General features: G+C 40.6%; 1 protein-coding gene across 3 annotated transcripts; it reads right to left on the bottom strand.

The window, feature by feature from the left end:
- Window positions 1–37,030: 37,030 nt before the first annotated feature.
- On the bottom strand, window positions 37,031–211,486 carry LOC131677173 (V-type proton ATPase 116 kDa subunit a 1-like). 3 transcript variants are annotated; one of them, XM_058956866.1, is made up of 7 exons: window positions 211,234–211,486; window positions 116,898–116,965; window positions 39,850–40,000; window positions 39,255–39,776; window positions 37,615–39,196; window positions 37,383–37,554; window positions 37,031–37,313 (listed from the first exon to the last, which is right to left on the bottom strand). In XM_058956866.1, the coding sequence occupies exons 3-7, from the start codon at window positions 39,964–39,966 to the stop codon at window positions 37,217–37,219; spliced, it is 2,490 nt and encodes an 829-aa protein (XP_058812849.1). In that variant the 5' UTR covers window positions 39,967–40,000; window positions 116,898–116,965; window positions 211,234–211,486; the 3' UTR covers window positions 37,031–37,216. The 3 variants fall into 3 exon arrangements, with proteins under 3 accessions (XP_058812849.1, XP_058812848.1, XP_058812847.1); XM_058956865.1 differs by lacking the exons at window positions 116,898–116,965; window positions 211,234–211,486 and adding an exon at window positions 50,526–50,651; XM_058956864.1 differs by lacking the exons at window positions 116,898–116,965; window positions 211,234–211,486 and adding an exon at window positions 50,092–50,396.
- Window positions 211,487–211,697: the final 211 nt, after the last annotated feature.

The following is a 211,697-nucleotide window of genomic DNA, read 5'->3' as shown; positions in this document are numbered from 1 at the left end:
AAATTTAAAATCTAGTAGGAGGTTGTCAAAGAAGACGACATACCTGATAAGAGCCGTTTTTGCTGCTGAAGCTCCGTTGGATCTCGCGAAAACTAAACGTACTGCCACAATGTCACAATGCCCGTTCGAATAAGCACCCCCTGTCCCCTCTCCTATAGAAATGTACAGGCGTTATAAAATGCGAAAACAAATAATTACTGAAAAGTCAGTCAATTGTGATTCCAACCATTTAACTTTTAAGGACTACCGCTGTTTTTTTTTTGAAGAGATCTACTGGATCTAAAAAAGAAAGGAGTTCGTAACTACCGAGACGCTGTGATTTGCGGTTTAGTTTTGTTTTAGTCAGTGATGTCGATTTTTTTTTTTGGGAGAAGGTTGATTTGGCAACACGGAAAAACTGCGGATTTATTTTCATTCCTAGTAGAGCGTATAGGTGGTTGACTAAGCTAGCCGCTTGAGCGCCACTTCCGTTTGAATAAAAAAAAATAGGCTGGCTGTTTTGGAATGTCGCCCAAAAACGTAGTAGGTCATGGTAAGTTTTGCAGCGAAACAGATTGATGCTTTTTCCTTTAAGCTTATTGTACTAGAATATAGCTTTGGGGAACTTTTATTTCTGAGAAGCGATCTGAAAACGATTGTTAAGGTTCCGAATGCAGCCGTTTTGCCAAATTCACATTTTGAAAAAAAAAATGACACAAAATACTAAACAATCAAAATGTCGTTCCGAGTTACAAACTCGGAACGGTTGTCGAATTTAGTACTTCTATGTTGACAATTTCCGTTCTAAATTTGAACCAAAAATTATGAAAATGAAAAGCAAAAAAAAAGAATTGGTAACTCAAGTCTGTGAATTCGGTGAAACCAAAAATTAACTCCCTGCTAAAACCTCCCCGTGTACTATTGAACCGCGACGCTAACTGTGATTTCCTCGAAAGTGGTCGATGTTTGGGTTGATTTTGACACATTCAGAAGCGGTAGGTCTCGAATAAATGACGATTAAAATTGTTGGAAACAATTCTGCGATTCCGGGTCAATCGAATGCTTCTTCGTGTCGGTATTGGTGTGATATTTGGATCCCGTACTGCCTTGTATTTTGGAGTAGTCTCCGACTTCCAACAATTTAATTTAGTATTTTAATACATTATCCTCTAAAGAGTGTCGTTTCACCTTCCTTATGTTAGGAATAAAATTTAATTTGGACAGCTTATTCGTTCTCGAGGGAATCTCTCACGTTATATTTTCTCAAGAGGTTTTACAAACGTCAGTCATTTCGATAACCCAAATATTTTCCAAATTAATTTGGAAAAATTGTTTCAATTTTTCATATGTGTTGATAGTAAGTGTCGTTACGAGTACACTCACATTATTTTTAAACCTTAGTTGTTCTTTGCTGACTTGTAAATTTAAAAAAAAACCTAATTAAATTCAAGCAAACATCAAGCAAACTGACAGTTCAATATTAATTCGTCAAAAGGGCGAAAGTGTTTTTTGTAAACAAACTTGTTTCGCTCATTAGTCTGCTGCAGAGTGGAATTTCATGAAAAATATGCGTTATTGTGAATTTTTACCCTTCGTAGAAGTAATTTCAATTGTTTTCTGCTTTGAAATTATAGTAAATTAAGAGAAACCATCAAAATAAAAGTTTGTTTACAAATCTTATTCGCCCTTTTGCAAATTTAATATGGAGTTGTTCTCGTTCGCCTCATTGTTAACCGGGATAGCACCCCACACAGCATCATCTGGTACTTTTGCAATCCGCTAGCAGCTTGCAATCCCAAGTTTCATCTGCAAACTATGGTAGATCTGATGAGGCAAGTCGTACGGGTTTGGATGTGTTATTGCCCGTAAAGGAAACAAACAAAAAAATGGTTTTTTTCAGCCATGTTCAACTTGGTTTTAGACCACAAAAGTCACAATTTTTTTTTTTGAACGAGTCCCGAAAAAACGATACCAGCAGAAAATCAAAGATTCTTCACATTTCCTTTCGATCATGCCCAAATACACTTGCCTAGCTCTAGTTTTTCGTTCTAAGTCTATAACTGATTCGCTCTAAAATACCAATTCGCCCTTGAATTTTCATGTCTTTCGTTTCTCGTTGTCTTCAATTTGCTGAAAATAACCAATAAAAATCGGAAAAAAAATCAGACATTTTGTTTTTGCTTTATTTATCGAAGTAATATTTACTGAAGTCGAAATTTAGTACAAACTTGATTAACATATTCTCGGCTGATTGATGCTAAGCCTGTGTAATACGTTCACTACTATGAAAGTTACTAACATTCCGTTTATTACGAAATGCTGTAAAAGGATTCATATTAGTCATAATAAATTAAGAAGTTCCCCTTTTCCCTAAGCTTTTTGTTAGATTTATAAGTTCTTTACCTTTCCTGTAGGCTGGAAAAAATATTCTTGGACGATTGACTAACATAAGATTGCTTCCCTTCTTTTGAAGCTTGAGCAGAAGAAAAACCCTGATCATTCGACAATTGATGGTCTATTGCAAGTAATTTCCAAAAAAACCGTACTGTATCATTTTCGTACGGACACATTCATTTATCGAAAACTGACCCGTCAATCAGACAGGGTTGCCGCTGAGGCCATAACAATGCTAAGTTCATTTTCAACCAATTTCACAGCTTTCCCATTAAAAACAAAGACAGTCTGCTATACACTGTAATTTATCCACAAAAAATCCGGACTGTTCTCAATATTTTCCAACGAATCTATATCGTTCTCGTACAAACGAATTCCTTCACTGGAGTCTGTCAACCAGAGTGCTCTCGTTGAGTGTCAAACAATATTGAGTTTTAGGGGATGAGCTCAGTGTGGTTAGTAAATAAATTGCCTTGTAAGCAGCTCACCTGGACACGATTCCCAGCCCCGCACGAGGACTTGGGGATTTTCTTAAGCCGAAGAAAGAAGGGATGACCCTTAGGTTAAAAACTCTTTCAACAAATCTGACAGTTTCCCTAATAAAAAAAACAGTCCTGCTCAATCGTAATAGCGATATGCGGTTCCCTTCTATTCTTCAACAAAATCCGTCAGTTGGTTGATTAACTCGCCAATCGGTCTTTCTTACGTGTGGGATACCATTCTCCGCGGCCGCGTTATATTTCTGTATCAAAAACGGACACTGATGGCTAATTTCGTTTAACTCAAGCATTAGTCTTGCGGTTTTCTTCTACTCTGCAACACAATCGGTCAGTGTTAATTGATTAAGCCGCCGATTCGCCTTTCTCGAGTGTGGGATATCGTACCGCAGTTGCATGGTATCCCAGTATCAAAGAAGGCAACTGGCGGACTCGGTGTTTTCTTGCAAAAGCCTACGATTGACGATTCAAAATATCAAAATGGCGGATCAATCTATGGAGAAATTTATTGAAATTTCATGCTCTTTTTTCTAGTTTTGTTTTTTCAGTGATTAATCCCCCTAAAAGTGACCAATTTTTAAATTATTTAAATTTAACATTGGAAAGATAATATGTTCGGCAAATATGTGAACCTTCCATTTGTAAATGAATTGACGGAAGACTCCATGTTCTATAATTTAAAAAGTTTAGCTCACTTGTGGATGACCCCTTAAAACAACTATATAAAGTTTTGTCTATTGAATATAGTTTCTACATGTTAGATATGTTCTTGAAAGTGGTTTGTATCATCAAAACACTTAACTTTCCTAAATTCCACATTGAATTAGTTTATGTATTTTCAAAGTTAACAAACAAAATTCAAAAATTCGAAATCAGTAAGTCAGTACTAAGAACCGATTAAGAAGGTCTGTACAGTCATGCGTTGGTGTGCGGGGAAATTCGGAGTCTCTATTTGGCTTATTTTTGTAGTTGATCAAAAAATAATATCTCACTTTTAGGGAAATATTCACCTAAAAACATACAACTGGAGAAAAGAGCACGGACTTTCAATAAATTTCTTCATGAACTTGATAAACCGAAACTTAGCCGTTTTGATGTGAATAACGTTTTTTGCCAAAAGTAAAACACTACGCGATGTGTTAAATCACCGTCTGTCTGTATTCTGGGATATCGTGCTTCGATCGCTTTGCTCCCAGTATGAAATAAGGCGTCTAGCGACTTATTTTTGCGACGACTGTGTATTGAGCGTGCCGCGAAGCAGTTCTGCCGTTTAGAATGGATTTTCTTTTTTTTGTGTGTGTTAGTGTAGTTAGTTAGGCTTAGTTTATAAATTGTGTGGTTTGGTATAGTGTGTGTTTGGATGTTTTTGTTCTACAGTTATTCCACCTTTAATGCCACAAAGCCATCATTAAGTTGTTCTAAACGAACAATTAATTTGACCAAAGTGTAATTCAGTTTACCGCGTTTAAAATATTCCCCTTTTTCAATCAAGAGCCTTTTGTTAGTTCAACTACATTTCTCATCCAACTCAGAACATAGGGTCCAACTATCAAAGTACATGACGGTAAGGGTTGATCCAAAATTTCCCCTCTAAGTGACAGTTTGTTCTAATATTTTCATCCGAGGTTAGTTGATATTGCCACCAAATCGGAATCCAAAAATTTTCGCTTCACTTTTTGAGATTGGTTTCGATTGGGTGATTGTGTATGGGCTTCAATACTCAAAAGAAATCATTTTGGATCAAAACGCTGAACACAAACTTAATAGGAAGCATCGAACGCAACCCATGAATTAGTTATTTCAACCTGCTAATTCACCCTTCCATAGTCTGGGATATCGAACTGCGTTCGCTTGTTATCCCACCATCAATAAGGGCGGCTGGAGCTAGACCTCTAACAAAAAAACAAACATTCAACTTTCCCACAAGAAATCAAAATAATTTCATCCGACAACAATTTGCGCTTCCTTTCTATTCTGCAACACAATGCGTCATTTTGGTTGGTTAAACCGCCTATTTGTCTGTCCGGAATCTGGGATTCGGTTACTTGATATCCCAGTATCAAATAAGGTTTTATCTTGCGACGACGGGTCATCAATACTGTTGGCATTTGTAATGATATTTGTTTGTGTGTGATGATGTTTTTATTATCTAAAAACTATGGGTAAGGATTTATTTTTAATATTAGGGTATTTCCAGAATATTTTTTAACTGTGTGATTTTATGGCGCTATTGTTTAGTGTGTGTGTGTTTCGATGGTTTTAGTACAAATAATGTACCAACTTTTACTGTAAACTCATAAAATAGTTTCTTTTTAATCAATAATCTGTCCCATTCCTCATTTTTTAAATTGTTCTAGTTTTTGCGTGTTGGAAAAAAAACAAAAAAAACCAAAAAAACCTAAAATTTAGATTTTACCAAATTCTGTGATCGGTTATCTGTGACACTGTAAACTAATACAATAACATACTTACCCACATAAGATAGACAAGCGAATATAATTCGCGATTAAGTTTGTTTTCGAACATTTCTGAGCTCATTCCACGACGAGCTGGACTGGGCGCAGGCTTACTCGTGCGACATTCCGCAACCCTGCTTGCACCCGTGCCCTGCTCGTCGTCCTAATAAATGGACAAACAATCAAATTCCCCTCTCCCCAGGTTTAAAACTGTGATTAAGCTTGCATGTGTTTGTGAGTTTGCACGTGTGTGTGTCTGTGAACCAGTAGTTATAAACTGTTGAAATCGTTCTGAAAGGATCAGTGATCGATAGATTCTGTGATCAAGTTTTTTCGAGGAAAAAATTGCAAAATCTTCTGGATTTAAAACTTCAAAATTAAAAAAAAACCGATTGGCTGTTTACAAAATTGTGATCGATTCTCGTGCGTACTTACACTTGTTCTTGTTCCGAACAGAACCTCCTCCTGTGATTGTTTTCCCTAAAGGGAAACTATTGCGATACCGCCCCGTGTCTTATCCGTGCTATCGAATTGGTTTCAAATTTATTCCCGTCTTTTCCCTCGTTTCCGTTGCCTAATATTTTTGAACCAGATTTTCCTTCTTAACTTTTTATGGTTTCTTTTGTCGTCCTGAATTGAGCTTTGGTAACTATTGGCGATCCAAAAATTCTTCGTATTCAACGTATTCGTATTCAAGAATTTTACGATACGTTACTAAAAGTTATTGAACATTTCTCGGGAAACTTTAACCTATGTGTTCCCTCATTTTCTCGGAAACTTTCTTATTCCCTCAAATATTTCTAAAAGATTGATTTTGGCCTATGAGACTGTTTCAATAAAAATTGAACTAGCCGGTTTTCCGCCTTCTTCGGTGGGGATAAGTTCAGCTGGAGCTGCCACTGGCAATAGATAGCGAGATGCGATAAAGCTGTGCTCGCAGCAAATCAAATAGAATTTATCCGAGTACAAAGCGAGCGGATTGCCAGCTTTCACTCTCTGACAGGCTTGCTTTGATTTGCTGCGAGCACGTTCCTCGTATCACACGCATCCTAATGTCAGCTCTTGCTCAACTCCTCGCCGCCACTCTTTTGGTCGCCTAGGCTTGGCCGGTTAGCTTAGCTGACATTTTGGCTGCGTTCGAAATTCGAACGAACTCAGCGCCCACTGTGTCTTGTGATATTAACGTTCTAGTGTGGCAGACCAGTTGTCATTCGTTTGATTTTTGGGACTGAACTAAATGTCATAAATGGGATTCGGTAATTCGTGTGACATTTAATTCGGCTTTCCAAGCTACGTCCAACTTCGATCTGTTTGATTTGTGATATATTTATCGGTTAAGAAACCAAATTAAATTTGGCCTCAAAGTGATAGATTAGCCTTTAGTCGTTACAAAATTTTGAGCGAATATGTGATTGAGTAAGGCCTTCCGTGGCTGGTTTTGAACCACCACAGCCCTGTGGTTGTGATTCGGGAATGGAATTTCAATTTAGATTGCGAAGCATGTCTGAGTGAAATCGACTTGGTGTGTTTGAGAAATTTTCGGTTCAAATGAAACTTGGCGTTCTGAGCCTCGAAGTTATTGCTTTTTTTATTTCTTCGCATCTAATTGCGATAAATGTGATTGAATTGGTGATAGTCGTTCTTTGTGATTGGTTTGTCTGTTAGGAACTCTTGTATCAAATTTAATTTGGTGTTCTGAGCTTCGAAGTGTTTTAATGTTTCGTAGCCTTAAATGGCGTTACATTTGTGATTGAAGTAGTGATATTTGCATACATTGGGTGGTTTGAAACTTCCGCGGTTGCGATTTGTACATTAAATTTGATTTTTTGAATTGATTTGTCTTCTTGCGATTGCGGAAATCTTGTTCCCAATAAAACTAATGACTTAAATTTTCTTTGAATTTATTTACCTTCTGTTTTTTTGAGGAACTCTCATACCAAGTTAAATTTGGCGATGTAAGCTTCAAAGTGATAACCTCTTTTTGTTTCGTCGCATAAAACGACGACCTTTGTGTGATTGAATAGAAGTTTTTTGTGATTGCTTTGGAACTGCCCAGCGGTTGTGATATGTAACCTGAAATTACTTTTTTTTCCTAAGTTTGGCTTCTGACATTTGACGAATTCTCGTCCAAATTAAATTTGGCAGATCTTCAAAGTGATATTCTTTTTTTTTTCGCCGAAATAAATAGCGGCAATTGTGTGATTGAATGGGTGATATTCGTGGTTGGTTTGGAACTGTTCCGTCATTGTGATTTGTTTGAATTCATTTGTCTCCAGACGTTTAAGAAACTCCCGTACCAAAATAAATTTGGCATTGGAAGAGCAGAGAAGTGATAAGTTTTCTTTTTTACCGCCGCAATAATGAGTGGCAAAATTGTGATTTTAACAGGTGATATCCGCTTTCCAGTGTTAGTTTGGAATTACCCTTTGCGGTTGTAATTTGAAAATCTTAACTTAATTTTGATTTTGTAATATGCTTGACTATGAGTTTGTCTACCGATGTGGAGCCACAATCTCACAGTCACGTCACCTAGTTTCTTCTAGACAGTAAGTGACGTGACTGTGAGAATAGGATCCGTGATATTTTTGACAAAAATAATTTCAGCTTTCAAAAAAAATAGTATCCCAAATACTCCCAACAGCAGAACTGTGATCGGTTTGACACGCGAAGTAGCATTGCGACCAAAATCTGTGATATGAAAAAGAGTTTTCACTCTTGTAAAACGTTAAATTCGTTCTATGATTTCTTGAATTTCGAATTGCCTTCGTATTAATTAGTATTACACACTGAGAAAGAGAGAATGCGAGAGAACGAAGCGACGTGTAACATCGCACGCTCTGGTCGCATCGCAGCTCTGCGACGTCGTAGCAACAATGCTACACATTATTGTTGCGTGCCAATTCCCGGTGTCAGCAGATTTGGAAATAGACTATGGAATGATTTCTTCACGGATTTCCGCTACCAATGCAACAACTGTTTTCGATTGTATCCGGAATCAGTTATTATATTTGAATTGGAATCCATTTAGAAGCCGGAACCGATTTCCGGATGATTTTGCTTCCACGTGTTTCAATTTTGATTAATTATTTTCGAATCAAAACAGCTATTATCTGTGATCAGTGTCAACATTTGGAACCGATAACAATAATAAAATAGACTGTGATAGGAAAAGCAGAATCGAGATTTTTTTAATTTTCGTTCACATTCATGTTCTGAGATTGGTTTGGCAATTTCTTGACTAACTTATTAAGCTTAGGGTTAAAATTAACTGTCAATATCTGCTTCGAGGGGGAAATTCCGTGGTAATGGTCATTGACCAGTTCACAGCAGTCATTGACATAGGAAACTTTCTTTTTTGTTTACTGTTAAAAGCTGTGCTTGACGACTAATTGTTTGTCCGAAATTTCCTCTCAAAGTAAATTTCGAACTTTTGCACCCTAATTCAAAGTTAGTGGAGATTTCTGGTGCTGTAGTCCTCTTGAGATAAGCCAAAAAACGAAATGCTTTTTACGGAAAAAACGCAGTCTAATTAAGGACTCCTACTCCCTACAGAGAAGCCCAAAAATAGCTTCAAAAGCGATCAGCACGGGTCCAACAATGGACATCTATAGAATGGTTATTTAGGAGTCGTTCGTTGGTGCAACTAACATTCTTCATTGGACGATTTTGAATCCAACCGTTCTTAGATGGTCCACAAACAAACAATTCGAAAAATCGATTCGGAATCCCGAATAAAAACAGTATGGACTCCATCCCAAATTCAATTACAAATTCCAAATCAATCGTTATTTGAATCGGTTGTTAAATTTGAGCTAGTATCCATACTGATGATTTCATTCAGGATTCCAAACCGGTTTCAGAATGGGTTTGACTGGATCCCTAATGATGATAGGATGATAGGAAATCGTCCTTCGTTGGGCGTCGTCCAACAGATCGTTCAACAGACGTCCATTATTGGATTCCCGTTTTGGTCGAAGTTGAGACACTTTCTTCGTGGGGATCCCTCCCCGCCTCCTGGTCTAACCCGGTAGATGGTATTTGAGCTGAAATTTTGATAGAAACCATCCTTATCTCAACACGATTACTAATTCCTACTCGTCATCATTTAGTTCTCTAAATCATTCAAAATGATTCCCAACCAAAAACCTATGTGATAAATTACAAAAATACAACAAACAATTGGCTTACTGTGATAGACGACAAAATTTGACAGGTTTGAACCTAATCTACTCCAAAAAAAACTAACGTCGGAAGGGTTCTTCTTCGGCTGCATTCCCGATGTTATCTAAAATGTGATTCTTTTCAATATCTGTGTGTGTGCGTAATTTCAGTGTGTATCAGTGTGCATTTCTTCGATTTTTTGTTGTTTGTCAAAATTTAAACGATTTCAAGGTCCCAACTCTCCGAGAATGACGCTCAATGCACCCAATCAAACAGATTTGTATCTGGCTTCAATTAGAATTCCGGCTGCCATCCCTACAACCGTTTCTGAAACCGAGTGTTCCGGACCTGGTTGTTTCGTTTGAGCCGAAATCAAATTTCGACCGTCGTGGAAGCATTGAAAATTACAGGCGTTTCTAGGATCATTGAATGTTTTGATACCGTGTAAATCTGTTTTATTACTCAGGATGCGTCCTACAATCTGTTTTCTCCAGCATGCCCACACAAACGGTGTGATGTTTTACGCAAAACAAATTCAAACAATTGGCTTACTGTGATAATCGTCAAAATTGTACAGATTAGATTGCATTTTTGAAAAAAAAAAATTCACGTTAGTGTTTCGCTTTTATGTGTGTGATTTTCTAGTATTAGATTTTTTCTAGCTTATCTAATCTTAAAATTATTGGTAGGCCCGTTTTATACCAAATCCTTCTAAATCGAGCAGTAGTTGCAGCGGAGCTTTTACAATTTTTAGAGGTTCCATAAACCTCTGTTTTTGTTCTAAAATCAATCAGAAAGATACAAAGCATAGGCGATAATTTGTTGCAGTAATCAGTTTTTTTTTAACAATATAAGATTTTTATTAAGTTTTAATACCCTCCTCCTTTATTTTTTCTCAACAAAAATATGTTTTCCGCTCGACTCAAGCAGCGCTTTGTGGTTCCTCGCCGATTCGGCAACACAATACGTCAATTTATTGATATTGATGTCGCCCACCTACCTTTCTGGAGTGTGGGATCGGTCGACTGATATCCCAGTATCAAAGTAGGCAAATGGCGGACATATTCTTTCGAAGGGGCGTGTGTAGCACGCGTCGCGAACAGTTTGACCGTTTTGAATGTTTTGTGTTTTGGAGTATCTTTTTAGAATCTAGTTTCTGGAGACATTTTGAAGATCACTGTAGGGTAAAGTGTCTATTTTCACCCTATTAAGCAGGGTACCGCACTAATTCGTTAAATGCTCGGCCTACAATGGACAGAATGCGTATAAATTGGCATGAACGGTTTTGTTTCGTTGTTAGGGGCCCATTTAATAACAAATGACTTGAAAACGGTGAATTACTCGTCTTTGAGCGCAACGAAAACTCGAATCGAGTTGTCGCCGTAACATTTGACACAATACGTAGCACAAAGACGCTGCTCTAATCAACGGCTTCAAATGGATAGGATGATAATAGAAACATGACGAAAATAGGCTCATTACTTCATTTTAAATATTCCAACAGATCCGTTTTTGTCGAGAACATCGTAAATTTTTATCTTTTTTCGGCAAATATGGCAGTTTTCCTAATAATAAAAAGAAAAATAAATAAATAATACCTTACTCTGTTACATTTCCACAACAACAAAAACAATCTAATTCCGCTGAACTCGAGCAGCCAATTTTGGTTCCTCTCGGTTCTGCAACACAATAGAGTTCTTGGCAAATCAATTCACTCACACTAATTGGGGGGTTTGTTTTCCTCCAGCTGTCATATATAGAACTGTCATCCAATTTGAACATTTGAAATAGCTCGTCTAAAGTATCTATAATGATGTTGAAATGCTCTATGTTGCTGTAAAACTTATTGCGGAGACGTACATTACCGGTTGGTCAGGTTCCATCATGAAAATAATCCGACCGAAAAGCTATTTTCGATTTGTTGTCCTCTACCTATGACAGGTGGAGAAAAGCAAATCGTTGAACACACTAATTCAGTTACAGATTGTCAAGTACTCTATACGTCCGTGGATTAATCATCGCGCCGCTCCGCCTTTCTGTAATGTGGGATCGGTCGACTGATATCCCAGTGTCAAAGTAGGCGACTGGCGAACTTACCCGGTCAAACCATTCGGAATTTGATTCGGAATCCTGAATGGAGTCAGTATGGATTCCAAATCAAATGCAACAACCGATTCTGAAACCGATTGAGTCGGAATCGGTTGTTGCATTTGATTTGGAATCCATAATGACTCCATTCAGAAATCCGAACCGGTTCCGGAATGAGTTTAACTGGGTATTCTTACGACGCTGTCTGTCCCGGTCAAACCATTCGGAATCCTGAATGGAGTCAGTATGGATTCCAAATCAAATGCAACAACCGATTCTGAGTCGGAATCGGTTGTTGCATTTGATTTGGAATCCATAATGACTCCATTCAGAAATCCGAACCGGTTCCGGAATGAGTTTAAATGGGGTGTAGCGGAGAAAGTATTTTGATTACATTTAGCTCAAATTTGAGTATAAAAAGCTAATACTTAAATTAGTGTTCTGCCGTGATTTATTGGAAACATCCATCAATGCGGATTCATCTACATTTATCTTATCGAACGACACTATTAAGTTGAAATAACTCATTTTCGATTAGTTTTCCATTTCCGTGTAGGCCCTTACACCCGGTTAAACCAGCCCGGAATGACTTTTAAGCGGAATTCCGGCTAAAATGATACAACCGATTCCGACTCGGAATCGGTTGTTTTATTTTAGTCGGAATTCCGGTGGTAACGAGTCTGAATCAGGCGCTGCTTTTCGGAAGGATTTTACTGGGCACAAATCTCACTTTTGCGGGAGCGCTTCCAGAAATCGGAGTATTTTTTGATGCAAAATAAAGACCAGCACTCTAACCTAGTCAAACGGTTAGGAATTCCTGCTCAACTGCAACACAACCGATTCCAATTTAGTTGATTTCAAAATCTGTTTCCGCTGAGCTGGATTTTTTAACCAAACCCAGTTAGGATGTAGAACCGGTTTCCAAATGGTTCAACCGAGTCGGCGTCATTCAGTACTTGAATCAACTCAAACTGACGAAATTGACGTTTCGATTTATTGTGGTGCCTTCTTCAGGGATAGCGAACATTCCAATTTTTTACCATTGTCAGCATTCGATTAAAACCGTTTTTTTTGCGTCAAAATCAACCACCGAACCGAACAGCTGTGGAAACCCCGGTTTGGCGTTTCGCGGTTGCTTCTCCTCAACTACCTACCTACCATCTAGTTAGCATCGTAAGTGTTATCCTCCGCGTGCGGTCCGGAGTCAAATGTACGTACTTTTTCTTCTGTCTAGCATTATGGCGATTCATCATTCGCATTCGTACTCATATTCTGCCTACCAGCTAAGTTACTAGAAAGAGCTAAGTTACTAAGGTGTGTCGATGTTTAACTTTAGGATTTTTTTTTTCTATTTTCGTTGGTTTTGTGATTTGTCCTTCGATGTCGGTGTGTACGTGTTAGCTTTAGATAAGATTTTTCGGCCAGTATTTTTCTAAATTTTCTAAGTCAGACGCGTGTGAATCAGCAAATATAAAATAAAAACACAAAACTCGTCACTGTGAGAGGTAAAACAACAACTAGTAATCATCAACAAATAAAAAAGAAATCGTGTTTGGGATCGGGAATCTTGGGCATTTTTTCTTTCGTTTACTATCCATCGTATAGGTATATTAGTTAGGTGAGTTGCCCTCGTTAAAAGCTAGAGTACGGCGCGTGACATTGTGGCAGAACAGTGGCGTGGGTTGACCGGGTTGGTGTAACCCGATTCGTTTAAATTTCTACATGTACTATATTGATTAGAATTTTAGATCGGGTGCGCGGGTACGCGCATCAATTTAGGGTAAGGATTTTTTTTGTCCAATATAGTCCGTTTGTTTGGCAGTTTTTGACAGTTGCGCACGCTGTAGATGAACAAACAAATATTTAGTCCGTACTAGTATAGTGTACAAGAGTGTCGGAGAAATAAGAAAGAGATACGATACAAAGAGACAGTTTTTTAGGGGAGCCCTTCCTACCGAGAATACCTCATTAGTGAATTTTCGTTTCATGTTTTTTCTGTTTTATTTTATTAAATAAATTTGAAGGGTTGAAACAAGGTAGAATCGTGTTTTACAAAACGTATGTATATCGGAACGCAAGTACACTGAAACTGTAAACAAAGAAAATGGCGGTCGAAGACCTCGACGGGAGAGATTTGACACTCGTAATCGTACACAAACCACACACGGGAGCATTTACTTTTAACTCTAAAGTATCTAACGATATTCAGCGTAGAAAATAGTTTGTTTTGCTTACGACTCGTTTGTTTATTTGAGTTTATGTCGGGGAAGAGGAAATGTTTGGCGGCTGATCGCGCAGCATGCGCGAGATCCAACGATTGTTATTTAGTTTTTGTTCGTGACAGTCGGAGAATCGAAACAATCCGTGAGAAAGTTTCGAACAAAACGCTGATTTGGCGAAGCCCTGACCGGGCTGCGCTTTTGACAACGGGACGGGAATCCTTTCGGGGGTTCGAGCTTACACCTACCGCGCTTTCCTGTCATGTCATTCGCGCATTCGTAGTGAAGTCATCCATCAGTTTACCATCCCCCTCTCATTCCTCATCGCATTTATCCAAAATTCCGCCCTCCTTTAACGATACAAACGTACGATGTTTACGATTAGTTTTAGTCTATTATTTGTATCCCCTTCACACATACCCTCACGAATAATCACACACAAACACGCACTCACAAGCGGAATGTGTTTAGTTTTAATTTAACTAAATGTTTAAACTACTTGCAGAAATGAATATTGTAACGGCTAGAGATATGAATTTGAAGCATTAAATTTCATGAAAAATGTTTAAGTGAATAGAAATTAAATACAATAAATACTACTATTATATATGACATAAAATGCATCATCCTTTCATTGAGAGTACAAATTGTTTTTCTTCTTTATTTTTAATTATTATATTATAACAAATAAACAATTACTACTATTGAAAGTGGAAACTATTATTACTTAATGGAAAACTAAATGAAACTCTAAGATAGGATTAATTTTTTTGACCACACCTACTTCTTAAAACTAATACCAGTTATTGTAAAAGGATACAATTTATGCAAACTCATACAAACAAACAAAAAAAATGAAAGAACAGACACACAAGCACAGGTAAATTTGCAAACATACAAAAAAAGGAAACGAATAAAAAAGGGAAAGTGAGAGAAAGAGAGAGAACTATTTGTTTTTCTTGGTTATCGCGCGAGAGCACCCGATGAAGAAAGGGAGAGCCGAGCTGAAGTAAAGAGCATCAAACCAACAGCAGCAGCGCGCCCTCTCTCTCTCCTATCGGCAGCGGCTACTTGTATCTCTAGTGAAACTAATTTAATCGCATTACACATATATATTATATTATTATGAATTGTATACAAAAGAGCATAGAAAAGCGTTTAGTTAATTATATTTAATCCCCCTGTCCCCCACCTTCCCGCCCTGTTCCAACAACAAGTTTTGAAGTATAACGAATGCAAACCCTGAACAAATCAAATCGTTTGTTTTTATTTACGATTCAAACTTCGAAATGCATTTATTTTATTGTATGATTAGTTCAGTCCTCGATCCTGCAGCTGACCACTATCCGTCATTACATGGTTTATTTTACACTAGAGAAATATTCGTTGGAAATAATAATTTCACTCTGACGCTGTTAGTTCGAACCTTGGTTGGTTTTTCGTTTTCGAAACCACAACAACTGGCATTTTGTTGGGTCTTTAATGACCAAAAATTAATTGATTCGCTTCGCTATTCTTCCATCATTCTTTCACGATTTCGTTCGGTTCCGGTTTTATTTTTTTCCCTCTTCGTGTCCCGTTTTTTGAGAGGATCCTGCGTTTGTTCGTTTATGTTTTCGTTCTGTTATTTGCCTAACGAAAAGTAAGAAACTATACCAATGAGAAGAGTAGAGTGGAGTTGTAGGTGAGGTTAGTAGCTATGGCTAAGCGGAGAGCAGATACTGTGTACCTTTTTCAGAACAAGAACAAACTAATAACAAATAATATCTCTTAAACAAAATACAAAACTAAATAACTATTATCTAAATGTGTTTTTTACTATTGTAGCATGGGTAAACTGAGTTTATTGTAGCGTTTGCTGTGCACGCAGGAAAGGGCAAGAAGCGAGCAGGCGGCAAATCTGGTTGTTGTTATGTAAAAGAAGGCAAAAACTGTTTACGTTTGGTTCCCTAGCTTTAAACTAATTGCATTGTGTTTATCGGTTTTGACAGATTCTGACAGGCTACCTGAACGGTGTGTCTCTCCTACTCAATCTAGAGTTGACAGATTTACGCTAATTTGTACTTACCGGTTGAGTTCAAGCTGTAAAATGAGAACAACTAAAACAACACACTTTACAAAATAACTTGCACAAATTGCTCAGCCGAGACATCAATCATGATGTCCCGGTAAGAAAAGAAAACTGTTTTCATTGAAAATTTTCAAATCAAAACCGTATCAGTTCCGATCATTTTATGTCAATAAATTCATCAAATAAAATCATTCCACTCATTATCATCGTCATTATCGTCATCATCACCATCGCCGTATGTGTGAATGTCGTACTCTTGAATGCCCAGACGAGTGAAATTTAGCGCTAATACTCTCTGTCTTCCAGTACAGAGAGGCTTGTTCTTTTGATTCCAATAAAAAAACAGAAATACAAAATTACTCGTGCGCAGACTCATAAGAAAACCAACAAAAAATAATGAAAACATTTACAAATATTAAACAAAACTATAAGAAAAATACAACCAGTGTACAACATAGACAAAATAGAAGGTTTTTATGATAAATGATTGAATTTAACCACTGTTTACAACCAGAGAAAGAGAGATTCAAGATGGCTAACCAAGATATCAAGATTGCAAGAACAGAGCTCTATTAGGCAAAAGGTAAACAAAAACAGAAAAAAACACAACAAAAAAACCGGAATCAAACGACTTTAAAATGATGAAAAAATTAAAGCTTGTCAAAAGAAAAAGCCAAAAACGAAACCAGTTATGTTTATTCCTCTCTTTTTCATTACATAGTGAAACAACCTCCTTAACAAAAAAAACCATTTATTGCATATCGAAGCAAGCTTCGAACCAAACCGGAAAAATGTTCTTACCTTTTTCGAAATGGGCAAAGCCTACTTGAAACAAAACCGGATTGATTGGACGAAAGAAATCGCATGAAAAATCTACCGTTTGTTTTTTTTTCTTCGACAACAAATTATTCTTTTCAACAAATGATCCGATTCGTGGACCGAGTTTTCTTTTAAATTGAATCGGGAAATTGAGAGCATGAGGTAGCCAAAAAAGCGAATTAATACGGTCCCTTCCTCGTTCCGCTACGCGGGCGAGACTAGACAACCGAAATTATTATTCCGCGGTAGAAAACAAAATAAAAGAGGTGAAAAAATAACATGCGCAGACGTGAGAGGAAAAAGAAGAAAAAATTAGAATTATATATGATATACTATTATTAAACTGAAAAATGAAAACAAAAAAATAAATATTATAAAAAAAACTATATGCTATTAAACAAACCACACACACAGCAGACACACCACAAGAGATGGAGAAAATGACAAAAATGTGTAAAACCAAACTGGCAGAGAATATGGTGAATATGAAATAATGAAAAAAATGAATAAACAAATGTATGAACCGGAAGCGTCGACACCGGGGCAAGCCGATTGTGAGTCAACACGGTAAACCAAAGGGATTTGAAGGAATTCTTTCGCTCGGCAGAGGAAGGCTTTGTCCCGGGTTGACGTGACGGCTTTTGTATATGAGTAAAAAATTTAAACAAGTGTAGTTTTTTTTTTTCAAGTGATCCGAACAAGCAGAGAATGATGACATAAGTCCTTGATTATTTGCTATATATTTAGTCTATCGCATTTTTGATTATTAAACTAGGTCCGGAAGAAAAATAGATACGAATGCGACTTCCATCGCGAATATCGTCAAAACGCTGGAACGACTATCAGCTTGGTTAGAAAATAATAGCAGCACAGAGAACAGACATCCGTGAACGAACAAAAATATTTTAAAGACGTGTGTAAACATTTGAATTAATACACGATAAACACTAGCGCCGCCACACCAACCTATCCCAACTATCCGTCAAATCCATTCCGGAACCGGTTCGAAATCCTGAATGGATTCAGTATGGAATCTTGCTCAAAGAAAACAACCGATTCCATCTTTATCGGTTGATGCATTTGAGCTGGAAGTCCGAACCAGTTCCGGTCTAGTTTGACTGGGTAGAGGAATAACCGCTGTAAATTCTGTCGAACTCAGCCACAAAAAAACATGACGGCAATAGCGCACCTGGTTTGGATATCCCAACTGCCTTCGAAACCGTTAGAGATTTTACACAAGTTGAATGCTGAAGATGGACGTCTGTTCTCTGTGATAGCAGTATCCCAGTTAAACTCATTCCGGAACCGGTTCGGATTTCTGAATGGAGTCATTATGGATTCCAAATCAAATGCAACAACCGATTCTGACACAGAATCGGTTGTTGCATTTGATTTGGAATCCATACTGACTCCATTCAGGATTCCGAATCAAATTCCGAATGGTTTGACCGGGATCGAGTTTCAATCGGAATTCCGTCTATGACAGCTGCTGGAATTCTGCCGCCTGCCGGACTTTTAATGGAGCGGGTGTTCGCCCGTACTCTATTCATGAAAAGCACCCGCTTGATTAAAATTCCGGCAGGTGGTAGAATTCCGACAACTTTCATATAGACTCAAAGAGTACAGTCAAACCCATGCCGGAGCTAGCTCGGAATTCTGAATGGATTCAGTATGGAATCCAGCTCAAACGCAGCAACCGATTCCTAAACCGATTGAGTCGGAATCGTTTGTTTCATTTGAGCTTGATTCCATATTGAATGCTTCAGTAACCGGTTCCGGAATACTGGAAAGTGAGCTAGAAGTCTTGATAGCTGCTGCCAGAATTCCGGCTTAGGCAACAAAACCGATTCTGATTCGGAATCGGTTGTGATCATTGAATCGGAGCTCCGGTGGAAACTACAGACACTTTATACACAGACTAGCGAAGTGTCAAAAATTGCAACCAAACGGACTGTCAAAAAGTGCACCAAACGAGCATGAGGGTTTTGAGAGGGGAAGTGCAAGAGGAAGCCCATGTAAAGCTTATGCCCGGTCAGCGTGGCAAGCAGAAAGTTAGCAAAAGTTGAGCAAAGCGAAATTGATGCTGGCAGAGTTTCTCCGAGCATTTTGCGCGATTTGTGCGAGAATTCTGGCAACAAATTCGCTCAAATGCAACAACCGTTTCTGACAGAAGCGGTTAAACCAACCGATGCTGCTCACTTTTATCCAGAATCCATCCAGGAATGTACGGCCAAGATCTCTGCACGCTTCCTGCCACATCTTTGTCAGATGTTTTGCTCGATTCGTGCGAAATTCTACCAGGTAGGAATTGCCAGGATCTTTGCACAGTTTATGTCCGAGTTATGCCAGGGTTTTGCTCGGTTCCTATCAAAATTTGCCAGAAAACGCGAGCGAAACCGAGTTCGCTCTAGAAAAACTGTAGTAAGAGAACTGCGGAGAGAAAAACAGCATTTTTGGCAACGTATGCCTCGACATTGTATGGCAACACGTCCTATGTTATAACCCCCCACTGAGACGTCCAAAAAATTGTTTCAAAATCGTTCAACACGGGTCCAACGGTGGACGTTCGTTGAACGGTTATTTGTACGTTGTCCAAATTGGTCCAACGAACGTCCTTTATTGGACGATTTTGAAACCAACCGTTCTTAGAGGGCCAGTTAAACTCATTCCGGAACCGGTTCGAATTTCTGAATGGAGTCATTATGGATTCCAAATCAAATGCAACAACCGATTCCGACTCAGAATCGGTTGTTGCATTTGATTTGGAATCCATACTGACTCCATTCAGGATTCAGAATCAAATTCCGAATGGTTTGACCGGGAAGGATAGGCAATGTTTGATTGGATTCGTTTTTTGACAGCTAAACGCGAATCCAATCGATCCAAAATGGAGTCTCCGCAGTTCTCTTTCTAGAGTTTTTCTAGTTCGCCCTAGCTCAACCAACCCGACAGGATACGCGCAGAAATCTGACAGGACTGCCAAACCAAGACTTACAGACATCTAGCAGAGCGGTCTCTGCCAGAAAATTTGCTCACTGGGTGGGAGCTTCCGTGATGCCAGTTTACATTCATGGTTGCTACTTGTACTGTTTTTCTCTCCGCTAGTCTGTTATATAAGGTGTCTGTAGTGGAAACCAGCCCGATGGATTTTACTGTGCATCAGCTGTCAAAATTTTCAAAATGGCAGCGTCAGTGTCAGAATCGAGTTGATATGGGCAGTTTCTTACCAGTTTCTTTTTGTTTGAATATGGCCATGATGACATAAGGATGTAGTTTTAGCAGCCGCAGACGGTAAGTACCGTATTGCCCGTTTCATCTGTAGATAGACTTTCGTGCACATTTTGAAAGCAGCAAAATAAATATTAGGTTTGTTCCAGTATCAGGAGAAATTGGAAGTACTCCGGAGAAAATCGTTCCTGTACTCTCTTCTTCTCTTTTTTCTTCTTCTGGTAGCAAACCGGAGTAAAAAGGAGCGAGTATTTTTTGCTCCTGTTTACTCCGGAGTAACTTCTGTGTACTGGAACAAACCTATTCTCACGTTAAACTGCATGGGGGACAGCAGATAAACAAAAACTACATGTTAAGCACAAGCCTAGAGAGGGCGTTAAATGTTGTTTTTGTTAGCATCCGCAACAACCAAACTATGGTAGATGCGGTGTGAGTATATTTTCGTGTGACAAAATTATTTTGCTGTAAGTCTTTTTGGTGGTAAAATTCTCAATTATAGTTATTTATATTACTTCTATAATCATGTTTTTCTATACTATAGTTGTGTTTCCATATAGAAATTTAGTCTTACTAGACGTCAAGAAGTACCGTTTTGGATTCGAAATGTAAGAGTCAATGACATTTTGTATACCAGGACTCCTCAATCCATACAGATTTTAATAAAAATTTTGAAATGGAAAGTTTTATTTTACCGTAAAAACAGGACGGGTTCCGACAAAAACAAAATCAAAACAAAACCATTCAAAATCGTTAAGGCAAATTTTGTACCAAAGCAACGGTTATTCCATTTCTGCTGGTGTTCTGGCAGAGCTCTACCCAAATTTGGCTCGGGTACGAGTTTCGAATACTCTTATTCTCGGATTCGATGGATTTTTCGATATAATAAATTCTCAAGTTCGGTTAGGGTTAAGGTTGGAATCTGGTTTCTTAACCCCTTCATGCCCATGTTGTTTGTGGATAACAACGTTTTTAAACAGCTATGACTTGATTTTTTTGACTTTTCGATTGAGGCAAAATTTGCTCAGAAACACAAGTAAGGCTAATAAATGTGACTATTAGCTTTCATTTGGGGGTGGGCGTAGCGTAGTTTGTAAATCGATTGCCTTGTACGCAGCGCACCTGGGTTCGAGTCCCGACCCCGCACATAGGGTTAGAAATTTTTCATAAGATTTTTCTAACCCGAAGAGGCGAATGACCTTAAGGTTAAAACCTCTATAATCTAAATAAAAAAAATGCTTTCATTTGAGTACTAGAGCTGATCCTTGTAGTACTACTACAAGGATCAGCTCTGGAACTGAAGTTATTGCAATTAGTCTGATTGGATTTCGACAGAGCAGTGCTGCCAGGGACAGTTTACGTTGACACCGGAAAATGAATTTTTCATATATCTTCGTTATGTTGCAATATTAATATTGCAAATTGATAAAACTTATCAATTTAGACTGTCTTTGGCTACGTTTTTCACGCAATTGAATTATTGTAAATGTTTTAGGAGAATTTTATTGAGCATTGGAAGGTGAAAATTTAGCAGCTTCTATCATTGCGAGGGAAGCATCTATCTGTATGGAAAAGGGCTTTTCGTGTTTCCTGACTCCACCGTTTTCAAGGAAAAATAGTTTTGAAACCTTACATGACCTAGTAAAAAGTTAAGCATGAAAGGGTTAATTTAAATTTTGTAGGACTCCGGTTTTTCTGTTTTAAAAAAAAATTGGTTCGGATCGGGACCAGGTCTCCATTTTGAGTCAGGCTGGGCTTTCATAATGTTAAAATTTTCATATTTCGGTTTTGATTATTCGAGTTAGGATTGTTCGGTTTTCGGGTTTTGAAATTTCGAGTTTCCTATTTTAAAATTCTGAAATCTGGAGCTCGGGTTTTCAAATTTTAAATGGTAGGCGAGGTCGGATCCTTCGATTTTAAAAATTTCGAATTCAAGTGTAGTTTTTCTGAATTTTGAAAAAAAAAATAACTTGGATTCTCGTTTTTGTATTATTCGTTTTAAAAAAATTGGAGTTCGGGTTTGAATTGTCGGGTTCGGATCGGGTTGGTTTTTAAGTTCTCAAATCTGGGTCGGACCTGGGAATACCTAATTTTACATTTTCGGGTTGAGTTTTTCTGAATTAAAAATATTGCGTTCGGTCTGGAACCGATTTTTATAATTTTAAAATTCTCGAGTTCGGGTTTTTCAAATTTCAAAATTCTTCGAAATCTAAATTTCTTCTGAAATTAAAATTTTTAAATTCGAAATTTTCAATACTCCGATTTTCGGGCTCGGATTATTCAACTATAAAATACGCGAGTTCGGTTTGGGTTCGAGTCGAGCTCATGTTTTTAAAATTTTGATTTTTCGGGTTCGGGTTTCTGAATTTTAAAATTCGGTCGAGTTCGGTTAGGGTCGTTTCTTTTTTATTGTTGATGATTTCGGGTTGGAATCGAGTTCTCTCCTTTTAAATTTCTCTTATTCGGGTTTTTCAAATTTCGAAATCTTGAATTCCGTTCCGTGTATTCTAAATATGAAATTTTTCGATTCGGCTCGGTCGCGTATTTATCAATTCGGGTTCGGGTTTTAGTTGAGCTCAGGTTTTTAGCCCTTAGAGTTTTCAGGTTCGGGTCGGTTTTTAAATTCTCAAGTTTGGGTTGGACCCCGGAATGCTAAATTTTACATTCTCGGATTCGGGACAAGTTTTTTCTTGTTCATATTGAAAATTTTGATTTTTCAATTTTAAAATGCACGAGTTCGGGTTGTGTTGGAGTCGTGCTTAGATATAAACAATCTTGACCTTTCGGAATCGGTTTGGGAGGGTTTCTTATTCTCAATTCTGGGTCGGGTTTGACGATATCAAATTTTACATTCTCAAGTTAGGGAATTTTGATTTGGGTTCAGGATTTTGATTTTAAAATTCTCCGGAAGAGCTTTTCTAATTTTGAAAATTTTGGGTTCGGGTTGGGTCAGAGTTCTCTAATTTTCAATTTCAAATTCAGAAATTTCGGATTCGAATCTTCTATATTTAATATCCTTAAATTCGACGCGCTTTCAGATTTATCGATTTTAGTCGAGCTTCTGTTTTCAATTTTTTTTTAACTTTCTAGTTCGGGTAGGAATGGTGTTCCAATTCTCAAATCTAAGCCGGGCTCGGAGATACCAAATTTTACATTCTCGGGTTCGAGTTTTTCGGTTTTTGGATGTTCGATGTTGGGGTTCGCATCTTTTGATTTTAAAATGCTCTGGTTGAGTTTTTCTAATTTTAAAAATTTCGGATTTTTTTAAATTTCCAAATTTCGGAGTCTTCTAAATCTAAAATTTTAAAATTCGGCTTGGGTTTTTCAAATTTTTAATTTGATTTTAACTCTCCGATTCTTGAGTTCGGATTTTTTTTTTTAATTTTTAAATGCTCGAGTGGGTTCGGTTCGAGTTCGGGTCGAATTAGACTTTTTAAAATTTAGAATTTTCGGCTTCGACTTGGAGAACGTGTTTTTAAATTATCCAATCTGGTTCGGGAGCGACGATACCAAAGTTTACATTCTTACTTTACACTTACTTTAAAATTCTCCGATTCGGGTCCAGTTCAGGTTTTCTAAACAAACAGCTCATTGTAAGTACCTCCGGCAAAATGGATATTTTAAAATCGTTGATTCTTCGTTGGATCAACGTTCAACAGGTGTCCATCATTAGACCCGAGGTGGACAATTTTTAGACAATTTTTTTTTGGTTCTCAGTGGGTAGTAGAATCTCGACAGTTGGTACAATGCGCCATCGATTGTACTGTAGTAATGATTTTTTCTTTCTCGTACTCTTTTTTTCTCTTTTTAATTTAACTACAAATTATGTATGAAGAATTTTATATTTCTACGTTATTATACTTAAGAAGTTTTCAAAATTCTTTATATGTAGAAAAACTCGTGAACTTTTGCAGCCGCGGCTACTGCATCTTCCTAAAACAGTCGATTCACTTGAACCACCAATTTCAACAGACTTCTACCCCAGGTTCGGGATTTTTAAATTTCAAAATTCGAAATTTTGGTCTGGTTGAAGTTTTTCAAGTTCTTTAAATTCGCTGATTCGGAGTTTGAATTTAAATTTCCCGGATTTGAGCTAAGCTCTGGGATGTTCGGGTAGTTTTTTTTCAATTTTAAAGTTTCTTTTTTAATTCTAAAATTTCGGGGCGAGTCTGTTTTACGATTTTTAAATTCTCAGATTTGAGTCGAGCTTCAGTTTTCCAGTTTTAAAATCTTAGATTCGGAGAAAGCTTCAAATGCTCGGGTTGGTATCCGGTTCCGGGTTTAGTTTTACTTTTATACTTTTCGAATTTTCATGTTTTGTTCGAATTTTGCAATTTTATAATTTGCTGGCTGAAATGTCCAAATTTTGAAATTCTCTGTTAGGAGTTTTTCAATTTTTAAATTCTACGATTCCGGTTTTTTTGGGATTGAAACGGGTTTTAAATTCCCAGATTCTCAGGTTCGGTTATTTTAGGTTATTTAGGAATTCAAATTTCTTTCAATTTTTAAACCTCAGGTTCGGGACAGGTCCGTGTTTTCACTTTTTTAAATCCTCAGATACTAGTTCGAATTTTACATTTTTAAAATTCTCAGTTTCGGGCGAAATTTGGGTTTGCAACTTTTTTACTCTCGGATTCGGGTGGGGTTTTGATCTTTTCAATTTTAAAATTTTAAGACTTGGTCGAGTCAGATTTTCCAAGCTTAAATTCTCAATTTTGTGTAAGACTCGCACCTTAAAAATTATAAAAATTCTCAGATTTTCGTTGGGCTCGGGGTTTCCAAATGTTTAATTCTCGAATTCGAATACTCGGGTTCAGTTTTCTTTTATTTCAAAATTTTAGGCTCGGATTTGGTCAGAATTTTCCAATTTTTAAATTCTCAAGTTTAGATTTTTGTTTCAAAAACTCTCAGGTTCTGGTTTTTTTTTTAATTTTGAAGTTCCGCGGTTCTGCCTGTTAAATTTTTAATTCTCGGAAGTGGGTTCAGGTTGGGGTTTTCCTATTTCAAAATATTCATATTCAGCTCTGGCACGAATTTCCAATAGTACGCTTTTCTTGTTTAGATTATAGATTAGGGTCATCCACCTCTTTTCCCGGTTAAGAAATTTTCAGAAAAATCTAACCCTATGTGCAGGATTGGGACTCGAACCCAGGTGAGCTACGTAAAAAGCAATCGATTTACCAACTACGCTATGCCTGCCACCTGATTCCACGCTTCTCTGATTCTGCTTTTTCCATTTTCAAATACTCGAGATTGGATTTAAAAAAAAAAAAATTCTGGTTTTTTTATTTTGATCTTCGGCTACCGGTCGGATCCTGACTTTTCATTTTTTTTATCTTCAGATTCGAGTATGACTTGGTTTTACCTAATTTAAGAACTCTCCGATTCAGGTCTCCAAATTTAAAGTATTCGGTTTCAGGTTATCCAATTTAACATGACTGAGTTCGGGTTTTCATATTTTAATATTTCGAGTTATAATCGGGTTCTGATTTTCTAATTTAAAAATGTTCAGCTTTGGTTCGATTTAAAAAAAAAACTTAATTTCGGTTTCGGCCCGAGTTCATGTTCTCTAATTTTTAAATTCTCAGATTCGATTCGAGTTTGGGGGTTACAACTTGGAAATTCTCAGATTCGGGTGAGGTTCGGATTTTTCTTATTTGGAATTTGGGTTTGGGTTTAAATTTTCATTTGAAACATTTGAATTAATATACGATAAACACTAGCGTCGCCACACCAACCTATCCCAACTATCCGTCAAATCCATTCCTGAACCGATTCGAAATCCAGAATGGATTCAGTATGGAATCTTGCTCAAAGAAAACAACTGATTCCGACTCTATCGGCTGATGAATTTGAGCTGGAATTCATGCTGGAAGTCCGAACCGGTTCCGGACTCGTTTGACTGGGTAGAGGTCAATTCAATCGAACTCAGCCACAAAAAAAAAACATGGCGACAGTAGCGCACCTGGTTTGGATATCCCAACTACCTTCGAAACCGTTAGAGATTTTACACAAGTTGAATGATGAAGATGGACGTCTGTTCTCTGTGGCAAGAGTAATAGATTCCCTTCCAACAATAATATCCCATTAAAGGATTCTAAAAATCTCCATATGAGCTTAAGCCCACCTGACGGTTTGTTTTGTGGATGGATTTATCCTAAATAGAAATACGATGGCTGCTACAATGTGCCATCTATTTTGTTCTTCCAATCGTTTCTTCATTCACTTTTTTTTATATTGGAAACTAGAAATTATGTTGAAGGAAGTTTGCAATTTTGACGAAAATGTACTAAAGAACCTTTCCGCGAAGGATCCCGAGATTCCCGATTATTGGGCTAGCTCTCGTGAATTCTTGTAGCAGAAACCTCTGCTACATCTTCCTAAAACCACAGAGAACAGACGTCCATCTTCAGCATTCAACTTGTGTAAAAATCTCTAACGGTTTCGAAAGTAGTCGGGATATACAAACCAGGTGCGCTCCTGTCATGTTTTTTGGGGCTGAGTTCGACTGAATTGACAGCGGTTATTCCTCTACCTAGTCAAACTAGTCCGGAACCGGTTCGGACTTCCAGCATGAATTCCAGCTCAAATGCATGAACCGATAGAGTCAGAATCGGTTGTTTTCTTTGAACAAGATTCCATACTGAATCCATTCAGGATTTCGAACCGGTTCAGGAATGGATTTGACGGATAGTTGGGATAAGTTGGTTTGGCGGCGCTAGTGTTTATCGTGTATTAATTCAAATGTTTACACACGTTTTTTAAATATTTTTGTTCGATCATGGATGTCTGTTCTCTATGCTAACAGATTCACTTAAACCATCGATTCCAACAGACTGGTCACCCCCACTCCTCTCACGCAGCAATTCACCGTTAAGCATTCAAATTGTCATTCCAACCATGCAATTACTAGGATAGCATAGTGAAGCTAATTCGATTGCCACCGTCATCAACACCGACCGACTCTCGGGTTCAATGGGGAGGCCAAGATTAGCCTCATACCAACTGACTGACACAGGGCATCACTGCCACCGTCGTGTCATCATCAGGGCTATTATCAGTTTTGCAAAGTAGCTATTAATTTCCGGTTCGGTACGTACACACCGAACCAAATTGCCGTCTTTATCTCCGATCTCCGGGTTGCCTGACATCGCCATCATTACCCGTAGGATGTGCGTCGTCCACCCCCCAGTTCCCCTTCAAAAGGTGCATACGGGTGTCTGTATCCTGTAAGTGTCGATCCTAATGAAAATTATCATAATTACATCAATTGCGCGTTACTGAATGACTACAATCTATGCAGCAGGGGATGGTGTGGGTTGATTTAGTAGGAGATGATATTGGCTTGTCAAGAGGTGATACAATTATTTTTTTTTTGTTTTCAGCTCTAATTGTTATGAGGTGCCATTCTGCATCCCCCGAAGAAATGCTTTCTTTTAGCGTGATTAGACTCGAATCACCATAACTAGATTTGTTCTAACTGCGAGAATCGATTCGAGGGGGGCACTTCCTGAATGCACGACAAATTCAATTAGGTCCATTTCGATTCTAATTAAATTGTGCGAGCAGTTCGAAACAAAATCGCGAAAACAACCAAAGAAGTTCTTTTCCGATAATCGAATCAACTGTCAACGGTAATTAGAATAATTAAAACTTGACGTTACGCGCCATTCGCAACAGGACGGTAATTCAAGATTCTAAAATCGGTCGAAAACAGCGCCTGAATCTACACTCCGAATTCAACTAGACTAACGTAATTAGACGTAACTGTAATCAAGTTGTCTTATCTCACTCACTCGCGGATGAGCGGTTCATCCCTCCAACCAACTTCTCTATGTATACTGAGTGGCGGCGGCGGCGGCGATGGCGATCCAAGTAGGCTGACTGTGTCTGTCAGTCGGACGTTTAATTATCATCTTTGCTAATCCCGCGGCTCGTCCATCGCAGCATTTGGCCGTTCTCCACGCCGCCCAGGGACTAATTAACCAGTATGGAAAAGTGCAACCTCCCAGCCTCCGGCAGGATTAGCTTTTGGTTGAAGATATTTATTGCAATTCGGGATTTCTGCGTTTCGTTTCGGTGTACTCTCATTAGGGTGAAAGTGCCGCTTAGCTCGCCGTTTTGGGCTAAGAGTTATGGGCCATTTTGGATTAAAATCGTATAAAAATTAGTCCCAAGCGGTGTTGTTATGTGGCAGTGTTTTTTTTTTGTTTTTGTTTTCGATGTTTCAACCATTTTTCGTGTGGTGGTCACGCTCGGGTGGTTCGCCCCTTGTTCTCGGATCGTTCCGGATCAAGTGTGCCGTCCGTGCAAAAGTACCGTTATCGAGCGAGAGATACGACGAGCATAATGGGCTTCCGGTGCCCTTCTCGATTTGCGATAACTATTTCGGCAAGTGCATGCGGCGTCGGGTGAAAAGAAGAGACCCCGAAATAGCACTTCATTAAAAATCATGATGCAGTTCTGATGTTTCCGTAACGGTTCCGTGCGTTTTTTCGGGGGATTCTCTTGTTCGCCCGGTGCAACATAACCTGCCGAGCGGAGAAGCACCAAATGCTGTTTCGGCCTTTCCGGTTGGGTGGCTCTCGGTAGACAACGTAATTAATAGTCTTAATTTGATACTGTTCGTCGAATCTTTGGTTTGGTCTTGTGCATCCAGAGAGCATGCCATGCTTAAACTTTCTAATTGGAAAGTTGCATGTTCGGCAATTTTGGCAACACGTCCTACATGGAATCCGCTCTTCTCCTACCATTGGTAGTTTTCAAAAGATTGGTTTTTTCTTTTTCTCCCCAACCCTGCTTAAAAGTTACCGAATAATCTCGAAGAACAATCGTCAATTATTAACTAATTAATCAAAATGACACAACTAGCAGAAGCCATGTATTTTCCAGACTGCCGCATACTTGCAGACAAACACGCTCACTCCAACACAAACGCCACGAATGCCCTTTGTGTGTTTATCATGCACCTCGGACAGTGGATCGTTTATTTGGCCATCAATTCGATTTCATCAGGGCTGCCGCCACACACATGTTACGACCGTTGTTTAATGGTAATAATAATTTTCGATTAATTTAAATGACATCGTGCGCCTGGCCAGTGCTAGAACAAAACAAAAAAAATGAGCCGCCCGAAATCCGCCATTAATTTGAATGACACACGAATCCGAAACCGGTCAAATTAATTTCGGCTTGTACCAGATACCCTATATTGCGCCTGATGTCACCTGTCTTGTTTTGGGACCATGACCGGACCGGAAACGAGCTGCCCGAGCAGGTCGCTTGCACACTAAAAAACCGCTTTCGAAATTGGATGACGTTGCACTTTTCGGCTGTCCTTAAGGTGAAGATATGCGGAAGCCAGCAACGCACGCTTGTTGCTAGGCACCGACGCGCTTGTTTACATTGAGAAAAAAATGGAATTCGAAGTGAAAATTGAAACGCACAAATAATAGTTTTCGGACATTTTCCTTCGGTAATCTGCACACTGGCAGAAAATTTGAAGTTCAGTTAGTAAACGATTAAGGTTTCGCGGGTGTTTTTTTAGTGGTGTGTGATTAAAGTGCATTTGAAAGTGTTCTGAAAATGAGAAGAAAAATAAAAGCGTTTCGAAAAGAAACCCCAAGTGAAGAGAAATGATATTTTCGCACATAATAAGAGCTATAGATGGAATTCCGTCAAAAACTCGGGTTGATTGTATAGGAAAATGTTCTAGCTTCCTCAAGTAGCATTTTCGTGGTACACCGGCAAGGTTATTGTATTGAAAAACGCATTTTTATATTTGCTCATGTCAGATACATGGTTAGGCAGGGAAGAGGGGTTTGAGCGGCGTAGAAACTATGTTGTGGCTCGCATGTATAATGTCCTTAAAGTAGCGCGTCACTTGATAAATGTTTGATTTGAAAGTGTCTCCCCAGTTAAGCTCAGCCGGAAATGAACCGGAATTCCGGCTGATTTTAGTTCGTACTCCGGCTTCAGTCACACAACCGATTCTAGTTAGGATCGGGTGTATCACTGGAGCCCGTATACGAACTGGAACCAGCCAGAATTCCAGTTCATTTCCGGCTGAACTTCACTGGGTCATCTTGTGAGCAGAGATGCCAGATTTGTCTTCATTTTGAAGACATTTAAAATGTTGTGAAGACTTGTTTTTAATTTTGAAGACAAATTTATTCGGTTGTCTGAATGATTTGTGGCAGAATTCTGGCTCAAAATCAATAACCGATTCAGAATCCTGGCTGTTTAAGACAAATGAAGACTTTTTTTAATAAAATGTGAAGACATTTGAAAAAGATACCTGGTATCCCTGCTTATGAAAAATAATATACCTAGCTCTATGATTCAGGGAGAAGATCTTCGCTTGGAATATATTGCAATCTATACCAAACGTATGGACACAGAGAACAGAGGTCCAACTTCAGCATTCAACTTGTGTAAAATCTCTAACGGTTTCGAAGGTAGTTTGGATATCTAAACCAGGAGCGCTACTGTCGTCATGTTTTTTTGTGGTTGAGTGCGACAGAATTGACAGCGGTTATTCCTCTACCCAGTCAAACTAGTCCGGAACCGATTCGGACTTCCAGCATGAATTCCAGCTCAAATGCGTCAACCGATAGAGTCGGTATCGGTTGTTTTCTTTGAGCAAGATTCCATGCTGAATCCATCCAGGATTTCGAACCGGTTCCACACACGTTTTTTAAATATTTTTGTTCGATCATGGATGTCTGTTCTCTGTGGTATGGAGTTGCTCCAATCTCATTTTACGGCAGTAGACATCATCTCCGACTCGACACTCCCAACAAAGCACCGTCAGTGTAACACACTACGTATTCTTCAATTTGTTGCTCCATGCAGTCAGTCAGATATTCTCACATGAGGATGATAAATTTTGTGGTATCCCTGACGGCAGGTCAGTTCATTTTCTTTCGTTCGTCTAAAAATCGGTCCGACGAACGACTTCATTCGCTTTGAAGAGAATTGAGAACTACCGTCCTTTTCAAAAAACAGTTCTTTTGAACTGCTCGTGAACGAATTCTCTACAGCAGGGATTAAAATCTGTGTTTCGGTCAAAAAAATCTTTTTACCATCTGTGATGAATAAAACCGAAAAAATGGGTGAAAATCTGTGCTAAATTTTCAAAAAATCTGTGAAAAGTCACAATATTTCCAAGCATCTGTGGCAATCTGTGAAATTTTAAACAAAATGCCAAAAATCTGTCATCTGTTAAAAAATCTGTGTTTCAAAAAAATGGGAAAAAAAATCTGTGGCATTGCAGAAAAATCTGTGAATATGCTAACCCTGTGAATATGAATAATCATGCTCTACAGTACAAGGTTCGAAACGATGTGGTCATCTTGCTCTTGGTCTTCCTTTTCAGAGTCTGCTGCAACCCACTGAGACGTCCAAACCCCTCAGGGAACCCTCTAAGAACGGTTGGTTTTAAAATCGTCCAATGAAGGATGTTCGTTCGACCAATTTGGACAACGTCCAAATAACCGTTCAACAAACGTCCATCGTTGGACACGTGTTGAACGATTTTGAAACAATTGTTTGGACGTCTCAGTGGGAAGTTACGGCCGCTCAGCGGTTGAAACCAGGCTTCCATTTGATGTACTGGCCTTTCACCCAGTTAAGCTCAGCCGGAAAGGAACCGGAATTCTGGATGGTTCCAGTTTTTATTCCGGTCCCTGTGACACAACCGATTCTAGTTAGAATCGGTTGTGTCACTGGAGCCGGAATACGAACTGGAACCAGCCAGAATTCCAGTTCATTTCCGTTTGAACTTTACTGGGCACCGGAAGGGAGAGGACGTTGTAAATACTCGAACGGTTGCATCAGGCAGACGCGAAGCACCTCACCCCAGTTAAGCTCAGCCGAAAATGAATCGAAAATCTGGCTGGTTCCAGTTCGTATTCCGGCTCCGGTGACACAACCGATTCTAGTTAGAATCGGTTGTGTCACTGGAGCCCGTGTACGAAATGGAACCAGCCAGAATTCCAGTTCATTTCCGGTTGAACTTTACTGGGACGATGTCCAACCTTTTCTCTCCGGGGTGGAGCTGACAGCGCGAACAGTCCTAGCCCACTGAGACGTCCAAAAAATTGTTTCAAAATCGTTCAACACGGGTCCAATGATGGACGTTTGTTGAACGGTTATTTGGACGTTGTCCAAATCGGTCCAACGAACGTCCTTCATTGGACGATTTTGAAACCAACCGTTCTTAGAGGGAGTAGAGCTCAGCCGGAAAGGAACCGGAATTCTGGCTGGTTCCAGTTCGTATTCCGGCCGGAATACGAACTGGAACCAGCCAGAATTCCAGTTCATTTCCGGCTGAACTTTATTGGGGTCGAGCGTAGTTGCTTGACGGCTTTCGCCATAATTATTGCAAATGTCTACTGAGAAGAGGGATACCGGTATCTTTTTCAAATGTCTTCACATTTTATAAAAAAATGTTTTCATTTGTCTTCAACGGCCAAGATTCTGAATCGGTTATTGATTTTGAGCCAGAATTCTGGCAGAAATCAGTCGGACATCCGAACAAATTTGTCTTCAAAATGAAAAATACGTCTTCACAATATTTCAAATGTCTTCAAAATGAAGACAAATCTTGAAATCTGGCATCTCCATGCATACGTTACTAGATGGATTGAAAATATGTTAAAATCACGCCGATGGTAGATTTGGATTTAGATGTTTATTAGGGTTCCAAGCTGATTTGGCCATTCGCCTCTAGAAGGGTTAATTAGATATCAAGATATTACATGTTATTCCTTAACTTCTATTCGGTTGGTAATTCGTTATGGCGTTTTGGCTGAGTACTCCGTGTAAACGAGAAGCCCAACCTGAATAGTGGTCGCAGTGGCAAAGAGTCCCCTAACAAAAAATGGTGGGGGGGGGCGGTGAGTCGGTGGGCCTCCAGACCATTACCATTACAAGGGCAGCCGCTTCGGCGAAGAAGGCTACCAGAAGGCGGGGAGCAGGAGGAAGGAGAACCTGCTCCCCAAGTCGATTATCCCCGCCGTCCTTCGCTTTGGAACCGTCGGTAAATATTTGAGTATGCTATGGTACGTATGTTCGACTAACTTCGCTAGTATGCTTCTGCAGTGGTCGTCAACTTTGATCGATTGTCGGTGTTGGGTCCGGGGTCGAAATCTTCACCCGAGGTCTTTCCGACAAACTTAGAGCACGTCGGAATGCCACCCTGGTTGCTTCCCAGGTAGGAGGTAGCTTCGATGCAGGCAGCTTCGGCCGGGCTGCTCGATAGTAATCCTCCATGATATAGGAGTTCGAGGATTTCGGAAAGGCAGCCTAGGTTCCAGCTGTTCAGCTCGATCCCATAAAGAATTGACCGTGGATTCAGCATCATCCGATGTTTAGCTCTGTTCGACAGTTGTTTTTGGGGTTGCGGGAGCAGATGGTGCGAACCAGCCGCTTTCTGTTCTCGTAGTTTATTTTCAGACACCAGAAGTTTGGTACAAGGGTTCATTTCCGGTAGATAGTAATGCCGACTACTTTCGGAACGGGACTACGATGTCGTTGAGTTGGAAATATCGAGCGTTGGCTGGGTGATATGTCCGCAGCAATGTGGGATAGCGCACTTGTAGGCTGTGATATTGAGTCCGGTGGCAAGTGCCCATAATTGTCTTCTCCAAGACCCTCAAAATTGTGACGTCCGCATACACGAAAACGTAGACACCCCCGGGCATTGCAACGAAGAGCGAGTTCATCATCACCAAGAAAAAGGTTACAACTAGCACCGAGCCTTGGGGCACTCTGTTGATCCCACGGAATTCGTCGGAAAGGATGCTGCCTATGTAGACCCGGAAGCGTCGGTTTGTTCGGAAGCTTTTTAGAGAAGGCGCCGACATTTACTTGTATACCTCATTGTTGAAATTGCTGCAGGACGCAGTTGCACCAGACGGGGTTGTACGGTTTTAGAAATGTCGGTGTGAAGGTTTTCGAACCTTGCTCTGTCGAGTATTTCTCCGAGGGAGTCCCGGTGGTGTTCGGTGCCGAGCCCCTTGTGGAAGGCGGACTGACGTGAGCCACTTTCTCGTCTTCCAGTCACGTGGTCAGTCGCCGGTTGACCATCCTCTTCAGTGTCTTGGTGGTGCACGACAGAAGTCTTATTGGCCTGAAGTTGCACGGAGAGCGGGTGACGTTGCATTTGTTGGGAAAAGGGATATCGTGAGCCAATTTCAGTTCTCGAGGAAGGACCCGTCTTCTTAAATCCTGTTGAAGCAATCTAGCAGGGCCATTTTTCCTCGGTGGAAGATGCCTAAGCATCCTGTTGGGGTCGGGTAACCCATTCTGTTGGGGTCGGCGGACTTTCATGGGGTGTTGGAGGGTGGTTGCGAGTTCCGCTCCGGCAAAGGGTCTGTCATACGTGGTTATAATGTCTGGCGTGAACGTCATGGGGGACGCTTCGAGTTTATTTTTTTTGCCGTGAGAAGTCGTGCTGTCCGCGATTTTATAGGCGCTTGTCACTGAGCGCGATGAAGGATTCACAGCTCGGAAGATGGAGGCGTACCGGTAGATGCTGTCCACGAAGTTCGTTCAGCTCGTTTCCTTAACTGCTTGGATGGTTTTTCTTGCGGCGTTCCATAAATTCCTGAAATTGCCCCCCCCCCCCCTTCGGTCCCGGAGGGGGTGGCTGGAGCAGTGTTTTTTTGGAGGGTACGTAGAGCTTTCCGGCGAGCCTTAACGGCGACAGTAACGTCCGGATTCTACCAGTGTACAGCACGATGTGGTGGGACCTCGCCGGTTCGAGAGATGCATTCTTAATTTCCGAGAGTTCTACCAGGGGGAACGTGCGGTCTCGATCGAGATGGGACTGTATAACGGGGTGTCGTAAGCGTCCCAGTCGGCATTTTCATAGAACCGGCGATTGTGTCGGGAGGTTTTGGGTGGGAGGCGGTCTATACATAACTCGATGGCAAAGTGGCCGTGGCCCTACTGCATGTTCCATTGATGAAGCTGGAAGCGAAAGGGACGTTGAGGGTGGAGACGCGTTGCCGCGGATGAACGTGGTGCTGCCGTCGTTAAGTATTACGGCGTTGATCACCTCGATGAATCTGATGATTTCGTCGTCTCGGTGACAGCATTTGTTCGAGCTCCAGGTGGTATAGCGGGCGTTTAGATATCTCGTGACGATGAATGGGTGCCTTACCGTTCACGCTAGAACCTTGTTGTCTCATGCGGTATGCAGAAGCCGTCTCCACTCCACTCGGTCCATTGCTGCTTGTCACCAGCCTCGCAGTCTTCGAAGAGTTCGCAGGTCGACCTCTATCTGGTCGATCCACCGTGCTCGCTGTGCGCTCCGTCTTCTTGTTCCTGTAGGGTCGCCCTCGAGAACCATCTTCACCGGGTCGTCGTCCGACATTCTTACCTGAGACCTGGTGGATAAGCTCGGTTAATTGGCTTCGGACCCCTTGTGGAAGATAGACGCGTACGATGGAGTTTGTGATGGGTGTTGAAATTTTTCCTGGCGACTGCGATTACTCTCGTATTGTGGAGAAGATGCATCGACAGGTATTCCACCTAGAAATCCAGTTCGAAAGTTATGTGGTTGTTGTCCGTTCTGGCCGTCTCCCTGTGGTATCGGTTCCCGAACCATAGTGACGCCGGTATGTAGATAGGTTTCCTAGATGGCAAAGCATAGTGGCTTGATGTGAGCGATTATGTTTTGTAAGTCCCCGAGGTTGTTGGCAAGCGTGTGTAGTTCTGAACCGGGATTGTTGGTCAACCAAATGCTGGAGATGTTGGGCACCTGGAATGGGTTCGGAGCTGATCATGGTGGGATGAAGGTGTGGTTGGACTTACTTGGTGGGGAGCCGGGTTCCCTTTCCCCCAACAGTCGCCAAAGGTTCGTCGGTGGGGGCCGGTACATTGTCGGACAGGGTAGGTGCAGGAGAGTAGGCTTTCTTCCTGAACAGGCAACTATCGGTTTCGGATACCATGTTGCTGGAGGGGCTCGGAGTTGACGTTGTGTTTGTGTGGGTTATTTCATGGGGGAGGAGGGTTAGCAAATGAGTTGAAATTAAGAATATGTAGAATGCTTATCTGTGGAGGTAAACCAAGAGCCGCCGGACACACGTCAGAAAGAGCTGGTACTTCCCCGGTCTGGATCGGTGTGGGTGATCAGGAACAGATCCTTCCGACGAATCAACAGCAGTCAGAGTCTCCAAAACGTCGGCTTGACTAACAACGGGGTGAGGAAGAATTATGTTGGGCGATGCTAATGTTTCCAAATAGTCTTTAAGAGGACGGTTAGTCGGTCACTTCTAAAATCTGCACGAAAGATATCAGTAAACAGATTCACGGCATCAGCTGGAGATGGCGCATTTGCGTTTCCAAGAAAAACGCCTGTTGGAGTACTACCGGAACGTTTTCTCACGAAAGGTGGAATTCCGGGCAGTTTCGTATTGCCTTTCGGTCCGTCGAAGAGTAGTTTAGTTTTCGTCTGATTTTTGGCGAAATTAACGCTTGCAATGGTCAAAATCAAGGTCATCAATCGAGTGAAATGAATCACCTTCAGTGTTGGTACGTACATCTAGCCGCAGGACAAACGATTTGTGGTTCGACTTTGTGAATAGTAGTTGCAGGTTCAAGCAGCTCTGCGATATCTGGGTTGTTTACGGATGCAATATCGAGGATCCTCCCGTTCACATTCGCCAGTGAGCAGATCTGGTATAGACCGCCTGCAACCATAGAATCCGTTACAGCTATTTCTAGTTCCGATGAGACATTAATAGGTAGGTAACATTTTAGATCGTTATCGAGCGACCACTGAAGACGTGGAAGATTGCAGTCTCCAAAAACGAGAACAGTGTCGGTGATGCCAGTAATTTTTTGAACGGCATTAGCATGCACATGCTACCGGATCCCTATTTGGCCTTAGATAAATACAGCTAATATATACAGACTGATTTGGGAGGGCGATACGCACGTCGATTTGCTCCAAGCGTTCAATTCGACAAACTTAGCTGTGAATCTGCGAGGTTGTTCTTTGCCGCTATTAGAACGCCACCACCTTGGCGCAGATCACAGGTTGTTGTCTTCGACTGTCTTTTCTATACATTGGACTTAAGGTATTTGTAAAAACAGATCTTGATGGTGCACACTTGTTTTATTTCACTTTTAAAGTCCTCTAAAACTGAAGGTTCGTGATGCAGTCAAATGCTTAATAAGTAAGTTCTCAAGTTATAAAAAAACCGAACTATGTAGAATTCCTAAGATGTGCACGGGTTTGTCGGACCTACTGTAGCATTTCGCCGCGAATGAAGACACTTGTCGGATTATGATCTCCTATTCGATGTCGTCATCACTATCGAGGATCAGTTTGAAGGAAAACGGCTGGAAAACGTATCCTAATCCTTGATAAAATTTGCTCATGAACTCGACCCTGAGGAGAAAAAGAAAGGATCATTTTAAATACAACTGCTTTTAGAACGAAAATTTTATAAAAACTGACCAATGTAGACGCAGCGTGTGCAGGAACGCTGAAAGTCCTTCCATCATAACGAGAATTGTCAAAGTGAAGAAGGACCACGCCCCAAATACCAAATAAAGCATGATTGCTCCCTTGTAGGAGTCTTGCTTCAGTCCTATGGAAAGAACCATATTCCACAAAACTTCCGATAGTTCTGTGAAAATGAGAATCATAAAAGCATCACTGGAATTACCTTCGACAAATTGTTACTTACGAGCATGGGCAAGTGAAAGTGCCCACAGACGCAGATAGGACGCCGTGTGCGACACAGTGCTCAGCACATATTCAATCGTATGGATTGCCTGATGGATAAAAATTTCGCTGATCGGTTCCTCTTCGTGCTCGGCCGGAACTACAGCGGCCGATTTCGCTGCTTCCGTTTCTTCGATTGGTGTATTGATGCTGCCGTTCTGATGAGGCTCCTTGTTCTTCTTACTAAACATTATGTATAAAGGTTTCCCCAACAACATCCATGGAATACAAATAAGGGCGATGAAAACGAACGTCAATTGCAGCGTACCCTGGAAGGAGAACATGTACTCCTCACAACCATGCAACGGTTCGGACTTTTTAAACAGCATCATGTTAATGAACATGATCAGAACCGAGGGAGCACATCCCGGCGTATGCGGTTGGAAGTCGGTTTTGGCCGTGTACTGGATCCACTTCAGGAACATCATGAACACCATGTATGCGAACAGTAGAACCAGGAAAATAATCTGAGGCAGGAATTCCAGTACGATGCTGATGCGTCTTTTGAAAAAGTTGTAATTCACTACACTCATGCAGACTCCGAATATCATATGAACCACGCCGAAAATGATCGACAGTTTCATCTTATAGGAATTCAGGAAAATAATTTTGTTACTAGCGAGCTGCCATACCGGATCCAATCCGACCGGATAAATACGGCGGGCACTCAGATCAGATGAACTGGGGTTCAGAACTAACTCCTTATTACTCATTACAGTGGACGTGTTATAGTGGATGCTCCACGAACTTCCGAAAATGTTCATCGATTTAGAAAACACGTCGTTGTACATGAAACCGTTGTACATGGAGAACAATCCCATGAGTAGGATTATGTAGCGCCCACTGAAGAAAATGTTCCATATTTCATTGGTAGATTTTTTCATGCCCAACTTTTTCTCACCGCTCACCATCCAAAACCCAAACAAAGCCATTATTATTCCGTGACCAAAATCCCCAAACATAATACCGAACAAAAACGGGAAAGTTATTGTCGTATACAGAGCCGGATTTGCCTCCCGATAAGAAGCAATACCGTAGGCATCGATCAAATTTTGAAAACCTTGCGTAAACTTGTTGGTCCTATTGAACGTCGGTGGGGCTTCATCCGTTCCAATAACATTCAAAAACGACGGTATAGTACTTCCAACCGCAGCCGATCCCTCCGTCAAAGCTTTCTGTACCAGCGGCAGATCCAACACCGGAACCCAGCATTCACCGATCAAACACTTCTTCGTCACGTCCATGTTGAACAGATTCAGCGTATGATAGATTCCCTTCATTTTCTTCACCATGATCCGCCAACGTGGCAGTTCCCTCGCGACCGTGGCCAGTGCCCTCGAACGATGATCCTGGGTTTGGTTGAGAACCATGTTCAAATCTTCCAACCGGATGCGAACACCTTTCACCATTTCGTCGCGCTCTTCCGCCGAACTGGGACATGGATAGAGCGAAGCGTGGTAACCTGTGCAAACTTTTTTGATTCTGGCCTTCAGTTGGTCACCTTGGAAGAAAGCGGCGAACACGGTTTTGTAGATTTTGCTGCCCTACGATTAGAATACAGTATTACAAAAGTCAGACTATTTAATTTAGCGTGATTCTTACCGTAGATGGATCTTCGAAGGGTATCTCCAATTCCGCCTGTCTCAGATAAACATTTCCCCGAGAAATTCTCCACAGCATCCGTTCAAAGCCGGGTACCTTCTCCCGCTGGATAACGCCGGCCACAAAAGCCAGATGACCACCAACGCGAGCGTTCGCCGTATCGTCAATGATCAGATTGTTCCTGGTAGCTTCCAAGTTGGCAGCATCCTCCTGTTCGGAGAAAAAGCTGTCCGTTCTCTCCAGCACATTCTTCAGCTCCGTCAGCTCGAGAAAGTTGGACTTCAAGTTAATCGCATTCTGTGACAGTTCCATGATTTCACTTTCCGTCTTCTCCAGGTGTGCCTCCAGATCGATGATCTCGCGTGGATTCGGCGCGTACGGTAGGTCCTCGTAGATGTCCGCTATCTTAATGTTATCCTTTTTCATTTCGGCCTTTACGTAGCGGATTTTTCGTTCCATTTCGTCACAGCGGCGTACCTCGCTGACGAACCGCCGCTGGAAGGCGTTGACGTCCGCGTTCAGCTGTGATAATAATAAATAGTTTTGTGCGGGTTGTCAACGGTGATGCGCTTATTGGTTTCTAAGAACAACTTACGTCGCGAAACTGAACCGCTCCGATCTCACCCAGTGCCGATACAGATGTGTAGGCCGCTTCCGGTTGGATGAACATCTGGCACAGGGCCATCTCTTCGCTTCGGAACATCGATCCCATTCTGGTGCGGGTTGGACCGGATGGCTCGCTAAAGCTAGAATTGTTTCGGAAATATTACTTACAGTCAATTTACTTACGTTGAAAGTTTCAAACTATTTTCTGGATCCAGAAAACATAGACAAAAAACTTAAAAAAAATAGCGGAAAAAGGAAATTGAACATATTTTGAGATATCCATAAGTATTGGCTGCCTCGCTTTTGCAATCGATTGCACATCCAACTACATCACACAAGGAATGTGGTACTCATAACGTTTATTCGAAGCAGAGCACTTTATAGTGATGAACAACATTCAACACAATGTCGAATACGACAAGATTAAAACCAATATCCCCGATTATACGTGGTAATTATATTACTGAAATTCGTCCACATGGTTTAGCACCGCGAATCAATTCCACGTACATTAAAAAATTCATGTCGAAATACGGAGATATGAAATCCATTACGAATGATATCTGGATATAAAATGTTCCCTGAAATTCTCAACGAAGCTCTCGTGGTTAGAGTACAGCTGGACTACCAACCTAATCCTCCTTACAGTATGTAAAATAATTGAAGACACCCCTTTATTGTTTCGGTATTTTTGTTGCAAGAAATGAAGCCTTTAAGGCTTAATTTACCGCCATTTCAGAGCCAATAAATCAAAAACCTGTTTTAGTCCACCTAGAGGTGCAATTGTGCCTTTCTCATTTCTCCAAACTATGATTTAATAGCTGATTCGTACAATATAACATTATGGAAATGTCTTTCATTCTTATTACACTTGGTAAGTATATATAAGAGCACCTTTTTGCATTCATCGCGGTATCGGTTTGAATCGGAGTTTTCTATATGATGAAGATGAATTTAATATCAGTTTCCGGGGACGCAACACCTTTCATTTGAGACTAAGTTGATCAAATCGGTCTAGCCATTTTCGAGAAACCAATATAACCGTTATTCTGAATTTGGATGCTTTCGGATCCGTCGATGGTGGCCAGTGTGGCCAAAGAGACTTTAAATGACTGTCGGTGACCTAAATCTACAAATTCAACAGTTGTGTTTACATTTTGGAAAAAATTTCACCTTTTTACATTCATCGCAGAATTCGTTAGAATCGGGATTTTCTGCGTGATCGTACTATCACCCTATAATTCAGGAACCAGAACTCGGATCCACACAAAATTCAACAGCAGCTGATGGACCTTTCATTTAAAATCAAGTTTGTTAAATTCGGTTCAGAAAATTCCGAGAAACCGATGTGGACAAATCAACAAATTTTGTTTTGTAACCATACTCTTCAACTCGTAATCCGGAACAAGATGTCGGTTGAAAACGAAATTCAATAGCAACCTATGAGAATAGTATACCTTTCATTTGAATCTTAGTTTGTAAAAATCGGTTCAGCCATCTCCGAGAAACCGATGTGGACATTTTGTTAACAAATCCGCACATACACACACATACATACATACATACATACATACATACATACATACATACATACATACATACATACATACATACATACATACATACACACATACATACACACATACATACACACAGCTATTTTGCGATCTCGGCGAACTGAGTCGAATGTTATATGAGACTCGGCCCTCCGGGCCTCGGTTAGAAAGTCGGTTTTTGGAGCAATTGCATAACCTTTCTATATGAGAAAGGCAAAAGAATAATATTTAATTAGCTTAATCAGCATGAGTCCAATGTTATCTTCATGTGATTATAATTTGAAATGTTGGTGGAATGGGTTTGAAAGTGGAGGGAATGGGAAGTTAGTAGAGTGGGAGTGGAGGATGCGTCAGAAAACCTTCATCTTATTTCGGTATACGGGGTGGATGAAAGAAATGCGGGCGTGAGGGTGGTCCAAGGGGAGGGGAGTGATGAAGGAGGGAGGTGTAAGGGCAAGACACGTGGGGGGGAGGGGCGGCGACGTAATATTCAACTGCATATTTTGCCTTCCATTTGAGACTTGGTTTGAGAAAATCGATTCAGTCATCACTGAAGAACCGATGTGATTTTAATTGTGGAATATGCCCGGAATTCCGGACTTCCGGAATCGTCGATAGTGGACAATATATTCAAAGAATGTTTGATTGGCGATCAGTGATCTCGATCTGCGATTAGAAGTAATTTGGTGACCATTTCAATAGTTTTTAGAATCTGAGGTATTACGATTGTACCGATTTATATGGGAAATTCCAGTGTATACTTACTAACACCCCTGTAACTCCGGAAGCAAGAGTCAGAACCGAATGAAATTCAGCTGCAGTCAATGGTATTACTATATCTTTCATTTGAAATCAAGTTTGTAAAAATCGGTAGAGAATTCGTTTGGGAATGGGTGTGAAATTAGCTTAGGAACTTGGCGGGTTCCCTGGGGGCGTCATGAACCGTCATAGGTGGCCAATGTGGCCAAAGCTGCTTTGATTGATCATTAGTGATCCAGACCCGAAAACTAGAGTAATGTTATATCAATTTTAATATGTTTTACATCATTTGAACATCATGGTGGTACCAGTTTATATGGGAATTTGCTGTGTGACTGCACTCTTCAACCCGTAACTCCGGAACCGGAAGTCGGATCAACTAAAAATTCAATAGCAGCTTATGGGAGCGTTATACCTTTCAGATGAAACTAAGTTTGCGAAAATCGGTTTAGCCATCTCTGAGAAAATTGTGTGAGTTTAAATGACACACACACACATACACACACACACACACACACACACACATACATACACACACAGACATTTGCCGATCTCGACGAACTGAATCGAATGGTGTATGGCACTCGGCCCTCCGGGCCTCGGTTAAAAAGTCGATTTTTACAGTGATTGCATAGCCTTTCTTTGTATGAGAAAGGCAAAAACGATTGTAAAGAGAGCTCGTCGAGTAGTTGTAAAAAAGAAAACGGTGGGGGTGTCTTCAATTATTTTACATACTGTACTTGTCTTTTGAATGAAAACCATCTCAAGCAGGCCCGATGAGAGGGGGAGGCAGCCAGGGCAATTGCCCCGGGTTGTATTTGGGGGCCCGCGGTTTGACCCGGAAGAAGGAGTAAAGACCCGTTTTTATCAGCCCTTTGGCGAATTTTAAGCTGATAAAATAGGGACATTGATAAAATCGGGACACATTTTTTAATAAACCGAAGTTCTTAAAATATTTAGTTCTTAGATATAGCCTCGTAACCTTTTCTGATTATTTTCTTTAAGTTCCCCTTAACGGGGTCTGACAGCGCAAAATTTAAAAAAATGACATTTTCATTTTTGCATTTTTCGGATCTCAAGATAAGAAATATATGCCCAAGAAAGGAATTACTCGAATTCAACTTGGTTCGTCTGCTAGAGCCCATAAAACTACCAACTATCAATTTTCATATGAAGCTGATAAAATCGGGGCAAAAAGCTGATAAAATCGTGGGTAGATAAAATCGTGGGCTGATAAAATTGGGTGCTGATAAAATCGGGTCTCCACTGCAGTAATTTCTTTATAATCATTCGCTTTATTAAATTGTTATATGATCGAAGTATAAAAATGCAAACTTTATTTGATAGTTGACATTTGTTAAAAAAACGTTTTTGAAGGATTTGCCTACTTTGTGTTCAAGTTAAAAAACGAGTTTTATTGCTTGAATTGATGGAATACACTACAAAATATTGAGAAGCTAATTCAAAGTATTTTCGAAGAAAGCAATAGAGCGTCAAACAAAAATGCGAGCGTACGGACAAACGCATCCGTCCTCTTCTACGTTCGCTTCTTTGCTGGTGGTGCCGGTTGTTGGCTTAGAGACACTGGTCGTGATTGTTTTTGAGTGAATATTTGTTCGTGTCAGATCCATAGATATTGGTTTTGTAGCCGTTTGTGGTTTGGCATAAGACAACGGTGTGCTGTTTTTGGTTATAATAGGTGGGCTGTTCTTAGCAGGTTTTGCACAAAATTTTCCGTGGTGCAGTGTCTTTTTGTAGAATTCGCGCATAGGAAGCTACCATGGTTGCATAACCAGTATCGTCCCATTTTCGGTTGATCCGCATGACATGGTTACGTATGAAAAAGTTGGATTTTGCCGTGCATCTACAGCGGAACGATTTTTAGTTTCTACTCTGGGCGAGATGAGAAGGTAGACTGACCTTAATTAACCGGTGATTAAATGGATAATTGTTGTATTTTTATAACACGTTCAAGGAATTTTCCTCTAAAAGTGCATTGTGAGAAAAAACGGTGATTTTGGGCCTCGCCCAAGTAACCACGAAGCATTATGTAATGGCTTTAGATATGTTCTAAATTTTCATGCAAAATATATGCTTTACAGCTTCATAGTTCAATAGAGATGATTAAAGCACACTAAGTGTGCCAGAATAGAGCTAGTTCAGAAGCATCTTAATGGCTGTCAATGTTAATATAGAGCCGTTTAAAAATAACTTTTCCTTCTTTATCGATGCAGCAAAAGAAAATATAAACTTTCGATAACACACTCACCCTTTCGCTCTTCTTTCGTTTGATGTGCCGACTATTTAAATTGACGATTTAGTGCCTATATAAATGGGATTCAATAGCCAGTCGAAAAGCTCGTCTCAATGTTGTATACGTGTTTGATCACTGATCTGTGCGAAGATCTACTTGTATATTCGGTTTATTCCAAACTCTACCTAGACGTTTAATTGAATTTTTTTCGAAGAATCATGCATAATTTCTATTTTGATTTTACGTTATATACGTATTTTTAACAGACACAAAATGAGAGTGAACGGAGATCTTGATAAAATAGTGCAGTGACGCCAATCGTAGTCCAATTATAAATGTCTAATTTAAACATTCATTACAACGAGTGGGTCTAACAGCCCTATTGATAAATGATAGTGTGACAGCTAGATTGTTTAGCATGAACAAAACGACAACAGAACACACAAAAATTCTCGTTTCCTTGAAAAAGGTCCAAAAAGGATCGAAACGTTGGAGAAAGAGCAACGAGCACTTAGAGTTTTCTATAAAAGTTTCGTAGCATTTATCTTCACAAGCTTTTTAGTGCGATGTGTATGTTCTGTATGTCGATATAGTGCTAGATTTAATGCTTCAAATTTTAGGTGCATTGAAGCATTAAAAATACTTGTATACGGCTAGTTAGCAATAGGAATGCTAACTTAAAGTCAATCTAGAGCTTTAAATTAGTGCTTATGGTTACTTGGGTGATCGAACGCGTATACCAAATTGAGACGAGGTTTTCGACTACGGATGGAATCCCATCCCAGGCACTAATTCGTTAATTTAATCAGTCGGCATGTCAAACAAAAGAAAGAAAAGAAAAGAAGAAGGGTGGATACGTTATCGAAAGGGAATTTTTTCTTTTGCTGTGTCGATAAAGAAGCGAAATTATTTAAAAAAAAACACAGCTCTATTTTAACATTGCTGATAGCCATTATGGTGCTTCTGAATTAGCTCTATTCTGGCACATTCTTTCGTCTTTTTCGACACTAAGTGTGCTTTAATGAGCTTTATAGAATTTTGAAGCCGCAAAGAATATGTTTTGTATGCGAATATAGAACATATCTAAAGCCATTAAATAATGCTTCGTGGTCTCTTGGATATATTCCTTACCACTAACCTTACCGCTTCCCCAATTCTTCCCATCAGGAAAATCATGAAAAGACGAATCATGGCAAGGCACAAATCTCCGATCAACATGGGGAACGTGCTATTTGAGCTAGAGGCTACTGATTTCTGTTTCCTGAGCACCCGCAAATTGAAAAACTCGTAGCTAACAGGAACAGGAAGCTGTCGAAATTCACCTGTCTGGCACGCTATCTGTGGATGTGGCAATATGAGTCAACCAAAGACTAATAGAAACTACGGACTCACGAGTTTCTCATGGCTGAAGAGGTACTAACTCATACTGAACTAAGGTTGTAAAGGGCCCGGCAGTAATACAAGCCTTGGGGCCCATCGCGGCTGTCGACGGCCCTGATCTCAAGGTATTACTTACATTTAAAGGACACTATGCACATACCCTGGACAGACGTCCACATGCCAGTTCTTCAACCAAACTGCACACTATAGTAAACCATGCGCCAAAACTGCAAAAGAGGATGGATCTAACATGGTGTTCAATAAAAAATGAGAATGATTTCAATACCTTGCTGTAATTATTTTTTTTTCGATACCAAGAGAATTGCTCTCAGGACTCCCTAGAAATAAGTGGCATGTTTCTTTTCGCTTGGGTGCTGTCATTTCAATCGAAGATGGCGCCGAAACAACAAGCACTCCGCGAGCGTGTTGTACGGTTTTACGAAACGCATGGTCATCGTGAAAAACAATTTACGGTAAACCACTTTCGAGACGAAAACGTACCCGTGAGTACGACAAAAGTTACTTTCTGCTCTCGAAGATCCACATTCCAGTCGGCCACATCCCCCGACGCAACATATAAGTTTAAGCATAAATTTGAAAAAAAAAGTTATGCTGTACATTACCATATCGAACAGAGGAATTTCAAAGTCCTGGTTCAAGCCGAGCGGTCAGGCCATCAATCAACAAGTGTACCAGGAGGAGTATGTTGAGAAAATTCTTCTGCCGTTCTTAAAGGAGCATCATGCTGATGGGAAGTACGTCTTACGTCTTCTGTCCGGACAAGGCGTCTTCCCATAACACCAAGAATACTATGCTATAAAGTGTGTTTTAGTTTTAAGGGATTTGCGTCAAGCCGGCGCTAATCTATTCCGACAATAAGTTAGTGTCGGTTTCTGATGAGGCGAAACCGAAACGCAACTGAGTATGAACCAAGAATACGCTGAAGTATCTTGAGCAGAAATAGATTCTGTAGGTGCCGAAAGAAAGAAACCCGACCAACTAGCCCTAGGGCCGTTCCATTGAGGATTTTTTCGGCTCCCTCGGTGCTCTGGTATACAAAAATAATTGGCGGGCCAAGGATACGAAGCAGTTAACCACCAGGATCCGGAATTGTACCCGAAGGATGGACGTCAGTGCCGTCTAACACTCTTGTGAGAGCATCACGACTAAGTTGCGTCGTACAGCAGACCAGGGCCCCTTCTCCAATATTCATTGGCGTTTTTTTTTTGAAAAATAAACGTTATGGTTTTAATAAAAATACTGAATTCGTTAAAAAGTTTTTTAAAGCATGACTGATACACCAGAGTCACACAGAAACAGAAGCAACACAAAAAACATCCAACAGTGAAAACCAAAACTGCTCTGGCCAGTACGACAATTGACGTACACGAGAGCAATGGAGAGGGCAGACTGCGAACGACCAACAGACGGCTAAGTAAATAATGGAAATAATTATTCCCCTCCGAGAAGAAAGATTACGCGTAACAGCAAGCGGTTTAAATACATTGGATCATTTGGCATACGTACGTGAGGCATAATGGACATTAGGCATAAATTACCATATCGAAGTATCACTTAAAGGAACTTTTTTGTGGTAAGGGTTTCGGGTGCTAAGAGCATAAATATTTGAACATTTTTTGATGTAGAAGAATTATACTGCCTTTAATCGCAAGTCAGTCCCATGTTCTATGGGATTCCCTACCTACATGGGACTGACTTGCGATTATAGGCAGTATAATTCTTCTACATCAAAAAAATGTTCGAACATTCATGCTCTTAGCAGCCGAAACCCTCACCGCAAAAAAAGTTCCTTTAAGTGACACTTCGATATGATAATTTATGCCTAACGCCCATTATGCCTCACGTATGTATGCCAAATGACCCAATGTAATTATGCCTAATGGGGTACATTCCCGATCTTTAATCTAACTCAAGGATCATTGATCGTGCAACTGAAGGATCGTCAATCTTAGAACTAAAGAATCCTTAATTTCTCAATTGTAAAATTCATTCAGATTGTTCTCCTGTAAAATCGGCTTAAAACAAATAATTGGAGTACCACGATCAAGTATAAGTTGGAATTTATGCATTTGAGCTGAAATTCAGATACAAATCATTCAGAATACCGATTGTAAAGGGCGAACACGAAATTATTGCGACACATTCAACAGGGCATAACTTTTTTACCATTGGGTAAAAATCACCCAAATTTTGCACACTTTCTCATTGATGTGTATTGTTTACATGCTGTCAAACTTGAAGTCGTGTTTTTCGGTTCAACGAAAATCGAGGTGAACCAACGCGAGTCGAGAGAACAAATTCTTTCCAAACACCTGGAATTTCCTGACCTGTCGCACCGGCAGTTGGGAAAAATGTTGAACATTCACCATTCAACCGTCTCCAGAGTGTTGAAGTGGTTCCAGGAGCGGTTGACGTTGGACCACGGCAAAGGAGCTGGAAGGAAACCGGGACCGGAGAACAAAAAGACGGAGGGAAAGGTGAAGCGGATGATTAAAGTAAATCCCAACGTCCCAAGCCGTGATTTGGCTAAAAAGATCGGCATGTCGCAGAGCTACGTCCAGAATGCAAAGAAGAGAGCTGGACTACATACATACAAGGTACAGAACTTCCCAAACCGCGATGAGCGGCTAAAACTCGGGCACGGAAGCTCTGCGAGAAGATGCTGTCAAAATATGGCTGCTGTGTGATGGACGACGAAACGTATATAAAAGCCGATTTTAAGCCAATTCCGGGGTTGGAGGTTTTCACCGGCAAGAGCAAGTTCTATGTGGACGACAAATTTAAGAAGAAGAAAATGTCGAATTTCGCCTCCAAATATCTCATTTGGCAGGCCATCTGCTTTTGCGGACTGAGGAGTGAGCCTTTCGTGACAAAGGGCACAGTAAATGGCGAGATCTACAAATCTGAGTGCCTCGAGAAGCGCCTTTTGCCGTTCTTGCAGCAGCACGACGAAGCTCCGCTATTTTGGCCAGATTTGGCATCATGCCACTATTCTAAAAGTGTCCTGGAGTGGCATGAGGCCAATTCTGTCCATTTTGTTCCAAAGGACATGAATCCGCCAAACTGTCCGGAGCTGCGCCCGGTGGAGCAGTATTATGAAGCGGGAACTTCGGAAGAGCAAGAAGACAGTCAAAGACGAGAAGGGGACATGTTAAGAAAATGGAAAAAAAAACTGAGAAACTGGTACCGGATGACACTGTAAAGACTTTGATGGAGGGCATCAAGCGAAAATGCGTTCAATTTTACACTCAAGGCTCCATCGATTAACTTTTCTTTTGATTTTTGAAGTAAATGTATGTATAAAACTACCCTAAAATTTTGGTTTGATTTTAAACATTATAAGAAAATTGGCATGACATTTTCGGTGTCGCAATAAGTTCGTGTTCGCCCTTTATACAATCAGTATAAGATATAGAGACTACCACCATCCGTCCACCACCGTCAGGCGTTACGATAGTCAGTAAAAAGTTATCGTTTTACTCCATGAGTTTCTTATGGTAAACTGCGATCATGTGACGATTCATTAACACCCGGTTTCTAATAAGTAAACATGTATGTATGTTGAAAGAGAGGTTACCTCAGAGTAAATTTGAATGTAAAGATTTAAACGATTTGATTAAAAAAGTTTGATGTTTCAATAAACTAAACTGTAAATCCCTTAAATGGTGTTTATGATGTATACAAAATTTTGAAATAAGTAAACTATCAGGATTCACTAATACTAATAAAAACTGTATGAATATGTTTTTATCTAAGTTTTGATTATTTTTTATATTTTTTGTATACTACCGAGAAAGTCCGTGTCAAATTTCAAAACCATCAAAACGCCATAAAATTGTCTCAACAACACTTAAATACACCGAAATATGGATTTAGCATGAAATTTCAATCCCTCAAACCACCATGCAGTTGAGGTTAATCTGGACCATGACCATGGGGTATTACGGGTTTCTCGTTTGCTCGGGATACACATCCAATCTGCTGACAATTCGTGCTGGATCTGCTTGAATTCAACTCCATCGGCAAACCGCCTACAATCTGCTTTTTAACCGTCAACGAAAGCAACAACTTTTTTTGCTCCGGTTTTCCGCATGCGATCCACCGGCAATTCGCCTACAATCCGCTCGAAATACGCTTTCAATCCGCAATCCGATACTCTTTAAATCCTCTGTCAATGTGGTTTTGATATATCGCGAATCCGGTTTATGACCGGTTTTGTACAGTGAATATTATTTTAATAATGGTCGTGAATTATGGTCACCTTTTATTATAAACTGCTGGGGCATTTGTGGCATGTTGCAGCCTGGTCACCGTGTGTAACGTAGGATGTCTGAGTACCAACGCTAATGAACGATGTAACGGGTTTAACCCATCCGAAAATATGTGCACATGGTTTGCCTTTCTGGTATGTAGAGTTGCAGAATAGAATGAATGAATAGAAGGATGAAGATCGCATTTTTCTTCCTTTGACGTATCTGGATCGATATCCATTTTTAGTGACACTTTCTGAGATTCGCGAGCTGGAATCAGAACATCGAAACCTTGATACACCTGAACTGCAGAATTACACTTTTTCTAAACTTAGCTGGACTGAGAGAACGATCATATGATCACTGTTTTCCCTAAATAATTACGATTCTCACTCTAGCGATAATTTTATTGCTTGTACAAGGAAACAAAAGAATAAATTTGTACCTTCTTCACTAGTACAATCCGTACAGGTCTGATCTGGTCCTCCAGTTGCTTTTAGTTCACACTATCCGAAGCACAAAGATGCTTTTTCCTTGAATGGCAACTCACTACTAACCAAACAGCGGCTAGTGCCACTGTGCTCTGATCCCGCATCTCGGTGCAGACACCAAACTGTGTTTTTTTCAATAACCAGGTATATGATTGGTTATTGTTTGTCTAGCACCACCGGCATGGTCTATTTCATTTTCGATTCGACGATGGATATAACGACGATATTCCAAAAATACAAAAAAAACAACTGATCACATGCTACCTGTGGTACCGGTTGGTGATAATGGTACCGGCACGATCAGCTACCAACGTGACCTGAGAAGGGTGGTAATGAAAGCTAATAACCTTTTGGTGTCTGTCTTTTGCCTCTTATTCTGTCGTCGCACGTAGGACGTAGGTGCGATCGCTTGCTGTCGGAATCAATTTGAACTTAGCTCTCGGTTAACAGACCTATGTTAGAATTGGTCAATGTGATCAAAGATGTTTTTTGTTGGAGATCGCTTTTTCTGAATTTGCGTTTTCAAAATGGAGATACATACGTCGATAATATTTTCTTTTTATTTTATTTCGCGACCATCCACAGTGTTGAATATGACATCAAACAAATTTTACAGTGATACAGATTTGCAATTGCTAGTTAAATTAAGTATGGAATTTTCGTTTCGACTCGTCTCATCGGAATCCGACACTAACTTAGTGACGGGACTAGGCTGTTTGTATTTCTGTGCAAACCCTTAGTCCTGTGTGATGTCCCGCAAGAAAAGAAGTTCTGATTAAGCTGCCCAGAAAAACTAATAATGTTTTCGTTTTTTTTTTTGCCTAGCGTCAAACTGGCACTAGCTTAGTGGTTTAAAATAATTTCATCCTTAGTGGAGAAAAATAGTTTTTACCTAAATTTTTCTCCACTAAGTAGAAATATAGAATAGTCGGTAAAATAGAGCATATTTAAATTGATACCTACAATGTCATACATTCAGGTCTTCATTAAAATTGTTTGTAATTGTTCAATTCCTGCTGTGGAAATGGTATGTCTCAAAATGAGTGAAGCTCGAACTTTTATCCAGTTTCATCATACGAGAAATTAAGTACTGAGTTCGTTTAATCGTATAGTGACAAAAAGTTTTACTATGCGCATCCGAGCCGCGTCACTCATTCGGACGATGTTATGATTAAAATCCTTGGATACACGTACAAAATCGAGGTATGACTACCAGTTCTTGCACCAGTTTTTATATCAACGTGTTTTATCGTAGGGACGTTTGTATGTTGCGTATCTTAATTCGATTGCATAACCGCCGTGTTGCCAACCGTGTGGATTGTTGAATGTTCGCGCGAGCCGGGATTCTGATGTTAAATTTTGAGTCAGACGAGCCCGGATTAAGTCCAAATGTGAAAGTTACGCGATATTCTCGCAGGTATTTTTCTCGTATTAGCAGAGCTATCAGACATATTTTCGTGAAATTTGACGTTTTTTAAACGTAAAATGAATTTTTAACAGTTTTCTGAAGGGCGTAGCTCCAGCTTTCTTGTATAATTTTATCATAAAACTATCATCCAATTATTTTAGTTTTTCAAAGAAATAGTTAATATTATGGCATACATTACTTCAGCAGAATTCATTTGATGAAATTACGTAGTGAAATCACCAAAAAATAAGTCACCAGTTTTTTTTTAAATATTGTTAAGATAGTTGTTTGTCATTAAATTTTTCTCTTGTCATAATCTCATTTAACCATTCGCACTGAGTGTTAATCACAGACGACAGAGAGGTTACTTCACCATTTGAACTCCTATGCCCATGATTCGAGACGAATGGTGTTACTTACCTTCCGAAGGGAGACGTGCTCCTTTCAACTCTGAAAATCCCAACTACTTCGGCTGGAATTTAACCTAGATCCACTGAGGGAGTGAAACGCAGTTATGCTTTCCACGCAATTACCGCCTTGCTATCACCGCATTGTAATTTTTTTTTTTCAAAGAGAATGAACAATTACTGAGATTTGTTTTTTTGTAACATCGAAGTAAATTTTCTAAAAAGTTCAGTTCTGCTTATTCATGATTTCCCGAGCAAATACTCATGGCTTCAAACACCACACAGCCCCTTGAAAAGACCTTAAACATGGTCCGTGCCAAAATTCCCAACCATCAAGACACCATAAAATGGTCTCAATAACCTATAAATACACCAACATATGGTATTTTATATGGGATCTATCGGATCATGGTAATGGTGTTTTCATGGGTTGAACCCATTTCAAACACCCATGTTAAGCCCCATGAGCATGGGGGTATTATGGACTTTCCGTTTGCTCGGGTTTGTCTTTGTTTTAAGTGAGAATTTAAGAATTATCTAATACTTTTATAGATTTTCAGCTGCCTTTAGAACGTATTAAAATGTTTCGACTTTATAAAATTTTTCCAATATTTTCATAAGAATTTTTAAGCCTATGGACGCTTAGAGATCTTTTTTTTTAATTTTGGAGGGTATATTTAGGTTTAGTAAATGCTACAAACAAAACTTAATTGAATAATGGTTGATTTCACCCATCGAACTCATCTCATCAGTAACTGGCACCGTCTTGAACACCAAATTCGTAGGAAAGGGCGCTGACGATCGCCTGTAGAAGACGTGGGGGTGATGAGGGGGGGGGGGGGTTCGAATGGGTTCTCACCAAGTTGTGGCGTTGATCAGGAAATTGTCCAGAATTTGCTTAGAGAGAGGGGGACACTGCTGGGAGATCGCAGAGTCGATTTCTGCTCGAGGTCATATCTTTTCTCAATTCCAAATGGGATCATCCATAAATGACGTAGCATTATATGGGGGAGCGGGAGTTTTGTATTTTGTGATGATGTGTGACGACAGGGGGGTAGGAAGTCATGTCATACTACGTAGCTTTTTTAAAGGGGAATAACTAACATCGTTTTTCATTTTTTTAAATTTTACGGGGACAAGGGGGGGGGGAGAATTACCGCCAAGCTACGTAATTACCAGGGGGTATTTAGAGGTTTGTGACGAAATGGTACGATGGGGGTGGAGGGTGTTAAAAATCACTCAAAAAATGCTACGTCATTTATGGATTGTCCCAATGTGAAACTTTTTTTTGAGAAGATAATGCCAGCAGACTTATTTGTATATCACCAATATTTGAAAGCATTTGAAAAGTTTTACTCAATTTAAGCGTACCAAAGTTGTAATAACTTATAGCATAGCATAGATTATTACCAAAAGTTACAAAATTAGACTGCTGGCGAAGTGGAATGTATAGTGAAAGAAAAAATGTAACTCTTTCCAAAGTTGGAAGGCGATACTATCCAGTTTTATCATGTGATGCACACTATACTGCGCAAAATCAAGAAGTTGAGAACAACACTAAACAAAACCAAACATACATTCCCTTGTTCAGTCTATTTACAACTACCGAGGTCAGCAGTTATAATATTCAATCTGTCTGTACATCTGCTCGAGCTTTGGTTTACAGAAACGCCTATATCCAGTTCCACCATGTCAACCAGACAGTGCTGATAACAGTCAACAAATTAGCCCTTGGCAAGGAGATTCATTCTGCATAACAACCTGGAACAGGTGTTTGAGTATGACAATGTTAGACTGATGATCCCCGTGTGTATGGAAGATGATCGAATTGAGGAATGGTTACACGATCTTGCAAATTCATGTCGCCGTAGTGGCGATGTGGAATCCGTTACGGAAGATACATAAAAAATTATTTCCCATGTATGTTTTTGTCGTGAGAATGTCATCCTACTTGAATCTACAATACGAAGTGCAATGCTTAGTACATAGAAAGAACCAATTAATGTGTGACAATTCTGTCGTCGACTGCACGTGGAAAAGTATGCAGAAGAACCCAATACGAAGAACTTATCAACGGGCTACACGCACAAAATAATATCACTCCTGACACACAAACGGCTTGCCGAATTTGTGACAACAGCAAAGGCTACGTCCAGTACCTCCAAGTCAACAGCCGGTACCATCAGCATGGAAGCTAGTACCAAAATCGTTAACAATTAGAGTCCAGTTTGTCCATGTGTCAACGAAATTTTTTTGCTTCAAACCAGAGCTTCTGTACTTGCGTCCCGAGACTTCATTCGGGACCAGTCAGTTGTGTGACATAATTTTTTCCTCTGTTTTGAATGAATATTAATGGAAATAAACACGTACAACAATTTACATGTCATTTTAAAATATAAAGTTGTTTATTTTATTCGTGGAACATTTACAAGAATTGTCATAATTCCTAATTGAGTTTGTTTGGATTTTCTGGGATAGTTCCGTCTTCCTACGGAAGGAAAGTAATCTCGCTGGTTCCGGTCCAAGTGGTCATGAGTCGATATATTTAGGATATAGATGGTTGTAGTTGTTTCTCTGACTCAGTGATCAATGCCGATAGAGTTGAACGAAAAAAAGTGTAAATAAAAAAGAAACATTCAAAATATCCGCCTCTCGGGGTCTAATTTAACCAGTTGTGAGAAAATAACTATCATATTGTCAAATTCGCCATATAATCCACTGTAAATAAGAAAAATTTTCAGATGGAGAATAACAATTCCCGTTTATCCACATCTCTTTGAGGTAACCACTACCGGTCACGTGTCATGCTCAAGGATCACAAGAAAACCCATCCCTGGCAAACTTTTTGCGATTTTTGTCGTGTCACCAAACAGTTCGGAAACCATCACCATCACACTGAGTGGTTAGCAAAAAAAAGGACAATGCGCCGTATGCGGGTGGAATGGGGTGAAAGGCTGATATTTTTTTGAAAACACTTTTTAGTAAATTATGTTTTTTGTAGTGTTTCGGATTCGTCTCTTCAGTAACTAACTCTAACTTAGTGCTAGTTAGATAAGCCCAAACCAGCACCAAATTGGCGCTAGTTCGACACTTGAATTCAATTTTTAGTAATCATTTTCACTATACTTTTCCGAGCTTCATTTTTTATCCTACTCACAGGATAAGAATATTGGACAATCGTAAAAATCCCCAGTAAAATGCACAAAAAAGCGCATTTCGCACCCTTATCCCACCGGAGGGTGGGGTAGTTCCTGCTCGTCCTCGACTGTGTGTCTATGTCACACATATCTCACCCGCAAACTTGTATGCAAATTAGCGTGTCATTGTAATTCTAACCGGGCGCGTGGGATCTTAGGGATTTGCCCGTGTGACGGGCAGGATAACAAACGTTCATTCGTTCCACTGGATGTAATTCCACATAAATAAATTATTAGCTGCCAAAGTCTGCAATTGAACCGCAGCAAACGACGTGGTGGTCGGTTACCACCATCACCTAACCTAACAGTCATCGAAGCCGAACAGAACGAATGCAAATTCCTTTTTTCTCTCTCTATACTCTAACCACCTAACGACCAGGAGACATCCTCGACATCCGCGTGCCAGAACCTCATAATTCAATTGCAGGTCACGCATTAAATTGAAGGATCGAAGCAGGCCCTGTTTTTTTTCCTGTTTTGCATACGAGTCGCGAAATTGGCACAAAATTGGAAACTTTCGAGAGAGAAAAAAAGGGACATGTGTGTGCCGTAGGCAGCCTTGCCACAGCAAAGACCATCAGCGTAGAAGAAGAAAAAGAAAATTTCACATTTTTAGGATAAAAACCCAATAAATATAAAAGGAGTCCGGATTTGGTGCACGCTGGATGGATGGTGAATGGCGGAAAAGCCGCTTCATCATCAAAGCAAACAGTAATTAGGTTTACCCTGGACGTACTGCGAACAGGCCAAACGTGCACCCTTCTGTCGATGTCAAAGTCTTATAGTAGGCTTGATGTTGGAGAATATATGGAAGAAGAGGAAAAAATTTACGGAAACGGGGATCACTTGCATGTAGCGGTACCTAACTACACACACACACACACACACACACACACGTTCCGGTCACAAAGGCATGTCGCGCGGAAATACGAGGCACATTTCGCTTACTAGATCAGGGGGTAATGTGATTATTGTCGGTCCGGTGACGATATGGCTTTGCTGGGAGAGAAGATTTGCAACCCTTCGGGCTGGTGGTTTCGACAATTTTGATTGAAATGTATAAAAAGAGTAAAATAAACATTTTTGCTATCAGGATCTGGTGTACCCACAATGGTTGAGCTGATTTAGCCTGAAAATTCCATAAAGGCCCTTGGTTAACAAATGCGTCCTGAAATTAGATGAAATTTATCAGCTCACGGCGTTTGTATACTTTAAGAAAATATACAGTCTCAAGTGACTACCCTGTGGAACTCAAGCTCATGCTTACATTAAACAAGAGACAATTTTCGAATGGATGGGAAAAATACAATAAATGTTCATGGATCCTTGTAATAGTTCACAATTTCTGTGTTCCTGTAACAAATATTCTGAGAACAGAAAGATTACTGGATAGAGAAACTAAGGAACTGGAAAGCCAAAATGAGGTCGTGAAAAATGGGATGCTGAATGAATGCATACAATGTGGATCACCTTACCAGGGAAAAACATATATCATTATTTACGAATTAAATCAATTATTTGATATGCTGAACAGTTTGAAATATAAATCGTTCACCAGATTAAGCAAGGACCGATTTGAATCAACCATTCATTGAGCCACGATGTTCGTTGTTTACCTCTGCATAATTTAAATCCATTCACAAATGTTGGACGTCGTCGCGTCATAAATTTAACGAATGACTCCCTCCGGGAATGTTCTCAGACTATAGCCCATCAAAATGGCTACTGATGAGAATCGAGTTCGAAGCTATTACCTGCACTAATCAGTGATGCTTGTGGACAGTGGCCTGATTAATTATTTACAATAGAATGGACGGGTTAATTCGAAAATATTAAACGTTGGACTGTGGAAGTCATGTTGAAATTATTTTGGTACTGCAATCATCTAATATGCTGTAGTGAAAAATAAATTTGAAAATGTTTAAATTTTTAAAATTTGAAAATAAATAAAAATAACAACTTTTCGAGTTTGTTTTTAAACAATAAATTAGTAATTTATACTTGTTCAGTCCAATAACAATTATCAAAGTTATTATTTTGGAAAATAAACTTCGTAAACCTATTGTTCACAGTCAATAACAAAAATAGTCACATATAAATCATTCTATAGAAACATTTAACTATAATACCATCGACAATTTGTAGCGGAACTGATAAGCTCGCCAAACGAATTTTCCTAGCGAAACTTGCTTTAATCGTCATACATTGTCTAAGCCATCATCCAAACTAGGAACAAATCACCCAAAGATAGCACTATCGGGAAAGATGATTTGCGATGAATAAATAACTATAAACTAAAACTTGCACAACTTTCCCAATCCCATTTGTTACACAGGCACACACACACACCCACTCCCTGTCCGTCGGACGGCACGTTTCGATGGACACGGGAGCTTGGATACAGACCGATCAGCAGCAGGATGAGCGAATGAACGGTTTATAGTGATTTTAACTTCCCTGCTCTTGCACACGTAGCAGCCCAGAAGGGCGTGTTAATCTCACGAGGGCTATAACAATAACTCATAACGAACGGTGCTTCTTCTGCCTCTCCATCGGGGTTAAGCTTCCCGACTGATTGTTGTGAACTTACAAACGTGGCCGCTTGAATTACTGTTCCAGAACTGTTGTGCGAAATTCTTATTGTATTCAGTAGAAATTGATTTCAAATCAGTGTCAGCCATAATGATAAACATTTCACCGTATGAACATTTCCTATTCAGTTAATACAAAAACTATAAAAAATGCGATATGGCATTAAGATTACTGAAAAATCGAATCATACAACATGTTTTCATGTTTTCATGTTTTCATTTTTGTCATGTTTTCGTGTTTTCATGTTTTTCATGTTTTTCATGTTTTTCATGTTTTCATGTTCAACATATTTTCATGTTTTCATGTTTTCATGTTTTCGTGTTTTCATGTTTTCATGTTTTCATGTTTTCATGTTTTCATGTTTTCATGTTTTCATGTTTTCATGTTTTCATGTTTTCATGTTTTCATGTTTTCATGTTTTCATGTTTTCATGTTTTCATGTTTTCATGTTTTCATGTTTTCATGTTTTCATGTTTTCATGTTTTCATGTTTTCATGTTTTCATGTTTTCATGTTTTCATGTTTTCATGTTTTCATGTTTTCATGTTTTCATGTTTTCATGTTTTCATGTTTTCATGTTTTCATGTTTTCATGTTTTCATGTTTTCATGTTTTCATGTTTTCATGTTTTCATGTTTTCATGTTTTCATGTTTTCATGTTTTCATGTTTTCATGTTTTCATGTTTTCATGTTTTCATGTTTTCATGTTTTCATGTTTTCATGTTTTCATGTTTTCATGTTTTCATGTTTTCATGTTTTCATGTTTTCATGTTTTCATGTTTTCATGTTTTCATGTTTTCATGTTTTCATGTTTTCATGTTTTCATGTTTTCATGTTTTCATGTTTTCATGTTTTCATGTTTTCATGTTTTCATGTTTTCATGTTTTCATGTTTTCATGTTTTCATGTTTTCATGTTTTCATGTTTTCATGTTTTCATGTTTTCATGTTTTCATGTTTTCATGTTTTCATGTTTTCATGTTTTCATGTTTTCATGTTTTCATGTTTTCATGTTTTCATGTTTTCATGTTTTCATGTTTTCATGTTTTCATGTTTTCATGTTTTCATGTTATCATGTTTTCATGTTTTCATGTTTTCATGTTTTCATGTTTTCATGTTTTCATGTTTTCATGTTTTCATGTTTTCATGTTTTCATGTTTTCATGTTTTCATGTTTTCATGTTTTCATGTTTTCATGTTTTCATGTTTTCATGTTTTCATGTTTTCATGTTTTCATGTTTTCATGTTTTCATGTTTTCATGTTTTCATGTTTTCATGTTTTCATGTTTTCATGTTTTCATGTTTTCATGTTTTCATGTTTTCATGTTTTCATGTTTTCATGTTTTCATGTTTTCATGTTTTCATGTTTTCATGTTATCATGTTTTCATGTTTTCATGTTTTCATGTTTTCATGTTTTCATGTTTTCATGTTTTCATGTTTTCATGTTTTCATGTTTTCATGTTTTCATGTTTTCATGTTTTCATGTTTTCATGTTTTCATGTTTTCATGTTTTCATGTTTTCATGTTTTCATGTTTTCATGTTTTCATGTTTTCATGTTTTCATGTTTTCATGTTTTCATGTTTTCATGTTTTCATGTTTTCATGTTTTCATGTTTTCATGTTTTCATGTTTTCATGTTTTCATGTTTTCATGTTTTCATGTTTTCATGTTTTCATGTTTTCATGTTTTCATGTTTTCATGTTTTCATGTTTTCATGTTTTCATGTTTTCATGTTTTCATGTTTTCATGTTTTCATGTTTTCATGTTTTCATGTTTTCATGTTTTCATGTGTGTCTTTATGTGTATGTTTGTGTCAAACAATCTCACCGTTTTTTCTCAGAGATGGCTGGACCGATTTGTACAAACTTAGTCTCAAATGAATGGTACAACTTTCCCATTGGTCACTATTGGTTTTTTCTATTGATCAGACTTGCGATTTCGGAGTTACAGGTTGAAGAGTACGATCACACAGAAAATGCCCATATCCCATATGATACCACCATAATGTCCTTGATGTTCCCGGGTAACTTGTCAAGTTCCTATGTTAATGTCAGCGAATTCTTTACCAACTTTTACAAACTTGGTCTCAAATGAAAGGTACAACTTTCCCATTGGCTGCTATAGAATTTATAATTGATCCGGATTACAGGGTGATGAGTACGAACACGCAGAAAACTCCGATTTCAACGTATACGGCGATGAATGTAAAAAGATGAAAATTTGTCCAAAAATGTGGCCACAACTGCTTCGATTTGTCGCTCTAGGTCCCTAACAGTCATTCAAAGTCTCTTTGGCCACATTGGCCACCATCGACGGTTCCGGAATCCCTGGCGGAAGTATCCAAATTCAACCAAAAATCCTGAAAAAATGTGAATTTTACAAGTATAAAAAGAACTTCGGGCTGACGGTTTCAATCAAACTAAATCTTTCGCTCCAACTCACCACAGCCTAAAGCACCAATTCGGTACCATAATACACGTCCCGTTCTAAAACTTTGGTGACTCTTCCCAACCGCCCGTTGAATCGGTGTGTGGGTGATGGATATTTAATTAGGGACAAAGCAATTTTTTCCTTCGCTCCGCACAACCCATTAATATTTACTGCAAACAACTTTTCCTCCTCCACCAAACCGACGCGGGAAGCACAAAAGTAAGAGGACACTGGTCACAGTTGCAGTTGCTAACTTTTTGGTCATGTGAAACATATTGGATAAATCTTTCATGAAGATTTTATAAACAAGCTCAGAACGAGTGTGTCCTGCTTCTAATGGCCGATAATAACAATAACTATAAATATGCCGGGAAGTATTAAATTATAATTATTATAATTACTGTCCCTTCGGATCGGTTGTGATCCAGTAAGGGTTCTGTCCGGGCGTCCCATACTCGAAAAGGATTCTAAATAAGGTTGAACCATATGTGTTCTTGCGTTCGTCCTTTTTTATTTGATCTGGATTTCATCTCGTGCCAATGTGGGTGTCTGTTTGTCGAACAGCAGAACCTGTGTGATTAAGGGGATTCAATTTATTCAGCACGGACGAAACGTGCTTTGACATACGTAAGTGGGCAGTTGCTCGAATTAAGGGTTACCCCTTCAACTATCTGTCAATTAACTGTCAATATCTGTCAAAGTTCAGTCGAATTCCCAGCGACATATGTTGCTTTTTGTCGGCAATATTAGCAGCTTTCTGTTTCGTTGATTTCATAAAAAAAAACCCTTTCCTGGAACGAGAGGACCAAAAAATATCACGGAACTGTTGACCGCATGAATAAACCATGACAGGGATTGAGTGCAATGCATTTCCCCTCACAGCTTCAATTTTTTTTTGTATTCTTGTTTTCACTTTCGAGCACAACATGCCATTAGAATTCCCAAACAGAAAGGAACCGCGGGCACTGGGCAACCCTTCTTTTGTGTTAACTCCTGTTGGTTGGAGTGAACTCTGTAAAACCGGGTTCCCGGTACTATCCTACTCGTGGATGCTGTAATCGTATTACCTGTGACGACTGAAAAAAAGAAATGAATGGAAAAAAAAAAATTAAACAAGCGATTGCCCTGCAGGTACCAACCAGCTTTGTCCGGTGGTGAAAATTTAGCTGACGGGAGTTGAAATACCGGCAGAATCTGCTGGTTGCGTTAAGAATGGCGAGTTTTAGCGAAAAGGATCGCCATTGTGGAATCGTCTGCCACACTAGATACTGCTTACCTCTGATCTGGTTCACGGGTACACGAAGACCGCATTACAATGCCGGTAGCATAGCCTACTTGATGATAGTCGATTGAAAGGTTGGATTGTAGTGTTGTCTGATGCAATGAGGCTTTGGCGTATATTGCGGCACGCAAATCAGTGCCGATGGACTTAGATGATTGGACTACTAAGATAGAAAGCAATACTTTTTTAAACCCCAAACAAAATCGCTCATAACTAATCTACTCAAACTACAAGTTCGGTTTTACCACCTGTAAACTGCTCCTAAAATCCAAACTGTCAGAATCAGTTTCATAAACTAAAGTGCATTTTTTGCCATCCAGCAAAACTCCAACCGCTAACCATTTCTCGTTTAACAGTGTTCCCATCAATTTACACTTGAGCAGTCACAATTCACTCTTATCAGAAGTGAAAACGAGCCAAACATGACCACCAGACAGTCGACGTCTCGTATACTGTACCCACCCCTGCAGAACACTCGGGCAGGATAACAACGGAACCATACTCCACATAATCTCCGGCATTCACACGTTTTGCCATATGTGCTGGGTGCTGCGCTGGTTGAAGCTGCCACTCTTCCATGGATTGCATATAGGTACTCCCGCCCGGCATCGCCCGCTGCTCCCGGTTTGGTTCGTGGCCGTAAACCATGGTCATTGTCATGTTCCTGATCCAGCAGCAGCATCATCAGATCCTAGCATTATGCAGAGGAATATTTTAGGATGACCCCGGAACCCCCTTCCCAACGGATATGTGATATCGCAACTCGTATACAAGTAGATATTATAAATTCTGACCGTGACGCTAGAAAATTGCGAACTGAAGTGGATACAGTTTGCTGGAACGGCGCGTTTTGGTTCTGGGAGCAGGGAGATTGGGAAATTTTAATGAAAATGTGTCTGTTCGGTTCTCCACCGCCTATCCACGGAACAACACCTATCCACAGGTGAGCCTCGGAATAATCGGAAATGAGCCAGCAGGGCAGAGGCTTCTTCCCAGAACGAACGGTTCAGCATTATTGGCGATGGACAAACAATGGCTTAATTATTGGGGTTTGAAAACGTTTGTGTGTGTGTATGTTGGTTTACAGAGACTAGAATGGTGTATCGATAACGTGGAAAATTATTTGTAACTAGAATTGAAAAAATCGAAGCTCTTTTCTGTCTGCTGAGAATGAACCTGATGTGACTTGTGATGAATCGTGGGAATCAAATGATCGTGTCCCATTTAAACCTGATATGGCTCGCTATATGCATTAACATCCCAACTCGCTTGGTGTCCTCTAGTTGTTGTACAATTTACGTTGGAAATGAAATGTACAGTTCTCTAATCAACAATGGTTAGAATAGCACAAATCAATCTCCAGCATAAACATACAGCAACTATGAATTTATCTCGACTCCTGCAGGAAGGTAAAGCTTCCATAGCATTGGCTCAAGAACCGTATCTGTATCTTTCCCGCTTTCATCCTAGCATTAGCGAAGAGACTGTCGAAAAAATGTCTAAAGAAGGACTAAATTGTAACGAGGAGATAAAGGTTATTCCGCTTGTTAAAAAAGGCATAGACATCAGTACTTTGAACTTCATATCCTTCAAAGTTGGAGTTCACCCAAAGTACCGTGATGCAGCTCTTAATCCTGACACATGGTCGCAAGGCATACTGTTCAGAGAATTTGAAGACAGCCGTACCCAGAACATTTGGAGCCCGCCGACTGATTTTCCACCGCCTCCAGAAGAAGCATGCACCTCTCTAATGCAACCCGGCCCATCAATGGTCCTGGGGAGGACTCCGCAACGATTGGCCATGCCACTATACCAAGCCACACCGCCCTTGTGAAGGAGTATCGATACCGATCGCATACTGGGATGCAACGCACTACTTGGAACTATGGAAGCCCTCGATCCCCCCGCTACAGTCGAGCCCTTGCCGCCAGCGTTCATCAGTCGTCCCGGTCCTGTATGTGTGGGTGGGAAAAGGGTCTTCCAAGCCGCCTTTCTCGGCGAGTATTATAAAAATTGTAACGATACAACGGTTGAACCGATTCACGCTTCTAGCTCATCGTACGACTCTCGCCGCAAGCTGCTACCTCCCCGTTCCTGCTTTCCGCATTCCGACATCGGGTTCCAACGCATACTGGGACGCACCGCAGTTGGCACTATGGAAGCCCTCGATCCCCCCGCCACAGTCGAGCACTTGAGATGGGTGAAAGGGTCTTCCAACCTGCCGCAAATGGCAAGTATACATCTGTTCCGAACACTTCAAGCGCTGATGTATTCTTCGCTTCCAGTTTTTTGCCTTTTGCTCCGACATCTTGTTATCAGATGCCAACCATTTCTCTCGACGACGACGATAGTCATATTTTGAGGCGCGACGCAGTTGATTTGGGATGCTTCGAATCCCTCACCACAGTCGACCAGGCGACCGTGAACCGTTCCGATACTGTTCGTGGGATTGACGAAAGGATCTTCCTACACGGCAACATGGCTTCGCTCTCTGCTGTACCTGATCCGTCCTCCAACAACATCAAAGTTTACTACCAGAATGTTGGTGGCTTAAATTCATCATCGGACAGCTATTTGCTCGCGACTACGGGTTGCTGTTACGACGTTATCACCTTGACCGAGACGTGGCTCGACAACCGTACTCTGTCTCGCCAGGTCTTTGGTTCAACATTCGATGTCTACCGCTGTGACCGCAATGCCCTCAACAGCCAAAAGACATCAGGCGGTGGTGTGCTTATCGCCGTGGTATAAAAGCCCGAGTGATCAACGATGACCGGTGGGCGAGCTCCGAGCAAGTGTGGATATCAGTGAAACTTGCTGATCGCATTCTGTTCCTGTGTGTTGGGTATTTTCCACCTGACAGAATTCGTGATTCCAGCCTGATCGATGTACATCTTTCCTCCGTTTCTTTTATCGCCTCGATCGCCGCCCCGTCTGATGATATCGTTATACTGAGCGACTTCAACTTACCTGGCTTGACGTGGTGCCAAGCAAGTAATGGTTTTCTACGATTGGATATCGAACAATCTGCGCTTATCAACAATGCCAGTTGTATTTTGGACAACTACAGCAGCGCAACTCTTCGACAAATTAATAATGTCACCAACGAGAATAGACGTACATTGGACCTCTGCTTTGTAAGTGCCCGAACTGCTGCACTGCACCGACTCCTTTAGTCAAGCAGGTGCGTCATCATCCCCCACTACATCTTGTATTCGCTGGTAACCTAGGAGTGAATTTTGAAGACGTCTCAAGCTCTATCGTCTACGATTTTAAAAACGCTGACTACGACAGCATCGTTAGCACGCTGTTGGATATAAACTGGGACGAAAATATTAACAATGACGACGCGAACGAAGCAGCGATGACGTTTTCTAGTATTCTTAACTACTTTATCGACCGCCATGTACCAAAACGAACAATTAGTACCGATAAACACCCTCCCTGGCAATCAACCGTCCTCAGACGTTTAAAATCTGCCAAACGAGCTGCATTTAAAAAATTCTCGAAGCATAAGACACTTGCATTACGAAATCACTACTTTCAACTCAACCACGAATACAAACAACAAAGCAGACGCGCCTTTTTTAGACACCAGCGAAACGTCGAGCGTCAACTGAAATCCAAGCCCAAGTCGTTTTGGAAGTATGTTAACGAACAGCGAAAAGAATCCGGTTTGCCATCTTGTATGTCGTTTAACGGAGTTTAAGGCACCGACACTAAGGAAATTTGCCAACTGTTCTCCGACAAATTTTCAAACGTTTTTTCCAACGAGCGCCTGCCACCACAACAAGTCGCTGCCGCCGCTAATTTAACTTCTCTAGGACTAACCATCAACCGAATTTGTGTCGATAATGCTGCCATTCTTGCAGCAAATGCCAAACTGAAAGCATCACGTTCCCCGGGTCCAGATGGTGTTCCCTCGATTTTTGTCAAAAAGTGCATCAGCGGGCTTCTTGAACCACTTCGGCGAGTCTTCAAGCTATCACTCACTACTGGTACATTCCCTTCCTGCTGGAAAGCAGCCCACATGTTTCCAGTTCATAAAAAAGGAAACAAATCGAACATTGACAATTATCGGGGAATCTCGTGTTTAAGTGCTGTATCACGCCTGCTGTGTTAGATCCTATTTTCTTTCACTGCCAACACTACATTGCAGATGTCCAACACGGTTTCATGCCTAAACGATCGACAACGACAAACCTGCTCTCGTTCACAACATATGTAATGGATGGATTCGCTGACGGATTGCAAACCGATGCTATTTATATGGATCTATCTGTGGCCTTCGACAAAATCAACCATGATATCGCAATAGCGAAGCTGGACAAACTCGGCATTCATGGACAACTTCTGCACAGGTTTCGTTCCTACCTCGATGGAAGGCAACTCCAAATCTGCATTAAGGACTGTCTATCTGCACCATTCTTCGCTACATCCGGCATACCACAAGGAAGCCATCTCGGTCCAGTAATATTCCTTCCCTACTTTAATGACGTCAATTTCACATTACAAGGACCCCGCCTTTCTTTCGCCGACGACATGAAAATTTTCCACAAATATGGGAAAAAACCGATGCCGAGCTTCTTCAGAGGGAACTGGACAGCTTTAGTGCGTGGTGTGATCTAAACAGAATGGTTTTAAACCCGAGCAAATGCTCAATCGTTACGTTCACGCGGAAACGCCAACCGACTCAGTTTAACTACCATTTCTTCGTCTCGAGCATTCCAAGACACTCTCACATCAAAGATCTTGGAGGATTCGGCATTAACATTCAAACCACATAGTCATACATCGTGGATAAGGCATCACGACAGCTTGGGTTCATCTTCCGAATAGTGGAAAACTTCAGGGACGTATATTGTCTTAAATAGCTTTACTGCGCGTTGGTCCGCTCAACGTTAGAATATTGTTCAGCTGTTTGGAATCCGTACTACCAGAACGGGATTGACAGAATCGAGGCTGTCCAACGCAGGTTCATACGCTTCGTCCTTCGTCATCTCCCATGGCGAAACAGCTTTCAGCTGCCGAGCTATGAAAACCGTTGCCAGCTAATACACCTCGATACACTCAGCATTCGGAGGGACTGCTCTCGAGCCCTGTTCGTCTCGGACTTACTCTCTGCCAGAGTGGAATGCCCTACAATCCTCGGACGTCTGGATCTTCAAGCCCGCGTTCGAGCTCCACGTAATAACTCCCTTCTGCGAGTTCCGTTCAGGAGAACCAACTATGGTTGCCAGAGCGCTGTTACCGGACTCCAATGAATTTTTAACAGTGTGGCGACGGCCTTTGACTTCAACCGGACGCGGGATGCGATAAAAGCGAAAATGTTGTCAATTTTAAAATGTAATTAGTTTAAGCAACCACCATTGGAGCCAAGGGGCCTGTTGGTCAAGGTAATAAACATAAACATAAACCGTATTTCCATAATGGAAACCTCTATTTTGGAAAGTTACTTAACACTTCATTGCTTACAACAAGACAGGCATGACTAACCCACGTGAAATGCCTCGTGCTTGCATTCTTGCAAATGAGGCTATTGACGCATGTCTCATATCGGAGCTCACTGCTCGCGGTATCTGTGTTGTCACAGTTACACTGACTGTCGGAAACGTAGACAATATATATATATATATATATATATATATATATATATATATATATATATATATATATATATATATATATATATATATATATATATATATATATATATATATATATATATATATATATATATATATATATATATATATATATATATATATATATATATATATATATATATATATATATTGTTCAGCATATCTACCGCATAATGAGTCATCTCCTTCTGATGATTTCAAAAGCGTTGTATCTTATTGTAGGAGAAATGTGCGTCCGCTCATTATCGGCAGTGATGCGAATGCTCAACACATCATTTGCGGCAGCTCAGACATCAATCTGAGAGGCGCTGAACTGATGGAGTACATAAGTAGTACAAATCTCCATATTCTGAATGTGGGAAACCGACCAACTTTTGCGAGATCTGGGAGGGAGGAAGCGTTAGACATAACACTTCGCTCTGATAGAATTTTGCATGAACTGGGAAATTGGCAGGTTCCAAATGAAAATGAGCCGTCTCTATCCGATCATGAATATATATATTTTTCGATCATTTTGATGTCACCTTCAATGTGGTAACATATCGTAATACTAAATCTACAAACTGCGACCACTCTTTGGAAAACTTGGCGACTAAATTTCATGGATATTTTCCAACAATTAGTCAACTAGACGACTTAGATGACGTCGTGGATGTGTAAAATTGTATGCTTTTTGATGCTCCAATTGAGTGCATTGATTTTAACGTAATTTTCAATCAAAGTTTTGATTCAATCTTTGTATGTTGAAATTCGTATTGATTTACATGTCGTTTAAATTTCATTATTTTTTTTGTGTGTTGTTTGGCTTAGCAAGCCAATGCAAGATGCCTTAGTCGAGAAAAATGTAGGTAAAAACTACTTTTTTTCTTGCGGGACATCACGGCAGGGGTTTGCTTATAAATACAAATCGCGTTTTCATTTTTGAAGCTAGCGTCAATCAGGCACTAGCTTAGTCCTGTTACTATGTTGGTGTTGGATTCTGATGATACGAAGTCCAAACGCAAACTACATAAATAAAGTACATTTTTATCGTTCAAACCAACACTTTCTCGAGCAAGAGCGGCAATTTGGACGTCGGTGGTATCGAGATCCCACATCGAGTAATCGAAGGGAACCAAATTTAATGACGTGTGATTTTTTTACATTGTTTTCAAATCACGAATACTTAAACAACAATAACAAATAAAAATAGAATTTAAAAAGAAATGTCCGATTTCGTACTAATAATAATTCAAAATGTGTTTGAAATACTGTACTGGTTAGCCGGATCTGTTAAAATGGCGAATAAATATAACCTCCAACTGGCATAAGATATTTACAGATGACTTTTTTTCTAACCCGTCAAAACTCTAGTCTGTATGGTCTTCATAATCAAGTAGTTCCAGTTGCTCGACACAATAGTTGGAAATGACACTCCGGGTACCATTTGTTTAGAACAAACAAAAACAAAGCATCAAGAAAAGATACTATGCACACGAGATAAGCACCCTTGAGTCAGACAAACTAAGAAACAATTCGGAAACAATATCCCAAACGAAGCAGCGAGCCTTCGTCCCGGCAAAATATCTATCCCAAGCAGTCCCGAGACAAGAAGACACTTTTCAGGACAGCACTCACAACTAGTTTCCACAAGAACATCAAAAGTTTTTCGTTTTGCGCAACTGGAGTGCTAAGCAAAAATGGGAAAAGAAAAAAAAAACTATCCTCCCTGCAAATATGTTTCGGGTTGTTTCCCACGACCGTCGCGTGCCACGGTTCGCTCCCGTTCCTTTTTTAAACAACTTTCGCAATTCGAGAAAAAGAATCGATCCCACTTGACGGAAGAAAAACACAAACACGCACACACAGAGAGAAAGAGAGAAAGAAGCAACTTTCTTCCGTCTTCTTCGATTGGAATTTTGCACCGTCCTGGAAAATGTCTTCAAACATTCTCTTCCCGGATGGTCCCCGGGAACCAGTGGCTGGTGGAAAACTATCAACAAAGTGGAATAAATTTCGCATCGTTGCAAAAATCGGTATAAAATGCTTCCAGGTATGGGGAAAGGTGGTGCATTCGATTCCTTGTATTGGAAAATTAATAATTTATGAAGTGGACTACGAACTTGTCCAAGTTCTGTCACACCTTGTTCCGAACCGATTTCGTTTGATGATTGTGCAATGCATGCCGTGTCGCTGTAGCCGTCGCCGCCGCCGGCGCGTCGGGATGATTGGATCCGAGGATTTTGACCTTCCCGGAGGTGCAGGACAGAAGTAAACAGCATCCACTACAAATTACGGTCGGTGGTGAAGTCAGCTTTTTTTTTGGAATTGGTTCGCAAGGGGGCGAAACGTTTCTTCGAGCGAGACGCGCCCGAAAAAAAGCTAAAGAATAGTGCTTGATAATCAATAAAACTATTGAATTTTAAGAAGCATATCTTCGGGGTTTTTGCCATTTCACAACCGCCCAACTTTTTGCCCTGTTAATGCGGCTCTACAAAAAGGAATTATTTCATCCTCTTGTAAATTCCACAACGGTAAAATTACACAACTTCCCAACCGGATTTCCAACGAAGCAGATCGCATTGCTTGCAATTTATTTGGCTCTTCACAGAATGACTCCAAAAAAGAGTGAGGGGGGGGAACCGATTTCCTCTTACAGCAAAACAACACCCCACTCCAGTGCCGAGTAATTATGTATGTTGCGCATGTTATTTAAATTCATGCATTTTTTGGCTTTCTGGCTTTCGGCTGGAGATTACACCGTGCGACCATCCGATACGGAGCGTACTTCCGCTGCACTGCGTATCGCCTAGTCTGCAGTTGGTTCGGTTGCAGTGAGAAGTCGAGGAATCATTCTTCCGCGTGGTTGATTTCGACACTTTTTTTTTGTTTTATCCCGAAGATACAAGTGCAGTGTTTTTGGTGGGCCCGAAAAGGGGAACCATGGTGTGTTCTTCAGAAAATTTTGAACAGTCGCGTGCACGGCCGGAATATTGTGTTTGCTGAAGGTGATGATGAAGGGAGGCACAGTTGGCCATTAATCCATCAATGAAGGTCTGCGAAGGCAGGTTGAAGTTTTACTGTTATCCACGAGGGCGAATGGAGTTTAATTTGTACACACGAGTCTGGTTAATAATTGATTATGCTCTAAGCCTAGGCCTCTAACTAGGTTGTTTCTGAGTTTTATTGCGACAGGTCTGCGTCAGCTTCATCAATGATCCGAATTGTGTTTAGTCAATCAAAACAAATGATTCACTTTTACTAAAAAGAATCATTCGCCATCAATAGCAACTAGCGAAATTTTATTACTCTGATCTGGTGGTACATGTTCAAAACTTTGATTCTTAGTCGAAAATTTATCTGTTTTCAGCCTCATGTTGAATTGTCATCGCTTCCAGTTCGATTAGAAAAAATTCCCAAGTTTCTTTTTGAATTCTATTTCTATTCCTTTTCCCTTCTAGATTAACTATCCGTTGAAATAGCAATTTGTCTCCGACTTCGATTTATGACCTGTAAACAGCGTAAGAAAAATAAAATAAGAAAAAAATTACTTAATGGAGTAGCACTCATTTGCTCCAAGACACTGTTGTGTTAAACATACCTAGATTGTACAGTAATTTCAGACTCCATAATGACAGTAATCAATCACATTTTAATTATCACTAATACAAAAGCTGCAATTTCTTTTTAGATTTTTTATCTATTTCTTTGCACATCTAGGATAGGTATTCGTTTAAACCGCATTTCCTTGTCACCTTGCGCCTATCTGATCTGAAAAAAAGTAAAAAAAATACACGTCATTAGATTTCGTTCAGTAAATGATTATTCGGTGTGGTATATCGACATTGATGTCCCGAACGAAAACACTGAATATATTGAACATGCACATTCAGTAGAGCAACAGTAATAACACCTCATTACCATCATTTCTCCTATAATATTTTTATTGCAATTTATCCTGTAATATTATGCTGTACGGCAACGTCAATGTTTCCATTTACAAATTTGATTGAAAACATTCCGCAAATCAACAAACCTTTGGGTGCTCTCTTCAAAGTACTTCACCGACCCATCAACGACTCTTCAATTTCAATCCGAACACAGAGAGCAGCATTCGCCATCAGCAGAAAATTTTCCATTCTTAACGAACCGGAACTGGCCACGATTGATTTTTTATTGAAGAGGCTGGAAAAAGATATTCTGGAAACGCACACCGTAGCTCCTACTACGTATCTACAGGGGGGAGGGGGCGAACGGTAGCAACAGACAAACAATGCACGGAATCCTTTTACTTCGTCGGCTAAAAAACGTTTTCACTTTCGCTCTAGCCCGACGGGAATAGAACAGACCAGAACCACCAGATGGAAATAAATTTTTCCGCGAGACCGGAAAAGCAACTACAAATTGCATTTCCCGCAGCAGCACGCGGATGCCAGTCCCAGTATTTTCCATTAGCGACGTCATACGTGCGGAATGCCAGATACGTTTTTCGCTTCCTTCGCTTCCTTTGGCTTGAACACCCCTTTCATTCCCATCAGCGACACGCGCGGTCGGGGTTCACATGGAGTTCGTTTGGTTCGCGGAACACAGCCTCCACTTTCCAGTTCGGGTCGCCGCCTGCTGTTGTATCAATAATTTATGGCGCGAGCCGGGAAGTGAATGGCGGGTATTATTTCGCTCTGAATAGCGAAGTTTGTTCGCTTTAAATTGAGTTTCGGGTTCGTTTGCGTAAATAAAAATCATATTTATGCCAATTTTTGGTCCAACGTTTCGCTCGGTGCGAGCGATGAAAGGAAAACTATGTATCACCATATAAAATAGGCAAACTTTCAATATTTTCCGTTCGCGGGAGGGGACTAGCTGATTTTTTTTATTCTCATTCAGTCGGGTAGACTCTCATATGTAATGGAGTTTTATTGAGTATTTCCTTCCGCTGAATCCTATACGCCTACCGAGTGTCACAGATAAGCTGGATGTAACACGGACAGTGGGTGAATATCTCGAGTTTTAGAATAAGAATTTGGAATAGGAATTGAAGCTTAATTGACAGTTGACAGATTTCTCAAAGCCTAACTTCACTAGCAAATTTTGTGTACTCTTCAACCACCCAACCTATAAGCTTAGCAAGATGTCCCGGAAGAAATGTAACATTGTTGACACACTGTTCGCGCAACCAGCCTCACGGAATATGCGATTTTATTGCCTCTGGTTTTCACTTCTCGCTTCCCGAAAAAAAATTCAATTCGAACCTAATCAAAGTGAAATGTTTCGCTCGTAAAAATCGGAGGCATTTCGGGCAGACAATTTGCTTATCATAACTACATCAACCCGTCCATCCTGGACTGTTTGTCGACGGCCTTTGAGTATACAGACACACACACATAGATGTAGATAGTTGCGATTTCGCGGGTGTCGGACGTTGATGGTGGCATAATTTGATAGATTTTTCATGCAGATGAGATCGTTTTGCGGAACCTGCGTTCTCGCTGGAAATGAGCCTTTGTACAGGCACAGGAAGGGATGATAAAATTTTACGGTCAAACTTTTCTAGGTCAATAGGGCTTTGTCTGTGTTTTTGATGGAGAAATCATAGCTAGCTTCGATCAGGTCTGATTTATGGAGTCTCGATGGCGCCCGTGAGGTAATTTTGGTTGTTTGATGACTGTTGAATGGACCAGTTGATAACCAGCAAGTTGCGGTCTTTGTATATTTGGCTGTGCGACGAGTGGATGTTTAAGGCTGTCCAAGCTTAGTTGGATAACGTGGATGTACTTCGCCAAAAAGGCTTGGGTAAATCGAGCTTCTCGTGCCATTCAACTGCGTTCGATTGAAATATGTGTAAACGTGCCAAATACCGGACCAGCTCTGGAACTATTGTTCTGGTAGAGCAAATCTTATTCCTACCTCCGAGTTGTCCCGTTGTCTTTGTTGAAATTACAGCATATGATTAAGAGATTTTCGTATTAAGTATCCGTCTACGATACACAAGCACACTATTATGCAGACGCTCGGGCATCAGTCAACTAAACACAGTCAGATGAGACAGGCTGTAGCCTGCATGAAGTAGCTACGGAACAATGGGAAACTTCGATTCGTTTTACGAGAATTGCCGGTCAATTTTCCTAAACACAAAAATATGTGAACTTTATACACATATGCGAACGGATAGGAAGATTACATTATACAGGGTGTTTGGTTCATGGTTAAGAACCTCTCGAGGGATGATTGACTGTCATATTTGGAGAAAAAAATCGTTCTACACATACCATCAAATCTCAACCGTTACAGAGTTATTGAACTTTTTGTGTAAAAAACTTAATTATCTTAAAATACCTCTATCTCAAAATGTATACTTTGTATTTTAAACCATTTACTTCCATTGGAAAGGTGAGAAAATTTCCTATTGAATGAAGTTCTCATATCTTTCAGTTAATTAGTTTTAATTATCTTTTAGTTGTAAAATAGTTAAAAGTTGGTGTTTTTGATGAGGTTTTTGTTAATTTTCTCAAAATAATGAATTATGACTATAGCAATATCTATTATCCAAAAATTGGGTTTCAGGACGATTCATAATTTGTTCTTCAACATCACATTCCTATCTCTTCTCGTTTATTTGTAATTCCATTACTAAACTTTTCCTGTAATCGACTTCCAAGTGCTTAAAAGACTAATCTAAAAAAATATGCTTTATATCGTTATTTCCAAGACATAATTGGAAAGCTGAGAAAATTTCCTTTCGGTGTATGCACAAATATCTTTTAGTTAAGTGTGCGAGATGACTTTTTACTAGTAAAATAACTCAAAATTAACGTTTTTTCGAGAGTTTTGCAATTATTCTAATTATTAACTAAATTTATCGTTACTATAGTTCATTTGGTGCTCCTTAATATTTTTTAACTTGTTTACTGAATTCTACCATTCCCAATCGCTTTTCATTTCGCTGCAACTTAATAGTTAACACAGCATGACCTCCACCACAAACGTAGTGAGTTCGAAATCGTTGTTTTTGCATATGAAACGAGGTGATAAAAATGATTTTTCTTCGAAACTAAAATAGATAATTGAATGGAGTCAACGGAAGAATTGTAGAGCTTGCTGAGCTGCATTAATTTCATGATAATAATGGTGATGTTTATCATTTGCTATTTTAAGAAAACAACGAAAATGCTAATAACAACACTAACCTTAAAATAATTAACTTATAAAAGAATACTACATTCACTTAACTGAAAGGTATTAATACATTTTTCTCTGCAAAATTTTCCTGGATTTCGAATAAAAATAAGAAAAGGAACAATAAGTGCCATACTTCTTCAATAAGAGCTAGTATTAGTGAAAATGAGATAAAAATATCCAAGCTCAATAACCCTAACACATGAAAACAAGAAAAGATAAGTGTAGCATATCAAAAAACAAATTATGCAGCTCTTCAAGACTAACAATCTGAATTATTGAAATGGTGATGTTAACTATTAAGACTTTTGCGAAATGAACGAAAAATCGATCAAAATTGTTAAATTTTAAATAAATTACTGTGAAAATGTTACTTAACCTCATAAGCTGAAACATGTGAGGAAATCTTTCAATGGGAAATTTTCTCACCTATCCAATGGATCTAAAAGATTTGAAAAACAAAGTATACTTTTTGAGTTAGAGTTATTTTAAGACAACTAAGTTTTTAACACAAAAAGTTCAATAACTCTGTAACGGTTGAGATTTGATGATATGTGTAGAATGATTTTTTTCTTCAAATATGACAGTCAATCATCCTTCGAAAGGTTCTTAACCATGAACCAAACACCCTGTATTTAGAAAATTTTTAAGCTCTTCAAAGGGACTCATGATATTTAAATTTTTTTTCAAGATATCGAGAGAGATTACAGAAGATCCACAGGGATTCGTAGAAAAGTTTGGAAGATTTTAAAACTCACGACAAAATTTCAATAAAAACAACTCCAGTATCGTTGAATTTTTCAAGGATCATACAAACTAAATTCCAGAAGGTGTTAAAAGAACTGCTGCTTTGAAACTTTTGAAACAGTTGTATAGGATTTCCAAAGATCCACAGAAATATTTAAGAATTCATTTGAGCATGAGCATGAACATGAGGACCATACAATTCAGAGTTGCTGCTCCGTAATTGACCAGAACAAGCGAAATTGCACAGAGAATCAACGAATGGGACCTAAGAGTAGCTATCCATCCACCCATCCATCCGGGGAAGGAACGGAATGTTAGTGTAACAAACGTTGTTATGGAAACCGTGTATACCTCTGCAGTTTTTGTTTTTGTTAGTAGGATGGGGTAAAGAGTTACACAAATCTGAATTCACCTTGATGAGTGAAACGATATATGCAACTCTCAGTAGTGTTATCATGAGTTTATTGCTCTGGGCAGCCGGCTGCCGAGAATTTATGATAGATTTATCGTTTATTGAATTAATTTTGAAATGCTCGGTTTGTAAAAAGAGCAACTTCAGCTCCGGATAGCCAACAGTCGAGAGTGTTGTATATGTTTAATTGGATCAAATATTATGTGAAAGATTGTGTAATTCCTTGTTTCTTTATTCCAGTGAAACAATACAATATTATGAAACGATTACTTTTAGTGTCTCGAGACATTTATCGCTATATCTATATAAGTAAAGGTTTCGTAATACACGCATTATTTATCGTGTATAAGTGTATATATGACATATGCGCGTTTTTATGCTAATTACTAGAACAAGATTGAAAACAATAAGAATAAGAATAAACTTGTCACCTTTTGTGTCAATAATTAAGCTGCAATATTTTTATACTCATGAAGAAATATGGTTAACGTGACAATACTATAGTGCATATAATACTCCAAAGCATATGCAAGTACTGAATACAATAAAAACAATTGATATAATTTATTGACGATTTAATTAACTAATTGTAAACTAATGAATGTGACAATAAAACATTTGTTCTTTGTCCTGATATGACAGCCAAAAATTGGAAACTGGTTTCAAATTCCTCTTGCGAATTATTTATTCTCAACACTCGAACATAATTCAAAAGTCATCATTCACTCAGACAAGACCATGCGTATTCCCCACGCTCAGTCTAGAGAAATGTCAGCTCGATTGGCACCAACCGGCGGATACGTGTTCCCTTACAATGCCACCAAATCAAAGAACTATGCATACATGCGACAAAATATGTGCAATTCAGAAAATAACGAAATGCAGACTGTTTAATTATTTGCATTAAAACTCGGAATATCAAAGGGGTCAAACAAATGGGAATGCTTACTTTGACCGGTCATATCTCTGCTGTTACTTAATCGATTTTTAAATCTGTCTTCACCCCTGGGAAAGGTATGTCTTTTGTTAATACGTCGCATTAGAAAATAGATTTAGAAAATAGACGAAAAGATTTGTCTACCGTAAGTTATACTGAAAGTGTAATACAAAGTCAGCAACAAAGAAAAAGGGAAACGCTACGTTGACTTGCCATATCTTAGCTGTTTGCTACCCGTTTTCAAATTTTTCTTTACAAAAACGGTGATCACAAAAAAATGGAAAATAAAATTGTATATCCGAAGTAATTGTAAAAACAGTAAATGAAAGAGTTTCTAGATTTGTATTGCATACAATAGAAAGTAGATATTCAAAAAATATTTTACTTAATTTTACAGTTTGAAATGCAACATGTTAACTCAAAAGTTTTACATATTAAATATGAATATTGTTATATTAAAATCAGTCTTCCCAAGTGAACACCGAACACCATATTCGTTCTAGTTCTGTGCTCATCTCATACCCATATTTCGTGTGCAAACTCGAACGCGCTAATGCGTACCAAAACACGTGCACGTGTTCGCCTGCACATCCGAACCCCATGTACGTACGCGGTGTTCGCGCACACAGGATCTTGACTCTAGTTTTCTCTTTCTCTCACTCATCATCACTAGCGTTGACGCATTATGTTTTGTGCATGCCTTTCTTGTGTACGCACACGGTGTACGTACACAGTATTTAAACCTAAGTTTGCACATTGTTCGCTTGGGTTCGGTGTTCGATGCAAACCTGTACACAAAGGAAAAGCATGTTTGAGGTTGAACGCGTGCACGAAATTTTGAACACGGGTGTAAACTTGTCGATGTTCATGGGAAGACTGATTAAAATGTTCGCACAAACGTGGAGACTCTTTTCTAGCATCTATGCTACATGGTACTAAAAATTAAGCATCAGATTCACGGTCCGCGCGCGATCATTCAACAATACACGCCACATTGCTATAAAATCGAAATTATACACGCGAAGTCACGTACACGTGACAAATACGTTAACATACAAATACTTTAGCCTTTCGCGACCATCCACGGCATCTACACCCGCGATCTCGCCAACATGATAACATCCCGGTGATAAGGTCAGGCTTGTTATTTGCTCACACAATGTGCGAAATACACCGATGAAAAATAGAGCCACACAAAAACACTGCGATGTGCAGAACGACCGCACAAAGAGAAACTTGAAAACGAAAAAGAGAAAGATCTGCGCACCAAGAGCTGCACAATTTCGTTTAAAGAGTCACCTCGAAGAGCCACTTTTTTGTGCCTCTCCTCACTGGCAAGTAGGTAGGAAGGTGAATCAATCTACAATTCAGGATTTTCATGATAGGAAGAACGTTTTTAAAATGTTTTTTGTTGCCGTGGGATCAAGATTCACACTAAAGAGCCTCATTATTTCTACTCTTTGAGGTGTGCAGCCTAGGAGTAAAATGAACGTATGGGAGCAACACACATCGGAGTGAAGGGGTTTATTGTGAAAGAGAAGAGCGGTGGTTCGCATGAAAAGTGCAAAGAGCGTTTTTTTATTCTTCCCTTTATTTGCTCTGAGGTGCATTACATCCCTGGATAAGGTTAACGTCTCAGCGCTTATAAATGTTCAAACGTGGTCTCAATCGGAAACCTAAAAACTCCCGCGCTCGCACGATCATGAATCGGTCACTTGCGGAAGTTCCTATCCTTGGTATCAGCAGACTTCAATTGGACTAATTAAAAAAGAAAGCTCTCCACCTGACAACACGTTCCATGGCGACATGACCGGGAATCTAGTGATATGGGGCAACTCACCCCCTGTCAGAATGTGAGTTGTACACCGAAAACTAAATATCAGAATGACGGTCCACGTGACCATCCAAGAGCGCACGCGAATATGTGAATGGCCACATGGTTACAAAATCGAACTTATAGTCACAGACACGCGAGCATACGCGACAAACCCGTTAACATACGAACGCTTAAGCCCGTCGCGATCAACAACACACACCTACGTCCACGATCGCGCAAATTTGCTATCACCCCGGTAATAAGGTGAACGTTTTAGCACCTACGAAGTTTCAAACGCGAATCTACAAACGTCCGTATTCGCGCTATCATGAATCGGTCACGTTCGGGAATCTTTATTCTCCATTTTGGCACCTTAGGTCCATACATTCAGTTATACCAGGAACACACGTGAATATACGGTTATAAAATAGAATTTATACACGCGAAATTATATACACGTTAGCGCACGCGACATACAAATGCACACGCGATTAAACACTTTAACTTGCAAATGCTCGAGCCTTCGCGATGATACACGCGATCGCGAAGTCTCTACCTCTCAAGCCCTTTCGAGAACCTAGCTCTACAGCTCCAGTAGGACAACTCTGGAAAAAAAAGATTCATGAGATTTTTAAATGTGAGAACGTTCCAACGATTTACAAATATATTTTAAAAGATTTCATTTATTTTGAAAATCTTGTAGAAGAATTTGAAATGGTTTTACTGGAACAGCGGAAAATTGTTGCGAAATATAACCGGAACTTCCTCCACACCTTCCAACCACTCGTTGCTAAGAGTCCATTTCACCCTATTCGCAAGACGTTTGGTGACCGTCCCGTTTCTTGTTTCCCCATTAAAACCGACAACAAAGAAACTAATTTAAGGGTTTGTTCGGTGGCCGGCAGGCTTCATCTGTACGAACGGAAGCCCCTATTTCAACCGGTGCATGGGATAAGCAATAAACTACAACACACATCCGCCGTTTGTGCAAACTACTACTTCTACCGCTCAGATGAGTTGGTCCAACAAATGCGGGAGTGGGGCAAATCATTATTTATTTATTCACTTCTAGGCGAACTGGCGGACCTTTGCTAGTTCCAGTCCCGTACGCGGATTATTATTATTAGCAAATAGGAGCAAATTGAAACCTTCATCGCCGAAAATGAAACGCAGCTTCCGGCGATTTATGACTTCTGAAACCTCGATGCCTGGCGGCAATAAGCCGTAATAAGTTAATTGTAGTCCAACCGTGTCCTGTCAACGTCGTCCGTACGTCCGTTTTTGGAGCGAATTCATCTGGACCACGGCACGGTACAAGCGGACAGGCGGCATCATAAAAGATGGAAGCCATATCACGAATTGGACGGACTGGTGCTACGGGTTTGTCTGTGAGTGCTTGCGTGCCAGTAATTATCGGATCCATTCGGGCGGAACACTTACTAGGAAAGCACCAACCCGGAAACGAGCGTTGGTGGACAAAAATCTTTTGATGTACGTGTTTGGCTTCCTGGGATGGTGGTTAGACGGAAATAATCATTGAGCAGATGAAATTTATTGAACCTTAGATAGGATATGCCATTGAATATCTTGCAATGTTACGAAGTGTAACATTTAAACTTCATATGAAAAATCGTTCCAGAACTCAATGGTTCTAAATTAAAATTAAAAAAAAAACTTTTCTGACTTTCGATCACGTTTTCGTGATTATGTCTTCATTTTTCTTAAGCGGCTTATTCCCATTTCGAGATTTGGCGTTGCTAGTTTAGTAACAGCTGAAACCTATCGCTGCTGCAATTTATTCTTGAAATTGATACATTTTTTTCTTCCAAAATAACCATTTATTCAAAGTAGACCAATTTTCAATGCACTCGGTTAACGCAACAGAAAAAAACAATAACATTTTTCGCGTAACCATTCATCATTTGGGAGCGACAGCCGAATTGGAGTACCCTATTGCCGAAACCCAAACGGACTATTTACCCACCGAAGAAAAAAAATGAATAAATTGTCCATAAATTATTCACACACAATTTCCGGTCGGACGAAATCTGGCCACACACTCACAGTCAGAACGGTTACTTTTCCCCTCTAACCGCAACCGGATCGAACTCCTCACAGCACGACCAAACCAGCGCAGTAAATGTTTCACTTTCACTCATTTTCGGTTTATTATTTATTGGAAAATTATAACTCTGCCTGACGCATCACAAAAAAAAGAAAACCGCGCACCGCATTATCATCCGATGGTGGCAAAATTTCCATTTCCGATTCCGATGAGTGTGTGCACTTTTGGTGAGGATTATGGGTGGGAATAAAGATAGTCCACCGGAGAAAAGAATAAAAGAATCGTCCAAGGTGAACGACTCGATGGCCTGCCTTCGTCTCTGACCGCATTCTGTAGCGACTGGTGCAGCGAAGGGAAAGTCGGAAAAATAGAAACCTTATTTCCCATTCGGATTCAATCATTCTCGGCTCGGTCTCCCTTGCTCGCACTGTCAGTACACAGTAGGCGGGCGGGAAAACAGAGGTATTTTAAGGTGTCCAGGTGATAGACGAAGACATGTGTGTGTGTGTGCAGGGAAATTGTCTGCATTGTTCAGGGATGAGAACGACACTTTCCATATTTTAAGAAAAGGTCGTTTTGCTGCAGCAGTCCGAGACGGTATTTGGCTGGCGGTAGGTGTTTCTGCCTGAATGTGTCTTCGGAACACCTACGTAGCCAAAAGAGATCATAACTACTAGAGGACGCATGTCGCTGCTAACACTGAAAATTTATCATCTCCCTCTCACATATGCTAGGCCCATTAGTTTGACACCTATTGTCCCGGGTACACACATGTGATAGTAATGGGATACAACATGCTAGAGCGAGACCCCATGTCTCAGTCCGTAAATACATGGAGACAGTAGCGCTTTGCTCCCTCTAGTAGTTATAATCTCTTTTACGTAGCCCTGCAGTGTCAGTCTCAATTATGGTTTTGATAGGTTTTGAAAAGTGAGGCAGGAGAGGGAATCGCTACTGTTGGCGTTAATAGGGATTGGTTGGGGACGAAGTGCTTATGCTTATTCTGAGTTAAATTCTTTAAAGCTATGCTAGGAAAGGAATTTGAAGCAGCTTGGTCAGTATTATTATCTATTAAATGTTAGTAATAGACTATCATAGCTAAACTACTACTACTTTTGAAAATTTTCCCCTGCTCAAAGAAAATTTAAATATCGCGCGCAGTTCTGACACATCCAATGTCATTTTAGATACACAAGTCGCATTCACGTCAACTTAGTTTGGTAGAGCAGATTCTAGCGAACCGAGTCGGATGGATGGCATTTACATTAAGTGCATTTGCTGGTACTCCAATATCTTAATTGGTTGCAGCTCCGGGCTATTAAAACGGTCAACCCCGTCCTTCATCAGAACTTCCATAGTTGACGCTGTTTACCACACCGTCGAGCTCCACATCGTTAGCAGGAATGTAGACGCGATACTCCAACGTCGGTTTCTGGTAATCTCTTATGATTCCGCTGACAGAAAATTTCTCAATCTGAACGTTCTAGGTGGCACGTTGATGTTAATATGTGCTAAAATTGAATCAATAGACTCGATTAGAGTTTTTCCTACAAATACAGGTCGTTTTAATTTTCTTCTTTTAATCCATGTATTCCTGTTGAGCAACCGGTAGCGATTCTCATAGGGCGATAATTCAGTTGAATTTTGCCACGATAGAAATCGAAGCGTGTACCGTATAATTTTATTTTGGGCTGCTTTAATTCTGTTGCTCCAGATATCAGTGTAAGGATTCCAAACTATAACCATTGTTTATAGAATAGATCGTAATCAAAGCTCTTAAAACGGTCAATCCCGTCCTCCATCAGAACGTCGATAGTCAAACCCTGCCTGCTGACCACACCGTCGATCTCCACATCGTGGGAAGGAATGAAGACGCGATACTCTGACGTCGGTTTCTGGTACTCTCTTAAGAATCTGTCGACATATTTCTCAGGATTCTAACGAAACATCTATAAAATACGGTTATCAACTGTCCCAGTATACTGTCAGAATATTTTGCAGGGTTCTGTTAGGAGCCTGTTTAACATCCCGACAACATTTCAATGGAATTCTTATTCTCATGTTAAGGTTGTCTCCTTAGAATTTCAAGGTTAAATTAAATAATTAACACGCCTAGAAAATCAGCGGTTCAACTTTTATTCGAATACTGCAGATTACTTAAAAATTGATAACAGAAATAATCAATTGACTTCATTCAGGTAAGAAAATAAGGAATTGGCAAATGATGTAAAAATCTTAAAAATGCGGAAGGAAATGGAACACGTACTTTATCATCAGCTTCGTCTAGTTTTGTAATTTCAATTGACTTCTTCGGTATCCTCGTCATCGACAGAGTGTGAAAGGGAAATTGTGCATTCCGGCTCACGTGGTTGCTGAACTGTGGGACGTTTGCGCTTCGGAACATTTTTTTTGGGTACTTTTTCCTTCTCTTTGGATTATCTACTTCAACAACCCCTTGAATTGGTAACTCACGCGCAATATTTTACGAGCTTTCATTGATGACGAGAACTTTCCTTTCACACGAGCACGTAATGTTTCGAACGGAACCTTGAAATTTGTTCCAACAATTTTGTGATCAAATCCGAGAAGTAGCTAATCGAAAAAGTAAGGAAGGCACTGAAAACTTCCGAAATGCCGCTACGCGAGTAAGGTGATTTACAAGTAAGGTATCGGTGTAAATAGGACCCATGATGTCTTCAAAGAAAACAGATGCTTAATTGTGCATAAATAAAGTCTGGCTGCGTTAGCAACTATATCCAGTCACACGACCTACATAACACCTAAAGTAACTGACAAGTCCCGAATGATGTCGCGGGAAGTAAAGTGGTTTGGCGACGAGAAAGTGGAAACGAACACTTGTGCAATATTTGTTCTCAAAGGGGGAAATTGTATTGAACAAATTTGTGCATTGAGGGCAGATTAAGTTGGATTCTTGTATTTCGAATTAGTCTCGTCAGTAACTAGCACCAGCTTGGAGCCAAGTTAAACTAGAGCTTTTGTTTTGGAAGGAAATTTCAAAACTGCTACACACATTTTTTTTTATAATCAATATTAGAGGCTGGATTTTGCTAAAAATAAAATCTAATTCCGCGCAATCACAAGTTTAAGTTAAAAACCAGATATGATAACATTCAATTCAAAATATCTGTTCCCGCGTATCGTCACTGCCTTGAAAAAAATAACCCCATTTCCCATCATTCCATCAAGCCGCAACGATTCGTGGTATTTTTATCCTTCAGCCGAGAGAAAAAAAAGAGAAAACAAACTGCGAGTGCGAGCCCACAATCTGACTTTCACCGCCTGTCCACAATTTCGGCTTCGCGACAGCCAAGGGACTCGTCGTACTTTCTGTCAGCATCATTTTTGTGGCATCCTCAAGTGGCCCACCAACATCACCACCACCACCGGAATGAGTGGCACGCGTCCACATCAACAATGCCGTCGTCGTCGTCATCACCGGCGCTGACAGGACCACCACCGCCACCGCCACCAAGCAGCGTTCTTCGACTGTTTTTTTTCAGGTCCCACAAGAATGCTCATCCTCCTCGCTCGTTGCTGGGTACGGCTACGAAGAATGACCAAAAAATTGCTGCAATTCCGTTGGCGAGGGGTAAGATAAGACCACCGTGTTTTTTTTTTCGACAAAAACCTCACCACCCACCCTGCTCTAATGAATTAGTGTACTGGTGAATTAAGTGCACTGATGGTGATGGAAACAGATTGCAGGCGGGGGAAAACTTGAACGGAAATTAACTAAAAATAAAAGAAAGGGAAATGGAGTGTGCAGTGTTTTTTTTCTTCTCATTCGAAAGTTTTTTTTTCGATTTCTGACAATAAACGAGGGGCCCATGTTGCTGCAAACTGTGTTCCAGCGGACAGTTCAGTAAAGGAACCGTTCAACCCCTAGCCTCGTCGCCTTAGAAGGCGGGAAACGGAGCGAGAAAATGAATTGGAAAATAAAATCCCCCGGAGGCTACTTGTTTTCATTGCGCTCAAACCGAACGGAATTAAAATTCATTGAAGACCTTACCTACCGGGTGCCGCCGCGACACACGCCGCATCCATCGAGATTAGAATATGTCCAATTAACAACTTATTAATAAAGCAGTTTTTTTTTGCTCTTCTGTCCCATACAAACTTGGGCCAAATCAAACTGTCGCTGCGAACACCCTCTCACCCCCTCTGGCGGGAAGTCGGAGATGCCGGAGTTCTGATTCCGTCCGATGTATGACACGTCCGGTGACACGAAGACGATGCCCGGAGGATATAGAATTTATTCGCGCCGCAGTACCTCGGTCCCGGTGACAACTGGCTAGTAATTAGCCAGTAAATTAACTTGCTATTCAGATTTCAACTTCAGAAAATCTGCTGCGAGCGGCAGCGGAAAGTTCTGAGAGTGACGAGTTTTTTTTTCTAATGTGCACTGACCAAATCCTGCTACGTGGTGACTGACGGGGTGGTTTTTAATTAAAAACTGTCAGCGAGGGCAGAATCGGCATTCGGGATGTGAGAGGAATTTGAAGCGTTGTTTCTGGTTGCGGTGTGAGTTTTTTTTTCTTTTTAAGTTCTATTTCTATCTATTTTTGCAGTGTTAGTTCACTAAGTTCTCTGGTCAATGGTTTTGATGTCTGTCAAGTAAGTGTTTTACGGCCAATTATTTCGCTGAAAAAAAAATTCACTGGTTTTAGGTTGGTAGTCGTAAAATTCGTTCAGTATCATGATTTTGATGTCCCGAAAGTAAACATTACAACTAGAGGTTTAGATAATTTTATATTTTTTCTTATTTTTATTTTCTACAATCTGAAAATATTAAATACAAATAAAACATGACGAGCATACCGTGGACTGAAGCATAGCTACTTTGCTTCATCTTACCTACACTGATTTGGCTATCCCTAGAGAGTCAGTATCTCAAGATCCCCGGAACTATCCATTCCAGCACACAAAACCGAAGCACTTGTTGAGAGTTTCTCACACAATTTATCATGCCATGATTACCATAAAACCATTTATTTTCCCCTACGATGCCGAGTCAATCAGGCGCGCGGTCTATGTTTGTGAGTGGAAAATCCTTTTCCTTCGCCAAAGGATTTCCCATTCTCCCCGGTGAACACTCTAACCCTATATATGCGTATACACGGCATGAATAAAAACGACGCCCGGCAACCGACGGCGACGGAGCCCAACACTGATTAAACTTGTTGATGTATGAATATTTGATCGTGCGATCCTCTTCGGTGCGTCATGCCGTGGCTAAGCGAAAACCATAAATCATCATGGATAGAATTTGAATTTGAAATTCACTTTTTTCGAGTCCCTTCTAAAAATTCTAATTCGTTGCGACGTCTGCGAGAAAATTCGACCTCCTCGCGCAAACATATGTGTCAACCGTGTGACACTAATTGTCTCTGATTTTCCAATAAATATCCTACGAGTATCTCGGTCTGTCAGTTGCTGATTATGCTAAGGTCATTCCGGTAATTGTTGATTCACACGATTAGCGTTGTCTCGGATCACAACAATAACTGGAAGGACCTCTGGAAGCGTGTTCCGAAAGTCAATTTTGCCGGCTTCCCTTGCTAGTGCCGGAAATTTGATTTATAGTTTCGAGCACCATCGGGTAGAGTCTGAGCTGTTCGTGACCAAGTGTTGCAATTTGAAATGAAACAGAATGCAGTGACGCTACATAACTTTAGGCGTGGTGCATCTCGCGCTATGAAAGTTTAATTTTCTGCTGTCTCAATACTGTTTTTATTATCCAATAAATTTCCCGAAGCTTGCGAATTTTTTTTGTCTTCTCCGCACATCCGGTGTTCATTTCTTGCCAACGGCTACCACCGAAATTCCGGCATAATTCACCTGGACTTTGCGGATAGTCAAAAATTACACGGGTTGGACGTTGTGGCAGTAGATAGAGGACATCTTTTGCATGAAAAGTGGTAAAAGTTGAGTCGTAAATTTGATGAAATGCTACCGGCAACCGCGCGACTTTTTATCTAGTGTTTGTGATAGTGTGAGCTTTTCCCGTGAATCACTTAGAGGAAATTAGTTTCGGGACCTGCAAAGGAATAGATGCTAATAGGATATAATCTTCAACAGTTAAGCGGTGAGAGAAGTTGAGTCGGAGTCACCACTTTAATTATTAGAGTACGGAAACGAATTTAAGAAAAACTTGTTGAGGTACAAGACACTCAGACGTAACACTGCGTATTTGCCCCGCATATTCGGTATCATCATATCATGCCTTTATGCCAAGGAAAGTAATTTATGCCTAAATTATTTCATGTAACAGATTGCATTTGCCACAAGTGTACATTGTAGCATTATTCTTTTCTCAATCAGGTCCGATTTTATCGAATTAAAACAGTTTTTACCCCCATCTCAATCCGACTAAAATTAAACCCGTCGAATGACACAGTCTATCACCGTATCGAACACATGGTAGACTCTTTCGTTGCGTCATGTTGCGCTCAACTCAAATCAAATTTAAACTGAGAAAGCAAGCCGGGACCAACTTCACATATGGCTCTACCCCCGGCTCATGTGTTATTGTTCTGACCACCCTTTTTTTCTCTCTCTCTCTCTCTCTCTCTCTCTCTCCTGCGTAGGCCTTTAAACCACCCACTGCGTGAAGTAGTTCTTCCCGTAGTTCCGTCGCCATAATTATTCGAACGGGTTGTCGATCGTTATCTCGAACCCGGTTCGGATATCGATACCCGATACGGTTCCAAGTGTTTGAGCGGGAACGCTCCGGCAGGTCAAAGAATTGAAGCCTCCGGGGATTTTACCGCCAGGTCGATGGTCTCGATTGTAGATTAGTTTTGAAACTTTTCACGTTCCGGTTTTGGTTTTGTACTCACATAAATACACGGCACACACACACAGTAAAGGCGCGGCGCAGTGGCGGGAGGCACTCGAGAAAGGGATTGGAAAATTTTGATTTTCTTCCCTTCTTGTCGGACCGGGGTCAGCAGGAAAATTTCTTAATCGAGAGAAATGTATGCAAATTCTTCCGCCCTAGTTGGGTTTCTCTTCCTCGAAGAAGATACGAACGAACAAGTTCTAGTTGGAATATTTAATCTACATTCTGGGAGTGTAGGTAGACGGCTCTATTTCTATTCGGTCTATTCGGAAGCTGATAAGGGAATGAACGAAACGAGTAAGATGAAAATTATGGTTCGATTCCGACTACGGAGGATAGCCATTTACTTACCGAAACTTCGGTGGTTGCTTATCATTGTTTGGGAAGGCAAATTTCGCTGCACCGGCATGAACGGAGTTCTGGTTGCAAAGTAAGAGACACGTTTATATCTTCATGAAGTTTGATGCGTAATTCAGAATGGAAATTGTATCTCCTTTTTCAGAATATCGAGATGTATTTGGATATCTACGAAAACTCTTAAACACAATTTATTCTTGTTTCGAGTTCCTCAAGTATTACTACTCCACTACTGCTATTCCACAAAGAAACATTATTCGGTTCATTTCTCCTACAGCTGAACTGTTTGGCACACTAATGATGAACAGCATCAGTTCTGTCAATGTAATCCTGGAAATTCTCACAAATTATAACATATCAGTCAAAAGGTACCGATCCATTACTAATTCAGTGTAGACTCGATTTTGTCAGTTTCCGATTTTGTCAACCTCACATGAAAATCTGATTGAAGGGCTTTACAGACGAAGCAAGTCAAATTAATCATCAATTACCCGGACACTTTTTCTTCAGAGTGTTTCATTGAATGTCAGGTCCTGTCGTTGGTATCTCTACTCTACTTAACCTTCGGCAATATTGTTTATGACAATAAATTGCACAAAAACTTTTACGAAGACACCGTGTATCTAACAAAACTCGTTTGAATAGTTAATCATCCATAATGACTTCTAATCAATCACCAAAATTATTTGAACAGAGGAGCCACTGTTTTATGGTGTATAACTTATTCGATCACCGCCACAACCGAGATGATTGATGCCAACCTTTTTAAAATTGCCGAGTATATTGAAAGTGTCGATTTCATTGTTTGCAGTCCAGCAATAGCAGCAGCTATTTATTTGAAACCATGATATGTGCCATTCCAATGCAAAACATCTACTGTGCAAGATAAATACAATGACACAAAGGACAGCTCATGATTAAAATAAGGTAACAATACCGAATAAAATATATTACGTCGTACAGTAATGAATATCAGGTAATGTGAAACAATACATTCTATTCTTCAACACAAAAGGTAGTATAGTCTTTATTTTAATTATTGTTTTTTCCTTTTTTATTGACATCTAGGAGTAAGTCAATTTTGTTTCGATGCTGTGTTACAGTAAAATGTGTAATTTAAATGTCAAAAGGGAGGAATAAGAGATTAGTGTGTACTGCAAGAGGTGGGCATTTGACAGCCCGCTTGTAAACAAAAAATCGCTGCACAATTTGCTTGAAAACAAATCCCTGGAAGAACGGGTGACAAAATAAAAATAGGTAGTCTGATAAAAGAGTTGACCGAGTACGGTCGGTGGCTGTCTGCGATCCCCGCCGAAAAAAGTTTAGTCGAAGAAAAGAGTTGACCGAGTACGGTCGGGGGCAGAGAACAGCGGACCGTTGCGAAGCGGCCTGACGAACGGACTGACACCGCTTATGGCTGGGATTGCCTTCTGGACGAAGCCAAGCACAAAATCCGCGGCACAACCGCCCAACTTTAGCTGCTTGTACAACGCTTTCGCTTTTGTCGTTCTCGATCCGGAGGAAGTTAAGCACGAAAATCCGCGAGTGATATTTAAGCAACTACACGTGTTTTCGCACTGCTCGCGTCGCCCGGTGTTCCCGTACCGCTCGCGTCGTTCAGGACATAATTGTTCGACCGCTAGTTAGTGTGGCCACTGGTGACAAATCGATGTCCTGCACACTGAGCAGCAGCTGGTTGAAACTAAGGGGAAAGTCTGCAAACCAGTGCTCGTTTGTGGCGTGAGTTTTTGGGAAATAGGCGGTGATTGATTTGCTGACAGCCTCCTGCAAGGAAGTGGGAACAAAGCTACAGCGAAAAGGTGTGAGCAAGCCTGCAGGAAATTCCATGGACGACACAGGTCATAGTAAATGCTTTAGTTGAGTGTCCTTTCCGCGCGCGGTATCTCACCCGGAGGAAGTGATAAAACACGCAAAACTCAGTGCGTGTGCAGTGAAGGCAAACAGTATATTTCCCGCACCATCGCCCTCCGGAGGGTTGCACCTGTGACATGTGGCCGCTTTGGGGCGGTATTTTGGCGCGTGAATCGGCCCAGGAGTGAACGAAGAATCCACAGGGCATCCGTGTCGCCAGGACCACATAAGTGATAGAGGAACCCTCAAGACTCGTGAGGTGCCGGTCGGATGATGACCTTCAGATCCAGCAGTGAATGCAGTACCCTTGTCTGGATTTATCAAGTTGCCTGAACAAGTTTAACGACGTCAGCATCATCAGGTAAGCGTGCACACGATTAACATTCTCACCTCCCCTTATTAGCCCTTGCTATTAAATATATGTTTTGGGATTATTAGACATTCTCTGTCTGTTTTGGGTGATAGCCAAACTTTTGTTACAGCTGTTATTTGAACGGAGTTACAAATCAATTTGACATACCGCTTAAATTGAGATGTAAGACGGCAAGAAATTTTGCTGGCCTCGACGAACGAATCGAAGTTCGTGTAACAGGAGAAAACCGGAACGCAATGTACAACAAGTGCTCACAAGTGTTGGGACTGCACTTGCAAACCAACGATAAAGTACTCGATAAGGCAGAGGAAAGTTTTACGAAGAATGACGCGCAGAAGTTTTAATAAACGATCAACGCCATTAGGAAGCCCCACGACATCGGTCATAAATAGTGACCGGGATAGGAATATGTTAATAAATCGTTTAGAGTGGCTTCCTGGTAGAAGATGAACTTTGAGTTATTATTGAAAGGAAGAACGGAATTCCAGTCGAACTTCTATTAGTTGATCGGCTGTACGAAGCAATCCACTGCGTGATCGGGATGGTCTGGGTGGTTTTCGTTGCCATGTTTGAATGGCCTCATATACACTAACTTTACGATGGGCCCCAGACTCGAGTATAATCGCGTATTCTGTTAAGCAGATTGCACCCATTAGCTGAATTGTTTTTCGGCGAATGCCATGTTTGTAGAAGAACGATCGACCATGGACCTAACGTTTACCGTACGGCATGAGCTGAATAAATTACCGGAATGCAATTTGTAGACTCTCTATCTGAAACAAAACGAACTGTGACGGATAATGCGTTTCGACAAAACTGATTAAACTGATGGGCCAAAATCAAGCGAAAAAATGTCTGGAGAGACATCCGACTCGTTGGTGCCGTTGGATGGATTGAAGCAGGGCGATGCACTCTTTAATCTATTGTTCAACCGACATCATTGGCGTTGATCGCAGGGCAGTGGAAGAGGTATTTGTGTCTTGAAAAAAGGAGTCTGCGCGAATCGGACTGACTATAAACTATTGCAAAATAAAGTACATGGTAGCTGGTAGAGAGCGAGGCAGTCCGAACCGTGACATGTGATGACGATGTTAGTCGTGAGGTAAAAAGGCGTGTTGCGGCTTCGAATAGACGGTTTCTACAGTTTACGTAGTCAGTAGCTTACAAACGCGCATAAAACTTGCTCTATTCACATCGCTGATACTCCCTGTTGCTCTTTACGGCCATGTGGTATAGGCGTTGAAAGAAGCAGGCTATCAAAGGGTCGGTGTGTGAGAGAAGAATTCAATATTCAGTAGAAAAGGAGTAGAAAAAGGAGAATTTGGATGAACCAAGGGTTGAACCGGTTGAGTCATAAAACACGGCATACTAACGTGGGCTAGACATGTAGCGCGAATTCTGTTAAGGAGACCAGCAAAAGTTATGCCCAACAGAGAACCTTGTCGATTTTGGAGTAGACTCCAAACTCGCAGCCTGTGCAATCGGGGAAGATGCGCGTGCGGCAGGCGTTCAAGGTGACTGTAGACTGGCAGCCCAAGGTCGAGTAATTAGGAAATTTAAAACACATTCTGACATAATTCGAAGTAACCGGATCATTAAACAATTGTTTTCACATATTTGTAATAGATTTCAAAATGTCGTCACATCGGCCTTCCATTCTCTCAGTCTAGTCTAGTCTACACATACACAGCCAATACATGTAGGGATCCTGGAAAATTGCAGACGTTCGTCCACAATTATTCTTGTCATTATTAATGATTGTGGCACATATTGAATATGACACAAGCATTAACACTCGGAATACCAAGGGGGTAAAAAAAATGGGAACGCTTACTTTGACCGGTCATATCTCAGCTGTTACATAATCGATTTTAAATCTGTCTTCACCACTATAAAGGTATGTCTTTTGTGAACACGTCGAATTAAAAAAATAGAAGAATAGAGTTGTCTACCGTAAGTTACAGTAAAAAGAGTATAACAAAGTCAGTGAGAAAAAAATGGGAACGCTTCTTTGACTTGCCATATCTTAGCTGTTTGCTCACCAATTTTAATTCTTTCTTCACCATTGGATAGGTAAATCTTTTATAAAAACAGTGAACAAAGAATGATGGAAATCAAATTTGTATATCTGAAATAATTGTAAAAACAGTAATTGAGAGTCAGTACAGACGAAATGAGTTTTTCTGTTCAAACAATCGTATCACGACCGTTTGTCAACCAATTTCAATTTTCCTTACACCAATGCAATCCTTAGAGCTTCTAGACTTGTAATATATGCAATAAATAGTAGATTTTCAAAAATTACTATACTTTTTCGAGTTTTTAGGAGATAGGATTTTTACAATGTACGTAGCATACGGTTGATTGAAATTCTTTGCGACTTGTTAGTTTTACGGTTTGAAAATTACCTGTTTACTCAATAGTTCTACATATTATACATGGATATTATTATATCAAAATGTTTGCACGGACGTGAAGAAACACATTATTGTATGTAAGTTACTAAATAATAGAGTGTGTTAGGACGATTCAGTAAATACGAAGAAGTTCAGAATTTTAAAATATTCGTCATATAACTTTAAATTTGAAGCGATGACCTATACATTTTAATACACCAGTCGATTGTAATTGATGGCGGCTACAATTTTTGAAAAAAACACATTTTTATATTTTCTCAAAAAATAGCCAAAAGTACGTAGAAGTACAGAAATTTCATTTAGTTGGCAAAAAATGTTGAATTCAAAGCGATGACCTATACCTTTTTATATACCAATCGATTATAATTGATTTTGGTTACAATTTCTGGAAGAACAATTTTTATATTTTCTCAAAAAATAGACAAAAGTACGTAGAACTACAGTAATTTCATTTAGTTGACAAATAGCTTCAAGTATTCAAAGCTATCACCTATTCCATTTATACACCAATCGATTGTAATTGATTTTGGCTACAATTTCTTAAAGAACAAATTTTTATATTATCTCAAAAAATAGCCAAAAATACGTACAAGTACAGAAATTTCATTTAGTGGGCAAATAACGACGAATTCTAAGGGATGATTTATACTTTTTTATACACCAATCGATTGTAATTGATGGCGGCTACAATTTTTGAAAGAACACATTTTTATATTTTCTCAAAAAATAGACAAAATACGTAGAAGTACGGAAATTTGATGTAGTTGGCAAATAAGGTCAAATTCAAAGTGATGGCCTACACTTTTATGTATATACCAATCGATTGTAATTGCTTTCGGCTACAATTGTTGCAAGAGAAACTTTTCATATTTTCCCAAAAAACGACAAAAATACGGAGAAGTACAGAAATTTCGTCTGATTGGCACATAACTACAAATTTCCGTACTTCTACGTATTTTTGGCTATTTTTTGAGAAAATATAAACAATTGTTCTATCAGAAATTGTAGCCGCCATCAATTACAATAGATTGGTGTATAAATAGTGTAGGTCATCCCTTTTAATTTGCAGTTATTTGTCAATCAAACGAAATTTCTGTACTTCTACGTATTTTTGTCGTTTTTTTTAAGAAAATATAAAAAGTTTATCTTGTAACAATTGTAGCCGAAATCAATTACAATCGATTGGTGTATAAATTGCATAGGTGATAGCTTTGAATACTTGAAGTTATTTGTCAACTAAATGAAATTACTGTAGTTCTACGTACTTTTGTCTATTTTTGAGAAAATATAAAAATCGTTCTTCCAGAAATTGTAACCAAAATCAATTATAATCGATTGGTATATAAAAAGGTATAGGCCATCACTTTGAACTCGACGTTATTTGCCAACTAAATGGAATTTCTGTACTTCTACGTACTTTTGGCTATTTTTTTGAGAAAATATATTTTTTCAGAAATTGTAGCCGCCATCAATTACAATCGACTGGTGTATTAAAATGTATAGGTCATCGCTTCAAATTTAAAGTTATATGACGAATATTTTAAAATTCTGAACTTCTTCGTATTTACTGAATCGTCCTAACACACTCTATTATTTAGTAACTTACATACAATAATGTGTTTCTCCACGTCCGTGCAAACATTTTGATATAATAATATCCATGTATAATATGTAGAACTATTGAGTAAACAGGTAATTTTCAAACCGTAAAACTAACAAGTCGCAAAGAATTTCAATCAACCGTATGCTACGTACATTGTAAAAATCCTATCTCCTAAAAACTCGAAAAAGTATAGTAATTTTTGAAAATCTACTATTTATTGCATATATTACAAGTCTAGAAGCTCTAAGGATTGCATTGGTGTAAGGAAAATTGAAATTGGTTGACAAACGGTCGTGATACGATTGTTTGAACAGAAAAAGTCATTTCGTCTGTACTGACTCTCAATTACTGTTTTTACAATTACTTCAGATATACAAATTTGATTTCCATCATTCTTTGTTCACTGTTTTTATAAAAGATTTACCTATCCAATGGTGAAGAAAGAATTAAAATTGGTGAGCAAACAGCTAAGATATGGCAAGTCAAAGAAGCGTTCCCATTTTTTTTCTCACTGACTTTGTTATACTCTTTTTACTGTAACTTACGGTAGACAACTCTATTCTTCCATTTTTTAATATGACGTGTTCACAAAAGACATATCTTTCTATTGGTGAAGACAGATTTAAAATCGATTATGTAACGGCGGAGATATGATCGGTCAAAGTAAGCGTTCCCATTTTTTTAGACCCCCTTGGTAGTCCGCGTAACTTTTTACCCCCTTGGTATTCCGAGTGTTAAAGCGGCCAGGCCAACTGTGCAGCGTACAAAATGCTGTGCAGCGTACAAAATGATTCAAAATTATACGACAATCAAATTATTCATTCAATGAATAATTTAATCAACGGATCATTTTGAACCTTGAATAAGGAAGAAACGTGGACAACCGTACACAACCGTTTCAATTTGATGGGGGTTTGATAAAACTTTGGGAGTGACTTTGCTAAGAGGGTTAATGTCACTCCTTTGGTCCTAGTTTCCTGGGATGGGACAGAAGTATTTCGCCCTGCCCTGGCTAATGAGCCAGGGTTATAGCGCCCTTACTCGCTCTCTGAAACAATAGAGAAAATTGGCAAAATCGGTTAATTAGTAGTAATATAAACAAAAACGCATAAAAATACAAACCAACAGACAACTCACCTTCGGCAAAAATCCATACAGGACTTCTATGTCCTAATTGGCAGTACAGGATCATGAAAACAGAAACCTTCCGCGTTCGTTGAGCATTGACGGAAAACACAAATAACTGTACCGTATATTTCACAATAGGCCAAACCGATACTAAAAATTGACTGAGAAGTCATTGCTATTTCCACCTGGCTCAAAACAACAAAAACACTCGCAATCAGCTAACTATAGCAAGAAACTACGATTGTCAAGTTCTATTAATCGGGGCACATCGTAAAGCTAGGGTACTCGAAACTAGGATCTGTTAGCTATGAACAATTATTTGTTCATAGCTAACAGATGAGCTAAAAACTAAGTAAAAATCAATTCTAACGATGCGGAGTCCAGTTGAGACACAAAACATATACCTACTATATCGATTCCGCCGGCTACTCCCGGCAAACCGGAGACCAAGAGAAACGAAAGCAATGAAACCGAAAGACGGACAGGCATTCCAGAGCGAATCAGCTATAAACCTAGAACGGAAAATCAGGACTAGGCAGAATCATACGAACATGATCGAAGGGAAATGCGAAGAACCCCCCGCCCTCCGCCAAGCAGGAGTTGGGCGCTGCACCCAAGTCCACCGCACGGTCCACAGCAGAACACAACTCATCACTATGTCTCACTGCCGATGCCGGCATCGGCGGTAAAACACGATCGTGAGCCATGCTCCACCATAGACCACGCGTTGGACCCGGGCGCAACGCCCAACCCCTACTTAGCAGAAGGCAAAGAACTCCTCACACCTCCTCCCGACCATGTCCATACGAGTCCCAGTTCCAGCTCTCCGATCCAAGCCCACAACCGACTCGCTCCAGAACACCCATCCGTCTGTCAAGCCCACCGCCCCCGCACCCCCCCCCCCCCCCCAGTCACCAATCCGACGAAAATAGCCAACAAAATCGATACAGTTGAACCTTGCGGCAATTAAAACATAGTAACAAAACATATACCTAGATAGCAAGGATTCTTAATTCTAGAAAATATGAACCGTTCTCACCGATAACCGGAACGCCAAACCTGCCCAACATCCTGCGCTCCAAAAATACTTTCGATGTCACTTTTTGGGTATAGATTGAAGTTCTGTGACTTAAATGTTGTTTCAAGGACAACCTAGTGGATTTCCTTCCTCGCTGTACAGCCGATCCGAATGCGCACTTTCTGCTTGATTTTTTACTACGAATCCATCCGTGCGAAATGCGCAATTGACATTATTTTAGTATTATCGGAAACAAATAAATATAAATATTATAAATTCACTAAAGAAGCGCGAGGAAATTAATTTTTTTGACGGGAGCAAAAATTGTTTGCGTGCGCCGTCGATGATTGCTACGATCCGATCCATCTGTAAAAACTTTTCGATTGTGTGTGGTAAAAAACCCGAACCGGTGAAGAAAAATCAAATTTTAGACAATATAATAACATTTCATGTATAGACCAAGCTTTCTAGTTATATTTTGCCATTATTGTAACTTTCCTAAAGTACGCATACAAATGTAGCGAATGCAGTGGCCTTAAACATATATCTGTACTTTCCATCGATCCGCGTAAATTTGTTGCTAAGAAAGTTTTCGTCTTTGCGCAATGATAGCACAGATTGCTATCATGCAGGTTACGCATGCGCCCGTCAACAAACAGGGATGCCACATTGAAATCTGTGTTTCGGTCAAAAATATCATTTTGCCATCTGTGATAACTGAAACAGGAAAAAAATCTGTGATAAATTTCCGAAAAATCTGTGAAAAATCGCAATATTTCCAAAAATTTATCAAATTGCCATCAAAATGCCAAAAATCAACCATCTGTGAAAAAGAATCTGTGATCAAAAATTGTGAAAAAAAATTCTAACATTACAGAAAAATCTGTGAATATAGTAACCCTGCCAACAAATTAGATATACCTAGTCATTCGCCTCAAACATTGAACCCAAGCGAACAAAGCAAAATGAGTCAACGCTGATGATGATGGGTAGAGCGAAAGAGACAACTAGTACCACGACACCGTGTTAACCGTGTTTGCAAATTGAGCTTGGATGTACAAGCGATTTTGTGTAGGTATAACTGTGTTCGAGATTGTACATAAAAGTGTGCTGGAAACGAACACAACACAAAAGACAGCATAGCACTGGATAGCGTACCTCCACAAGCAGTGTAACGGACCTCTCACTCAGCCACACTGGCTGTGAAAACACACAGCGCAGTGATCTGCTCCGCCTGCCGTTCAACAGGCAACTGAGCTTGTCCGGCCAAAATCCGTTCTTTATATAGTCGATGATGACGTCATTCATAGAAGCGTAGCGCGCTAGGTACACAAATCTGTCGTACCGGGCTTGGGAAGCGCTATCTTCTGTGTGTAATTGCGCGATATTTTGACAAGGCTGTATATTATTTAAATTTTTAATGCCATCATATCAAAAATCTTTGGGTTTATCTATTGGAATCTATTCTTAAAAGTATTTCGGGGCGAGTTGTGCTAAAAATTTGAAAATTTATCGTGAGATGGTCGAATTATATGCGTTTAAAATTGGACCGCTTTTCGTTACACGCCATTTTTGTAGAATTTGCAAAGTGCACCCCCATATCGAAAACAAAGACGCAGTCCTACGTCAAAATGATGTCAATAATGGAGTTTTTTTTTTTGAAAAATTAATAAACAAAATCGATGACAAGCTGATCCGTCTCCAGCGCTAGAAATGTTTCTATTGCTAGGGTTCCATTAGAAATCCTAAATAGTATATATGCTGAAAGCCGCTTTCTCAGGAGCTAGATTCAACAATCCAATACATCCAAAGTATGTAATTCGAATCTTTAAAAAAAATTACATGTTTGTTCCAAAAGCTACGCTTGGTGATGTTCTTAACTGTCGTGAATAATAAATTCCTGCACTGCATGAGAAAAAAATGGAATTTCACGGATTGAAAACTGAAAAGGTACGGGTACGCTGCCGGACGCATGATTATCGATGAGTCGAACAGGGTATAACGTAAAATGATATCTTGACTTGTCTTGTCGCGTCACGCCACGCCACGTCACGCCACGTTATGTCATGTCATGTCATGTCATGTCATGTCATGTCATGTCATGTCATGTCATGTCATGTCATGTCATGTCATGTCATGTCATGTCACGTCACGTCATGTCACGTCACGTTACGTCATGTCATGTCATTTCAAGTAACGTTATGTAATGTTATGTAATTTTATTGAATAATGAATTGTGATTTTATTGATGTTATCATAATAATATACAACTTGGTTGAGTGTCTTGGAAAATAAACTCATTCGAATCAAATGAGAAAAATAACGTATAATGAAGTGAGAGCTTTGTCGGTTTTCGTCACACGCCGAGCAGAATAAATGGTACAGTGGAGACCCGATTTTATCACCACCCGATTTTGTGAGCCTATCAAATAAACGAACTAAATAAAAAAAAGGACCCGATTTTATCTGCCCCCGATTCTATCAGCTTTTTGACCCGATTTTATCAGCTTCATATGAAAATTTATAGTTGGTAGTTTGATGGGCTCTAGCAGACGAACCAAGTTGAATTCGAGTAAATCCTTTCTTGGGTATATTTTTCTTATCTTAGAGATCCGCAATATGCAAAAATAAAAATATTATTTTTTTAAATTTTGCACTGTCAGACCGCCTTAAGGGGAACTTAATTACTTAAAGTAAATAATCAGAAAGGGTTGCAAGGCTATATCTACGGAACAAAGAAGAATATTTTAGGAGCTTCGGTTTAATAAAAAACAGAAAAATATATGTCCCGATTTTATCAATGTCCCTGTTTTACCAGCTTAAAATTCGCCAAGGGGCTGATAAAAACGGGTCTTTACTGTATAATATATGGTAGAATATTGGTGTCCGTGTACTGTACTGAACCGGATCGGAAAGATGTGAACTGTGCTTCATTCTACGCAGCTTGTCACGTGTGAGACGATAAATCTCACTTCACGTACGTGACTTTCCTCATCCAAATTTGAATGTCGACTTCGTGGTGAGGTGAGATTTCCCATTGCCTTTAGATGGACGTCTTACGTCACCCGAAGTGACTCTTCAGGATCGAAAAAACGGGTACAGTGAGGTGAGATTATTCGTTTCACGTCACACGTTGTTCATAATAAGGGTGACGGGTACGTCATTTGCCAGTCACGTGACTCACGGAAAGGAATTCCGAGAGTCAGTTTAGGTGAAGTGACTTCTAGGTTACCATAATCACTCACGTGACTATTAGAAACGCAGTTTTCGGAGTCTTTTCACGCTGACAGGATTATTTTTATGCGCAAACGGACCATGCTGATTGTGTTTTGGGATCAGAGTCGCTCTATGTTCGCTCGGTACTGTCATTTTTCATGGAATTTGTAAACATTAGATGACTCAACTTCAATACTAGATGTGGTGTATCATAGCAATTATAATTGGCACTTGCGGATATCGGCTGACAGTCCGTGCTTTGAAAAAATAACTGAAATGAGGCAAGGTTCTCCGATTGCTGCTGGACAGACAACCTCTCACATCCCATGAGTAAGCGATGCCTTTGGGGAAAAAATTCGGTGTAAATTCCGCATCGTCAGCACATCACTGCACCATGCCAAAACAGACGTGATTCCCATTAAGGATTTGATTGATCACCGCACCAGTACACAATGGATTAATCCATTCCCCACATGCAGGTTCGAAGGTGGAAAATCGAACGGAATTGCCAGGAATCTAATTATTACCAAGACGGCATTATTATACAAACGCGCGCGCTGGAAACAGCGGTAAATCTACGCCTCGTTTGGCCCGGTTGTTGCTTTTGTTGCCTCTGCTGCCATCCGGTGAACGGTGAAAAAAGATTTCACCAAAAACCCATCTCCTGGGATGGGGAAATTTCTCATTGTCATCCTCCTCCGGGCGTGTGGGGCTGGAATGTGCGTTGTTCTGCTATTTTGCTCGTCCGCTGTCGCCTCGCCTGACGTCCTCTTGGCTGCTAAAAGTCTCAAAATGGCGTGAGATGTTATCCGATTTTTCGCCGGATTGAAGACGCGCTAAATACTCGTGGGATTTGTCAAACATGTTCTCGACTGCGTGCACGAGGAGATAGAGAAAAGAAGCGTGCCTTCCGCCGGCGATTCTAATCCGAGCAACATGACAGTCGCAATTGGCGAGGATTTCTGTTCAATTATTGCTTATTATGACGGGTTTATTCTGCAAACTTACCTCCTGGAAGGGATGGGCGCTGAGATTGACATTAAGTTGGGTGACGTTGCGAAAACATCGAATTTCTTTCCAGCCTACTTCGTCTTCTACTCGCACCGATTCGAAACTGCTCATTAGCATGTCCACTAATGAGCCGTGAGAGAGTGTCTATCACTCGCACACTTGATGCCACGCCACATTTCACACCGAATATGTCCTCGGAGTGTCGTTCAAGCACACCCGTGAGTCCATAAATTCCTTATCAGTCGCTTGCGGCGCTACGCGACAAACGCATAATTTGCAAAGTTAAACAATTTTATTCTCTCGCGTAAAATCTGTCGTATGCAAAAAAAAAATCCCCCTTCTTTCGTGCATGCTATACACTCGTTCCGTTCATCGTAGACTTCGATAAAATAGTGGCATCGTTTCGCATTTTTGCATCATTAATTTCAACTTGAACCGACATATTTTCCCGGTCGCTCATTTCCTGCCACCGACTAGTGCTACTCTGGCTGCCGCCCCTGACAGTAGACAACCGAACCTCACTGTCATAAATATTGTGGTGGCCTCTGCAAAAAACAAGCGTTACTTTTCATTTAACACAGTCAATGCCTGGAAGCTGAGCGCACGCGACACCCCTACCGATTGATCAGTTGGTCGGTTCCCTATTTGAGTTCCGAAAATGCATCAATCTATTTATTGATCATTTTGGTCGAAGCCTTTACAGTCGATTTAATAATTATTATGATGCGAAATTGACTCTTTTCTGTCGAAGTGCCTTTCTCCGATTTCGGGGACGGGATTTCTTGTTTACTTTTGCCGCACTTACAGCCGCAATCAGTGCCAGGATAGTTCTGTGGACTTGTAGTAATGCTCAGTTATGAATGTGATGGGATTATAAGGCGAAAAGGATTACCTCGTATTGATTGCTTCGTTAAAGTGAATCATTTGTCAGGATTGTTGGTTGGTTGAAGGGTTGCGACTGTTGTGCAACGGAGTTGTTGAAATAGTAAACGAGAAAAATATTTTAAATATTTAAAAAAAACACCGAGCTCGAAATCAATAATATTGTTGTGGATCCTATAAGGAATTACGATTTGATATAGAAGCAAAACATTCGGCAATCAGGTTAACACTCATTTTAGTATAAATATCGGCCGAAAAGGACATAATTTGAAATCCACAACCGCCGTATTGGGCAAGAGCAGCGCTTCTTCGTCAACTTCGCACAAAACACTTTATTGGCGAGACAATTCACACGGTGTTCAGTCATTTGGCCGACTGTCTTTTAGCCAAATTGAGGGTCGTTTGGTAGAATATCGTTTGACCGAATACCATTTGGCCAAATTCTGATAACCGGTAGGATAGTTTGACCGAATGAGTTATTCGACTGATGCTTTTGAACCGAAAGAATTATTCTACTTGCTAAGTGTGTACAGAAAAAATCTACACTGGAACCTCCATTTACCAAACAGGGGGTTCGTAAATTGAATTGGTTCGCAAAAAGTGTTCGTTATTTGAGATTTAATTCGTGAAAAAGTTCGTGTCACAATCTTATTAAAATTCGTTGGCTGAGCAATATTCTCGATAACCCTAACAATATGGGTATTTTTGAAACTCGAATTTATCTAAACCAAAAGTCGTCATCTTGGTTTTTGGAATTACTGAGACACCGATTTCCGTCATGTACTCGTCAACCCCATTCCGAAAATATCCATATTATTGAGGTTATAGAGACTTTATCTAAACCGGAAGTCGCTATCTTAGGTTTCAAAATGGCTTCAGACATCGTTTTTCCCATTCCGAAAACATCCATATTGCTAAGGTTATAGTGATTTTTTTTCAAACCGGCAGTCACCATCTTGGGTTTTAAAATAGCTTCAGACATTGATTTTCGTCGTGTACTCTTCAAGCCAATTCCGAAAATACCCATATTGTTGAGATATAAAGAATTTATTTAACCAGAAGTCATTATCTTTGATTTTAAAATGGCTTCAGAGATCGATTTCCGTCATGAACTCGGCAACCTCATTCCATGCCTAAATAAATGAGATTATAAAGAATTTATCTTAACCGGAAGTCGCCATCTTGGATTTCACAATGGCTTCCGACTTCGATTTCCGTCATGTAATCGACCACTCCATTCCGAAAATACCCATATCGCTAAAGCTATAGAGAATTTATCTGAACCAGAAGTTGCCATCTTCAATTTCCAAATGGCTTTCGAACTCCATTTCCGTCATGTACTCGTCAACCTCATTCTTAGTATTTCCAAAATGCATACTTCATATTGCTATATTGCTAATACCATGTTCACACTATAGAGTTAAAACACGTTATAATAATTAGCAACAAGAAAAATGTCATCAAGATAGCGTTAAAACACGTTTTAACTCGTAGTGTGAACGTAGTATAAGGGTATAGTGATTTTTGTTCAAACCGGAAGAAGCCATCTTGGATTTAAAAATGGCTTCAAACATCGATTTCCGTCATGTTCTTGTCAGCCCCATTCCGAAAATACATTGTTGAGGTTATAGAGAGCTTATATAAAGCGGAAGTCGCCATCTTAGTTTTCAAAATTCAGGCATCGATTTCCGCCATTTCGTTCTCAACCCCATTCCGCAAATATTCATATTGTTGAGGTTATAAAGAATTTCTCTTAACCGAAGTCGCCATTTTGGAATTCAAAATGGCTTCCGATTTTCGGCATATACTTGCCAACTTATTCCGAAAATATTCATATGGCTAAGGTTATAGTGGATTTTTCCAAAACGGAAGTTACCAGCCTGGATTTCAAAATGGCTTCAAACATCGATTTCCGTCATGTACTCGTCAACCACATTCCGAAAATCCCTATATTGTAGGTGTTATAGAGAATTTATCGAAACCGGAAGTCGTCATCTTGGATTTCAAAAAGACTTCAGACAGCGATTTACGTCATCTACCCCATATTGTTGAGGTTAAAGAGAATTCCAATTCGTAAGTGAATGACTATTTTCCCGCTTGTTGGTTTCCAAAGCAATGCATGAAACATTCCCTTGACGTTCGGCGAAGGGAAGCAAAAGCAGTTTGGAAAACATCTCTGAAGTATGCAGAACAGTTTTGAGTGAGACAAAGTAAGTCAAAAGATCCTAGAAACGGTCCACAGTTCGACTGAGGCTTGCAGAATTTTCTTGAATTCCAGAGAAATTCAGTTTACAGAATTTCCTTGGACCCCGTCTGACTTGCTTGAATTCACAGATCCGCGCACTCTAAATTTGATAGAGCTCTTCTGAAATTATAAGGAGTTTTTTTTTGTTGGAGGCGAACCACTGCGACCAGTATTTAGACCTTCTGTGGTATATAAGGAGTTTCTTGAAGTTTATAGAAATAATGTGAAGTTCAACGAGAACACATGGAAATGTGTAGAATTACCCTGAATGTCATGGAAGTGACCATTTACAGGCTTCTTTATTTTTTTGTCAAGAAATTTATAATACTACACTAAAGACCGTAGACCCTATTAGAATTTCGGAGAACTTCTTTGACAATTGAAGACTTCCCTAAGTATTTGACTTCAAAGTAGGTCGCTGGAATTCTTAATAATACTCTGAAATTCTAAGAAATAGCATTGAGTTCGTAGCACTGCAATGAGCTTCAGTGAAGTTCGCTGAAGTTCGTAGTTTGAAGAATGTAGTAATTCCCCAAAAATTATAGAAAGTCTTTTGAACTTTTTAGAGTATGTCAAGGTTTCGTAAGATATTCCAGAAGATTCTAGGACTCTTCAAAAACATAAAGGAGAATTTTCATGGAATTCGTCGTGCTTCGCAGAAATTTAAATGAATATGCTAAAAATATTAGGAATGAACCGCTTTTTGTGTCAGGGGGTACAATACGCAACTTAAAGTTAGTATTTAGCGTTTCGGATTCTTCTCATCAGTAACTAGCACCATATTGGTGCTCTAAATCTAAACTAGCCCCAAAACAAACTAGGAACAAGCCATTCGTTTATTTTCATGCAAGACGCATGACTTTTTGGATTTAGCGTCTAACTAGTGCCAATTTGGTGCTAGTTTAGATTTAGCATCTAACTGGCACCAAGATTGTGCTAGTTACTGAAGAGCAGAATCCGAAACGCTAACTATTACTTTAAAAGGAATATTTATTGAATTTAAAAAAAGAGCTTTTTTAAGGTCCGGGGAACTTCTCTGTCGATGTTCGAAGCACATCGCTGGTATTCGTAGAACTACACTGAGCTGCAGACGAATCTCTCAGAAAATCGTTGTAGCTCTCTTGAGGTTTGAAGGTCTTCTTTAAACATTGTGTTCCATAAACTATTCCTGAAGTTTTCAGGACTTCATAGAACTTTTCGGGGTCTTCCCCGTGGTTGTAAAGATTTCTTTCAGTTCGGGGGACATGTCTGAAGTTCGTAGAATAACTCTGAGTTTGATAGAATATGAAACTACAGATTGTAAGCACATTCCGCAGTTCGTAGAAATTGTTTGAAACTTTAAGAACTACCATAATTTTAGGAGTAAGTCACTGAAGTTTGAAGTTACAACTTTTTCAAGTGTGAAGGCTCACCTTCCACGGAGTTTACAAGGCCTTTGAAAACCTTTCTTGAAATACTTTGAAGTTAATCGAAAGATCATTGAAATTTGTAGAACTTCTCTTAGATTAATAAGAGCTACCAGAGGTTCGTGGAAATTAACTGAAGATCCCTGAAGCTCTGATGACTGCTCTGAAGTTCGAAGAACTGTACTGAAGCTCATACGCATTTTCTGAAGTTTGTAATAATTCCCTGAACGTTAATCTTTAGTGATATCCTATGAACTTCGGAGAAGCACTAAACTAAAGCAAAAAAAAAATGATATTTCATAGATTTTCCTGATATTCTTAGGGCAGCGATTCTCAACCTGGGGTCCGCGGACCCCTAGGGGGCCGTGAAGTCGTCGCTGGGGGTTCGCGAAGAGGAAAATCTTTTCCGGACGGATTTTGAAACTTCAAGTTTTTTTTAATCAGTATCAGACTGAAAACAATATATTGACAGCATATAAATCGATGTTGCGCCGTGGGGGACCGCGACCGCCCAGGATAATTTCGAAGGGGTCCGCGATGACCCAAGGCGATTTCGAAGGGGCCGCGGAGCAAACAAGGTTGAGAACCGCTGTCTTCGGGTATACAAAAAGTTGGAAAATCTCAAATAATATGCAGATCTTTCATGAAGTTTGTAGAACTTCCCTGAAGTTTGCAGACTTTTTCTTAAGTTCGTAAAACATCCCGGAAACTTGAAAGATTCCTTGCCTTCGAGGTTCTTGAATTTCCAAGAAATTAGTTTGATTTAAGGTCGTAGGACTTTCTTAACGATCGTAGTACTTCCCTGAAGTTTGAAGAATTTTTCTAAAGTTCATAGAACATCCCAGAAGCTAGAAAGACTTCCTTCGAGGTTCTTGAATTTCCAAGAAATTGATTATCTTGCAGCTAGTACAACTTCCCTGAAATCTGCATAATTCCAAAAATCAGTTCATTCAAGGTCGTAGGGTTTTCGTAAAGGTCGTAGATATTCCGTAGAGCTTATAGATGGTTTTCTTGGAACATTCTGGAAGTTCGATAAACTTATTTCAAGTTTCTAGGCTTTCCAAGAAATTCGTTAGATTTAAAACTTTCTTGAAGATCGGAGAACTTCACTGAAGCTTACAGAACCATTCTCAGTTCGGTAGAATTTTAATTAAGAGCGTCGAAACTTTTTGCCACTCATTGATATCGCCTGTTTTTGAGCCCTTTTTTGAGTTTTAGGGAAATGCGCTGAAGCTCGTGAACGTTCTCTGATATCCGTTCGACATTCTTGAGTTATTGGGATCACCTTCGTTGAAGTTTTTATTTAGGGCCTTCCAAAAGTTGAAGGCCTTTCTTTAACTTCATAAAATGCTTTAAAATTTAATAAAAAATCATTACAATCTGTAGGACTTTGCTGGATGTAGAATTCTCCTGATTTTTACAATTCTACTCTCAGTTTTCATCATACGCTTGTAACCACTATTCTAAAACTTTTTGCTGCTCAATGTTTATACCACATATCGAAGCTGTCTCCATAACATCTCTCAAATAATTTCTTACGACTCATCTCTTACTTTTCACCACTTCATAGTGATCGGAAATAATTGATACATGAATCTGAACATTTCTACGGTTCTGCCTGCGCCTTCTTCAGGAAAAATCAGATTTTTTTAATGGACTTTATAGTCTGCATTCGACTGAAACGACGCGTTTGCTTTTAACGCTCCGATGCATTTATTTGCACTTCTTTGGGTTATAAAAGATTGATTAAATGTCCCTAAATTTCACCTCAAAATCAGTCATACTTGATCTTTAAGATCCTTGCTGCAGGAATAGAAATAACTGTTCTTTGTTATGTTTCCCTTTTTTTGCACGAATGGCTGTTACGGAGCGTCATTCAATCCGATACTTTAATCGTCACTTTCGTCCATAGTATCATCGTTGCTGTTGTCTTGAAACTACGGTCGATCGTTTTGTTATGGTAAACATGTTTACTTTGGATTCCGACTAACTCTGTAATTAACTTTTGAAGTATATAAATAATATTTATTAATTTTGTTTTTCATTCCTCGGCTTTTCGGTCTTTTAAATCTGAACGAGTATTGTATACAGCCCGACATTTCGGCCACTGGTTTTGGCCTTTTTCAAGGGAAATATGTTATCGTTCTACACATATTTCCCTTGAAAAAGACCAAAACCAGTGGCCGAAACATCGGGCATTATACAATACCCGTTCTGATATGAAAGACCGAAAAACCGTGGAATAAAAAACAAAATCTGGAATTAGCCATTTTTAAAATAGGCAGATCATACGCTTAAGCACCACGTTTCGTTCCGCTGGTTGTATTCACACGGCCTACATTGCCTACTGACTCGCTTTACTTTCAAGAGACTGGAAGGAACAGTATTGGAATTACCTCCGATCAGATATTTTTAGTCGTAATTTTTGACAACATACCGTTTTTTACTAACCTAAATATATTTCAATATATAGGGTGTAGGTTATGCCGCCGAAAAAGTCTAAACGGGATGATATTCAGACCGTCAGCCCATGAAATGATTAAATGTTGCTTAAGGTCACTGTTTATTTGGTAATTGTCAGCTTGGAAAATAGATAAAACGAACGCCTAAGCGCCACTTTTCAAGCGGTCATTCTCGTTTTGGTGGTGTAGCCTACACAGTTAACTTAAACAACGTCATATTTATTCGAGTTACATTTCAAGGGACCACCTATTCCACCTTTTGTAACTTCGGATCATGTCATCCACTGTGCTCAAACCACGCTCGGTACATATGATATTCAGTTTGACACCTGTCGTCGTGACTTTTTTTTCGACATGGAACCTGCTTCCTCGAGTTTCTTTTCAATAATCGATACTAAAATTACCAACTTTACAAATCCCCCCGGAAAATAATCAAACACTCTTAACGAATAGTTCGTCTCCCGTTCAGCATCCAACCATGCACAACCCAAACATGTGGAAGGGGATTCCATAAAATAAACATTTTTATTTCCTTCTGGCAAAAATTAATGAAAGCATCAGAATTGCTGGAAAAATTCCAAACTCTCCGCGTCCAACCCTGGCAGCGACTAAAGCAAAAAGGTGCATCGTAAACCAATCTCATTTCGGTCGTCGTCTGTTTCGTTGCTATTCAACAGTTTCCGTATCTCAGTACTGATGCAGGCGGAACGTGGATTATTTGTTTCTATTTTTTTTTTTTTTTTGGTTCTTGGCTGGTGATTTTGACGTGCATTCATTCATTCCGTATCCATTTATTGAAAGCCAGGATAAAATGATGAAATAAAAACGCGCAGAAATCCAATAGCATTAGCAAAATAATGAGGGGATGACGAAGGGAGAGGGAAAATTTTTCCGAATCAATAAAATAAAATGAATAGTGAGTGGTAAAGCAAAGCTGTGAAATGACCCCGAGGAAACAGATACTCATTTACCACCGAAAGCATGTGTGAGTGATCCAATTGAGATCTGAAATGGTGTGCTGGTGGCGTAGTCAATTTGACAAGTATCATTTCAAACAGAGCAGAGTCATTGACACATGACTAGTATTGTTTTCGGCATTTTTAATTATCATATCTCAGCTGATTAGTTGTTTTAGATCGACAATTGAGGTTAAATTTGGTGGAACAATTTCAAACACACTCTCTTATGCTGATATCATTTTTATATCAGAATCGCTGTAGGTTCGCTCTTATGTTTACAAAATTCATACCAAAATGACAATTTAGAGCAAACCTAGAGGTACTCGGATCTAAAAACAAAAGCAGTACTAGTTCGTATGTGGATATATACATATACGTGTGGTATCACATATGTGCATTCCAGAGACGTCAAATAACTCGAGAAAGAGTTTGTAAAAAACCATTCGTTCAGAACCAAAAAAATACACGTCTTTGTTCAATGAAATTCAGCTCTTCATCCAAGATGCCATTTGTTTACACGGGGTAGTGAAACGAAGCTGGAAAACATCTATCGACAAAAGTCAGAGCTACCTTGATTGAACGTAACTAACGGGAGGGAAACAAACATCGCAAATATTGGGAGTGTGAGTAAAAATATAGAAATGTGCATAATAAAAAATTACCTTCCCCCTCACGAGGTTCTCCTTATTTGGACGCCTGGATCGGGATGCTCGTCGGTACAACGATCTGCCAGTGAGAATGCACGGAAAACGCGTGCAATTTCCATGCTATTCATCCAGCGGACGGACACAAGAGCAGTATTGAAAGGATGTTTTGATTCGGAAAATGGATGGCTGGCGATGTGGGACGAGGCCGGCACGAACGAAGCAGAAGCGCTGAAGGTTTCGCCAATCGTCAAGTTCCATTCAGCACCACGTTGAAAGGCATAGAGAGACGATAGAGAAAAAAAACAGGAAAATTGTTTCTCTTCGTGTATGGAAAGAGTGTGTTATCTCAGGTAAATTCATAGTTTTTCAAAAAATAAATAAAAAAGTGTTGCCAAGATGGCATTCAAATCCAATTATATGCTTTAAAAAAGTAAGTCTTGCTAAACATATTTTAATACGGTATACCCAAGTAAGCTCCTTATTCTTCTTTCACTGTTAGGTGGATAAAGTTGGATATTTTTTCCTTTTCTATTGAATAATTCTGCCAATGATCATTGGTGCTGCTGGATGAGGACTCGTTCGGGTACTCTGCAGCCTCATGTTTTTTTCTCTCAAAATAATCAACATTCAATGCTCAGAACTAAAGTGCAACTTAAGTCGTATTTTTTCGGGCAACGATTTCACTCAAATGTTCATATTCATAAGGTAGCGTGTCGATGCGGACCCCCTGTTCTAATCTTCAGAATCAAACTTTTTACTAACAAGTCCAGATTTATAAGCTGCTGTCCAACGCGTGATCCACAAAATCAATCACACATCGCCACACACGTCAAACTCCTCCAAGTCTACATTCATTTTTCAGTGGAATCCTGTTTATCCGCTGATTTATTGCCATTTTCTCACCAACTGCGCAAAACATTCACCCCACGATGATCCAGGGAAGAGCTGTATCCAATCCCAGGACATTGCACCTCTTTCGGATCATCAGGATCTCCCGCTGCGTTCCAGCACTCACTTTCACCTCGGAAACCCATACGTATTTCATTTTTCCGCTACTCGAACGTTATTTTATTTTCTCACTTCCTACCCCTCCCCAGCCACTCTTCGATCCGTCAGTCGGCAGTCATAACCCACCGTTAATGAGCCATAACACATCATCAAAAAAATAAGAGGAAAAGAAAAGATAGCTCTTCGGCATTTCATACAACAATATCAATTTTCCTCACATCATAAACATCAGGAGAGCGCCCCGCTGCACTCACAAAAGGGACACACATTAAGCATCCAATACTTTTTATGATCGCCATCAATTCGTTTAATTGCATAGATTATAGTAGGCTGGGTGCCCTCTCCGTCTTGGGCTAGCGTTTGTCTATCCGTCAGATGTCCTTTGTTTTCCCCTGCACAATGTCTATTCCGGTGAAAGGAGCCAAACCAAAAAAATGACGAGTGCCACACACGGTTATGATGTTGTTTTATTCCCGTTTCTCAAGGACCTGAACTGGCGTAATTGGGTGAAGGGAAAGTTCTTAACCTTATTAGATTTTCTGCCCCAGGATTCACTGTCATTTTATGGCAGATAATCTCTGACCGGCAGCTGGCTGGACACCGAAACAGTATTCATTAACTTCGATGGGTTTCGGTTCGGGAGAAGGCGGGAAGCTGAGAGGTACGAGGAGAAAAAAAATGAGAGGTACTTAGAAAGAAACACGTTCGAATTGCGTCATTGTGTGACCCTTCCCGTGATGTGGCAGCGAATGTGCCTATTATTCGGGAGGGGTTCTTTGGATTTGTTCTCGAAGTGACATAGGAAGTTCCGTTCAAAGGCATTGAAAGACGCATAAATAAAATTGTGTTTCTTTTGTAAATAATCTTCAAGGTCTTGACAGAGATCTGAAATGTTATTCGAGATGCCTAAGCCTTTCTGACGGTTTTATAAACAATGTCCCGGCGATTTTTTACAAACATTAAATTTAAATTTTTAGTCTGTTCAAATATCATTGTGACACACATCACACTTTCCAGATTTTCATTTTCATAACAGTTTGTAGATTCTAATAAAACTTTAAAATTTACATGGGACATTGCGTTCTGACAACACTCGTAGCCTACAAAAAACAGGTCGCGACTTGCCACTACTGCAGTATACTGTAATCAAATGGCTTCGAATTGAAGTACAACTGTGACAGTATCTGTATCCGGTACTCTTCTACTTACAGTGTTATTTTGACCAAAAAAATCTAAAATCTTTCCAGAAAGCAGGTCATGCTTAAAAGAATGTAACATGTAGAGCCCCCGCAATTGTGTTTAAAATTAATGAGATTCCAAAACTATACTTCTGAATCAAGATTTTAGGCGGGTAAAATTTTCTCACATTTCTTCAATCGCATTAAAATTCAATAAATAGAAAGGGTTGCTTTTCATTTCGTGGAATACCATTTTTTGAGGTAAACCCGAGCAAATCCTCATGGGCTTAGACACCACACAATCCTTTAAAAAGCCCTAAATATGGTCCGCACCAGGTTTCACAACTATCAAAACATCATAAAATGGCCTCAATATCCCACAAATTCACCAAACTATTGATATTATATGGGATCTACTGGGCTATGATGATGGTTCAGTGGGAGTGAAATTGGACCATGGGGATATTAAGGGATTTTCGTTTGCTTGGGAATACCATTTTTCAGAAAACCATTCCCCGGATTATAACTTTGCTCATTCCAAGTGAAAAAAGCTACAAAATATAACATAGAACATGAAATCAGAGCTTTGAGAATGTCTACATTTAGAACATCTTTTCGGAAAACAGCTCATGCTCAAAAAAGGTAATATCTTACAGAAGCTCGTAATTTTATGTCAAATGAATAAAGTTCCAAAGATGTACTACTTCTGTTTGAAGGAGGGGAGCATTTCATACAATTTATAGTTACATTTTAATTCAATAACATTCCAATTTCCAAAATGTATTGATCAGTGTCAAGGGAAAATAAAATTACATTAAAAATCGAAATTAAAAATAATAGTTATTAAAAACGGAAAAAATATTTCCAGACCCCAAATGTAAAAAGGAAAAAAGGTATTCTAATTATGCAAAAATGTCCAAAGAAAATTTTTTTTGGAAAAAACTAAATACATTTAGTGCATAAGAACAAAATACCTAATAAATAAAAGTTTGGTTTTTTGGTGTTAGTGACGAAGAGAATCTGATGTAAAGAAAGAGAAAGTAAAATGTAGAAAACCAAAAATAAATCAAAATATAAAAATGAACGAAACGAACATATACAGAAAAGAGTGAAAGAACTGGAAAGTAACAAGCAAAAGAGGTGAAAAATAAGTAAGTAGAAAAGCAAAGAAATAAACAGTTTTTACTGTTTATTTCTTTGCAACAGTAAAAATGCTTAAAAGAGGTTAAAAATAGTGGAAGATTAAAAGTGCTAAAAGTGCAATAAAAACAAGGTTAACCCTTAAAGGCGCAAAGCAATTTTTGTCAAATTTTCTGAAAATTGTCTCACAGTTTTAATACGTCACTATGATAATTTTGAGATGGTTTTCACAATGTTGTTTTAAAACAACATTGCGCATTTAAGGGTTAAGGTTAAGTTGAAAAGTTGAAGGTGTTAAGTTAAATGTGGAAAGGTGAAGAGATAAAAAGGTACGAATGTGAAAAGGTAAAAAAGAATGTAAAAACTTAAAAAGCCAAAGTCAAATGGAACAAAACAAGAACGAAGGTGACAAAGGTACAAAAGATAGAAAAAGCACAAAAAAGAAAAAAAATTGTAAACAAAATAAAAAAGGTAAAAGAGTTAAAAAAAAAGATATAAAAGGTGGAATGCGAAAAAGCTAACAGAAGTAAAAAAGGTCAAAGGGCATAAAAGGTAAAAAAGGTAAACAAAATCAAAAAAAGTTTAGAAGGTAAAAAAGTAAAAAAGGTACATCGGAGTAAAAAAAAAGTTCAAAAGGTTAAACAAGCAAATAAGTAAACAGGTTAAAAAAGGTAAGAAAAGGTAAGCAAGAAAAAGGTAAAATTGTAAAAAAAAAAGTTTAAAAAGAAAAAAAGGAAATTAAGGCGACAAAATGTACACAAGGTACAAAATGTTGCCATTTTGATAAAAAGATAAAGGTATAAAAAGTGAAAAATCAAAAAAAAGATAAGCCATGTAAAATAGGTTAAGGTGAAAGGAGTTAAAATGTGGACAAGGTAAAAGAGGTAAAAAGGGTAAAAATGGTGAAATAGATAAAAAGGTAAAAAAAAAACAAAATGGGTAAAGAAGACTTAGAAAGCAAAAAAGGTAAAAACTGTAAAAAAGGTTAAGGTTAAAAAGTTAAAATAGCAAAAAAGGTAAAAAAAGAAAAGGTAAAGAGTAAAAAAGGTAAAAAAATTCAAAAAAGATCAAAAAGGTAAAAAAATGTAAAAAAGGTAGAGAACAAGGGGTGAGTCGCTTAGCACAAATCGAATTGTGCTCACAAACAAACAGCGTGGTAGCTTGTGCCGCAATGTGCCACGATGTGCCATGGTGTTCAGTAAAACAAAAGCAATGGTTGCTATGATTATTCAACTACACTTTGTTGACAGTTTTTGAGTTGTCAAAAGTGTGCCTCATTGTGCCACACGTTGTGGTAACGAGTGAAATGATCGTGCATTACTGTGAATCGTAATCTTATATCGTGTTATCGTAGGTGATACAGTGTGTATGGCACATTGTTCTAAGCGACTTACCCCTTGGTAGAGAAGTAAAAAGTGTTAAAAAAAGTTACACACCAAAATTTGGTTGTCGTTTTCAGGAAAAAAGTAAAAATGGTAAAAGAAACAAAGGAAAAAGTTAAATAAGGTTGAAATAGGTAAAAAAGGAAAGTAAGGCAAATATGGTAAAACAGGGGGAAAAGGTTAAAGGGCAAAAGGTTAAAAAGGTAAAAAGTGGTTGAAAAAATTAAAAAAGTGAAGAGGTAAAAAGGGTAAAAAAGTAAAAAAGCACAAAGGTAAAAAATGTTCAAAAGGTAAAATGGTTAAAGAGGTAAAAAGGTAGAACAGGCAAAAAGGGAAAAATGGTACAAAAGGTAGAATAGGTTGGAAAAGGTAAAATGGGTAAAGAGGACTTAGAAAGCAAAAAAAGGTAAAAAACGTAAAAAAGGTTAAGGTTAAAAAGGTAACAAGGCAAAAAAGGTAAAAAAAAGAAAAATGTAAAGAGTAAAAAAGGTAAAAAATGCAAAAAAGATCAAAAAGGTAAAAAAATGTAAAAAAGGCAAAGAAGTAAAAAGTGTTGAAAAAAGGTAAAGCTTAAAAAAGTTACGCACCAAAATTTGGTTGTCGTTTTCAGGAAAAAAGTAAAAAGTAAAAGGGTAAAAGTAACAAAGGAAAAAGTTAAATAAGGTTGAAAGAGGTAACAAAGGAAAATAGGGCAAATATGGTAAAAAAGGGGAAAAAGGTTAAAGGGCAAAAGGTTAAAAAAGGTAAAAAGTGGTTGAAAATGTTAAAAAAGTGAAGAGGTAAAAAGGGTAAAAAAGTAAAAAAATGTACAAATGGTAAAAAAGGTAGAAAAGATAAAAAAGGTAAAATGATTAAAGAGGTAAAAAGTTAGAACAGGCAAGAAGGGAAAAATGGTAAAAAATGTTAAATAGAATGGGGTCAAATAGGTATGAAGGTACTGTATAGTATAGATACTATATTCATAGTTAGGCGGACTCTAAAACAGGAAAACTGGCAGCTCTTGTTTCAGGAAGAAAACACTGGCATCCCATGCAAATGTTCAAGCTCTAGCTTAACAGTTTTATTGTTGACGTCATTAGTAAGAACTTTGCATGTACGAATAGCAATACGAATTTGAAGATGATGTGGTTTCATATTTTTTCGAATATCTCCTGGTGATACACAAAAAATATTGTTTATTTTTGTTTCTCTACGCACGATAACACAAGGAAAGAGTGAAATAATCGTCACCATAATCACAATACTTTTTCCATATACATCCGAAAAGAACATGTTATGTGACGTCATGCTCGATTGGCTCCGGCATTTGACATGTTCGATTGGCTCCGCTCAGTGTCTCCGCCTAACTATGAATATAGTAACTATACTGTATAGCTGTCAGCGTGGATCAGCTTTATTAGATACGGCGTCGTTTATGTTTTCGCGTGTTGTTCTGCGAAAACGCATTGTCTTTCGTCCTCAGCACAGTAAATTTAATCAATGTAAGAAAATGTCAAGTGAGTTTTTTTCTTACGTAAACATTAATGCTGAACACGAGTTTTGTGTTCGTTTTTCGATATTTTTGTTTTTTAGAAAAATACGGACGTCTACATGAAACATACGCTTGGGGGCATGATAAATCAGTCGTTTGGGGGCACTATAGGTCACTTCTAAAATGTAAATTAGAATTATTTTGACAGGAGAATTGTGCATATTTTGGTGCGAAAACGTCAAAACGAAGTGAAGAGGACATAAAGAACGCACTTGTATCTGTTCAGAATGGCGTCAGCTAAGATCAGCTTCTTAACAAGTCAAGGTTCCATTTGAAACATTACGTGCTCGTGTGAAAGGAAAGGCAGGGTAATCAACGAAAGTGTGTTAGGTATTTTGCGCGAGTTAACAATATAATAATTTAAGATGTTGTTGAATAAGATAATCGAAAAAACATGAAAAAGAGAAAGAAAAACAACCTAAAGAAATGCTCCTCACACAGCTGAGCAACAACGTGAGTCGGTATGCACAACTGCAATTCCACACTCTGGCGACGACGAGAACACCGAAGAAGTCATTCGCAAGTACAAAGCCAAACGCAGTTGCTGAAAAAATAAGTTATCTTAACATTTCCTTACACGGTTTTATGATTCTTCACTTCATTTGCCCATTTCTCATTTTCTTACCTGAATGACGTCAATGGATTGCATTTATTATTTGTGTTATTATTTTTTAAATAATCTGCAACATTCATATTCTTCAAATAAAAAATGAACTACTGATTTTCTAGGCGTGTACATTGTTTTATTTAACCTCGAATATAGAACCCCCAAATTTTAAAAACATCGCAAAAAAGTGCCTTGGTCTTATTGGATTTAGCTTGAAAAATATTTAGCCAGGCATAAAATCATTATTGCCAAAACGTTACCAGATGTAAAACCTTTCCTACGAGTGCTAGTTTGTCAAAATCAGTGCCAAAACACCATCGCACGAGTTCGCCAAAAAAGATCTACTTGACCCCACTCTACACTATTATATGTAACAATAGAAAAGTTCAAAAATTAAAAAAAGCAAGTCAAAATGCGGAAGAGTGCAGAAGTCGTAGAAAAAATGTAAAAGTGTAGTAAAGTAAAGAAGTAAATAAGCAAATGGTTGAAAAAAATAATAATGTATAAAATGAAAAACATGGAGAGGTAAAATAAATGAAAACGCAAAAAATTGAAAAACTAATAAGATGAAACAAATAGAAAGTGAAGAAGATTAAAAGTGAACAAGAAAGCAGAAAAGGAAATGTAAAATTTTAAGCAACTGCAATAGTGAAAAAGTGAATAGACAAAGAACAATTTTAAATGTGAAATAATAACAAACTGATGAAGGGATAAAATTGAAAAAGCGGTATAGAGATTAAATAAAATAACGCAAAAATAGCAAGCAGCGGTGAAAAGCGAAAGCGATAAAGAATAAATAATTTAAAATAATTTTAAAAAAAGTGGAAAAAAAGGAAAAATAGAAAAGACACAATGCATTTTTTTACTAAACACATTTCTGGTAAAAGCGATTAATAAAATTTAACGTTCGAAGTATTTTTTTTTTGTTTCGCTTACCTTTTAACTATGTGCAGGGTTGGAAATTGAATCCAGGTGAACTGCGTACCAGACAATCGACTTATCAACTATAAAATATAAATACATCATGAAAAGTAAATTAGAAAATAAATTTAAAAATTTTATGTGGATTTCTTAGAAAAAAAATCTTCTAGGATAAATTTCATATTATTAATCGTATTCGAGGACAGTTCATAGCAAAATGTTTACTTGTTAAATACGAATTGCTTATTCAAAACTGTTTACCTACTCTCCCAACAAACTCAAAACATCACATTCACAACAGGTTATCGATTTCCGAATTGCAACTATCAGTCGAACTCGAACCAGCAAATTTCACCCACCGAAAAACATATTTGCCCAGTCAGCCAATTTCGATTTGTTGTCTCTAGTTCTACCAGAAAAACAGATCACCGCTGGTCGCAATCCACCCAGACAGAAACCGCCACCATCACCATCATCAGCAGCTGTGTGCTTATCGCACCGGAACCATCATCACACATAACCTCTAATTTGATGTGTTTCTTTCTGCCCCCCACCGTCACATCAGTCCGGTTGGCGGTTGCAACTGCAATCATACCCACTCAGAGAAAAAGAGAGTCGAAACCAATCTCGCCCGAACCGACCATCTATTTATTAATACATAGTCGTAAAATTTAACCGGTGCACAACAGACATTGATAAAATAGTTTCGTTGCGGTAGCGGAATCCTAAAAAAAGTAGAGGGAAACAAGCTTGGCAGGATGCAACTATCAGTTCCCTGAACCTTTTTTCCAATCGGATGTGTGGGTGGGTGGCGCAATGAATGGAAGGATGCAACGAGATCCATCGAGTGGTGGCATTAGCATGGAAAATAATGGAAAATCTAAACATGGAATGTCAGTATTAGCGATCCACGGAATAAGATGCGACGGGTAAAAAGGGAAAAAGCATAACCAGAAGACAATAAAGTATCTGATGCTGTTGCTGGTGCTTCTTCAGACTTCTGCTACTGATGCCGGCGTAGATTGACGACCTCCTGATCAAAGAGCTGTCGTTTTTTCAGCTCCTCAGCAAACCCAGTGACGCACGACGCTGATGCCACCGGGAGCGGATTGGAAAATGGCATATCGTCGCGACGGGAACACGTTCGTCGTATAGCTAGTTGTCAATTTTGATATTGGTGGCAGTGACTGCGCTTACTTGGAGCCGAGCTTTGATGCTTTGGTTTTGCGACACCCGACTGGTTGGATACGGGGTTGGTAGGCGGAAACGGAAAAGGCATTGATCTCTTGTTTAAAGTGGAGATGAATGGTCGCATTTGAAACTTTATAGCTAGAAGAATCAAGTGGTACAATCAATAGGTTTGTTCCAGTGCACAGAAGTTGCTCCGGAGCAAACAGGAGCCAAAAATATTTGCTCCTTTTTACTCCGGTTTGCTACCAGAATAAGAATAAAGAGGAGAAGAGAATACAGGAACGGTTTTCTCCCTGTTTGCTCCGGAGTACTTCCAGTTTCTACTGGTACTAGAACAAACCTAATATTTCAATGTTGGGTTCAGGTCAAATTTGCTTCGATCCGATGTTGGTCCGATAGGTGGCTTAAGCGCCACTCTTGAAATTTTTTAATAAATTGTAGTATGTAACTCAGTCAGTTACTAGAATTCTAATTTAACGTACTTATAAAATATTCAGCTCCGAAATGTTTACTAATTAAAGCCAAAAGCTCTGATCAAAACCGAAAATAGTAATTTGATTTTATCATACTTTATCACAATTCAACTGCCCAATCCATCGAAAACCGTCAGTCCGCATCAGCCTTCGGTGTTGCCAGCAGAAACACTACTATGTTCCCAATGTAATAACTGGAGTTAACTCCACCCTTCCCGGGATGTGACTGTGCGCAAAACTGCAAAACGGGGCTTGATTCTGACCTCGGAATCTGACGTGGATGTTGCATAACATGCATTCTTTTGTTTAACTTATTTTTTTTAATCTGATTTCCCGTAGGACGGTCTCTCTCCTAGGTTGACGGGTTTGACGGTATTGCAAACATCATCAAGCATATTTCGTGCATCAGTGCTAAAAAACCTCTGACAGACAATCGTTTTAGGCTGGTTATTACAATACGCCTCGATAGTGGTGCATCGAAGAGACCGATAGGATTTCCCATGTAACCAATAAGTTACTATGTTTTAATTGCCGCAAGGTTCTACTGTATCGATTTTGTTGGCTATTTTCGGCAAATTCGAAACTAAGTGCAACGAAAGCAATGAAATTGAAAGACGGATAGGTATTCTAGAGCGAATCAGTTGTAAACTTAGAACGGAAACCTAGGACTAGGCAGGCTCCGATACCGACACCGATAGCTTGGTGTCGATTGAATGCATACGTCACGGCTTGATGCTAGCAGAAAGGGAGAAGAATGATCGCATGGTCGTTCAAGGCGAGGATTTGTGAAGAATTTTTTGCCGGCGTCGGCGGTAAAACATGATGATGAGTTATGTTCTACCATAAACCATGCGGTAGACTTGGGTGCAACGCCCAACTCCTACTTAGCAGAAGGCAAAGAATTCTTCACATTTCCTTTCGATCATGTCCATATGAGCTTGCCTAGTCCTAGTTTTCCGTTCTAAGTTTATAACTGATTCGCTCTAGAATACTTATCCGTCTTTCAATTTCATTGCTTTCGTTTCTCTTAGTTTCAAATTTGCCGAAAATAGCCGACAAAATCGATAAAGTAACCAATAAGCATTATAACGTTGCCTAATATCTGCTTTAGATCCACATATAAAGCTACCTTAAAGAGCCGTGAAGCCCTAAATACTGATATAATGCTGGTATTATGCCAGAAAAGCCGAAATATAGTGCTACTACTGTGCAGAGTTTGACAGCTTGTTTCTGCAGTACTAATGCTATTATATAGCACCAGCGTACAAATATCAAATTTGAAAGCCTTATATTGGCACTACTAATGCTATTAAAAAGCTTCAGTTGGCTGTTATTGTCCGCCATGCCAACCATTTCTCATGTTTCCTTTCGGTATGATGAGCAAAAAGGAAAAAATTTAAAATAAAATGTTCCGTTTAAAACCGTAATTGATTCTCTTCTACTGCATTGTAATGAATATCCTTAATCGGTTTTCGTTCTCACATGATATGAATGTTTTACGAAAATTACCTTTAGTAAATCTCGAACTCGAACTCGTCCTCCACGGTAAGTGCGCTGCGTTTGCTGCCTGGACTATATTGCATATGTTCGATTGAAATGAAATATGCCGAATATAGTCTTCAAGAAGAGTTGCATACCGAATAAACCCACGCATTATAATAGCATTATATCGGCTTTGTATTTGCTCTATAATGGCACTAAATGCACATGTAAAGCTTACATGCTCTAAAGATCCTTGAAGCATGTATGCGTTATATCAGCTTTATATATGCATATAGAGCAAGCAATCATGCTATATGCCGGTTGTGCAGTTATACATTATTGATGCTAATATAGAGCTTTATTGCATTGTTAATGGAGTTTCAATGCAACTTTAGTGCAACTGTGCCCTTTTTGTGTTTTTTCATACTCTTTCTCCAGCCCTGACTAACGCTGGCGTGGCAATCTGGCCGGTTGACGTGCTGTAGGCCGTGTTTGCAGACTTTGTTCAACAGCTTAAAGACAGTATTGGTGGACACGGCTCGCTGTGGAGTTCATTATGTGTCCGTTTATCGGTTAACTTCGTCAACGTGTACAGGCTAATTTAATAAAGAAACGCAAAAGCAGTATCCTATTGGCATAGAGAACAGACATCCATGATCGAAGAAATATAATAATAAAACTTGTGTAAACATTTGAATTGGTATCCGTTAAATCACTTGCGCCGCCACACCAGCTTATCCCAACTACCCGTCAAACCGATTTCGGTTCGGAATCCTAAATGGATACAGTATGGATTCCAGCTCAACCGAAACAACTGATTCCGACTCAATCAGTCGATGTATTTGTGCTGGAATCCATGCTGAATTCACTCAGAATTCCGAACCGGTTTCGCGAAAAGGTTTGACTGGGTAGAGGTATAATAATGTCGGCCATTTCTAAATGTCTATGAGAGTCGCTGTCAATTCAGTCGAACTCAGCCACCAAACTAAATGACGACAGTAGCGCACCAAGTGATGATGTCCGAACTAGTTTTGATTTTTTTTTATTTTTACACAACTTCAAAGTTGGAAGTCTGTTCTCTGTGCTACTAGTGTACAATTGTTCTGTGCTGTCTATGTTTTCGTTTGAGTATTTGAGATAACTGGGTAAGAGAATGGATGCAGAGCTGGCGTATATGATAGAAAAGTGGGTAATTTATAGTCTCCGCTGCAATTTCACCTCCCCCCTCCCGTAGTGTTTGTTGGTCACTGTTTCCGGTGTTCAGCTCGAACATTCGATTCGACTCATTCGGGAAGATCACATAAATTAAGGTACGAATAATTCACCGATGCACGTGAATCATCCATTCCCGGTCACCTTAAGCTTTGTCTACGCACAACTACGCCCGCGATCTCACAAACATGAAAACATCCGGGTTAACGTTTTAGTACAAAGAACAGACGTCCATCATCATCGTTCCACTTGTGTAAAAATCCCTAACGGTTTCGAAGGTAGTTGGGATATCTTCACCAGGTGCGCCACTGTCGTCTTGTTTTTTAGTAGCTGAGTTCGTCTGAATTGACAGCGGTTATACCTCTACCCAATCAAACCAGTCCGGAACCGGCTCGGACTTCTGAGTGGTTTCAGTATGGATTGAGCTGGAATCCAATGCATCAACCGATTGAGTCGGAGTTGTTGCCTTTGAGCTATATTCCATACTGAATCCATTCAGGATTTCGAACCGGTTCCTGAATAGATTTGACGGATAGTTGGGCTGGGTTGGTTTGGCGGCGCTAGTGTCTTATCGTATATTAATTCAAATGTTTACACACGTTTTATTAATATATTTGTTCGATCATGGATGTCTGTTCTTTGTGGTTTTAGCACCTTTAAACTCATAAAGTCGGTCTCAAGCGCGGACCTACAAATACGCGCGATCATGAATCTGTCGCACCATCCTTGGCCCTAACAGCATAGGTCAATACCTTAAGTTGAACCAATCAAAAAAACAACGCGTCCCATGATGACGTGATCGGGAACTCTAGTGGTATGGGGAAACTGACTCTGTTCTGGCTTCTGTACCATACTCTAAAAATTGAGCATCAGAGCGAGTAAAGGCGCTTTAACCTAGGCTTAGTAGCCAGGGCAAGGAGTAAATACCTCTGCACCATCCCCAAGGACTAAAGGAGTGACATTAACCTTCTTAGCCAAGTCACTTCCAACGATATATCATAATCCCCTATAAACTGAAATGGTCGATACGGTTGTCCTCGTTTCTTCCTCATTCAAGCTTCAAAACGATTCGTTAGTTAAATTATTCATTAAATGAATAAATTAATTGCCGTATAGTTTTGAAAAACCTTTTAACCCAACTCTGCACAGTAGGCCTGGCCGTTTTAATATTTGCGACATATTACAAATAATGTGCTTCAAATATTAATGTTGACAAGAAAAACACTAAAGAATAACTGCGGTGCTTTCCAGGATACTTTTCAATACTGGCTGTGTAAGGGTTAGAATAGAATAGAATAGAATAGAACAGAATAAAATAGAATACTCTAAAAATTGAGCATCAGCTTCACGATCGTTGAAGAATACACGCGAATATGTGAAAGGTACAACGGCTATAAAATCGAATTTATGCACGCGAAGTTACATACATGCTAGGACACGCGACAAACACGTTAACATACAAACGCTCGACTCCTTCACGATCATCCACGCAAACCTGCGCCAGCAATCTCACAAACAGAATGACGCCCCGATGACTAAGTGAACGTTTTAGCACTTATAAATTTACAAATGCGGTCTCAAGAGTGAACGTACAAACGCTCGTGTTTGCGTCATCGTGAATCGATTACGTCTGGAAGTCCCGAGCAGCCTAGGCCTTTAGTTGGACCAATAAAAATGACGTTCATACCCACTAGACAGCACGTTCCACGGTGGCATGACCAGGAACTCCAGTGGTATGGAAAAACTCACGCTCTTCTAGCATCTGAACCGTATACCGAAAATTAAGTGTCACATTCACGGTCCGCGCGCGATCATCCAAGAACACACGAGAATATGCGAAAGTGCAAACGGTTATTAAATATAATTTGTACACTCGAAGTTACATACACGCTAGCACACGTGACATACAAACGTCCAAGCGATCGGATACGTTAGCGTATAAATGCTCAAGCCCTTCGCGATGATACACGCGATCGTGAAGTCCCTGCGCCCGGACATATCTGAACCGTACAATGACTATCACATTCAGAATCACGGCCCGCTGCAGCTGGCCTTATGCAGTGTTTCAGTGGGGTCACCCACTCGTCCCGTCTCGTCTGCAATTGTAGTGAGCGATTCTGACGGGGATTCCGAGACCCTAGCTCTACAGATCCAATAGGGCAGCTCTTGAAAAAAAGATGATTTCCTGTTGGACGTTTCTAAATTAAAAAGCAATAGTAATTTGAAGAAATAAATAATAGAAAAAAACTTTTTTTACCGATCAGCTCTGAATACAGAACTGTTGAAGCCACAGAAATCGTACTGTCAGGTTCCATATTTCTAACAGCAAATTAATTGAATATTTATCAACTTCAAGTAACCAACTTTTTCTTTGTGCCCAAATTTGTCATACTAGGGAAACACAATGACCGACTGAATCATACTCCCTCATTCGATTGAAATCGAGCCAAAGAAGTATAGAATTCACCAACAATCATCCACTCCATTGCCAATTTCGGGGCTCATTTCCCTAAAACCTCATCAAAAATGTAAACACATGTGCCAAAGTATCCGTAATTTCGCACTGAATTGCGCCAAAAATAAATAAACTCACGAACTTTGAAGTAGGAAGTGAAGTATGTCGCTCGCATACCATCTAATTCGCCATTATTCAAATTAACTTCGTTCCGTGCTCGGATTCAACTTGCCAAGAAGGTAATATACCTACCCACCCATCCATTCTTAGAATCCAGTTGAAGTGAACAAATCAATTACGGTTCAATATTGTCCTTGTCGAGTAAAAAAAAAACTCGTACGGTATGTCGCAAAATTGAAGATCCGCAACATAAACTTTCGTTCTCTAGAGACTCAAGACGCGAAGAGCGGCAAGGTGGCGGCATTTCGATTCATGCTGAACAACGAAGAATGAGAGCTATGAGTATTCAAATCGAAGTATGCTTCAGTTAAAATATTCGCGTATTGTCAAAACTACAGAAAACTTTCATTTCCAAACACATCCAAGTAACCGGGTAAAGGAAATGCCAACGCCACTTATGCACTACCTTGAATTACACAGTCCTCAGCGAAACCAAATCCCTAAAATTCGCAAATGTGTAATCTAATCAATCTAATGAAAATTACCTCTTCCGACCGGGGACAATATCGGTAGACCTAACCTCGTAACCTCGGAAAAGAAAGCGCAGATCAAAGAGGACCGACCACGGTTTGATTTTTTTTTTCTCGGTCTAATCTCCCGCTCGATTCCGCTTTTCGCTTTTGTTTGCGGACAGCCAATCTATAATGCAAATTGGCTTCTACTTTAAATTGAAAAGTCCTTGCCATTTCCGGAAGGGGTTCACTCTCGTCGATACATCCTACATACGTATATTTTTGCAAACACATGTGCGTGCAATTATTGAATGCCAAAAAGTTTGCTACCCCTCTCCCGGGCTGGGAAGTTTCTGCCGTGAAGCGAGAAAGAGAAACTAAAGGGGAAAAGACCATGTTCCGATTTTGATCAAACAAGAACGAACCGTATGTGTGGCGAACAAAAAAAAAAGGTAGAAAGTGCTATTTGGGTTCAATTTACATACATGTTTTCACCGATAATTTATTGAAGCGGAAAGAATGCGAGAAAATACGAAAAATCCTAGGAGCCCCTGGAACGAAGCGAACGAGGTAGGGTGTTTCCTCTGTTTGTGCATTAGCTTCGACCAGGTTAGCCCCGGTGAACCACCCTAACTGCTGCCGGTTCAGTGTCTTAGCCCCTGCCGTAACTTTCGTAGAAAGTTCACCTTTTCGCGAGATCCTTTTTTGGACTCGTTTCGGTTGGCTAACTACGGTTGAAGGGTAACATTAAAAAAAAGTAGTATAAAAGATCCTAATCCTACGCCGAAGCAGCTGCCGAGATTTATGACTTTTGGGTGACCTCGCGCGAACAATGAAGGATTTGCGCGTGTTGTGTTTCGATGCGTATTTGACAGTTCGATTAGGCGACGCTCTATACCTATACGCGATCTAGAGTGCGATGCGTGATTCGAAAAGGGCACACGGCCAATTCGCCAGGACGACTGATTAAAAAAAAATCGCAGCAGGCGGCAGCTTTGAGATTGAAATTTATTAGGAAGAAAAGTTCAATCAGTTGCGCCATCTGGAGAGTTTTTTGGAGAGGTTCACAAAGGGAGAAATCGTCTGGTGAGTGGTGGGTGTGCCACTTGGGATGCTGGTTTGATGTTTAGCTGATTTTGAACATCAATTGCAGCTATGCGACCGTGATATGCGACACAAGTGTCCTCCGCAGCAAGAGTACGCGTTTTTGACTGGCCTTATTCTCTACATTATGATTCAAGTTCCGACAAAATGCGGAGGTTAGGATGCCCGGCAGCTCGAAGAATTACCCGACATTGGAAAATAAAATGAAGAGTATGCTGAACGTCTAAAGCGCGATTATTAGCGCCAGTTCGATGAATAATTAACAAGGGAATTTGATATTTGATTTCGCTACAAGGTTTGTCCGGATTCTGCTCTAAAACAGAGTACCTACCGCGTCGCGTCTTCTCTCGATATTATGGACGAATAACCGTTTTCGATTCTGGAGTTCTCACTTGTTCTCTTGCCATCCCGCAGTAACTCTCCAGAGTTAGTTAGAATCTAATTCTTAGCGGGAAGGCGTTTGTTGATTTTATTCAAAAAGTTCCTATGGAGTAACATTGTCTCTCAAAACTGGAGGCACGTGAGTGATCGCTAGTTCAAAACCAGGAAAACTAGCCTCCGATCACAATTCGTATCAGCCGATTGAAATGCTTTCCTGTATTCGGAAGTTGTTCGAGTAAATGATCCTGTTCCCGTTCGATGATTGGGTCAAAGCAAATGGCTTTCTGTTAATTCTACACAATTTATGCCGTCGTGTAGTCCGGCATCCTCGACGAAGGATATCAATACTTATTCCTAGGCAGGGTCGTTCGAGAGGATGTCTCTGATCGATCGTGGCGTGTCGTATTGTCGAAGGTTTTCGAGTTTCTTATAGTTGCACAAGATGTGCTCGACACTCTTGCGCGTGTTGCAAGGGGTGCATTTTGAGATGAGGTTGTTGGCTATTATGTGTGCGTGGGTAAATCTGGCGTGGCCGACGCGAAGCCGGGAGAGGATCGTGTGCTCTCTTTGGTTGTTGCAGCCGATCAAAGTGTTCACTAACAAGATCACCCTAGCGCTACAACCCTGGATAATAATCCTCTCTACATTTGATGGTCATCTCGCCTGTACTATCAGCATGTGGACATCGATCATCATGATAATCCGAAAAAGAACGAGAGACTGGAGTGAGATATTACTACACATCACGCGAAGGAGGATCACCGTCAGCACCATGCTACTACCCCGGCGGTGCGATAAGGAGAGCTGATAAGAGCTTGATCGCCGATACTGAACCCGAGATAAAACATCGCAGGACAGTGATCCCGATCGTGCTGCACAGGTCTGCTGATGACGTTCTCGGATCAGTTGCGGCAGTTGGAATTAAACCAGGTCACGGACTAGTACGGTTCACTCCGCTCGTCGAAATGTTGATTCGTTTAGATTTAAGTGTAATTATAATTAGGAATAAATTGCATGTTCGTTAGAATAAAAGTGTTGTTCGGAAAGTAATCCGGTGGCCGTTTTAAAAGTGCGTTTTGTGTGGTTCCTGCGGAGAAACTCTTGTCCCTTTGGAAGGATTTGGCATTTGGAGTGACACAATTGGTTTTGCATGCTGGATGCATGTCCCTTTCCCCATCCGCCTAAAGCTTCATCCGCTCGATATTGGTTTTGGTGATTGCCTGCGCACCCGCTATCGAAGACTCTGCCAGGTAAAGGACTAGAACCCAACACAAAGAGTCCTTTGATTTTCTGCATATGGCCGCGGGAATTTCGCCAGTGGTTGATGAAACTGGTTGGAATGCTAGCGTTGAACTCTCGACGGATGTCGGTTGTTGGTGTTTCCGCTGAGAGTTGAGCGAAGGAGGCCAACCGATCTGCGTCGACATTTCTTTTTATTTTGCTGTGGCCTGGGACCCAGCAGATAGACGGTAGTGGGTCGCGGAGGCTTTCGCCTTGACTTGTAAGAAAAGGGTGCTTCGATGACCCGCTCTCGATGTCCTTTAATACGGAGAGCAAGTCGGTGACCATGATCGTCGGGCTAGAGTGGCTGCCTCTGTGGAGAAGACTGACCACTAGGAGGGCAGACGGAAGGAGAGCCCATCCTTCAAGCCCACTCCCACTCCGGCCTTAGATCCATCGGTGAATATTTGAAGCTGGCCTGAATATTTCCGATGACTAGACGCTGATAGTGGGTTCCGATGAGGTTAGGGGGTCGCCTGCTTTGACAACCAGGGATAGGCACTAGTCGATGCTGTGGCTCGGTTCGTTCCATGCACGTCATCTCACCCGGTGTAGGGGTACGATAGGGGGCTGTTTGCGTACTTGTTGTGGAGGTCCGTGGCAATGGAAAGAGCGAAGCACTCGCCTCTCAATGTTTTTTTTTCAAGAATCCGAAGCTTCTCCAGAATGCTGTTTCTGTGACTGCCCAGCTGTAGGGAAGGACTCCCACCTCCACGCAGGCGGATGCAGCAGGTGTGCTTGGTAGCAGGTTTGACGCTAGTTGGACGGCTTAGTCTAGGTTGCGACAGGTCAATTCAACCTCGTAACATATCCTGCTGTTGATTAAGGTGCGGCTTACATTGATTGCGGTTTTCCTTTTGTGTTTGGGGTGGCGAGAGTAGATCGTTCGGATCAGCGGTTTTCGGTTCTCGCAATCCCTGTTCACTTGACGGAAGTGTGGAACGAAGATCGCTTTCCTGTATAGTGTGATGCCGAGCACTTCCGGCTCTTTCCGGAAGGGTATCTGAACCTCGTTGAGCGAGACTGGCCTGACATTGGCGGGATGAAAAGATCCGCAGCAGTGAGTGATCACACACTTAGAAGCAGCGATGTTGAAGCCGGTGGCAAGAGCGCATCGTCCGACCGCGTTGGCGACGGCCTGTCCCTACAAGATCCGTGTACGGGGGATCGTTTTCCCAAGGCGACTAGGATGATGTCGTCCACGTAGATGTCCTTTGGAAAGCGAATCGAATATTGAGTTCATCCAATAGCGATACTGCAAGCACTGATCCTCGTGGGACGCCGTTGGTCTCCTAGAATTCGTCGAAAAATTCGCCGCCGATGTAAACCTGGAATTGTCGGTCCTTTAGGTAATCTTGAATGAAGGCTCCTAGATTTCGATGCAGCTCTCGAAGTACTCCATCGCACCACACTGTATTGTAGACTTTCGCAGCGTCTAAGATGGCAATGTCGGCATATAAGTTGTTCGCCCTCGCTTCTTCAATCAATTCCGCGAGGGGTCCCAGGTGGATTCCTGTCCCGAGTCCATTTCGGAAGGCGAAATTTGTCTTCTTTCAGCCATTTAATCAGCCGAGGGTTGGCCATTCTCTGCCGAATCTTTGCGGTAAAAGGCTTATGGGACGGAAGTCGCTCGGGAATCGTGTGTCTTTACTTTTTTAGGAATTGGCACAATGTAGGCAAGTTTCCAGTCATCCGGGAAGGTCCCACCTTCCCACATCCTGCCCTTTTCTCGCCTAGGGTAGATGTCTAAACGTTTGGTACCCTACTCTGTCGGGGCCAACCAATTTTCCGTGGGCTATCCTGGGAAAGGCAGTGAGTTCCGTCTCGGAGAAGAGTTTGATATATTCCGCTGTAGAGTTTGGTGAAGAAGTGATGTGATTTGCATCGTACAGCGTGTCTTGTGCGGGACGAAGGCGACGGGGATGGCGTCATTCGCGGTTAACGATTGGAAATGACTGCCGATTCTGTTTACGATTTCCCGTGGGTCGGTGATTATTACATCGTTGATTGCCAGTGAGAAACCGTTTTGTCACCGTTCAACGCTGAGAGCGTTAACCCGTCTCCATAGCTCAGGTTTTGCCGTCCAGGAAGTTGGACCAACTGATTTCTTTGGATTTTTTGGATGGTTTACCTAGCTAGATTGCGAAGCCTCCTGAACACGGCTGCACTTTCTTCACGCAGGGTGTGGTCAAGGGGAGTTTTTTTTGTAGAAGGTGTAGTGCTTTCCTGTGTGTCCTGATAGCTGAGGCGACGTTTGGGTTCCACCTGTACAATGTATGGTGCGGCGGAGCACGACCCCGCTAGTTTGGGGGATGCTTAATTCTGCAGCTTGGATGATCAGTTCGGGGAGCTCTTCCGGAGTTCAGCTGCAGTCCCGGTAAAGGTTGGACTGGAGAGCTGGATCGGTGACAGCGTTCTCTTTCAACTTTCAGCGACGGCGGGTGGTTTTGGTGGGAGGTCGATTTAAATAGATTTCGATGGGAAAGTGGTCACTCCCTGCTGTGGAGTCGGCTCTCGCACAACCGCTGAGCTTTGCAATGGTGTTGCAGCAGAAGGTGACGTCCCAGGTCGATGTGGAGTTTCCGTGGATGCTGCCTTCGTGGCAGTACTTAAATATCCGAGCCCTATGCGGTGTAGTGGGCGTTTAAATCCCTAATTATGATGAACGGAACATGAATCTGTTTGATGAGGTCGATCAGTTGGTTTCGGATGGCAGGGACTCCTTGTGAGATATATATGAAGACAATGAAGCCCCGAAAGGGGGTTGACAATCTCCTGGCGACGGAAATCAATTTGGTATTGAGGTGGATTTGATGTCAAAACCGTTGGTTTGAGGGTTGTTGATTCCTTTGGCCGCCTCCCACTCGTACCGGTATCCGAACCAGGGATCGATGCCGGCGTGAAAGTGGGTCTTCTGGATAACGGGTCAGAGTGGCTCGAGGCGAGAAATAATACTTTGCAGGTTCCGAGGTTGTGTCTTAGGCCGTTGATGTTCCACTGAACGACGAGGGTGGAAAGATCGCGGGCTTCGTTGGATCCGGGTCGACTGGTAGGCTGGCTGGTGGAACTGATATATCCGTCGTTGGTGTGGGGCAGATTGTTGCCAAGGCGGAAGACTATTCTGGTCTTGGCGAGATTTTGGTTTGCGTTAACTGGTTTGTGCTGATATGCTGTTTGATGTTCTCGATCCCTGTTGACTTACCGGCCCGGCTGTCGTGCGCTGGGACTTCCGGGCGGGAGAATCCGGTTCGCAGCTAGGAAGGCTCGGTTGTTGGTGGTGTTCGGTTGGACTAGCGCAACGTCTTTCCATCGATCGCAGGGGATGTGAAAGGTCCGCACGAGTTGGGTTGACTGTCGCTTCATTCGTTTGCCAGATATGGAATCAAATTGGGAATCTAATGACTATCACGCGTTGGTTGTGTTGTGCTGGTGTTCGTCAGTTGGCGTCGGTTTCCTTTCGATGTTTGCCCGGTGTGCGGGCTAGAGATGAGATGTGGTGGGTTATCTGGAAGCAATTCAGAAGCGTACGGTTCCTCGATAGCAGGGAGTGTATTACGACTTACCCGGAGGCAAGCCGGCCCTTCTCCGCTGGCAGCCACCAAGGCTGTGGTCCGTACTACCCCGGTCAGGGTCGGCGCAAAGGAGAAGGCTATCTCACTGATCAAAGCGGTTTCGGATGTTGTGTTGTGGGTTAAATCCTCGAGTAACTTGTAGTCGCGTCTTGTGATGATAGGATTGGTGGAGTAGTACCTCGGTTGATAGTTGAGTTTCTATGGCTGCCCTTCCAGTGACCGCAAGGGGCCCGCACGGGTTAAGTTGACTGTGTCTTCAGTTAATTGCAAGATGCGAAAGCTAGTAGGGTGCCAAATGCATCCGGTTTCGTCTCCCCGGTGCGTGGTAAGTTGTCTGCAAGCAGTTCAGAGAGGTACGGCTGTTCGTTGGTGGGATAAAGTGTACTGTGACTTACCCGAGACGAAGCCGGATCCGCTGCACTAGCAGCCGCCGGAATTGTCCCCAAATGGTACGAAAGTTCTGCCTTACCAGACACTTATTCGGTTGCTGATCACAAATCAACACGTTCATCAAATATTTGTTCATTCCAAGAACCAATACTCTCCTCCAAAATCGTCCATCATTTCCAATGGAAAATTAGTACAGCCTGTCGAAACATCCTCCTTCCCTCTCCGTAAAAGAATAATCATTTAGAATTTTATTCCGCTGAAGAGTAAAAACAGCGATAATCGTAAATTTCCAGTCAAGCTGTCCACTCTACTTCCCATTAAAGCTGTAGGAGACAAACATTCGATTTATTCTGTCTCGAATTTGCCTATATCTAAACGAGAATGATTAATATACGCCAGAAAACTCCCCGAAACATTCGAAATCGTTTATTATCATTATAGAGCCTCTAGTACTCCGACGACTGCAGCAGTCACGTTCGGAGAAAAACATGACTGAAATTAAACCAAAATTCAGATTTCTGTTAATTTTTATTTATTATCTATACACAATTCGAGAGGGTAGTTTTGCATTGGCTTCTGTCAGGAGACGTGCCAGAATAGCGAGAAGGTCGTAACTCACTTTTGCCCATTTGCGCCCGAAATGCTGCGACACACGCGTGTGTTCCCGGGAAATGGTGTAATAGAATTTAATGTTTTCATTTTCGTAACTGTCAACCGCTCGCTCTTGCCGCTTGGCTTGCTTAGGTTGCTAAGGCTGGTTGACCGACCGACCGACCGAGGCCTGGAAGGGGACGACGACGGGATGCAGTTTAAATTCACATTTACAATAGTGAAAACAGTTTTAAATTATTGTTATTTATAATCGTCCTTTGTTCCACGGTGCATTCACTCGAGAAACGGGTTTCTGCTTTCGGCTTCGGGTAGCGCAGGGAGGGTGAAAATCATACGGAATGGTGGGAATGAGGTCGTGAGGATGTTTTTTTTGTGTTTGTTGTTCTGCTGGCACCGTAAAGAAGATAATAGGGTGATGAGCCCATTATCGCTATGTTTCTATTATCACGCTACCCATTAGAAGCCGTTGGTTAGAGCAGTGTCTGCCATCTTTGTTTAACGCATTGAGCCAAATGGTAGCGCAACAATAGGGGCACTCGGTTCGTGTTTTCGTTACGTTCAAACACGAGAATTTCGCTGTTTTCAGTGCATGTATGTTATTATATTGGTACTTAACAACGAAGCAAAGCTGTTGATGCCAATTTGTACGCATTCCATTGTTTGTAGGCCGAGTAATTAATGAATCAGTGCGGCGCCCTCCTTAGTATGGTGAAAATAGGCACTTCACCCTATATTTCGTTCGGCTACATGCTGAGTGGCGAATCGCTCGAATTGAATGCCATTGATTGGCGATGAAATATAGGCTTGCGATGTTTTTAATGGAGGATGGGGTGGCATAGATTCGGTAGGATTTTGAACTGTTATGTGAAATTCTCTTTCGCTCAGCACATTGCTGAAAAATATAAATCAAAATATTTCGGAAACATTTTCCCAAAATTAAATTACTACTAGTCTTTAAGACTGATGAATTATATTCTAAATATCGGAGAACTGCTCATGTTGCAAAGAAGGAACAAACTTCAGAATAGAGGAACAAACTCCCATTGCACTGAATTGAATACCCATGTTGCGTTCTCGTTTCTTTTTTATTCCTCAACTTTTCGTCTCTCGACTACTTGATGTGCAACTATGATAATATCAAATTATAGCGGTTATCACGATTCTAGTGGGGATTTGAGATGACGTCATCACAGTATCTCGATGGTCGACTGGTTAGCACAGTCAACTAGAGAATAGGGGATCGGTAGTTAGAATCCTGTTTGAGGGAATATCTTTTCTCAGTGGTGAATTTGTGTCGTATCTCATTTTCACCGTCACGATAATTCTTTCTCGATCTAAGGAAAAACATGATTTATGAAACACTAAAATGATTTACTTCAAAATAAGGAACAGTGGAAATTATTCTTTTATTGCGTTCAAATTTCCATAACAAAAAAAATCGAATTTCATTGCGCTTAAAGAAAAAAAAGTTCCACTTACAATCATCACACAACCCCAAAAAATCAATTTCTCACCCCACACGCACAAACCCTCCGTGTCCGAGAGGGGCCGAACCACTTGACACAAACGCAGCTACAGTTAATATGTGCGTCCCATTACCACGTGTGCACCGATCTAGTTTTCACTTTAAATTTGACATTTCACCCGAACATGTGCGTGTGCGTTGGACCGTGCAATGAATCCCGCACGAAGCAAACACGAACCGAACCCCGGAGGCAGTCAATCAAAGTGAGAATGTCGGTCGAACTCATTACCGAAGCTAAAATGGCGTTAATAATTCAGTTAAGTAGCGAATGACCACTTCTGACTGTGTGCCTACAGTCTTTGATGTCCGAACAAAATACTTTCTCCTCTTCGTCCTCCTGTCGAGAGTGAGGGTGTTTTCGTAGACACGCACCCATTCGAAAATCCTTTCCTAATTTGATAAACTGTTGCCTGCTTTTGTGTTGCGTTGTTTGCACATGTTTGGATTAAATGGGATTTTTACAGCCCTTTCTTCCACCACCAGCTGACGCGCAGCAAATAAATGGTTGAAAAGTGGTTAGTCCCGTTGTAATTGTAATTGCCAGAGTTATAAATTTTTGATTAGACTGAAAAATTAGGCGCTTGACTAGAGACCGGAACCTGCAGGACACACACACAGGAAGAGAACCTTCCCAAATTGTAGCTTCAACAGTGACTTTTTCACGTTTGATGTGGTTTTACAGCCATCTTCCGGATAATCCTGTGAAACGTCTGATTAGCCCCTCGTCCACAGCCTACTTGAACCGAACGAGCTGCTTACGAACAACAACGGCTTTAACCGTGTGATTAGACTGAATTATTGACAAGTTCGCTTCACGCCTTCTCCCATCCGGAGATTCACTTTGTCCGGTGAAAGTGACCGGAAATGTGTCGCCCCTGTTTCTTGATCTGATCCGACATGACGAGGGGACATTCTGGAAGGAGTAAAGTGAAGGTTTGGAAGGCGAAAGCACATGTGACACAGAGAAAGATAGAGATCAAAGGACGCTTTGTTGGAAAATATTTTCAAATAAACAATATCTAATTTGGTCACGACCTGACGCTCCGTCCCGGTTAGCCTGTCACGTTCTTCTATTCTTGGGCTTTATTTGGGAAACATATATACACACATACACGCACAGATTTTACAATCTTCTTTTTGGTGGTTAGCAGAAAAAAGGCGATAAGGACCGTGTCGTGTGTAATTCCTAACGAGCCTAATGATGTTTAGGGGGCTGCCAAGTGGGATGATGTGCGAGTTTCGGGACTTTTCGAAACGGTGCTGAAGCGTGAAACAGAGTGGCTGTCGGAAGTCAGGCTTCGATTTTGAAGTGGAGTTTGCTTTTATCTTTGGTGGAAAAAAAAGGAAAGGATGTATGTTGGTCAATGTGTCAGGGAAGAATAAAGGTTAAATTTGTCCAAAGCAAGCGAATCTAACGGGATGGGGTAATGGCCTTTGAACAATTCTTGAATTTTTGGGATGAAATGGGCTTCAGAATCTTGGTAAAAAAAATTTCGTAATAGCACTCAAACTATTCTATTCATTCTCCTTTAAACTTTTTATTCGTTCCATCCCCTACAATATCCCAATTCTTTTCCTTTTCTCATACGTTTAAGCATCACCTTCATATATCATTTCTTCTTTCTTCATTACAGTTTTTTTGCATTGCTTCAAGCTTTGCGATTAGTTCTTCTCACACAACTTTTGGGGGATTTTCACTTAAACAAACGCATTCAGCTTTATATCTATGAATTATGCTTTTTTTTCTTACTTCGATCTTTTTATCTCCATGCTATACCCTTTTTTCACCAATTCCTTTTTTCAATATCTATATTTATTCTTAACTTCCTTCTTATTTATTATAAGTTTACTTCGGCTTATCGTTCTTCATTCATACTTCATTAATAGTCATGAAGTTTACTTTCTGATTTTTTCTTATGATTTCTTTAAATTAATTTACTTCTTTCTGCGCTTCACCTCTTCCTTTCTAATTTGATTTTTTACTTTTATCTTAGCTCTCTTCTAACTTCTTTGTTCATTAATTTCTCGTTCTCTTCCTGCAAAAACAAAATTGGCGGTTTTTGCATCAGATATCATACCATCTGATCGTAAAAAAACAGTGGAATAAGGAAGTCAAGAAAAACAGATGTCATACTTATTTGTAATAGCGCTTGTCAGAATTGTTATGCTTTATCTCATATGTATTATTTATTATTACTGCTTCATTGTTCCTTGAACCTTAATGCTCATTTCATGTTCCTCGAGCCTCCTATCACGTTTCTTGTTTATCCTCGATCATCGTTTCTCATTCCACGTTCATTGTTATTCGGTCGTTGTTCTTCATTTCCCATTCCTCGTTCTTCGATCCTCGTTCTTCGATCCTCGCTCCCCGTTCCTCATTCCTCGGTCCTCACTCCTCGGTCCTCGTTTTTTTCATTCCTCGTTCGTCGTTCCTCACTCCTCGGTCCTCGTTTTTCATTCTTCGTTCCTTGTTCCTCTTACCTCGTGACTCGTTCCTCGTTCTTCGTTCCTCGTTCATTCCTCGTTCGTCGTTCCTCATTCCTCGGTCCTCACTCCTCAGTCTTCGTTTTTCATTCGACGTTCGTCGTTCCTTGTTCCTCTTACCTCGTTCTTCGTTCTTTGTTCTTCGTTCTTCCTTCTTCGTTTTCGTTCTTTGTTTTCGTTCTTCGTTTTCGTTCTTCGATCTTCGCTCCCCGTTCCTCGTTCCTCATTCCTCGGTCCTCACTCCTCGGTCCTCGTTTTTCATTCCTCGTTCGTCGTTCCTCACTCCTCGGTCCTCGTTTTTCATTCTTCGTTCGTTGTTCCTCTTACCTCGTGCCTCGTTCCTCGTTCCTCGTTTGTCGTTCTTCGTTCCTCGTTCATTCCTCGTTCGTCGTTCCTCATTGCTCGGTCCTCGGTCTTCGTTTTTCATTCCTCGTTCGTCGTTCCTCGTTCCTTGTTCCTCTTACCTCGTTCTTCGTTCTTCACTCTTCGTTCTTTGTTCTTCGATCCTCGCTCCCCGTTCCTCATTCCTCGGTCCTCGGTCCTCGTTTTTCATTCCTCGTTCGTCGTTCCTCACTCCTCGGTTCTCGTTTTTCATTCTTTGTTCCTTGTTCCTCTTACCTCGTGCCCCGTTCTTCGTTCCTCGTTCTTCGTTCCTCGTTCCTCGTTCATTCCTCGTTCGTCGTTCCTCATTCCTCGGTCCTCACTCCTCAGTCTTCGTTTTTCATTCCTCGTTCCTCGTTCCTTGTTCCTCTTACCTCGTTCTTCACTCTTCGTTCTTCGTTCTTCGATCCTCGCTCCCCGTTCCTCGTTCCTCATTCCTCGGTCCTCTTTTTTCATTCCTCGTTCGTCGTTCCTCACTCCTCGGTCCTCGTTTTTCATTCTTCGTTCCTTGTTCCTCTTACCTCGTGACTCGTTCCTCGTTCTTCGTTCCTCGTTCATTCCTCGTTCGTTGTTCCTCATTCCTCGGTCCTCACTCCTCAGTCTTCGTTTTTCATTCGACGTTCGTCGTTCCTCGTTCCTTGTTCCTCTTACCTCGTTCTTCGTTCTTTGTTCTTTGTTCTTCGTTCTTCCTTCTTCGTTTTCGTTCTTTGTTTTCGTTCTTCGTTTTCGTTCTTCGATCTTCGCTCCCCGTTCCTCGTTCCTCATTCCTCGGTCCTCACTCCTCGGTCCTCGTTTTTCATTCCTCGTTCGTCGTTCCTCACTCCTCGGTCCTCGTTTTTCATTCTTCGTTCGTTGTTCCTCTTACCTCGTGCCTCGTTCCTCGTTCCTCGTTTGTCGTTCTTCGTTCCTCGTTCCTCGTTCATTCCTCGTTCGTCGTTCCTCATTGCTCGGTCCTCGGTCTTCGTTTTTCATTCCTCGTTCGTCGTTCCTCGTTCCTTGTTCCTCTTACCTCGTTCTTCGTTCTTCACTCTTCGTTCTTTGTTCTTCGATCCTCGCTCCCCGTTCCTCATTCCTCGGTCCTCGGTCCTCGTTTTTCATTCCTCGTTCGTCGTTCCTCACTCCTCGGTCCTCGTTTTTCATTCTTTGTTCCTTGTTCCTCTTACCTCGTGCCCCGTTCTTCGTTCCTCGTTCCTCGTTCTTCGTTCCTCGTTCATTCCTCGTTCGTCGTTCCTCATTCCTCGGTTCTCACTCCTCAGTCTTCGTTTTTCATTCCTCGTTCCTCGTTCCTTGTTCCTCTTACCTCGTTCTTCACTCTTCGTTCTTCGTTCTTCGATCCTCGCTCCCCGTTCCTCGTTCCTCATTCCTCGGTCCTCTTTTTTCATTCCTCGTTCGTCGTTCCTCACTCCTCGGTCCTCGTTTTTCATTCTTCGTTCCTTGTTCCTCTTACCTCGTGCCTCGTTCTTCGTTCTTCGTTCCTCGTTTCTCGTTCATTCCTCGTTCGTCGTTCCTCATTCCTCGGTCCTCACTCCTCTGTCTTCGTTTTTCTTTCCTCGTTCGTCGTTCCTTGTTCCTCTTACCTCGTTTTTCGTTCTTCGTTCTTCATTCTTCGTTCTTCATTCTTCGTTCTTCGTTCTTCGTTCTTCGTTCTTCGTTCTTCGTTCTTCGTTCTTCGTTCTTCGTTCTTCGTTCTTCGTTCTTCGTTCTTCGTTCTTCGTTCTTCGTTCTTCGTTCTTCGTTCTTCGTTCTTCATTCTTCGTTCCTCGTTCCTCGTTCATCGTTCTTCGTTTTATCATTCCTCGTTCTGCGTTCCTCGTTCGTCGTTCCTCGTTCTTCTATTTTAGTTCCTCGTTCCTAGTTTAAAGAATCATCACCATACGTCATTTCCTTTTTCTCCATTTTGCTTTCTTTTTTGTATCGGTTTAAGCTTTGCTATAGTTTCTCCTCGCACAAATGTTGGTGTTTTTACTTATTTTAACTAATTTTATTATTCAACCTACATTTATTTCATTCAGCCTTGTCCTTATTTCATTTTTCCTTGCAGCCTTTTGATTTATGATTTATCCTTCTTTCTTACTTCCATCTTTTTATCTCTATGCTGTATCCTTTTTCTTTCTCAATTTTTTTTTTTCATTTCCAGAATGTTTACTTACTCCTAATACTCTGCCTATACATTATAACTTTCCTAACTCGTCATATTGTTGTTTTCATTCATTCTTACTTAATAGTACTGAATGTAACTTATTTTAAATTTTTCTTTACGTTACATTGTCCTTGCGCTCTATTCTTTTCTTTTAAATTTTTTATTTATTTGTCTTAGCTCTCTTCTATCTTCATGCCAACTTCTTCCCGCAGTAAAACTTTGAGTTTTTTCACCAGATGACATACCATCGTATCGTGAAATACAAAATATGGAATAAGGAGCCAAGAAAAACAGAAGCCTTTGGTAATAGAGATGGGCAATTCGTTCGCGAACGGTTGAAGTGAACTGGTTCTTTGAAGAGAATGAGCGAACGGAAGTTTTTTTTAAAAGAACGGTAGTTCTCAATTCTCTTCAAAGCGAATGAACTGAATATGACCCAAAGCCGTTTAGCGAATTTCTCGGACCGATTTTTAGGCGAACGAATGAAAATGAACTGACTTGCCGTCCCACAAACCGCTCTCTGTGCTCTCCCAGAATAAAACCGGCGAAGAACGACTCATAAGCGAACGACTCATCTCATTCTCTATTTCTCTAGTTATACATAATGAAGAAATCGCCACCCTTGATGAACTTGTTAAGCATACAGATAATAGTTTGGGCAGCATCTGTTTGGTTCCTCTCCAAGAATCGAATGTTTTGAGAGACATTCGCTAGATACAAGTAAAATATCAGCTGAACGGAAGAACGATTCATCTGAACTAGTTCTTTTTATAGAACTGTTCAGTCGGGAATGGTTCTTCGAAGTGAACTGTTTCGCCCATCTCTATTTGGTAATTCCTATCTTTTATGAATTATTTATTAATCCATCTTCGTCGTTCCTCGCTCCTCAGTATTCATGTCTTGTTCCTCGTTCTCCGTCCCTCGCTTCTCGTGCCACAATTCTCGTTCTTTCTTCATTCTTTGTTCCTCGTTCTTCGTTCGACATACCATGTTCATTGTTTTACCTTCCTACTTTCTCGTTCCTCGCATCTCCTTTTTCGTTCTCATTCACTATTTCTTGTTGCTCAATCACCATTCTCACTCTCTCAGTTCTTGCTATTCGTTTCGTTTCCCTTTCCGTTGCTTGCTACTCATTCGTTCTTCATCGTTGTTCGTTCTTCATCCCTCGTTCATCGTTTGTCGTACATTGTGCCTCGTTCCTCCTTTCTCTATCCTCGTTTCTCGTCACACATTCTTCGTTCCACGTTCCTCGTTTATCGTTCCTTCCACCTCCTCCTCGTCACTTTCGTTCCTTGCTTCTCATTCCATTTCTCGTTACTCGCTCCGTTTCTTGAGGCTCGTTACCTGTTCGTCGCTCTACATTCCTTGTTCCTCGCTTTTCCTTCTTCGTTCCTCGTTCTCCTTCCACCGTTCTTTGTACCACGCATCTCAGTTTCTCGTTCATTATTCCTTGTTCTTCGATCAACATTCCTAGTTTCTCCTTTGCTGTTTCACGTTCCGTGTTTCGTTCCATGTTCTCCTTCCTCCGTTCCACGTTATCCGTCCCTCGATACTCGTTCCTCGCTCCCAGTTCCTCATTCCTTGTTTCCAGTTCCTTATTCCTCGCCACTCATTCCTCTTACTTCGTTTCTTGTTCCTCTTGTAGCGAACCACATTTTAAAAACGCATAAATCGCATTTGAAACACGAACTGAATTGCATTTTGCACCCTTCGCAGTTTATGCACTAGTTCATGAGCAAGATATGAATCCAGGCACAGATGTATATAGAGAATAATGATGATTGTAATTGTCAGTACTCATCGTTCGGATGCAGGAGTTTTTGTGATTGTATTGAATTCGACATACGTGATTAGATTTGTACTATCGCGAAGGACACGAGCGTTTCTATGCTAGCGCGTTTGACCGCGTGGGTGTTTTTATATCACGTATGATAGCGTGTTTAAAGCTTCGCAGGTTCGAGTTCGTTTATGTAACCGTGTAGTAGTTTGCATATTCTCGTGGGCTTTTGAATATTCGAGTGCCCCGTTATTCTAATGTTTAATTTTGGGTGTTCAGTTCAAATGAAAGAAGAAGGTGATCTCCCCCATCTTACCATAGTCTGCAACTACGGTGTCCTAAAACTTGTTGTCTAGTGTATACACATTTTAGAACCAAACTCTGAGCGCTATCGATGTCAATGAAACGATGATTACCAGAGCTTGCTCTCGGCTTACATCGTCTATCAATCATCAGTACTTTTCAAAAGTTTCATCCACGTTTGGGTACTCGGCTTCTTTACATCTTTGGAGCATCTATCGCCAGTGGCATTTTTCCATTCTGCTGGCAGTACGCGAACATGTGCCTGGTCCATGAAAGTGGAATAAGCAAGACGTCTGCAAACACTTAATTGAGTCCTGTCTGAAAGTTGTTCGAGTTGGTGATTTTGGAACATCTTCAGGCTCACTGCCAGCAGTACCTAAGTGACGATCAACGTGGCTTCACATCTGGTCGTTCGACAGCGACCAACCTGTATGCAAAACACCCTACATAACAGGGAGTATGGAACGGCGCGCTCGAACCGATGTTATTTATACAACCTTATCTGTCAGTTTTGACAATGTGAACCATAATATAACAATCGCTAAAATGAAGAGATTTAACATCAACGGTGGTTTCTTGCAGTTGTTAGTGTAGTAGTCATTGGAGATTGTCGGCAACCACATTTATTTCTACGTCAGGATTACCCCAGGGAAGCCACTTGGGACCGTTGATATTCCTGATTTACTTCAACGACGTCCATCTAGTGTTGAAGAATGCGCGCCTGTGCTTCGCAGACCATCTCAAGATGTTTCCGGTTTGTTTTAACTACCGTCTACTGGACGCAGAAACTGAACGCGTTAGTCGCGTTCAGGATCTAGAAGTGATTAGGTTCGTAGCTTACGTTTAAACGACACGACTCCTACACAGTTAGAAAGTACCTAGAATGCTGGTATGTATCTTCAGGATTTCCAAAAAAAAAACATACGGGTATTTATTGTCTCAAATCGTTGTACTGGTCTTTGTAGATGTTGAGAGAATTGAAGCCGTGCTTCGACGCTGTTTACAGTTTGCGCTTCGTAGGCACACCGTGGAGAGATCCTATCCGTTTGCCTAGTTACGAAAGCCGGTACCAGCTGACTCATTTGAAATCCCTGCTTATTGGAAGCAATATAGGAAAAGCATTTTTCGTTGCTTATACTTTGCGAGATGATCAGAAATTGCCCAGTTGTCTTACAACTGATTTACATAAATGTTGCAAGCCTAACAACTTTATGCTCCGAATACCATTTCGACGCACTAATCACAGTATGCAAGGAGCCATTTCTGGCCTGCACAGGATTTTCAACCAGATCGTTTCAGTTTTCGACTTTAATTTGTCTCGCCAAACTCGGCGTCTACGATTTTACAGAACCTTCAACGAACCCGTTAACTTCGGCTGATTCCATCATCATCTATTGTATCGTTGTTTTTTTCACTTTATTATTTTAATGAAAATTTTGTAACGATTTCACTGTTAGTAATAAGTTTAGAAACAAAACATCATTGGGGCATATACATCCACAAAGAGAAAGTGGGAGCTCCCGGACGAGTGCGAAAAGCGAGCGTTTGTATGTTGGCAGATGGGAACGAATTTTTAACTTCGTAAATGCAACCACGTTGACCTTATCGTCCAGAGATTTACAAGATTTGGGGGATCGCGGGCGAAGGATGAATGCACGAATGATTGCGTTTGCGGTCGGTTTTGTACTATCGTGAAATGTTCGAGCGTTTGTATGTTATTGTGCGCCTTATTTTTATCAGGTGGGCGCTTGTATGTCGCGTAAGCTTATCGCGTATGTAATTTTGTATATTGATGTGTGCTTATAATCGTGTGGTCTTTTGGATATTCCCGGGTCCTTTGGAGTCGCCGAGAAAAAACAGCACATTAATTATACATTCATTTAGTAAAGATTAGATGAACGAAGGACTTATTTACTATACTATACTAGTAAAAGACATTAGATATTGTGAAAATCATGCGCAGAACGGCAAAACAAATAATAGAAATCTTTGTTTGTCGAGGTTAAATTTAAGGTGAGATTGTAGGTCTTTTGTAGGATAATCTCTTAAGATCTGCTTTAAAAAATCTTTAAATTCTCAAAACGACTTACTGTGACGTTGATAAACAGTATTAAAAATATGTTGAAAGAATGACAGTCGTCACTTTGTTCGTCTATGCTATCACCATATCCAAGCAACTAAGTACAACATTCCCAAAGAAAAACGAATCGATGCCTCGGAAGAAAACACACACTCACCGTAGGATAGCAATTTCTAATAAACATAAACGACCTATCCGAATGGCATTTCGCCTGACCATAATCACCAGTGCTTAGAAGGAGACTTACAAGCTCGTACACACACATACACCGACATACTAAACTTGAGACTGGACGGTAATTACGCATTCTGCAATCAAACTGGTACTCCTTCGTCCCTAACGGCACTTGTGGATTAATAAAACCCCATGAAACAAACATAATTACAGTCCGGTGCTTAGACAAACCGATGTAGAACTGAAACCACATGTTCCTTCCCTTCTGTCAGGGCAAGGGGTAGGACTCGGAAGGACATTCTAATATTATTTATTTGATTGCGAGTTGAGTTCGTTCCGGTGCCTTGAGAAAAAGGGACTTTGCCACAAGTGGTGTTATTTTTGCCAAAGGAAAGCTCCATCTTCGACGATATTTTCTCAAGGATTTTTCCTTTCCAGCTCTACGAAGAAGCTAAAACCTTCACATAAATAAGCGAAAACCAATTAAAATTATGCAAAATGAATGTTGCTGAAGCTTCGACCCGTTCCCGTAGATAGAATTTACAACCAAGAAAAGGAGCGTCTTGCTGGCTTGCCCTCACACATCTTAATTACCATAAGGGGAAAGTTGAAAGCACTCACTTCATTCCCCTTTATAATCCAGCACCTTCAAAGCACATAAAATAGATACATAATTCATCCTCAAATAGGTTTCCCTTCCCCAGCCCAGATCTTCCGGCTCGCCGGGAAAAGTCCAATCCGTTATCGCACAACTAGGAGATGGAAATCGATTTCCAACTCACGGAAAGAGACCAATTCCCTAGAACTCTTGAACCTTTTTCAAGGACTGATCCGTCTAGACCGCCGTCGACTCCATCACTTCGATGCAAATGGATCGATTTTCCTCATTCGCCACCACATTCCACTTGCCGGTAAAGTTCGGGTCATTAATCTTCATTCAACTCCGGAATCGGCAAGATTTGTTTTGCGCTTGCAACTGTCATTACGATTGGTGTGTGATGGTACGCCGCGTGGTTTCAGCACGTCCCTTGAGCACTTGACCTCGCATCCATCCCAGCCAAAGACTAACACAATCAATCAACGTTCGTTTGTGCCCCTGTACTCCATAGCATTCGTTTGAACGTTTGAATCGGTCAAAATCACTCGGACCGAAACCGGGGTGAAAACTGCCAATCGAAGCAAAATAGTTTTGCCAAATGCAGCGTGAAATTCCGTTCCAATCTTCCGGTCTGTCACTATTCGTGTTGGAACGTTCAACCCGGTCCAGACTCCAGGTCTAGTTGATGGTGGTGTGCTGTTTGTTTCTGGACTTTTCGCCCCCCCCCCCGCAAGCATTGCTCCTTCCCGCGGATTCAGCTCCCTAGCTCGATAACGGTTAACGATCTGCACTTTTCTAATGGACGGGGGTTTTCCAATGAAAATGGAAGGACGAGGGGTATTCGCATAGTTATTGTGTTATATTGTGTAATAATCAACGAACTATTTCAAAAGCGGCTTGCAATTTTCCGAAACACTTAAATGAGTTTGTTACATATCATTAATATACATTACATATACGCATTCAATAAAATTACATGAAATTACATAACATGGCGTGACGTGACGTGACGTGATGTGACACGTATCGATGTGTGACGTAACATTGTATTCTATTTATTTTACTAGGGTTATATTATATTACTTTACATTATACCACAGATAACAAACGTTTAGGCTTGATTTGAATCTTGTGTAAATACCCGCTACTGAAATTGCGAATAAATCAGACGCCTGAAACACGTTTGGCAAACGTTTGTAGATGGCGCAGTGATCGATACAATGCAGTTAGAGTGCAGCTGTAGCAATTAGTTGCGCAGCTGGCAATAGTGAAACACGGATTTCCAACGTTTATCAATTTGAAAGTTTACACAGGTTTTTGAAGAAATTTTGTTCTAGCCTAGACGTCTGTTATCTGTGATTATACCATGTTTGATTCATCATTACAGTCGTAATTCGCTCGTTGGGCCACAGCCTCTGCCCGACTAACGAATTTGATTCGCTAGTTGGACCGCATATGCATCTGTTCACATCTGTTGACAGTTTGCTTGTCAAAGTGAATCTGACGTGAGATTTTGACATTAAGATTGTTTTTAGTTGGACAATGGTCCAACTAGCAGAGGTCCAACCAGTGGCGTAGTAGCGTGGGGAGGGGTTTTGGGGAAAAAACCCCGTTCCTCCACTGAAATGTTTTGAAGAAAATTTGAAAAAAGTGAATATGTTCAAAATAAATACGCTTAATATTTTAAATTGTTAATTGTTAAAGTAAGTTTCGTTTGCAAAAGTTATCTTGTGAGAATATTTCCTTGTGGTGAAAATTGGTGACAGACCTCGACACCTACGGGTCGGTTCGTTGTGGAGGCTAGGTCTACCGCCGAGGACTACAACGAGTAGATTGCGGCGAAGCGGGGAGCTAAATGACTTCTGGTATCGTGACAAAACTGGGAGCTAATTGGTTCAGAAAACGGACATCGGTACCGAGAGAAATTCCGCCACATTCTCCCAGTTAAACTCATTCCGTAACCGGTTCGGATTTCTGAATGGAGTCATTATGGATTCCAAATCAAATGCAACAACCGATTCCGACTCAGAATCGGTTGTTGCATTTGATTTGGAATCCATACTGACTCCAGTCAGGATTCCGAATCAAATTCCGAACGGTTTGACATGGCTGTTGTCCTCGACTGACGGCGAACATGGACTGGAGAGTGTGCTAGAAGTATCCCCATAGCGACGGCGAATGGAACCCTGCTGCAGCACGGAAAAGGACGACCGGCGAGCTAAAGTGGGAGGTGAAAGTCTTTAACAAAAAGCTCTTTGTTGAACCACTTCGGCAAACAGCGGAATCAAGTACGTTGATGTGGCTGTTCTAACAAGAAGGATTGTGACGGCTTGTGACTTTACAATGTCACGAAAACCGGAACAATGCAGTAGACGGCGTGCAGCTTACTGGATAAATGAGTAGCTCAGTGCGCTACACGCTGCTTCTCTTAGAGCCTGAAGGCTGGCTCAGAGAGCAAGAGTGAGAGAGGAGCGCAATCAACGTTTCGAGAAGCTAGGGTGTTTTAAAATGCTTAGCTTGCCATAAGTGGCTGTGCTGAGAAGTAGACGTCAATCTCTGGGGAACGCATACTGAGTCGTCATAACGAAGATGAGGGCCCGTCGACACCATCTGAAATATGCCCGGGTAAGCTAAAGATAATCGTTGAGAGTCTCTTCCTGAAGCACGATCCAACTACCTGGTCACCGGCACCGTACGGCGAAGAAGAAGGAACAAACACAGCCGAGTGGCAAGCGACTAACGACGGGCTCAAAGAAGCGTCGATGGGACTAAAATCAAAGAAAACTCCCCGTCCGGATGGAATACCAAACGTGGTGTTGAAAGTTGCAGTCCTGGCATATCCAAACATGTTCAGGATGCTACTGCAGAAGTGATTGGATGATGGAAATTTCCTCGAAATGTGGAAGTTACTGGAAGCTGGTATTGCTACCAAATTCAGGGAAGTCAACGGGCCATCCAGCCTCGTATAGACCAATGCCACAGCGCTGCACAGAAGAATGAACCAGATCCTGAAGAGCTACTTCCAGAGTAGAGTACTGCTGTACGAGACGAACGAAGGGCAGATGTCAATGCGAGTTGCAGCGGGTATTTCTCAGGGCTCCATTCTCGGTCCAACTGTTTAGAAAATCGTGGGTTTCGTGGACGACGTGTAACTAACGGTGATGAGTGAAACACTTGAAGACATGGAGGTGTCAGTGACGGAGACAATAGATGCGATCGAGAGCTGGATGAACGGGATCAAGCTGCAAATAGCTCACCACAAGACGGATGTGTTGTTGGTCAGCAACTGCAAAGCGGTTCAGCGGATACAGATCACCGTCGAAGGGCATGTGATTGCATCGAAGCGTGCACTGAAGAAATTGGGAGCTAGTGTTTCGTCATCGATACTGCGATATGGGGTTCTAACCTGGGGTGTGGCGCTGAAAATTAAGCGGAACCTCGAAAAGCTGAACAGGATGTTTCGGCTGGTGGTTGTATGAGGTGCGATTGCATACCGGTGGCAATATGCATTATCGCCGAGATGATCCCCATCTGCATCACGCAAGAAACGTGAGGAAGACTATGAGAATCGATTCATTGGTAACGTGGCAGCAGGAATGGGACAATACGGAGAAAGAGAAGTGGACCTACCGGCTCATCCCAAACTTGTCGACGTGGGTCAATAGAAAGCACTGAGAGATGACCTTCCACCTGAAACAGCTCCTGTCGGGCCACGGCTGCTTCAGGCAGTTTCTTCATCGGTTCGGGTACGCAACGTCCACATTGTGCCCAGAGCGTGAGAACGTCGAGGAGACACCGGAGCATGTGGTCTTCGAATGTCCGAAGTTTGAATTGACGTGCAGGGAGCTACTTAAAACGGGAGGACCGGGCATCAAGCCGAATAATGTAGCCTATAGAATGACAAGCGATGTAAAGACGTGAAACGTAGTCAATAGAGTTATGATGTAGATAATGACTGTCTGACAGCGGAAACGGCGTGATGAACGTCGATCAACGGTTTCGGTTGAGCAATCACCGCCAGGGAACTCTCCGCAGGAATAAGCTAGATCCACCGCCGAGGACTAGTCAAGCAGACTGCAACAGAGCACCGAGCATGAGTCATCGAGCTACCAGCGGACCGGACGCCACGCTCCATCCGGAATTACCAAACCAACCAAGGCACCCCACCGGTTATTCTGCTAGAAATATAGAAAAAAATCAAAGAATAATCGGTATTAGGAGGACTTCTTTCGTCAGAGAACAGCACTACATAGAACACCTGAACGGCGATGCAGCAGACGACGAGGATGGCACGGTAACGCACCTGGGAGCACGCGCGGAAGACATTACACTACCGGCTCCGGATCTCCAAGAAATCCAGGAGGAGATCAGCCGGCTCAAAAATAATAAAGCCGCTGGGGTTGACCAAATACCAAGCGAGCTACTAAAACACGGTGGCGAGCCACTGGCTAAAGCGCTGCACTGGGTGATTACCAAGATTTGGGAGAAGGAGATTTTACCGGAGGAGTGGATGGAAGGTGTCGTGTATCCTATCTACAAAAAGGGCGACAAGCTGGATTGCTGTAATTACCGAGCAATCACCCTGCTGAACGCCGCCTACAAGGTACTCTCCCAAATACTATGCCGTCGACTATCACCAATAGACCTTTCTCGTCAAAAATTTTTATATGATAGGATGCTTCCTTTTTTATCCCCAATTCGTTACTGCCTATTGCCGCGATGATTTGGTACCTCTAACTATTGAAAAAATCAAAAATAGTGCAAGCTGCTCATTTAACCCCATATTCTGAATACCTATCTTGCCTTGTTTCCCCGTATTTTTACACCATTTGGATGAATTTCCTGTGGGGAATACTAAAAGGATGCCAGATCTGCATATATATTAGTAAATCTGTAGATTTAGCATTTTTACTGCAGATCTTTTGCAGATTACAAATATTTAGCAGAAAAAAGCCTATGCCAGCCAATTTATACACCAGCCTTCAACATTTTTGATCATTTAAATTATATACATACTACATTTCTACGTCGCATTTATTGAAGATTTTTGTAGCAATCTGCAGACTTTTATATTTTTACTGCAGGCTATTGTTCAAATAGACCTGGCATCACTGATGTTGGAATGATTCATTCATATACCTGTCAAAAATATAGAGCATTGTATGATAATGTATAACCTCACTTTTCTGACAGTTTCGGTGTGCTTGTTTACCTAAGACTTGTTTACACGGACTTTTAAAATTTACATTACTTGAATACTTTCGATGCTCTTTGAAAGAATATCAACTCAAGAGGGATGAGGATTGGAACAATGGTAACCTGGTTCATACATACATGAATCGCAAGATCAAGTATTGGGCTATAAAACGATTGCTTTCTGGATGATGGATCACATTTGTACACATTTGTTTGTTTGCTCGTGGGTTAATTCCTAACAAGATGATCCGATTGATTATTCATTTTTAGGTGGTGAAGTTTACCTGAACTTTATAGGTAACGAATTCGGTCGATGATAAGTTGTTGAAATGATTTTGATCGTTCAATGCCCATATCGAAGAACGTTTCCATTGGTCAGAATGCCTACCAGCGTATGATAGCTGCAAACATGATGATAACAAGGTTATCGCTTTCGAATGGAACAATTATTTATTATTCGTGTTCAAGTACCATTACAGCAAAAGTTTCGTCGATTATCGCATTGTCGTTGATTTAGCCGGCAAATGCAAAATAGCGCTTGGCACTGACGATAAGGAGTAAGAAGGATTTTATTGGAGTGATAATAATGCAGAGCATTAAACATTCTGATAGAATATCAGGTAGGAGAAATTATATGTAAATTTATATTATATCCCGAGTTGCCATCATTTTGGCACCGCAATAAAGCTATCTGCTGTCTTGTTCAAATTGGCACGAAATAACTAGGCAGCGAATGATAAATTTCATAGTAAATTTATTTACTTTTTCGGAAGGATAAATAATTAGTATGTTGTGAATATATGTGTAGCTGGTGCCGTGTGTTATGGTGGTACCGGACGGAACCGTTGGTCAGCAGACCGTCCTTGTCGTACTGGTCATAGATGCGACGTTTTTTCTCATCTGATAGCACTTGACATGCTTCGGAGATGTCTTAACGCTCTCTACTTAGCGCAGGATACGCGAAACCACTGCTAGCTTTCGAAAGAAAATTCCTAGCTGCTGCTACCCTATCAGTCTCTCTCTCGACTGAGGACTACAATTTCGGTCGATTAAATTATGCTATGAAAATTGTACTTCCTGGAATTTCATCTAACGAGGTCAATTCATTGTGAGTAATTCCGATACCGGAGCGTATTGCTGAACCGAAGCAGTCTGCAACTGGCGCTGCTTCATTCGAATCGGAATCGCTGAATATTCCCGTTAGCCGAATGTCCAACGTGGTCGAAGGCAAACCGATTGCAGCAACACCACCAGCCGTAGCTGACCTTTTAGCCTTTAATCCAAGTCCCTGCCATTGGCATAACGACAGACGAGTGCGGCGCAGGCTGGACCATCGGTTGACTCGGTGCCGGACGGGGCGAAACAGCTGCAACAGGAGCGGACCTAGTATGGGGTGTAAAGGCCATCAATTGCCATAGATCACCAAAATGCTCTGCGACTAACATTGTGAACAAAACAAACCAAATGAAATTGATCGCAACAACGATAAAATAATCTAAATTCTACCCAAACATTTGAAAAATTTGAAAAGGGTCTAACAGCCAAACGTAAACCTTGAGAAAAAGGCAAAAGAAGTTTTGGTCGAATTCATTATAATTCTATTTAAAAATTTAATACTGTTTTATTTAGTTTGATTGCGCAAATTGTTTACATCAAACACTCCCCTTAATTCATTGAGTACGTATTTCACTGCCTTTATAATCCTTTTGGAATCAGTTACATTATCCTTTATAATCATTTTATAATAAGCGTATTGCTAGTTTGGACTTTTATATCAGCCGGGCCCTTTTATAATTTGTTATAAAATCAATAACAAAATTCTTCATAATCCATTGTTGCGTTATGTTTATGCACATGGCCAGATAGATAGTTTTTAACTGGGACGTGACGTGTGGACACGAAAAAACCTAATGTCAATTGCAGCCAGGAGGAGCTGTCAAATGCAGCCGAAGGGAACCGTCAGGGGGAGCTGTCAAATGTAGCCAGTCCATTTAAAATATGTGAGGAAGAAAGAGTGGATATGCAAGACAAGAGAACAAATGAACAGAAAAAAAGAAAACATATATTCACAGGTTTTGTCCCAGGATTTTAATAGAGAACATGAAAATTCGATTTGTTTACATTTGGCAGTGGGCCTTTTTCAAATGTTTGGCTAGAAATTCCTTACTTCTACAATGAATCATGTACAAGAAAAGTAAAAATGTTAAATTTAACGGAATAATGTATGATGCCGACATCAAATAAAAAATTACAGCTGAGCGACCTTGTTTGGAAAGTGTTAACATTTGGCAGCGAACCAAACCAAGTTTCTCATACTATGATCGAATCAACAAAAATTCCTAGACCATGTAAACAATCTCTCTGAACTGTCAAAAAAGTGAGGTTAAACATTATCATGCAATGTTCTCCACCGAGAGGTTCACTTTAGTTTGTTTACATAACCAATGAACTTTGTACCGCGACTCACCACTTCATTTGCCGCGTTGCCAGGAACTCAAGCAAAAATATTCAAAACAGTGTTGCCCAAACACACATTTTGAGTCCCACCATTCTTGCAAAGGTGAAAAAAATACTCAACATTCTTGCATTTTTCAAATTTAAAAAAATCATTAAAAAATCACGATAGCTCCAAATAGTCTCATTTCAACGGCAATATTCTTAAAAATGTGTAGTCTCTTGAATAAAAATAAGAAAAAAGGGGGTTAGGTCGAACGAGAAAGGTCTATTGCAAGAGAGTTCGTGGGGCAGTACCAGGCGGGTTTCATGAGCGAACGATCTACCATGGACCAGGTGTTCGCTCTTCGTCAAGTACTGCAGAAATGCCGCGAGTACAATGTGCCCACGCATCATTTGTTCATCGACTTCAAAGCCGCATACGACACTATCGATCGAGATCAGCTATGGCAGATTATGCACGAGTACGGATTCCCGGACAAACTGACGCGATTAGTGAAGGCGACGATGGATCGGGTGATGTGCGTAGTACGTGTCTCAGGGACGCTCTCGAGTCCCTTCGAATCACGCAGAGGGTTACGGCAAAGTGATGGTCTCTCGTGTCTGTTATTCAACATCGCGCTGGAAGGTGTAATAAGAAGAGCAGGGATCGACACGAGTGGTACGATTTTCACAAAGTCCGTTCAGCTACTTGGCTTCGCCGATGACGTTGATATTATTGCACGAAACTTTGAGAAGATGGAGGAAGCCTACATCAGACTGAAAGGAGAAGCCAAGCGCGTCGGACTTGCCATCAACACGTCGAAGACAAAGTACATGATAGGAAGAGGTTCACGAGAAGAGAATGATAACCGCCCGCTTCGAGTTTGCATCAGTGGCGACGAAATCGAGGTGGTTGAAGAGTTCGTGTACTTGGGCTCACTGGTGACCGTCGACAATGATACCAGCAGAAAGATTCGTAGACGCATCGTGGCAGGAAATCGTGCTTACTTTGGCCTCCGCAAGACACTTCGGTCGAACAGAGTTCGCCGTCGTACGAAGTTGACCATCTACAAGACGCTGATTAGACCGGTAGTTCTCTACGGGCACAAGACCTGGACCATGCTCGTGGAGGACCAACGCGCACTTGCTGTCTTCGAACGGAAAGTGCTGCGTACCATCTACGGTGGAGTGCAGATGGAAGACGGCACATGGAGACGGCGAATGGACCATGAGTTGCATCAGCTGTTGGGGGAGCCGCCCATCTGTCATACCGCGAAAATCGGACGACTACGGTAGGCCGGGCACGTAGCCAGAATGTCGGACAATAGCCCGGTGAAAACGGTTCTCAATTGCAATCCGACCGGTACAAGAAGACGTGGCGCGCAGCGAGCACGATGGATCGACCAGGTGGAAGACGATTTGCGGACCCTTCGCAGACTGCGTGGCTGGCGACGCGCGGCCATGGACCGAGTGGAATGGAGGAATCTTTTGTATACGGCACAGGCCACTTCGGCCTTAATCTGTTAATAAATAAAAAAAGAAGTTGCGATGCTAAATGGCACCGGACACGAAGCCAAAGGGCTCAAAAAGTTTTGATACTGAAACCAACGAAGAATCGGTATCGGGAGAACTTCATTCGCCGGGGAACTCTCCGTCCGCGTACCGTAAGATTCACCGCCGGTAACTATACTGAATATACCGCGACGAGACACCACCAGTCGTACCGGGTTCCAGCAACCTGGCAGGGAACTCTCCGCCAGCGATCCATCGTCGGGGACTAGACCGAGTAGTTCGCGAACAAGTCGGAAGCTCAACGAGGAAGTGGTCCTAAATGGCACAAGGGAACCGAAGGGCACAGTAAATTAGACAGTCTGAAGTTTGCCGCCCAGATTGTCCTCATAGGGAAAGAGCATTAATTCTCGACCCACAGCTACAGAAATACAGAAATTGCCACGTTGTGTGGATGGTCGAAAACTGGTAGTGTGTCAAGGATGGGTGCCGTAACCCTACTGAAAGAACTAACTACAAAGTAGTTGGATAGGAGTGTGTGCTGTGCACATAAAAAAAACCTCTTCTCGAAGTAATGCCGTAAGGTAATACCAGGAAGAAATCAGGTTGCGTGCAAGAGTACCCAGTTAAACTCATTCCGGAACCGGTTCGGATTCCTGAATGGAGTCAGTATGGATTCCAACTCAAATGCAACAACCGATTCCGACTCAATCGGTTGTTGCATTTGAGTTGGAATCCATTATGACTCCATTCAGCATTCCGAATCGAATTCCGAATGGTTTGACCGGGTAGTTTTATTGGCGGGTCGGGTGGGTACCCAAACCCGTTCCCTGAGTTGTTGGTTTTTGGACATTTTTGTCCTGCTCAAGTTGTTTTTGAACATTTTGTTCTGCTCTCTAAAAAACATATACGCATGCATACATATATTGTACATATATACAAAAAATAATCATTTACCTTCCCCCCCCCCACCGAAAAATTTTCTTACTACGCCACTGGGTCCAACTAAAAAGCGGTCCAGTTAAAAAGTGACCAACCGGTGAATCACGACTGTACCTGTTATGCTTCCGGCAAGGTACTTTTAAGATTTCACTCCATATAATTTCAGTGCTCTTCTCTCACGTTAGAAATTAATAATTAGTCACATTTGTATTTAGATGGGGGTTTGAGGATGGGATTCTTTCCATTTTACCCCTTAATGGAGGGTAAGGTCACTCGGTAAAAAATGCATATTTTTTTGAAAAAAAAATGTTGCGATACAGAGTGTTACTATATTCATTCAACTAGTTCCCGGCAATTCGGATTCAGGAGATACTTAGCGAAAATAGGAACAACGCTTCCGTTGTTCTCAATTGTAGCTATGACTCGAGCAAAAGTATAAAATAAACTATATGTGGACAATCATTTTTACATCTCCTCGGCTATCTCCCTCTAGTCAACGACGACATCATCGCCGGTACATTGCCCTTTACCTTGCGTGGTCTTCGTCATCGCTTCGATTTTTAGATTCTATCACTTTCGATTGCAGGTTCGCCACTACTGCGTCTACATGCCCGCCCACAAAGTTGAGAACTGTGGTGTTTTTTTCGATTCCAGTTTGTCGTGCGTCGATCTACTGGCCGACTGTTGAAAGAACCCCTTGCTCCATTGAGCCGAAAAATGACAATCACGCTGGATGGGACAAACGTGTTACGGGTGACCTTTGGCTAAAACGCTTCGTGTTTAATCCAACGTCTTATTCGACAAAGAACTTCTGCCTGTTTGGTCCGTGCGTTATGAATTACAGCATTGCTCAAAACATAAGCAACTGGGTCTTCGAAGTCCTAGTCGATTCTGTAAAATACTTAAGACGAATCACAAACCCTTGTAGATAGCAGTTACAGTGACCATACTAGTTTGAAGATTTCAGTCAGGCCAACAGCTTCTAAGAAAATATCACGAAATAAAAGATTACCACGCAAAAAAAATAATGTGCTTCTACAATTACTACCGCAGATCCAACATTGTTGTTACAACATAGGCAATTCAGTATTCTATCCATTCGTGTACATAAATGAAACGAAGAGATAGGCTGCGGATAGAGCCTGCGGGAGCCAACCAATAATACACCGAAGCGGAATAATTGGATCATAAAAACTACAGCATCAGCGTCAATTATTCCTCCATTCACGTACTGCTTATATTTGACGGTCAATAAAAACTTCTCCCCAAAAAAGCAGCAACAATGGTTGCGTTAATCGCGTGTTTTTAATAACAACACACCACCACCACCACCACCAGAAAGGGAAGGTAGTAACAAACTATGTTCTGTTTGCTTCCCGTCGTAAAATAAAACCCGGAGACGATATATTCTGCGTCATAACTATTACCGGGCTGATCTTTTGTGTTCCTCCTTGTCATACGCACCCAGCAGTGACGGAATATAGGCAACAACAATGTATCCTTCGGTAGCCAGCCGCTCGGCAACTGCCAAGAAATAGGGAAGTCGTTCTCCTGACGATGGCTGTCGTTCTCGTCCATAAATCAAGCGTAAACACGTGCATTCCTTCGCCAAATTGTCGTCGTCCTCGCGGTTTTAATGGGACTCTTCCCCGTTTTCCACACGGTACGGTCTCGAATGGTACAGCAACAAAAAGCAGCAAGGGGGTTTGACCTCTCACTGCCGCCGCAGAAGGACCAATTCAAATGCAAAATAGCTCGCACTCGTGCACGCAGTTGAAGACACTGGGGACAACACCGAAAAGCCATAAGTGACACTCTTGGCCTTCACGAATTGCACGAACGAGCTGGTTTAATGGTCCCCCTAAGGATGCTGCAAAATCGTTGTTGTCGCACTTTGCTTCGTGAGTTTTTTTTTGACAGATGGGAAGTGTTGCCAGAAAGGTGCAGGAACACATTTGATCACATTTGATTGCGGTTTTTTGGCTGATGTAACAAAGCGCACGGTGATCGGAGAACATCCATTGTATTCACACAATCTGACAAAAATTGCCTTTAGCATGGCTTGCTATGGTGAAACTAAAAAAATAACTCTTTCCTCTGACGGATAGAAAGATTGTTGCTTCGACAAAGTTGTAGAGCTACTCGAAATAAATTGAAGTTTCTGGACTTCCAGGGGCCATAGGTTTGAACCGTATGATGCAGTAGCATCATTGTATCTGCGTGTAATTGTCTTGAATATTGAAAATCACCTGCGATGCTTGTAGTTTATCAATTTGAAACAAGCTTCGTTCAGCAAGCCAATCGGTTTCATCTGTATGAGTATATCTCCAAAAATAGGATACACAGCAAAGAAGCCATCACTGCACACTCATGACAAATCCGAACCAGCGGAACTGAAGCCCAGGAACCGAATCCGGAGGCGACCACGGAAACAAAAACAACAAAAAAACACAACCGAGGGGTTAAACAATTGCTGATAATTTAGTGCCATCGTATGCAAATTATGATCAGCGGAAAACTCGTTAATGGCATTCTGTGCGGGGCCTGCCAAGTTCGACCAAGAAACGACTTCAACCGCCTTTCCGAACGGGAAGAATCAAGCCGCGCAAAACAAAGGCTGATTTTGAGTTCGCTTTTTTTTATTAATCTCTTCCGCTTTCGGTAGCTTCTATACAAATTTTTAATATCGTCGAAAAGAAAATGTCCGGTTTAACGTTTTTTGAAAATTTATTTTTTTAATTTGCTTCCAACGGAGTTCCTGCCACCAGCGCCATAAATTACGTCGCTCGCACGCCGACGTAGACTAATGTTTTGACACGTCGCAATTTTCCCGTAAAAGTTTGCGTGAGTTTTCCCGGCCTTTTTCGGTTTTCGAACGGGAACAACAGCATCGTGGAATGAATTAGCGCGCGAACCTGTGTGTTAATAGGGATTATACGGCACTGTCTTCACTTCATTTTCGGGGCAAATTGTAGCGTAGACTCCCTGCGTTGGACTGCCACGAATTGCGGGAGGATTTCTTTTTTTTTTAATATTAATTTTAATAATTGTACTGACTGTCGGTTGCCTGTGTGTGCAAATTGATTCACTAGGAAGTCGCTGCGAAATCGTGATGAGATATTTATTGGGGACGATTTGACGGTAGGTCGGAAGGGGAAAACAAACTTGTATCATTTGGTACGTAGAGATAATTTATGACTCTCACGGTGCTACTTTTAGAAATTAAATTGATTCATTTGTCGTGGTTATTGCTATTTTATAAAATACGATGCCTATGTCTTCTCTTTTTCGATGAAGAAAAAACTTATAAACTAACCTTAGATATTAAAGAGATATGTTAATATGACCAACGTTTCGACTTCATCTCATCAGTATCGTGGCAGACCGACTTGACCACACAGATACACGCTAAATAAACTTAGTAGCATTTGACGGAATTATTCTCGACTAACATTGGTTGAGGGCGTATGTGAAATATCGCAATTCAGGATTAGCAACGCTTCATCCGGAATTTCCCCTCAAAATGAATTTTGACAGTTGGCTTTCGTGCCCTTATTTTAATTTAGTGGAGAATTAGATTGCGAAAACAAAAAGTAAACAAAGACTTCAATATAGAGTTCTATGCAAATCATTTCACTCACACCACTTGGGTGGTTTGTTTTCCCCCAGCTGTCATATGTAAAACTGTCAGCCAATTTAAACATTTGAAATAGTTCACATAAAGTATTTATAATGGTGCTGAAATTCTCTTTGTCGCTGTAAAAGTCATTCCGAAGAATTACAATCCCAGTTGGTCCGATTCCATCATGAGAATAATCCGACTGAAAAGTTATTTTCGATTTGTTTATCTCCACCTATGACAGGTGGAGGAAAACAAATCGTCGAATACACTAATACAGTTACAAATTGCCAAGTACTCTGTTGTCACAACCTTTCCTTTTAATAGCTAAATCAACCAACACAAAGCCAGCATTGTTGTCCTTTCAGGAATCAATTCCTAACCACTCAACCGAACCCATCAATCGAAATTGAAAGATAGCCAAAAAACAAAGCAATCCTTTTTCCAACTCCCCCTTCTCGAAATAAAACTATGCAACCAGTTCGAATCAAGAGTAGGTACCTACAACAGCGCACAAGAAAGTAAATCAATTTCAGATTAGCAAACCTAAAGCCAACAACTACTTTCATCTTCTACCCACCAGAACCGGACTGACAGAAGAGGAATGGGTTCCTGCTTCGGTCAATCTAAATCGACACAATCGTTCCGCAATCATCATCATCATCATCATCTTAAGAATTGAAACAATTCTGGAGACTGGTCAATTTCGGAGGATGTTTTCAGCCTGCAGCCCGCGTCCCTAGCTCGAAGAAAAGGATTGTCCGTGCAGTTCCAATACACAAGCGATAGGGGAAAAACCGACCGCAAACGCCAGCGGCCATCGGGTTCGGGATCCAACCCTCTCTTGTTACGCAGTTGTTAGTTTGATGATCGTCCTGAAAGGAGCAATCATAACACGGTCGGTCATCATCGCCGGGTTGTGATTGGGACAGATGAAATTACTTTGACCGCGGGCGATCGTTTTGATGGTCTGGTGTTTGAGCGGGTGGCTGTTCGGTGGAAACGACGCTATCCCATCGAACAAGTGCGTTGATGATAATCTGCAGCGGGAGAACGGATTACATGTTACGGGCCCGTCCCCGGGCTCGGGGGTAGAGCAGTTTTATTGTCCCATATTGGAATAACTAAATGGTTTGCTATAGTTAAACGAGTGCCGTTTTAATAGGGGATTTCTGGAAAGGGTCCAAGTGAGGTGGAACTTTCCCTGCGACAGGAACTCCTAAATTCTCAACTCGTATCAGGCAAATCCAAACGATTTTATAAAATTAGCTATGGAATTTAAACGAGCATCGACTCAATTTCTTTGGATCTGAAAATTTGCTTTGTTTTGTAAAATAAAGAGATATCATTCTAGGGAGTGGGCGTAGCGTATTGGTAAATCGATTGCCTTGTACGCAGCGCACCTGAGTTCGAGTCCCGACCCCGCACATAGGGTTAGAAATTTTTCCTAAGAGATTTTTCTAACCCGAAGAGGCGAATGACCTTAAGGTTAAAACCTCTATAATTGAAATAAAAAAAAAAAAAGATATCATCCTACTTTATCAACAGATACCGCACCAATAACATCGATAAAGTAGAGCTTTGCGCCAACTAAAACATAGCGCATCCTAGGCGGCCTTGATAATATTTTTTTCAATATCTGCAGTTGGGAATTTTTTTGGTGACATCCAACGGGGAAATCAGATCGAAATGGTGAGATTAACTAAAGCAATTATATGAAGAAAAAAACCAGAGTCAGGATTCGAGCCTGCAACACTTGGGACTTCTGCCTAATGCACAAACCGTTATGCCATCCCTGGGCTATAATGTCATTTGCGCTTGGCTCTTGCTCCTGGCTCTTGCTCCTGGCCCTTGGCTCTTACTCTTGGCCCTTGCTTTTAACACTTGGCTCTTGCTCTTGACTTTTACTCTTGCTCTTGACTCTTGCTCTTGGCTCTTGCTCCTGGCTCTTGCTCTTGGCTCTTTATCCTGGCTCTTGCTCTTGGCTCTTGGTTCTTACTCTTGGCTCTTGTTTTTGACTTCGTTTTTTTGTTTCGTTTATGTTTTTGGTTTTTGCGTTTGCTTTATACGTTTGCTTTTAGTATTTTGCCTTTTGCCTTTTCCTCTTTGCTTTTTGCTTTTTCCTTTTGCTTTTTGCCATTTCCTTTTGCTTTCGCTTTGTTTTTGTTATTGTTCGTTCTCGTTCTTGTTCTAGTTTTCATTTTCGTTCTCGTTCTTGGTCCCGTTCCCGTTTCCGTTCCCGTTTCCGTTCCCGTTCCCGTTCTTGTTCTCATTCTCGTTCTCAATCTCGTTCTCATTCTCATTCTCATTCTCATTCTCATTCTCATTCTCATTCTCATTCTCATTCTTATTCTCATTCTCATTCTCATTCTCATTCTCATTCTCATTCTCATTCTCATTCTCATTCTCATTCTCATTCTCATTCTCATTCTCATTCTCATTCTCATTCTCATTCTCATTCTCATTCTCATTCTCATTCTCATTCTCATTCTCATTCTCATTCTCATTCTCATTCTCATTCTCATTCTCATTCTCATTCTCATTCTCATTCTCATTCTCATTCTCATTCTCATTCTCATTCTCATTCTCATTCTCATTCTCATTCTCATTCTCATTCTCATTCTCATTCTCATTCTCATTCTCATTCTCATTCTCATTCTCATTCTCATTCTCATTCTCATTCTCATTCTCATTCTCATTCTCATTCTCATTCTCATTCTCATTCTCATTCTCATTCTCATTCTCATTCTCATTCTCATTCTCATTCTCATTCTCATTCTCATTCTCATTCTCATTCTCATTCTCATTCTCATTCTCATTCTCATTCTCATTCTCATTCTCATTCTCATTCTCATTCTCATTCTCATTCTCATTCTCATTCTCATTCTCATTCTCATTCTCATTCTCATTCTCATTCTCATTCTCATTCTCATTCTCATTCTCATTCTCATTCTCATTCTCATTCTCATTCTCATTCTCATTCTCATTCTCATTCTCATTCTCATTCTCATTCTCATTCTCATTCTCATTCTCATTCTCATTCTCATTCTCATTCTCATTCTCATTCTCATTCTCATTCTCATTCTCATTCTCATTCTCATTCTCATTCTCATTCTCATTCTCATTCTCATTCTCATTCTCATTCTCATTCTCATTCTCATTCTCATTCTCATTCTCATTCTCATTCTCATTCTCATTCTCATTCTCATTCTCATTCTCATTCTCATTCTCATTCTCATTCTCATTCTCATTCTCATTCTCATTCTCATTCTCATTCTCATTCTCATTCTCATTCTCATTCTCATTCTCATTCTCATTCTCATTCTCATTCTCATTCTCATTCTCATTCTCATTCTCATTCTCATTCTCATTCTCATTCTCATTCTCATTCTCATTCTCATTCTCATTCTCATTCTCATTCTCATTCTCATTCTCATTCTCATTCTCATTCTCATTCTCATTCTCATTCTCATTCTCATTCTCATTCTCATTCTCATTCTCATTCTCATTCTCATTCTCATTCTCATTCTCATTCTCATTCTCATTCTCATTCTCATTCTCATTCTCATTCTCATTCTCATTCTCATTCTCATTCTCATTCTCATTCTCATTCTCATTCTCATTCTCATTCTCATTCTCATTCTCATTCTCATTCTCATTCTCATTCTCATTCTCATTCTCATTCTCATTCTCATTCTCATTCTCATTCTCATTCTCATTCTCATTCTCATTCTCATTCTCATTCTCATTCTCATTCTCATTCTCATTCTCATTCTCATTCTCATTCTCATTCTCATTCTCATTCTCATTCTCATTCTCATTCTCATTCTCATTCTCATTCTCATTCTCATTCTCATTCTCATTCTCATTCTCATTCTCATTCTCATTCTCATTCTCATTCTCATTCTCATTCTCATTCTCATTCTCATTCTCATTCTCATTCTCATTCTCATTCTCATTCTCATTCTCATTCTCATTCTCATTCTCATTCTCATTCTCATTCTCATTCTCATTCTCATTCTCATTCTCATTCTCATTCTCATTCTCATTCTCATTCTCATTCTCATTCTCATTCTCATTCTCATTCTCATTCTCATTCTCATTCTCATTCTCATTCTCATTCTCATTCTCATTCTCATTCTCATTCTCATTCTCATTCTCATTCTCATTCTCATTCTCATTCTCATTCTCATTCTCATTCTCATTCTCATTCTCATTCTCATTCTCATTCTCATTCTCATTCTCATTCTCATTCTCATTCTCATTCTCATTCTCATTCTCATTCTCATTCTCATTCTCATTCTCATTCTCATTCTCATTCTCATTCTCATTCTCATTCTCATTCTCATTCTCATTCTCATTCTCATTCTCATTCTCATTCTCATTCTCATTCTCATTCTCATTCTCATTCTCATTCTCATTCTCATTCTCATTCTCATTCTCATTCTCATTCTCATTCTCATTCTCATTCTCATTCTCATTCTCATTCTCATTCTCATTCTCATTCTCATTCTCATTCTCATTCTCGTTCTCATTTTCGTTCTCATTCTAGTTCTCATTATCGTTCTCATTCACGTTCTCGCTCTCGCTCTCGTACTCGTTATCGTTCTCGTCCTTGTTCTTGTGTTTGTTCTTGTTCTCGTTCTCACCTCCTTCCGGTTCTCATTCTCGTTCCCGTTCCGGTGATCGTTCTCGTTTTCGTTTTCGTTCACGGTCTTGGTCTATTTCTCATGCTGATTATAATTAAAACTCTACAAGTTCTTAGCATCAAATCAGGTGACTACTTAATCAAGATGTCCACATGAAAATGTAGCTGATTGTTTATCCTTGAACATGTAACATCTCTCAAACTGACAAAGTGTACCGACCTTTCCGAGACTCAACCATTACCCGACGAGTCACAAATCCATCTTCTTTCAAACGATTTCCACAAATAAAAATTGAACTATTTCATTCGCCAATAACAATCACCCTCTCGGTAAATGAGTGGCACTGACATTTCACAGCTCTGACTAGTGATGAAAATCGGTCCATAAACAATCGAGACGAAAGTGACCGATCGTCTCGGAGCTGTCTCTCGATCCAGCAACGACCCATAAAAAAGGCCAACCGAAACACTCTACCCCATTCTCCTAAATACATACTACAAGGCACTACATCGGAAAATAGTTGGTTTCGTTGATGGAAAGCGGTGTGGGTTTGAGTAAGTGTGTGTGTGTAAGACAATTGCACATTTTCAATCACCATCAGGATGACCCATGACGAATCGACGCACATCTCGGACACGGAGACGAGACAACCAGAACGGGTAATGGGGGTCATTTCGGTCCCCGAATCGGTACTGCCGCCTGATGAAATCATTTCGGGATGTTATGCTCCATCACAAACACACACACACACACATGCATACACGAACACGAAGGCAGAAGTCCAAACAAAATCAGTGGCATCAATCAAAGGAACCCGGCCAGCACGGCGGACGGCGAAGAAAGTACCGAATGAAGCAAAACGAGGTCCGTTTGTCTTCGCCGGTGCTCGTTTTCTTTTCGTTTTTTATGAATTATTTATGACAAACAAAGGATTTTAGGACGTGTCAAGTCATCGGTGTCGTTCGTTCTCTAACTGAGCGAGGGGTACGAGAAAACAGAAGAGGACACGAGGAGTCGGGGACATCTGGTGCCCGGTTCGGCACCGGAAAATGCAAACAGATAGAATCCTTTGCCAATTTTAAAAAGCGACTTTTTGTTTGAAAACTTTTAGCAATCGGTGAGTTTATTGGATTACAGCGGGTTTTAAAATTCGTCGGGTGCAATAACCTGGGTAGGCCGAAGATTTAAGTGAATCCTTTCGGTAAATATGTCGGGCAAAAATGTTGGTCTTAAATCGAGGCTCCTTGTGCGAATATCATAAAATAATCGGAAGGGGCAGGAACAACGGTTGGTTTATAGTTGTCAAAGGTAGAGGGTCCAACGTTCTACTATTTAAACTAGGGTTGAAACCATAAATAAGGGTATTGACAGATGTGGAAACTGTCCTCCGCTTATATTATTCAGATAACTAGTAAGATCGTGATTCCAATTGGAACACTGCATAATTTGTAGTCCTCAGTACACAAATGAATTGCGGGCTTTCACAAATTTCATAAAATCCCTTAGGTGTGAAATGTTGTTTTATACGAAACAATAATCTATTCCTAGTAAAAAAACGCTTTTAATCCACCTAACAGTGTGATGAGACATTTCTTATAACTCTTATCACTCTCTTCGGATATTATATCGTTTGAGAACATTTAGAGCTTGATGCTTCGTGATGTTTTTGATAACACATACTACATGGGATAGTGGCAGGACTCAGAGAATCGCTCAAATCAGCATAGGACAACATCAGTACTAGAAATCTCAAACCAAAGCAATGGGAAAGCGAAAAAATGGCCCATAAAATAGACATACAAACAAATTATTGCTAATGCTCTGTTAATAAAATATCTAAATTCCTCAATCAATGCATTGTGGTGGGAAAACTGAATTTTCCTAAAGGGGTTATATATTGTACTGAGCCAAAAAAATCGATTTTTTTTATTGTTTTGAAGTTTATACTTTACTCAAATTTCCAACGCGACTGAGAACTAAGAAATCTACGCTTTTTTTTGAAAAGGGCGATACTAGCAGTGATACCATTCAAAGAAAATCAACAGTGAATATTTCCAGACTTGGTTTTATTTCCTATTTAGGAGCTATTGTGTTTTTTTTACATTCTTGATTGCATGATTCAGTGATCGAAACCCAAAACTTTATAAAGTATTTGAAATTATTAAATTAAAATTTGTTTTTGCTATTCAAATTGACAAAATGATAGTATCGCCCCTTTGGCGATTGTTTACCTTTTCAGTCCCACCTATCAGCATTGAAGTATCGCCCTTACGTTTTTTTTACAATAACTAATGTTTTACACCACCGATTTCGTCCGGGTTTTTTCAATAGCAATCATTGTTACTATTTACAACTGGTATCAGCTTAATATTCCTAAAAAATACGAAAAAAACAGTTTCGCCTCAAAACTGCTAGCAAAAAAAGTATCGCCCTGTTTGTTTGCATGGAGCGTGGAGGGCGAAACTTTAAATAAACAAACAAAATACAGTTTCGCCCGTTGTATTTTTTGCTGTAGTTTAAGAAAGCAATATCGTAGAATCCAAATTTTTAGATTAATTTGTAGCGTTTCAAAGCCCTCATTTGCATGTATGAAAAAAGCCTTATGTTTACATTTTTAAGTATCGCCCTTTTCACAAAAAAGCGTTGAAATGAAATCGCAGCTTCTGATATCACGCTATCTTTGAAGTGCATGCGTGCATAGTTCCAAATTTTACTTCGACATCGACTTTTTCTAAAGGTGACTTCCTTGATTTGGTCACTATTTAATAAAAAATCGCGGTTAAATAAAAAATAAAACTATTAAAAAATTTCAAATAGTTTATAATTTTCACAAACTTATTAGGTAAATTTGCTTTCGTAATATTGTGTAGGAAAAAAGCTGAAAATTTCAGTTTTTTCTCTATCTGCAACATATAAACCCTTAAGTATACCAATTAATTGGTATACGAATTGGAATAGGTTCGCCAAATTTTGGAAGAAGTCTATAGTCCCTTGAAAACTACCTAAAAATTGTTGTAGTTCGAAGCAATAAAAAATCCCCAAAAATGAAATGTACCTATTAATGTGAAACACAGTGAATAATACATACAATAAAGACCCATTTTCATCAGTCTCGTGGTGCATTTTAGGCTGACAAAATGGGGACATTGACTAAATCGGGCAATTTTTTTTCTTTATAATAAACTGAAACTGTTAAAATATTCTTCCCGTCCCTTGATGTGGTCTGATAACTATTTCTGATTATGATGAACTTTTTATTTTTGCATATTTCCATCTTCATGATAAGGAAACATGCTCAAGAAAGGATTTACTCGAATTCAGTCTTGTTCGTCTGCTAGAGCCCATCAAACATGTGTTCATATTTGGCTGATAAAATCGGGGTTTCAATTTATTATAATAGATATTCAGCATTCGAAGAAGTTTCTTGTGAACGAGCGTAGAACGACTTTGTTTATACTTACTTGAAGTCAGCGGCGTAGCCAGAAATTCGGTTTGGTGAGGGTTTGGTGAAAATCGATCTTACTGTCCAAACGGCATAATTCCGAAACCGTAATTTTTGAAGTTTTAAAATGAAGCAGAATTATTTTTCAGAAAACAGAAATTCGTGTCCTTAGCGAATTTGTTGAGTCTTTATTGTAGTCATGAATGTTAACCTGAGAAAATTCACCATAAATACTTCTTGGACGATATACCGTCAGAATTTTTTTATCAAATGAAGCGCTGTTTAACGTTTGTAAAACTCATCGAAAATACTAAACCTCCGGGATTGGCGGTTTCAGAATGATGCTATCCTTAAATTACCGTTTTTGAGCATTTGACCTATACATATAATTGGCCATACAACAAAAATGAAATGCTCATCAAAATCGATCAGGACCTGCTAGAGTCGCATGGAAATCGTCATTTTTCATAAATTTCTCTCTACATTCGGAAAGTGTTATCCTCGTTATTAATCATATTACGTTTTCGTCTCAACTCGACGCATTCCCAAAATAAAAACCTGTTTTAATCCACCTAGTGGTGCAATTGTGCTTTTCTCATTTGTCGAGACTACGATTCCATGGCTGGTTATGTTCAATACAATGGTGTAAATGAATAGTATATGTTCAGCACGATTTGCACATACATACAATGGATCAACAGCCACGATCTTGAGATACTATGTGATACTGAAACATCGCTTGAAACCAGCGGCGGATCATGGAGAAAGATCCGGGAGGTCCGGGTCCTGCCGAAAATTTTCAACTTTTTAAGAAATTTTAAACTAGTTTTAATTTTAAAGTAGCAACCCCTCACTGCATACTCCCTCCGGGCCGGTATGATTGTCGATTTTTAGAGTGATTGCATAACCTTTCTATATGAGAAATGCAAAAATGTGCAAAAGTCCAAAAAAGTCAATTTTTGTCAAACATTATTTTTTTCGAGTTTACATCAAATCTCAATGTTTCATGCATTTTAAAGTCATTTGGCATCAAAAATACAAATTTGATTTTGCAAATGTTTCATTTCAGTTTATATGGGAATTTGATGTGTGATTGCACTCTTCAACTCGTAACTCCGGAACCGGAAGTCCAATCAATAAATAAAATCAATTGCAGCCGATGGGAAGGTTGTACCTTTCATTTGAGACTAATGTTGTGCAAATCGGTCCAGCCATCTCTGAGAAACCGAGGTCACATTTTTTTCAACATACACATATACACACAGATACATACACACAGACATTTTCCGATCTTGACGAACTGAGTCGATTGGCATATAACACTCGGCCCTCCGGGTCGGGATTAGATTGACGAATTTTAGAGTGTATGAGAAAGGCAAAAACATTTTTAGCAAATATTGAAAGTTATGCATTTTTTTGGTGAGCAGTTCTATGTTTCATAGACATTAAATCAATTTTAACTTCGCTTCCTATTAAATAAAGACCTTTACTACAGTACATCTCTACAAAAGCGAGCTCAATTTGAAAAGAAATCTGGAGGATTATGATTGATTACAGAACTCTGGAATTTTCTTTTGGAATGTTTTCAGGCAGGAATTTGATATTGATGCTATTAGACAACTTTGAAATCAAGACCAATAGATCAGTTACATATCAGGACCCCATTCCGACAATTTATCAAAAGTCCTCATGATGTTTAAAACAACAGGTTGTCAATGTACGGATCAGATAATTGTTATTGTAATATTGAATTAAATCAGTCTGCATCAATAAATTTTCAACTTCAATCCATTATTTTTTTTGGTTGTGGTGGGGGGGGAGGGGGGTTGTATGGTGTTAAACCCCAAAACCTTCTCTTGGCTACGCCATTGCTTGGAATTATTTATTTCGCTTTTCATGTTCCGATATGTTTCAGATCGATCCGATGGTTATAAGTTAGAAAAATTGCAATCAGAAGGTTCGTTCAAATGAACATTTTTGCACTGATACGTTATCAAGTTCCTTCCAGACAACTTGAAGGTGTTCGGTGATTATTTCTAGCGGTTGTAGATAGAAAAATGAAATACAACATTCGTTTTATCGTAATAATGTTTGGCTTATTTCAATGGATTATTACTATATTGAACAATAAATAGGCGACAAAAGGTAATCCACAAACAACAAGCCATAACTTTTAAAGTATTCAAAATAGATATTTGAAGTCTTCAGTAAAGTTATTCGCAAAAGTAAGAGCTACAAATTTGCTGAAGGAATCATTTCGATATAATCACTTTCAAGAAAATTTATGAAAATATCTCACTCATAGGGAGATTAATCAGCAAAAGCACTATACCAAAAGAAAGGGCATATTGCCTCCATTAAATTCTCCGAAGATACTATTGACCTAAAATAAGCCGTTTTGGCGTTAATAATATATTACATGTTTTTGGTCATATTTCTGGCAATAGGAAATGATAAAAATCTTTCGTCCGCATTTAATGTTAAATATCTCTTTTTATTATAGTCCGATTTCAACAATCTATAGCTTGTTCGAAAGGTATTCGTTAAAGCTGTCTAAAAACATATAAATTGTTAATCTATATTGTCAATTTCGGCAGATAATTTAAAAAAACTGCAAAGAACGCCATTTTTACGCATTCAAACATTCATATCTTGGAAACTAAACATCAGAATCAAAAACAAATTAATAGCGTTCATACTGTTTTTTAGTTCTTTCATTTAAAATTGGTTTGGATAAGATCGGTTCAGCCATTGCTGAGAAACACGAATGAGAATTTGTCCGTTACATACACACACACACACACAGACACACACACACACACAGACATTGTCCCAAATCGTCGAGCTGAGTCGATTGGTATATAAGACTCGGCCCTCCGGGCCTCGGAAAAAATCTTGAAAGTTTGAGCGAATTCTATACATTTCTTTTATAAGAAATGTAAAAAGATGAATAAACATTTAATCTAACAAGAACAACACTTGCCAAGAGAAACCCATTAAAATCCCTGTACAAAACATGCAATAAGTGTCTAATCTCACATCCTATTATGAATTCATGCAGAATCCAAGCAACCAAGGCCGTATTTATTGGACCAAACCCCGACGGCAGCCGCCTACATTTTTATAGGCGTTCTTTTCGGATACGATAACATTTATCAATCATCCATTCGCCGTGACGAAAAAATGATGTCATTTTAATCCGCTGTTTGCTTTATGGAAAAAGAATACTCCTGCAGACCATTCAGCAGCCCGTCGGCTTGCAATTTTTACGATTATGATTACATCACCCGAATAGCAGTAATAAAGCACCCAGGAGTAGAACATATTCCCCATCGCGATAGTCCTCGGCCTCTCACAGTCTAGTAGGCTTTGCCAGCTAGTCAATCAGTCAGGCAGTGAAGCGAGAGGAAAACAAAACGGAGAAGGTTGTAAAACCTGAAACGTAAGCGACCAAAATTTTGAGGCCTAATTTTACGACCGTAGAGGACGATAAAATTTTCTTCCTAGGCCACAAACAACTGCTCTTGGTTGGCAGCCTTCGGCTGTCATGTGCTGCGGAATAATCCATGGGGATATTCCCGAGGAACCAATGGTAACGACATGTTTCCTGCATAAATATTAAAAGATGGATGTTTCAATTTTCAAGTGTATAGTATAATTCAGGTGGTTGCAAGATCTGGGAACCGAAAGTACGATGATTTGGATTTCGGTTGATAGTCCGAATGCTGTTGAAGAGCGGATAAGGTTCACGGGTTCGGAACACCACATAATAATAAACATTTTTCATAAGTTAGACGCATTTGTTCATCAACAAAGATATATTTTTTCGGACCAATTCAAATTTTGGTACAATATTTTGTTATGGTACTTGATTTTACTTTTCGACAGACTTCACAGCCGATTCTTAATGTACACATCACCAAGCTTGAACATACGCTAAATGGCTAAAAATTTGACATTTGAGATTTAAAATGTCAAATTACGGTGTTAACCCAGTAAAACAAGATGCAACCAGGCGGATTAAACTAGATGCTTACGATCGGTAGGCTATTGGAACTTTGTTCCAGGCTACCCGCAGTAACATGCCGTTCACTGTAAAAGTAGTGTCCAAATCACTGCACTGGTAGCGGAGCCATCCGTGAATGTCGAAACCGACTTCGGCGAACCTTGTAGCACACGTATGACTAGTACACTAGTTCTCACAGCATCGACTTTAGTGTCGATCCAGAACACCACTCTACTGATTATGAAGTTATGATTCTTCCTGATAGTTCGTGACAGCCTTGCCGCAAGAACTGCCGGAATCGAAACTCCTTTCTTACACATGCTCGAGAAATGGAATGGAATGGAAATGGAAGGTCCTTTTCGTGAGATTACCACACATGAGGTTCATGCTACACCAATCAGAGAAGGTTTCCAGCTATTGTTCGAGTCATCTGCAATCTTCAGTTGAGTGGATGAGATGAAATATTTTGAGATCGTCTGTGAAGGGTAGGCGTACGCTCTGAAAATAAATCAGAAACATCATCGGCTTCAAGTGGCTTTCCTGAGGTATTTCTGAAGTAAATGTAAATGCCTGACAATCGCCAACGACAACCACTGTATCTCTCGATGTGTGAGGCAGGATCGAAACAACCGCAAAAACTATTATTTGTTCGAAATCTTTCCATTTTAACGTCGACGAAGACAATGATATCGATACCCTTACCGGAGACTGATACTCCTCGACGATTGTAGTTGCCTGATGTAGATTTGTGGAAAACCCCCTGTCCCAATTCCACCACAGGATCAGGAGAACTGCTGGTCGCTAGCTGAAATGGCTCGACTGTGATATGGGGACTAAGGATTTCCTCACGACTGGTGACATGTGTTCGTCCCGGTGACCGAAAAGACGAGATTCCATGGAATGTATTCAATGCAGCTGAGATAGGTAGCTCTCGTGAGCGGCTGCGAGTTGCTGGCAGGTACTGGCGTGATCCGTTACTAATATGAAGCTCGAGCAAAAACAATTTCAGCGAATGATTTAAAATAGATGGATTCTTGCCGAAATTGGTTGTGTCGTAAGGGTCGGAATTGCGGCGGAAGCTAGCTAAAATTCTGGCTAGTTTTCCTGGGCCAATACTGCAGTGAGTACCAGATATGTGGTGAAAAACCGATCCCTTTACAAACACTATCAAACTACGATATAATGGGGGTTAATCTGGAACATGAGAAAGGGGGTATTCTGGGCTTATCGTTTGCTCGGGATTACTGCGACATGCAATATTCTCGATCCCATTAATAGGAGAGTCTCATGTTCTACAAGCAGAACTTTCAGTCCGCCCTATTTAAATGTGGAAAATACTTTCCACTACTCATCTGCAGATGGCGAAGTGAGTGCGGTTTGTGTAAAATTTTACGGGGAATTACACAGAGTGTACGGTGATATAAAAAATATCACCAATTGAATAAAATTCACAACAGAAAATCTTTGAATTCTCCCGATAACTGCGCAAATCAACACAAAAATAGGCTCGATGAATAATTATCTTCAACTTCAAAGGGAACCGGATGAGTGAGTCACCTAAATAAAACTTTATAACAACTAATAATTCACAACGTCTGTCTACACTGTAAAAACTGAACAATAATCTATTGGGTAAACAACAGGAGGGTGACCCGTGAGGAAATACCACTACAGACTTTTAGCATCTCATAATCCAGTACGGACAACATCGTCTCCGGAACCCCGAGTGGAACTTCAATTAGCTCGGGATGATCAACGCCTTTCAATAAATTTAAGGAGCAGGATTAACTGATTACCCTAACATAATTAGCCACTGAGCTCTCCGTTGACATCATCGTCTATCGTACGTTGGCATCCATAAGTGCATCAACAGGATCTACTGCTTCGCATGTCGAACATAACCGCTTTCTTTCCGGAGTATCCTCTAGCTCCGGGTCCAAGCAAAACAAATTACAAAAGTACGCTTTCGGGCTTATCTCTAAAGTCCTTTCTGTTTTTGATTTGTTTCCGATTTTCCTATTGCCTTTCTTCGGGATTGGAGCATCGGCACTTTTCGCTGTATCAGTTTTTTTCCGTTTCTTCTCGGCCTTTTCCTCGAATTGCTGTAGCCTCTTTTCAATCTCTACGGTCGAGTTCCGTTCCGATACTTCACTAGCTCCGAGTTGGAATTCTTCCGTTTGCAGAATTTTATCTTCAACGTTGGAACTTTCGGCATTGGAGCTAGCACTCTTTCCCATAGTCCCTTCCCGTTCCAGTTCCTCTTCTTCGTCCTCATCGTCGCTGTCGTAAATCGTGTCTGCACCCCTTTTCTCAGTCGTTGTTCTGGATCGACTTAACTTCGAAACATACTCCGGTCAACTTGGACATCGAAACCTTTGGATTTTACTTTGCCAAAATTGGCCGAACATGCGAATGGAAATTCTTGTACGTCATCAAGTTTTGCAGTGACTTTTTACATCAGTTAGATCAAACGTTGCGTAAATCACCTCGATCGACGGAATGTTGTAGTCTTCCCCCGATATCTCCTTCTTGCCATTCCGTTAATCCTGGTCGCTGTGCTTAGGCTTCCTATCCGAATCAGCACCTGCATCATCACTCTGCCGGAAATCGCTCTCATCGCCGCTGTCGTTCTTTTTTAGCTTCGTCTTCTTGCGTGCCTTGCTCTTCTCCTCCTCCTCACAAGCTTTCCGTTTCTTCTCTTCTTGCTCTCTTTGCTTTGGGTGCCCTCCGGTTCGTAGTCATCTTTGTCCTGGGCCGTAACCAGATTCCGCAGTTTCTAGTGACGTATCAGCACGCATTTCGTCCAACGCCGTCTCTTCATCTCGTTCTAATCCTTTCTCCTTTGCTGTGCTGCTATTACTGGCGGCGAGACGGAGCTGTTTTTCTCGATTCCTGCGACCGGTCGGGAATACAACTTTCTTCCATACACGCGCGTCTTCCCGGGCTGGTATCTTCCAGCGAAAAAAGGTTCACGCGAGCTCTTCGATAGCGCGACGTCTTCGTTTCGAGGTTAGCAATCTTCTACCGCTTCAGCGTGCGACAAAAACAAACCCCGCCTTTTACCACCGCCGTCGCTTGCTGTATAGAGTTCTATGCAAATCATTTCACACACACTAATTGGGGGTTTGTTTTCCTCCAGCTGTCATATATTATATAGGGTGACCATATCAGACGAGTAAAAAACCAGGACAGTCGAAGTGCTTTCCCTCGTTACCTCTCAATCAACATTGCCTTTTCCGCATGTTTTCGGTAGTTCTGGGGTTTGGCAGGCAGAGCTTCGACAGTAGAAAAGTTCTGGGAGTCTGGGAGGAAGATCTCTGCCAGAAAGTCTTTCGTCGGAATCCGATCACCAAGAACTTTTTCGGATTTACACAAAGGCAGTTCTTGCTACACCACCATCAGCAAACGTTTCATGCTGAGATGGTCTGTGCAGGACCGGCGAGGAGTTTCCAGTACAAAAACACGACATTGACGAAAATCAGAAACATCAGCTATCCCAAGTAGCTTTCCTGCGCTATGCCTACCAATCTCCAATGACAACCATTATCTCTCGATTTGAGAGCTGAAAAACGTACCGTTGTTATGCAATAAATCTTAATTCCGTCACTCGCATTCTCTCTAAACAAACACCCTTGGAAATACCCATAAAAAAATTTCCAGGCTTCAAACTTAAAGGGTTCCACCGTTACGTATTCCGACATGATGGTTGTAATAAATTTATTAATAGTACCCAGGTGTAGATCGTGCAGACGCATATCAATCTTATCATTTTCAATATAAACGGGTATCTTGATCCTAACATTATCATGCTTACCGACACGTATTGCATGTTGTCTTCAATCGCGTAACTTTCCGTTATGGCCAAAGTTTTAAACGTTATCAGTAACGAGTGTGGTGGGCTTGTATAACGACGACTTCCGTTAGTCTAAACTGCATTTGCAAATTTGCTGTTGAGTTTCAAACATTTTGAAATGAATGATCGATATCGCACCGATGAAGTAACGGTGCTTTATTGTTCACACTGGCTTGGGACGAATTTTATTATTCGATTGCTTTGCTTGTTTATAGTACTGGCACGGTACACATAGACTGCATACATATAGGAAGAAACGCTCGTTTGATTCACTGCACTGTTAACAAGCAGAGCGACTGCTTAGGTACTGGTATAGACCCTGTAGTAATTCCATGATCCCCAGCTCGAGAGAGCGCTCAATGAAATTATTCCACAATAGTTGCTATTTTTATGGAATGGATTTCCAGTAAGACAAAAAAAGCCACTAGCAAGAGAACTTAAGTAGAAGCAGAAGCACCAAAACGCCGATGTGTTTTTTCAGAGGTACCAAAGGGAATTCTTCGGGTCCCGGATTGAAAGACGATTTAAGCCGAGAAAAAGCGCTGGTAACCATTGTTTCTTCCATGTTGACGAGGCACTCTTGAGAGGATGAAAAAACCATCGGAAGGTACAATTGGGAGATTCGACTGTACTGACGGAAGACTGAATTAATAGAAATTGATTAGGCTTACAGGAGAAAAACCAGGACAAATGAACCATTTTCCTCGACTTCCCAGGACACCAGGACAGTCAATGCAAAACCAGGACATGTCCTGGGAAACCAGGACGTATGGTCACCCTACATATATAAAACTGTCAGCCAATTTAAACATTTGAAATAGATCGCGTAAAGTATTTATAATGGTGTTGAAATGCTCTATGACACTGTAAAACTTATTACGGACACGTACAATACCGGTTGGCCGAGCTCCATAATGAAAATAATTCGACCGAAAAGTTATTTTCGATTTGGTTTCCTCCACCTATGACAGGTGGAGGAAAACAAATAGTTGAACACACTAATACAGTTACACATTGTCAAGTACTCTATAGCGAACTCAGCTCTGATTTTCCGCAGCAAAAGGAGAATTGTAGGCCATCTAAACCATACATTTTATTTGTAAACTTGCAACAAAAATTACCTAACCTAGCTAGACTAACAGAATCGTTCATGTCGAACAAAAATTAACTATAAACATGAACGAACATACCCGGTCAAACCATTCGGAATTTGATTCGGAATCCTGAATGGAGTCAGTATGGATTCCAAATCAAATGCAACAACCGATTCTGAGTCGGAATCGGTTGTTGCATTTGATTTGGAATCCATAATGACTCCATTCAAAAATCCGAACCGGTTCCGGAATGAGTTTAACTGGGTAGTAGATACCCTCTAAGAACGGTTGGTTTCAAAATCGTCCAATGAAGGACGTTCGTTGGACCAATTTGGACAACGTCCAAATAACCGTTCAACAAACGTCCTTCGTTGGACCCGTGTTGAACGATTTTGAAACAATTTTTTGGACGTCTCAGTGGGTAGTGGCGACAAATATTACACAAATTTGGGTATTTTTCCACCCAGTGCAAAATAGTTACCGTGATGGGTTACAGTTATTAAGTATAGGAATTCGATTAAAAATTGTTCTGGAGCTCGCGCGCTATGCAAGATTTAGGAGGTGTTCGACCACCAAGCGACATATTATATGAATGTGTCGAAACACAATTGAAATTTTATTTTCAAATATTATTGCTGAAGGAAAACTAGCAAAAATAAAAAAGGAAAACTAACTTGAAAAAATCGAGTGTAGTAAACTAAGTTTGAAAAATTATCGTTTTTTTACGTAAAGAGAATATGAAATAATTTTGAGCGGCCTAAAATAAGCATTAGCTGCACCGAAGGCAATACTTTCTCTATCAGCAAAGATCCTACCCACCACTAATGCTGCTTCCGCTCTGAGTCAGGCTCCAACCTGAACGACTGTTAAAATGTATGAATTGACAATCGTTGGGACCAGAACCCGACTCAGCCCCGTGTTCAAGTAAAAACGCCATAAGATGGCTCGTATCCAGCGTTGCCACTATTTTTCAAAGAATATCTGGCAGATCAACGAAAAATGTCTGGCAAAGTCTCGGACTTATCAGCGACCTCAAAGTCATCGACACTTATTAATCGATTTTTGTCAAATTTGGGAAAATATGCCCAAATTTCCAAAATGTGTGTGCAGTTCTACAATTTAGAAATCTGGCAAAATGAGAGGTTTGTCGTTTTGTCAGGAAGCTACAAAAATCTCTGGCTGTGCCAGATAAATCTGGCATAATGACATCCCTGCGTATCACGGTTAATACCGCGAGGAGTCAAGGGATACGAGTTGTGTATCAGAGGTGAATGGCGACATAATGTGGCCACATGTTTGCACAATGATACAGTTATTAAAAAACGTTATTATAAACAACACGGGCATGAATCAGTATGCTATGCACTCAAAAATACAAAAAAAAACCCTTATTTTACCAGGAGATATATAACACTCTAATTGTACAGTGCTAATAGCGTAGTTAATAACAGGGCCGGCGGAACACTTTTTTCCCGAGTGGGTAGTAAGATTCGGAGTGATTTCCCACCCTTACTGACAAAAGTTCAGCTATGGAGTGTGTTAGTGAAAATTAAAATTCCTTGATAATATCTGGTGGCTATTAACAGGACTGTATGTCTGACGGCTCAGCAAAAATGTGTTTGTTGAATACAGATACCACAAATGTTCCACAGCTAAGTACCAATTACTCCATTCTATTAAATTTAGTTGCATTAATTTTCCGTTCCCTGCTATAAAACCTTCCTTTCGCGAGCACTGAAGCTCGCATGATAGTTTTGACTAATGTGGAAGTCGCTTTGAATATTTCTCCGATGGCAAAAATAATGCCGATAAGTCCCATTTTCGATGCTCATTATATCTAATACAACCGGCCCCTGGATGGTCTACTTCCTGACCAAAGACAAGCCATTTAACATCAGCGATATATCGAGTGATCTAGCTAAACAACACTCGACCGTGTACGAAAAAGTATTTTGTCTACGTACCCACCCGGGAAGTAGAGATTGATGGTGTAGGCTCCGAGAAGGGCCTTAATTGCGAAATAAGGAGTGTGCTTCAGTCAGTGAAAATTCTGGTATGCAAGCAATTGCGTTCAGCAAAAATCAAGGAGTAAAAGAAAACTCATTTTCCATCAGCTTAATTTCAAGCCTTTCGCCGGATTTGTTCTTCTAAACTTTGTTCTTTTGAACGGGGCTCGTCTATTTGTTCGCCTTTTTGTAATGCGGGGCATGGACTGCCGTCGTTGCAAACAACGAGCCCATTACAGAAATAAAGCACGGTGTGTCCCTTGTCCCTTGTTAAAACCGAAGCATAGACAAAGATTTATTGATATTGTTTCCATATACACCGCACCTTAGTTGGTGCTAGAAGACTTCAACTCCCACGCTGTGCCATGGGGTTGTCTTCATTCTGAACCGATCTATCTTACTGCGTGATATTCGCGACAATTTCAATATGACCATCCTGAATACAATGGAAATGAAACGAATGCCTACCAGCGCGGCGAAGCACGTTAGATTTATGGTTGTACTCTGCCTCATTAGTGTGCTCAGTGACCGAAAGGGCAACGCGTCCACTATATCCGAAATAATCGAATCAAAATAAGAAATTCCTCTGGGGTAAGTGTCCAACGTTTTGACTGGCTGGTTTCTTTACACTGCGATTGAAGGTCAGACGAAACGAATATTCGGCGCTAAAAACCGTTGACGGTTTCCCACTCCGTTATGGTCAGAGATGCTCAGAATTGTATGCGAAAAGGTCCTATGAGGACTTTTTGAACGTCGGATCGCCCAATTTTTTTGAATACTCGCGACGTTAGAAACGCAAATAAAAAACTTGATGAAAACTGAAAAATGTGGTTATTGGCACCAGTTCGTCAACGGCTTAACGAGAGAAACAATATTTCGTATGGCAGCTGCGCCCTACGCTGTGTACTCGATTCGGCCTTTGATTGGAATGTATGGAACTAAGAATCCTTTATCGGCGACTACAGCATTCCACGTACATCACATTCAAATGATAGACGTTTCTCGATCAAAATATAATAATGTAAATAAACGTAATATTTGTTCTTGAAATACACAAATTTATTTTACAGCAAAGATACTCTCCCCCACAAAACTTATGGTTTTATACGACCATGTCCACATCGTTACAGCTCCAAGTAGGCGCTTCGAGCGATGGAGCATGGAAAGCACTCCTTATTTTCCTGCAGAAAATATGGGCGTTCCTAGATTCTTTATGTTAAAATCGTTCCTGATTACAAAATTTACGAAATTAAACGTCATGTAAAATTAAAATCAAACGTAAAACTAAGTCATTTTTGATGCTCGTATATGTCAGGGTCAGGAGACGTAAATTTACACTATTTTTTCTAGGTGTGTAGATTAGAATGGTGATGAGAAGGTAATGAGACACTTAGGCATTGGAAGGGAATATTTGTGAAACGTCGCACAGCTTTAACGAATTTTGTAGTATTTCTTATCAAAAGGACGTTCGAAAATTGGCAAATTTCGTGGTATAATGGATGTTTAGGAATCCCAAAGGCATCAACCAACTTTGGTTAAAAAGGAAGAATGAAGGTCGTGACTTCCTTCGGGTGGCAATCATTATACGTTGAATGCGCATCTCCGGCGTATTGGGGTGGTGGAGAGTGTTATCTGCGCTTGCGATGAAAGCTATCGCGACATTAAACATGTTGTCAGGTCGTGCGCCTAATGTTCTACGCACCAAAAAAATCTGAATTTTACCGTTGAGGTAATTCCAAACTTGCCACAATTTAACAAACCATAATTGACGAAATGACGAAATATTACCGTGTTTTGTTTAATTTTACATGAAAGATGTACTTTCTAGGCGCAGTGCCATAAAATTACACTTCTCCACATTTTAAACAAACGTCATATGTAGAGTAAAATTACGTGACTCGCAAAATTCAACGACATGTAAAATTAAAATCAAACGTAAAGCCATGTAATTTTTGATGTTCGTATATGTCATGGTCAGGAGACGTAAATTTACATGATTTTTTATGTGTGTAGCGCCAGATCTTCGGTAAACGAATGCCTTCGACCTGGTTCTAGTCCGAGATGTGCTGGCTACCCTGCAAATTTATTTACATCTTCTCTTTTGGTTGACTTGCTAAACAGCTACCTGCAAATGTGATCCCAAGAGTTCCCAGCGGATCCAAGGAGGCCAGTCGGCGATCCGGTTCATGATGTCCTGATAGTGATCTTCCGTTTGCTGCAAAGCTACAAGTTTAATTTCTTTTTATCCTTGTTATTTTTGTCCACCCTTTCCTCGCTTTCTCTGCTACTGATCTTTTTCTTTCCTTATAAAAAGTCTACTGATTGCCTAGTTATTGTTTCTCCTTGTTCCAATTTTTAATCAAATGATTGTTCATGTTAAAACATTACAAATTGTACATTAGACCTCTCCACATTTTGAAAAAGTTTTGAAATATCCATGGGTCAGCTCAAATTTTTGTTCTAGGTGTGAATTTAAGAACTTTTGCCAAAAATGGCTTAATTTGGACATGATTTAGAGGTGTCTCCAATCAAAAATCGTGTTTTTGCAAGGTTTCCATAGGAAAATCACTTATAGTCTGATTTAATAGGCCCTACATGCCCACATATCATCAAAGGTTGTTCCTTAGACATATCTTAACCTGATTTAACAGGTGAACATAGCTCTAATCGCAATAGAAAATTTGTTAACTGGATTTTTACATAGAAAAGAGTACCAAAACCAAGAAAAAATACTACTAATTTTCCTTGGTTTTGATACACCTTTCCATATGAAAATCCAATTAACAAATTTTATATTGCGATTAGAGCTATGTTCACCTGTTAAATCAGGTTAAGATATGTCTAAGGAACAACATTTGATGATATGTGGGCTTGTAGGGCCTATTAAATCAGAGTGTAAGTGATCTTCCTATGGAAACATTGCAAAAACACGATTTTTGATTGGAGACACCTCTAAATCATGTCCAAATTAAGCCATTTTTGGCAAAAGTTCTTAAATTCACACCTAGAACAAAAATTTGAGCTGACCCATGGATATTTCAAAACTTTTTCAAAATGTGGAGAGGTCTATTGTACATATTGTCCTTAAAAATATTTCTAACTGCATCCCATAGTCTGAATAAAATTGCAATAATATTATTTGTCTATCGATCTGAAATCCTTGTATTAAGATGTATTCCCATGAACATAAATATAAAAAATAATTCCAAATTTCAAACAAATCCCATATTGTAAAAAAAAAATTGTAAAGCAAAGAAATTTGTATCTGAATAAAAATATGGAATTGTTTTACAACGAGGATTTCCAACGCAAGAATTTTGTGCGCAAGACCATACGTGGTCAATCTTAGGTTTTGGTTTGTTCCAAACTTTCGAGTGGGTAATTCCCCACTCGGTAATTTTCGAGTGGGTAGTACTACCCATACTACCCACGCATTCCGCCGGCCCTGGTTAATAAGTCAATTACCTTGTATGCAGCTCACCTAGGTTCGGTTCCTAACCCCAGAACATAAAGTAAAAGATTTTTTTTGGCCTGAACAAAGACACGAATAAGCTTGAAGTTAAATAATGAAAAACAAACTTTTTCTTGAGAATCTTGCATAAAAACCAACGTCATTTAGCGGAAACCATCACAGTCGACTACAGATTCGCTAAACGCCTGATCGTCAACCAATCATCACAAATTCCGACGCACCAATCCAGTGCGTCCGGAATTTCAACAACCCATCAATACATAACAGGACCGTGCTTCAAAATCTGCGACAACGAAAAAAAAACCACCATCATCGTCCCACGGTGAAGTGCAAATATTTACTTATACCATCCTCCGCAAATCATCCCTGGGGAGCAGTCGAATTGAGGTCCATTTCTATGTTCGCTCGTATGTCAGGCGAAAAAAAAAAGTATCCGACTGACATTTATTGGATTGTCGTCGTTGATCGGACAGGGAGAGATTTGTGTCGAATTTATTGCGGGAACGCGCGTAGCAAATAGCAAAAGTTGCAACTTGAGAGACTCTCCCGTATTCGACTAGTTTCGCCGCCTCCACCATTCCCAGAAGACTATACCTTTCGAGGGGTACAAAAAAAAATGAAACGTCGCAAAGGGTTACATTAGCGTAAACGTGAACGGAATGCTTGAATAGTTTCACATTGCAGCCCGAAGGGTTCCTCAAAAAAGTGGACATAGCAGGCGACGGGCAATCATCGTAGTCGTACCGTCAAAAGGGTGAGTGGAAGAGTTCCGAGCGGACAGGATATGAAAATTCACGCCCGCATGGCGATAAATCTGCGTACGCTTGTAGATCAGCGAGGGTTGCTGCGATTTGGCGATGCGAATAGAACGAAGAAAAAAATTGTTGGGATCGAAAAAATCACAAAACTTTAGTCGTTTTCAGGGTGATGGGTTTTGTCGCCGTCTGGCATGATGAAAGTTATTTTGTGACATATTGGCACGCGGTTGTCGGCTGGTGGTTGGTTCGGACGAATGGTTATTTTGAAGGAATCGGTACATATTAGTTGCTGATCTGAAAAAAGCAACACGACGCGTCATGACGTCCTTCTGCAAAACATTGCCGAACCTCGAACCGGTTGAACCTTGCCCAAACAAGCCAATATGTCGCAAAGCATAGTTTATGAAACACAAGCGCATAGCAAACGATATTGCAGTTCATAAAACACGTCCCCGCTCGTTTCGTTGGGTGCTGTCGCGAGCTTCGCCACCGGGTGACCCGCACCCGAACTGCGGAATGCATCAGCTCGCTCGGAAAGAAAGATGAAACTTTTTTTTTGCTACTGGTGTAACAACCATTTTTATGACACGTGACCATCGCAGGCTGCCATGACACCTGGTTCTGGGGAGTTTCAGCGAGTCTCGGCTTCGGGGTGAATGGGGGTAAAATTAGGATGCAAGGTAAGGAAATTTCGAGTTTTTTTTCTAGTCTACTCTGGGGATTTTCTCAGACCATTACTACTAACAACAGTTGTATCTACACGATATAAAACTTTTTGAAATAACGACCAAAACGTCCGATTTCTCGCCGAAGACATTTTACCCCGACCCTCCTCTAGGACTCATAAAAACTGCTCGCCAACAATTTCGCGACAAAATCGTATTAATAACATTAATAAAGCATATTTTGCCGACGTCTCGGAGTGAACTTAGTGGCGCAGACATTTATCCCATCGTGCTTCCTCTGTCTGGTCCCGACGGACGGAACCATCCCCGTACCTTTTCAGAACGATCCTTACTTACATTGACTTTTGCTGCCGGTTCGTTTTATGACGTTTGAAGAACGTTTCACTTGTGTGATTTTTTTTTGTTCCACTGCGCTGCATCGGTATTGGGAATAAGAAGGATAAAAACTTCCATCACAAAGTTGTCCATTCGACCGGGGTTCCCCGTTTCCACTACGTCGCCTCAGTCAGTCGATCATATCACACCAGCAAAGATGAAGTTCTTTTACGATTAAACTGTTGTTATTATCATTATCATTATTATTGCTCGGGAGGTGCCGAAAAGTTTTCCAACTTTGTTCAACGAACCGAAGACGACGCCGGACGACGGACGATGACGGGCGCGGTGTGACATACTGACTGACGCGTTCTCGCTGACGCTGGGTTCGAGAGTTGGCTTCTGTGAGAACCGTAAATCACGGCACGTTGGAAATGACATCAAAAAAGACATATAGCTACGTGGGAGATGTGCTCGGGACAGTGTTTCATGAACTGTCGACCTGGGACTGATCTGTTTTGCTGGATTGCTATGTGCACAGTTTACTGTCGGGACATCGAATTCATGGAGATGTGATATTCACCTGTGGCGAACGATTTCGTGACCAGTGCATATAGTGTATACCGTGAGAAAAGTGTAATTTATGTCAACTGTCAATTATGTCAATACTGTCAATTAAAAAAGTCGGAGAAAGAAGATCGTTCAGTCATCCGGTCTCGGATCTTCTTTCTGCCCACGCTAAAATCCGCCGAAAATATCCCAAATTCCTCGCCCAATTCAATCCAACCGAACAACCCACTTCTAAATAAGCGTAAAATTTATTAACAACATGTTTAATTAGAATCTCATGCTTCGCCGCAGACTGAAAAGAGTTGACTGAAAATCGCGAGTCCCGTACCCGAACTGGGTTTGCTTGGATTTCTGCGTTCAGTCATTTAATTAATCCTTAATTAATTTTATTAGCTCTTTGCGTCTTCGGATCCCCTCCCTCTCTGGTAGCGAATAGCCGCGGCAAGTTTTGAAGCATCCAATCGGCGGACAGTACGGCCAAGGTGGTGGTGAGCGGCGACTGGCATCGCCTTTGGCGAGGCTAGCTGGCTAGTTGGGAAAAGGGGTAACAAGGATCTTTTCCTCGAGTTTTTTTATTCGGTTTTGTTGCCTCAGCTCGCAAACAAGGAATGTGTTTCTAATCTGAATAAATATTTAACGCGCGGATTTGGACTCGAAACGGGAAGGAAGTCTCGTTTCCTGTGCGAACAGGAACGGGAGTCTTTTCGCGTTTTTTTAGGTTAGGAATAAATTTGCAAGCAGCGATACCAGTTGGATTATGGCAACTGCTGTTCTATTTAAACATGGTGAGGGTTTCCCCCCAGCCAAACATTATAATAATTCACCATTTGTGAATGTACGTACGTTGTAAGAAAACACAACAGCCCGGGTGGGATGGGTTCTGGCATGATGAAGAGATAAAAAGTATTCCAAGGTGCAAAATTAACTTGAAGCGAAAGTTTTCTCTTCTGCTAGGGTGGGCAGGAAGGAAGCCAGTAAAAAAAATTTACAAGCTATAATGAAGTGGAAGGTTGCGTCCGAGAGGGACAGCGGAAAAAATATTAACAACCTCAAAATTTACCGGGAGATGAGATTTTTCCCTCTTTCGGTGGACGGTAAAAAAAGTTAACACACAATGCGGTAGCGTTTAACTTAATCGGGTGAAAGGCCATAAAAATGTTCCTTTCTGTTTTTCTTCGCTGCTGTTGCTGCTGCCGACTCGCTTGTAGAGTTTAAATTAATTAAATTATAGACGAGTGAGTTAGTGTAATGGGCAGGGATTTGTACAGTATTTGTTTCTGGTTGAGACTAAATATATGTACTCTTACTAGTCATTTGCTCCCTTAATATACTTTGTTGTTCGCTTGGAAGGTATCACGAACAAAAATATGAACGTTTTGACTTACTTTTTGAAAACTAAGAACGAGTATTTTAGTAAGTGTATATTTACGCTTCTACATTGTCTCATCAGTATCAGGCTGACCGACTTAGCCACCAAACCAAAACAAAACACTACTTACGTTACCAAGCAAACGTTTTGGATTAAGTGTAAGATCTCCGTTCCTGCCAAATAAGGAGACAACGACCTTCGATTCTCTCGAGTTTTTTTTTTAACCTAGACGAAACCCTAAAAATCCACGACGTTTGTTAAAGGGTGTCCTACATCAAATTGCATCACGAAAAAACGCTGTAGAAAATAACCCATTGGGTGTTTTCTCTTGAAAATTGGGGTAGAAGTAATTTAGAGTGTATCGTTTACACTGTATTTCTATCGCTGTCAGTTTTGCGAAAATTGGAAAAAATGGCGTCACCCGAAAAGTAACGTCGCAAATCGATTTTGCGCAAGCACCTGGAAAATCCTTAACTCTCCTATCGGGACACCGGAAAACATCTCGGAATCGTGCAGTCCTGTAATTTAACGTTACTACCAAATTCTGAGAATCGAACGGAAGGAAAAATGCGGTCAGAATAGATACCAGGATACCAATCGTGTAGTAAAAGCGTTTAAGCGGAATTCTAATACTTTGGTCAGAGATGTGGCCAAAAAATTGAATCTGCGCAAGTCTTTCGTTCAGAGAACCAAGGACCGGAAGAGATTGCATACGTACAAGGTTCAGAAGGTTCCAAATCGTGACGAACGGTGGGAAAGTCACGGGCCCGAAAACTGCACACCCAGATGCTGATGAAGCCTCATTGTCTCATTGAATGATGAGACGTCAAGGCAGACTACCGGCAGCTTCCGGGGCTACTGTTCTTCACCGCCCAGCACAAGTTTAATGTTCCGGAGGAAGTAAGGAAGCAGAAACTTTCAAAGTTCTCCAATACATGATTTGGCAAGCGATCTGCTCATGTGGCAAACGAAGTACGCCGTTCGTGACTGCCGGGACTGCTAACGGTGAGATCTACCTCAAGGAGTATCTACAGAAGCGCCTGCTTCCTCTGTTGACGCAATACGAGGGTCCTACGATCTTCTGGCTTCGTGCCACTATTCAAACGTTATCCTGGAGTGGTACGACGCCAACGGGGTCACTTTTGAACATGAACCAACCCCCCGTCCCCCCTTCCACCACGACGGAACTAAGACACATCGAAAAATACTGGGCAATTATGAAGCAGGCACTACGAAAGTATCCCAAGGAGGTCAAATCTGAGGAAGACATGAAGAAAAAGTTGATTTCCGTACAGAAAAAGCTGCAGCCAGATATTGTACAGATCTTAATGAGCGGAATTATGCGCAAGGTGCGAGCGTACGGTTATGGTATTGAAGTTGAATGAAATAAATATGCCAAAAGCTTACTAATGGGTTATATTTTATTGCCTAAACGTTTGAAAAGGATCGGTCAACTAGGTAACTTTTCACAGGTTTTTTTTACCGTGATTCAATTTGATGTGGGGCACCCTTTACTACAGAATAAATAAAAAGAATCGCATATTTTGAGTAAAACGAGACAAAACGGAGCACATTCAGGATTTGTAACAAAATGGAACCAACACCATTCAAATGCCGAAAGTTTTTAGCGCTCCTTTTCCTCCAAAAATACACTTCACGGCTTGGTTTCACGAAGAAAAACAATGCCAGTACCAACTCACAAAGGATAAAGATTTATGGGCCAAATTTCAGAATTACGCCCCCAGCATATGATAATCCGTTATCATGATGCCTGTGGCAGGAAAACACATCCTTTATCCTAAAATTGATGGTTAAAAAATTCCTGATTTCCAGAAACTGGAGTTGAGTCAGCAACGGCAACAGGGAGTATCAGCGCTTTCTGTAGAGCAAGTTTTGTGTGCCTATTAGCAGTTGCAACAAGCCCTTTCACTTCGCGACTAACATCGTTACCAAATGTCACTAGATCTATTGATTCGTCGACAACCCGTCCCATCGATTTTCACTTCGGAATCAACATTGCTCGGACTGCCTCGTTCTGTACCAGCTACGCTGTACTTTGTCTTTTCAGAGTTTACAATCAGTTCGATTCGCGCAACCTCTCTTTTGAAAGGCACGCATGCCTCTTCCACTGTTCTGCGATGAACGCCAATGATGTCGATGTTGTCCGTGACATCAAGGAGCATATGAGATCCTTTTGATTGTAACTCCGTTCCTTTACACATCAAATCATCTTACCTCACAAACGAGTATAATGTCTCTTCGGTATACGAATCAGTTTACTCAGTTTTGACGAAAAACCAAATTATCTGTCACAGTTTGTTTCGTTTCTGAATCATAGGCTGCCTTATTAATCGAATTAAATGGAATTCTCTAAGTTTCTTTTGCATCTTCCGAAAATATTTCCTTGCAGTTGAATTTGGCGACAGACCTCGGCAGCTACCGGTTGGTTCGATGGGGAGACTAGGTCTGACACCGACGACTACATCGAGTTGATTGTGATGAAGAGGGTAGCTAAATGGCAAGGCTTGCATCGTGACAAAACTAGGAGCTAAATGGTTCGCGAGACTGACATCGGTACCGAGAGGAATTCCGCCACCAAGGTACTCTCAGTCGGAGTAGAATAGTTTCACCGAGTAGATTTCGATAAATTCTGAAAGCTAAACGGCTCAAAGACACGGGTACCACATTCTGGCGAAATTCCGCTGGGTAATATCCGAGTGGAGGTCAAAGCTAAATGGCTCAAGTACGCAGAGGAGCTATACAGTGTAATAGATGAAGAGAATGGTAGAAAGTAAGAGGAATGTCGGGAACTAAATGGATGAAAGGTCGAGCCATTTAACGGATTAAGCGAGACTCCGAGTTAACTGAGGTACTGGAGCTACGCAGTAGACGGCGTCCACCTTACTGGTGGTACGAAATGGTCACAACGCCACGCGGAGCTGGTCTCAGTGCCAGAAGGTGGGCTCAGAGAGCAGGATCGGAGAAGGAGAGAGGAGCGTAAGGCAGCGTTTCGGGAGGCTAGGGCTGCTTTAAACCGCAAAATCGAGCTTAACATGCCAGATTGTCATAATGAGCTGTGCTGAGAAGTAGATGAGAACCCGTCGACTCCAGCTGAAATGCGCCCTGATAAGCTAAAGATAATCATTGAGAGTCTCGTCCCACAGTACGATTCAACTACCTGGCCACCGACTTCGTACGGCGAAGAAGAAGCAGCATACACGGACGATTTACAAGTGACTAACGATGAGCCCAAAGAAGCGTCGATGTAACTAAAATCAAAGAAACCTCCCGGTCCGGATGGAACACAAACGTGGCACTGAAAAGCCTACTTCCATAGCAGAATGCTGCTGTATGAGACGAACGACGGACATAAGTCAATGCGAGTCCCAGCTGGCGTTCCTCAGGACTCTTTGGAACGGGATGTACGATAAAGTCAAGACATCGCGGCTGGCCAGAAAAGTGAAAATCGTGGGTTTATTGGACCGTGTCACTAACGGGGACGGGTGATACACTTGAAGAAGTGGAGTTGTCGGTGACGGAGAAAATAGACATGATCGAGGGGTCAAGCTGCAGATAGCTCCATACAAGACGGAGGTGTTGGTGGTCAGCAACTGCAAAGTGTTTCACCGGATGCAGATCGAAGTCGGAGGCTACCGGTTAAGCTTCAACAACCACTTCGACTACACCTTCGAAAAGTCGGCAAAGCCAACGAACGCAATAACGGGGATCATGCCAAGTGTCGGTGGTCTGAGAAGCAGCACGAGACGCCTGTTAGCAAGTCTTTCGTCATCGATATTGCCCTGCCTGGTGTGCGGCCCTGAATCCCTGAAACCGCGAAAATCTAAACAAGATGTTCCGGCTGGTGGTAGTACGAGTCGCGAGCACGTCCAGAACAATATCGTCGAAGAGGGTGTGCGTTGTCGCCGGGATGATCTCCATCTGCATCACCCTAGTGGAGGATATCGAGTGCTACAATCGGAGAAACACCAGAAACGTGAGTAAGATGGTGAGCTTCGATTCAATGGCGAGGTTGCGGTAGGAATAGGACAATACGGAGAAAGAAAGTTACCGGCTCATACCAAACCTGTCGACTTGGTTCAATAGAAAGCACGGAGAGGTGAACTTCCGCCTGACGCAGCTCCTGTCGGGCCACGGCTGCTTCAGGAAGTATCTTCCTCGGTTTGGGCTCACATTACTCGTTGTGCCAGGAGTGTGAGAACGTCGAGGAGACACCGGAGCACGTGGTTTTCCAATGTCCGAGGTTTGAAGCGACACACAGGGAGATGCTTTAAAAGGGAGAGCCGAACATCAACCCGGATAATATAGTCCACTAAATGAGAAGAGACGTAATCACGTGGAACGCGTTCAACAGCGTGGTGACGCAGATCATGACCGTTTTACAGCGTAAATAGTGATTTGATGAACAGCGAGCAACGGTTTCGGGAGAGCAATCACCGCCGGGAAACTCTCCGCCAGAGTAGGCTAGATCTACCGCCGGGATAAGTCGCGACAGAGCACCGGGTATCGGTCACCAGGGCGCCAGCGAACCAGATGCCACGCTCCACCCGGAATCGCCGGACTGACCTCTGCATCTGGCTGGTTGGCTCGGTTTCGAGAGCACTTCTTTCGCCGAGAAATTCTCCGTCGGAGTAAGCTAGGTCCATTGTCGAGTACTGGACCGAGTAGTTCGCGAACGTATATAGTTTGCCGTCCAAATTGTACTCGTAGGGAATGAGCACTGATTCTCGACGCATAGGTAGTTGTCGTACTACCACGAAGAAATGAAACTAATAATTCAATTTTTTGGTCTTTTGGCTTAAATGCCAATACCCTATTTAGGACTGGTGGTATCCAACGGGGAAAACGATCGGAAATGGTGAGTGAAGCTAAGCAATCATGTGAAAAAAAATCCCCACCCAGAGGCGAGACTCGAACTCGCAACCTTTGAGACTCCGGCCCAATGCACTAACCCTTATGCTATCCCTGGGTATGGTGACATCCCAGAAAGAACATATGATTATCGCACTGGCGACGGTGATCGTACCCTGCCTGCAAAGCGAGGAATCACACACAACGCCAGCTGATCACCCCAACACATTTGATCTATTTAATTTCCCCGCTAGATACCAAGGCCCGGGTTTTTAGAATCGTCTGATGTCTAATTTTAGTTCATTACCCATCGTACTTCGGTGGGTGACAGAGCTAATGAAGACTGTCGATTTCTGGTCCCTTGCCCAGTGAACAGAGGTATGACGGGAGCGAACCCGCCCGTTCGAATTAAACTAATAATTCAATTTTTTTGGTCTTTTGGCTTAAGTGCTAATACCTTATTTAGGACTGGTGGTATCCAACGGGGAAAACGATCGGAAATGGTGAGTGAAGCTAAGCAATTAATTCGAACGGGCGGGTTCGCTCCCGTCATACCTCTGTTCACTGGGCAAGGGACCAGAAATCGACAGTCTTCATTAGCTCTGTCACCCACCGAAGTGCGATGGGTAATGAACTAAAATTAGACATCAGACGATTATAAAAACCCGGGCCTTGGTGTCTAGCGGGGAAATTAAATAGATCAAATGTGTTGGGGTGATCAGCTGCCGTTGTGTGTGATTCCTCGCTTTGCAGGCAGGGTACGATCACCGTCGCCAGTGCGATAATCATATGTTCTTTCTGGGATGTCACCATACCCAGGGATAGCATAAGGGTTAGTGCATTGGGCCGGAGTCTCAAAGGTTGCGAGTTCGAGTCTCGCCTCTGGGTGGGGAATTTTTTTCACATGATTGCTTAGCATCACTCACCATTTCCGATCGTTTTCCCCGTTGGATACCACCAGTCCTAAACGAAGAAATGGCCTACTTTCTGTGGATGGTCGAAAACTGGGAGTGTGTCGAGGTGTGATGCTCTATTGATGGAACCAATTCTAAACTAAAAAAACTAACTGCAAAGTAGTTAGACTAACGTGAGCGCTATGTACGTAAAATAATCCAGCCAGGGATGATCCATAAATGACGTAGCATTTTTTGAGTGATTTTTAACACCCCCCTCCTCCATCGTAGCATTTCGTCACAAACCTCTAAATACCCCCTGGTAATTACGTAGCATGACATGACCCCCTACCCCCCTGTTGTCACACATCATCACAAAACACAAAACTCCCTCCTCCCCCATATAAAACTACGTCATTTATGGATGATCCCCCATAAGTTTTTATGGAACAATAAACTTCCAAACAGCAGCTTTGATTTTACAGGGCAGGTCCTCTTGAAATCACCTCACCATTTCATGAACCACAAAATAGGTACCTATCTTCACAACAAAATTAGAAATGACGCTATTACTATTTGCTGCATTCGCGTTTTTTCTCCTCAACCCCAAACATAATCAACCAGTTTACTAATGACGTCGCGCGATACAAATCAGACGTCCTGATGGTGAAAAATGCCGACAAACTCTATATTTAAAAGCTGGCAATAGGCAGACTAAACGGCAGTCACAATCGTAAATATCGACATTTAATGGACGTCATTTTTTCGTCAACCCCACACAAAAATCGGTTCACAGTTTCCCGTAATGGACACGTCTCGAACGCTCGGTTTTGAAAAACATTTGGGGCAGGCAGCTATGAAAGGGGGGTCATCGTACGCATTTGCAGTTTCCGGCGAGGCAGTCATCCGGAATAGAAGGGCTCTACCGAACAAACCACGGAACGAAATGACGGCCGCCGTCGCCACATTTGCGTAAATTTGCTTAAATATTTGATGCAGATAATTGCGGGTCGAGTAAAAATGGGTTCACAGCGGGTAGCTTTCGATTTCTCTATCAGTGGCCCCCTCCAAAATGGTTCTAGAACATCCAGAGACGAGTAACCATATACTGGTCATAATCGTTAGTCCGCGTCGTGGAATGGTGAAACAGGACACAGTAGCAAATCTGCATGTGAGCCACTACACAAGGACGAAGGAAAAAAAGTGCCACTTTAATGATATTGCATGTAAAACACGTGAAGCTTTTTAGATTATCCTGTTCCCCACAGTCGAATGGGGCTAGTGAGTGACACGACACACAAAAAACCTAGAACCGAAGGAAAAACCCCGAATGAAAATGAAAGTTAAGCAGTTTTTTGCTGCTTCCGTCGGAACGATACAAACCAAATCCCACAGAAAAGAAAGGATATCACGGAAGGGCGGAGACACTTTTGCTATTGTGATTTATGTGTTGGGTAAACGAAATAAAAGTGCATTTCACCTGTTCCAACCAGTAGCAGCGGGACCGGCGGTGTTTTAGCAGGTGCCGTCTTCGTTCGGTCTTCTTGTTGGCAATTGGAACTTTTGCCGGGGTTTGCAGTTTTATTTTACCGTCCGTCTCCGGAACAATCTGCGGATTACGGTTGGCACTTTTGCGCGACCAGACCAATATCCGACCAACGGAGAAAGACTTTATTTACCTCTTCCTGACGGGATAGGTCGGTAGGTGGCAGTGGGGTTTTCGTTCGGTCCGGTGAGTTACTGCAAACAATGGCACCGGTTTGTGACCGACCGAGTTTGAGTTGGGAGCTCGTGTTTTGAGTACATTATCCATTTAATATTTCTATGTTGTTTGTCCGTACTATCAAGCGAAGTTCCATCACTGTTTTGAACCGATACCTTTCAAAAGATTCTTGAAACGTTTCACAGGGCTTTTGACAGACATTGGTGGGGCTTCCAAAACGCTTCGATTTTAAAAAAAACATTTGTAATAACTTTAAACAGTTTTGAAACATTTAAACAACTTCTCTAATGCTTTAAAAAATCTTCTAAGGAATAACAGTACTCTAACAATGATAGAAATTACCTATACCAAGTTAGGTAAACAGCATACGGGTGCGTAGGCGGACAGTTGGTTTTGTTTTCATAAACGTAATGTTTTCGTGGTCCAATAAAGTCAACAAAGTCTGATATTTACTATCTAAAAAAAATATTTCAATGTTAATTCTTCAAAAGGGCTAATGAGATTTTTGTAAACAAACTTATGTCGCTCATTATTCCGCTGCCGAGTTGAATTTTGTGAAAAGTACACATGAATCAACATCTTTACTCTTGGTAGAATCAATTTCAAATGTTTTCTGTATTGAATTTATAACAAATTAAGAGAAATCAGCAAAACAAAAAATTGTTTACAAATCTTATTAGCTCTATTCAAAAGTTTATATGGATTTCATGCATCCTGGATTTTAACCAAATTCAAAACCAGTGCTCAAAACTCTGCGGATTCGAACCGAAATAACAATTTCAAAGAACCTCGCGCTTACCTTACCGCAGACCTGGGTGGCACTCTAATCCCACGGAACAAAGTGTATATACCACCACGCGAGAGAACTAAACGGGAAAAAGGTTTTACTATTTGTCTGAAGCCCCCAAAAATTCATCTCCCCCACCGGATCTCGCACGTCACGACCATCCAACCGGTGGAACGAGATGGTTTTAACACTGCTCTTTTCTCCACTGCTGTTCCAGAGTAGGAACTTTACGAGTCCTGCCTGATGGCGATGACGAATGATGGTCGTCCTTCCTAACCTTCATTCCTCGCCTGAACCAATCCCGTGAAAGTATCGAGAGCTCCATCACAATAAAACCAAACGGATATCCTCTACTCGCTCATAGTTGCATCCGTGGCGGGGCGGCGGAAGGCGTACAAGTGATGGGAACCTCACAGTGGAGGAGTATTTTATGTCCATGTTTTCATTTTCCACGGAACCGTCTGCCTGGTTTTTTTTTTCTCCTGCCGTACCACAGCGGTTTTCTTTTCATCGTCCTCTACTCTTCTGTTAGCTTTGGTTGGAAAACTTTACTACCGAAGAAATGGCATTCCCATGGATATGGCGAAATAGAGAGGAGGTCCCAGTTCAGTTCCCGGGACGTAAAACAAACCATCCAATTATAAACATATCAACGCTAATAAATGAGTGCAGATAACAGCGACCGATAGCGATCGCATGTTTATGGAGAATAATATCCGAATAACAGACGGCGGCGAGAGCGATTTTGGCTGCCACCTTTAGCTTTGGGAGTGACCCTACTGACAGTTCAGTGTGAAACCCCTCCGTTTTTCCAACAGGTGTGGTGTACCTCCACAAACCAACGAACATCGCAGCAGCCATAAAAACCTTGTAAAGTTTACACTGAACTCCTTCAGCTGGCTTTGACACCTCTCTAGAACCGCCGTGTTCCCCGAAATTGTCGCTAACCCGCAGAGATAAATTTCTTCCACTTTAGGTCCTAATTGAACCGTAAAAGTAATAAAAATTAAACTTAATTACGTCGAAAGCTTCTGTCTTGCACACTGGTAACGAATCGCTAAGAAGCCAGTCAGACGCTGTTTCTGTGTTGCTGAATGGTAACAATTGACCAAGCGTAGTTTTTTTTCTTCCTTGCTGCCACCCCTCGACTCTTTACGACTTGTCACTAATGGCACCGAAGCTAACCTTAAAACGCGAACATAATTGTCACTGTTTGCTTTCTTTATTAGCCGAATCCTTTGCCGTTATTACCGTTGAACATGCTTGCCTGCCTGCCGCACAATCAGTGGAACCCCGCGGGAGCACTTTCGGCGAAAGCAGAACAATCGCTGCTGTCCCGCCGAGACAGCGATTGGATTCGCCCTTTCCTCGATGAAGGCGGGCAAAAAAAAACATGATTTTGCCATATCATCAGCGGGTAATAAATAAAAATTCGTAAAATATGAACACACTTAAAGGCATCATCAGCCAATTGCAAACAATGGGAGAAATTCATAAAAATGCATAAATGTTACGAACCACAGAAGAAAAAATAATGATCATAAAATTAGCGAGTGGTGATGCATAAATTTAGGCGGTAGTAGTACGTTGATTTTACGATCGAAATTATTGTCGTTCGATTGCGGCGCGACTACTGGGTGCTGTTAGCGAACGAGCAAACAAGCAAGCAAGAACTTTTACGACCATCACAGGCGGCGTTGATTCTCACCGTTTGGCGTTTGTGATGCGCGTAGTGCGCATCAATGCACGGTTGTCATGGGAATGCAGCCATCGTGCGACGTATCCTGCAACTGCGGTTTTAAATTGGGGGATTTTTGGTTCTTAATAATATCAAGGTGTTCGGAAGAATTATTACAAATGCCTTTTCTACAACTTTGTAGAAGATACCTAATTTATATCTCTCTCCGTTGAAAAGTTAGTATTGGCGCCCTCTATGCGGTCACAGGTAGAACTAAAATTTTCCAACCAAAAGATAACTCGTATTATATACTACAATTCTTCTGAACGTACTATTGAACCAAATCTAACCATTATTTCACAAAAGTGTATAGTTCGTGGAAATCGAGTACTGATAAACAACTGACTCAGACTCAGATATCACTTCGCTAAAAGTTCAATAATTTCTTTTAACCAAGTCGGATTGATTAGCAGTCTTCGGCAAAGTTAAATTATCTATTTTATTTTCACTTATAGTGATAATACGATGCATACAGTGTCACCTAGCGTCGAAAATGCGAGCTAGTAAGTTTTCTCCATATAAATTGTCGAAAAATGCCATACAAACTTCAGGCACGTTGGTCCGGTAGCTAGACTTGTTCGATTTGCTTCAAATTTGGAGCAAGTAGTCCTGGTGGGATTATGAATCAACTCAGGGGTGGGCCGATGGGGGTCATTTTTTTCCTGTCACTCTAGTGAACATGCCCGTGCAGATAATGCAGTCGACGCAAAACTACACGATCAGTCCCCGGTAACACCTGACGCTGTTATTGAAAAATGTATGTCGCAATGTGGTGATGTTCTCTTCTTCAAGGAATATAAATGGAGGATTTTTTTCATGTATTCGAGTGGTGAGAATGCTGTTGAAGCGCCCCATCCCTTCCTTTGTTACCCTGGAATCTGGAGCTGTATATTTACAGACTACAATGTGTACTGATGGCAATCAATCTCCCACGTGTCAGTACTGTAAACAACCAGTACACAACGGAAACCCCTGCGCGAGAGTACCCAAAACAAAAACAATGATCACAACAAAAGCAAATACAGAACCTTCAGCATAAACTATTGTCCAGCCGGTAATACCTACTAAACTACTAGCAAAAACTAACTCCGTGGCACCATCATCCAGCACATTAGCAAACAACAGCAGTGATGAATGCATGGATGCTCCCCCGGCCTCGGAAATTTTTTTTCGCATGTACTGGTAAATTGCGTGCGAACAATACGATGGACAGGGCCACACATTAAATAAGTTTGTGTTATTGCTTATTTGTTATAAATAAATTAAAGACACTTGGCTCCGTTTAGCTCACGCATCGAGCCGTGTCAAATAAACGACTTACGAAAAAAAATTATTAAAAAAGTTCTAGTGCCTCAAAAAATCAATCCTAGAGGTCTTATAAATAGTGTAATTATTAGGTGCTTGAAATTTAGTTTAGAATCTACACATACTCCCAAATCTTTGACAGATGATACTCGTTTGATAACAGTTGGTGAAATAGTGTAGTAAAAATTATCGTTCGTGTGTTTGGATATAACTGAGCACCTGGAGATATTTCGCTACCCGATTGGCATAGCACAAATTGATAAATATAGCCAGCAGGGACTGCAAGAAATCAACATCTTTGGTTTCCTTGATATTTTGGAATAGTTTGAAATCGTTATCAAAAGAAGGTTTCATTTATTTCAAGTCGAGTAAAAACAGAAATGGTCAGAGATGGCTACGCTTAGGTAACTGTTTGAAATGCAGATGAAAATGATGTTTAGGCTTACGGAAGTCGTCTTTATTCAGCTCCATCATATCAACCACACAGTAGTGACAAATTCGAACAAAAGGATTTATTTTGCATATCAATTTAAAATGCATGGTTGAGTGCGACAGTGTTGGTATCAAAATCACCGTGTTTATGGACGATGACAAAATAGGGGTAAGGCTACAATAGCTGGCACCCTTGTTTGATGCATGTCGCATTACGGAAAAGATGGATATATAACGGAAGATACATTAAGCAATTACTTCTCCTTGATTTCCGATGGAGTTTTTGTTGTCAGAAAGCGGTTGGACCAACCGTTTTCTTCCTACCTGTCTCTACAATGTAGAACACAAGGAATTCCCATTACACAGCCAACGCGTTGCACATATCAAGAACAAATTCCTACGTGTCACTTGTATGATCTATGCTCAGAAATTGCTAATGAAAACTCAACTACAGAAAACAAATCCAACACATCATCAATGGTATCAGTTCCTGTGATACTAACAAATGTTACCTCCAAATCGCCTGAATGCGCCATCTGTGAGGAAGCAAATGCGAAAAGTAACTGAGTTCACATACGGGACCCGGGAGGGCAAATAGCAAGAAAAACAGCTGATCGCGAGAAGCACGACAGCATTACCGATAACGACATGAACCTGTGCGATAATGAGAGAGAAGTGAATGATATAACAGATGCAGTAGACGATTAAAAATATTTCTCAGCCTCGAAAAAGCTCTCTACGCGCAATAGTAAATTGCGTGTTCAAGTTCCCACTAATAACGATTTAGAAAAAAGTACTATTTTCAAAACCGAACTTTTGGTTAGAAGGACCAGTGAGAAATTTGAATGAAAAGCCTTACACTTTATTTTCATTCGTTGAATTTTGGGATGAAATTTGACCGTGGAGCTTAAGCTTAGGGTTCTATCACAATCAACAACTTTAGACATGCTTTTTGTGACTATGAACTGACAACAGGCTTATCTTCATTGTGTTTACTCCTAAATCTTAGTTTGAACGTCTTCGCACTAACTTTAGTGTTTCATTTTTTCGACATGCTGGCAGCATTTTTCTTGTATGATGAAACTGAATACAGGGACAGAATTCAAAAACTAATCCAACATTCTCTTTATCTAATTTCCACGTTACGACCATAGGAACATATTTCAAACTATTCCAAGAAAAATTATAAGGTAAATTATCGATGAATCATGAAAAGAGCTATCGTTATCCGTACAGATATTACATCTAACTGTTAACAAAAGATGTTTTTAATACCAAGCAGGAGGGGGTCTGTTGATGAAATTCCCACCAATAACAGGAAAATAATAACAAAAGATGAAAAATGGCACAATCAGTATTTGGCTCTATTTGGCCCTTCCAGTTTCTGATAATCTTCGGTTTAGCGTGGAACTATCACTATTTTGGAGTATCATTATATTTTTTTCACATAATTTACTTTACTTTTTCTAGTTATGCGCATCAAAACAAGGTAATTTATCACCACAGCTAAATCCAATCGAGTTGAAAAATCAACTTTCGTCGTAACCCGCAAGTAACTACAGAAACTGCCAGAACCGCTTCGTATACCAGGAAGCACTGACACGTCCAAATCTGTGGTTGTTCTACTGACTGACAGAACCAGAAGAACCCGGGTGAAAAGCTCAGGCGTTTGTCTGAAAAGTTTTTTCCACGTCAATCTTTCCGCTGTGTTTTGCATTATAGGCACTGCCAGTCTATCACGGCAGTCATGAAATTTTGTCTAATTTGTCACGCGGTGGGAAAAAGTCCAGAGTAAAGCTGTTCAGTCAAATTATTATCCGAAATATTTCGGTCTAAATTCAAAAATCCAACCGACATCTTATTCGGATCTAAACCATAGAGAACAGTCACAGAGAACAGACATCCATGATCGAACAAAAATATTTCAAAAACGTGTGTAAACATTTGAATTAATATACGATAAACACTAGCGCCGTCACACCAATCTATCCCAACTATCCGTCAAATCGATTCCGGAACCGGTTCGAAATCCTGGATGGATTCAGCGTGGAATCTAGCTCAAAGAAAACAACCGATTCCGACTCTATCGGTTGACGCATTTGAGCTGGAAATTATGCTGGAAGTCCGAATCGGTTCCGGACTAGTTTGACTGGGTAGATGAATAACCGCTGTCAATTCTGTCGAACTCAGCCACAAAAAAACATGACGACAGTAGCGCACCTGGTTTAGATATCCAAACTACCTTCGAAACCGTTAGAGATTTTACACAAGTCTAATGCTGAAGATGGACGTCTGTTCTCTGTGGAACAGTCATCCATTATCAAACATAAAGATTATAATACTTGTGTAAACATTTGAACGACTATCCATTAAAACACTAGCGCCACCGTACCAGTCTATCGCAACTAGAAGCATACCGGTCATTTTGAATTCTCTATGTGATCACATCACCGCCACATTTACCTACTAAACGAAATTGCGACCGTAGCGCGCCTGGTGGTGATATCCCAACAACATATGAAAAGTTTTTTACACAAGTTAAACCATATGCGTCTGCTCTCTGTGTCTTGACCAAAATACTTCGAATTTGGTCGGCCGGAAGTTTTTAAATGGGAAAAAAAAATTCGGCTAGCCAACTAGAACCAGGATTTAATTTCACCGTACACCGGTTGGAGTAAAGCTGCATTCAGGCGCAATTGATTGTTATCACAGAGAGCAGACGATATTCGCCAGTCTATAACCCGTCACATCGCTACAGTTTGTGTTTACCAGAGATGCCAGATTTGCAGACAAGTCTTCAAATTCGCAGACTTTTAATTTAAGCTGCAGATTTCTTCGATGATGCAGATATTTGCAGATTTTTTAGTTTGGTTGCAGATATTTGCAGATTTTTTAGATTGGTTGCAGATATTTACAGATTTTTGAATGTAAAGGCTTTTGATTACACTAGCTTTCCTGACATTTTTGTTCTTCCCAGACTTTTAAAATTATTATTGCAGACATTTGAAAAAAGTACCTGGCATCTCTGGTGTTTACTCTGTCTCAACTCGCAACAAAACTGGGATCAATACAAAGTCGGCCGAGAACAATGCAACTACAGACACTTTATACACAGACTAGCGAAGTGTCAAAAATTGCAGCCAAACGAGCATGAGGGTTTTGAGAGGGGAAGTGCAAGAGGAAGCACATGCAAAGCTTATGGGAGCTTCCGTGATGCCAGTTTACATCCATGGTTGCTATTTTTACTGTTTTTTCTCTCCGCTAGTCTGTTATATAAAGTGTCTGTATATGCAACCATTTCCACTCCATCCGAAGCTATGAGGCAAGTTTTAAACTTTCTTATACTCAACGGACAATTTGACATTTCCCTCGCGAAAAGACGTTCGCGAGGGATGAGTGGCGAAAGTTTCTCATTCTTACTACCGAAAAGTTCAATGGCAAGTGATGGCCAGCTCGGAACTGCGGTCGATCCGTGCGAAAGGATTTATTCCGCATTCCGTTTTGTTTCCTACCGGGTTTTTTTTTCATGCTCATTCCACCGATGTGCTTGTCACGCGCGCAAAAAACGTTGTTCTTTTTCCTGTGTTCAAGCTCTTCAATCTACACGGTAAATTGGAACTTCCTAGTAAATTGTTGGTAGCTGGGATAAATTAAAATACAACTGACGTTCAGACATTAACTTTAAATGTAAATTTGGATTGCCGGTAAACTTAAAAATCGAAGAGATGGCCAGCTAATATTGAGTAGTTTTCAGCCGACTTCGGGTTTGAAAACTGAAGATTCTTCCCAATTGATTTTTGCATATTCGACTGTCTAGACGACGCTTGAATCGTAGAACCCCTGTTCAAATTTAACGTTTGAACTTCAGACACTTTATACACAGACTTGCGGATACAAAAACAGTAAAACTAGCAACCAAGAGTGTAAACTGGCATTACGTTAGATCCCATAAGCTTTGTATGGGCTTGCTCCTATGCTTCCCTCCACAAAACTCTTTCATCTTTTAAATAATTAATCACCCATTCGAAATACCTTTAACCTAGAAACCTGGCCAGTTTGGTGATTTCTGATTCGCTGGTTAGTCACTTTTTAAATGGACCGCTTTTTAGTTAGACCTTCGCTAGGACCATTGACCAACTAAAAAGCTTGCGATTGTCAATCTCGAGTCAAATTCACTTTGAAAACTACTCTACTAACTTCTCCTTTAGATAGTTTTGACGTCTGTCAGTCGGTCCAGCCAAAGGCGTTTTTTTTTTTTTTTTTTTTTTTTTTTTTTTATACGTTTATTTGACACGGCATTTGCAATAGCTTTTTACGCCAGTTTCTTTTTTTACATAGCACGTTACAAAAATCCTTAAGACTAATTTTAACTATACTAGTACTTTGTCTAAAACTAACACTGAAATCACTTTATTGTTTGCTTTTTTCCTTACATTGTTGTATTTCATACTGATCTAGTATTTTCGGGTGTATTTATTTACTTTTTTTTTCTGTTATTGTCTAAATTTAAAAACTAAATATTCTAGGTTCCTTTAATTGGTGAATGATTAGCCTTGGATGAGAGTATGAGGAGATGAATTTAATTAAATTTTGACAGACGCTGTTTTTAGAAAATGATAGATAAGTTCCATGTATAGAGGATCGCGATACGCCAGGATGTCTCTAACAGGAACATGGATTGGTCTTCCTCGGACTTGTAAAGAATCTACTAATTGTGATCTGGCTTCACGATATTCAGTGCAGGACCAAACAACATGCTCAATGTCATGGTAACCTTCTCCACAAGCACAATGATTACCCTCAGCGAGCCCAATACGACGGAGATGCGCATCTAAAGTATAATGATTGGACATGAGCCTAGACATCACACGGATGAAGTCCCGACTTACATCCAATCCTTTGAACCATGCCTTCGTTGATACTTTAGGGGTAATTGAGTGTAGCCATCGTCCCATATCTCCATTGTCCCAAGATGTTTGCCAACTAGCAAGTGTCCTCTGTCGAGAAGCGCTATAAAATTCATTGTAAGCGATGGGTCTTTCATATATTTCACCATCTAGTGCACCAATCTTGGCTAAATTATCAGCTTTCTCATTGCCCGCAATAGAGCAATGGGCGGGGAGCCACACTAGGGTAAATTTATAACATTTTCTTGTCAGGTTACTCAGAGATTCTCGTATCTTCCCCAAAAAGAATGGATCGTGATTATCAATCCTCTTTGAGCGTAGAGCTGCAATTGTGCTGAGACTATCAGTGAGGATAAAGTAATGGTTCGGGGGTAAAGTATTAATTATTTGCAAACTATAGTGAACTGCTGCTAGTTCCGCTATATAAACAGAGGCGGGTTCTGCAAGTTTGAGAGAAATTGAAAAATTATTGTTGAAAATACCGAAACCAGTGGCCTCACTGATTCGTGACCCATCAGTGTAAAACATTTTAAGGCAGTCTATGTGTTGATATTTACTTGTGAATATTTTAGGGATCTCCCGCGAGCGTAGATGATCCGGAATTCCACGAATCTCTGCTTGCATGGACGTGTCGAAGAATAAAGTGGATTCAGGAATATCTAGTATATTGACGTATGTGGGAACATACCTAGCAGGCGTTATTTCTTGTGACATGTGATTGAAATACACTGTCATGAATCTGGTTTGGGGTTGAAGCTCGACAAGTCTTTCAAAATTTTCAATTACCAGTGGGTTCATAACCTCACATCGAATAAGTAAACGAGAAGAAAGATCCCAGAATCGGTCTTTTAAAGGAAGAACTCCCGCTAGTACTTCAAGACTCATCGTATGGGTCGACTGCATGCAACCTAAGGCAATTCGTAAACAGCGATACTGTATCCGTTCCAGTTTAATAATGTGAGTGTTCGCAGCTGAACGGAAACAGATGCACCCATATTCCATTACTGAAAGTATTGTTGTTTGATACAATCTTATCATGTCACTTGGATGAGAACCCCACCATGATCCAGTTATTGTTCGCAGAAAATTTATCCTTTGTTGGCATTTCGTTATTAGATACCTAATGTGGCCTCCCCATGTGCCTTTAGAATCGAACCAAATTCCAAGGTATTTAAAAGTCAGGACTTGGGCTATCGTTCTACCAACCAACTGAAGCTGAAGCTGAGCTGGATCACGCTTCCTTGAAAAAACAACCAACTCTGTTTTCTCCGTAGAGAAATCGATGCCTAACTTCAAAGCCCAACTTGATAAATTATCCAAACTATCTTGCAGTGGTTGTTGTAAATTTAAGGCTTTTGGTCCTGTAACAGAAACCACGCCATCATCTGCAAGTTGTCTTAGAGTGCATGGGCTGACAATACAATTATCAATATCATTCACGTAAAAATTGTAGAGAAGGGGGCTTAAACAAGAACCTTGTGGGAGGCCCATGTAACTTATTCTGAATGTTGCCAAATCGCCATATGAAAAATGCATGTGCTTTTCTGACAATAAGTTGTATAAATAATTATTTAATATTGGTGAAAGACCACATTGATGTAGTTTCTCTGAGAGAACATCAATGGAAACAGAGTCGAATGCTCCTTTTATGTCTAAGAACACAGACGCCATTTGTTCTTTTTTTGCATAAGCTAGTTGGATTTCTGACGAAAGTAGCGCCAGACAATCATTCGTTCCCTTTCCCCTCCGAAAACCAAACTGGGTATCTGATAGCAAGCCGTTCGCCTCAACCCAATTGTCGAGACGTCGTAGGATAATTTTTTCCAACAATTTCCTGATGCAGGATAACATTGCAATCGGTCGATACGAGTTATGATCGGAGGCTGGTTTTCCCGGTTTTGGAATAGCGATAACTCTCACTTGTCTCCAGTCGTGCGGGACAATGTTCTGCTCAAGAAGCTTATTGAATAAATTCAACAAGCGTCTTTTTGCTAGGTCAGGCAGATTCTTCACCAAGTTGAATTTAATTCTGTCTAGTCCCGGAGCATTATTGTTGCATGAGAGGAGTGCAATTGAGAATTCCATCATTGTCAAAGGCGAATCTATGAAATCGTTACTTGTGGGAGCATCGCGAGTGATTTTCTGCGCAGGAGCAGAATCGGGACAAATTTTCTTGGCAAAATTAAATATCCAACGATTCGAAAAATCTTCGCTTTCATTAGTCACGTTTCGATTCCTCATTCTTCTGGCTGTGTTCCAAAGAGTACTCATTGATGTTTCTCTTGACAAGCCATTAACGAAGTGTCTCCAATAACTAGATTTTTTGGCACGACGTATACTGTCAAATTTGTTTTGCAAAATGAAATAATTTTCAAAGTTCTCACGTATACCCCCTTTCTGTTTCATAATTTCTTTGTAGGCAACTTGTTTAGCTTCATATGCATCAGAGCACTCTTTGTCCCACCAAGGATTAGGGGGCCGTCTATTTATTGTCATTTCAGGATTGCATTTCGTTTGGGCTTGTTCTGCTGCTTCAATAATTAAACCCGCTAGGAATTCATATTCTTCGGTAGGGGGTAGCTCTTCTGTCGAAGCAAGAGAAGTGGAAATTAATGTTTCGTATGTTTTCCAATCAATATTTCGTGTTAAGTCATAAGGAACATTGATTGAATTCGTAAGGCCTAATTCACTGTTAATTGAAACAACGATTGGCAAATGATCGCTACCGTGAGGATCAGGTACAACCTTCCACGTGCAGTCTAACCGAAGTGATGTCGAGCACAGAGATAGATCTAATGCACTTGGACGTGCAGGAGGTCTGGGGATGCGTGTTGTTTCGCCAGTATTTAAAACTGTCATATTAAATTCGTCACAAACATTGTAAATCAAAGAGGATCGATTATCATTGTAGAGGGAACCCCACAATACTCCGTGCGAGTTGAAGTCTCCCAGTATCAGACGCGGAGCAGCCATGGATTCCACTACCTCAAAAATTTGACGTTGTCCAATTTGAACTTTGGGAGGTATATATATAGAAGCGATAGACATGTCTTTGCCTTTAATGTTCGTTTGGACAGCTACAGCCTCAATGCCCGCAAACAAGGGGATGTTAATTCTATAGAAAGAATAGCACTTTTTAATTCCTAGAAGCACTCCTCCATACGGGGTGTCTCGGTCTAGGCGAATAATGTTGAAATCATTTAAGTTGAAATTAATGTTTGAGGTAAGCCATGTTTCACATAGAGCAAAAGCATCGCATTTTAAATTATGCAGTAAAATTTTTAAGGAATCAATTTTAGGTATGATACTTCTGCAATTCCACTGTAAAACAGTGATGGAATCTTTCATTGGAGGAGGTGAATTACCCATTGAAAGATACAATCGCTGCAAGGATGGGCCATTGAGCAATCAGCTGCTCTAAAAATGTTCTAATTGTTGGGAGGAAAGCTGAAAGTATACTCTTTAGTGGTTCAGAAATATTGAATGCTTTAAAAATCCAATCAACAATTTCAGAAAATTTCAATAATCCTACCCCCGGCTGAGGCTCAGAGGAAGTCGAAATTTTATTATTTCCAGTAATGGTGTTCTGTTTGGATTGTACGTTCCCAAAACCGGGCGGAATTGATTTCGGTTTTGAATCGGAATTTTTCGGTTTTGGGCGCAGTTTATCTATTGGTGGAGAAATTTTAAGGCCCTTGCTTGGCAGCTTGGGAAAAGAAGACTGTTTTCTTTTTCTGGAATTTCCGGGTAAAACAAATGATGTACCTTCGCACGCTCCGTCAGAGTCAGACTGTTCCGAAAATAGAGATGTGTAAGTGTTTTCTAAGAAGATGGGTTTAGGGGTAGCATTTTTCAACATTTCTGCATAGGAGCGCTTAGACCTCTCCTTCAAGGATCGTTTAATTTTATCCTCGCGCAATTTATAAATGGGGCATGCAGGGAGCTCATGCGAGTTTTCTCCGCACATTAAACATTTTTCTGAATTTTCATTGCATATATCCTCTTGATGAGAACCCCCACATTTGCCACACCGTGCCTTATTGGAACAGTAAGTGGCTGTGTGGCCAAGCTGTTTGCAATTAAGGCAATTCATTACACGAGGGATAAAAAGGCGAACAGGGAGACGAATCTTATCGATAATGACATAGTTGGGCAGCGCAGACCCAGCGAAAGTCACTCGAAATGAGTCAGACAGTCGATAAACTTTTTTATCTCCTTCGTGTGATACTGAATGCAATTGCTTGCATTCAAGTATTTTTACGTCTTTAAGTATGGTGTCTTTGAAACGACCAACCCCATGCTTAACTAAGTCATCAACAGTCAAACTCGATTCTGTGATGACCCCATCAATTTCAATTTCCTTTGAAGGAATATACGCTCTATACTCACGCGTAAAAAGCTCGCAAGAAGCAATTGCATTGGCTTGTTTGAAACTACCAACGACAATGCGTATTTTATCTTTATTGACTTTGACGATCTCTTTTACATCCGAGAATCGCGAAGTCAAATCTTTAGAAATTTGAATAATATTTAGCGCCTTTACTTTACGCCTAATAAATACAATCCATGGTCCCGTTGACGACTCTGGGTAAATTTTAATTCTAGTCGGATTTACATTTTCAGCATAAGGCTTAGGGGGAGGGTCTGTTACTCGTTCTCCCATCTCTTCATCCATTTTACCTAGCAAGAAAAACTATCACAAAAAGGAATGAAAAATATACCTGTTATACCTGTAGAACACACCTCATGTGTTACGTTGTAAACTCGGTGCCCGTTGTTTGACAATGTGACACCTGCTGTTCTTCTTCGTCGCGTTGCTTCTTCAGTAGAGAAATAGTCCTACCTGCAACACTTCAAAACTCTCTCCGATTAAGCTGCTCGTCGGTATCACCACCACAAGCGCGCTCTCTCCGTTTCCACCACCTCGGTAGACAAATGTGGCTACCTGTGGCTTGCTGCGAAAATCCCACTGTCGATGCGGCACTTTTCAGTGCCACTTGTTTTCCTTATTCGTCGTACCACTTCTGCGGTAGACAAATAGAGCAAATGGGTCTACCTGTGACGCTTCCCTCTCGTCGATTAGAATTGCCCGACGACACCAATACACTATATTTTTTTCTGTGTGTACAGGCACGATCACTGTCGATCTCTGCCACCGCGGTAGGCAAATTCGTCTACCCGCGGTTTGCTGTCAAAACACCACTTGTCGAGGATGCCGTTGACCACGCCTCCGACGTATCAACTGTCGACTCACACTTAACAAACTGGTCTCTCTCTCTCTCTCCCACAATAACGCATACAGCGTCTCGCACTCCGTCACTCTCTCGAGAACAAATCCTTCCACCTGGAGGCACAACCGTCTCGGTCGGTTGCAAAAACTGTTATATGAGCCAAAGGCGTTGTTTATGTTATATAAAGGCACGCACAGAGTGAAGCCAAATCTACCTATCGAACAGTCAGATGGCTACCTATCGTGCAAAATAAACAAACATTCTTCTTTCGAAGAACATGCAAGAAAAGTATTAGTGTTGAGAGAAATAATATCATGGCGAAATATTTCAATCGCCGAAACAAGACACAGTATTCAGTTTATTATACTTTTTTGTAACAATGTAAAATAAATTACATGAAATAGTATTATGAATAAAGTGCTATAAGCCACGAAACAGTGGATTTTCAATTCACTCTACTGTTTAACTCGGGTGAAGTCACTCAAAGTTACAGCAAAAACTGTGGGTGCCAGGAACAAAGAAGAGGGCATCATTTTAGGCAGTGTTGCGCATTTCTCTGTACGGGACTCTATAATACCACAGACTCTAGGTCCAGCTAGCAAATCAAATTCGTTAGGTATGGACAGAGGGTGTGGTCCACTTAGCGACACACTACTGTACTCCTGTTACTTAGATCCAGTTAACCGTATACATTGTGATTAGAAAATTACCGTCTGCGGTAACCTGCATTTTAATTACATATTTGCATAAAACTCCAAGTATGGGACTCCTGAAAGTATAATTAAGTTCAACTGTATTCCGATAATTATTTACGTTAAAAATTTATTTTCAATTCCGGCTTTCGTCTGTAAAATTTCCACACGTTCTTCGTAAATTGACAGCAAACTCACCTTATGTCTTGTGTTTCACACTCTCGTTTTTTTTTCTTTCAGTGGGTACCAGAACAATCGAAATCGCAGCAACCGGTACAAACCGGCGATGCTGACGGCGGAAGCGTCCTCAACCAAAGTTACGAAACAATAGAATATTTATTCCTAAGCAAAACTCACCAACCCGTCGCTCTTCTAGCAGAACAACTCTCGCGAACTGTGAGTTTAATTTAATTTAAAATTATCTCTTCGGTCTGTTTTGTTTCGAAATTTTCGCTCGTCCTCTAGTGTTGGCACTTTTTTCTTCTCTTCTTCTTTTTCTTCGGTTGTCTATATTTTGTTTCGCGACGAAGGCGAGTTGGCGTTTCTTTCTTCGGGATTTGTTCTGTTTTTCTGGCCTTCTTACGCTTGTTCTTTTGCGGGTTTTTCTGTTGTTTTCTTTGTTTGGGGAAAAAGTTTTGCCCACGCAGCAACCCGTGGACGGAGTTTTATCACTGGCAGTGACGTTGCATAAACTTTGCAAAGTTTTGATCGCTTCCATAGTTCGTTGACGAGGGGTTGTGACCTCTGCTACTGTTGCAGGTCCAGGAGGCGATTGTAAAGTTGGGTTTAATTAGAATGCAGAGAGTTATCATATGAAACTATGGCGTTTGAAATACTCGCCCTCTTCTTGAGCCCGAAAATCGTTCGTTTACCTACCGCATTTTTCTGAATTGAACCGAAATCGGATTGCCGTCACATGCCAACAATCGTTACATTGTTTCCGAACGTGCCGGAAGAAATAATCACATTTTCCGACTGTCATCTTCAGCGAAATCCGTAACTGATCCGACAATTCAATCCAACCTATCCGGGAGTTCCATTATGTCGTTCGATTGTCAACCAAACTCCCGGCTCGGTCACTATTGTTTGTTTGTAATGCAATTTGTACCGCAAATCAAATCAAATGCTCAATGCCTCCTATACGCTCAAAATCAACAAACTTATGATAGTTTCACCGGGTGACAGCCTATTGTGTCCGGCTGTCATCTCGACCGACCGACCCACCCACCCGCCAGTGAACTAATGGGAGAAAATTACATTGCAGAGTAAACAAAAGGAATATCTCCTCCAACGAAAGTCAATCCTGTTCGAATGGTATGCGGATCGGTCGGTTGGTTCCTAGGAAATCAAATCAAATCATAATAAGCGATGCGTCCGAACGGAACCCTCCACTATTTATGATGACATTTTCGGGCTGATTTGATGGCAGCAACCTTTCGAGATTCGACTTCGCTTTGCGTATGGAAGTGGAAGCGCTCGCAGAAGCCTATGCGCGTTGAAGGACACAAACAACGGGCTGACAATGATACGATAGATGCGCGGCTGTCACAGACACAGTGATCCAGAAAATGCACCCATTGTCGAAGAAAAGTTTTACTTTCCCCTCGTTGAACAAAACGCAAAAATCGACTGATTTCGTTCGTAATGTAAATAAATAAATATTACCAGCATGCGATACCGGCCCGGCCCGAAACCCTTCAGCATTCCCCGTGGGGGTTTTGATTGATTAAAAAGCCTGTCACTTGGTTTTATTGTGATTCGGTTTACTGACGGTACAAGTGCTCTCCGGTACCGGCTGTCATAATTGAAACCAAAACCAGACCGCGTCATAATGATCAAGAAAGTGGCGTGAAATTAAACCGAATTTTCGGACATGGTTTTCCATTTTCGCAGTAGGCGTCTGTTAGTCGAAATGGTAATGTGACAGAAGCCAAGCATGGTGAATGACAGAAACTGCGTATGGAGGCGGGCAGTAGGTTTCAATACGGTCAGATTGATTCAAATCCGAACCGATGGATTTCGGATCAAATTTGATTTAACTTTCTGTTCGCTCATAATCCGACGAACAAATCTGAAACCGTAAATCACAGGATTTTCGCCCCTGTAGCAAAAACCCATTCGGATTAGTTATCAAAATCCACTTAGCAAACTTGGAGCACATAGCCCCAAAGCTCCCGATGGGGAAAGTAATGTTCACCAAATGCTATACCCCGAATGTGATGGTGACAATTAATCTCGTGCCGAAAGTTCTCATCTCCAATTCAGAGCAAGAGCGATGATGATGGCGATGGCGATGATAGTGATCAACTTGGTCTGGTTTTTAATGACCGAAGCGAAAACTTTCTCTGGCTGTGTATAGTAGTAACACATTCGGCGTGAATCGGAATAGGACCGGATGGTTGTAGGTTTCCTTAGCAACAAGTTTGCTTCTTGATCCTGAGGCCATAGCAGGCTGAGATTTGTGACCGTGTAAATATTAGGATAGAATGTAGTAGCGTTGCTTTAGAGGCAAAGAGACTAGTCGCTTACTGGGATGCGTATAAATATGACGAGGATTCGGGAGGAGACTTTGGACAAATCGAACCCACTGTGCCTTTTTGGTAAGATTTATACCTTTAAGAAGTCTTTATAGAATACTTGCTAATACCCATCGCTCGTTGCTGCGACTTTTAACGAAATAGGAGGAAAACACAATTTGTTCCGAAGCGCCATCTGATGGGCAGACAATCCCCAACCAATAGCACACAAACATGCTCCTTAACAAATGCCTACTATGTACAAATTTTTAACGGCAATCGGTTAAGCCGTTTGGGAGTCTATAAATTATATACATACAAACATTGACTTTTATATTATAAAATATATAAAATCAAATGACTTTGCTTTATAACATCAACAAATATTTATGCATGTATTATATCAGAATTAATATTGCATGAAATATTTTTTTTCTCTTTCTTTCTAGCAAAATATGTATAGAGGAATCAGGGACAACTTGACCAGGTTAGTAGATAAAAACTAGTACAAAACTCAATACATGGATTGAGTGCAACAAATCTAACGAGCGCTGGGCTTGCCACGAAGCGATTTCTCGATCTCTTTCGACATTCGCACTACATGTCCTGCCATGTCTGCGATGATTTATCAATCTTCCAGTTTGCAAAGTTTGTATGCTTGCTAGTTCATGTGTCTTTAATTGTAACTTTTAAATTCTAAATAATCACAGGTTTTTCTTTCTCCCGGTCGGCTCCCCAGGTTCCCGTAAATTATTGTTCCAACATCTCGACGGGGAGGGACTCCACCCTAATGGGTGTCCTTAAAGCTCGTATGTATGCAATAGTACGAATCTTTTTGATTTATTCCAAGTTTTCCACTTATCCTTGATGGGCGCCGGTCGGTGAGTGAGTGAGAACGTACGAGAGAACACACGCTCATTTAGCAATAAAAAATGAATTATTAGTTGTAATAAGGACGACAGAGTGCGGGGGGAACATACGTTCGGTTATTAGGCTAGAAGCGAGTGATTTCTATCGTCGTCAAGTACCGACCGAAAGCGCACAATTTAATCTATTCTAATGAATTATGAAAATATATAACCGGATAAATTTGGGTCGTTTGAAGGGGTGCGAGAGAAGGGGGTAAAACGGGGATCGTTTTTCTGGCAGGACAGGTTAACATACGCCATGCATGTTCTCTGAATTGCTTTAGTAAGGGTAAAGAAAGGGTTGGAAAATTTTAATTTAATTTCAATTTCGCAACGTCTTCACAAGTGCTGGTGTAATTATTTTACGATGCTTCACTGAAGTTCTATGATCGACAATGTTTGCCCTAGTTACAAACGGGTATAAACCCTTTAATCTTCTCTTATGTGAAGACAAGTGTAAACTTGTCTCAATCGGGTGTTTGCGATATGTGCAATTATTTTCTACATTCAGTGCTCTAGTACTCTAGCTGTAAAGCCACCAAAAACTTTCGACAATATGCAAACAATCAGTTGTTTTGCAAGTCAGAAAAAGCCCCGATAATTCTCATCTAAAAATCAGTGAAATGCCAGTACCCTCCCTCCATCACCCCAAATTATTTCTGCATATTTTCTCAATCCCCTAAAATAATCTCAACCGGCCCATCATTCCCGCCTTCCCGGATCAGTGACATACGGTGAATACAAATTCACTGACTTCTGCCTTTCCTGTTGAACAGGACAACACAAAAACTGCCGGAAAAAAGATAAAAAACTCCGTCAAAAAAAACCTCCGCCCGAAGAATACGTAATTCAACAACTCTCATTCAATCCATCATCCATCAATTCTGACCGGCCGAACCGGCCACGGTTCGTCATTCCCCTACGGGTTTGCACCAATCCTGCTAATGTAAACAAATTTTGACTCCGTCACTTTCATTCCCTTTTTCGAATGTAGAATAGAATAAGAAAAAAAACTACTACCTCCGCAACCACCCCTGTCCAATCCATTACACTTTTACAACATACGTAATTTCCTCCAAATTGCCGATGGACAGTTTACCCTAAGCTGCCGTCATCGGGGCAGCTTTAATAGGTGATTTTGATGCTATTTGTTATTGAAATCAAAGGTTGCTTCTCAGCACCCCGGTCCGGCGTAATTCCCCCGTGGAAGGGAGAGGTGAAATCAATGGGAACTGATGAGCCTTTCAATCGTGGTGCGTGTAACATATATCGATTTGGACGTTTTGCCCCCCGAGGGGATTTGGTCAAGAGCAGTGTATATTTTTCGCCAGGTTTATTGTATCGAATATCGATGTTGTGACACAAAAAACGATGTCATTTACATTTTAATCAGGGTAAAATTGGATCCATTACAGGCGTAAATGGGTGCTTGATTGCATTTTAATTCCGTGTCGGGTATGGATATACCTTAAGGAGTGATAGCCCCTCGGTGACGCGAACTCAATTCAGTAGAGGCCAAACTATCGAATATATTCACAGATTATCTTTGAAAGGATTGTTCGTATTCCTCAAAATGATAAAAATTGGCATAGCTTACAGTGATCGAACTAAATATATCAACTGTTTATCCGGAGGAGACAGAAAGTTAGTTATTTCGGTAAAGGTTTGGAGATAGTCGTAGGACGAATTTTGCTGCAGAATTTGAATTTAAAGATTATCGATCTTTAAACCATTTGCTATGGAAACCCTTATTAAATTTAATTTTTTATATAAATTTTGTCATTGTAACTTTTCATGCAAAAAATATTCAAAACAAATGTAGTTGCACCAAACTGTTGAAGAACGTATGTGAATATAATCATTCGTTTCAAAGTTATTGAAAGCGAAGTCTAGATTAATCTATTAATCAATAATCGAATATTTTTAGTGATAGTCGATTAGCTCAACTAATCGGTCACAATTAATCGATTATCACGATTACTTAGCATCATAAGAACAGATCAATAAATGATTAATATTAATAGTAGGTATGTTTGTTTTGTAAGTAGGGCTTTCCCCTCTACCGTGGTTCTTGTTGATTTGCCCGACAGACCCTTTTGATAGAGCGGCCAAGATGCCTCTACCGGAAATTCCGGATTTGAGAAAATAAGAAACACAAAAATAAACTACTTTTAACGTTACCTTCAATGTTTTTCTTTGCTGAACCGCTACAGCTTGCGGTTAGGCGGGATGGATTATCTTCCACTTCGGCCGGCTAGTACTTTCGCCGAAATCCGATTGGCACACTCCTCCGCTAACTGGTAGTTTTTCCACACGCGCGTTGGGGTTTTTCACATGCGGACTGCGGTTTTCTCACACAAAAAACAGTCACAGCAGAGCTCTTTTGATACGCGACGTCCCCAATTTCGAGGATAGAACTGATCGTCTGGTTGCTTTCCGCACAATCAAAACAAACCCCGCGTTCAACCATTGCCACCGCTGTCGCTTGCTGAATAGCGAATCCAACACTGGCAGCAGGGATGCAAATGTAGTTTTTGTTTGAGGCGAAACTGATGGCGATTTCGCTTGAACCTGAAACTGAGTCAGGTTCTAACCCCAACTGCTGTCAGTTCATACATTTTGACAGCAGTTGGGGTTAGGAACTG

The sequence above is a fragment of the Topomyia yanbarensis genome, chromosome 1 (assembly GCF_030247195.1).
Source record: "Topomyia yanbarensis strain Yona2022 chromosome 1, ASM3024719v1, whole genome shotgun sequence".
Taxonomy (NCBI): domain Eukaryota; kingdom Metazoa; phylum Arthropoda; class Insecta; order Diptera; family Culicidae; genus Topomyia; species Topomyia yanbarensis.
The sequence above is the reverse complement of the archived record's forward strand: the minus strand, read 5'-3'. Positions and strand labels throughout refer to the sequence as shown.

What these genes read in the sequence shown, in the direction of transcription:
- LOC131677173 (XM_058956864.1), bottom strand. Translation starts at nt 50,321, where the DNA reads ATGGATATCGATCCAGATACGTCAAAGGAAGAAAAATGCGATCTTCAT. An exon ending in GAGCGGTTCAGTTTCGCGAC is followed by an intron (nt 39,777 to 39,849) that starts GTAAGTTGTTCT and finishes TTATTATCACAG; the next exon opens with CTGAACGCGGACGTCAACGC. An exon ending in CACACGCTGCGTCTACATTG is followed by an intron (nt 37,314 to 37,382) that starts GTCAGTTTTTAT and finishes TTTTCTCCTCAG; the next exon opens with GGTCGAGTTCATGAGCAAAT.